This window comes from Leopardus geoffroyi, chromosome A2 (genome assembly GCF_018350155.1).
Source record: "Leopardus geoffroyi isolate Oge1 chromosome A2, O.geoffroyi_Oge1_pat1.0, whole genome shotgun sequence".
Classification (NCBI taxonomy): domain Eukaryota; kingdom Metazoa; phylum Chordata; class Mammalia; order Carnivora; family Felidae; genus Leopardus; species Leopardus geoffroyi.
In genome coordinates, this window is record NC_059331.1 from 16,426,993 (window position 1) to 16,692,740 (window position 265,748).

General features: G+C 45.3%; 4 protein-coding genes, 1 long non-coding RNA gene and 2 pseudogenes across 13 annotated transcripts; 4 read left to right on the forward strand and 3 right to left on the reverse strand.

The window, feature by feature from the left end:
- Positions 1–1,223: 1,223 nt before the first annotated feature.
- Positions 1,224–55,291, reverse strand: CCDC12 (coiled-coil domain containing 12). Its single transcript, XM_045492680.1, has 7 exons — positions 55,155–55,291; positions 21,882–21,949; positions 4,677–4,756; positions 3,014–3,075; positions 2,759–2,793; positions 1,680–1,756; positions 1,224–1,584 (listed from the first exon to the last, which is right to left on the reverse strand). The coding sequence occupies exons 1-7, from the start codon at positions 55,248–55,250 to the stop codon at positions 1,502–1,504; spliced, it is 501 nt and encodes a 166-aa protein (XP_045348636.1). The 5' UTR covers positions 55,251–55,291; the 3' UTR covers positions 1,224–1,501.
- A 2,422-nt stretch (positions 55,292–57,713) lies between these two features.
- NBEAL2 (neurobeachin like 2) lies at positions 57,714–87,470 on the forward strand. 6 transcript variants are annotated; one of them, XM_045492684.1, is made up of 55 exons: positions 57,714–57,983; positions 66,052–66,140; positions 66,223–66,351; positions 66,455–66,536; positions 66,627–66,751; positions 66,961–67,043; positions 68,669–68,754; positions 68,851–69,133; positions 69,295–69,401; positions 69,925–70,005; positions 71,411–71,494; positions 71,923–72,021; positions 72,451–73,052; positions 73,131–73,263; positions 73,355–73,474; positions 73,690–74,011; positions 74,227–74,309; positions 74,416–74,508; positions 74,720–74,894; positions 75,016–75,149; positions 75,511–75,670; positions 75,874–75,976; positions 76,142–76,295; positions 76,407–76,565; positions 76,703–76,862; positions 77,049–77,134; positions 77,310–77,822; positions 78,476–78,654; positions 78,750–78,909; positions 79,142–79,279; positions 79,371–79,736; positions 79,827–79,976; positions 80,114–80,271; positions 80,400–80,524; positions 80,614–80,749; positions 81,189–81,349; positions 81,449–81,582; positions 81,658–81,765; positions 81,871–81,966; positions 82,323–82,447; positions 82,534–82,674; positions 82,855–82,985; positions 83,085–83,194; positions 83,295–83,412; positions 83,533–83,630; positions 84,142–84,258; positions 84,897–84,986; positions 85,071–85,180; positions 85,345–85,517; positions 85,617–85,711; positions 85,916–86,032; positions 86,131–86,289; positions 86,366–86,514; positions 86,760–86,895; positions 86,980–87,470. In XM_045492684.1, exons 1-55 carry the CDS (start codon positions 57,933–57,935, stop codon positions 87,079–87,081), a joined length of 8,178 nt encoding a protein of 2,725 aa, XP_045348640.1. In that variant the 5' UTR covers positions 57,714–57,932; the 3' UTR covers positions 87,082–87,470. The 6 variants fall into 6 exon arrangements, with proteins under 6 accessions (XP_045348640.1, XP_045348637.1, XP_045348641.1 ...); XM_045492681.1 differs by having other exon boundaries at positions 81,449–81,765; XM_045492682.1 differs by lacking the exon at positions 57,714–57,983 and adding an exon at positions 65,351–65,445 and having other exon boundaries at positions 81,449–81,765.
- A 118-nt stretch (positions 87,471–87,588) lies between these two features.
- Positions 87,589–91,128, forward strand: LOC123605596 (death domain-containing membrane protein NRADD-like). Of its 2 annotated transcripts, XM_045492688.1 has the most exons (5): positions 87,589–87,924; positions 89,173–89,313; positions 89,984–90,167; positions 90,283–90,425; positions 90,524–91,128. In XM_045492688.1, the coding sequence occupies exons 2-5, from the start codon at positions 89,223–89,225 to the stop codon at positions 90,841–90,843; spliced, it is 738 nt and encodes a 245-aa protein (XP_045348644.1). In that variant the 5' UTR covers positions 87,589–87,924; positions 89,173–89,222; the 3' UTR covers positions 90,844–91,128. The 2 variants fall into 2 exon arrangements, with proteins under 2 accessions (XP_045348644.1, XP_045348645.1); XM_045492689.1 differs by lacking the exon at positions 87,589–87,924 and having other exon boundaries at positions 89,047–89,313.
- A 2,446-nt stretch (positions 91,129–93,574) lies between these two features.
- SETD2 (SET domain containing 2, histone lysine methyltransferase) lies at positions 93,575–219,986 on the reverse strand. 3 transcript variants are annotated; one of them, XM_045492690.1, is made up of 21 exons: positions 219,757–219,982; positions 190,805–190,820; positions 184,655–189,018; positions 181,363–181,494; positions 177,902–178,030; positions 175,748–175,871; positions 174,705–174,782; positions 172,662–172,759; positions 169,748–169,874; positions 161,562–161,696; positions 161,190–161,309; positions 158,920–159,582; positions 134,437–134,485; positions 131,426–131,609; positions 124,464–125,133; positions 118,290–118,424; positions 115,639–115,778; positions 113,174–113,285; positions 96,750–96,830; positions 94,749–94,850; positions 93,575–94,405 (listed from the first exon to the last, which is right to left on the reverse strand). In XM_045492690.1, exons 1-21 carry the CDS (start codon positions 219,825–219,827, stop codon positions 94,244–94,246), a joined length of 7,692 nt encoding a protein of 2,563 aa, XP_045348646.1. In that variant the 5' UTR covers positions 219,828–219,982; the 3' UTR covers positions 93,575–94,243. The 3 variants fall into 3 exon arrangements, 2 of the variants coding, with proteins under 2 accessions (XP_045348646.1, XP_045348647.1); XM_045492691.1 differs by lacking the exons at positions 93,575–94,405; positions 94,749–94,850; positions 96,750–96,830; ... (2 more) ...; positions 118,290–118,424; positions 131,426–131,609 and having other exon boundaries at positions 124,863–125,133; positions 219,757–219,986; XR_006715823.1 differs by lacking the exons at positions 93,575–94,405; positions 94,749–94,850; positions 96,750–96,830; ... (3 more) ...; positions 124,464–125,133; positions 131,426–131,609 and adding an exon at positions 155,792–155,959 and having other exon boundaries at positions 219,757–219,986.
- Positions 139,784–141,930, reverse strand: LOC123605604. The gene is made up of 2 exons (XR_006715825.1): positions 140,306–141,930; positions 139,784–140,116 (listed from the first exon to the last, which is right to left on the reverse strand). It is a non-coding gene; the product is annotated as an uncharacterized LOC123605604 (long non-coding RNA).
- Positions 150,682–151,294, forward strand: LOC123605603 (annotated as a pseudogene).
- LOC123605602 lies at positions 178,887–180,071 on the forward strand (annotated as a pseudogene).
- Positions 219,987–265,748: the final 45,762 nt, after the last annotated feature.

Genomic DNA, 265,748 nt, shown 5'->3' on the forward strand with positions numbered 1-265,748 from the left:
TGGGGCTGGCCATACTCTAGTCCTAGTGGGAAGCTAGCCGCCAGTCACCACGTGTGAGTCTCACACTGTCACGGACGAGCACCCCACTTCCTACAGCAGTCCTGGGCCGGGGACACCTTCTTATCCTTTATTCCCAGGAAGGGAAGCCCAGCTCCAGACGCTGCTATGCAGAAGGAGTGTGGCTTTAGACCTGACACCTGTGGGCATATCTAACCCCCACTGGTGTGGGAACCAGAGTGCTGGGTTGCCCACTGCTCAGCCAGCCACCTGCCACTTTAGCCCTATCATCCCTGCAAGTTTCTGCTCCCTTTCTGCACAAATTTCCTTCCTCGGGTAGTTGTGTACTTTTAGCTGAAAGCATTTACTTTTTGGTATGAGCATGCTGGTCTCTGTGTGCACACACTCACTCCACCACTATGACCTGGGTCCTCGGCACTGTCTGCCAGAGCCAGGCCAATGTGTTCCTCCGAATGAGCACAGAGGGGACGACACCCTGGAATGACACAGGGCGGGGGTGGGAGGCTCAAGGGGAAACCCTGAAGGAGACTCAACAGTGTAATCATTCTGGTCATGAAATTCTAGCTGGCCACAGGTACTTGGACTCAGGAGTTGTGGCCAGCCAGTCACTCTGGAGAGTCAGCTCCAGAGAAGGCTCACGGTCCTAATGCCAGGACCCTGGGGACCCAGGGTCCATGACCACACTCAAAACTAAAGCTATGATACCCTAGTCTATATGAGCCACCCTCCCCAATACAGGGGCCCTGTCCCGGAGAAGCCACAGTCTAGCTCTGACTGTGCTGTGGGGAGAAGGGCTGCTTGGGGTTGTGCAGGGTGAGAGAGAACCAGGGGCCTGGAATCTGGAGCGGCCCAGAATGGAGCCTTGCCAGGCACAGTGCACCCCCTCCACACCCCCAGCCTCTCTCACACTGTGAGGGGGTCCACAGAGGGCCAGGGTGGGAGCCCCTCCATGCTGTCCCACAGACTGCTGTGAGGCCCAGGCCCGCGAGGCTTCTCTCAGACTCGGTCTCTGTCACCTGTGGGTTTTGACACGACTACCTTCTGGACTCAGAAGGTCAGGCCTGGGCCTTTTGCACCCCTCCAGCCTCAACATGCCCAGCCCAACACAGCACTTACTCATACTAAGCTTCACCTCTGCTTTGCCTTGGGGCCCAAACCCACAGCGCCCCAGGACTCAGAAAATATTGACAGGTTTCTGGCGCACATACAGGTCTGCTTGTTTCTATTTCTAGAGATAAAAGAAAATTCAAAATACATACATATGTACAGACACAGCAAGCCCACAGGGTTGCTGTCAGCTCTGCCCCTGTTGGGGTGACGGGGACCACTTAGGAGACAAGGAGCTGACCTCACCCCCACGGCGGGGGTTTCAGGCTGACGGGGCGGTTTGGCTCTGGAGGTAACAGCAAGCCCAGCCCCACCCTTGCCCGAGACGGCCCACCCACGGGACAGGCCTGACAGGGGCAAGGGGACATGGCGTGCCTCAGTCAGAGTCACAGGCCTCTTGCTCGGTGGTGGCGTCCACTGCAGAGGCCAGGCTGTCCTCTTGGCCTTTCAGCCTCTCACCTGGATGAGGGACAGACAGAGGAGTGGGGAGGGGCCCTGTGCTTGGGCCACCACCCAGAGGGCAGGGATCCCGCCTCGCCAGACCCTGCACTTACGGATCAGCTCAGCAATGGCCCTCTGGGTCCGTTTTTCTAGCTTCTCTAGTTTCTTGGCTACGTCTCTCTTGAGGTCCCTGGAGCAGGCAGGTGTGAGGAGGCCGAAGTTGAAGACTGGCTTGGTGTGGCCTTGGGACCCTCCCCTCCCAAAGCCCCTCTGGCATTAGGAATCACACTCAGCTGCCCGAGGAGACCACCACGGGGAGGAGACCACCCCGGGGAGGAGGCCAGGAAGTTCCTCTCTCCCTTTCTGCACCCTCCAAAACCCAGCAGCAGTCACCCTTCCGTGTCCCGCTGAGGCAGCGACTGATGGCGCAGACCCACCAAACACGGGACCGAGTCAAGGTGTGCCAGGGTGGGTGGTATCTCAGGGTCCCTCTCAGCCTGGTCCCCTCGGTCAGCATCAGGGAGTGACCTGCCCTGGCCCACTGTGGGTCCTGCTCCTCCTCTAGCCATGTGCTCACCCTCACCACCAGGAGCTTCCAGAAGTGCACACACAGCCTATTCTCCCTGCCCAGGGATTCGGAGGACACATGTCCCGTGCTTCTGTTTCGACAAATGAGAACACCTTCAGTGGTGCTGTCCTTGTCACAGAATAGCAGGTGAGGGATGTGGCCTGCACCTCTGGCCCAAGGTCAAGTAGAACACAAGCCTCAGGCCACATGGCCCCTCTCTCCCCCACTCTGTATCAGCCTGGTCACAGGGGCATTGGGAAAGGATGAGCAGCCCCATTTCACACAAGAGGAAACTGAGGACAAAGCAGAACAGGCCAGTGGCAGCAGAACTGGGACAGCAATCTATACCTGCCCTTCCCATCCTCTCACCTCCATCCTGTGGTTCCTTGAGGGCCAAGGCCGGCCTTGCTCAAATGGAGCTCTCTGAGGTGGCCGGACCCCCACCCTTGCAACAGGGACTTCTTCAAGGGACTGCTGCTCCTCACCCTCCTGGAGCCCCTCCCCCACCCTCCAGGTGTCACCCCCATGGCCACCCTCTCATTCTCCACTTCTGTCCTGTCAGCACGTCCTTTGGACAGCAAGTGTCCACACTGTCCGTCTCCCTGCTGCAGTGGTGGCACTCACCAGTCAGGCTTTCGGGGCGCGAGGTTGGCCAGGTCCTGGGGAGGAAGAGACACGTGTCAGGACTGGAGGGCCCCCGCTCCAGGGCACGTGGGCAGACAGGGGACTGAGGCAGAAAGTGGGAGAAAGGGAGGGAGGGAGGAGGGGTGTGGGAAAAGGGGATGGAAGGGAATGTAAAAGTGGAGAGGAGGAAGAGGGAAGTAAGAGGGAGGAGAGCCGTGGCGGAGGAGAAAAGGGCCCACGGCGGGGGCCACTCACCACTTCCTCGATGACGGGCTCTGGCTTGGCGGCCTCCAGCTGCTCCTTCACCTTCTCTTCCACTAGAGGGCGCAAGACAACAACATAGGCCGTCGGAAAGGGGCCGCCACTCTCCCTGAGGCACACGAGCACACCCGGCACCCCGCACAGGAGAGGGGAAGGGTGTGGAACGGGCTCCCCCCGAGACCCTGGGCTCTCTCGCCCCCACCTCCCCCTGGGCTCCCAACCTCCAGAAGCAAAGACTCTGCAAAGGCAGCCGTGGAGGCAGGCCTGGGTTTCCCCGGATGACAGCCAACCTGGGGTGAAGGAGGGCCGGCAGGAGGCAGACGGCTAAAGTAGACAGAGCCCAGACCACCAGCAGGGAAGCATGGCCAGTATTCTCGGCCCTTCTCCTCAGCTGGGAAATGAGAGAGCTGCCTTGGTATATCCACAGGATGGTTCTGCGAAGAGCTGTGAGGACTGGCTTTCCCACAATCTCCAGGGGCTCCTGGGCTCTGAGGACATCCTCTGGGCCCTGGACTAGCTGGGGCACAGGTGGCTTTTCTTCCCATCCCACTTGGATATGTGCTTGCAAGGATACGTGCTCCCCACCTTGGGGAGCCCTGACCTCACACGCCTCCCAGCTATGCCCAGCGGCTGACGGCACCCTAACCCTAACCCTAACCCTAACCCTGGGTGGGGAGAGCAGGAGGGCCTGCCTAGGCCCAGGCGCACTAACAAGTCTGGGCTCCGGGCGCTTCCTCCAACCACCCCCACCGCCCCCCCCCCCCCACCACTCCCCGTCACTGTGGCCACATGTTGCCTCACCTGCCTCCAGCCACAGATGCTGAAGCCGCGGGACGGGACCACTCCCCGCCCCTCTCCCCGGTCCCACCTACTGCCCCCACCATGGGGGCCCAAACCAGGAAGCGAACCACCTAAGAAGCACGCGAATCTTGAGGTGAACAACTGGGGAAGTAGACGAGGGTGGGGCGGGGGTGGCTGAATGGGCAACAATTTGCTGTCTTCAAGATAAATGTACTTATTCATTTATAATTTGTATAATTAGAAACCGATAACAGAAACGAAGGATAAAAACAGGGCCAGGGGTCTATGTGGTAAGTATTCTGCATCTCCAGTGTGGAGCATCTCCAGAAGCTCCCGGCTGCTGCGCTGTTCCCCATGCCACGAGACCAGGCAGCCCCACAGCCAGGCCGCTCACACAGGGACACCTGCCGTCAGGGACACCTTCTCCATCCTCTGCACTCTGGCACTGCCACGCCTCGCAGCTGGCGGGCGCCTGCCCGCCCGATGCTCTCTGAGCACCTGAGTGGTCAGCTCTTCTCCAGGGTCTCTCACTCTGACCCCCAAGTGCCCCCAGGATCCATCCCCACCTATGCCCCGCCCCTACTGCCCCTTCCACGTCTCAGCCCAGAGAGGTCCTTTAGGGGAATGGGGCCTCTTCTCTCGCAGGTCCCCAGAAGGCCCTCCAGCCGTGCCCTGACCACCTCTCTGCTGTCACTCAGCACTGACCACTTCTGGATGGCTGTGAGACGTTGCCAGGGGTCCTGGAGGCCCAACTTCCAGGCCTGGCACTGCCAGTTACCCTCCAAGAGAGGACGACACCTGACAAGGTGGAGGCGGCTGACGGCGCCTCGGAGGTGGAAAGCTGCGGCCCACCTACCCGCAACTGGCTTGGCCTGGGGCACCCTCCTCCTCTTCAGGTCCTCGTCCTCTGGGACATAGTTCCGCAGCCTGAGTTCCCTAAGAGAGCAGATGACAAGCAGAGATGGAGCGAAGCATGTGGCAGTCTCGTTCACCTCGTACACCTGGAGGTCGGACTGTGAGGAAGCCACACGAGCTGGTGACTTCTAGACTTTCCTCCGATCTCTCTGGAGACGGCCTGGTGAAGAGGGAGAGCATGGGAACAGAAGGACCGTAGGGACGGGCCCCCCTCTCCATGCAGCCCCATCATCTGCCGGGGAGCAGCTGGGCGGGTCACTCTGCCAAGGCCCCGCCCGCACCGTAGGTTCTCGCCCAGAGCTGGGGCCAGGGATGCCCGGGAGCATTCTCTGGCTGTCTCTCCTGGATGAGCTCCATCTGACAGCCGGGAGAACTGAGGGTCAGAGAGACTGGAGCATTTTCATAAGGTCTCACAGCAGTGGCTGCAGCGTCTGACCCGGAGTCAGGGCCGGAGCTCCTGGGCTGAGTTTCTCCTACAGGACAAAGCCAGTGGTCACCCACTGTTTCTCCAAGCCTGGCTTCCTTCTTAGAGACTTTGTGGCCTGGAGCCGCTGGCACAGACCTCAGCTCCTGGTGGCAAGGGTGTGTGCGTGCAAGGAGTAGCCGGCAAGGGTGAAGGACAGGCACGACAGCGTGCAAGGCTGGGACAGCCGGAAAAACTGCATGGCCCCGCGGCCACAAGAGGGCTTTAAAATGCTACTGGGCAGACCCCAAGACCTCCGTGAAGGGAGGGGAGCTGTGAGGGACCAGGATCACACACTGGGCCCGACCAGCAACAGCGCTGTTACTTTCCTCTCACGTCAGTCCCCTTGGGCAGGGGTGGCCTCCACGCCAGGCGTGTGCTGGGGTCTCCCTGGCTCAGCAGCTCATCAATCCCGACCCCCACATAGGGAAGCTTGACCACAGGAGAAATGGCCCGAGGCTCCCTCCATGGGCTGGCAAAGTGACACTTTGCATGTGGAGGCTGCTGCTTCATAAAGGCAAGACAGACTGTGGGACAGACCATTTCCACTCTAGGGAAGCAGAATAGCCCCCTGACATGCCAGCCAGGTGAGCCTGGGAGGTGGGTCCTCCTTCACTACGTCTTCTGAGCCCCTCAACGGCTGCTGGCCCCTCAGAAGTCCTGGGATGGTTTTCCCAGCAGGAGGGCTCCCACAGTCCGTCACCTACCAAACCCTCTGTGCCAGGCAAAACCGCTGCTGAGGTCCCCTGTGCAGGCAAGCTGTTCTAGAGATGAGGCAGTAGGTGTCTGTGGCCACACACCCAGCAAGTGGCAGAGGTCTGAATCTGGGAGCTTTCTGTTGCCAACCAGTCCCTATCACCAGCTCTGGCAGCCCCCTTCTCTGCCAGGGCCCCATGCCCAGAGTCCACGGTGCTAAGAGCAGGACACCCACCCTGTCCTCTACCCTCTAGCGCCTCCTGCAGGCCTGCTGGTAAATGCCATGGAAGCCCCAGCAGAGAAAGTGGGGCATGATTCGGTACACTGACTTTCGTTCACAACAAGGTAGTGAGAAAAGCAGAAGAGAAACTGGGTGTGGGAAGAAAACTGCATGGACTAGTGAGAAAAAAAAAAAAAAACTATCGCTCTCAGAAACCAGCTTCAGGGTTTTGTGAGAAATCAGCAGGAGAGAGGGGAGTCTGCTAGGAACTGGACCCAGAGCTCGAAGCCCCAGGAACAAGTACCCGCGCCCCAGCCGCCTTGCTGCCCAGGCTTCGTAAGATGTTGGAACAGGGAAGACACAGCAGGGGGACAGGGAGAGGGCAGCACAATAGGAAAGAGCAGCACTGGCGGGGGCCGGGGGGGGGAGGAGGCTGGCCACACAGCAGCCCCATCCCCCACAGCAGTGCTACCGCCCAGCGTCCCCTGCTCTCCCTGGGAGCTGAGCACCAGTCCAGCAGTCGAGAACACCTGTGTCCCAGTCACTGTGGGACCATCCCATTCTCGGCCTCAGCTTCCACATCATTAAACAAGAAGGGTATGTCCAGCTCCGTCAAGCTACATCCAAGCCCTCTCTGATTCACTCTGTGAGAGCTCACGAAGAGATAGCCTCTAATGAATGCCCAGTTACCTGCCCTGCCCTCGGCCCCCACCCCTGAAGGGCAGGAGTCTCTGTGACAGGTCATGGGGGCACTGGGTTCTGCTCCAGGGCCTGGCTTTTCCAACACAGACACAAGGTTTAACCCCCTGCTTCTGAAAATGGCTGAAAACACCTGACAAGAGACATATTTTATTTATTTATTTATTTATTTATTTATTTATTTATTTATTTATTTATTTATATTTATTTTTTTACCACTTATTCACTTTTGAGAGAGACAGACAGAGCATGAGCAGGAGAGGGGCAGAGAGAGGGGGAGACACAGAATCCGAAGCAGGCTCCAGGCTCCGAGCTGTCAGCACAGAGCCCGATGTGGGGCTCGAACTCACAGACTGCGAGATCATGACCTGAGCTGAAGTCGGCCGCTTAACCGACTGAGCCACCCAGGCGCCCCAAGACATATTTTAAAAAATCTGTGGGGCGCCTGGGTGGCTCAGTCGGTTAAGCGTCCGACTTGGGCTCAGGTCATGATCTCGCAGTCTGTGGGTTCAAGCCCCGCATCCGGCTCTGTGCTGACAGCTCGGAGCCTGGAGCCTGTTTCGGATTCTGCGTCTCCCTCTTGCTGACCCTCCCCTGTTCATGCTCTGTCTCTCTCTGTCTCAAAAAATAAATAAAACATTAAAAAAAATTAAAAAAAAAATCTGTTAGCCTTGGACAAGCCCCAAGGCAACCAGGATCTGAGGGACTGCAATCATAGGGAGGGCAAGTGTGACAGGTGAGCCTGACACTGGGCACCTCATCTCCCCTAAAGCATCTGTCTATTTACGAGCAGAGGCTGCACAGCTGAGACCCCAAGGAGAGCTCCCTGCAATCTCATGTGGCCGAAGAGATAAAAGTTTCCATCAGTGCAGGAAGGAAGCCTCTTCCCCAGTCCTGAGAGGGTGGGTCAGGGCACCCCTAGTCTAACTGCCTGCCCAAAGCTTGAATACATCTTCCCTGGAGGAAAATAAATGATTCAGAACCCCAGATTATCTCTAAGATTTTTCATACACAACATCCAGGATTCAACCAAAGCCACGAGAAAAGAAAATAATAATAAAGATCACAGAAATACACTCACAGGAGATCCAGATATTAAAATGATTAGAAATGAAATACAGGGGCACCTGGGTGGCTCAGTTGGTTAAACATCTGACCTTGGCTCAGGTCATCATCTCACAGTTTGTGGGTTCAAGCCCCGCATAGGGCTTTCTGCTCTAAGCACAAAGCCTGCTTCAGATCCTGTCTCTCTTTCTCTCTCTCTGCCCCTCCCCTGCGCTCGTTCTCACTCTCTCACTCAAAAAAATAAACGTTTAGGGGCGCCTGGGTGGCTCAGTCGGTTAAGCGTCCGGCTTCAGCTCAGGTCATGATCTCGCGGTTTGTGAGTTAGAGCCCCGTGTCGGGCTCTGTGCTGACAGCTCGGAGCCTGGAGCCTGTTTTGGATTCTGTGTCTCCCTCTCTCTCTGCCCCTCCCCCGCTCATGCTCTGTCTCTGACTCTCTCAAAAATAAATAAACATTAGAAAAAAAACTCTAAAAATAAATAAATGTTTTTTAAAAAGAAATGAAATATAAAATAACTGAAATTTGGGGGTGCCTGGGTGGCTTAGTCTGTTAAGTGACCGACTTTAGCTCAGGTCATGATCTTGTAGTTTGTGAGTTGAGCCCCACATCAGGCTCACTACTGTCAGTGCAGAACCTGCTTCGGACCCTCTCTCCCTGTCTCTGCCGTTCCCCTGCTCGTGCTTGCTCTCTTTCTCAAAAATAAATAAACATTAAAATAAAATAAAAATAAAAATAAAATAACATAACACATTTTTTAAAGTTCAGGAAGATATACCACAAGGTGGAGAATTTCAGCAGAGTATCTGAAACTGTAAAACTTAATGAAATGGAAATTCTGCAACTGAAAATCAACCAAAGTTAAGAACTCAATAAATGGATTTAATAGCAGTTTAAAATAGCTAGAGAAAGGGTTTGTGAACCACCAATAAGTCAGAAAATACCCAGACGGAGGCACAGAGGGAAAAAAGTTGGAAAACAGAGAAAAGAACATAAGAAACCTATGGGACATAGCAAGAAGATCTAACATACATATAACGACAGCCCCAGAAGCAATATTTAAAGAGGTAACAGCGGGGGGCACCAGAGCAGCTCAGTCAGTTAAGTGCCAACTCTTGATTTCGGCTCAGGGCACAATCTCACAGTCCGTGAGTTCAAGCTCTGTGTCAGGCTCCATGCTGACAGCGCAGAGCCTGCTTGGGATTCTCTCTCTCTTTCCCTCTCTCTCTGCCCCTCCCCTGGTCGTGCCTGTACACTTTCTCTCTCTAAAAATAAATAAAACATTAAGAAAAGAGAGAGATAATAACTGAAGATTTTACATAATAAGTGGAAAACATCAAGCCATACAATATACACAGATTAAAGAAACACTATGAATCCCAAAGAAGAGCACGCCTGGGCAAATCATTATCAAACTCCTAAACACCAAAGGAAAGAGAAAATTCCTAAATTCAACAGACACCTGATCTTCAAAGGAGAAATAAAACGGACAGCTGATTTCTCGACAGAAACAATGGAAATCGACAATGGGGTGATATGGCCAGAGAAAGAAAAGTTGGCGAAACTGGTTGTCAGGGAATCTGTTCTTTACTAAAGGGAGTGCTTTTGACAGAAGGAAAATGACCTCAGATGAGAGCAATCAAACTGCAGGTAGGAATTAAACGCCTCAGAAAGAGTAAGTATGTGGGGAAATCTAAATGAATATTGACTGCACGAAAGAGTAAAAATGACTTGTGGGATTGAAAATGCAGCAGCAATAGCACGAGAGACGGGAAGAACCATCCATGGTGTGAGAATGTTCTGCAGTCCTGGCGTCGCATGGGAAACGGCACAGTGTTACTTTATGTTGGACTTCGGTAAGTTCAGGATGTATGTTGTATCCCTACGGAAACCCCTAACAGGAAAAAGAGTATATAATTAACAAGTTATATTAACAGGAAATGGAATGATTAAAAACAAAACAAAAATCCAAAAAACCAAAATTGAGACAAAAAAGGAAAGCTGAGAAACAACAGGTTCGCACACAAAACGGGCCCAGGCCGCCAACCTGGGGGCTCCCCACGGCGGCATCTGGAGATATCCGGAGCTGCCACAGCTCTGGGAGGCTGGGAGATGGGACTACACCACGCCAGCCGGGCCCCTCGGAAGCTGCCACAGTCACTAGGCAGACAGTGGCATCTGGAGCTCACTCTTCTAGAGGCCACTGGAGCCACGCACAGGTTCTGCTACCCTGGTCTTAGAATGTGGAGGCTGCGGCGGGAGGAGGTTCTGGAGCCCGAGGCTCCTAACAGGGTGACCTGGGTCCAAATCCCAGCTTTGATGCTTCCGAGACAAGGATGGGAAGGGTCATGCTCTCACTGGCTTCCACATGGAAATCAAAGACATCTTGATTTCATGAGGCTGTGTAAGGGATTCAAGCTGTGGACATCGATACTGAACAGAGTAGTGCCCTGCAGCACAGAGTCAAATCTCCCAGGAGTGCCTTGTTCTCACTCCACAATGCTGCCCCAGAAGCCCCGCCCCATACCCCAAGGGCTCCACCTGCCAGGGTGGGAATATGGCAGACCGTCCCAACATGGGACAGTTAGCCCTCCGAAGCCCAGAGAGTAACCCTCGAGTGCAGCTGGGAACAGCAACCCAGCAGACACATACGTGGCCTAGCAAGGCTTCTCAAAATACCCTCCATGAGCTAGGGTGCCTGAGCAGATAAAGTGGTCCTTGTGTGGCCCACCGGGTGGCAGAGATGTGCCTATTCCTGCACACCACACACCGAGTGGCAGGACGGGCCAGGACATACCATCAGCAGTTGAGGGCTAGCCAAAGAACAGAAAACTACTCTCTCCCTGCCTGCCTCCTCAGTGTGTCTGGTCTCCACGAGCCCGGCCTCGGTCACGAGTGAGTCCCGGAAGCGGGGCCAGCCTGGAGCCTGGCTTCTCTTCTCTTACTTATCTCTGCAGCCCTCTCTGCTCAGAACCGGGTATGGAATGGACCTGGACTGGACTGAAATCTGTGGATAGGGCTTAGAAGACAGGCTCTGAGGCAAGGCCTAAGCAATAGGCCATAGGCAGGGTGGGCTGGCCCCAGCCCCAGCCCCGGCCCCGGAGGAGCCACAAGCAGAGGCGCGGGAGACGGCCAGGCCAGAGGAGTGCCCAGAACTTTTCCCCAGCCATCTCCGGGCCTGAGGCTACAAAACACATAAGTCCTGAGCTAGGGGCTACGGAGGACACAGACTTGAGTGCCCCTTCCCCGAGCTAACCCTCTCCTGGTGGGGAGAGAGCACTTCACGCAGACCCTGGCCACATGCCCTCTGGCCTGTATCAACAACAGAATGCCACAGGACCAGAGGGACAATGAAGACGCTCTTTGTGACTTTTGTGGGATGAACGCCATGATGTGCTACTGCTAGACTAACCAGAGCAAGGTGAGGAAGAGTAGCGTGCTGTCACGTGTGTAAAAACAAGTGTGCTGTTTGGCGGGGGGGCGGGATTGGACATACCAGCATATTTTCCTATCTGTGTACCGCCTACCTCTGGAAGATGCCAAGAAGCTGACCCTAAAAAGGTGGTCTTAGGGGCACCTGGCTGGCTCGGCTGCTAGAGCACATGACTCTTGACCTCAGGCTTGTGAGTTCAAGCCCCACATGGGGGCAAGGAGCCTACTGAGGGGAGGTGGGGAGGTTGTCTTATAAGCAAGAGTTGGGAGTGAATGAAGAATTTTTTCCCCGTGTGCCTTTTAATACCTTTGAATTAGGAGCACGAATCCCTTACATACTCAAAAACTAAAATTAAATGTGTAAATATACACCCAAATAACTACAGACATCAGATCCATCACTGCATAACCACTGAAAACGTTGTCTGTGAAAGACTGCCCTTAACACGCAACCGAACAATTAACAGAAAGAAAAAAACAACCAAACGCTGAGAGTGATTATCTAAGCGATTTTTTTACTTGCTTCTCCGATTTTCTGTAGTTTCTAGAGTTGCTAATGTAGTTAATATTCTGTCTGCACAGAAACAGCCAACCAATTAGACGGAAGAAAACAAAAAAAGAGGCAGCAGGCAGAGGGGACACAGTGAGGCTGACCCCCAGGAGCAGGGACTGTGGTGGGCTCAGCACCCGGCAGCCATCAGCGCCTCTGGCCAAAGAGAAGCAGAGGCCAAGACGCGCTCTGGAGGCTTTTGGCCCTGGAGTCTACGGACAGGAGGGCAACACAGTGAGCCCAGTGCCTTCTAGGACTACACCCTTTGCAACCACGTGTCCTGGGCCACCCACAGGCCCCTCCATGGACGCAACTGGCATCTGAGTTTAGCCTGTGGTCTGTCCCATGGGGAGGACAGACACAGAGGCCACCTGGGAACCTCTACTTTCACCCTCTCTGATCCAGGGTCCCCAGTGTCCCCTAAACAAGACTAAGCCTCTTAGCACAGTCCTGGCCTCATTCCTCATTGGTCCCTACAGTCTGCTTTCCAATCAAATGTCCCCTGGGTCACACTGCCAGCCCTGTCTCCTACACACTCTGAAGCCCCTTAGGCTTCAAGAGCTAGCTCAACAAGATGGTACTGTGGGCAGCCCAAATGTCCCCACTCACCCCAAGACAGCTCACCGCTCCTCTCCTGTGCCCCCTCTTTGCCCTACATGCCCCTACCCTCTACTCAGCAGCCCTCACACCCCACTGCACATGGCCCCTTTGTGGCTGTCCTGCACACCCTGCCTTACAAGCGCCTAGGGACTGAGCTCCAGCACTAAGCTCCCAGCATGCGTTTGCCCCCGGCTCGATGGAAGAATTCAGAGAGGGCACTGATGGGTGGCCAGGGGCCCTGTGGGCCTTTTAATGCTTGGGAAGACAATATAGGAAGTAAAGGATTTGTGCCCAGGAGATTCAAAAAAGGCAGGAATGTGTTCTGGTCAAGGCAGCCAACTCCTAAGTGACTTCCATTGTCTCCGTAGCAAAGCAACAGTGATGCCCAGGTCCACATTCTGTGGAGCCTCCTTAAATTGGGGGAAATGTACCCTTTCCCATCTCCTCTCTTCCGCCTTCTCCCCAGGCATCTGAGGAGACCTATCAAGTGCCCGAGCAGGTTTGGTGACCGCTGAGACGTCCTCCTCAAGACCAGCTGCAGGGCCCCCAGGCGTGGGCTGGCTGGGAGAGCCCGGGGAGAGGACATGGAGGTGCCTTTTCACACCTTCCATGTGTGCCATTCAGGGGAAGGGAGGAAAAAGCTGGCATTCTCTGTAAAGCGGGAAACTCTACCCAGGAGTAGAGTTCTAGAATGTCCAAGTGAAAGGAAATTTCCAGATGATGTGGTCCAAACCACTCCCTGGTGAACGGGCATCAGAGAAAGCCCGCTGCTCATGGAGGTTTCCTAGCCCTGGCCCACTTCACCCTCCTTCATCCATGCTACCAGCCTTACCCTCTGGGACACGAGCCTTTCTTCTCACCTTGCACGCAGCCCCCGTCCTGCACCCCTGGAGAGAGGCCAGAATGGGGCAGTCCCACGTGGCCTGCTGAGAACACAGCCCACCTCACCCGGCTACCTTGGTCCCTCCTGGACCAGAAAGAGGGCTGTCTCGAAGCTCTCCCCCCAGCCACTGACCACAGGGAAGGCCAAGCCCAGGAGGGACCTGCGAGACCCTGGAGGCCAGCACTGGCTGAAGACAGCAGCTCTGACCGCGGACGCACACAGTGTGCACATCCGGGGTACAGAGACGCAGGGCTCTTCCAGGGACACACACACCCCAACAACCTTCCGGGTGCCTCAGGCTCTGCACACGGACGACACTCACCTCCGTGTCCCCAGTACAAACAAGGCCTCGTTTCTTGCTACCAGTGGCCAGACCCTGGAGACCCATGAAAACAAGGTGACAGGCGACCATCTCAATTGGTGTGCACAAGGGCTCCAGAGGCTGGGGGTCACTTCCCTCAAGACTGATGAAAGCGTTCAAACCTCATGACCTGATAAGCCTGCTCTGGGGAACTTATTCCGTAGAAATAGCAACAAAACAGGGATAAACAAAACACAATGTTCCACACAGAAATGTTTCTGGTAGCAGAATCTGTAGCAGCCCTGGGCAGACACTTGTGGCTCTCTTCTGGCAGAGTCCCCCAGAGGATGAGCACCCTTCCAGATGACGGCCAGGACTGGGGGTGAGGGTGGGTGGGAATGTCCGGCTCGGGACAGTGCAATCACAACACCTAGAAACTTCACTATAGGTAAAGTGCAAGATCAGCGTGGAAACTGTTGGGCTACGGTGATGTTTTTGTTTGGTGGCTGCTGAACAGTTTAATCCAGGACACTTGGATACTTGATGGTTGGCTTAATAGCAAATGAAACTTTTAAAGAGCCCAGCGGCTTCCCCACTCATGGGCAGAAGACATAGGACTCCAGCTGTCCTCCCAAAGGACGACTCTGGCCACACCATGGGGACAGACTACAGACAGGGGACAAAGCTCCCTCCCCTTCCATCCGGCCAGCTCCACCTCCACCCCGCCAACCACCCCAGGCCTCCTGTCCTATGACAGGCAGAGAGGATGTGGCACAAGAACCGACCACGTGCTGGACGGGGCCACATCACGTGGACAAAGCCTCTCAAGTGACCCCTCAGAGGGCTTCAGGGAAAGCGGTGGGAGCTCCCGCATCCGCTGGTCCTGCCCCGGCCCCAAGGCCCAGGCGACAGGCAGAGAATGGGATAATGCTTGCTTCTCAACAGGAATGCCCTCCACATGCTGCCCTCAGGGCTGCCCTTCAACCTAAGGTGGTTACTGACACATTCCTGATGTGGAAATCAGTCCAGAGAGGCTCATGGATGTGTTCGAGGCATGGGAGTGAGGGAAAAGTCAGAGCCAGAATCCAAACCCAGGTCTCTGGCCTTCAGGCAGACCCCAGTCCCCCTCACCGAGCTCCTCAGGGACCCGCGATCATGTGGAAGAGTAAAGGCTTCCTGACCCCACGCCCGGGAGTCCTGCCCAGGGCTGCAGTCCCACTTGCAAGTGAGCCCTTGGTGTTCCTTAAGGGGAAAATGCATGCTGGGCACCCCCCACCCTCCCGCTCCAGGAGTGCAGCCCACAGCGCCATTCTTGAAACCCCTCTTCCCTCTCCAAAGCCCATCCCTCCAGCCCTCCGAGCTACCAGGACCCCCACACAGCTCCTAAAATCACAGTGGGTCACAGGTGTTAGTGGCACAAAGGGCTTTAGAAATACACAACAGAAAGGCAGCCACGTCTTTGCCTTAAAAACAGGGAGGCCACGGGGCACCAGAGCCGTTAGGGATGGGACCCACATGGGAGCCCCACCAAGACAGACTGACAGCTATGTTCACCCAACTGTGTCGGCCCCAAGGCCCACCAAGAGCACCAGATGCCCAGCCTCTGATGGTTCAGAAGAGCCAGCAGCTGTTCAAGGCAATGCCCAGGGCCAAGGGTCAGGTCCCTGCCCGGCTCGAGCTGCCGGCACAGCAGGGTCATGTGGCCTGCACCCGCTCCCACCCGAGCCTCTGCAGAGCCCAGACCACGTTCTCTGGATTTCCAGGTTGGGCTTTGTACCCACCCCACCTGAAAACGCACAGCTGACGGGGACGTGAAGCACCAGAAATGGCTGAGGTACCAAAAATCAAGAGCTGAAAAATAAATTATGAGTAGTACTCTCAAAGAAATATTAAGCAGCCATTGAGAATCTTGTAGAAGTGTATTTATCAAAAGATGGTCGGGCTAATATGCACAGATACATGGTGGTCTGTATTTTCTAAGTTTTCCACAACTGAAAGAAATATATAATTTAAGTACTTTGTATCAATTTAAATTTTAAAAGAGGAGGAGGGTAAAGGCTTTGGCAGCTGAGCTGAACCCCAAAGGGCCCACAAGACGAGGCCAGACACTGGCCACACTGGCTGTCTGGGGCCAGACGGGACTGGGGAGAAGGAGCCTGCACAGCCCCTCGCCCCCCATCCTCCTGGGGCCCAACCCGTCGCACAGGCCACACGGTGGATGGCGCTCAACCCCACTAGGCTGCCAGGCTGCCAGAGAAACCCTCCTCTTCTCGCCACACAGCTGCCTGCCTGGCCCCCCTGATGCCCACCCCGCCGGCCCGGCCAAGAGGGCACGTGGTACGAAGGCTCTAGCACCTCCGTGTTTGGGAGCAGCGCTAAGGGTGAAGGTCATGGAGCAGAACCAGGCCCGGCCTGCCTCGGGAGCTGGCAGACAGAGGCATTTGGGGGGAGTCCCAGCGCTGTTCCGCTTGCTCTCAGGAGGGAGATGTTGGACAAGTCACTTCATCTGCGTGAAGCGCAGCCTCTTCACCTCACGGCGCACCACACCTACCCCCAGAACAGACAGGGGGATTTACTGAGAAGGGCTTTGGAAGCACTGATGATCATGACCTACGAGATCAGGACTTCTTTCCACGAAGAAAGGACCCAGCCAGCCTCCCACCTTTCCCTGACACAGAAGGGAAGCGCCTGGCCTGGTCTCATGGTGAACACTGCCTTCCTTCAACTAGTTCTCTCTTGGTTCATTCTCCCACATTCCAGGCCTATTCCTGAGCAACAGGGTCAGGAAAAGCAGAGCGGCCACAGGTCTTTGTGCTGGTGCCTCAGCACGAGCCATGGAGCCACGCTCCCTCCCCAGTGCCACGGATGGGACAGCCCCAGGCCCGGAGCGCAGTGAGGGAAGCCAAGAGGAGTGGGTGAGGGCCACTCTGGTGGTTACCACTACAGTGGAACAAGGAGCGCTGAATCAAGCGGATGCCACGGGTCTGTGAGCACGCCCTGGCACACAGACACTGTCCTGGGGACCCAACTCGCCGACAAAAGAAGGCCTGCCATTTGCCAGCCTACAGGGTTTGGGCGCCAGGCCAAGCCCAGGCTGGGCCTCAGCTGGGATGGGACCTCTCTCCACACGGGAGTGGGAGAACTGGTTTTCCATCCTGAAGAAGGAGGGCCAGTGGCCCAGTTTCTTCAGCAGCAGTGTGTGACACGCACTCCAGAGCGAACCACTGTCCCCGAACGGTGACTGCTCCAGCTGGGTGCAGACCTTGATCCAAAGCCAGAGGGAGGTGGGGGCTGTGGGGGCTGAGGGTTTGAGGCTTGCTTGTTCAGGCACTCAACAAGACACGCTCCCCTGCCCCCTGCCCAGTAGGGTGTGCAACACCTCCCCTCTCCTCCCACCTGGCAGGGTGGCTGTGACTATCAGCCACGAACCCTACCCCAGGCACCCCTCTATGGCACATATGTCAGCTGACTTGCCATCAGAGGAAGTGACTGAGGGCTTGAAAAGAAAAAAACAAAAGCAGCTGACAGAAATACCCCTTTCTGTGGGCCAGCTTTCCAGGGCCGCCAGATCATCTCTTATCTAGGCAGCAGGCAAGGAGCTGTGTTAGAGATGAGTCATGGAGGCCCCTCAGAGTTAGCTACAGGGCAGGCTGGCTGGAAGAGGGCGGATCCAGCCCAGAGAACAAGCAGGACCCTTTTCTGGCAATGCAAACACGTCTTTCCTTCCCACAGAACGTGGCTCAGGCTGGTCCCCCTTCAAGGGACTGACTCCCCACCCTAGTGGGGATTTGGTTGTATGGGGACAGGGCAGGGTTTATCCTGAAGAGAGTAATACAAATTTTTAAAAAGGAATTTTGATCTACAGGTTCCAGGCAATTCCAATCAAAATCCCAGCAAGCTTTTCTCATAGATACGAACAAGCTGATGCTAAAATTTATCAGAAAGGGCAAAGGAACTAGAACAGCCAAGATTCTGAGAAGATTCCTTAGGCAAATGGGCAGGAGCACGGGCAGAGAGGAAGCTGGGTGAGTCGCCAGCATGGCTGGTGAGGGGCGACGTCCTGCGGTGCCTGCCTTCAATCCTGTTGGGTTTTCCTGTTTCCTCAGCCACATACCCTACCCCCCACGCCCCTGCATGTGCAAAATGATGCCGCTCAACTTCTTTGCTGAGGACGATCTGTACCAAGGAAGGGAGGCCCCACAGAAGACCTCCTAACGATTCATTTCTTGGCCAATGTACTTACCTCTATCCTTATCCACCCACCTCCGTTTCCCCCATGACTGCCCTATTTGCAAAGTTAGCATAGCCTACATAAACATTAGTTCTGCCTTTTCCAGGTGTGTCTGGAGTCCCTCAGCTGGCTCAGGAGGGCCTACAAGTGTCTTCTTCCTGCCCACAGCCCAGTGACCGTATCTGCTGTGCTCATCAGGAAAGCAAGTGTTATTTTTCTCCCCATCTTTCAGTCAAAGAAAGCCTCGGGTGAGGCTCACTGAGGCAATGTGACTTGCCAAGGTCAGAAGGCTCCTGAGTGGCAGTCCTGAGGTCTCACTATCAGCCTAGTTCCTACAACTTTGGGGCCACTGCTGCACAAAGAACTGCCTCAACCTTTCTTATTTTGCTCAGTCCTATCAGCGTAAACAAAGGCACATGACGACCTAGTGAACGCCAACTGAAGAAACAGGCTGCGTGCCACGTGCCTGTGCAGAGCCTAAAGGCCACCATATTAAATCCTCCTCCCTGCTCCAGAGACCTGTGAAAGCCCGGGCTGGGGTCTACAAGCAATGGGTCAGAGGATGTCTGTCCATGCCTCTCCAACAAGTGGCCATCCCACTCTTCGTTTCACCCTGCTGGTTTACACCTCTGGACCTTCTCTGCCTAAATCCTACCCACTAAGATTCCAGACCTAGCTCAAGAGGAATGTTCTCCAGGAGGCCTTGTCCTGCTGCCCTGGGCTGAAGGCAGCCTGGAGTGGGCCCTGCGTTTCTCTCAGGACACTTCAGAAGGGCTGGTGCCCACAGGGCTGCCCACCTGGCACCTAGGCTCAGTGTGCGTGGACCTGGACTGAAGCAGACTATTCTTACCTCCCAGGAGCCAAGGAAGCGGAGATGCTCACCGGTTAACTGGCCTCAGAGGTCATCTCTGCCACCACCACCCCACCCCCCCCCACCCCCCCGGTCAGTGGACCTAGAAGGTAGCCCCCTTTCTCCCCATTGGCAAAGGGGGCCATGGCAGGGGGCTGTGGCCTAGGGGCTGGAGCCTGCTTTCAAGCCATAAGCATCCTGCTGGGAGTTCCTTTCTAGACTTGGGGTACAGAGGAGCAGAAAGGTCCCCTCTTTCCTGGGAGAGACACTGACAGACTCTGCTGCCTCATGGTACTTCTGGAAAGCCCACACCCAAACCCTGGACCCTGCAGTCTGGGGTTACACCCACAAGGGTCTGGCCACTTGGCACAGGGACTGACTGAGGCCTTCCAAGATAAACCCAGACAAACCCTTTACTCTATGCCTGTTAAAGTGAGGAGAGTCCGTTTTTCCTGGGGGGCCACAAATTCAGTCCTGGCGAAGGCTGGGCTTCCTGACAAGCTAGGCAGTGACTGAGCAGCAGAGGGACAGCCACTGAAGTCAAGCCCCTGCCTACTAGGCCGGACTGGTCCACCACACACCCTGCCTTAAAGGAGGCAGGGTCAGAGGAAAGTGGAAGAACAGGATAAGCTGAAGCAGAACCCAATTCAGTGTCTTCAAGTTTGATCCCTGGGCTGCTACGAGCAAAGGAACGGGGACCCTGCATTCGCTCACTGAGGGGGATGTCACAGGGGGTCTGGAGCTTCACTACAAAGGACTCTAGCAGGTGAACGGGGTCTCTTTGACCCGGAGCTCCCGCACAGGAACCTGGAACCGTGCGCCCTTCACTTTCTCTTTCACACTGCTTTCATTATGAATCTCTCAGGCACACAGGAAAATTCAGAGAATAACACAACACTTGTACTCACTTCCTCCAGAGTCAACAAAAGCAACACTTTGCATTTTTTGAGACAGGTTTGTCCCCCCCCACCCCCCACCCACTTTGTTGTTGTTGTTAAAGAAATCCTATGCTGTAGCCGGTGAAAGCCTTTCCCTAATTCTGTCTCCTCCCTGCTTCCCAGCAGCTAATCTGAGGCCAGGAGCTGGTGCACCTCCACCTGCGTGTTTACACTTCTGCAGCTCCCGCTTCATAGCCCTTGACAGCTTACCACACACTTGCTTTTCTGTGAAGTCTGTCTCCCTCTAGAGAATGCCAGCACCCTGAGGGCAGGGCCTGTTTCGTCCACTGCTGCCTCCCAGGCCAGGAAGGATGCCCTGTGCCAATCAGACAACCAGCCGAGTCAGGCCTTGTTGAACGAGTAACACCTCTATCGCTGTGGGGGCTTCTAAACTTGATATACACGTTCCTACCCTGTCTGTTCTCAGTTCTGAAGCCTGCTTTTTCCTCTATCAACACCATGTTTGAGATTCAATCACACAGTTCAACAGTCAAGTCTTCTACTCTAGGACCCACCCACCTGCTAACCAATGACCCTTCTCTTTCTCATCAAGGAGGAGGGGGGATGAAAGCAGGGACCTTCCAGCAGAGCCAAGAGAGCCCAGGACTCAACGCTCTAGTCAGTGACTGAGAACCTAAGAACAAACCAGAAGAAAACCAAAGGTTCCCCCAGCAGTTACCACAGAACAGGGGAAGCTGTGCAGGTATGCACCCCCAAACCACACAAGTGGAGTCACCTGACAAAAGAGCAACCACCTGGCCTTTGTCTCTGTCACCAGCCAGGCTCCCTGAGGTGATGGGGGGGAGGGTGGGCCCAATAAGAAAGCACAGAGCCCACTGGGGTGGCGAGGGTCCCAGCACCAACTGGCACCACCAGCCTCTCAGCACAGAGCTGTTATCATCTCTGATAATAAGGGAGGAGGCAAGGACCCCACAGGGCTGCTGTGAGGACAGTGTGAACCCACTGGGTAAACTGTGAAGCCACACTCACACGTGCATGCACACGCACACATGCACACACACACACACACACCCCTCTGTGGACCTGGAAAGCCCTACCTCATTTGAGATCAGCTCCAGATGAGGGGTCTGCTCCTCCTGAGTTCCCACTCACACTGGTAAAGACAACACAAGGCTGTGGCATCAGGAAGGCCTGCTCCCTCCTCCGGGGAGGGTCCCCCGCTCCTGCTATAAATCCGCAAAGCACAGTCTGCCCAGGTAAGTTTTCTGAGGACCTCAAGATCCACTCCCCCAAGTGAGCCAGTGCCATCAAGCCCTGTGCCTGCTTGGGACAGAGGACATCAAGGTGACCTGTCCATTCGGAAACCAAGTCTGATCCTAAGCACAGCCCCCCAGCTACCCTTATGGCCCCAGCTCGGTGCTGGGTGTGGGAGGGAGGGCACGAGACTCAACCCTGGTATGGGAAGTGCTGGGCAGACATGAAGGTTCTCCCCAGCTCATGAAGACCAAACACAGAGCTCCTGCCTGCCCCACACGCTAGCTCTGCAAGTGGCTCCCGGGTATTTCTGATGCAAAGCAGCACCCAGGTCGTGTGGAGGTGCCAGCCCTCGAGACTGGAGGCAGACCATGTGCCCGCAACCACAGGGGAGAGTGCCAGGTTCAGGGAAACTACAGTTGACTCAGCCAGAAGACAGGATTTGCAAAGAGGAATGCCCCCTGTGACCTGAGAGGGGTGGGGGAGCACAGACAGGGATGAAGAAGCGGAGGCCTCTGAGCTGAGCTCCACATGAAGACCGACAGGTCAAAGGCAGAGATGAAAGGAAAACGGAGATGAGGAGGAATCCAGGCTGAGAGAGGATGTCGTCAGGAGATGCTGAAGGGCCAGAGAGGTTACGGGGGGACTAGGTTGGACCAGGCTGGTGGCCTGGACAGAGCTTACACACCAGGCAGGGTCTGGGCCTGATTCCGCAGGTGCCGAAGAATCACGCCATGAAAGCGGTTTGACGGGAAGAGTGATAAACCATAAGGAGGGTTGGGAAGAAATTGCTGGTGGCTGAGTACGAGCCGGCAGGCCAGCAGGGGAAAGGGTACAGAGCAGGCTCAGGCTCCGACTGGGGAGAAGGGCGACATTTTCAGCTCTGAGCAGGCAGCCTGGGGCGGGGAGGAAGGCACGGGGTAAAGACCGTGAACAGAGGTGAGAAGACACAGAAACCGGCAGGTGTCACTGGAGCACACAGGGCAGAGCGCGGCCCACGGGCCTCACCTGTGCTTCTCGCCTTCCTCTTCCCCTTCTCTGAGCTGCTTGGTCTTGGGCTCCCCATCTTCCTTGTCCTGCAAAGGAAGGGAGAAAACCACTTGGTCACATGCAATGCTTGATGCCCAGGTACCTGGCGAAAAACGGGACTCCCTGGCCAGGAGCAGCCTGGTGTTGCAGCCCCCAAGTGGGGCACAACACTGGAGCCTCCCTCTCCCCCGCCAGCCTTCTACCCTCCCATGCCCCCTCCCCACCCCGCCAAACTTAACCACCGGTAAGCCCAGGCCAGACCCCCAGTGGCCCTCAGAGAACACCAGGAGGAGCTAGAAGGTTTTCATGGTGAGTAATGAAGCTGGCCGGTGTCAGAGGCCCACTTCCTGGGTCTGGAGGGAGTCCCCTGCTGAGCTGGGAAGAGTAGTGACCAGCAACGAGGGTGGGGCAAAAGCTCAGGCCTCCGGACTCCCCTTCCAGGCCGGACTCCCCTTCTCCAGAAACACCTATTTGCTTACATTAAGGAGGAACCGCAGCTCAAACTAGAACTGGGCTTGCAATATGACTCCCGCAATGTATTCAGGGGATGGAGGGAAGGGGAACTAATTTGAAGTTTCTATAGGAAAAATTCTGAATCGTTTTTGTCTTTCTCCTGCCCCCCATCTCTTTGCGAGTCTAAAGAAGTCATGTTCATGTCACACTTGACATAGTATACTTGTTCTCCAGATCCACCAGGGGCCACAACAACGGATACCACCATGCCGCGTCCACCTGTGGAAGCAAGTCTTCCTGGACCTTCCCCCTTACTCCGTTAGATCAGACTGGGGACAGACAGACATCCACGGTGTGTGCAGCGGTCTGTGCTCAAATGCATGACCATGCTCTCTGCTCTCAGTGCATGTCCTGAGAGACTCCAGGGTCTCCCTGCCTGCCAGGGCTGACCCTCCAGAGGGTGTCACTGTGTACTTCATTTCTGGCAGCAACGTGCCTTTGACCATCTCGCTGGAGCAGTGTTCCGAGAAGACATCAGTAAGGTGCCACAGGGAGCTGGCTATGACATAAGAAAGAGCTGGTGGCGGGGGTGGAGGTGGGGTAGGGGGGTGGGGGTGGGGTGGAAGCATCTGTCAGGCTTCGTCAAAGGAGCATGAGATTCTTGATCTCGGGGTTGTGAGTTCAAGCCCCATGTTGAGTGTGGAGATTACTAAAAAAAATAAGCTTAAAAAAAAAAAAAGCTAGAACTGACATAAATTACAGGTGAAGTAGCTGGTGTACTAGCTCTCCTAGAAGTCTGTTTATGCCGCTGATGATTGCCTCCCAGGAGTGGCATTTATTTTATGAGTCACTTCCTAACAGTGATCATCGTGGAGACTCAGAAAAACCAGACCCCACCATTCCTTGGCCTCCCACTTACGGGGAAAGGAGACCACCAAAACCAGCCTAGAGGCTTTTGGCTCAAAGAAAACCTTAGGTGATGTGATCAAGATAATCTTTTGCTCTTTCAACCCAGGGCAGCTTAGTCTCTTGGGGACGAGGCAGGAGGCAGCAGGGAACGAGTGACAGCAGCAACAGGAGAGCGGTCAGCATGGTTTTGTGGGGTGGGGAGGGGGTGGATGGGCAGAATTTGGGTGTTACAGAAGCAGGAAAGGCATTCCTGGAGGGGGGCACAGCTTGAGCCAAGGTGGGTGTGGTCAGATGAACACCTAGGTGGTTGCAATAGCAGTCATGGTGAAGGTGAATGCTGGTAAGGTTGTCAAGGCAGGTGGGGTCAATCACAGAGGGCTCTGACCAGTGTCCTAAGGCACTAGGAGCCCAAGGAGAGGCTGGGGGAGCTGCTGGCAGGACCTTTCCTAAGAGTCTGGCAATCGCACTGGACAAGTAAGCCCTGGGGCAGAGAGGCATTCGTTTGGTGATGGGAAAGAGGGAAGGGAGAACAGAGTACAAGTTCTTTTTTTTTTTTTTTCTTTAATGTTTATTTATACTTGAGAGAGACAGAGACAGAGTGTGAGCAGAGGAGGGGCAGAGAGAGAGGGAGACACAGAATCCAAAGCAGGCTCCATGTTCTGAGCTGTCAGCACAGAACCCGACATGGGGCTCAAAATCACAAGTTGTGAGATCATGACCTGAGCTGAAGTTGAATGCTCAACAGACTGAGCCATGCAGGTACCCCTAGAATACAAATCCTTAAATAAGAAACAAGCTTGAGTTCTCGGGGCCTCCAGGGCTGCTGGGGCCTGGGTAGGACCCTCCACAAAGGCCCAACAGACACATGCCCCCCCCCCCCCCCCCCCCGCCGACAAAATGCCAGTGGATTATTCAAGCCATAAGCCTGGACAGTCAAACAAAAGCTCCTTCCCAACTGGCAGCTAGCAGACACCCTGATGGCCATCAGTGCCTGCCTCCCCTTGGTGATGAAGGACAGAGGTGCAAGGGCAGAAAAGGCTCAGCTTTCCCCAAAGTGGGCTGGTAGGCGACCCCACAGGAAGGCTTCTTTCCACAGGGCTCAGTTAACTTGGACTACCTGGCAGAGGAGGGTGAGGACTAAGGAACAGCCTTTGGGAACCAGTCCTGTGCAAACACCATGCCCCTTCTCAGCAGCTACCACAGCCACCACTGTCCTGGAGTCCCAGAGACACTCAAGTGCCTTGGCGCAGGCCAGTTATTCATTAACAAATGAGAAAACACCCAACTACCTAGGTGACATTTAAAAAAATGCCGGGCAGTCTGGTGGGCGGGCTGTGTCATCACCTCTGCGCACAGTGTGAGGTTAAGGATGACCCCAGTCTGGGCTGCTGTGGGAAGGGCAGGTGCTCCAGAACAATAAAGATATGCGTGTGGGGCAGGAGCAGGCTGACAAATACACAGGCCACATAAACACAAGGACAAGGTGTGCTCCAGTCTTCCCACTCAACAGCGATTCAGATAAGACAGTGAGTGTCATGAGTAGCAGAACAGCTTTTGGACCATCCTGGCCTCGGTCACAGCAGGGATGTGTGACCTGGGATGGCAGCAGAAGGTGCACACCAGCCTCACGCCACCGCCCCCCTACCCCCCCACCCCCCCACCCCGCCAGCCTCAGAGACTCAAAGGTCCTCCTGGGGCTGTCTTCCAGGTCCTCCACGCAATCCACAAGGAGTCTGGTGAATGGCCATCAGGGAAAAGGGAAAAGACTTGACCAAGGCCATAGCGCCTGACAGTGGTGGCTGCAGGTCTGGATCAAGGTCCTGACCCCCACCCTGTGTTCGCCAAGTAGATGAGAGATAGTGTGTCAAGAGTGGCATTCAGTTTCTAAAAACAGCGCTGATCCAGCCACCTCTCCCGTGCCTCCCCCCACCCCCCCACCCCCGCCAGAGTTCAGACCTGGTTCAGACATGGCTTGGATCCGGCCACGCGCACTCGGACTGGCCACAGCCAGCTCGAAGTACACCCTGCGAGTGCAGGCAGGGCTCAAGGGGCACAGCATCCCAGGGAATCTGGAGACACTCGCCCACCCGGAGACCATTAAATCTGACTCACCACTTAACCCCTCCCCCCACACACTCTTCCCCAAATCTCCCTTCTTTCTCCTTCTTTCTCCTTCCCAGTCCCTGTTCTGTTCTCGGTTCCTTCCCCTCTCCCAAGCTACCTCCAGAGGTCCCCACCACAACCCAGCCCACAACCATCCCTGCCCCCCTTGTGGGCCAGCCAGCCAGCTGCCCCTCTGCCCCTCTGCTCTGGAGGATGCAGCTCCCTGCTGCACTTCTCTCCTTTTCCTCTTCCACCTCCCCAAAGACTCTCTCCACCTTACCATCCATGCCCAAGATGCTGGTCACATCTCCTGCTCCTCTGCTCAAAGCTCTCGTTGGCTCCCCAGACCCTCGGGACAACTGCCATTCTCAAGATGCAGTCTCACAAGGCCCCAACACTCGCCCTGCAGCCCATTCCAGAATACTCTGATGCTAGACTCTCTGTCTTAAATCCTGACATGCCCATTCTCATAACCCTGAAGAAAACCCACCCTCTGACCAATTCTGGAGGCCAACCCAAAGGCCACCTCCTGCAGGCAGCCTTCTGAGGTCCACAGGCAATAAGCTTGTGGCTCCTCTGGGCCTAGAGCACATCAGGGTCTGACCCCAGGCCCAGCACACAGTCCTGGGTTCCTCACTATTCATATCCAGTCCCTCAAGTCCTTCACGTCTTCCTCAAGTGTGGGGGCATTTCCTGGAGCTCCTCCTGGCCTGGAGGAGGCAACCTTCATCAAATGTTTGCCTATTTAATTACTCTCTCCACCAATTCCAGAAGAGCCAAACTCTTAGAAACACTGGTGGAGGAGGGCAGGAAAGCCATGTCTTGGACTAGGATCCTCCCCGCAGTCCACTTGCCTGTTCCTGGAAATACCCCCCATTTCTGACCCCAGCCCAGTTTCCACACCTAGGCCTTGACCCTGCTGCCCTCACTTGTCCCAGAGCCTGCAGGAGGAAGGGGCCTCGAAAGCAACACTTAAGGGGCTCTCAAAAATAGCCCTGCCCCAAACAGGGCCTGATTGAGTGGTTTTACACTGTTAGAAATCCTTTTGCCAAAACCAACATTTTTACAAATAAAATGAGGGTTGTGCAAGACTGGTATCATTTCTTCCTTAAGTCTACGATAAGACTTCGGTGAAGCCATCTTGGCCCAAAGTTTTCTTTGTGAGGTTTTAGATATGGGGTTCTACAGATTTTATTTCTTCCTGTGTCAGTCTCATTAATTTGTATCTTTCAAGGGATATCCATTTCACCTAAGTTACTGAATTTACTGGCACAAAACTTATAATACTCTTATTATCCTTTCTGGCACAAAGCTTATAATACTCTTATTATCCTTTCAATGTCTGTGGGATCCATAATGATAATCCATGGACACTGACAACCTGTGTCTCTTCTCTTTCTTTATTAGACTAGCTGGAGGGGTGCCTGACTGGCTCAGTCAGTACAGCATGCAAGTCTTGATCTCAGGGTCATGAGTTCAAGCCCCACGTTGGGCATAGAGCTTACTTAACAAAAATAATAAAATATCAGATCAGCTGGAGGTTTATCAATTCTGGGGCATTCCAGACTTGGTGTTTTAACAATGTGTTTGTTCTTCAGTGCCCTCCTGGAAGAAGCCCTCATTAGCTGAGTATCCCTGCAGGGGGTAGGGGGTGCGCATCAATCCCTATTTGCCTGAATCCTATTAGAAACTCAATCAGCCCGCAAAAATGTAGAGGGCTGGGGGGTGGGGTGGGAGAAAAGCTGCTGTCTCCTGCTGCTGCCCTCCCTCTCCCCTTGCAACTCCGGTCCCCTGTGTGTGCGCTCGGTCTGCCCCTGGTCACAAACATAAAGGAAACAAGAACGCTGTCCTCAAGGACCTCAAATCCACACAAAGGAACAGAAAGAAAAAGGTAACTCTGTGTCATGAGTGGGTGGTAAGGAAGACTTTATTAAATGTTTTGTATGCTTGGGGAACTGGCAAGGGATAGGTGTTGTCAGAGAAGGAGGTAACCCTTAAACTCAATTCTAAATGTCCAGTAGAGGGAGGGTTACCAAGCAGCTACCAAGCTGGAATGGTAAGTGCTCGGCAAAGCCATGAGGGGAGAGCCAGGGCACTGTCCAGGCCTGTGGGGCCGTCCCACGTGGCTGGCTCAGCCAGGATTGGGCGAGGTCAGGAACAGAGGGGGCTGATGAGGCAATCCTCCAGGGCTGCGGACAGGCTTTAGCCCAACTCTCAAAGGGCACTGTGGCAGCCTAGAAGGGGAGTTATGGGAGAAGATGGGGAGACCAGAAACCAGGTGAGATGGTCCACTCCCAGCCTAGACCTGTCCCGGCCTGCGGCTGTTGTGCATCTGTGCTGGTTACGATCACACAAGGGTGGGAACTGCCATCAGGGCAGCCTGCTGAAGCAGGAGCTCTTTTGCTGAGGCAAGGAGCAAGCTCCTCCCTCATCCTAAGAGGAGATGTTGCCCAGGGTTCTTCCTTCCAGAAGAGGAAGAGGGAAGCAGGAAAGTGTTAACAGACACTTCAACCTCTGATCTAGGTTCCCCCTACCATCAGCCCGTTACTGAAGCAGCTAGAGACCCGACAGGAACTCACAGGTACAGAAACCCTTTCCAGTACCCAGATGCCTCACTAGCTCTGGGTGTGCCTGCTGAGCTGTTCATGGAAACGGCCCTTCTGTTCAACAATCAAGAGAGAACAAGGCCCCAAACCCAGTCCCCTAAGAAGAAGTGAAAGTGACCCCAGCTTGAGCCTCTCCAGTTGACTTGGGCCCAGGGCGGGGAAAAATCAAGGAGAGGTAGGCACAGAAAGGGGCGGAGGGGGGACAGACAGGAAGGGACTGGCTGGGGGCAAAGCTGGCAGGTTTCACAATTTCACCCTGTTGCCCATCCTCAGAACCAGGGCAGCCGCATGTCAAGTGGAGAGACTTCCTGTGGGGTGCGGCTGCAGCAGGAGCTGTGCTCCAAGGGCACTCACAGGGTAGGGCAGTCACCCAGGGTCTGACTCACCCTGAATATGCAGTGATAAGCCCCGGGCTGAATGCCACCACACTGGGGCACAGAAACTGCACAGTCCTCTACTGCCCAGGGACTGGGGAAAGGGTGGGGAGGGAGGTTCTGAGTCTCCTGGGCAGGCAGTGATCCCCACAGGGCGGCACTCTGGTCTGGACTACCTGGCCTGCTATGTCCACTCTGTCCAGCAGGTGGACACTCCCTCGAGGGCAGGCACTTGTCTTAACTGCTGTACCCACGAGCCTCACACTACCCACAGTAGGGACAGTGGTAGAGCGCAAGGGCTCTGGGCCGAACCCTGCCTGGCAAAACCCAGCTCCGTATTCGCCCTGCTGTGTGACCCTGGACAAGTTACTTGACCTGTCTGGCCTTAGTTTCCTATTCTATGAAAACAAAGACTACCACACTGACATCATGGCACTGTCACAGGAGTGGAGGAGGAGCCAGGGAGGAAGGAGAAGAGCCTGCCGCTCGCATGGATGAGGCAGCAGACCTGAAGGGCAGGGAGGACCGGGCCAGGGCAGGAAGGGCAGGGCCACAGAGAAACCACAGGGCTAGAGGCCCAGACTGCCTGCATCTGCAGAGGTCATGATAAGCTTTCACTTTCATCAATCCTGAGAGTAGACAAGCAGCATGACAGTGTCTGCTTCATGAAGACATCAGAAGACGGGTGACAATCTGTGCCGGGGGACAGATCTTTTGATTCTGCGTTCAGTGCTTCACCAAGAATCAGACTCACAGCATCCAGGAACAGAGAGCCACTGCTCTCCCGGGGGTGCAGGCACTCCCTAAAAGCTTGTGAGCGGCGAGAACAAAGAGAGGGGGGCACAGTAACAAACTGGAGATAAGGGCCGCAGATAAGAGCCGGAACAGGGCAGTGGTGCTGAGACGGAACACGGGGGTGCCTGAGCGCTCTGGGGGACAGGGCGAGGTCAGACAGACGACTGGCTCCAGGCTGTGACTGAGCCTCATGGGGAGAAGAAGGCGCCTGTGACACAGAAGGTAGCCGTGGTGAGGGGACTAAGACAAGGGAGCGGTGGCTCTCAGGCAGACGAGGGTTAGGCTGATGCCTGCAGTCTGACGAAGGCCGGTGTGGACGCGGGCCAAGAGTCCAGAGCCTGTCCAGGCGTCCTCAGCAGAGGCAGGGTTGGCCCCACCATCGATGCCCTATTACATGGCCGCACCCCAGAGGAGTGGGGGGAACTGGCCCCATGCCAAGCCTGGTCCTATTCTTGTCGCAGGTGCAAATGGGAAACCGGCTGTGTTCAAAGGAGGCAGCAGATGCCCCGTCCAGCAGATTATTAGTTAACAAATATTGACTGGCTCCCTCGTGCTAGGTACGCCACATTAGGTCCAGAGGAGGAGAAACAGGGACCAGGGTGGGAACTCTTAGCCTGGGTCCATGGACAGGATCCCAGAGCTCAGCGATCAGACACACACACAGGCCAGGTGTGAAAAGGCTCATTCTTCTGGAGTAACAACCCATAGCTCTTCAGAGTCTCGAGGGGGTAGTGACCCAGAGGAGGAAAGGGAAGGCGTCAACAGCATGGTGCTGGTGGGGAGGCACACAGAGTTCTCTGGGTGGCATTTGAGGTATCCGGGGAGGCTCTCCAAAGGAAGTACCCCCTGTCCTGCACCTTAAGGAGTGGGGACAAGGGGAAAGGGCAGCAGAGGGAACAGGTAGCACTGTGAGGTGCAGAGGCTTGGGACGACCTCCATGGGCCCCGTGTCCCCAGCAGGAAAGAAGCCCTTGAAAGGTCCTGCTGAGGGCAGGGCAAAGACCAGACGTCCCCTTTCCTTCACACACGGCCAACCAGGGCCAGTGCCTCTGGGCCGCCAGAGGGGAGGGCCCTATGGGACGAGGAAGCCCAGGCAGCAGGGCTAGACCGGCAGGCGCAGGCAAACCACAGCTCCACAGTTTAGCGATGGTGGGAAGCGCAGCAAACTCAGGACCTCTCCAATTCCTCCCCTGTTAAAGCAGGGCCGGCGCTACTCCAGCAGTGATGTCAAGGATTAAAGAAAGTAACCTGGGTCCGCCTTCTGGTGCAGGACCTACGTGCCAGGCCTGGCATCCAGGGGTGTCCCCCGAGTCCCGCCGTCATGTCCATCGTGTCTGCACCCCCCTGGGGAACCAGCTAGCCGTTCCCTGTTTTCATCCCCTCCACCCCTTGCTCTGACTGTACCCCACACACACCAAAAAACCCCCAAGAAAGTGGATAGCCAGTTGAGTTCTGGGAAGCAAAACAGACTTAACAGGTACCCAGGGCCCAGGGCCCAGATCCAGGCTGGGAAACAAGAGACCGGTTACTGTCAGTCCAACCCGCAGAGAAACTGATCTACCTCTAACCTTTACAAACGTAGTGATGGGTGAATGGAAGGCATCATCCTTTTCTAATATCGCTTCTTTATTTTTTTGCCAAGTTTCTGTAGGTGACAAATGTGTCATTTTTAAAATTGAAGCTCAAGTTAAGAATGACCCCTCCAGGGGCGCCTGGGTGGCACAGTCGGTTAAGCGTCCGACTTCAGCCAGGTCACGATCTTGCGGTCCGTGAGTTCGAGCCCTGCGTCGGGCTCTGGGCTGATGGCTCAGAGCCTGGAGCCTGTTTCCGATTCTGTGTCTCCCTCTCTCTCTGCCCCTCCCCCGTTCATGCTCTGTCTCTCTCTCTGTCCCAAAAATAAATAAACGTTGAAAAAAAAAAAATTTAAAAAAAGAATGACCCGTCTGATCCCCTCGGGGATGAGTGACAAGGGCCCCAGGCTGGAAGGACAGGCACCACCCGCGGGAGGCTTCCCCACAGAAGCCATCGCTCTGCACATACCACCCAACTGCAGGGCAGCTGGCAGACGGCAGGTGGGCTTCGGCACGTCCCCCGCTGTGTGGGCCGCAGGTCACACCCCTGTTCAGCAGAAGGGCTTTCTTCCCCAGGCAGGCCCTCCATTGATAAGTACCCCAGACACTGGATTTTACCTGGATTTGCCAGCATGCAATTTTATCATCTGTCTTCCCCCCCTAAAGGGGGCGCTCTGAGAGGCCTCTCCATCTCTGTTCCCCAGCACCTAGCACATTACGGCAGCAGGACTAACAGCAAAAGAGTGAATGAGCAAGCCAGAGGAGGTAGGACACACATGCTAATTCCTCCCCTATACACAAGGTTCTCCTCCCACAACTTCCAGGCATCAGGGGTCAGTAGGTTTGTCTCATGGACGCAAAGACTGAGGCTGCGTAGCACCTAACTCAGGTCTGTGCACATCAGACCCCTACTCTTCCCACTGCTTCGGGGACACAGCCAGAAGCCCAGTTCCCTGCTGCCACACATGCGGTTCTTCCCACCACACACATCTGCGTGTTTACCACTCAGCTGTCAGTGCTACACTCCCCTCCGACAATCACCTGCACCTCTGCTTCTCCCCTGTAGATCGAGGGCAAAAATCTCAACCGTGCCCACTTCCTAGGAGTGTGGGAAGGATCATATCTAACCAGGTCCATCAAATGAGAAGACTTCCCAGTGGAAGGTGAGCTCTGGGAGGGCGGGACCCGACTGTTCCTCATCCCTGCTCTACTGTATTTCCTACAATAATAGCGGTCACGACAGCACGCCAGGCAACCGATGATTCAATTAACTGAAATCATCATTACTTGAGTAGTCGTCATAAAAGTCTAATAAGGTCAGGGCTGCTTGCTTGCTTTCACAGATTAGAAAAATGCGAGTCTAGAGCCCACCCGGAGTCACACAGCTCAGGTCCCAGGGTCCAAAGGGGAGGGTGGGCCTCAAGTCCAGGCTGCTCCCCAAAGAACCCAGCCCTCTGCTCTGGCCACACGGCCGCCCCCACCTCACACACACACACACACACACACACACACACACACACACACACGGGGTCTCATGGGTGTATAACAGCACGTCTGCATCAGCATCACACTGCCTCCCGTCTCTTCCTGGTGTAGTTTCAGAGAGATGTGACCCAGACGGGACCATTTCTGAGCCAGGAACTTCAATTCCAGAAAAGCACCACAAGGAGAGAAAAGAGCAATGCACGGAGAGGTGCTCACAGCTAGGTTTCTCCTAACAGGGAGGACTGGAGCTACGAGGGGAGTCCAACCTGCTGGCCGGCTAGGCCACGCGGTCACGGGAACGGCACCACGAAACAGAACACACGGGACCGTGAGAGGCACAGAGCCCACACACACAGCCGTGAGCTAAACCATGGCAACAAGACACAGGCGGTGGCCTGAGACTTCACGGGCTCACACAGCACGACTGTGGGTAATGTTTTTTCCATTTCCTTTCATTCCGTCGTCAAAGTGATTTAATAACAAAATGATCTAAAACAGCTAGAGGAACCGAGCTGTGTGTAGCTCACTGTCTGGACTGTCCTCACACCCTACACAGACTCTCCTGACCTTCACCCGGCTCAACGGGAAAGCAGGAAACCAAGGCTGGCCTTCAGGCCCAATGCAGCCTCGTCAACGTTTAGTGACCTCTGTCAAGCTTAAAAACACACAAAACCCAAAGAACCAGCATGCCACGGGAAGAGGAGGGCAGACGCACACTGGCGTCGCTCTGCAGCCCGGGACTGGGCCCAGCAGCCAAACCAGCAGCTGCGCTGGAGGACGAGCACCCTCCAACGAGGCCAGACAGCTGCCCAGCTCATGACAAAAATTTCAGTTAAGAAACCAACTGATGGTGAGCGGTGAGGTTACCTCCCCACCCTCTCACCCGGCCTCACCATTTCCCGTTTTGGGGAGGGAAAACGCGTCCTCTGCCACAAAGCAGAACTCGCAACCACCAGGACTTCCTCACCGTGGTAAAGCCCACGGCTGGAGCAAGAGCAAGCGAATCACAAGGCAAACAAGAAGGTCCGCGAAGCTGAGAAACCCCCTGCCCCAGTATGAGACGGCCTCGTGTGGCACTGGGAGGCTGGCCCAGAACCCCCGTCCCGTGCTTCACAGTGGACAGCAGAGTCACACAGCACTGCAACGGGAGCCCAGCTGGCTGTTTCGGGGGGATGGAACAGCCACCCAGAATCTCCGGTCCTGAGGCCGTACGGCTGGCACCTGACCCTCACCAGATCTGTCCGACTACAGAGCAAACGGGCTTCCCCTCTGCACATGAACCCTGGATGGTGGACAGGATTCTCAGCCTGAGCCCCCGAGGGAAGAGGGAGCCCACCTATCACGTGTTCACCATCCTTGAATCCAAGGGAAACGGCAAGCAAGGGCCTGAAAACCCCAGTAAGTGACCCTGAAAATTACTCTTCTACCTCCCCCTCCCCACCAGGCCCATGTGCCTGTTCACACCCGTGCTGGGTCCCCCCAAGCGTTCCCTGACAGCCACCAACAGGGTCCCCCCAAGCGTTCCCTGACAGCCACCAACAAGACCACATCAGGGTTCCTGCTATCCACATGACACCACTGGCTTTACTCAAAGCGTGTGATCAACCGGGATGCGCCGCTACTTTTCTGCGTGGCCGGGCGTCCAAGCGCCCCAGTCCATGCCTGAACAACCGACTTTGGAAACTGTGTGGTCTTGGATAGAATTCGCACACAGTGCAGTTCATCTGGCAGGCATGGCCACAGACTACAGGCTCTTAAGTAAAGGCAACTCTGCTTCTCCCTGAGAAAAGTCTCAGCCCGGCCAACTCCCAAATCCACGTGCCGGTCTAGTGGCCTCATTTCTTCATTCAACTATTTTCAGAGTGTCTCTGAGCCTTGTCCTCTGTGAACAGAAAGGTGAGGAAGACATGACTGCTGCCCTCAGGCGGACGGGGGCAGATGAAAGGGGAAGGAGACAGGTGAATGGATAGTCATCACACGGCGTGAGCGCTGTGACTTCCTGGGTGACTAACAGCTGACAAGATGAAACCTGAACTCACCTGCAAGAAGCGTGAGCTGTCCGTGGAGGGCAGGGGCATGAGGGGAACTGGAAGGAGCAGGTGTGCTAAGCCTGAGCCCCGTCTCTGTGGAGAGGAGGGAGACATCCAAGGTGCACTGGGGCTGCGGGAAGGAGGCGCCAGCATGGACGCTTGCCCCAGGGGCTACAGACATTAGCCCGCGGGGACTGAGAAGCCAGGAAAAGCCAGAGGACAGGCAGGGGGTAGCAACAATGTGACTACAGAGTGTGATTTATAAAGAGCACAAAGAAAGGACCAGAAAGGAAAGGGCGAGGGTCACCGGGTGAAGCCACTGAAAACCGAGTCGGATATGGGTCAAGAGAGCCACTTTCTCATCCCCAGGGTGGCAGAGGGGAGCTGCCTGGGAGTCTGTGTGGAGGGGCAGCCCGTTCCACCTGCACAGTGCACTGCCCACACAGCTATCCACGTCTCCCTCTCACACGCACATAGGGCCTCTGGCCCCACAACTTCCCTGGGATCAGGTATGGTCACCCCCTCCATGCAGCGAGGTTTGGAACAACTAAAGGACTTACTCAATGGTTCGCATTTAATAAAAGATAGGTCAGCACTAAAACTGAGGTTTTCTGATTGCATCATGCTTCCAAAACTTTCAAAATAAGGCTTGGGTGTGTGTTCTGCGTAACAGCCAGAGAAGTGTGACCATGTCCATTCTTACCAAATGAGAAAAGAAAGAAAACCACAAACTGTTAGGGCTGCAAAGGCCTCAGATAACATCAGGTACAGGATGAACCAGATCCAGTGGCCCACGGAACCTGTTATAGTTATAAATAGAACCTACCAAGTCACAATCTTCCTGGTAAGACCTGGAAGTCTGAATGCTCCCAGAGCCTGCCCACTCCCGGGTCACACTTCTGCCACATGGTCCACCGGAAGAGCCTCCAAGTCAGACCCCATCCCTCCTCTCAGAGAGGCTGACCGAGGAGAGGAAGTGAGTGGTAGGAGGCCGCCCCAAGCTGCAGTGACCAGGGTGGGCGCTGGACAGAGCAGGCAGGATGAGGAGCAGTACAGACAAAGCTCTCATACAACATAAACATCCTGAGGGCAGCAGGAGGTCCAGGTGAAACGTGCAGGACGAGAAGGTCAAGAGCTAGGCCTGGACCACAGTCTCCTGCCTTCAAGCTGACCGGGCTGTCTACACCATCAGGTTGCCTGCAGCCATGGAGGAAGGAGAACGGACCCTGAGTTCCCAGGTCACTCTACGGGCCGCCCAGTGCCTGTGCCCCCGCCTTACGTGGGAAGGCTCTACCTAAGCCTGGGCAAAACAGAGCCAGCTGCACAGTACAGAGGCTGAGAGCGCCCTACACTCACTTTCCGAGCTAGGAAGGGGGCAGGGGGCAGCAGCACAGACTTCCCTTTGGCAGCAGCTGCAACAGGACTGCAGGGCTGCGGCCGAGCCCGCGGCCGAGTCTAGTACAGAGGCAGGTAGGCAGGTAGGGGAGCCACTTTTTGCGAGAACTGCTGGGCTTCTTTTTGCCTGCATACCTCCAAGACTGGCTCTTGTTTTTTAAACAAACAAAATAGATTTCTGTTGCTTGCAACTAAGTACCCGGGCTACACGTGACCCTTTATAGCAATAACCTAACAGTAAAGTATGTGCAGGACTTTCAGGTCTCAAAATTGTCTTAGGTCCCACAGCTCATTGGATCCACGGGGAGACCTTGGGAGGTAAGCAGCATAAAGGTTCTGACGCCCACTTTGCAAATGGAGAAGCCGGGCGCAGGATGTCGGGTGTTCTGTGTACTTGGCCCCAGCACCCCCTCCCCCCAGCCAAGTCCATCACAAAGGCCAACGGCTGACGCAAGCAAGGCACTCAGCTGGCCTGGGGTCTGCCTCCCCATCCCTCCATCCCAACAGGGAGCTGAGCGTGCAAGGTACACAGCCCCAACACGAGCAGGTTGGAAAAGCAAATTCCTTGCACGTCAATTCCCAAGCAAGTCAGCACTTTACAGAGCGACAAAGTGTGCTGAGGCTTCTGGGCGACTAGAAGCTATTTTAACCTCTGATCAGCTGCTTCTCCAAGTGTCACAGTCTGGGGAGAAGTAAAGGTAAGGCAGCTGTCTTCTCTCTGGTGTGATTCAGAAGTGATAAAATCCTAATTGAAACCAAATTTAAACTATTACTCAGAACTGGCACATTTTTTTGTGGGCGGAAATACTGCTTAAAGGAGGTCTTTTAATCCTCACCTATACATATTTCCTCGAGAAGCCAAGAGTACTTTTTTAAGCCATGTGCTGGGCTGAGGGGCTGAGAAGGCAGAAGCACACGAGGAAGCAGCTGGGAGCTGACCGGCTTGCCGTGAACTTGGGCGATCACTAGCTTTGCGGGGCTGCACCTTCCTCGGCTGCGGAGAGCTGATAACGAGAGTCGACACGGTGTGAGGAGCCCTGTGCTGTGGCCCACATGGAGTAGGTCCTCAGTGAGGAGGCGCCAACCACGGTGATGACGGTGGAGCCCCAGCACAAGGCCTGTGCCCTCAAAGCGTGAGGCCCACGACATCCCACCCCCCTGCCCAGCCATGTCCACTCCCCTCACCCCACTGCCGAAAAGGGTCACAGAACAGATCCCCCCGCATGCATGCCTCTTTCCTTCCCTCAGGTCACCCAGAGCGGCCGCCAGCATCACCCAGTGGGCGACCAAGCTCTTGCCCTTGGGCTGACCAGTTCAGAAGGGCAGACCCTACGTGCACGCAGAGAATGTGAGTCCAAGCCAGAAGAGACCAGCCACAGTGTGCAGGGAACCGGGGGAGGCAGGCGGTTTCCACACAGGGTCTTCCCAAATTTGGACCACATCCACACCTGCCAGCGCTGCCCCACCCCTCCTCTTCTTCCATGCCTCCCCATAGCTGTCATCCTCCATGCCCTACGCTCGATCCCTTCTCAGATGTTCTCTCAGCGCCTCGGCCAGGTCTCACTCCAGTTGGAGAGCTACACAGCCTGGGACACAGAGCCCAAATGGGGACAGCCCCATAAGCTAACCAAGGAGATCAAGTGGGGTCAGCACATTCACAGCGGGTTCAGAAGCTCTCTCCTCGGCACAGCGCACCGTGTATGGAGTACAAGTGCTCCCAGCCCACCCTCCAGGACTCTCGTGGCTCTGGGACACCCCTCCCCAATGTATAGCGCTGTGTTGTCTTATAATTTCTTTTTTTTTTTTTAGTTTTTTTTTTTAACGTTTATTTATTTTTGAGACAGAGCATGGACGGGGGAGGGTCAGAGACAGGGAGACACAGAATCTGAAACAGGTTCCAGGCTCTGAGCTGTCAGCACAGAGCCCGACGCGGGGCTCGAACTCACGGACCGCGAGATCATGACCTGAGCCGAAGTTGGCCGCTTAACCGACTGAGCCACCCAAGCGCCCCTATAATTTATTATTATTATTATTATTATTATTATTATTATTATTATTATATTGGTGGGACACAGGTCCAGTCTCCCCACGGGGTCCCCAGTCTGCCCTTGCTGACCTCAGTCCCCAAGCCCTACACAGGGCCTGGCACATAGCAGGCACTCAACAAGAAGAGTGATGCTGGCCGAGTGCACAAGGAGGGCTCAAAGGGCTCAGTGACCTACTCCTTGTCCCAGAGGGCCCAGTGTACACTCCCACTCCTGAACAGCGCTGGGCTCCTGGACCCCCGGACCCAGAGCAGGGAAAGTTCTCTCATCTGATGGCTTCCTCACCCAGGTAGCAAACACAGGTGCATTTTCTTTAGGATTCAATTACCCACTCCCCCCTCTACCTCCCCCCCCCCGCAAGAAATCTTGGGGCGCCTGGGTGGCTCAGTCGGTTAAGCGTCCGACTTCAGCTCAGGTCATGATCTCACAGTTCATGAGTTTGAGCCCCACATCAGGCTCTGTGCTGACAGCTCAGAGCCTGGAGCCTGACTGAGATTCTGTGTATCCCTCTCTCTACCCCTTGCCTGCTTGAGCTCGCTCGCTCTCTCTCTCTCTCTCTCTCTCTCTCTCTCTCTCAAAAGTAAATAAACATTAAAAAAATTAAAAAAAAAAAAATCTGGTGGTACCAGGCCCAGAACACAGTGTGGAGGCAGGAAGGAGGGGCTGTCCTTGAAAGGACAAATGTCTTCTGCTCCAGCCACTCACACTTTCTCCAGACAGAGCAGCTCTTTAGAAGCCTGAATGAAAACAGCCCTCGAGTGTGGATTTTTACTCCCCACGGGGCATCGTTACCACAGTGACCGTTTTTCCTCTTGGAATTCCTTCAAGAGTACAAGCCATTGCTTCCCTCCTAAACAAAACTGGGGAGAAGCCAGGCCACCAAGGGTTAAGGGAAGGGCCCTGAAGGAAGCAGGGCTAGACACATCTAAGCCACATCAAGCGCTGCAGTGGGGTCTCCTGAACCTCTACAGCCGCTTAGAAATGACAAGCCCCTCCCAGCTGCTGAGCGTGTGCGTAGCAGGGGAGTGTTGAGGGAACAGTGTGGGGGGGGGGCGGCTTGTGAGTATGGAGGAGCTGTGTGTGTGTAGTCTGGGGAGATACGGGTTGTGTGTAGGTGTGGGTTGGAGCTGGGGGTATAGAGGGAGTGGGGGTGTGGGGACTGGAGGGTGGGCAGGTATACTATATATGTGTATGCATACATGCACTGGGGGTGGCTTGGGAATCTCGGGGGGCATGTGGGGAAGTGTGTGGGTTGGGGAAGTGTTCCTCACTATCCCAACATGAAACACAGGCCACATCTTCCCCCTAAACAAGAATATGAATTGCATTTCAAATCAGAATTATAATACTTAGCACTACAGATCGACCACATCCTGGCCCAAATGTCCACAGGGGCCAAATGTTTTGTTTTGTGTCTTTTTTTACTTTTTTTTTTTTTTTAACATTTTTTTACTTTTGACAGTATGAGGGGGGCGGAGGGACAAGGAGACACAGAATCTGAACCAGGCTCCAGGCTGTGCGCAAGCTGTCAACACAGAGCCCGATGCGAGGCTCAAACCCATGAAACTGTGAGATTGTGACCTGAGCCGAAGTCGGACACTCAGCCGACTGAGCCACCTAGGCGGCCAATTTAAAGCACGCAGCCCAAGTCTGAAACAAGTGACCTAGAAGCAACTGTTTGAGGCAACTCCTATTTCTTTTCAGAACACCCCTGCTCAGTTGGTCCGGGGCATGGATGGCAGCGCCAAGCAGCTCTTGAGGAACTGGCTTGGCGGGTCCCTGCCCACCCTGCAAGTCCAGCCAGTCCTCTTTTGATGCACAAAGCCCAGAAGCCCAGGGAGCTCAGAGTCATGGGACACAGAGCACTCAGTAAGGTGCCATTCCGGGGGGGGCACTGGGAGATGTTAAGTAAGTTTAGGAGTGGTCACCGCCTACAAGGAGCTACCCGTCTACTGAGGAGCTGGCAGTAACTGGGACTAACATGCCAAAAAAAGAAAAAAAGCCACTACTACTAGCTACTGCTACTATTATAATCACCACAATTATTATCGAGATGTTGCGTGAGGTTAGCAGTATCATCAAGGATGCTGCGTGCCAACCATTCACAAGAAAATAGTCTTCTTTCTAAAAAACAAATGCCAAATAACGAATAGTGCTGAGTCACTGATATCCACGCTGGGGGAAAAAAAATCCTGACTCCTACCTCACGCCATGCAAAAACAAAGAAATTCCAAACGGACTGGAAATCTAAAGGTGAGGGGTGCCTGGACAGTCGGTCAGTTAAGCATCCGACTTCGGCTCAGGTCATGATCTCACGGTTCGTGGGTTCGAGCCCCGCATTGGGCTCTGTGCTGACAGCTCGGAGCCTGGAGCCTGCTTCAGATTCTGTGTCTTCGTCTCTTTCTCTGCCCCTCCCTGGCTCACACTCTGTCTCTCTCTCTCTCAAAAATAAATAAACATAAAAAAAAATTTTTTTAACTCTAAAGGTGAAAGGTAAAACAATAAAACTTCTAGAATATAGCATAAGAGAACATCATCATGACGTAGGAGTATACAACTACTGCATTTCCTTAAGCAGGCCATAGAACATATTCAGAAAAAAATTTTTTGATGAATTGGACTACATAAAAATAAAGAACGTCTTCCGTTCACCAAAGAAATCAATTAAAAGGATGAAAAGTCAGGGTGCCTGGTGGCTCAGTCAGTTAGGCATCCGACTCTTGGTTTCGGCTCAGGTCGTGATCTCACAGTCCTGAGATTGAGCCCCATCAGGCTCTGAGCTCTGCACTAGGCACGGAGCCTGCTTGGGATTCTCTCTCTCCCACTCTCTCTGTCCCTCCTCCGCTTGTGTGCTTGCTCTCACACACTTGTACATGTGCACATGCTCTCTCTTTCTCGCTCTCTCAAAACAAATAAATAAACTTAAAAAAAAAAGCATGAAAAGTCAAGGCCTAGACGAGGAGAAAATGCAATACATCTACAGAACAAAGGACTTACTCAGAACACGAATGAAGAACTAGAAATTAACAGGAAACAGTATCAGGCAACCCAATAAAAAAGGGGAAAAGGCAAAAGGCTTGAACAGGCACTCACTTAAACATATGAAAAGATGCTCAACTGTATTTGCGAATTTAAACCGTAAAGGGATACCACTACATCCCCACCAGCATGGCTAACATGAAAAAGACTAGCCGCTGGGAGTGTCAGAGAGGAATGCTCAGACACTGCTGGTGGGAGTGTGAAATGGCATAGCCACTGGGAAAGCTGCCTGGCAGTATCTAGCCATGACGAAGCACTTCTACTCCTAGGCATATACATACCCAGCAGACATATGTACACAAGTCCACCAAGACATTCACAAGACCGGGACTAACAGCACAGTCCATTATGGCTCCAGCCTCAAAACCTAGAGGACAGATCCCATGGGGTACATTCGAATAATGGAATACTGTACAGCGGTAAGAATGAACTGACACCACACCCAATGGCTCAGACACAACAATGAATGAAAGAAGTCAGACCCCAAAAGACTATGTACTTTATGACTCCCTTTGTATAAAGTTCGAAAGAAAAGCCAACCAACGGTGTTAAAAGTCCCAAACGATTAATCTTGGGGCGCAAGCACCCGGGCAGGGAGCAGGAGGGGAATTCTGGGAGGCTGCCATGTTTCTTGAGCTGAGTGACTGATTACATAATGTGCTCGTGTGGTGCAAAAAAAAAAAAAAAAATCACTGGGCTGATTTGTCTCCTTTTCTCTATGTACAGTACACTTCAATTAAAAGAGAATTTTTTTAATGCCACTACAGAGTTGTCAAAAATAGAAGTTAAGCCCATATATAAAAAAAAACACATTCCTAAAATCGAAAGAGAGGACAGTAAGAAGTCAGTCCCCAAAGAGAGGAGTACCTCAGGTCCCCGAAGCACACCCAGAGGACGGCTACCTGGAGGGAAGCACATGCCCTTCTGCCCTCCTGGCTCTAGGAAACAGGCAACAACAACTGAGGGATTCACCACCAAGGTCACAAAAATTCTTCTGTTGCAAAAAGCTAATGGAAAAATGAAAAACCAGCTTGAATTTCAAGATTCCTTTGCTTTTCAACCCTCTGTCCCCCATTTGTAGGCCTTGCAAACACCTGGTTACATCTTGTCACGCCACATGAGTCACTCAAAGGGAAAGCTGAGGCCCCAACAACGTGTCAGTCGCGTAGCAAGAAAGAGGGACCTCATCCTACGGCCTCCTGCCCAGGGCTGCTTCATGAGGCTGCCTCGGGTGACAGGTGAGCTAAACAGCGAAGGATCCAGAACAGCATGCATCTACCTCGAGAAGCCCTGCCCTCTCTCTGAGGGACACTTAGAGGCTCACCCCTAGCCCAGGCCAGTAGTGTCTCCCCAGAATATGAGACCAGTTTGCGGGAAGGTCTCCTCCACTTTGAGGCAGCCACTGCAGGGCCCTCCCTGCTCGGCTCCCAGGGGAAGCAGGCACCAGTTCCACGCCACGGGCAGAGCACCACAGAACTCGGCCAGGAGGCGGTGGGCTCCCCAGGGAGGTGACCAAGGTCAGAGGATCAGGGTGTGGGCCCTGTCTCGGTCTCTGCTGTCACATCTGTAAAATAAAGGGGTCCTCACTAGGGGTAAAATACAAGTGTAGCAGAAAGGACACATGCGCACACACCATCTCACTTCATCTTCATCCCGGGAGGCAGGAGTTACCATGGCGACTTCTGGCCAAAGACTCACAAAGCTCTGGAACATGAAGAGATTTATCTCTCCATTGATCTCAGGGTTGGCAGAGTAAGGTGGCAAAAAGCAATTGTTCCAACAACCCCCGGTGCAGGGGGCTGACTCAGGCACAGCATTCAGCTCCCCTGGGAGCAGCCCTCAGGGCCTGCCCACCTGCAGGGGAGGGGGTGGGGAAGGCTGCCCACACCACAACAGCGGGCCAGCCCAGAGAGCAAGGCCACAGGAGCACTGCCTCAGCCTGGTGCTGCCTCTCCTGGGAGATCAGGGAGTCTCACAGGTGAAGGCTGGCGTGGCCTCAAAGCAGAGGACAGGCCTAACCCACGGTGAGGCTGTGACCAGGACCCCCCTGGCACCTTCCCCTCCCGCATGCACTTCCCGGAAACAGCCGGATCAAAATCGCTTGCCCATCACCTTGTCGGGTCCAAACCCATTCTGGTCCTCACCTGGCTTCTCTCAGCCCCCCTGCCCCCATCTAAGTTTCCTCTGCCAGTGCCTCTGACATGCCTGTTCCCCCAGCCCTTGTCTCTGCTGGCTAAACCGGCACCTAGGGGACCTCCTCTAGCCCCAGGGCCCCAGATCCTATCCACACAGGCATCTCTCTGCAGTCCCGATGCCCGCTTGACAGGCTCTCTCCACCTAGATGGCTAATAGGCCCGATGTAGCCACGCCACACTCCTGATTCCCCTTCAAAACCACTCTCCCTGTACCTCTCACCTCAGGTACAGGTGCCGCCATCCCCCCAGCCAGCACAGCCCACCTGCCAGGATGTCCTGTGACCCTCACGGCTCGCCCAATGCAGCAGCCTCCTGCCTCCACACAGTCAGGACAGGGCCCAGCCCTCAGGTCTCCAATGGCTCCCCACTGCCCCTAGAGCCCAGCCCCTGTGGCCCCAGCCTGCCAGGGCCTCTCTACTCGAGTTCCTGCCCTACCTCCCCAACCCTTCACTGGATGCCTGCCACGCAGGGGTTCTTTCTGCCCCTCAAACAAGCCAAGCTAGTTCTCTGCTCAGTTTAGAATGTTCTTCCCTAGATCCTGGCATCCCATCCTTCCCCTGCAACCACCACCATCTCCAATCTCCCCCTCAGAGGGGTCTTCCTGTCTTACACACAGCCCCTCCACACACACACCACACACACACACACACACGCCCCGCCACTCACAGGTTCCTGACGCTATCTTCTCTGTTCACATGTATACTGTCTCCCACCCCTCCTAGAGAAGCCCCTTGAGGAAGAGAAGCAGTCTTATTCACAATCTGGATCCCCAGGCCTGGCACACAGCCAGTCCTCCATAAATACCTGTTTGATGGCTGACTGCAGAGTTCCTGCCATGAGGATGTGCAACTAATGCCCCAGGGAAAGGAGGTGTTCTCCTTCCTTTTGTCATGGGAGAATGTCAAGGAAGTGATCAAAGATTTGTAAAAAAAAAAAAAAAAAAAAAAAAAAAAAATGAATCATCTGGGGATCTTTAAAACTGCATGATTTCTAGGCTCCATACCAAGATCTCAACAGGAGATTTGGGGTGGAGCCAAAGAAAAGAATGCACCTTGTCTCCCCAGGTGATCCTGACGCACAGGTAGGTTTGAAAACCTCAGACTGATCTGACACCTTCATTTCACACATGACAAGTTAAGGCCCTCTGAAGGGATGACTCCATCCAAAGTTGCAACACTGGCTCATCAACAGGTGTCTGTGTCGAGAGTCCCAAACTTCCCACCCACAAGGTTCTCCCTGTCACTGGCTCCAAGATCTCAGGGTCTGAGCAGAGCTGGGGAAGAGAAGGTTGGTCCTCAGGAAGAATGGGGAACACACACACACCATCTTGGCTGTGGCTCTGCAAATCTACTTGCGTTAATCTAACACTTTGCACTAAACGTGAATTCCACTTCAAGGAAGGAGAGCTAGGCTGAGGAAAGCCGGGGGACCACCGAGATGCCCTCTTCACTTCCCTTAGAAACACCAGCTCTACCCACTGTCACCCAGCAGTGACACCCAGACTTCCTCACTTTGACAGGGTGGGTGAGAAAGGACACACATCCAACTTATAAAAGGCTCGTGGGTAAGACCTTGAACTAGCCACTTCATGGACCTCTTTCTCTGTTCTTCTAGCTACTTGATGAGGTCAGAAGCCATGTCTCGGTTTTACAGACAAGGCCAGGGAGGCTCAGAGTTTTAAAGATCCACTCTGGGTCCCAAAGATGTGTGGAACTGAGATTTAAATCAGATCCATCTGGGGGCACCTGGGTGGCTCACTCAGTTAAATGTCCAACTCTTGGTTTCAGCTCAAGGTCATGATCTCATGGTTCATTGAGTTGCAGCCCAGCATCAGGTTCTGTGCTGACAGTGCAGAGCCTGCTTAGGATTCTCTCCCTCTCTCTCTTACCCTCTCCTGCTCCCTTGAGCTCTCTCTCTCTTTCAAAATAAACAAACTTAAAAAAAAAAATCCATCTGGCTCCAAAAACTTAAAACAAACCAAACAAAACAATCCATCTGGCTCCAAAGCCCATGCTCTCCACTATACTACCCAGCGTCCACCAGGCAGCCTGATGGCAGTTTCTGTGTGTGATGGGAAGGAGACCCCATCCTGGGGGCTGCTTCTTCCCAAGCATCTGGGGGTGAGAAGCAGAGAGGGACACAGGGTCAGGGCTTCCTGGTCTACGGAACAGGGATAAACTGTTTTAAACCCACCTCAAAGGGCTGCTTGCGGATTGAGCAAATCAAGAGATCCCCTCACAAGCTGCCACGTAAATGTTATGACAGCCGATCTGCAAGAGGCTGTCAACATGGAGGCAGTGACTCTTCTATACCGGGCATGGGGATATGGCCACATGAGGTCAGGCCAGCGGCAACTTCCTGACGGATGAGCAGGACACAGACAAGTCTGACTCCTCACCTAGAACACTAGGCTCTTCTCCACCCCTACCCCACTCCACCCTACCCCACCCCACCCCTCACTGTCCCCCCACCAACAACTGCCAGCCCTTCCCTCCAGCTCCCCCTTCCACCCTCAGCCCACACTGGCCAAGACCCTCCCCGGTGCACCCAAGTCTGACATTATCAACGTGCTCCCCTCCACCTTGGCGCTGCTCTACTCTCCAGACTACCAGTCTCTTGAGCACATAACTCATAACTGTACCTCAATGAAATGTCAGCATTTAACTCCACCGGAGTTAATGCACACACAGAGAATAATGCACACAGAAATAAGCATCTGCTGCAGACAGCGGCCATGAAGACTGACAACCTCAAAGCCCTCTGCTGCAACTCTAGGCTCCCCGAAGCTGATCTCATGGTCATCTGGGTTTCCACTTACCCTCTCCTTCATAGCTCTCAATAAATAAGGAGTTCAGTCAGAGACACGGCCTCTTACGAGTTGGGCGAGAGGGAACAGGTCCTCCAGAGATGCACTGTCCAATAAGACAACCCTAAGTCAAGTGTGGCTGTTTAAATACAAATTAACTAAAAACGAGGGGGGCCTGGGTGGCTCAGTCATCCGACTTCAGCTCAGGTCATGATCTCACAGTTCATGAGTTGGAGCCCTGCATCGGGCTTTGCGCTGACAGCTTGGAGCCTGGAGCCTGCTTCAGATTCTGTGTCTCCTTCTCTCTCTCTGCCCCTCCCCTGCTCGCACTCTGTCTCTTAGAACTGAATAAATGTTAAAAAAAAAAAATTTTTTTTAATTAACTAAAAGCGAAAAAATTTAATGAAACATCCTGTTGGTCACATTTCAGGGGCCCAAGAGCCACATGTGGCTATGGCTAGGGTACCGGCCAGCACAGCTTCTGTGCAGAACACTGCTGTGGCCACACCAAGTCCTACTGCTCCGGTCCATAGAGCCGGGTGAGAGACAGGCACCACTGGGGAAGCTGCAAGCTGACAGCCAAAGCTTGCTCCTGAGCTCATGAGCAGCCCGAGGAGCTGGCCAGCCACACCACGAGACTCCCTGTCACGGGACGGAATGAGACAGTCCAATCCAGGCTAAATGCTCAGGAAAGCTGACAGCCAAGGGCAAGTGTTTGTGCCAAGTTGATGACCTTTAGGAGCCTCCACCTGACTGCTGAGAAAGACATGAGAGAAGGACGAAACGGCCTCACACTGCCCTGCTGGATAGCGCCACAGAGTTTCCTCTACACAGCTCTGAACTGTTCGCCTACTCACCCAGCTTGGAACTTCTGCGTGAGCGCCAAGAAATGAGGCTCAAGTACAATATAGAAATATGGGTGGCTGCCCTCCCAGCTAGAAGCCTGGGCTCCTGCAGAACTTGGCCACCAAAGCACCCAACAGCACTTTCAGACCTCACCCCTACTGCAATCACAGCCAAATGCTCGCTGTCAAACCCTCTGGAGCCTCCCTGACTGTCCCCACTGTTCCCCCCAACTGTTCCCCCCTCTGAGCTGCTCCCCTGGAATACTCCTTTCCAGCTACCTCAATATTCACTTCCCAGTCCCATCCTCCACGCCTTGGCCCAAATGCCACTATGCCTTCTCATGAAGCGTCCCCAGACCCAGCCTGGCTTTCCCAGAAATGACCCCCAGCAATACAGTCTAATAGCTTATGTTTTCTTCCCACCTATCAGCCTGGGCTGGCTGACCCACAGGCAGTCCTGCACCCTTGCATGGAATCCTCTTCTTGCAGGGGTTCTTGCATGCTGGAATCCAGAAGTCACTTATGCTCCTTAACCGTGGGCACCCTAGCATCTCTGAACCTCTTGACTGGCCCCCCCACCAATCAGCGGGCTAGCAAAGAAGTACTTTATAAGACTGCCAGCTGCACAACTATAGCTGAACTCTATAGCTGAATAACATGCGGAAACCTTACAACCCTGATCTTGTCTCCGTTTGTCACAATGTCAGGACTGGCTCTCCCCCATACTGTCACCAAACCAAGTTTATAGTCTGCTGCAGGGAGGGGAGGAAGCTAACACCATGAGGGGACATCAACCCCATGCAGGAAATCTTGATGCCTCCAGCAAAACCACGTGCCTACAGGTATCAGTGAGGGACCTGCCACTGAGTTGTAGGGGACCAGCAAGGAGCCATCCCCTTGGGGCAGACAGGTACTCTCCATCAGCAGGGGCAGGCTGAGAAACTCAGTTCTCGTCTTCACCTCAGACAACTGAGCTGCAAGTGGGGAGCCACTTCCACTCTGCAGGAGGGGACCCCCTGCTCCCTGTCTGCCCACAGCAGGCCAGCCTTACTTCCTTCCCAGACTCCCCACTCAGATGGCTCACAAGAAATGACTGTGGGCTGGAAAATTAACTCAAACTGGAGACCCTTGGCTGTCTTTCTCTCAGGCATTGACCCTAAGAGAAATATCACTTAAGAACTATAGATTAGGGGCGCCTGGGTGGCTGAGCGTCCGACTTCAGCTTAGGTCATGATCTCACGGTTTGTGGGTTCAAGCCCCGCATCAGGCTCTGTGCTGACAGCTGGGAGCCTGGAGCCTGTTTCGGATTCTGTGTCTCCCTCTCTCTCTGCTCCTCACCCGCTCATGCTCTCTCTCTCTCTCTCTCTCGCTCTCGCTCTCGCTCTCTCTCTCTCTCTCCCTCTCTGTCAAAAAAATAAACAGATATTAAAAAAAAAAGAACTGTAGATTAAATCTGACGCTAAAAGCACTCTTACAAAAAATAAATAAATAAAACTTAAAAACTTGTGCATCAAAGGACACTACCAAGAGAATGAAAAGACAACCCAAAGAATGGGAAAGAAATACCTGGAAATCCCGTATTTAATAACGGTTTAATACCCAGAATATATAAAGAATTCAACTACAGCTCAATAACAGAAAAGCAACCCAACTGAAAAATAGGCAAAGGATATGAATAGATATTTCTCCTAAGAACATATACAAATGGGAAATAAGCACATGATTAAATGTTCAACGGCACTTACCATCAGGGAAATGCAAATCAAAACCACAATGATATGCCACTTCACACCTACTAGGGTAACTATCATTTTTTTTTTTTTTTATTTTAGAGAGAGACACCCATGCAAGTGGGGGAGAGGGGCAGAGGAAAGAGAGAGAATCCCAAGCAGGCTCCACACTCAGCACGGAGCCCAACGTGGGGCTCGATCTCACGACCCTGGGATTATGACTTGAGCTGAATCAAGAGTCGGACACTCAACCGGGCTACCGGGCGCCCCTACAATTTTTTTTTTAAGGGAAAATAAGTGTCGGCAGGATGTAGGGAAATTGGAATCCTCAGGCACTGCTGGTGGTAGCGGAAAATGGTACAGCCACCATGGCAAACAGTTCGGTGGTTCCTCTAAAAGTTAAACATAGAATTACTATATGACCCAGCAATTCTACTCCTTAAGTATATATCCAAAAGAACTGAAAATGGGGACTCCAATAACACTTATAAACCAGTAAGTCCACCAACACGCCAATGCCGGCATTAGTCACAAAACCCAATAGGCATTCATCAGCAGACGAATGAATAAACATCCATTGCATGTGATACATCCACACAGTGGAATATTATGCAGCCTTAAAAAGGAATGGAATTCTCTTACATGCTAGAACATGGAAGAACCTTGAAAACTCATGCTTATGCTAAGGGAAACAAGCCAAACACAAAAGGACAAAGGTTCCACTTGTATGAGGTACTTAGACTGGGCAAATTCATCAGCTTTGAGGTTGCAAGGGGCTTAGGAGAGGGGAAGGGGGAAGAGTTACTACTGTTCTATGGGTGTCACATTTCTGTTTGGTGTGATATGAAAAAGTTTTGGAATCAGTGGTGGTGGTGGTACAACACTGTGAATATACTAATATCACTGAAAAATGTTTAAATGGCAAGTTTTAGGTTATATGTAGTTTACCATTAAGAGAGAGAGAGAGAACTGTGGCAAATAAGGCTATACCCATCCTCACCAGGGGAAAGGAGGGCCAGAAATCAGGATCCAGAGGGGATTAAGACCTGTGTATAAGAGCAGCCTGGACTTAGGACCTGTGCTCTTTTTCCAGTGTTGTGGTTTTTTGTTTTTGTTTTAAGCATGTAACTCACAAAACCAAAAGGTATCAGGAAGTATACAATGAAGTTTTTCAAGCCACCCCTACCTTGCATCTGGGCAACCAGTCCAAGTCAGGGCATAGAAAGAGTCACCACATGTTCTTGTGGCCTCTCCTAACCTTAACACTCACTTGGGATACCTCCTAGCTACGTGACCTTGGCAAACTACCTCACATTTATCAGCCTCAGTGCTTCCACCTATAAATTAACCCTCTTCCTTTCTTCTCAGGGTGGTCATCCAGACCTAGATGATAAAGCAGGCAACAGGCACCGTTACCATGTTAAAGTTGAAAACACTGCTGTCTTTAGTAAAGGAAATCAAACCATTAGGAGCTACAGAGAAAAACAGGCACAGTATGTACTCTCCATCTCCCTTCTTTCCTTTTCTCCGTAGCACCTTCTCTGTCCAACACTACATGTTGCCTGACCATCTGTCTCGCCAGCTAAACACAAGCTTCTTGGGGCAAAGACTTCTATCCGTTTTGTTCACTGTTGTACCTCCAGGGTCTAAATTACTGGCGCGCAGTAGGCACTCGGTGCACGTCTGTTGAAGGAATGAATTACAAGCTCCAATAGCCCATTCTGAACCAAGCCAAACCACATTTCATCACCTGGCACTGATCCACCATTGACACCACAGCCCGCAAACTAAAGAGTCAACAAAATATTCTAACTCCCCCTTTGCAAGAAAAGGACTAGAGAGGGTAGAAAAATCAGGAGCTCCTGGATAGGAAAGATGCACCAGGAAAGGAAAAGGCTTCCCAATGGAGTCAAGAATGTAGCCTCACAGTAACTCTTCCTTAAAAAGAATGGAAGGAAACTCCAAAAGCCAGTGAACTCTCAATTCCAAGATAGAAGCCATGTGATTTCCGACTGCACATTTTTTAGAAATGAGTTCACAGCTAAGAACCTTCTGAGGCCAGAACTGTGAAGATTAAACCCAACTGAAGTAGCAATCCGTACACTAACAAATTGGATAATCTAGATGAAATGAACAAATTCCTAGAGATACACAATGTACCTAAACTGACTCATGAAAAAATTTAAAAATTTGAAAACATCTATATATCTATACATAGAAAAAAATCTGAATACATCTATATGTATCTAATAAGGAAACTGAATAAGTAATCAAAAACTTCCCAACAAAGAAAAGCCCTGAGCCAGATTGCTTTACTGGTGAATTCTACCAAACATTTAAAGAAATAACACCAATCCTTTTTCAAACTCTTCCAGAAAATTGAAGAGGAGGGAATACTTCCTAACTCATTCTAGGAGTTCAGCATTACACTAATTCCAAAGCCAAAAACACTACAAGAAAAACTACAAACTCATATCCCTCATGAACACCGATGCAAAAATCCTCAACAAAATACAGCAAACTGAATCCAGCAATGATAAAGGACCAAGGGGAATTTGCTTACTCCTGCGATGCAAAAATGGTTCAACATACAAAAACCAATTAATGCAATACAATAATAAGAATGAAGGGAAAAAACTGCATGATCATTTCAACTGATAAAGAAAAGCATTTGACAAAATTCAACTCTCCTTCATGATAAAAACACCCAACAAACTAGGAACAGAAGGAAACTTCCTCAACATGATAAAAGCCATATTTGAAAAACCCACAGTGAATGTCACACTTGACGTTAAAAGACTGAAAGATTTTCCCCTTTGATAAGGAACAAAATAAGGATGACTGCTTTCACAACTTCTAGCCAACATAACACTTAAAGTTCTAGCCAGGGCAATCAGGCAAGAAATAGAAATAAAAGCCATCCAAACTGGAATAGAAGCAAAACCGTCTCTGTTCACATACGATAGATTTGTATATGCAGAAAAGTCTAGAGTCCACGAAAAAAGAGCTGTTAAAATAGCAAACAAATTCAGCAAAGTTCCAGGATGTTGATTTTGTAAATCAACAGACAAACATCAGTTGCATTTCTACATACACTGGCAATGTACAATCTGAACAGGAAATTAAGAAAACAATCCCATTTATAATAGCACCAAAAAGAATAAAATCCTTAGGAATAAATTTAACCAAAGAGCTAAAGACTTGTACAATGAACACTAAAGGACACTGCTGAAAAAAATTAAAGACTTAAAATGGAAAGACATCCCATGCTCATGGATTGGAAGACTTAGTATCGCTAGGATGGCAACGCTTCCCAAAATCATCGACAGATTCAGTGCAATCCCTATCAAAATCTCAACGGTGTTTTTTGCATAAACTGAAAAAATCCATTCTAAAATTCATACGGAATCTCAAGGGATCCCAAAAGCCAAAACAATCCTGAAAGAGAACTAAGTCAGAGGACACACACTTCCTGATCTCAAAACTTACTACAAGCTATAGTAATCAAAACAGTGTGGTACTGGCAAAATGACAGATGTATAAACCAATAAAACAGAACAGAGAGCCCCTAAATAAGGTTATTCAACAAGGGTGCCAAGGCCACTCAACAGGGAAAGGACAGTCTTTTCAACAAATGATACTGAGAAAGCTGGATATTCACATGCAAAAGACCGTTATTAGACACTGCATAATACTATACATAAAAATTAACTTGGAATGGATCAAAGACCTAAATGTAAGAGCTACTACTATAAAACTCTTAAAAGAAAATAATGGGGGGAAAGCTTTAGGATTTTGGATTTGACAATGGTTCGTTTGGTATGAAAAGCAGGATCAACAAAAGAAAATTGGACTTTATCAAAATTAAAAACTCTGTGTATCAAAGGACACTACTGGGAAAGTGAAAAGACAAGTTTGGAAATGGGAGAAAATATTTGTGAATCCCAGATCTGATAAAGGGTTAATATGCAGAATATACTAAGAACTTGTACAATTCAACCACAAAAACCAATTAAAAAATGGGCAAAGAGGGGTGCCTGGGTGGCTCAGTCGGTTAAATGTCCGACTTCAGCTCAGGTCATGATCTCGCAGTCCGTGAGTTCAAGCCCCGCATCGGGCTCTGTGCTGACAGCTCAGAGCCTGGAGCCTGTTTCGGATTCTGTGTCTCCCTCTCTCTCTGACCCTCCCCTGTTCATGCTCTGACTCTCTCTGTCTCAAAAATAAACAAATGTTAAAAAAAAAAAATTTTTAAAAAGAAAATGGGCAAAGAACCTGAATAGACATTCTCCAAAAAAGATATACAAATGGCCACAGGCACATGAGAAGATGCCCAACATCACTCATCATTACAGAAATGCAAATCAAAACTACAATGTGATACCATTTCACGCCCACTAGGATGGCTACAATCAACAAAACAGAACATAACAAGTGTTGATGAGGATGTGGAAAAATTGAAATCCATGTGCTGCTGGAAATGTAAACTGAGTGGCTGCTATAGAAAATATGGCAGGCAGTTCCTTAAAACATAATCCAAAATTTCCAATTCTGGGTACATACCCAAAAGAACTGAAAAAACAGAAGCACAAACAGATTATTTGTACATTCATTACCCACAACGGCCAAAAGTTAGAAGCAACCCCAAATGAATGGATAAACAAAATGTGGTATGTGTACAAAGTAATACTGAGGTTTAGATACGAATGAAATTTCACACATGCTACAACACGGACAAACCTTAAAAACATTACGCTGAGTGAAATAAGCTAGTCATAAAAAGTCAAATAGTATATGATTCTACTTATGTAAGATACCTGAAGTAGTCAAATTCATAGAATGGTGGTTGTCAGCGGCTGGGGTGAGAAGGGAATGGGAAGTTATTGTTTAATGGGTACAGAGTTTATATCTGGGATGATTAAAAAGGTCTGGACATCATGGTAGAGTTACATACCGTTATGAGCATATTTCAAATAGTAAATTTTATGTTATGTGTATTCTACCACAATAAAAAATTTTTGAGAAAAAATAGCAATCAGGACATATTTTCAGCCCATTGAGAGAATTCCACTTTTTTTTTTAGGTTTATTTATTTATTTATTTAGACCATGAGCTGGGGAGGATCAGAGAGAGAGAGAGAGAATCCCAAGCAGACCCTGTGCTGTCAGCGCAGAGCCCAACATGGGGCTTGATGCCAAAAATGGTGAGATCATGATGTGAGCCGAAACCAAGAGTTGGTTGACTGAGCCACCCAGGCACCCTGAGAATCCTTCTTTAAAACCAGTGCTCCTGGGCACCCTTCCCATGGCAATGGGCCCTGAAGATGCTACGTTGTCCTTTGTATTCTGACCTCAAGTCCAGCCCCAGTAATCTGGGCCCTAAATACAACCCAACAGCACAGGTTGGCTACCCACTGAGAGGCTGAGGCTTGAGCTTCCCTAGGTCAGGCAGTTTTTGAGCACAGCGATCTGACACGGCCGACAAGTTGCCAACAAAAGCAGAAGCCAATCTGGCTAGTTTTCACTCTCTATTACTTCCCCTTGTACTTTCCCTTAGGATACCAGACCGCCCTGTAGAAAGGAAACAGGGGCCAGATTGGCCAGTCTGATTCTTTAAAGTTGGAAAGTCGAGTCCCTGTTTTCCCCCATCCCTTGAAGGTCTAGATATTTTCCATCCTTTGTACTTTGTAGAATTGAGAGAGGAGTTTTTGCTCATCCAAGGAGAGCAGAACTGACAACCTCCCCGCTCTGTGGTCTCTAGTGCTCTTTCATATAGATGAACCTGTCAGATCTCAAAATAACCCAGCAAGAATTAATATAGAGGGGTTGCTATCCTCCACTGCAGACATGAAGAAACAGGCTCAAGAAGCGGCTCCTGGGTGGCTCAGTCAGTTAAGCATCCAACTCTTTGTTTCAGTTCAGGTCACAATCTCATGGTTTTGTGAGTTAGAGCCCCACATCCAGCTCCACGCTGATAGTGTGGAGCCTGTCTGAGATTCTCTCTCTCCCTCTCTCTCTCTGCCCCTCCCCCTCTCACTCTCTCTCAAAAATAAATAAACTTTAAAAAAATTAAAAAGAAGCAGGATCAAGGAGATGAAGCCATTTGTCCCAAGTCCCACGACCCCAAGTGACAGGGACAGGGTTATGAACTTCGCACAGGTAATGAACTTCAGAGTTCTCCTTCTTCCTGATTACTAAGAAAGATCAAGAAAGTGGAAATGTAATCGGACTATTTTGGTGTCAAACAAAAGCAAAGAAGAGGCTTCCAAGTTTGGCCACTAATAGGACTAGGAGATCCATCCCCAGAGAAGTAGCCTGGGAAGTGTTCTCCCCTTTCCCTGAGGTGCACCATGACCAAGAAATTGGGGTTTTCTTTTTAGACTTTGTACTCATCGACTCCAGCTCAACGCCCAGAGCACAGTCTCGTACTGCCGTGCCCAAGGCGCGCTGGTGGGCAGGCGTCTGCCAAATTCAGTGAATTTCACCAGAGATGGAAGGCCGGCTGGGTCGTGGGGAAACGGATGATTCAGGGCGCTCATACGCGAAAAAAAAAATCACACCTAATCCAACGAGCATCTCCAACTTAGAAGTTGCCCAGGAGACCCACGCGGGAAACACCAGACAGTAGTGAAGACCGTAGCGCGCTCTCCACTGCCCGCCCCACCCCCGCGCATGCGCGACCACAGCATCAGCGCCAAGAGTCCCAGGCAGTTAGCACAGACTTGGTAGGCGGGCTACGACTCCTCGCGCATGCTCCAGACGGGCGCGCATGCGCGGCCTTAGCAGCTGCCTTTTCTTACTCTCCTGTCCTCTCGTCCCTGTTCTGGATCCCAACGCTGACTACCTCATCCACGGCCCTCACTCCGCATTCCTCACCTTGCGCCCGGTTTTTTCCCGTAGGGCTTTCAGCCGTTCCTTTCGCCGCAACGCCTCTTCCTCTAGCCGGCCCACACCAGCCGCAGTAGCGGCCATGTTACCCGCCCGCCTCTTCCCTGGTCCCGCAATGCGCAGGCCCAGGGAGTAGATGAACCTCTGGTGGCCAATCCAGGGACGGGAATGGGAGAACAGGAAGTCTCGAAAGCCAATCAATACCGAGTTGCTATAGGAGGGCCCGCCCTATCTTTCCCCGCAACTCGCTTCGCCTGTTGGGGGAGGGCACGGCAAAGAGAAAGGTTGTAAGGCTCGATTCGTCCAATGCCCATCAGTGAGAAAGTAGCAAGTGGAATCAGACCTGAGTGAAGGAGGATAGAGCGCGTCGATCGCTTGGCTTTTGGCTAAGCATGCGCAAACCCCAGCGCGCTCCGTATCGGCCACTTGTAATGTGCTGACCCTCCGTATCCACTTGTCCTGATTCTTCAAGGCCCGAATACCTTCAAAGAAGTCTTCCCTGACTCTCCACTCCCATCCTAGTTTAATAAGAGATCTGCCTCTTCCTTCCTCTGCTGCTATCAAGTGGCTCCTGATGCACTTGTTCATGCGCTTCTGTGTCTACTACTCTCAGGACTCTCAGCTCCTGCGCAGTGGCCATTTCCTCGGCCTCAAGGATGATCCCCTCCCACCTCCAAGCACCCTGAAGCAGCAAAGTACTCAGGGTCAGACTACCCAACCTGGCCCAGTGGGCCCCAGGAACCTCCTGAGCTTAGTTCCTGAGAACTAAGCTGAGAGTTGGTTTGGCCTTGACTACAAGTGGCCAAGAGGTGCACTGCTCCCCAGCAGGAGCCGCCAGGGTCTTTCCTGCATTAACCAGAATGCCCTGACACCAGGAGACCACTTTGGCTGAAGTCAAGACCCTTTTTTTTTTTTTAACGTTTATTCATTTTTGAGGGAGAATCTGAGGACAAGCAGGGGCGGGGCTGAGAGAGAGGGAGACACAGAATCCAAAGCAGGCTTCAGCCTCTGAGCTGCCAGCACAGAGCCTGATGCAGGGCTCAAACCCATGAACTGTAAGATCATGACCTGAGCCAAAGTTGGGCACTTAACCGACTGAGCCACACAGGTGCCTCTGAAGTCAAGATCTTCTGATAGGATGTCAAGGTCCCGAAAGCCACACAGAGGCCATGCCCCCACACCCCCCACCCCGCCAACACATACCACGACTTGTCTCAGCAAAGCTGTTTCCTGCTTGGGGCCTCCCTTCCCAGGCTGGTAGCAGGTGAATGCCCACTCCTCCCAGTTCCCCTCAAAGGCTCCTGTGCCACAAGACCTCTGTTCAGTCCCTCCAAAACAACCCTTGACCTCACTAGCCTTTTGGTGCCCTGTTCCCCTGCATCAGGAGGGGTGACTTGACAGAACCTCATTCACAGGTAGTGAGTGCTCAGGAAATGTCAGCTCAGAGGTAGGATGGACAGAGCAGGAAAAAAGCCAGAGTGGAAGGGCTGCCTAAGAAGCCAGGAGGACAGAAAAGGATGGGAATGGAGACAGTCTGTCTTCTCTTGGCCACTCAAGGTCTAGGGGACTCCAGACTCCTAGAGTTCCTCTAGCTGATAGTACCTTTCTGAGCCTCACAAACTTCCCAACTCCAACACAGGGCCTGACCCCTGCCCAACACCAGGGGACCCCTCACCTCCAGGGCAGGCTGGTTTGGGGAGGAGAGAGGGGTCCAGTGGTGATGGTGGCAATGGCCCAGCAAAGAGTCAGTCAGGCCTCCATCCCTGTCCACGCTGTCCCTGGCTACCCAAGTGATTCTCATTTGGCTTATCTGGGCCTCAATTTCTCCATCTGTAAAACAGAGGCATGAGACATCCTCCTGCCTTCAACCTCTTGAGATTAAAGAAAACAAAAGATGTGACGCCAAGTACTGAGCACTGGAGTGGAGGATGCCTCCACTGGAATATCTAGGAGGATCCTTTGAAGAGGGGATCCGTGAGGACTGCCTAAATCTTCCAGGGATCTGCCTGACAGGTGGAGGGCACTGCTTTTCCGGAGGTATTTTGGGAATGCCCTGCTGCTTGCGCTCTGATTTTCCCCCATCCTGCTCCACAAACAGTAGAAGCAAAAACATTGCATATTTGGTCTCCCCCATGAAAGTGCTTAGAACAGCACCAGGCACGTGGTAAACACCACAAGTGTCATCGTGGCTGTTGTTACCATTATTTGTTGACGGAATCTGGCCATCTGAACGCATCCCGCAGTACCCCCCTCCCCCCCGCCCCGCCAGACCCTGTTCCTTGCACAAAAGGTGGCAATTCCAGCTAAGCGGGCTGCTCCGGGGGTGGATCTAGACTAAGGGCGAGTCTGGAAAACCTGACCCCGGCCCTCGTCAGGGAGACTCAGATTGGCCCTTTTCAAGGCACTGTTAGGGGATGGCTGCGGCTGCGAGCTGGGCTGCGGGGCGCCCTCCGGGGCCGCCCTGACCTCAAGCTCCTCCTCCCTCCGGGCTCCCCGCCCTTTGCACGGTCCCGGGAGAGGCGGGGCGGCGGTAGCGGCAGCTAAGTGCAGGAAGCCGGGCGGCGGCCGGCCGCGAGGAGGAGGAGCGTGCAGACTTAGGTGGCTCGGCGCGGCGGGGGCCAGTACTACTTCCCCGAGTAGTACCGCGCCGCTCCGCCCCGGAGTGACGCCCTCCGCCCATGGGCCTGGCCGAGGGCAACCGGCGGGCGGCGCGGAGGAGGCGGCGGCGGCAGGTGGCGCGCAGCAGTGCCGGAGCCGGGCCGGGCCATGGCCGCCTCGGAGCGGCTGTACGAGCTGTGGCTGCTCTACTATGCTCAGGTGAGCCCGCCCCACGCCGTCCCGCTGTGCCCCCAGCTCCGCGCGCCCCGCGCCTGCTGCACCTGCGCCCCGCGTTCCTGGGGCCGTGTAGATGAGCGCGCGCCGGGCGGACTTGGGCTCCGCACACACGTGTGCGCCGCCCCCCGCCCGCCGGTGCCTCCGGCACTTATACCTGGGGGATGACCCTCGCGGGCGTGCACCTCAACAGAGCCTCTGGGTTGGGTACCGCGCAGCCTCGGTCGTGCCTGATGAGGAGAGGGACCCGGATACAGACGGCTGGACACTTCCCCCCTTTTACAGATGGTGAAACTGAGGCCCGGAAAATAAACGAGAGACTGGGAGGGTTGGGAGAGGCAGGAAGCCTTAGTTTGCATTTGGGCTTGCCCCTCCTGTGGGCGAGGCCCCATTGGGTGGTCGTGGTCAATGGGTCGGAGTGGACTCTGGGTGCCAGCAGGCGAGGTGGAAAGGTAGGGTCCTGCTTTGATCTGATTTGAGTCAACTCAGACTGCTCCCCACCAGGGCACCAGCAGTGATGAGCTCCTCCCTGACCCTGACTGAGGAGGCCCCTACCTCCTGGGGGGTCCAGCCAGAAGGAAAGATTTGCCTTGGATGCAGAAGGAGGGGGTAGGGGAGGTGAGCTAGGAGGGATGTTTGAAAGGGATGGAGGGAGGCCCTCCCCTCCTGAGTTCCCTGTCCTGTCTCAGAGACTACCTCAAGTGGCCTCTGAAGGTGAAGGGAGTGACTCTGACCCAGGTGTCCTGTCAGAGCTGAAAATCTGGTGTCCCCCAAACTCTGTGTCTCACACACATAGGCTCCCACTTTCCTTCTGCTTTCACAGCAGGGAGGGATTCCAGGGTAATGCCCCCCTCCTCTTCACCTAGTATCAGCCTCCCTCCCTACACCTGCCTGGCATCATGCTGCTGGCTCAGGTGTGCCCTGGGCACAATGGGCTATTGTGTGCCCCTGATCTCGTCACTAGGGGGAAGTTCATGACCAGATCAGCTGGCCCTCTGTGAAGAGGCTGGCTGACTGTCTCCTAGGACTGCAGGCTGGATCTGGGGGGCCCTAGGGACCTAGAATACAGGCCATAAGTGCCACAGTTTATTGAGTCCCCTTAGGTGGTGAGAGGTCCAGGCCCCTGGCAGGAGGCAGCGTGTGTGACCCAGGGCAAGCTCTTTACACCTCTGAGTCTCTATCTGTAAATTTGGCACACCCTTGATCTCAGGGTAGCTTAGACTCTGCAGAGAAGTAGCCAGTATGGCTTGTCTGAACCAGAGAAAGTTCCTGCTTCCTTGGGTTCCCTTATGCAGGCCTCTCTGTTGACATCTCCAAGGGTTGGTCTTTGGGAAGGGAAAAGATTCAGAAGGAAATCTGCCCCTGGCCCCCATGCGTCTGATTGCCCGTGTGGCTGTGGGCAGGTTCTTGGTCCTCAGTTTCTTCCCCTGTGGTCACCAGACGAAGGTGGGGCGGGGGGAGGGGGCACTTGAACCAGATAATGAGTCTGAGGGACATTAATGGTGGGTCTTCAGGTTGCCTTGGTACTGTCTCCCAGGACTGTACCTCCAGCATATCGTGGTTGCCTACCCTTCTAGTTGAGTTCTGCAAATGGTCAGCCCCCCTATTCCCTCGGCGGGGGGGGGGGGGGGGGGGGGGGAGGGGGGGGGGCGGTTAGCACTCATCTGTGCTGAGTCCCCTCTCCCTTCCAGCTCCTCACTTCATCAGGGCAGGTCTGGGGCACAGGCTGGCTGGTTGTAGCCCCAGAAGCCTGGGCAGTCAGGGGGTGGCCTAGGGCCGAGCAAACAAATCCAGGATGTGAGTATGAACCGGAAGCTTCGGCCAACCTCCCAGTGCTGCCTTCCTGCCCACATGGTCCTGCTCCTGCTCTCGGAACAGGTCCCCACCCCTCCATGCTGGGCTCCCAGGGAGTGGTGGCTGTGCTACTTTGAGCCCTGCTAGGGACCTATTGTGTGTGTGTGTGTGTGTGTGTGTGTGTGTGTGTGTGTGTATGTGTGTGCTTGGGGGAGGGGTAAGATAAGGTAAGACTGATAGAGGGTGTTGTGTTAAGAGACCCCTCAGTTGGCCAGCCACCCAGTCAGAAGGTTCTCCCATGCCCCTCCCCTCAGCAGAGAGCTGACATCAGCTGGCAAACCTGTTTTCCCAGTTGTGGGTCTAGGCCCGCCCAGGGGAGCACCCCCCCTTTCTGCCCTTCCTTTCTCCTCACAGACCCCAGGTTCAGACCCGCCCACCCCCCTCCCTCTAGGGGCCACAAGTGGGGAAGGAGCACTGCTGAGGGAGGAGTAGCCCTTGGACATCACTCAATCTGAGCCCCTCGGGGCCCTGGTAGGGGAACCAAGGCAGGGTCATACCAAGGTCATCGGACACATTTGGGGCAGAGTCCGGCAGAGTTCTGACCCAGTCTCTGTCCTGGGAAAGGTCTAGTTCTGTGGGCAGGAAGCCTTAGGTGGGTCTGCACCCTGGGACAGCACAAGCTGTTTCCTCTGCATGGAGTCTTCTCCTTCCCGTTTGGGGGAGCCTTTGTCTCCTGTCCCGCTGACTGGGCTGGACCTCAGATCAGGCAGGTCCCCATTTTCACCCTCACTGTGCTTGCTACTTGGCAGTTTCCCCCCACCTCACGTTTCGCAGAGGCTCCGCAGGTGTTAGCTGAGTGGCTGGATGCAGGAGACAGGCCCCACAGCAGTGACCTGTCATGCCCTCGGAGGCTTGGTTTGGGCCTTGTGGGCAGAGGGGATGGGAACTCCAGGAGCCAGCACAAGGCAGTGGGAAGCACGAGAGGCCAGTTGTCAGGAGTGAGGGGGTGCCTAGGCAATAGGTGGGGGCTTCCCCAGGGAGGCCTAGCAAGGGGGTGAGGACAGGAGGACTGGGAACAGCACCCAGCAGGCTGGCAGTTGGGCAGCATGTAAAAGTTATGCAAAATAACACGCACACGAGCAGCCCCTCTTTGGGCGGAGCAGTAGTGTTGCTCAACGGCCCCCCAGTGAAAGGGAGTGCTGGGGGGCATGGCATCTGGGGGCGCTCAGGGCCACCAGGGTCAGGACAGGTCAGACATTCAGGTTACAGGTGGGGAGCCCAGGCTGAACTCTCCAGTTACGCCTTTGAGGACTTGGGGTTCCAGGGAGGTCAGGTTGGAGCTGGAGGTGAGGTTGCTCTGTTCACCCCTCACTGGTCCTTAACCTGACTGCTGACCTCCACTGCTTCATGGAAACCTGGTCAGGCCTTCTGCTTCCTCTGGGACTTTAGCTGGATCATATGCCTCCCTGTGCCTCAGTTTACCCTCTTCAAATGGGGAAAAGCGAGGCAGAATAGCCTCCTTAGTGCTTATACCTCAGAGGAGCAACCAGGGTTTCCTCTTCCCTGCCTTTATTCCTAAGGCAGCTGACGGGGCAGGACTGAGGTGATGGGGAGAGTAGCACAGAGCCCAGGCGTGGGGGGAGGGGCTGGTAATCCCTGGAGTTGTCATGGCAACTGGGGAGCTGATGCGGAAGTGTGGGGTCCCCATGGAAACAAGGTCGGTTACTATGGGGACCCTGGAAGGAAATTCTCGGTTTCCATAGTGATAGGACAAGGGGAAGGTTAAGCCCTAGGGGGCATTATGGAGACCAAAAGGTCCACCCCTTTCAAGACCCCATCCTCAGGTAAGGGGGAGAGCCTGGTCCAGCCACCCGGGGAACTTGTAGCACTGTGCCTCAGTTGCCATTGCCTCTGGCAAAGTCCCCATCTTCCTGCTTCATTCTTTGACCTGAGGTCCTCCAAGTCTGACATCCGGGCCCCATGGTGTAGCCAGAAGCCACCTTCGGCTTGACGTTGCCGTCACCCTCCTGATGCTGAGCAGGAAGACCCCCAGGCCTGAAAGAGTTTATCCTGACCAGACCCCACCCCACCTTGTCCCATTTCTGCTTGCCTGTCCCTGGAAATGGGGTGCTCACTACCCCCCAGGCAATTCTGACCAGGAGCGGTCACCCACTGTGGAGCTACAATCCTCTCTCCTTACCCTGTTCCTGGCTCTAACCTGGGGGCCACCAACAGACTCCCATTCTACCCACCTGGGACAGCCACCCGTGAGACCTTGGCTCTGCTAGTGAGCCAAGGTCCGCCACTCGTTGGTCACTCACCGAGGTGTGTGGGGAGAACGTTAGTGCTGCTCTAGCGTGCCAAGGGCTTGGGAAGGCAGAGCCCCTGGATTTGGGGATGGAGCTCCCCGCTCGCCTTACCTGGTGCTGGTGGGTGTGGCTAGCGAGCCTTTTGGGGCAGCTGAAGCGGAAACAGATTAATGTTGAGTAACAGCCTACTAAATGTGAGAACCGGGGCTGGACTCCAGAACCCGTGCCCTCAGCCCCTGACTGGCAGCCCCAGCCCCTGAATCACCAGACAGGGCTGGGTCTTGAAAAAGATGCTGGCTCTGGGGAGCATTCAGGCAGAGGAAGCATGGAGGGCAAAGCTGTTACAGACCCGTGGGCGTGGGGACAGAGAGTCATGCCTTGGGGCTGGGCCATCCAGGGGGTACGGGGTGCTGTGACATGGGAGGAGGCCATGGACTTGCCTAAACCTCGTGCTGGGTGGGTGACTGGCTGATCAGACAGTGGCGGCCACTCATGCGTACCTGAGCCAGACGCTGGTTAAGGAATTTTTGCGTATTGCGCCACTGTAAACTCCAAGAGAGGTGGTGATGGGGAGAGGGGTTTGAAGCCAGGTCTGGGCCCTGAGGTGACACCCAGGGCAAGCCAGGGCCGGTGTTGGGCTTGGGGCAGGGCAAGCAGGTCAAAGGGCAGCGCGGTGTCAAGCAGCTTGGTCGTCCCTGTCCCCTGGCAGATAACCCCACCCACCCATCCACGCCAAAGCTGCCTGCCCTCAGCCCTCCTGGGTTACCTCAGAGTTCTGGGGAAGTGGTAGTTCAGTGCCCACCCAGGGACTGTTTGGGCCCAAATAGCCCTTGGGGTCTCCCCACCCCTAGTACTGAGTGTCCTCAGGGCTGGCCGGGCATAGACTGGGGCTCCTGCAGACGTGGTCGTGAGTCCCCCTCATCTGTCCCGGGTCCACTGACCTCCCCCTCCTCGCAGCTTGCTCGCCTGCAGCAGAGCCTCATTACCACTTACACATGAGCCCCAGGGCCTGAAGGAGGAGTGTGGGTGCTCGTGGGAGAGGTGGGGTTGGGCCCTGGCCCCTTCAAGTTAGGGACTGGACTGGCCCTGCCCAGCATTCCTGCTCTGAGCTGGAAAGGGAGGGAGGAGCCAGTGGAGGCAGAGTGTGGGAAGCCCAGGCACCACAGCCACCTCTTCCAGCTCTTGGAGCCCTTGGCATTCAACACTGCCACCGTGACTGTGAGCCCCGACCCCTGCAGGGACCCCTGTGCCCCCGAGCACCGCAGCCTCATATATGGGGCTCAGGTCAGAGGTGAGAGAGGCAGATACCCCTATCCTCCCTAGTCCTGTGCTTTAGAGAGACCCCTTATGCTCCTTCCAGAGCCATGAAGGCTACCTTGATTGCCTCAGCCCTGAACCCAGCCCAGCCTGGACCTGCTGGACAGGCCCAAGGGTGTGGTTCTAGGGATGGAAAGCAGGAGTGTGCTGAGTTTGAGGGGCCCACCCAGGTTCTGGGAGGGTCAGTCCAGGTGATGGCCACGAAGAGGGTGGCAGGTTTCTGCTTAAGTACCAAAAGCCCAGGTCACAGATGGCAGCGGGGCATGGGGTGGATAGAGGCCTGGACTGGAGGATGTGGTGCAGAGCAGACGGAGAGCCTGGAGAAGCAGGTGCGATTGGACTGGGGGTCTGGAATGCCAGGCTCAGTTGAGCCCTTATCCTTAGGTTGGGTGGGCGGGGTGGAGGTGGGGTGGGGTGGGGGAGGGGTGGTGGACGCGGTCAAACTTGGGTTTTCAGGGGCTCAGCAGAGCTACAGTGGGCAAAAGGGACTCACATTTTAGGTGAGAGATGTCTGTGGCTTACCTGGGGGTGGTTTGGGGGGTAGAAGAGGAGAGGATGGTGTTGGGCCAGTTTTGAAGGTAGACCGGGATCTGTGGGGTCGCTGAGGCAGGAGCCACATGGTCAGCTTGGATGGGCTGGCCAGCAACCATGAGTGGCCCCGGCCTAAAACAAAGATCTGGCTTTCAACACCCTCAGAAGAGCAGCTGAAGCGGTTCTAGTGGATGAGACATCCTCTCTGGAGCCCCTTTTTTCCCCCAACGCAATGGGAAATGTTCAGAAGAAGTGGTCAAAGAGCCTGGCCTGCTGTGGTGTCTCAGGGTTGGGCATTTTGGTGTCATTGCTGATTGGTGGAGAGAAGGGGTGTGGACAGAGGTAGGGGAGCAGGAAGGCTGCCAGTGGCAGCGGGTGGAGAGGTCACCGAAGGTAACTGACAGAGAAAAAGTCACGGTGGTGTGGGCCTGCACCTTGGTAGCCCCAGCCCCTCTCACAGTTGCCCAGGCCTCGGGTCTGTGACAAATGCACAAGTAAGGTGCCCAGCCACAGGGTGAGGGTTTGCTCTGCCTAGGTTTTTTGTGCTCCTGGCCCATTCTGCTGAGGTCTAGCCCTTTCCCTGGGGTCCATTCAGTCCCTACCCTGTGGTCTGGGGTCTGCAGGCAGCAGAAATGAGCCATCCACCCGAGGTAGTTCCAGAAGTCCTTGGGTTGAGGTCCATGGCACCGGGGACGCAGCACCTATGATGTGTCCCTTGCCCCTTCAGCCTTCTCCAGTCCAGTCCCTGCCCTACCTCTCTGCCCGTGGGAAAGAAAGCTGCCTTCTGGGCTCAGCTGGTTTGGGGGTGGAGCTGCAGATGCCGGAGGGAGGACTGGGTAGGAGGAGGAGCTCCAGGCCACCACCCACTCTGTGGCCTGGGAGGGGCATAGCGGTTAGAGCCAACTGGGGCTAGGCTAGGACCTACTCAACTGTGTCCCTGGGGTAGAGACCAGTAGGGCCAGGTGGGAAGTCCAGGACACAGGGAAGGAGGACAGGGCAAAGGTATGACTGAGTCCTCCATAATCCACATTGCTCCCTGGGCCTGAAGTGTTGGATCCAGGTGAGGAAGCTCTGAGTGCCTTGAATGAAGGGCCCCTATAGCATCAGGGATCAGAACCTGTCCCTAGATAGGCCTGCCCTGACTCCCCAAGTCCAGACCTCATGCCAGTAAAACGAGTCCCTGGTCTCCAAGCCCCTCCCAGAGCAGGGTGACCACGCCCCTCTGCACTCCAGGCCCCGCCCCCATTGCTGGGCCAGGTCCCTCGCAGCTTCTCTTGCAGGGCCCTGGGTGCCCCGGGGAGGGGCCCCCCCACATCCCTGCGGTCTGCCGGGAGGAAGCGGCCCCCCTCCCCCACCGTGACTCTGCGCTTCCTGCCCCTGCCGGGGCGGGAGGGGACATTTCCCGTTCACACCAAAGTTTCCCTGGCGGCGCCCAGACTCGGGCTTAGCCGCTGCCCCTCTTGCCCATGGAGCCAGCTTTGGGGCCTGGGGTCCAGGTAACCAGCCAGGGAGGGCGTTAGGTTCCCAGGGCGAGGTAGGGCATTCTGCTTGTACTTGCGGGGAGTGTGTGTGTGCATGGGTCTGCCTGACCCATGGTGTACATGTAGCACCAGAGCCATAGTCAGGGAAGGTCTCCTGGAGGTAGTGGCGGCTGCTGAGCTGAGAGAAGGTGGAAGGCAGAGGCCAGCCCAAGGCTTTGGATCAGGGGTGGCTGGAGGGTGGAAGGCCTTCAGCCCCAGCACCAGTGTGGGCCATGGCCACATCCCAGGACTGTGCACACTTAAGCCCCACCCTCCCCTGCCTATGTCAGGCTTGCCTGAGTCCCCAGGATTTAGGGAGGTGGGAGCAGAGACTGGGGAAAGCAGACAGGGAGCCCGTGAGAGCTGTCAGTATGTGGGGTAGTCCTCTGATGCTGACCTTCCAACTTCCCATCCTCCTCCCCTCCCCGTCCCTCACTGTCTCCACCTGCACTGCCCTGCCTCCGACCCCTGTCTACCCCACGTCTACCTCCATTCGTTGCTGTCTACACCCCCTTGTCCTTCCCATGTGCACTGAACCCTCTCTGTCTCCCACCGCTCTTCCCCCCACTCCTTGGCCTGCAGAAGGACCTGGGCTACCTGCAGCAGTGGCTGAAGGCCTTCGTGGGTGCCTTCGAGAAAAGCATCTCACTGTTCTCTCTGGAGCCGCGCAGGTGAGGCTGAATCTCCACGGAGGGCAGGGGCGGGGCAGGGAGACGGAGGGGCCTGGTGCCCTAGTGACCCCCCTCCCCGCAGGCCAGAGGAGGCAGGCGCAGAGGTGCCGCTGTTGCCGCTGGACGCGCTGCACGTGCTGGCCGAGCAGCTAGACAAGGGGGACCTGGAGCAGGCCCTGCTGCTGCTCAAGCTTTTCATCATTCTCTGCAGGTGAGTCCGTGTTGTTCTCAGCACGGGGAGGTGGGGGGAAGCTTGGAACTGTGGGCCGAGGTGGGGCTGGCCTGTGCCTGTGACCTCTGTGACCTCTCTCTAGGAACCTGGAGAACGTAGAGGCGGGCTGGGGCCAGGTGCTGGTGCCCCGGGTGCTGGCATTGCTGACCTGGTTGACGGCAGAGGTGAGGTGGGCTCTACCCTGGGTGGGGAGGTGGTGGTAGGCGGTAGCCAGGGCCCAGCTAACCCCCTCCACCCTGTCCCCATACCTACAGCTGAAAGGAGCCCATGCATCGCAGGAGGGCCGTGGGCCGCAGCTGGAGAACGTGGCCCTGCATGCCCTTCTCCTCTGCGAGGGCCTCTTTGACCCTTACCAGACCTGGCGGCGCCAGCATAGTGGGTGAGAGCCAGCCCACCGCAGAGGGGGCTCTACCCTCCAGCCACCCCTGATCCCCAGAGAAGGCTGGGGAGAGAATGGGGGGAACCGCTTTGGCCAAGGTGTGGAGGTGGGAGGGGGCACGGGTGTAGGCTGGTGAAGGAGGATGGCCAAAGAGGGGTGGGGTGCCTGGCCTCACCCGGGCCCCTGCCCATCCCCACCCCCACCCCCAGGGAAGTCATCACTTCCAAGGAGAAGAGCAAATACAAGTTCCCTCCAGCTGCTTTGCCCAGTGAATTCAGCGCCTTCTTCAGAGGTCAGGCCCCGCCCCTCCCCCCCCCCCCCCCCCCGCAAGGCCCCACCTGGCCCCGCCCCCAAACCTGAGCCCCTTCCTGCTGTCCTGCAGTTCTCCATCCCAGAGGCAGGATGGGTTGTGCTTAGTGGTGGCTGCAAACAGGGCTGGGAGCACCACGGGAAACTGAGGGGGGCCCCTGGCGCGGGGAGGGGCAAGGAGGACTTGGGGGGCAGAGAGGAGAGAAAGGGCATGTCAGAACAAAATGAGTAATTTCTTTTCTGGGATGGAGTGAAGGCCTCCCATAAGGTGGGGGAGATAAGTTTCCCTTCCCCCTTCCCCCCCACCTCTTGGGTCCCCGCAGCCACTTGGACCCCACTCTGATCTGGACCGTCTGAAAACTCCCTGGTCCAATCCCTTTGTCCCTGCAGCCTCCACCCCTCTTCTAGGTAACGTCTACACTAAGTGTCTCTACTTCCTGCTCCCTCGGTCCTGGGGTCAGTTCCTCCAGGACCTGTGCCCCCTGGGAGCCCTCTTCTCTTAGGTCCCCTCTTTTCCTCTCATTGGAATGAGAGTGGCCAGGACCTTAGATGGGACAGGGCAAGGTGTGCGTGGACAGGGGCAGGCCAGGCTTGGTAAAGTGGTGGCCTATGGGGACAGAAAGTGTCTAAGTGTCTCTGGGATGTCCCGTGGAGCTGCAGGCCTGGCATCTGGAGCAGGGGCAACAGCCCCAAGAGAGGAGATGCCCCTGGGGAACTCCCTGCCTCCATTTTCCCACAACCTGAATGCACTTCCCAGCACAGACTGGATTTTGTTCCCGTTGCCCTAAACCCCTCACTGGTGGCCTGGCACCTCGGGATCAGATCCTGCTCCTCCCACAGCCTCCCTTTCCAGCCCCACTTGCCCTCTGCACCCGGTCTGCTAGTCCTGGAATGCGACTAGTTACCACGTCTTTTCCTACTGTTTCCTTTCCCTGCCCAGGCCACCTGCACTCTCAAATGCCCTGTGTCCAGGGAGCTGTCCCACCCCATCCCACGTAAATCTAGTGAGCCCTGCCCTTGCCCCACCCCCACCCCCCCCCCCCGCCATACACACCACTCATGTGACCCAGGGCTGGTCCTTTCTGCTCTCTGGGTTTCATTCTGTGGCCTGGCATCCTGTCCAGCTTTGCTGGAGCAGGGCCAGGTGGGCCTCCCACATATGAAGCTGTGAAAGCCCCTAGAAGTCCCCAGCAGGCGCATGGGTGGGGGTGGGGGGGCATCTGTATGGTAGATACAGCAAAGTCCCCAGAGCCGGTCACAGGAAGCTCCAACCGTCACAGGGTAGAGGGACCAGATTTGTATCTGAGAAACTAAACCCTGGGTTGCCATGGGGAAGTGGGGTGGGGTGTGTGTGTTTACCCTGGGGTCCCCACATTGGGGATTAAGGATCTGGGGAACTGGCCAGCCTCTCCGGGCAGGACCACATCCCTTCAAGCTCCCCAAAGAAGGGCTGTGTTTTCCCTAGACACCCTGGCACAGAGCCATGGCATCTTAGACCCCCCAAGTACAGAGCCAGGTCTTTTCTCTCAGCCCCAGCCCCCTACCCCCACCCCAGGGCACCTGCAAGCTTGGTGACATTGTCCTGTCCTGCCCACTCACCCTATCCAGAGAGCCTGCAGGATGCAGATGGCTTGACTCCCGTGCTGCTTTTGCGTCTCGTCCACCTCTTTGGTGCTGTCCTTGCAGGAGGGAAGGTAAGCCAGGAAGAGCCTGTGGACCAGAGGGTGGCCATCTCAGGGTCTCTGCTGGTTGAGCGCCTTGACCATTGCCATCTCTGCCCACACCTGCAGGAGAACGGGCAGATGGCTGTGAGCGCCGGCTCTGTGCAGGGCCTGTTGGGTGTGGTACGGGGCTGGGACCATGGGCCAGCCCAGGACCCCCGCCTAGTGCCCCTGGCACTGGAGGCACTAGTGGGTGCAGTACATGTCCTGCATGCCAGCCGCACACCCCCTCGTGGGCCAGAGCTCCGAACCCTGCTTGAGGGCTACTTCCGCATCCTTAATGCCGACTGGCCGGCGGGCCCAAGCCCAGGCCCTGAAGAGGCCCTCGTCACCCTACGGGTCAGCATGCTCGGTGGGTATGGACTCCCAGGCTCTTGGGGAGGTGGCTCTAGCAGGGAAAGGTCTAAGTGATGATGGAAGGCAGGACTGGGAAGCATGGGAAGAAGGTTTAAGGCCGAGCGGAGGTGTTGCTGACAAGGGATTGAGCGGGGCTGACCCTAGACCCCTCCACAGATGCCATCCCCATGATGCTGGCATGTGAGGACCGGCCGGTGCTGCAGGCCACCTTCCTCAGCAACAATTGCTTTGAGCACCTTACTCGCCTCATCCAGAATAGCAAGGTGGGCTGGGCCCGGCTGGGGGGAGGGCCTGGAACCCAGAGGCTGCTGAGCCACTTCTGGGGACTGAGCTGCTGCTGAGCAAACCTGGCCTGGACTTGGCTGGGGGGGGGGGGGGGAGGGTTGTGGCTGGTGGGATGGCCTAAGGCTCAGGATGGCTCTGCATGCCATAGGAGGGGGATGTCCTGGAAGGACCGGAGCTTCCCTGGCCCCTGGTCCCTCTTTCCCCAGCCCCAAGTCCGAGGGCAGGAAGAGGGCTCAGCTGTTTTAGATACAGTACCTTCTCCTGCCCACTTATCTGCCCCACCCTCCCCGACTCTGTTCTGAGCAGGGCATGGGCAGCTCAGATTCCCCCATTCTTCTTAGTGCCTGGTGGGGCACTTGGCCTGGGGCACACAGAGCCTTCCCTTGGGGTGGAGCTCTAGCAGCCGCCCCAGGTCCTGCTGTAACCCCACCCCTCCCCCCATCTTCCTCCTCTTCTCCCTCCTCTGCCTCCTATATCTTGTGCCTTCCCCCTTCCCCACAGCTGTACCTGCAGGCCCGGGCGCCCCCTGAGGGGGACAGTGACCTGGCTACCCGGTTACTGACCGAGCCCGATGTCCAGAAGGTACCACCTTGGGGCTGACCAGCTCAGGCACTCACCTCCCTGGGTCCCCACCCGCTGTGGCTCCCTCTCTAAGCCTTTCCTGCCTATGCAGGGGGAATGAGCAGACATGTGTAAGGTCTGGTGTGGCCTAGCGACAGGGCTGCGTCCCCCATGCTATCTCGCCCACCTTCCCTATCCTTATCCTAGGGAATGGGCAGGAGTGTTCTGTGCCCTGCCTAGTATTTGTATTGGGAGCTAGAGTTTGGCTTTGCCAGGCTGGAAGGAACCTTCGAAACTCAACCACCTACCCCCATTCCCAGAAGCGGAGACTGAGGCCCAGATACTACTGGATTTGGCTGTAGTCACTCACAGAAAAGGAGGTCCCCCACATGGGGCCATTTCTTTCCATGGGTCCTTGTCCCTGCCTTAAGCAGGTTACTGGGAGTCCCTTGTCCCCTTATGATGTGCTGCCTGCCTCACCTTGCATGAGGGCTGTAGGAGGCTGCAAGCTGTCAGTTAGGGGCTCTGTGTGGAGAGCCCTCTCTCTGGTGGTTTAACACCTGGGCCCCAACTTCTAGAGTCTCCCAGCTTTGTCTTTACGAGGCAGCCCCCTGTGGCCATTACACTTGCCTATTTTCTGAGAGCCTGCATATCTATTCATCTACTAAGCAGGCAAGGCAGGTGAGACCCCCGGTTTTCACAGATGAGAAAAAAAATTGAGGCCCAGAGAGGGGAAAAAGGTCGTGTGAAGTCACTTGGGGAGTCAAGCCCCATGGAGCCCAAATACAGCCTGGCCCCTGTTGACAAATTCTCCAAGCCCTGCTGACCCCTCAGTCCTCAGGGGTGGGGCAGGGCGAGTGAGCAGCGCATGCTTCTAGCTGTCAGGTTCAGCCAGGGTGAGCCTCAGTGTCTCCACCTGGATCTAGGGGCAAGGGGCAGGGTAGGACTCAAAGGTCTCGAAGGTTCTTCCGGTTCTTACATCCTGTGATTGATGGTCCCTAAATTCCCCAACCCCCTGTCAATCATCATGGGTGATGGGGCACTTGCCTGCCTGCACATGTGTGTTTAGCTTGGGTAGGGATGGGTGGGAGCCCGTAAGCCTACCAGACACTGGGGGATAAAGAGTTATGGCGAGAGGGTCCCCTGTTGATGTGTCCCAGTGAGGCACTTCCCGGTCTTGGTTTCTTCCTGGCTTCTTTGTCAAAGTGGGCCTTGCCGAGCTCCTCAGAGGGGGCCCTGGGGTAGGGTAAGGGTCATAACAGTTCAAGCAAGGAGGAGGAGGCCTGGTACCTCTACTCCCAAAGCCTCCAGCCAGCTCAGCTATGTGCCTTGGGGCACCTGCTCCTGGCCCTACACCAGGAGCAGGGGGCTGCCAGCTGTGACCCCCTGGCCCCCGGTTCTTCTGACTGACCTTCCCCACCCCAAGGTACTGGACCAGGACACAGATGCCATCGCGGTGCACGTAGTCAGAGTACTTACCTGTATCATGAGCGGCTCCCCCTCAGCCAAGGTGAGGACACGGCGTTCTGGCTGTGGTAGGGGTGGGGGATGGCAGTTAAGCTGACCGCGTGCGCCCAGAACTAGTCTGGTTGGTGGCTGTTAGAGCAAGGGAGCTGGGGAGGTGACCGTCTTGCCCTCTGGGGTGCAGCTCAGCCCACTGGGCAGACATGGTCATCGGTCAGTGCTGGCAGCTGGATATCCTGGGTCAGGGAAGCACTAGGGAGGATACTTGTGGGATAACCACCATCTAAAGCCTTCTGAGGGGGACCCTTGCCCCCACATCCACCCACAGCCCCTTGCCCTTGCTAGCACTGCGACCCAGAGGCAGAGCCAGTGGGGGAGCCCTGGAAGATGACGCTTCCTCCAGGGTTTCCGAGGGGTGTGTTTGCCCCGGGGCCCACACACATGCTCACTTTTTCCCCACACAACCCTGCACAGGAGGTGTTTAAAGAGCGCATTGGCTACCCTCACCTGCACGAGGTTTTGCAGAGCCAAGGTCCCCCCACCCATCGGCTGCTGCAGGAGCTACTCAACATGGTGAGGGCAAGGGCATTTTGGCGTCAGGGTCCCAGAAGCAGTCAGGACTGAGGGTTTCCCTGGAAGGGGAACTCTCCACCTTGGGGACTGTGTTGGCTGTGGGCAGTACATAGTGTGACCTGTGGCCTGAGCACATGTGTCAGTTGCACTGGGGTGAAGATTCTGGTACGTGTGAGCAAGCCCCAAGATCATCCTGGGAACATGCCATTGGGGCGGGCCAACCCAGACCAAAAGCCAAGGCTCGGGAATTAATGGTGCTCGTCCTGAACTTCCCTGAACCTGAGATCCACCCCGTGAGCAAGATGGGGTAGCACGTGTTGCTTTCCCATGCCGAAGGCAAATCCACTGAGGCCGGGGAGCCCCACTGTTGGCAGGGTGGCCCGTCCCATGCCAGTTGCCCAGGAACTATGCCGTTCTCTCTCCCCATAGGCTGTGGAGGGGGACCACAGCGTATGTCCACCACCACCGATCCTGAACGAGCAGCCCGTGCTGATGCTGATGCAGTGGCTGCCGGCCCTGCCCACGGCGGAGCTGCGGCTCTTCCTCGCACAACGCCTTTGGTGGCTCTGCGACAGCTGCCCCGCCAGCCGCTCCACATGTGTGCAGGCGGGTCTGGTGGGCTACCTGCTGGAGACGCTCAGCACGGGGGTCGCCCTGGGGGTCCGCTGCCAGGAGCAGCTGTTGGCGCTGCTGCAGGCATTGGGCCGTGTGTCTCTGCGGCCCTTGGAGCTTCGTTGCCTGCTGCGCCCCCCGCCAGGGCTGGACTCGGGGCCGGGCGGAGCGGAGGCTGGGAATGCCCGACACGCCGGTGCCATCATTCGTGCATTGTCGGGCATGGCCCGGCACCGGGGCCCTGCACGAGCCCTGCACTACTTTGACCTCACGCCCAGCATGGCCGGTATTATGGTACCCCCCGTGCAGCGATGGCCAGGACCCGGCTTCACCTTCCACGCCTGGCTCTGTCTGCACCCCACGGCTGCAGCACCTGCCCCGGCCCCCTCACGGCCACTCCAGCGGAAGCAGCTGTACAGGTGGGTAACTTCCAGGGAGTGGGGCGCAGGGCCAGGGTAAGGAGAGCAGCAGGCATAACTGGCTTGGCCTCCCCCCAGCTTCTTCACCAGCAGCGGCTCAGGGTTTGAGGCCTTCTTCACGGCAGCTGGGACACTGGTGGTGGCCGTGTGCACCCGGAAGGAGTACTTGACCATGAGCTTGCCTGAAGTGTCCTTTGCCGACTCTGCCTGGGTGAGCCTCTACCCACGTGTGGTCCAGGGGGCGTGGGTGGGGGAGGCCCCCAGTGCCAGCCCACGGCTTGACGTTGTGGCTTCTGTTCTAGCACTGCGTGGCCATTGTCCATATGCCTGGGCGCCGGCCCTTCAGCCAGAACCTGGTCCATGTCTACAAAGATGGCCATCTGGTCAAGACAGCACCCCTCCGCTGCCCCTCTCTCAGTGAGGTGTGCCAAGCAGGGTTTGGGGAAGCCTTGGGTAGCGGGAGCATCTTGGATAGGGTGAAGCCTGCAGTCCCTGTGTCCCCCACCCCCACCCCACATAGACCTCAGACTTCAGCCTCTGGGGTCTGCAGCCTTGGGGGTCACTGTGAGGAACCGGATGCAGGTGGAGCCCTAGGCTCTGCTGTGACCTGACCACTCCCCCAACCCTGGCCCCGCAGCCTTTCTCCTCCTGCTGTATCGGCTCCGCTGGGCACCGCACAACGACCACCACCACGGGGCTGCCTCCGCCACCAGTCCCCGCTGCCCTGGCTCACACTCACCCCTCCCTGTCCCGCTCCCAGTCGGTCCCGGCTACCGCAGGGCTTGGCTGGGGGTCGGGGCTGGTGGCCCCCCTGCAGGAGGGCAGCATCAGCTCCACCCTTGCAGGCACACAGGACACTCGGTGGGGCAGCCCCACGTCTCTGGAGGGTGAGCTGGGAGCCGTGGTCATCTTCCACGAAGCCCTGCAGGCAGCGGCCCTGCGGGCCCTGAGCACCTTGGGTATGCATCACCTGCCACACACCGGCCCAGCACTACCCCAGACGGGGCTGGTTGGGGCTCATGAAGTGCCCTGGCCAGAAACTAGGGGTCCAGGAGGGGAGGGAGAAGGTGTCCCTAGGCATATATGTCCTCTGATCGGACAGAGAAGAGGCGGGCTCTGGATGGGGTTTGGCCAGAGGCCCAGCCAGGCCTGAAACCCCCTGCCCACCCCCCAGGGCCCAATGAGATGGCACCCTTCAAGCCCGAGGGGGAACTACACGAGCTCAGCACCAAGCTGCTCCTCCATTACTCACCTCAGGTACTGGGTGGGAGGCAACTGGCTCGCCCCTGCCGCCGTCCCCCCGTGGCTCCCACACTCTGTGTGCCACCTCCTCTCTCAACTGACCCTTGCTGCCTGCCCGCAGGCCTGTAAGAACAACATCTGCCTGGACCTATCTCCTGGCCACAGGCTGGATGGCCGCCTGACAGGCCACAGGGTGGAGACCTGGGACGTGAAGGTGTGTGTGCCCATGCGGGCAGTGTGTGCAGGGAGTGTAAACACAGGCACGTGTGTGTGTGCATGCAGGGTGGGCTGGGAGGTCTCTGGGAGACAAGCTCTAGAGAACAAAACTCCCCTGGACCCAGGTTCCCAGACTGGAAGGTCTGCTGGGGTGGAACGGGGCAGGAAGCGACAGGCAGCTGCCCTCACACGGCCAGCCCTTCCCCTAGGACGTGGTGACTTGCGTGGGAGGCATGGCTGCCCTGCTGCCCCTGCTGGAGCGAGTGGCCTCACAGCCCCAAGAGGCCGAGGCGGGTCCAGCTGAGACACATGACCTCGTGGGGCCCGAACTGACCTCTGGCCACAACACCCAGGGCCTGCTTCTCCCGCTGGGCAAGTCCTCCGGTAAGCGGCCCTGGTGCCTAGGTTGGGGTGGCGAGGAAATCTTGCCATGACAAGGAGGCCAGAGTGCTTGACCGCTGGCAGGCCCTTGACACACATCTGTCCCCTTCCTGGTGGCGGGTAGAAGAGCGCATGGAGAGGAATGCAGTGGCCGCCTTTCTGCTGATGCTGCGGAACTTCCTGCAGGGCCACACGGTGAACCAGGAGAGCCTGGTGCAGTGCCAGGGGCCTGCCATCATCGGGGCCCTGCTGCGCAAGGTGGGGCAGGCGGGGAGGGGGCTGCCCTGTCTGACCAAGTGGACTGGGTAGGGGGACTAGGAAGGGGAAGCTGAGTCTGTTGAGGAGAGCCTCCTGGGAGAGGTGGTGGCGTCTGAGTGGGGCCTTGCCAGGCGTGGCAGGATTTGGCTGATGGTCTGGTGGAAGCATCAGCACCTGCTGGGGCTGGAGACCTGCATAGCAGGCTGGGGGCCTTGTGCCTCAGGCAGCGGGGAGCCAGCAAAAGGTTCCGAGTAGGCAGGATGCTCGTGTCCATCCGCCGGTGCAGGGCAGGGTGGGTATCGGGAGGCTCAGTAGCACGCAGCCAGGGCCTGCCACCTCACCCTGGCTCCTTCCACCCCAGGTCCCCAGCTGGGCCATGGACATGAATGTGCTCATGTCTGCCCAGCTGCTGATGGAGCAGGTGGCAGCGGAGGGCAGTGGGCCCCTACTGTACTTGCTTTACCAGCATTTGCTCTTCAATTTCCACCTGTGGAGCCCCAGTGACTTTGCCGTGCGCCTGGGTAGGTGTGGGGCCTTGGATGAGGGACGCCACCGGGCAGGGTGGGGGTAGAGGTTCTGAGAAGTTCTAGCCCTGCTTCGGGTGACTTGAGGGGACCTGTCTTCCCCCGGGGCATGTGAGGGGAACATGGCCCTGTCCTGGAGGGATAGCTGAAGGGGCTCAGCTCAGCCTGGTGGCCTGAGGCCTCTGGTGATGCCCGCTCAGGCCACATCCAGTACATGTCTAGCATCGTCCGGGAGCACAGACAGAAGCTGCGGAAGAAGTATGGGGTTCAGTTCATCCTGGATGCGCTGCGCACCCATTACAGGTGAGGCTGCGGGGCTGACACAGCTGCCTCTGGCCTTGCGGACGGGGTCGACCCTCCCCCCCACCCCCCTCCAGCTCACCTGCCCACTGCCCTCCCTGTTCTCTCCCCTCCGCTGCCCTGCCTTCTCCTGGCCCTGGGTGGCTGCGCTTGCCGGGACCGGCCCAGCCCACAGCGGGAGCACCCCCTAGCGGCTGACGACGTGCGCACAGTGCAGACCTCACTCCTCGGCCTGGTGCGGGAGTTCCTGGTCCGGAGCTCCGCCACTGATCACTTGCAGGTCACGCTGAGCTTTCTGGCGGCTACAGGCGATGATGGCCAGGTAGGCTGGAGGCTGCTGAGGGTGAGACTTAGGTGCGGGGTGGAGTGTGGACCGTGTTGTGGGGAGCGGCCGGCCCAGAATGAGGCTTTGTGTCACTTGCTGTGTCCCCAGGTGGCAGGTGCTCTGGACCTGCTGCTGGCACTGCTGCAGGGCTCACCAGCACAGGAGGCTCTGGCTGTCTTCCTGTTGGAGCAGGGGAACCTTGAGGTTTTGCTGGCATTGCTGGTGCAGCCAAGGTCACTGCCCCTGCTGCCCGACCGAGTCTGCAAGGTACACCCAGCCCACCCCCGTAGCATCCATTTGACATGGCCCCTGCTTGAGGGCCAGGGAGGTGTGACTTCCCCTCCTCCAGTAACTCCTTCCCCAGTGATAACAAACCCCCTGTGATGCTTAACCCCCCGCCCCAGATCCTGCGCAGATTGCAGCAGAACGAGCGCTTACCTGAACGGAGTCGCCAGCGGCTCCGGCTGCGAGAATACGGTCTCCAGGGTCTCATCGCCTGCCTGCCGGAGGGGGCTGCTTCGCCCCAGCTCTGCCAGGGCCTCTACAAGCTATTCCTGGGGGCAGGTATATATCTCAGTTGGGGTCAAGAGGCAGGCCAGGCGGAAGGGGGTGATGGATTCAGGAAACAGGGCAGGTGGACATAGGAAAGGTGTTGGTACAGGGGTCAAGGCTGAGCCAGCAGGGCTGGGGTCAATCCCTCAGAGCCTTCCTGGGGTCAGTCCCTCAGAGTCTCTCTGGCCATCTTCCCAGATTGCCTGAACCTCTCAGATCTGTTGGCTGTGGTGCAGCTGTCCCTCCAGGCTGACCTCGGCGTCCGCCTGGACGTTTGTCGCCAGGTGAGTATGGGAAGTGAAAGCTTGCGGAAGAGGGGGCTTCTACCCTGGGGGCTTTGGTTTACCTTCCTGTGAGGAGCGCTCTCTGGAGGCCTCCCCCCTGCGAAGGCCTTAGGATGGGAGTCTGGGGGGCAGACTGCTGGATGAGTCTCTCACTTGTTGTGCCCTGGCCCGGCAGCTTTTCCACCTCATCCACGGACAGCCAGACGTAGTGCAGCTGCTGGCCCGGCAGGCTGGCTGGCAGGACGTGCTGACCCGGCTGTACGTCCTGGAGGCTGCCACAGCTGGCAGTCCCCTGCCCTTTCCCCCAGAGACACCCACATCCCCAGAGCCAGCCTTATGCAAGCCACCCACCGAATCACCTGAGTCTTCGGATGTCTTCCTGCCCTCGGAAACCCCCAGCCCCGACCCTGACAGCTTTTACCACGCTCTCTCTCCATTTTGTACACCCTTTGACCTGGGCCTGGAACGGGCCAGCGTGGGTTCGTGCAACAATGCGGGCAGTGGCAGTGGCAGTGGGACTCTTACTCCGGCCAGCCAGCCTGGCACACCTTCCCCACTGGATGGGCCCCGGCCCTTCCCTGTGGCCCATGGCCGCCATAGCTCTAGTCTCTCCAACGTGCTGGAGGACGGCAGCCTCCCGGAGCCCGCCATCAGTGGGGATGATACCTCAAATACCAGCAACCCACAGGTGAGGCGGGTCCACTCTCTGCCACTGCGGCACTCTAAGGGACACCTCTGGGACATAGGGCAGGCAGTATAGACTTTCCAGAGGTGGGGTCTTGTCTGACATCAGGGCTATAGGTGCTGGTCAGCCCTGGTGCTGCGGCCTCATTGCTGTCATCTGCAGTTGTGTTCCCGGGGTAGGGGGTCCTAGAACGGGACAGACGATGCTGAGCCAGAGTGGAGGCGCCAGCCAGGCTTTGGAAAGTCCTCAAGAGAGCCTGTAGGGCAGATACTTTACAGGGCCTGTGGGCATTATAGTTCTAAGGAATCTGCCTTGTGTTTCCAGGTTTGGGCATGGGTCTCTGCTTATTCTATGGCATTCCTCCAGAGAATTCCAGTATGGTTCTTGGGCCTGAGATTGCTCTGGGGCAATTTGTGAGCCAGCTCATCTGTTCTTAGGAGTCCTTGAAACCCCAGGATTCTGTCTAGAATATTCAGGTAGTGGCTAAGGCCCTGCGCCATTCTTCCAGGCCCCAGGGTGTCTGCTGGCTGAATGCTCTGCCTCCAGCTGTCCCTACTAGTGGTTGGCAAGGCAAGGTGTGCTCAGCAGGGATAGTGTAGGAGCCAGTGCCTCCCTCCCACCCCCGCCCACACCCCCACACCCTTTTGTGCCCACAGCAAACCCCTGAGGAGGAGTTGTGCAACCTGCTCACCAACGTGCTGTTCTCGGTGGCGTGGCGGGGCGTGGAAGGCAGCGATGAGGCCGCTTGGCGGGAGCGTGGCCAGGTCTTCTCGGTGCTCACCCAGCTGGGCGCCTCAGCCACGCTGGTGCGCCCGCCAGACTGCATTAAGCGCAGGTGAGGAGACAGCTTGGCAGGGCGAGGGGCCTCTGGGACGCCTGAGGGGAAGGAAGACAGCCAGGCGGACACCTGAGTCCCTTGCCCACCCCCAGCCTCCTGGAGATGATGCTGGAGTCAGCCCTGACCGACATCAAAGAGGCCCCTGCTGGGGTCCTGGCCAGCCTCACCCAGCAGGCGCTTTGGCTGCTGCGCCTGCTGCAGGACTTCCTGTGCGCCGAAGGTCACGGTAATCAGGAGCTGTGGAGTGAGAAGGTGCGACAGCTCAGGGGCCTGTGAGGGCCACATGAGTCCGCGTGTTCACAGGAGCCTGCAGGCATCCGGCGTGGGAGGTGGGCGAGTGCACATGTGCACTCACGGGTGCGTCAGAATGGTGTCTGTGTGTGCAAACCCTACCTGGCCCCCAGACTTAAACCCTACCTTGCTCCCTCCCGGTGGGCTTCTGGCCTCCTCTGGTGGCGGCTGCCTGGAATGTGTTGGGCTGTAGCTCTTTGAAGGCGTGTGCAACCTGCTGGATCGCATGGGAGCCTGGCCACACCTGGCCAATGGCACAGCAGATCTGCGAGAGATGGCACAGATTGGCCTGCGCCTGGTGCTTGGCTACATCCTGCTGGAGGACCCGCAGGTGAGCACGGGGTGGGTTGGGGTCTGGCAGCGGCAGGCGTAGGGAACCCGGGGTGTGCCTGGACGCCACCCACACCTGCTGCCGCCCACAGCTGCACGCCCAGGCCTATGTGAAGCTGCACTCGCTCCTGCAGACAGCGGTGCCCATGCGGCGCGAGGAGGCCTGCTACGTGCTCTCCAAGCTGGAGTCGGCGCTGGCGCGGGCGCTCAACACCCCCACCTCAGAAACGCCCACCGAGGAAAGGGAGCCCTCAGCTGCAGCTGCAGCTGCCGCAGCCACGGAACGCTGCTCGTGGCTGGTGCCACTGGTGCGCACGCTGCTGGACCGTGCCTACGGGCCGCTGGGGCTCCAGTGGGGGCTGCCTTCCCTGCCGCCCACCAACGGCAGCCCCACCTTCTTCGAGGACTTTCAGGCCTTTTGTGCCACACCTGAATGGCGCCACTTCATCGACAAGCAGGTATTTGGAGGTGGGGGCCAGGGAAGAGAAACGGGGGGGGCTGGGAACCCACATAGAGCACTGGTGTCCTCTCCCTGCCCAATCCTTCAGGTGCAGCCCACCATGTCGCAGTTCGAAATGGACACCTACGCGAAGAGCCACGACCTCATGTCGGGCTTCTGGAATGCCTGCTACGACACGCTCATGAGTAGTGGACAGCGGCGCCAGAGGGAGCGGGCACATAGTCGTCGGGCTTTCCAGGTGTGCAGCCCGGGGCGGGGGTGGGGAGCCGCTCCACTCCCGTGTCCAGAGGATAGCTGGTGGGATAGCGTTAAGAAACCCGACGGGACAGGAAGCCGCCGGCGGGACTGACCCATTCCTCCACCCCCACTCCCCAGGAGCTGGTGCTGGAACCAGCACAGAGACGGGCACGCCTGGAAGGGCTGCGTTACGCGGCGGCACTGAAGCAGCAGGCAGCGCAGCACTCCACGGCTCTGCTCCACTGGGGGGCGCTGTGGCGTCAGCTCTCCAGCCCCTGTGGGGCCTGGGCCCTTAGGTGGGCGGGGCGGGGCTCTGGGAGGGACCTGGACAGCGAGACTGCGTTTGGGGTGAGGCCTGGGAGGCATAGGGACTTCTACAGACTTCTGTGCCCACCCATGACCACCATTCGGGACGTATCTGCAGGGACCCACCGCTTCCCCGCTGGAAGTTGTCCAGTGCCGAGACATACTCGCGCATGCGTCTGAAGCTAGTGCCCAACCATCACTTCAACCCTCATTTGGAAGCTAGCGCCCTGCGGGACAACCTGGGTGAGAGAGGGTGTCCTGAGCTGGATCTGCCCAACCTCAAAAGCCCTGCCCCGCCCAGCTCTTGCTGAGCACCCTTGGGCCTGTTGCAGGTGAGGCCCCCCTGACACCTACCGAGGAGGCCTCGCTACCTCTAGCGGTCACCAAGGAGGCCAAAGTCAGCACGCTGCCAGAGGAGCTTCCGGAAGACCAGCTCGGCGAAGATGAGCTGGCCGCGCTGGAGACCGCGTGAGTGGGGCTTGGAGAGAGCTGACCAGGAGTGGGGGCAGGGGTCTGTGCCAGGGCTAAACACCCCGAACGGGCTGTCCAAAATCAGGTGGGGGGTTGGGGAGAGCTGTCTAGCAGAATCGAGAGTGACTCTTTCGTAACTAGACACCCCCAGGCAGGACTGAGACACACAAACCAGACCAGCATGGGGGCCCCCAGAACAGGGGGAGCCAGGGGTGGGAGTTGGTGTCATGGCCAGACATTTAGGGGCTCTGGTTTGGGGTGGGGACTGGGGTCAGTGGGCACTGGACCCCGGACAGTTCCTCCCTCTCCTCTGGGAAGCATGAGAGTATGTTCCTCATGACATGACAGCACTTGGAGAGTCTGGTCCTTGGGCTTATTCAGAAGGGGTGGGGGGTGGTCCTAGAGCCTTGAGCCTGAACCAGGTGCTGGCCCCCAGGATGCAGGCAGCAGAATTGGACGAGCAGCATGAGAAGCTGGTGCTGTCAGCGGAGTGCCAACTGGTCACAGTGGTGGCTGTAATCCCAGGGCTGCTGGAGATCACCACGCAGCACGTGTACTTCTATGATGGCAGCACAGAGCGTGTGGAAACTGAGGAGGGTGTGTCCTATTGGAGCTGGTTAGAAGGGCGTCAGGGGATGGCTTGCCTCTGGCGGGGCAAGGGTGAGTGACTCCTGCCCCTGATGTCTGTCTGCACAGGCATCGGCCACGACTTCCGGCGCCCGCTCGCCCAGCTGCGTGAAGTCCACCTGCGGCGTTTCAACCTGCGCCGCTCAGCCCTTGAGCTCTTCTTCATCGATCAGGCCAACTACTTCCTCAACTTCCCGTGCAAGGTGGGCGGGACCACAGCCTCATCTCCTTGGCAGGCCCCCAGGCCCCAACCCTGCCTCATCCCACCCCACACCCAGGTACGGAACCAGGTGTACTCGTGGCTCCTGCGCCTGCGCCCCCCAGCCCAAGGCTACCTAAGCAGCCGCTCCCCCCAGGAGATGCTGCGTGCCTCTGGCCTCACCCAGGTGAGAGGCCTCAAGTGTGGGGGGCGGGCAAGGTCAGAGCCCTGCGGTTGGGAGGAGTGCCGGACAGCCCAGCTGGCTCACCTCTTGCCTGCCCCTGCCCTCCAGAAATGGGTACAGCGTGAGATATCCAACTTCGAATACTTGATGCAACTCAACACCATTGCAGGGCGGACCTACAATGACCTGTCTCAGTACCCTGTGGTGAGGGTCCACTCCTTACCTCCGCCCCTACCCCTCTGGTCTGCCAGCTCTGGTTTGCCCCAGTGTAGGTGCTGTGGGGGTGGGGCGGGGGGGGGGTGCTGCCTGACAGCTGGCTTCTGTTCCCTGCCCCTCCTCCCAACATACCCACACCCACTCTCCACCCTCCCCCGCTGGCCTCTCTTCTCCCTGAAGGGAATCCTGTTTATGGACTGTCTGTCCTGCTTCCCTGGGGTCCCTCTAAGTGGTGTGCCCCTACCTGGGGGCTCTGCCCATCTTCCTGAGGGTGAGGGTGGGGCAGGCTGGGCAGATAGGCCATCAGGACCCTCATGCAGCTCCTTCCCTGGGTGGGCGGCCAGTTCCCCTGGGTCCTGCAGGACTACGTGTCCCCAACTTTGGACCTCAGCAACCCGGCCGTCTTCCGGGACCTGTCCAAGCCCATCGGTGTGGTGAACCCCAAGCATGCCCAGCTCGTGAGGGAGAAGTGAGCGTGTGGGCAAGACCGGGCTTGGGGGCTGGGATGGGCCAGGGGAGGGCTTCTGCTGACTCTCCCGCTACCCTCGGCTGCAGGTACGAGAGCTTCGAGGACCCTGCGGGCACCATCGACAAGTTCCACTATGGCACCCACTATTCCAATGCAGCGGGCGTGATGCACTACCTCATCCGCGTGGAACCTTTCACCTCCCTGCACGTCCAGCTGCAGAGTGGCCGGTGCGGCCCGGGGGGTGGCTGGCAGGTGGTAGGGGTGAGGGTGGCTTGCTGCAGATGAGGGGAAGAGGCAGGTCCTCCAGGTATCCTGGGCCCTTCGGCTCCATTCCTTTCCCCAGCTTCACGCTCGCCCTCCCTGTCCCCACCCTCCCCACCTCACTTTGGCCTGTGCCCCTCCCCCAGCTTTGACTGCTCTGACCGGCAGTTCCACTCAGTGGCGGCAGCCTGGCAGGCCCGCCTGGAGAGCCCCGCCGACGTGAAGGAGCTCATCCCAGAGTTCTTCTACTTCCCCGACTTCCTGGAGAACCAGAACGGTAAGAGCTGGTGCGGGGCCGGGAGGCCTGGGCACGGAGCACGCAGGCTGGGGGTGGCCAGGGAGCAGGTGACCGTGAGACAGCTGACCTCCCTGCCAGGCTTCGACCTGGGCTGCCTCCAGCTGACCAACGAGAAGGTGGGCGATGTGGTGCTGCCGCCATGGGCCAGCTCTCCTGAGGACTTCATCCAGCAGCACCGCCAGGCTCTGGTGAGGAGAGGAACACAGGCGGACAGCCAGGGTTGAGGGTCAGGGGTGGGGGTGGGGGGTCAGCCGTCCCTGGACTGACTGGCCCCGTCCCCGCCCTCAGGAGTCGGAGTATGTGTCTGCCCACCTGCACGAGTGGATTGACCTCATCTTTGGCTACAAGCAGCGGGGACCGGCTGCGGAGGAGGCCCTCAATGTCTTCTATTACTGCACCTATGAGGGTGGGCAGTGCGCTGGACTCAAGTGGGGGCTGAGGAGAGGAGGGCTGAGGGCAGAAGGCAGAGGAGGGCTGAGGGCAGAGGGCAGAGAGGGAGCCCTGACTGTTCTGCCTACCTGCCCAGGGGCTGTGGACCTGGACCACGTGGCGGATGAGCGGGAACGGAAGGCTCTGGAGGGCATTATCAGTAATTTTGGGCAGACTCCCTGTCAGCTGCTAAAGGTAAGGCCAGCTTGGAGATTAATGGTCAGATATGGGGTGCCTGGGTGGCTCAGTCAGTTAAGCGTCCGACTTCGGCTCTCATGGTTCATGAGTTCGAGTCCCATGTCTGGCTCTGCACTGGCAGTGCGGAAACAGCCTGGAATTCTCTCTCTCTCTGCCCCTCTCTCACTTGAACACGCGCACACAATGTTTCATTCTGTCTCTCAAACTAAATAAATAAACTTAAAAAAAAAAAAAAAGAGGGGCGCCTGGGTGGCTCAGTCGGTTAAGCATCTGAATTCAGCTCAGGTCGTGATCTCATGGTTCGTGAGTTCAAGTCTCACGTCAGGCTCTGTGCTTAAGGCCTGGAGCCTGGAGCCTGTTCAGGCTGTTCTGTGTCTCCCTCTCTCTCTGCCCCTCCCCTGCTCATGCTCTGTCTCTCTCAAAAATAAATAAACATTAAAAAAAAAAAAAAAAAAGATAATGGCCAAGGATGCTCATGCCATGGTACTGACCGGCCACTTGTCCACAGGAGCCACATCCAGCTCGGCTATCAGCCGAGGAAGCAGCCCAACGCCTTGCACGTCTGGACACTAACTCACCTAGCATATTCCAGCACCTGGACCAGCTCAAGGCCTTCTTTGCGGAGGTGAGGGGAGGCAGGGCTTCATCTTCCTACTCTGTGAAATGGGTTTAACTCCACTGTCCTTACGAACTTCTTGGGGCAGATGGAAAACCTAAATCAAGACCACTGGTGTTAGACACCTTTGGAAAAGAGGTAACAGGAAAGGAATGTGGGAGTGGGAGTGGGGCACCTTCTTTGCCAAGGCCTGGACAAGGTGTTGACTCGCCTAACTGTCTCTGAAAACCTTAGGGAGACCAGAAGTAAGGGTCTTGGCCTTGGATGTTTCTTTCCTCACCTTCATGCTTACATCAGAATGCCTCCCGGCCCGACGTTTTTAGTTTATCCTCTCCTGCTGCCAGCAGGCTTGGGAATATGAAGTAACAGTAACAGGATTGGAGGACCAAGGTTGAGACCAAGCTTGAGATTCTGAAGGACCATCCTTGTCCGTCCCTGCATCTCACTTACTTTCTGAGATGCCCTCCTGAAAGCCCACTGATCTCTCTTGACTGTTTCTCAGAGGGACCTCTGCCTCTATGATGCCTAGTCTGTGGCCACTGGGGGTTGAGAGGAGAGGAAAGAATGGCAGCCCAGGCTGTAGGTACGGGAGTGGGGCACCCAGCTGACCACGTAAGCATAGCTAGCCTGGTACTCTTACTCTGTAGGTCATCAGTGATGGCGTGCCCCTGGTACTGGCCCTGGTTCCCCACCGGCAGTCCCACTCCTTCATCATCCAGGGCTCCTCAGACCTGTTGGTAAGTGCACCAGGCAGAGCCCATCTTAGCTGCACCCCTCACTGACTCCGCCCCACACCCACCTCTGCCCCCTCTTGCCCACAGGTGACCGTGAGTGCCAGTGGGCTGCTGGGCACCCACAACTGGTTGCCCTACGACCGTAACATAAACAACTACTTCAGCTTCAGCAAAGACCCCACCATAGGCAACCCCAAGTAGGACACAGGGATGTGGGCAGGGGTGGGCTCTAAATACCCTGTCCCCTGACTCGTCTTCCCACCCAGCCAGAGCGTGGGCCGGTGGCGGGGTCTGGCCTAGGTCTCTGAGGGCCTGGGTCTTCTTGGCCTGGCCTCACCTGTCATCCCCCTCACTGGGTCAGGATGCAGCGACTGCTGAGTGGCCCGTGGGTGCCAGGCAGTGGTGTGAGTGGGCAAGCCCTGGCAGTGACCCCTGACGGAAAGCTGCTGTTCAGTGGTGGCCACTGGGATGGCAGTCTGCGAGTGACATCACTATCCCGGGGCAAGCTGTTGAAGCAACTCAACCACCACCTTGGTATGGGCAGCCTTGGAGGTGGAGTGGTGCGGGTGGGGGTAGCTGGCCAGGGGGGGTGTGACTACTCTGTTCCATTTGTACCCTCCCCTCCCCACGCAGATGTAGTGACCTGCCTTGCATTGGACACCTGCGGCATCTACCTCATCTCAGGCTCCCGGGACACCACATGCATGGTGTGGCGGCTCCTGCAGGAGGTATGCTGGGTGGGCAGCCCCGTGGGGCCCCCGTAAGTCCAGACTTGCCCTTCTCTCTGCTACCGTGAGCAAGGCTGGGGCTCCAAGACCCTCCAGCTCTCTGGCTTTGGACGAGGCCATCACTTTCCTGAGCCTTAGCCTTCTCACTCAGGGGCCAGGGTAGTGAGATGTCCCCAGTTCTGAGCCAGCCCTGGCTCCCTACAGGGCGGTCTCTCGGTGGGACTGGCATCAAAGCCCGTGCAGGTCCTCTACGGGCATGAGGCTGCAGTGACCTGTGTGGCCATCAGCACTGAACTCGACATGGCTGTATCTGGATCTGAGGTGTGTGTGCGCCTGTGCCCAGGGGAGGCCAAGTTTGCTAGGCAATGCCCCTGGAGATTAGAGACCCCTGCCCAGCACCCTAAGCTGCCTTCCTGCAGGATGGAACTGTGATCATCCACACTGTACGCCGTGGCCAATTTGTGGCAGCACTACAGCCCCCAGGGGCCACGTTACCCGGACCTGTGTCCCACCTGGTGCTGGGGTCAGAGGGCCAGATTGTGGTACAGAGCTCAGCGTGGGAACGTGTCGGGGCTCAGGTATGGAAAAGGGGTGCTCAGACAAGAAAGCGGTAGTTGGTGTTCTGTCCTTGCTGACACCTCTTGCTTCTTCCAGGTCACCTACTCCTTGCACCTGTACTCAGTGAATGGGAAGTTGCGGGTTTCGCTGCCCCTGGTAGAGCAGCCCACAGCCCTGGCAGTGACAGAGGACTTTGTTCTGCTGGGCACAGCACAGTGTGCCCTGCACATCCTCCACCTGAACAAGTGAGTGCCACTGTTTATGAGTTCACGGGTCCTCACGGTGGTAGTCACTGTAAGAAGACACTAAGAGGTGCTATCCCCCAGCCCACCCCCACCCTTCTCTGGTGTGCACCCACAGCCCCTTACCTGTCTGTGGGCACATTCTTCATGGCTGTCTCCTGTCTCACAGTGGGCAGAGAAGGTACCTGGGAGAATGAAGAGACACAAAGCTAACTTGCACTTGAGAGCATATCCCTCCCTCCCTGCAGACTGCTCCCAGCTGCACCTCCTCTACCCATGAAGGTGCCCATCCGAAGTGTGGCTGTGACCAAGGAGCGCAGCCATGTGCTCGTGGGCCTGGAGGATGGCAAGCTTATCGTGGTGGGCGCGGGGCAGCCCTCTGAGGTGAGGATAAGGGCAGGGCGGGCCTCAATCGGGGCGGGGGGCCAACAGTCCTGGCCCACTTCTCCCCGATCCTACTTCCCCCAGGCGCGCAGCAGCCAGTTCGCGCGGAAGCTGTGGCGGTCCTCCAGGCGCATCTCCCAGGTGTCCTCAGGGGAGACAGAGTACAACCCTGGAGACGCGCGCTGACAGCCGTCACGCAGGCTCCTCCCCCGGCGGGCCCCGCCCTTGGAGGCCCCGCCCAGGAGTCGGCGGGAACCCGGAGGAGGAGGAGACCAAGAGGCCGCGGCCGGGGGTCGGCCCGGCTCCGGGGGTGGGCGGGACCCCACCCCCGCCCAGCTCAGGGATTGGTGGGCGATTCACTCCAGGAAGTCCCGCCCCTCGCCGGCAGAGGGGCCGTCCGGAGTCTGGCACTGGCCTCAGCGGCAACACAGCAGTTTTTTGCACAGTGTGGGGCGGGAGCCCAGGCTCCCCAGCCCCGCGTCCCGGCAGAGCACGGGGACCGGACTGTGGCCTTAATCTCTAAAGGCGGCCCCTCGCTCTCCCGGTCTCGGCAATAAACCTGGCCTGGTTTTGTAGCTGCTTCGCCTCCGAGTATGCATGCGCGCGGCGTCTCCGCCTGCTTAGGCCACCGTCCGGGCCTCGTGTCCCCCTGACCCGTAAGCCCACCAGGGCGACTCGTTCCCTCCGCGTGGCCTCCGTTTCTCCAGCCGCGCCGTTCCGGTCCCTGTGGGCCTCAGCCACCGTTTCTCCCCTGCGGATGGCTCCCAGCTTTCAGCGCGCTCCCGCAACACCTCCGCACGTGTGCGCGTCCCTGCGCGGGGCGGGGCTAAGGGCGGCCACGCCCCCGCGCGCCCCCGCGCTCGGGCCTAGGCGGCTCCTCCGCGGGACCGCCCGCCTCGCGCCGGAGGTGGCCTCCCCAGGGTCTCCACGCAGCCGTCCTGGCTAGCCCATAGTAGCCTGGCAGCGCGGAGCTCCGAGCCCCGCCAGCCCGAGTGGATCCCGGGAGCCTCCGAGGGACGGCCCCTCCAGGTCAGGAGAGGGGTGGGGACAGAGCCCCGGTCTCCCTGGACCGGTAGAACCGATCCCCCACCTCGAGGCCCGTGATCCTGCGGATGTCGCCCGTCGTGCCGGCGTCCGTGTGGGCATGTGCGGGCGTATTTTGTGGTCTGGAGATGCGCGCGCGCGCACGTGCGTGTGTGTGTGTGTGTGTGTGTGTGTGTGTGTGTGGAGGTGGGGATTGGGGAGAAGAAGCTCCAGCCCCGCAGCAACGCGGGGTGGGGGTGGGGGGTCGGGCAGACACGGGCCTGGCTGTGGCTAGGCGCTCTAGTCACGGGCCCACCTGCCAACCAGGATCCAGGAAGGGCCCCTTATATGGTAAGCGACCCAGTTGTACAAGCCCCACATGTGGCAAGGGCCACCGCCGTCTCTATCCCAGACCCACTTGCACACTGGGTGGGGAAGAGAGTTTGGAGACAAGGCCGGATGTGGTGGTGGATGTCGGGGAGTTACAGGGCCTTCCCCCAGGTTTCTTGTCCATGCCTTCCCGGCAACATCCCTCCTCAGCCCAGAGGAGGCTTCTCTTACCCAGACCTTAGGAAGCGGGTCCCAGCAGGATCCGCCCCGTGGTCTACATGGGTCCTGGGACTGAGTAGTCCTGGCCTTGAGGTTTCTAGCCTCAAAGGCCTCTCAATTCCCAGATGAGCAAGGACAAGGGGGCCTCTGAGCCTATATACTCTGCCCTTGCTGAACCCGCCAAGGAACCTTCCTGTCCAGTTTCTGAGCAGGAAGTGAGGGCTAGATACCGATCCTGGAGAAGTGGGGCCACAGTCGCTCCAGGGAACCCTGTTTTAGAGACTTAGGGTGTGGGGTTCCCAGGCTCATGCTGAGAAGTCTGGGGGAGATTCGCACTAAGCAGGCCTCTGGTCTGGCTCTGGCTGAGGTGGGGATGGGAGTCGCTCGTCCTCCAGTGCCATCCCTGGACTCAGACCAGGGGGGTTGCTAAGGTCTTTGAGATAGGGAAGTTTCCAGCCTGCTCTCCTCCATCCTGAGCTGCCGGCTCCTCTAGCTTTGGCCAGTGGGGGCTTAGCTCTGTCAACCCCACCCCCATCTGACACCGGCGGAAACTGGTCCAGGTTGGTGAGTGGGGAAGTGGAGGGGGGCGGTGGTAACCAGCCCTGGGGTGAATCAGGATGCAGTGAGCCAAGAGAGGGGGACAGAGTCTACCAGGGGACTCCTGACATCAGGCCTGAGGAATTTCTCCCGTCTTGCTACACACAGCCCCTTTTGGACTCGGAGAAGTGTCCCAGCTCCTTTGCCTGAGTGTTGGAATGACACTCCAACATCTTCTCCAAGAGATGCAGTCCATGGGAGCACTGCTAGCCAGCAGAGCCATGCTTCACAACTCCAGCCACAGGGAAGGTAAGCTCCACGTGGGTAGGTAACTGTCAATCGAAGTTTGGGGGCACTGGGTAGGTGGGTAGGTCACACACAAGTCCAGTTACAAATTCTGGAGTCCCTGTACCTTGTGCCTTGCCTGCACCGGATTGTGGAAATAACTGGTCTCCAGGCAGAAGTGAGCAGCAGCATTTACTTGCCTTCCAGCTCAGCTTTATTTTGTACAAATCTACAAGGTCTCGTGTGCAGAAAAGCCCCCGTCGGGACCACCATGAATCCATTTGCTCTCCCGGACTTGGTGGGAGAGACAGGACACACAGTCTAATGCCCCAGTAGACAGAGGAAGTAGAACAGGAGCCAGGAAAGGGAGAGACTGGAAGAGATCAAGGAAGTCTTCCCCAAGTAGGCGGTACCTGCCAGTGTGTCAGATGGAGAGGGTACAACCACAAGAGCAGACGTCTGGAAACCTGGGAGAAGGGTACACCTGGGAAGGGCTAGGTGTCCAAGAGTGGCGAGCAGAGGGGAGGCTGCGAGAGATGGCCAACCAGCTCCTGATGCCATGCTATGACTTTTTGATTCTACGTAGTAGGGACTGTTGTTTCAAACCTTTTGGGCAGCAAAGTCTAAGTGAGGCTACCCAGGGATCCTAGCCTTGATTCCTTGCCCTTGATCCTGTTTGTCCTTTCCTCTACAGATAAGACCTGGAGGGTACAGGGCAGGGACAGGGAAGAGGTATGGGGAGGGGGAGCCCTGGCCCCCAATACCTCCTCCCCATTCCCTCCTGAGCCTCCAGGGGCCTCAGGCAGCATTATCCCTGTCTACTGTGCCCTCCTGGCCACTGTGGTCCTCGGTCTGCTCGCCTACGTGGCCTTCAAGTGGTAAGTAGTCTGGGCACTGCCCTGTGGCACACCCTCCCCAGCTGGACTCCCAGCTAGCTCCCTCTGTCTCAGTGAAGGCTGGAACAGGTTGGCGGGTCCCCCCTGCTCCCCACAGCTGGCGCTCCCATAAGCAAAGACAGCAGTTGGCCAAAGCTCGGACTGCAGAGCTGGGGACCTTCGACAGGGACCAGAGGCACGGAGACAGCATTGTTTTCCTGGACAATCCTAGCGGTCAGGAGCCCTGCGCCCCCAGTCAGGGTGAGCCCCCTTTCCCAATCTACAGACTTTCACACCTGGCTGTGCCGTAGCACCCGGCCCACCTGACCCTGTTGTGCCCCTCACGTCTCCCACCCTAGGGCCACATCCTGAGCTTGGCTGCCGCCTCTACCTTCACCTCCCTCAGCAGCAGCAGGAGGAAGTGGAGCGGCTCCTGGAAGTCTCAGGCGAACCTGACAAGGGCTGGCAGGGTCTGGCAGGCCGCCTGGGCTACCAGACTGATGCTGTGGAGGTCATGGCCCAGGACCAGGTGCCAGCCTACACCCTGCTGAGGGACTGGGCTGTCAAAGAAGGCAGCGGTGCCACTCTCGGCGTGCTAGAGGACGCCCTGGCTGCCATGGGCCGCGAAGACGTGGTCCGGGTTCTGCGCCCCCCAGCTGAGGGCTGCTCTATGGTGTGAGCGGTGCCGGCACAGCCCAGCCGCTCAGGGAATCTGCTTTGGTGCTTTTCCTTTCTTGGGCTTCCTGGCACTGGTGGCCTCAGCCTGCCTTGCTCTGGGGGAACAGAGAAGATCCGGCCACCACTCAGCTCCCCTTGTCCGGCCTTCCTCCAGGACGGGGACCAGGATGTGGGGGGGTCAGCAGTGAGAGGTGGTCCTGCCCTCCTCCCTGCCCCACCTCCCCTCACTTAGCCTCAACTGGTTTTTCTATTTTTGTATCTCGTATTAAAGGCAACTTTGGACTACTATGCCGCCTCTGACTCCTTGGGCATGAGAGACGGTTGGGTTGCTAGGAGGCAGAGGCCCAGAAAGAGAAGAGGGTCCGCGGGAGGTGGGAGGAGCACGTGAGGTGGCAGGCAGCGTGCTCCTGTAGAAGATGTGAGCACTCTGGAGGCACAGGCTGGAGTTCACATCTGCACCTTGCCATTCGCTGGCTGTGTGTGTCAGGGAGCGATTTTTACCTTTCTGAACTTTAATTTCTTAGCTGGAGAACAATACATAGAATGGCACATTTGGTAGTCCCCCCCCCCCCCCACCGCCCCTAGACTCTCAAACTGGCACTGAGGGGCCTGGGGTTTGAGACCATTTTTGTGACTTCTGCTGTGACCGGCATCAAGAGGAGACTGGAGGCAGACTGGCCCTGGGAAGCCAGCTACCGAGGGCCTCAGGTCACTGCTAGTTGAGAAAAAGGAAGAAAGGTCTCCTTGTAAGACCCATGCTCCAGGCTCCGGAGGGAGTTCCAAACATGCTTCCACGGCTGCTTCCGTGATTTCCACACAAGCCAAGGGCAAGCAGGTCATCCCGCCCACCTGAGGGGCAGTTGAGAGCAGGGCAGCTGCAGCCAAACCGCCTGCACCCCATGCATCCCCTCCCACCCTGAAAGGAGGAGTGGGCAGGCTGGTACTGGCCTTTAGGAGGGTTTCCTACGACGGATGGGCCCTGCTCAGGAAGGAGTAGGGGCCACCATCCTGACATCCATGAGGCTCAGGGCACGTAACCAACACAGCCACCCGAATTCAGGAGTCGTGGGATTCCGTGGTGGCCTAGGGAGGCCTTGGGGAGATCCTGTCCTCTGGCTGACAGAGGTGACTGGGGCTGGCTGCTTAAAATAAGGAAGGGAGGTTTATAGCCACCTCCAGCCTAAAACGACCCCTGGGCAATAACCCAGGAGGGAAAGCAGGAAAGGCCCAGCATCTAGTCCGCTAAAGTGAGACCAGTGCACTCGACCTCGCAGCTACTTGGGCAGGAAGTCGCCCACCCACAGGGCTCTCAAGGATTGGACTGGCGATGAATGTGGAAGCTGTGCCGAGGGGCACCGAACAGCTTCTGCATTAGCTGGTGCCCCTTCTCACAACCGAGGGGATTGGAGTCTGAAGTGTCAAGAGGTGTGTGGAAGGGGAAAGATTTTGGTAACACTAAATAGGGAGCTAAGATAACAGAATTCCTCTTCAAAGGTGTCCTGTCTGAAACTCTACAGCTCCCTGGTCACCACCCTTTAATGGGAGGCCACCTAAATTTCCTTAGAAAATCTGAAACCTGGAGCCTCGGGTCAAACCATGAATTTGACTTGGTTGCATGCGAGCAGCAGCAGAAGACAGAGCCGCTCCCCTGCACCACGAGCCCACCCAAGAGAGAAACGCTCCCTTTTAATGTGCATGTTAACTGAAACATTCTGAATAACTCTCAGATGTTAAGAGGGTTGAATCAGAGTCCATCCATTCGATATAATATGTGCTTTAAACAGTTTTGAAGGCTGCAGTAGCATGGGAAAATACTTTGTCTATATTGTTAAATAGTGGGTCTAATGATTAGGACTTTAAATGGGGGTTTTTCGCCTTCACTAACAATGAGGATCTGAGGAACCGAATTTTCCTCATCCAAACAGCACCAACTCCCGTCCTCAGGGTCGTAAGGATCGAATGGGCACGACCTGAGCACGAAAAATGCCCAGCATAACCCGCGTAACCCGCAGCAGGCGAGTGCACACCAATCCACACCGATCCACTTGGCCCAACCGAGACTTAGCAGGCAACAGCCCCTTCCCCAAGGGCGTTGCTGCAGGAAGCAAAAGAGCCCTGGTGAGGAAGAGATGGGACCAGTCTCTTTGTAAAGATAGCCCCAGATGGCCTGAAGCCTTCGGCTCTCCTCACAACGCTGACAACTGGTGCATCAAAGGGTGGCGGGAGGGGGTTTGCCACTGAGCCCTGCATCCTCCAGGAGCTGCCCGCTCTCACAACCCGTGCACTGTACCCCGTAGTGTCCAAACCCAGTGTCAGGATGCATGGTGGGGGAGGTCAGGGAACCCAAACATCAAAAGAGCGTCCCAGTGAGCTTGGAGAACTCAAGTTCTGGAGGGAAAAGGGCCAATGCCCCTCCTCAGCCAGGAAGTATAAAGGGGAATTCTCATGCCCTTCTCCAGACTGACTTATTTAAAACTGAAGTAAAGAAGCCCAGAGGCCCACCTCCTTGCTCTGGAATACATGTTAAAGCTGATTCTACCCTGTATACAGGCACAAGATCCCAGGGCCAAAAGTGTCAGTCACAGTGAGACCTGTTGGGGACAAAGCTGGTGATGAACTCCAAGTTCAAGGATTAACTTTGGACTTCACACACCTATGGCAACCGTCGCTCCTTTCTCCAGTGACACCACCATATAGAAACATGCTTGACTAGCTTTTAGGGAACACACGTGTCAAGTTCTTTAATTGATTTTATTTTTTACATAAAAAGTTCAGTAAAAATTGGATAAAGTAAAGTGATTTTAAGCAGTAAATCAATCTTATCAACATAGCACAAGGCTGGCCAAAACCACAAGGCAGCCTGCTTTGGAATATTTACATGATAACAAATTAAACCTTGCAGGAGAACTTAAACTGTCCTTACAAAGTCTTCCTGTGATCTAGCACGTAGAGGCTAAAAGCAAAACGAAAAACAAACAAAACCAGGAAAAAACAAATTATTTTCAATATATTCACATATACATTAAAATATAATACAGATCGTCAGGGTGAGGGGTCGTGGGTGGGGACGCGCATGGGTCTGTGCGCTGACAGCACCGCCAAGGAGGAGACCCAGGTTTGGGAGTGGGGCTAGGCCTGGCCAGGATCTTAGCAGGGTCCTTCCCTAAGCCCTTGCCTCTGATGGGCCTCCAGCCACACCCCAACGGCTAGTGATCAGGGATCACTTGTTGTAGATGGAGCTCGTTTTCCTGGTTTTCAGTTGAAAACCTGTGGGTCTGAATTCCCCAGGGCGACACGTCACCGGTAGCATAGCCCTGACAGAGGGGTGGGGCGGCGGGCCCGCAGGATTTCTCCGAGTCTGTCCTACCTGCTCGCCTGTCCTCCCACCCTGGCCCCACCAGTCACTCTAATTCAGTGTCCTCTTTGGGTTTGTAAACAGCCCCAAACTTCTGCATGTACTTCTTAATATACTCCTTGGTTTTGTGTTTCACATTCTCATTGCACTCCAGGTCCTCAGGGTTCTTACAGTACTTCAGCTCCTTATTCATAACGCCGTGAGTCAGCTGTCCAGGACACAGGAAGAGAGACCACAGTGGAAATGATTTTAGCGGGGGAGGACCAGCCTGGTGCCTCAGGGCCCTTCTCACCAAGACTGAGGTTGAATCAAGAGACAGGCTGGGGCAGGCTGGTGCTGGGGTCAGCAGAAAGGGGAAGCTCAGCTCTGTAAGTCTGTTAGAAAACACCAACCCTATCCTCAAGTAGGGTGCCCTCTCTTCCCAGACCTTCCCTCTCTCTTCCTGGGTCCCCAGCCCAGGCTTCTGGCAAAGAAAACCCACTTTCTGTGGTGAAAGGTACACGGTTTTCCCAGAACACTGCCAGACCACAAGCAGAGGGGAGAGGGGATACCTTGCGAGCTAGGTGTTTGAAGTCTTCAGTTGTGGTGATTCTTCCCACTTTGCAGTCAGGTTTCCGGTAAGGGTTCAGGCACTGGACGATGAACTGGGACATCTGCAGGCAGGAGAAAATGCACACACTGCTCAAAAGTCCAGAGAGGGCAAGGGCCTGTGCTGGGGAAATAATCAGACAGCCAATCCTTCCCTTCTCACCACTCAGGCTGGCTGGTTTAGACAGAAGGATGCTACTCTGCCGGGGAGGGGTGGGGGGAGGTGGCAAAAGAGAAGATGACCCTGGGTTGGGCCCGGGAAGGAAAGTGCTTCCTGGGGTAGAGGGAGCAAGCCTGACTTTGAGCAGGAGGGGGAGAGCCAGGGCAGGACTCCTCTGCTGCATCTCATGGTAGCCCCAGGTTTCAGCTAATAAATCTCAGGTGCTTGGCACAGAGTGGAACTGAGTTCTCTGAGCCCTGGAGGCATAGCAGAGAGAGTGTGCAAGTGCTACCAGCAGGAGGCTCAGCAACCCCAGAAACACAGGCATTTTGTTATAGAAGGTCACTTAGATTCTGTGTGAACTTCTTTTAATTTTTTTTTTTTTTAACTAGGCTCCACGCCCAATGTGGGGCTTGAACTCAGGACCCTGAGATTAAGGGTCACAAGCTCTGAGTCAGTCAGGCGCCCCAGCGTCACACTTCATCTGATTCCTACAACACAACGTGAAGCACATGGAAGTGCGTGTGGTGTGACAGCTGCTGGGAGAGGACCCAGGGTAGGACCCTCTTCAACACACAACTCCAGTGTCCTCCCGAGCTGTAGCGTCTGTCCTACCCAGTGGCTCTCAAAAGAGACCCTGGCACAGGACCTCCAAAAGTATCTGTGGTGCTAAGATCCCAGGGTACAGAGGAAGCAAAGAGGTCAATGACAGCCATTTGGTCAGGAGGCACCCTGGACAGGGTCTACCCATCCCTGAAACTCAGGGAAGCTTCAGATGTTCAAAGAATAAGGCTATATCACGAGGCAGGCACTAAACAAAGCTGCTGGTGGGCTGGGCCAAAACACCAATAATTTCACTCAGGGACAGCGAGAAACTAAGTTTTATCCCTGGAAAGGGCTTTTATTCAACGTTTTTCTACGGCATTCTGGCCTCCATACTCTCTCGCTTCAATCCACTTCCCCAAGTATAGCCAGGGAATTCCTTCTTCCCAGCTTCAAGTCGGCAGTGGGGCCCTGTGACTCCCAGACACACAGACCCTGTATGAAGAAGCACGAGACTGTTCAGTCTCATCTTCCAACACCCCTCACATACCCTGTGCAAAACCCCCAGACTACTTACAATCCCTTGGGAGGGACGAGGCTTTCTTTTACTCCTGTACATTCTACAGCCTGAAGTTCTATCCCTCCTGATCCACCCGGTCCATTCCTACCTGCTACACAAGAGCCCTTCATGACACCCTGAACAGGGACCTCTAGCCCTGTGCTGGCACACTCCTCACACAGCCGCCATTACTTATTTACAGGTCTGTTTCCTCCAACAGTCAGTGAATCAAAACTGGAGTTTAGAACCTAGATGCCCGAGGCAGACCAGGCTCGTGGGCTGACAGCGGGAAACACACACTTCCAGTAGCATGAAGAGGAGCTGCTTTCTCCCAATCCTGTGAGGATAAGGCAGCCACCAAATGCGAAGTCGTAGAAACAGGACTGGACTTTGAGCCAGAGGGCCTGAATTCAGGTTTTCTGTCTAGAACTTGCCTTGTCTGAACCTTAAGAGGTCCACCACCTGCGTAAGAAGAATGACAATTCCTGTCTTGCCTACCTCAAGAGCTGTTACAGGGATGAAATGACAATGGATATGAAAGTGCTTAATACCTACCTGTAAAGGACCATTCCAACGTGCCCTCGTCACGTGACAACTATACAGTCACAGAAGCAAGGGAACACCCAAAGGCATTAGGACAAGAAAGGAAAGGGCTTAAGCTTAGGCCTACAGAGCTTAGTGCCCACACCCACTAAACCTTACCTCTTTTCTGAATACTTCTTTGCTTTTCTTAGCCAGCTCACTGGAGGTGTCTGCTTCTGCTGTCTTAGGCTTTTTTGACGTCTAGAAATGCAAAAGAAAACACAACAGTGGTGGCATGAGACGTCATGTCAGTGATGCCCTGCTGTTCCAGAGCCCTCCTTTCTTTCCCCAGCTGGAACACCTGACCCCATTCAGGAGCCTAAGTGGGCATGGCTTGGAGTCAGCTCGGCTGCTGTCACCCCAGTCTCACCGCATGTTTCAATCCTGGCATCTGGCTCTGGTCTCCTTCCTGTAAACCAAGTTCTTTGCCCAAAGTCAAAGTTACATCCTTGATGTAGCTATACATTTCCAGTTGTTTCAGAGTCCCCTTCCCTGAGGAGAAATGTGCTGTGTGACAACGGACCACTAGGGTCCCTGTTCTGTGCTTCAGTACCCACACTGTCAAGTGAGGCTGGGACTCGGTGAGCCCCACCTCTCCTGGCTCTGACATTCTGTGATTCCAGGACAAAAGAAAATGCTCTGAAGACCTTTCACCACACAACTGGAAGGTCAGACCACACCACTGCCCTCATCCAGGCCTTTCCACTCTCCATGGATACTCGTCACCTCTCCTCCAAAGGCAGAACAAGCCAGACTGCAGGAAAACAGTCTCAGCATGCAGGGGAGGCTCCCTGGAGGTTGGGATCTCCAGCTCGGGAATGGAAAGCCCAAAGACATATTGTAGTACTGGGGGGGAAGGAGACCAGGGTCATCCAAGTCAGTGAACAGATGAGAGGATGCTAAGACACAGAAGATACTCCATCCGAAGCTGGTAAGATGACGACAAACCTAAAAATACTCCCTCTTCCAGCTGTGCTGGAGTCAAGGCTGCCAAGTTCCCCCTAACTGGGCACCGCCAGGAGGTAAGGGGCCAGCAGCTGTGGCATTTGGAGCACCTGCCATGCAAGGCCATCTCCCCATACCTTTGCCCACCACCAAGCATCAAGCCCCTCGCTATTAAATGTGCTTTTCCACGGAAAAGATCTAGGAGCATTCCCCTTTGAAAGATTTCAGATGGACATAGCCACAGTTGCTATGACGGGTACTTCATGTTTTTGCCAGCTGCTTAGAGCAGAGAATTTTTCTACTCCCAAACCACCCCCCAGTTTGGATTCCTCCGCTTCCATAAACAGTATGAAGGCGCTGGTGATGAAGGAGCTGTTCAGCTCACTTTGCTCTGGACCGGCTCCAGAGAAAGGTGAAACTCCCTTGGCTTTGGGCTGCTACAAATCTGCTTTCTCTGATTTGTTATAAAAGCTTTACATATTTTCCATTTTTCCACTTTCTGAGGCTGTGGGAGCAGGAGGGAGAAGGCAGGGCAGAAAGAATATTACAGATTCAACCTGTTTTCAGGAAACAAGACCAAACAGCACACTGTAACTCTATTTTCAAATGTTTTGCTTTGGGATTTTGTGGTTATTTTTTCCAGTAGTAGGGACTGTGGCTGTGCTTCACAATAAGACCTCAGGTAGCAAGGGATCAAGAATTGCCTGACTGTGCCAAGGAAACTTCCAACACACCCTCAGCTGTTCTCTTGTAGCTCTCGGAAATGAGTGGCAATACCAACGGCTACAGAGAGCCCCTGGAGATGACAACCATCTCAAGGCTCCTGATCCTAGAGAAGAGGCCAGGCTCTCAGTGAGGGTACTGTGCAAACAGAAATGTTCTGCTTCCCTCTGAATGCGGTATGTGTTCAAAAGCTAAATAAATCTAGCATATATTTAACAGCTTTCTAATTGAATCTCTGACTTGGTGAGGTTGGTAGGGCTTTAAAAACAGTTACAGAGCACAGTCCACTGAGCTCTGTCTAGGAGATTTCGTGGTCCTTTTGAGTGCTGAGCAACTGGGACTGAGAAAGGAAATGTTCAAATGAAGGGTACCTAACTTTACATCACAGAAATCATACACCAAAATGAAGTACTCTAGGGAGTACTGAAATTCATGTATGCCTCTTGGTCTGTGGTCTGCAAATGGCATGTGAAATGATTTCAGAAACTGGTTAATGCTTACTTCAGCCCAATGCCAAGCAATACCTGGAGCCAGAGTCAGAGCCAAGGACAGCACCTGATGGACACTGACATGAAAAACCTCCTTTACTCCAAACAAGTCCCATTTAAAATATTAGCATCTCTACAATACATAAACTTTTAAAACAAGTGTTAGTAACCTTCTCAAATGCCTATTGCCAAATAAAAATCCTTTAGCACCAGAAAAGACCATTAGCTTGTACCAACGGTCCCAAACATATAACAAGCTATTTCATGGGGTAGAGAACATCTACCTAATGCAAGTGGTCTTGCTGAGATCCCAGGAACCCATCAGAGAGGGGAAGGCACTCTGATGGGTGCAAAAGCAATGTTTTCCCAGGGCCTCAGCAATAATCAGCCTTTTCCATCTGCTGCCTCATATGGGGAATCAGCCAATGGAGAACTGTGGTGGGAATCTACATGAAGAGTGGCCAGATGAGAACACACAATGAGATGCAGTCAGAGGGCTCGGTAGACAGCCAGAGCTTCCTGCCTTGAGCAGCTCACCCTGCTGTCGGCCTTCATCTGGGACATGTCTGGATTCCAGGGAATCTGGCTGGAATATGATCAGACATGAATATGACAAGGAAGGCCCAAGTACCTTCACATTACCTAAGGTGAGGCTTCAAGTCCTTTTGGCTTAGAAGGGAATGACTTCAAGTTTTTTGGATGGCTCTGATAATCACATACTGGCTGTGTAACACGACAAATGCAAACTCCAATCTTTATTATACTGACAGAGATGACCATGTCACAAAGCCCACACGCCTTGGAACTTAGGAGTGTGGGGTTGGCTGAAATGAGTCCTGCCAGAGAGAGAGCAGGATATACCCACCTAATGCTTCTCTCTTCCTGAATTTAATTTAAATACTACCCCTTGGAACATGAAATGTAAGACATTAGTCAAGGAGGAACTTTATCTTTCAGGGCAGCATGAATCCAGAAGAAGTTGAGCTTATCAGAAACACTGCACATGATTCAACCCAAATCCTGCAGTGTGTGACCCTGTATATGTCAACTGAAAATAATAAAAGCTCAGTATATTCTGTTTTGGAGCCGCCACCACCTTTGGTAGCAAAAAGAGCAAAATTATTTATTTCAATGTTTGGCTCTAGATAAGGCGCCACACTTCATTCTGTCAAGAAAAAAAAAAAAAAGTACTCGTTAGGGAAGGGAGGATTGGACAGGAACAAAAAGATCTTTAAGGCAGTTTCTAGAAACAGTGTTTCAAAAGTCTGACTAGATTACACATAGGCTGCATCTATTTCCCTCAGAAAAGTGGAACTGAGAAAGCTGGAACGAAGGTCCTAAAGACATCTCTGCGAACCAGAAGGCCCCCTACTCTTTCCATCTGGCCCTGAGTGCAGCGCAGCCCTGGAGGCTTCTCTCTGGTCCCCCAGCTAGCAACCAGGCTGTACTTATTGGGCAACTTAACTATCTGCTCTGCAGAGATCTGGGCTCTGGTTTCTGACAGTCCTCTCTCAAATGTGATTTCTCTCTATTGCTAGGAAGTGATTTCATGTGGCATCCTTTTGCAAACTGCCCCAAAGCCAAAGATAGGACCATCAACTGAGGAAAGACTCATGGCCCCTGATCCCATCCTCTTCCAATTCCATCAATCCAACAAACACTCTACAGCCACTCTTTTAACATAACATAGTTACACTCAGGACATCTACTACACTGTGTCTGAGTGTTAACTAAAAGCCAGAAGCCAGTAGTAAAAACTGCTGTCTCTCAGTCATGCAAACAGTCAGCAATGATTCATGTCTCAGGCCTCAAAGGGAAAGCTAGACTTCACACTCACCAAATGAGGGATGATGGAAGAGAGCACAAGATGACCAAGAGGAAGGAACAACACTGGAGGAAAACAGAGAAGGAGGGCTCTCACAGACGCTTACTCTCAGCATCAAAAGCTTTCAAAACCACCCATCCAGCACCACATAGCACTCTTCAAATAATTCTCTGCCCATTACACACCTCCCCCGTGTAGATATCATAAGGTTTCAAAAAAACACTAATTTACTGATGTCTCAAACCTAGATACAACTGCCTACCGGCCACCATTCCTACCCTGAATCTTGTAAGGAGCTCAAATCCACAATGAACTTATTTCCAAACCTCTTCCTGATCTTTCCTTCATCTCCTAGACTGAATTAACGGGGTCTTATGCCACCAAGCAATAAATGAGGATGGTGGGCCATCCTTGCCTCTTCCATACCCACTTGTTTGCAAAGCCTTGACCACAATGCCTCTCAAATGTCTTTGCGTGAATCCCCAACATCTCCACTTTTAGTCCCTCACTTTGCCTAAACTATTCTTAATACTCTCCAATCTGATCTCCCTGCTACCAATCTCAACTTTTCAAATGAGCCTGTTTCGCTCAAGGGAAACATGAGACTATCTGATTCCCCTGCTTTAAAAGCATTCACTGGCTCCCAAGTACCTATCATACTTATAATAATCACATCAGTAGCACACAAAGATCTTAAGAGAACTTAAATAGGACTTTTCCATATTTTTGTCTTGTTCACTACCCCATATGCACCAAACTCACCATACCCAAATATATTGTTCCCTATATATACGGTCTTGTCCTCACCTTATGTGTTTGCAAAAACTGCTTTCTCTACCTAGAATGCTCCATCCTGCCCACACTGGCTATAAGGTAAAGTCATGTTTTGTGACATTTCACCGATGCATCTTCTCAAACCATTAATCACTGTGCTCCCATAGCATTTTGTACATACTTTTTATTTTTTATTGTTTTATTTTAAGCAGGCTCCATGCCCAGCATGGGGATAGAACTCACGACCCTGAGACCAAGAGTCGCATGTTCTACTGACTGAGCCAGCCAGGCGCTCCTGTACATACTTCTAATATAGCAATTATCCCACTGTGTTCTTGGTTTATGTATGTGGCTACTTCTTTAGAATGAACTTCCTGAAGACTAGTATTCAGTTTTATTTCTTTTTCTATCCCTAATACCTCACACAAAACATGTAAATTAATGAAAATTCACAATAGTACAATCTGTAACTCCAAGGGAATTAAAATCTATACAAAAGCCCTAAAGATGAAAAAAAAATAGTTGGCCAGAGAAATAAAAACACTCTAAAGGCTTCCTTCCTCTGTGTTTTGAGATACTAGCCAGATGAATGCAGTTGTAAACTGGTTAGGAAGGTTGGATCCAAGTAAGTCCCTAGCTATCCAAGTCAGAGTACATCTTAATGTCAGAAACTATGGTCTGGAAAGGGGTACAAAGACTGACACCTCAAGCCTTTGGTCTTTCAGGACAAGTTTGGGTGGAAGATCAAAACTCATTTGTTCTGTCATCTGTTATATCCAGATCAAAGGGTTAATAACAGAATAGATGACTTTTGTTTACATTTTCTCATAGAAATACTAGAAAAGGTAAAGCTGACAAATCAGAGATAAAAGGCTAAGAAGCTAAGATACAGGGTGAATATCCAACGAGATTTTGCTGGAAGCACATAACAGTTATGGGGTTTTTCTTTGGGTACTTGTTTCTATAAAAACTCTCCTACTGAACCTTCACATACTGCTGAGGTGGAAATGTACAATGATATAGCTACTTTAGAAAACAATTTGACAATTTCTTAAAAGTTCAACATAAATCAGACATATGACCCAGCAATTCCACTGTTAAGTGCCTACCCAAGAGAGCCGAAAATGCACATGCAATGAGATACACAGATATCCACACAGCATTGTTCCTAACGGCCAAAGGTCAGGAACAACCCAAACATCCATCAAGTGGTGAGTGGCTAAACAAAATGTGGTCCATCTATACAAGGGAATAGTGTTCAGCCATAAAAATGAAATTCTGATATATGCTATAACAAGGATGAACTTTAAAAACCTTACACTATGTAAGAAGCCAGTCACAAAGACCATGCATTATATAATTCCACTTATATGAAATGTCCAGAAAAGGCAAATCTATCAAGAAAGAAACAGATACAGGGCACCTGGGTGGCTCAGTCGGTTGAGCGTCTGACTTCGGCTCGCTCAGGTCATGATCTCATGGTTTGTGAGTTCGAGCCCCACATCAGGCTTGCTGCTGTCAGCCTGTCGGTGCAGACCCTACTTTGGATCCTCTGTCCCCCTCTCTCTGCCCCTCTCCTGCTTACACTCTCCCCCCAAAATAAAATAAGTATAAAAAAAGAAAGAAAGAAAGAAAGAAAGAAAGAAAGAAAGAAAGAAAGAAAGAAACAAACAAACAAACAAACCAACCAGATCTGTTGTTGAGCTGGGGGTAGGTATGGGGATTAACTGTAAAGGGATATAAAAAAATCTTATGGGGGGGATAAAAAACGTTCTAAAAGCGTATTATAGTAATGGCTGCATAATTGGTAAATTGATTAATTTTTGACATCTATTTATTCTTGAGAGAAAGACTGAGTGTGAGCAGGGGAGGGGCAGAGAGAGACAGAGACAGAATCTGAAGCAGGATCCAGGCTCTGAGCCAAAGTCGGATGCTTAGAGCCACCCAGGCACCCCACAACTTGGTGAATTTATTAAAAGTCACTGAATTGTAAATGTAAACAACTAAATTTTATGGTAGGTATGTTTTACCTCAATAAAGTTGTTTGTTTAAGCCCTTCCACAGTCTTGTGCTTCTTGGCCATGACAAGTTAACTGTTAATGAACTATCCCTCTTACTGTAAACAACCAAAACACTAGGCAAAATACATGAAAAAACAGTTGCCATGCATTGGACATTAGGCAGCACTGGATTACCATACCAGAAACAAGGGACAAAAGAAGGTATGCCCTGAGTATCCTGGCCTTCCTTGTGTACCAGACCCCAGAGCAGGGAGGAAAACCTAAGCATAGCATAGCATGCTGGTCTCATGAGCTGAGGAGATAAGACTGCAGCTCGAAGTGTCTGAGATGAGCTATAAACTAACAACTGCCAGAGCTCACAGAAGACTGGAAAACATCTGAGCTTCTACCAGTCGGAGTGAAGAGACCTTGGTGTGAACCTAAGGCATTCAGTGAAGATCCAAGAAAGACCACATCTTGGATAGTGGCAGTCATCCCAAGAGAAAAGACTACTCTGGACCCAACCTACCAAAAATTAACAACAAACTTCTGAAGAATCAAACTGATCTTTAACCGCCTGCCAAGAACAAAGCCTATCAGTCTTTCGTAGACAATAAAACTCTGAAACTCAATGATGTAACAAGCACAATGTCCAGTGCTCAAACGAAAATTACTCGATGCACGTGAAGCAGGAACATTTTAATCTGATAATCACAGGAAAAGTCAGTCACTAGAAACATGCCCAGAAATAAAAGTGAAGCTGAACATTACGAACATTCAAGGATCTAAAGGAAAACAAAGAGCAAAGAAACTGATACTATTAAAAATAACGAAACTGAAATTTTAGAGCTGAAAAATATAATTGAAATAAAAAAATCTATTTCCATATTTGATGAAAAATATCAATCCACAGATCCAAATGGCTAAAAAAACCAGAGAGGTTAAACAAAGAAGACAACACCAAGGTACATCACAATCAAATTCTTAAAAACCAATTTTAATGAGGGGCGCCTGGGTGGCTCAGTGGTTAAGAGTCCGACTTCAGCTCAGGTCACGATCTCGCGATCTGTGAGTTCAGGCCCCGCGTCGGGCTCTGGGCTGATGGCTCGGAGCCTGGAGCCTGCTTCCGATTCTGTGTCTCCCTCTCTCTCTGCCCCTCCCCCATTCATGCTCTGTCTCTCTCTGTCCCCAAAATAAACATTAAAAAAAAAAATTAAAAAAACAAAAAACAAAAAAAAAACAAACCAATTTTAATGAGAAGATTAAGATTTTTCTCCATGCAGACAGAAAGGAGGAAAGAAATATCATATTTGGGGGAACAAAGAGAAGTACATCCTTCTTATTAGAAACAACTGTAAATAGGGGCACCTGGGTGGCTCAGTTGGTTGGGTGTCCGACTTCAGCTCAGGTCATGACCTCGCAGTTTGTGAGTTCGAGCCCTGCATCAGGCTCTGTGCTGTCATCTCAGAGCCTGGAGCCTGCATCAGATTCTGTGTCTCCCTCTCTCTCTCTCTCTGACCCTCCCCCCCCACCTCACACTGTCTCTGTCTTTTGAGAATAAACATTAAAAAAAATAAAAGAAAAACTGTAAATAAGGAAAAAATGGAATAACATCTTTTAAGTGTTGAAAGGGAAAATAAAATATCAACTTAGAATTCTATATCCAGTGAAAATATCCTTCAAAAATAAAGGTAAGAAGGAGTCTGGCAGCTTCTCACAAAATTGAACATACTCTTATGATCCAACAATCATGATTCTGGATATTTACCCAAATGAGGAGAAAATTTATGCCCACAAAAAACTTGCACAAACTTGGAAGCAACCAAGATGTCTTTCAGTAGCTAATGTATACATGAACTGTGGTTAATCCAGACAATGAAATATTTAGTGCTACAAAGAAGTGAGCTAGCAAGCCACGAAAAGATCTGAAGGAACCTTAAATATATAATGCTAACTAAATGAAGCCAATCTGAAAAGGCAACACACTACATGAGCCCAGCTATATGACATTCTGTAAAAAGCCAAACTACACACACAGTAAAAAGATCACTGGTTGTCAGGGATAGTGATAAGGGACGTGGACAAGGAGGGTAGGATGAACAGGGGGAGGACAGAGGATTTTTAGGGCAGTAAAACTATCCTGTATGATACTATAATGGTGGATACATACCACTATGCATTTCTCAAACCCACAGAGTGTACAACACCAAGAATCCTAATGCAAACTATAGACTTTGGGTGGTAATGATAGGTCATTGTAGGTTCACTGACTGTAATAAATGGACTGCTCTGGCAGGCTATTGATAGTGGGTGAAGCTGTGCATGTGTGGCGACAGGGTTATAGAGAAACTCTGTGCACTTCCCACCCAATTTTGACGTGAACCTAAAACTGCTCTAAAAAATAAAGTCTGTTAAAAAGAAAAAAAAAAAAAGGAAAGACAAGAACACTTTTCAGACAAACAAAAACTGAGAGAATTCATGACCATTAGACCTGAAATACTAGAAATATTAAAGGAAACTCTTCAGTCTAAAGGAAAATGATTCCAGAAAGAGCTCAAATCTCCATGAGAGAAATTTGCCAGAACTGGTAACCATGAGGGTAAATATAAGACTTTGCTCCCAAGTTTAAAAAATTTAACATGTAATGAACTGTTGAAAGCAAAAACCTAACAATATATTCTGGGGTTCATAGCATATGACAGGATAAAAAGAATGTATGGTAACAGTACAATGGACAGGAGGGGGCAAAATATAAGTAGGTTCTTACAATTATAGATACAATGGTATTTGGCGTGAGACTATAAGGAGATAAATATTCATATTGTAAACCACAGACCAGCAGTTCTTAAACTTTTAGGTCTCAGGATTCCTTTTTTGCTCTTCAAATGTTTTTTAAATGTTTATTTTGAGAGAGAGTGAGTACATGTGCACACGAACAAGGTAGGGGCAGAGAGAGAGAGAGAGAGAGAGAGAGAATGAGAATATGAATATCCCAAGCAGGCTCCACACTATCAGCATAGAGCCTGATGCAGGGCTTGATCCCACGAACCGGGAGATCACGACCTGAGTCAAAATCAAGAATTGGACACTTAACTGACTGAGTCACCCAGGCGCCCCTGCTCTTCAAACAGCTTTTGCTCATATGGATTCTATCTATCCAAATTTACCATTATTAGAAATTAAATGTAAACAAAAAATATTAATTTTAAAACAGCATCAACAAACCTATCATATGTGAATATAATTTTTTTTTGTGAAAAGGTAACTTTCTTTTCCAAAACTAAAAAAATTATTAAGAGTGGCACAGTTTTATATATTAGAAATCTCTTTAATGTCAGGCTTACAGAAGACAGCTGGATTCTCATTTCCTTCACATTTAATCATGTCATGTACCCTTTGAAAAATTCCATGGTATACTTATGAATGAATGAGAGTGACAAAGGAGTATGATGTTTTAGTATTACTATGAAAACAGTTTTGACCTCATGGCTCCCTTGAAAGGGTCTTCAAGTCCCTAGGGGTCCCCGCACTACACTCTGATAACCACTCCTTACAGAAACTACTAAAAAGTTAAATAAGGAAGAACGGATAATAAGCCAATAGAAAAAGATAAAATGAAGTATTTTGGGGGAAAATGTAAATTTATCCAAAAAGAAAGAAAAACACACACAGAAGACAGATGAAAAAAATAGGAAAAAAATGAGGGGGGGGTAGATCTTAAACCCAACGTTACTGACACATTTACTAAATATTAACAGATTAAACACACCAATTAAAAGGCAGAGACTGTCAGAGTCATGGGTAATGAAAAGGTAATGGGTAATAAAACCATCCATAAGAGTCTGAATTGCTTTGCATCAGTGTTACAAATTCCTCTATTTGCAGCCTCATTCTGAATTTTAGGGCCTATGACATAAGCCTTAAGACATAAACACTGTAGAAATCAATGAGCTACTCATCTACTCCCCTGATAGATTCATAAATATTTTATTAAGTACCTCTATGTCATAAACTGAATAAACATCCTTCTTTTGTTCTTGATAGGTAAAGAACCTAAAGCCAAAATCTGGTACAATACCTTTCTAAATATTTAACTTGCAAAAAATTCGCATATAGTTTATTTTTTCTCTTTGAGTAGATTCTGAAAAATCTCTGAAGAACAGCTCTCATACATGGCCAAAAGTGCCCTCCACTAAGTAACGTAAGCGTTCCTAAAGTCAGGCGGTTTGCCCCATCACTGCCAACACAGAGATTTCCTATATGTAGATGGCAGCTTCTGCTGCAGGCGCTGGTCAGCCTTCTCCCAGCTTCCACGGGTCCACAGCACTTGAGTGGATTTCACAAGTACTCTCTTCTACCTTCTATGATAACTGACCAAAACAATGCCAAAATCTTGCTCATTATTCATACTCAAAGATCATCAAAATCATTTAAAAAAATTTTTATGTTTATATTTTTGAGAGAAAGAGAGAGGGAGAGAGAGAGAGCATGCAGGTGAGGGGCAGAGAGAGAGGAGAACAGAGGATTTGAAGTGGGCTATGTGCCAATAGCAGAGAACCCTACGCAGGGCTCAAAGTCACAAAGTGAGATCATGACCTAAGCTGAAGTCGGACACTTAACCAACTGAGCCACCCAGGCATCCCCAAGATCAATTTTCTTAAGAGCTGAGGGTGACTCAGCTCCTGGCTATATAGAAACTAATCTGACAGATTCTATATGTGAATCACTGGCTGAAAATCCAGGACAGTTAACACAGGAGTCTCAGTGATCTCCCCATGATCAGGTAAGCTATTTGGGTGCTAGGGACTCAGGTCACACCACTATCATCCCTTACCCTTACCCAAAGCATGGTGCTTTATGAGGACTCCTCCAACAATCATTGAGCTGTTCTTAAAAGAATTTCCAGATTTGACTCTGACTTGTTTACACATAGAGAGGAGAATCAGAGATTATAATAAATCTGACACCATGATCTGAGCCACAGAATCTAGCTATACCTAAAGCCAATACCACTCTTGACTTTCAAGTTATACAAACCAATGTCTTTTTTTTTTTTAATGTTTGTTTATTTTTGAGGGAGAGAGACAGAGCATGAGTGGGGGAGGGGCAGAGAGAGAGGGAGACAGAGAATCCAAAGCAGGCTCCAGGCTCTGCACTATCAGCACATAGCCCGATGTGGGTCTCGAACCACGAGACCATGACCTGGGCCGAAGTCAGACACTTAACTGACTGAGTCACCCAGGCACCCCCAATATGTCTCTTTTTATGTTTATGCTGGTTTCAGCTACATTTTTGTTATTTACAGTTGAAAGCAAACATCTGCAAATACAAAGGTGTAATATTAAATGTGCTGCAAACAATAAAGTGTTTTATGTGCGAGAATAAGGGAGAAAAAGTTTAGACAAAAGCAAATAGCCACAGAAAAAGTTTTCCTTTCTTCTGAATTACATGGCTAGAATGTTTCAAGCTGGTTACCAAAGGTGTCATTTACATAAAATCAAACATTAGGTATAAAACCTCAAATTGATTTTTATCTTCTGCTCAGATAGAAATGGTACAACTATTTCATGAACAGGTCAAATGTACTCAAGAAACTGAAGATATAAGCATTGTTTTGGTTTGACTATGATTCTATTTAGGAGAAAAGACACCTCTAATCTTCAACTATTTGTCCACAGCAAGAACTACACTTGGCAGCCTAATTACACTGTGCACCCAGATTATTATGATTTGAATTCCAAGAGAGTTATTTATGTATTTGTACTTTGGTAAAGAAGAATAATGGAAACATTTCTCTCCTATTTTCTCTGAAAATTGACATCTTTAAATTTCCATTAGAAGTCTCACTATGTAACATCTCTGAGGCAATTAAGAGCTAGGAGGAATGTTTCCTCTTTATAATTTCCCACTTTATAATTTCTCATCTTTACATAAGCACCAACCCCCATCCCAACATATAGGAGCATAGCTATACAGGAGAGTTATTTCTGAATTAAATACTGGATTTAGATTTGCTTTTGCAGACCCCTGAATGGACTCGTTGTCTGTTGTTCAACATTCCTGAAATAATTTAATGATATAATTGAAACAAATGTCAGGAGGCTAGCCTTTAAGAAATGCTAGAGAAAGGCTACACTATGTGGGCTGATTGGAGAAAATTCTGGTACTCTTACAAATACACATTACAGTGGAAGTCCTTCAGTCAAACACCTCTCTGCTACAAATGCAAATATGCTGATTTCTTAGCTTTCCTAGTCTGTCCCTCTAAACCAAATGAAGCACACCTTGGAGAATGTAATACACACTCACATATTAAAAAATAACAGTATAGGGGCGCCTGGGTGGCGCAGTCGGTTAAGCGTCCGACTTCAGCCAGGTCACGATCTCGCGGTCCGTGAGTTCGAGCCCCGCGTCGGACTCTGGGCTAATGGCTCAGAGCCTGGAGCCTGTTTCCGATTCTGTGTCTCCCTCTCTCTCTGCCCCTCCCCCGTTCATGCTCTGTCTCTCTCTGTCCCAAAAATAAATAAACGTTGGGAAAAAAAAAATAATAACAGTATATAGTTAAAGTATCTTATTCTTTCAGAAGCCTATTACCAGGTTTCAAAATATATTAAAAACACATAGAGTTCTTTCTGATCTCTTATTAGTGGCGTTAAAGTCAAGCAATCTCTTTTAATAGTGCTAATGAGTAGTGTGGTAGAGTTATTTGAAAACAGCAACTATTTTTCCCTCTCTTATTACTGACATTTTAGAAGAGCACCAAGGAACACTCTTCCATTAGACAGTGGGAATCCCACCACCTTAGTCATTCCCAAGTAGAATTTCACCTTGGGAATCATCTCTATTATCTCGCTACACAATGAAAACAAAAATCATAATTTTTAGTTGGTTTAAACTCCTAAGTAGAGACCCTGTGAGAAAACATTTCTCTGCTGCCATAGAAAGTTCCTTAATCACAGTCAAGTTATATCTACCATACTCCAACCGATTTCCTGGCTGAGGTCTGGCCCTTCAAATTTCATACAGGCTTTCACGATGTAAGCATGCAGTAAGAGCTTCATATTTACAATTCACGAAAGGGATATATGATACGCATCCCTATACACCCCACCTGTGGACTGAGTATTCTCTCCCAACTTTCAAATCTGATCAAACTAAAAGTCTGTTATTTTGCCTTCTATTAATAGCAACAAAAAAGTATTAATTCTAATCCTAACTTTGAACTCACACTCCAGTATGTTCAGACAGATTATAAAGTAGAACAGTTTTCCACTAAAACCTAATTATACATCCACATATTTTTCCACGGTTGTCGTGAATATCATGTTAATTTAGGGCCTTGAAGCTTTTCTGGGATTCAGTGTACATATTTACTATAACTAATCCAGGGCAGGAGTTGAGAACCCACAGCCTTGCCTAGAACATGTTACTCACTTTCTCTCCATGTTATCAGATACAATCTGATAAACAGACTCCCCGAGTGGTATGTATACAGTGAGCTTTTGCAATCATACTTCTCCTACAGTCAATCAAACAGTATTCTACACTAGACCAGAACACTGAATCATAATTAATGGCTAAGGTGCAAAAAGTAAGGTCTCTTGACATGCTTTATAAACTTGGTCTCAGAGCTCAGCTGTATTCCTACACCAGGGATCTCTTCTCAAACTTTGTTTATTTTTCAAAGGATGTAACTAACAGAGCTACAGACGTCTGCAAAGAGGGAGGTGTTGTGGTTTTTTGTTTGTGGTGTGTTAGCTTCTGGATACTTTAAATGGCAGTTGCCTAACAATCCTGGGCATATTCCTAAATGATTCAAGAAAATGTGACAATACCACAGTTTCAGTGATGTGGTTAAGTGACTCCAGTGATTCATTCGAAATTTAGCAGGCTCCACGTGGACTTAACTGAAATGCTTGGTTTTTTGAAGAATGGCAAATATATGCTGAAGGAAGGAAAATGCTTCCCCCAAGTGAATAAAATGACAGAAAGTACATTGTTTCCACTTTGATTCTTTCACTCCAACCTCCTTCCTTTTTGCCCTCTTCCCTCTCTCCTACCTCTCCACTGACTTAACTAGTTAAGTGCCTCTTCTCATTAAAAAAATTTTTTGAATACTATTCAGATCTTAGGACGCAGAAATATGGTCTTTGATTTCACTGAAGACACCTTACTCCAGGAGATAGTGGGTCTTATTATAAGCGGACAGGGATAAAAATGGTTATAATTCAGTCACTGTGTATTTCATTTACTTGACCTCTAATCCTAATTACTGTTTTGTCAGAGGGAGAGATCAGGGATAAGCTCTTTTTTGCCTTGTTTCTAAAATAATATTTCCATAGTAAAATATTTGTCCCAAATCTTAAAAAAAAAAAAAAAAAAAAAAAAAAAAAAAGTGTGTGTGTGTGTTGGGGGGAGGTGGTGGAGGATACTCCTTTGGTGAGGTTGTAAACAGTTAACTTTTTCCCAGAACTATGAATCCCAAAATGGCAGGACATTGAAACACACCATCTATGTAAAATTTCAGTCAATGAGCTAAAACATTTAAAATGAGACACAGTGCATCAAAAAAGGATGCAGCAGATCTACAAGGAAAGAGCTAAGACAGACATATTTTTTAAGGTTTTATTTTTAAGTAATCTCTACACTTAACACGGGGCTCGAACTCACAACCCCAAGATCGAGAGTTGCATGCTCCAACTGACCCAGCCAGGTACCCCAAATTGCTAAGAAATACTAAAGGAAGTTACAATAGAATATAAATACTATGATTCTATTTGTGTGTTTAAAATGAAAAGTAAGGAGCACCTGGGCTTAACCAGTCAGCTAAGCGCCTGACTCCTTTTTTAAAAAAATATTTTAATGTTTATTTTACTATTGAGAGACAGAGCGAGACAGAGCATGAGCATGGGAGGGGCAGACAGAGGAAGAGACACAGAATTTGAAGCAGGCTCCAGGCTCTGAGCTGTCAGCACAGAGCCCGACGCAGGGCTTAAACCCACCAACTGCGAGATCACGACCTGAGCCGAAGTCAGATGCCCAACCAACTGAGCCACCCAGGCGCCCCAAGCGTCTGACTCTTTAAATTTCCGCTTAGGTCATGTTTTCTCACGGCATGTGGGAATGAGCCCGATGGATGTCTGCGCTGACACGCGGAGCCTGCTTGGGATCCTCTCTCTCGCTCTCTCTGCCCCTCCCCTGCTCATGCACTCACTCTCTCTCAAAATAAATAAACTTTTAAAAACAAACAAGCAAACAAACAAATAAAATGAAAAGAAAGAAAAACACTTGTGTGTGTACATTTCCCAGAAGGGTCTGGAAGAACACACACCAAAGTAAAGTTTCACAACCTTGGCATTATTAACATTTTGGGCCAGTTCTTTGTTGTGGGGGACTGTCCTGTGCATTGTAAGATGTTTGGTGACTTCCCTTGTCTGTAGCATTCCTTCAGTTTTAACAACCAAAAATGTCTCTAAATATTATCAAATGTCCTCGAGGGAGCAAAATTACTCCAGGTTTGAGAACTCCTGTACTAGTTAACAGTATTTATCTCCAGAAAGGGATGATAGGAAAGCAGCTGGAAAGAAATTAAGGGCTTGTATTTTTTGCTTTACATACCATACTGCTGTACTGTTTGGATGTCCTAGGCCTCTCAAGCATTTACTACATGTGTTAATTCTCCAGAACAATAAGGAAAATAGAATCACAAGACCACATGGCTATTGGCCCAGCAAGATGACAGGATACAGACTCCCAGATGATCCGGAAACATGTGTAAGCCATACTCACCTTCATGGGGTTTTCATCATACGTTGGGGTCCCCAGGTCCATCTCAGCTTCATGCTCAAGGCTGGCATCATCTCCTGGGCTTTCCCAAGTAGGAGGATCCCACTGAGTCTGCCTAGAAGAAGGTAAGAACAGCCATGCTATCGTGGCCAGAAAACAGAGAACTCTGGCACAGGCATCTCTGCTCATATACACGTAAAATACAACATTTGTAATGAGACATAGAGGAAGTTTGCTTCATAAGATAGAAACATTCTTTTGCTATCTTCCCAGCAGCAGTGATTCTATCCCACAGACATACATTGTTTAGCCCACTGTATTTCTCTAGCCAGTGAGGTGGCGATGTTTGCCTTGTCGAAGAGAGTAGTAAAACCAAAACATCCTGTTTCTCACTTGGCTCTTAATGTTCTGAAAATAGGATTCAGCAAAACCTAAAAAGTACATGGAGTCAGTGCTTGCCTATACCTCCCCTCTGCAGGTGAAGAGATCAACAGCAACTGTACCCAGCATGTACTTGGAGCAAATAAAATAAATCACAACACACTCCTCACAATCCTTGGTCACATGAGAAAATGGTTCCTTGCTTTGGGAGCCTTCTTGTCTGTGGTTGTGCCCCTTTGCTTCAATGACTCATAGCATGGAAAAGACTTCAAGTCAAAAACTTATGCCCTTGGTCCCAAATATTCTCAACTGACTGCAAGAAGAAGGGTTCTACCATGTTAACTCATTCATTGCATGCTATAGTTGTTTTGCAAATAAGAAAGCATTGTAGTTTTTTTTGTTGTTTTTTTTACAGCTAGATCTGTGAGGTAACAACTGGAAGTAAGGAAATTCAATTCAGGAGTCTGAAGTCAGCTGTCACAGGGAATGCTGTAAGGAGAATCCCTTAAAATGTCAAAAGCCTCAGAGAACTAGCAACGTATCTGGTGGGTCAATCCTGCCTTTGCAGTCTTGTGCTTTCCTACCACACCAAACTTTTGTCAGCAACGTTAGAGGCACTTGAAAAACCATAAAAGAAAATATTTGTATGAAATTTTTTAAACTTGTAAGACATTACAAACAAAAACATTTGCAATAACCTTGATAAAGGGATCTAATAATAATGACAGAAAATGGGTACATGCCCCAAACAAGCAAATCACAAAAGATGTAAACGGCCAACAATAAAGATGGTTCAACAATAAAAGAACTGGAAATGAAAATAAGATGTCTCACCAATTACACTTACAAGATTAAAAGAAATTACATGAAGAAAAAGGCACTATTGTACACTTTTTGTGGGAGTCTTCAATGGTACAGTTTTTTTCATGGTAAGCTGACAATAATTATCAATTTAAAATGTCTATCTTTTTGACCGACAATTCTACCTCTAGAAATCTACCCAAAGAAGGTAAGATTAGTATCTACAAGGATGTCCAGGGTTAGAGTTATATATAAAATCGTGAAAATCCATCAATTAGGGTGGGTTAAATAAAATTTTATATAGCCATACGAAAGAACAGGAGTTGGCAAACTTTTTTTCTATAAATGATCACAGAGTAAATATTTTTGACTTTGTGGGTCACATGGTCTCTGCCACAACTATTCTACTCTGCCACTATATTGTGAAAGCAGCCATAAACAACTCCTAAATAAATGGGAGTGGCTGTGTTCCCCCCAAAACTTCATTTGCAAATACCAATGGCCTATGGGCATAGTTTGCTGATCCCTCAAAGTATAAGCATGCACTAAAAACAGTGTAGTTCTATATTAATTGATAACGTTTTATACAGATTGGTAGAAAGATTATAAAAGACATATCCCAACAACTCACATAAGATCATATACCAATGAGTGTACACACACACACACACACACACACACACACACACAGAAATTACATATATTCACATAAAGCTATCTTTTGTCTAAAAGATACTATGTATTTTTTAAACTTCTAAGAAAAAGATAAATTGAGCTTTCTATAAACAGCAAGGGTCACCAAACTATGGCTCACGGACCAAAACTGACCTATTGCCTATTTTTGTAAATGAAGTTTTATTGGGCAGACATGACCATTCATTATGTATGGTCTATGGCTGTTTGCACAACAATGGCAGAACTAAGTAATTGTGTTTGGCTGGCAAAGCCTAAAACATCATTTGACCTTTTACAGAAAAGGTTTGCCCAGGACCCTCAATACCCACAATGTTAGATCAAGTCATTATCTTTTTATTTTTTATTTTTTTTTTTTACAAACTCTTTAATTTTCCACAAAAGAGTCTTGTAGATTAAAAATATATCAAAATTTATCTATCTAAAAAGGCATAACATAACACTTAAGACGTGATTCTGGAAATCTAGCAACCCTCAAGCACAGTGAACACCAGCCAATGACATCAAGCCAATAATCATAAATCTCCCCTTATGATGGCAGCTTCTTTGACCAACTGAAACTGATTTGGGGATGCCCACACAGCCTTTCTTACCTTGTGATCACGTGGTAGTAATAAATCTTCCCTTCTGGATCTCGGGCTGTCTTCCAGTTGGGAGGTAAGACAATGGTTTTTGGTTTGGGAGGAGAGGGGGGTGGCAGATCCAGAAGATTATTTGTCACTACCATTTCAGGCTAAAAAGAAACACACACCCAGACTCTTCATCAGTGACATCTCAAAAAGGACAAAGTAGCCTACTTAAGCAATATGTAAAAACATACCTCTATCTCTTTTAAAAAAAAGATAAAGGTTCAATCTGGGAAATGATCAGAGACAGAGTATATAAACAGCTTTAGGGATCTATCAGAAAATTGACAGTTGGCTCCAAGTTCACCATCCAACATACCACATTTAAAAATATTCAGCAGCTCACTATCCAGAGCAGTATCTTTCAACCTTAAAAAAAAGAATAAAATAGAAAATGCTAGGAGCGCCTGGGTGGCTCAGTCAGTTAAGTGTCCAACTTCAGCTCAGGTCATGATCTTGCGGTTTGTGAATTCGAGCCCCATGTCGGGCTCTGTGCTAACAGCTCAGAGCCTGGAGTCTGCTTTGGATTCTGTGTCTCCCCCTCTCTCTTTGCCCCTCCCTGCTCAAGGTCTGTATCTTTCAAAAATAAACAGGGGCGCCTGGGTGGCTCAGTCAGTTAAGCATCCGACTTCAGCTCAGGTCATGATCTCGCGGTATGTGAGTTCGAGCCCCACATCGGGCTCTGTGCTGACAGCTCAGAGACTGGAGCCTACTTCAGATTCTGTGTCTCCTTCTCTCTCTGTCCCCCCCTGCTCATGCTCTGTCTCTCTGCCTCAAAAATAAATAAAAACATTAAAAAAAATTAAAAACAAAAATAAACAAACATGTAAAAAATTAAAAACAAAACAAAACAAAACAATGCTAAATGGCATATACCAACTTCTGGATCCTGATTAGCTGAATTAGCTTTAGATGTATCTTTTTTAAAGAAAAAAGCTGAAAAGCAGTATGACAGAATGTTACCACTTAACCCTTATCTATTTTTCTGTACGTTTTAAACTGCATATTTATAAAAATTTAACGTCACATTTTGAAAAACATGAAAACCTCACAATCCCTGTCTAGGGACTGAACTGTATCCCCCAAATTCCTACGTTGGAGCTCTAACTCCCAACGTGACTATATTTGGAGATAGGGCCTTTAAAGAGGCAATGAAGATTAAATGAGGTCAAAAGGGTAGTTTTCTCATAAGAGGAAAAGACACATTAGGGAACGTAAATATATAGGGAGACGGCAGCCATGTGCAAGGCAAGGAGAAGCCTTAGAACCAAACAAACCTCACCAACACCTTGATGGTACAGACTTCCAGACTCTAGAGCAGTGAGGAAATCAATTTCCGTTAAACCTCTTGGTTTGTGGTATCTTGTTATAATAGATCTAGCAGACTAACAATAAATTACTATAAGAATATATGCCCTTAATTCTCATTCTGTGTAAGCCAATTAATATAGAATACTTTTCCCAGCTTTACCTCTGCTTGAGCAGTCAAAGAGGAACCGGAGATCCCAGGCTCGGATAAAATGGGACCACTTTTAAGCAAACACAGGTCTTTGAGCATCACTGTTTTATGCATACCACTAATCCTACTTCATGTAGCTGCTTTTTTTGGTGTCCTACTTCAGTTCTACCTGTAGTCCTCCTTCCAGCCTATAAAGTGACCTCTTTGTCCTAAGCTTCTGTGTCACCTAAGAATACTTCGAATCATTCAGAACTTATTACTAATCCTTCCCACACTTGGGAATGATTCTTTCCCTCCTCAAACTATCTGCACCTTATGTGACACTAATCTCTACTTTTAGCATTATTCATTGTGATCCTCAACTCTCTTATTGGAATGTCAGCTTCTAAGGATAGGAATGGAGTCTTAGGCTTGTATTCAAAATTCCTAGGGCCCAACTCCTAGCAAGCCCTCAAATACCTGCTGTAAGAGCACACTGTCTCATCTCCCAACTGTTCCACATGTAGTCTTTATACTCCATCCCCACTAACTGTACTACCTGTCTAAAGCCGCCATCACTCACCGGACTGCTGCAGGAACCTTCTCTGGAGCTGTCGCAACTCCAAAGTGCTAATGTGATCAAGTTATTCTGTTCAGCTTTTCGACGGCTTCCAATGCCAGCCATTTCCCACTTCATCAAGATTTCACCACATCCTTCTCCATATGTTACAGAATACCAAACGTTTCTTTTACTACATATTGTAGAGCATGTACAGTGAAGTAGTTCACTTCTGTACTCCTAGTCCACGGGTCTGATATAGTATCATATTCCAGTACTCCATAAAATACAAATAGCTACTCTATAAAATTTTTACTTTAGAAATTCATAGCAAAGTATAAAAATACAAAGTCAGTTTAAATTATAAATAAAAAGGATATCGGGAGCAAAATATGTATCAATCAACATAGGGGTAAAATCTAGAGAACTTTTTTTTTTAATGATTGAGTAATGCTTCCTCAGAGACGCAAGACCTTGAGTGAAATTGGGGACCAAAGTTAAAGAAAAAAAAAAAACAAAACCAAGTGAAAGAAACAAAAATAAAAACCTAAACCAAAAGTAGACCTTCTAAAGATAAGGTACACAGCTAAGGAGTATTTTATCACCTGAAGGGTTTCTTACCGGCTGTAAGGGCTGAGGCTGCCCTGGTGTGACTATCGCAGTCACGGCTGCAGCTGGCTGTACGACCACGCCTTGCGGATGAGCTGTGAAAATCTGCTGTCCTTGGATGTACTGAAGACTTGGTTGGGCATAACTCTAAAGATAAAATGAAGAAATTCATAATTTATACTCTTCTGGCTCTAATAAAGTAGTAACTGTCTTCTCAGTTGGCATTCTCTTATTGGAATCCATGAATTTTAACTTTTAGTAAAGAGTATTTCGATACAAATGTGTAAAACAATCCTTTATTTCAAACACAGAAGTTTTCTTTTTTTAGTAATTCCCTAGTCATTTACTTACTTTGGTTTTACCATTAAAATACAAAAAACAAAAAAACAGAAAAGGCTGGGGGGAGGTGGGGAGGCTCCTAAGAGCTGTCCAACTCTTTAGCCTCCAGGGAGACCACAGTAATAACAACTGAAGTGCCGCACCTAGTATATATCCAAGACAGCTCCACAGGGCTCTTTTCAGAAAGCCTTTTTACTACCAACTCCTAAAAACTAACAGGTTGTTCTGACTGGAAAAGGTCAAAGAGAGTGAGCGATTCATAGCAGAGGAAGTAAGACTGTGATCTAATTACAACTCCCTCTGAGAGGAAGGAGGGTCTCTCTGTCTGAGAAAGACAGCAGCATTCATTCTAGACAAAATTCTTACCACACACTGATTTATACAGTGCCTCATGACGCTTAGAAAGCCCTTTCACGTATATAATCTCATTTAGTCCTGACTACCATCAGAGGTGAGGATCTCCCCCACCTGGAGTCAGTCACATAAGAAATTAAGGACCACGGCTAGGACTTAAACCTACTCTGGAATTAGTTCTCAGCACTAGAAACACTCTTAAAGAAGAGGTGACAACAAGCCCTGAAACACAACCCTGTTGTCTCAAGAGGTGATGACTACCAAGGAGGTGAACAGAGATAGATGCAGCCTGTACTTGAGGACAGATTTTGATCCTAGGGACTGAGATTCCACCACATAAAATAATTTCAGAAGTATTAACTGGTAAGTGCTCAAAATATAAAATACAATCATTCCAAATGATACCAGTAAAGACCCAAAGAGTCCGATTAGGCCAATGGAGCTACCAAGGAGATTTCTGCATAAGTACCGAGAGGGCACAGAGAAAAAGAGGAAGAATACAACCCAGCTGACCCTTGAACATGTGGATTTGAACTACACAGGGCCACTTATAACAGATTTTCTACAGTATAGTACTGTAAATGTATTTTCCTTATGATTTTCTTAATGTTCTTTTTCTCTAGCTGACTTTATTTTAAGAATACAGAATATAAAACATGTAGCATACAAAATATCGGTTCATCAACTGCTTATGTTATTGGTAAGGTAACAGTAGTGAAGTTTTGGGGGAGTTAAAAGTCATATGCAGATTTTTGACTGAGGAGAGAGGTTTGGCACTCTTAACCCCTACATAGTACAAAGGTCAAGAGTACTTGATTCATTATTCTGGAACAGCTTAATCTACACAGAACAAAAACCCACACTCAATGGTCAAAGCAGAATTATTATCAGAATAGTATCACATAATAGAAATGCTTTCATCTCTAGGTATTTGGATATAAGATGGGAAATCTGTGCAACATCAAAGATTTTGTAGAAACAAATTTTACTTCCCCACCTAATTCCAGTTTCAAAGACTGAAATGTGGTTGAACCCAAAAGGCTTTTTAACACTGATGCATCTACACCCAGACAATACTGAATAAGAGGTCAGTACAAAAAGAGATATTAGCAAAAAAGATGGTAAAATAGTGTTTAAGAAATTTAAAAATGGGGCCCCTAGGTGCCTCAGTCAGTTGAGAGTCCAACTTTGGCTTAGGTCATGATCTCATGGTTCGTGACGTCAGGCTCTGTGCTGACAGCTGGAAGCCTGCAGCCTGCTTCGGATACCGTGTCTCCCTATCTCTCTGCCCCTCCTCCGTTCATTCTCTGTCTCTCTCTTTCAAAAATAAACATTTAAAAAATTAAAAAAAAAAAGAAATTTAAAAGTATAATCTCAGAGGTGAAGTATAAATAATTCTTATAACGTCCAATTTCAACTTTGCTAAAAATAAGCTATAAAACAAAACATATCTAACTGGGGTCTAGTCTATGATCTAGTGTATGATCTGGAAAGTGAATCTGTAATGGCCCTGATGCCCGAAGGAAGCATCCTGAAGAGTGGATACAACAGGCAAGTTATTGTGCATGTAAGGAGTTAATATAAATGTGCTGGTATATCTGATTGAGTAAAAACAGTTTCTGGGAGGCTGAAGAAGACTGTAAACTGATAAACATGTTATCTCCATAGAGATCAGGAGATTAAGCACCCAAATCTATAACAGAAAAATGCTAATATTTTGGAGGCTAAAAATTCTTTTGACTCTCAGTTAAACTTTGTGCATGGAGAATTTGACAAGATCACAGCTAATAGGTAAGGCTCATCTAAAGGATTTGATGACTGGAGTTTTAAAGCTATAGTCTCCTTGAAATGAAGACTCTGGCTCCAAATGCTGGCTGTGAGGTAACTTCTGACCTGAAATGGCATTATCCAGCTTGAGCACTCCCTCTATTTACCAGATGAGGTAATTTACCACATGAGAAATTTCCAGACAAATTTCACCTGTTTCTAACATGCAAAGATATATTTAAAGGATAATAATTTATCATCAGGAAGGAATGTGACACATACTGGAAATAACTTCCAAAGGAAATGCCAAAAATATCTGAACAACATCAGCCTTTCTGGACTAAAACAAAAAAAAAAAGTCACCCAAGATAGCAGTAATCATTTAGAGGTACAGTGTTTAAAACTCAGACTGTCAAAAAGGAAGAAAACGGGGCACCTGGGTGACTCAGTCAGTTGAGCGTCTGACTCTTGATTTTGGCTCAGGTCATGATCTCACTGTTCGTGGGATCAGGCCCCATGCTGGCTCTGTGCTGTCAAACACAGAGCCTGCTTGGGATTCTCCCTCTTCCTCTCTCTCTCTGCCCCTGGCCTCCACCTCTCAAAATAAATAAGCTTAAAAAAAAAAAGAAAAAAGAAAAAAAAGAAAGAAGAAAGAAAGAACGAAAGCAAGAAAGAAAGAAAGAAAGAAAAAATGAACATTCTTCAGGGTTCTATTAAATTATCTATCCAAACCAGCTGATAATCACATGGCAATGCCAAAACTAACAATAGTAATAAAAAGGGGAAACTGGCTTGCAATTCCACTGAAGTTAGTATGGAAGATGTACATACTTGTGAGATGTATCTAAATAGCATATGCCTATCAAGTCTCTCTTTTGCTGGGGGGAAATCTGTAGGAGATTGGCTCTCCCCTTCAAGAGACCTGAAATTACATGAAAGCTAATTTCTCAAACATAAATACAGTCTAGAAATAGCTTTAAAATGGGACTTCTAATGGGAATTAGAAGACAAATCTAAGGAGGTCCAAAATGTTATAGAAAACATAATTATTCTGCCCCTACTTCTAGAGGGGAAAAAAAAATCACTATTACTTTTTATCTGAGTCACTTCACTTTATAATGTGAAAATTATAGTCTTAGGACTCAATTTTTTGAGATGTGATTTAGTATAACTTTGTAAGAATAGGTCACTTAGTAATGTCACAAAACCACTACAAATCAGGTGGCCTCAGCTGAAGTTGAGTTTTTACATTTGATAAGCAATTGTGGCAAAAAATGAAAGTCACCTTCTGATAACATATCTGCTCCAAATGTGAAAGATACTGCATATGTGTACACATACACACACACACAAATTTATATCACACCACATCACATACTACTTCACTGTCAAAGTTATCATATCTTGCAAATTCTTAGTAGCCCATGATGGTATGGTCAATACTACACTTGAACACCACAGACCTCAAGGTCTCCTTCTACTGGAGGTTAGACCAGATATCAAATAGATGACTTTGACTAGGAGCATTTCACACTCCACAAATGTCAATACTCTGTCGACATCATTAAGGTAACTATAATTAAACCTTCAAGGTAAATGGTGCTTTAATTCTGTCATTATTAATATCCATTATCTCATGCAAACCTCAACCATGCTGAGGCATTCTGCTCATCTCATAGATAAGAAAACTAAAACTGAAGTGGCACCTGGGTGGCTCAGTCAATCGAGCATCTGACTTCAGCTCAGGTCATGATCTCATGGTTCGTGAGTTTGAGCCCCACACTGGTCTCTCTGCTGTCAGTGCAGGGCCCACCTCGGATCCTCTGTCCCCCTCTCTCTCTGCCCCTCCCTCGCTCACGCTCTCTCTCAAAAATGAACATTAAAAAAAAAAAAACTTTAACTGAAGAATATAAGCTAAGCACCTGTCCCCAAGACACACATTAAATGATGGACAGGGACTCAAAACACATAAACAATAACAAAATGCTCTACATTTCTCATAACCTAAAGCCCAACATCATCTCTGATAACTAATCTCACAGAGAAGTAAAGGACAATTTGGACTATCTGAGTCCATTCATCTGCCACCTAATACACACAAAATAGATTAGGGAGCCAACAAATGACTCCTTGGTAGGAACAAAATGGAAAACTGTAAGCAAGCAAAATTGTGATGCTTGAGTCTTAAGGCTATGACTAAAACTTACAGAAAATCTTTTGCTCCATGGGATAGAAAAAATAGATTACTTTTTATAAGAATGGCCAAATGACCAGTGAAATCTCTCCTGGAGAGTCTTCAATAAATATCTTCCACTGCTATTGCTTAGGCTCTGAAACCTAGGTTAAGAACATACTTCAGGAATAGAAATGGGAGAGAAGTAGACCATGTTTCTTATATCTGATACACATTCTCAGGGAAAAAACTCAAAATAAATGGTTTAGTCCAAGAAAGAATGTGGCAAGACAGCAGAAGTTAGAACCTAAGAAATTTGTTTAAGATACTTAAAACACACACACACACACACACACACACACACACACACACACACACACACACATAGATACAAAGTAATTTGGAAAAATGGTTAAGAATGATGTTAAGTAGAAACCCATGGGAAAAAGTTTCAAGTCTTCAAAATTACAAATACATAAAATATAGACATAAGCATGTGGCTCAAGAGATCATACAAAATGAATGTAGTTAGTACACTTAAGATTTTAGGAATTCAAGCTGGATACTTTGCCATGGCCTTACAAACTAAATTTTGATGCAGCTTCATCACAAAAATACTAACAGAAGTAACTGATCAGTACTAGGTAATGTGTTCAGGAAGTATCCCTGACAGTCTCTCTCATCCACAATAATTCACCTTTAAGGAGCGATATGGAGTGATGTAACGGACATCAGAATGTGGTGAGGATGATGCTTTATATATATTTTTGTTTAAGCTTAAAATGTATTGCTGGGTTCTATAGAAAAGAAGCTTGATTAAAAAACATAAAAATACACCTTGAAATACAAATTCAGTATACTCAGCTTTTAAATTTAACATTATATTTACTACCATAGTAAATATCCTTAGGTTCACTCTGGCAAACTTCATGACAATAAATTGTAGGGGATATAAAATAATACACAAGCTGGGTCTAAGAAAAGGGCAAGCCATCTCCTGACTCAATTACCTTGACCAGAGGGTTTTCCGTTTGTGAGCATATAAAAGAATAAACTGTATATTATTCACTGTCTATAAGCAAAAAGGAGAGGAGTAACCCATAAGTCTCTCCCTGACTACTTGACTTTGCGGGAAGTCAGCTGGAATGTGGTAAGCAGCCCTATTAAGAGGTCCATGTGATGGTAAGAAACCGAGGCCAGTTAACAACCACGTGAGTGAGCTTGAAAGTCAATCTTCCTTCCTCTTCCTAACCTTCGATGACTACAACCTTGGTTAACAGCCAGGCTGTATGTAATTTAATGAAAGACTCTGAGCCTGAACCACCCAGCCAGTCAAGCTGCTTCTGAATTCCTGCCCTACAAAAACTAAGAAATAATAATTACTAGTTGTCTCAAGCTGCTAAGTTTCGGAGTAACTTGTCACACAACAATAAGTAACTAATATATACACAATTCATCAATATATAAGTGAGCAATGGCAGGTTTCCCCTTCACAACAGATTTAATATCCTATAAACAGACTGTAAGACAAGAGAGGTTCCAAAATTAGTTACCTGCACAATTGGTGGAGTTGTCTGTGAATAGGGTGATGTCACACCATAGACAGCTGGACAAGTCTGTCCTTGATAATATATGGTTGCTTGAGACTGTGCAGGAGAATACTGCTGGGGGACACTGACAGACTGTTGGTTTGAATCCCAAACACCATAATTCTGTCCCTGAACTGGGCCTGGGGCTGGCACTGGCAAGACGGCGACGCTGGAGTCTTGGTGTACCACACCATCACTTTGGGCCACATACTGTGAACTGGAAACTTCCACAGGGGTTGCCACATGTGGCACCACTGGTACAGGTGGAGGGGCAGCAAGGGGTTCTGTAGAATGTCCCACCAAGGGCTGAGAATGATCATAAGGAGCAGGAGAACACACGGGGTCCATGCTAGGTGTGGGGAGGAGCACCTTTCCAGCATTAGGGTTGCTGGGATCCACATAGGCCTGCATGGGATAACCTGGTGGGTAGCCAGCAAAGGGGTGATGAGGGGCATTGTAGCCCAGAGAGTCATAGGGCAGTGGAGATGTCATTCCCAGGTTCTGCATCTGCTGCTGTTGTTTCTGAGCCTCCCGCTGAGCCACCTCTTGCTCAAACAACTTCCGGCGCTCCTCTGTAGAAAGTTTATTGCGGTCTTTAATTCGTACTTTCTTCTTAGAAGTTGGTGTATCATATCTAGAAAGAAAATAGTAAGAGCATCACAAACTTTTTTCCCTAAATCAAGGGCATAATCAAAGCACTAATAAATGTTATGTCCCTCAATACTCAACCATTAACCACACCAACTCCAATTTGGCATTGGTTAAAAATCAGTCAAAATTACTTAAGGAGTCTTGCAGATAGTAGAGAATCCCAAAGAATCATTTAGATGAAAAGAATAACTTTACTTTTATTCTCAGGTTCTAGAACATCAAATTAAAGATACATATAATATTCTAAACAGATTCTTCTTTACAGTTGGAGACACTTCTGGATCTACAAATTCGGACATTAAAACAAAGTACACTAGTAAGAGCTACAGAATTTGATGTACGTCTGACCACATACATTTATGATAAATATCAACAAAGGATAGTTGAATGAAAGATGATAATGCACACATAAAAATATGGGGAGCTCTATTCACATACTCTTCTCTGTGCAGGATCAAGGATAATGTCTTACTGCTGAGCTTAATGCCCTGTGCTGGTTCTGACAAGGCCCACTGAAAACCATCAGCTCTAACATTCAAAAGAAAAAAAACTGAGGGTTTAAAAGATTCTGCTGCCAAGGTTTATGGAGTGAATCAAACTTATGAGAAAGTGCTCTTGGCAAAAATTAAAAACTGACAACTAACTTCAAGAGGTTTCACTGCACAGAAACATCTAAGAACATCTTCATGGACAAGGGCATAACATTTATCCAAACAACAAAAAAACAAATGGTCTAAAACCTCCATACTGACAATTTCCTTTAAAATGTTAATGGTATGGTAGTATCCTTAGTTGCTGGGCAGAAACAAATGCAAATTAGTCTACAGAACAAAGCACCTTAAGCCCAGGCCTCAGTGAATTCCCACAGATCAAATTCTAAGGAACATGATGAGTTCATTAGAAAATAAAATCATTATTTTATATAATTACAAAATTATACACGTATATATATAAACAAAGGAGAGGACAAGACCCACAAAAACTACTACTACTGGAATGATCCAATACAAACTGAAGAGACATTTAGTATGTTTAATGAATATCAAAGAGGCAATCAAAAATATCACTAAGGAATAGGAACATAAAAAACTATCAGGTAGATTTGAAAAAGAACTCCATGAAACATCTAGAAATGAAACAGAGTGGAAATTAAAACTCAATTATCATATGAAATTGAGCATGCACATACCTGACAATCTGACAAGTTTGGTCATTTACCCAAGAGACACTATTGCACATGTACATCAAAATTAGATAATAGCACTATACATAACTAAAGAAGCTTTACAACAAAATGTTACACAAAGCAGTGAAAATGAATAAACTGACACATGCAATTATGGGTAAATCTTAGCAATACACTATCAGGTGAAAACAAAGTACCCCCAAATTAAATGCAGAATGGCAGACTTTTCATAAAGTTAAAAACCAACATATTATTTAAAAACATGTATTAGACAACACAAAACTGTATTTTAAAAAAGGAAAGCCAGGGTATAATGAACACAGGATGCAAGATGATATCATCTCAAGCAGTAAAGGCAAGGGACAGTATAGGAAGAAATGGCTTAGCCAGATTTATACAGTGGTTAAGATCACAGCACAAAAGCATTATAATATATGGAGAAGAAGTCTATGCACAGAAATGTGTCATGAACCAAGAAATAATCCAACATTCAATCCAATGTCCCTAAGATCCATGCCATGGTATGGTTAAGTAAGAGATCAGATCTGAAGAGAATTAGTAATGTGGAAGATGATCTTCAAATTCAAAAAGTTAAATGAATTTCAACCAGTTAAAATAAAAAGAAACCCTAAACAGAGGGTAGTGATACTGCAGAACACCAAACACAAAGAGGACTCGTAAAAGCAGACCAAGAGAAAAGCCAGATTACTTAAAGAACAACAATTAGACCAATGAAGTTTCATTAACAACAAGGGAAGTTAGAAGACTGAAGAATAACAGTTTCAAAGTGTTGAGAAAACTTGTTAACTAAGCAAAACTTCCTTTTAAAAATGAGAGTCAATGTTCACATAAAGACTCATACATATACAAGTCTTCTAATACTCTATTTTTTTTTTTTAACGTTTATTTATTATTGAGAGACAGACACAGAGCGTGAGCAGGGGAGGAGCAGAGAGTGGCGGGAGACACAGAATCTGAAGCAGGCTTCAGGCTCTGAGCGGACAGCACAGAGCCTGATGCGGGGCTTGAACTCACGAACCGTGAGATCAACGACCTGAGCCGAAGTCAGACGCTTAACGGACTAGGCCACCCAGGCACCCCCTAGTCTGGTAATATTCTTAACAGCCATCTGGAAACAATCCAAATGCCTATCAACTAATGAATTTGTAAACAAGCTATGTTGTACCTATCCAATAGACTACCCACTCATCAATAAAAGGAACTACTGAGACATAACAACATGAATGGATTTCAAATGCAATCTGCTAAGTGAAAGACAGAATCAAATACTATCTAGACTATGATACTATATATATCACATTCTGGAAAAGACAAAAGCAGAGCAATGGCTGCCAGCAACTAGGGGTAGGTAAAGGGGACTGACTCCAAAGAGCTCAAGAAAATTTTCTGAGATGACAGAAGTGTCTATACCATGACTGTAGTGGTGGTTACTTAACTGCATGCGTTTGACAAAACACTTTGAATTATACACTTAAAACTGAATATTTCTGTAAGTAATTTTTATCTACTAATTAAATAAAACTGATTTTTAAAACTGAGGGTGAGCAATGAAAACCAAAAAGATTTTTCAGACAAAACTGAAACACAGTATGAACAAAAACTCATCAAGGAAATCTTTTGTTGTTGTTGTTGTTGTTGTTGAGTGAGAAAGAGCCAGAAAGAGTGAGAAAGAGCACAAGCTGGGGAAGAGCAGAGGGAGAGGAGAGACGGAATCTCAAGCAGGCTCAGTGCCCAGTGCAGAGCCCAACACGAGGCTCAATCTCAACTCAAATCAAGAGTCGGACGCTTAACCAACTGAGCCACCCAGGGTCCCCTAAAGGAAATCTTTTAAAGGAAGGTCTAAGGAAAAAGAAAGGAGAACAAAAAAACCCTAATTAATGTGAACAAACTAAATAAATCAATTTGTGTACATATAAAAAAATTAACAATAACTGACAGGGAAGGAGGAGGAACAAGAAATTATAATATTGGACAATATGGCATATAAATTGGGAAGGCTGAATGATCAGAGTTAAAGTATCCTAAAGTATTTATGTTGTTTAGGATATGGATTAAATTTAGATTTTATTAAAGTGAAACTAGTTAAATACCACAAAGAATTAAAATATCAATCAGCTATAAACTATGTATGAGACACAGAAAAGTTAAAAGTAAAAAGGAAATAAAAAATTTCAGTTTAATCCTATCAATAGGAAGATAGCATACTTCTATTAATATCAAACAAAACAGACTATACAGCCAGTCTCAATAAAATTCTAAGAACTGGTAAAATACAAACCAATGAATGGCAATTAAATTTGAAACTTAACAAAAGAAGGGGGTGCCTGGTGGCTCAGTCAGTTAAGCATCTGACTTTGGCTCAGATTATGATCTCATGGTTCACAGGTTCAAGCTCTGCATCGAGCTCTGCGTTGACAGCTCAGAGCCCGGAGACTGCTTCAGGTTCTGTGTCTCCCTCTCTCTCTTCCCCTTCCCCACTTGTTTTCTCGCTCTCTCTCTCTCTCTCTCAAAATAAACAAAAACTAAAAAAAAAAAAAAAAAAAATGTAAACAGACTGTAAAGCCTGATAGTATTTAGAACTAAATTATGACAAAGCTATACTATCACAAGAGTAGTTCAATGGTACTTATGAAGAAATTAAAATCCTCAAACACTTTCATTTGAAGACAAAAAATGCTGAAAATTAGGGACCTAAGAATCCCAATTACTCCAATTAGTGTGTGTGTGTGTGTGTGTGTGTGTGTGTGTGTGTGTGTGTATGTATGTATATATATATATATATCCAAAAGAGTGGAATAAAACATGAATAGCAATCAATTACCAAAATAAAAAATGCTGTTATTCTGTGATTTGTATTGGATGTGTTGCCAGTAAAATAACAAGAACAAAGCAAAAGATTAGAAAGGAAAAAAACCAAATTCATAGGATATGGACTGTTGGCCAAGACCCAAAAAAAGGGCAAAAACCCCTACACTTTGAAATATCATTGAGAGTTTTGTATGGTTGCCAGCATGAGATCAATATACAAAAGTCAACTGCAGTATCTAAACACAAGCAACAAACTGAAAATGTAACAAAAAAGTTAAGGTTTTCAGAAATGAATATACCAAGATACATTAAATCTTTCTAGAGAAAATGTAAACAGGAGATTAATGAAGAACTTAATCTTTATTTAAAGTATTAAAGACCTAATTAAACAGAAAATATCTGAACACTCAATTTGAATATAGGAATAGGACTCCTTAAAACTGTAAAGATGTCAAGTCTTCTCAGAATCATCTTTTGGGTGAGATGGGTGGAGGGAATCTGACAAGGAGATCTGAAGGAGAACAAGTCTGAGAAAAGACATGACATCCCAGAAGATCAAGGAGGGACCTGTCCTACTTGCTATCAAGACTTAATATGAGCTACAGACACATTATAAGCCCCAAACCAGATCCTCCCACATATGAGAACTTGTTGGAGAGAGCGTGCCGCAGATCAAGGAGAAAGGATGGGCTTTCAAGTAAATGGTACAGAGACTGGGTATTCACTTAGAAAAAAAAAGAAACCATAAACCTACCTCACAACATACACAAAAATTAATTCCCAATAAATTAAGGACAAGAAAGAAAGAAAAGAGTATCATTGCCTCAAGAGTAGGGAAGAAATTTTTTTTTTAGTTAAAAAAATTTTTAAATTTATTCATTTTGAGAAGAGAGAGAGAGAGAGACAGGCAGGCAGACAGAGTGTGAGTGCAAGCAGGGGAGGGGCAGAGAGAGAGAATCCCAAGCAGGCTCTGTGCTGTCAGTGCGGAGCCCAACGTGGGGCTTGCTCCCACAAACCATGAGATCATGACCTGAGCCGAATCCAGAGTCAGATGCTTAACTGACTGAGCCACCCAGGTGTGCCAGAAAGAATTTTTTGACAACCATCTGTTGTTTTGTTTTGTTTTATTTGTTTATTCATTTATTTATTTTTGAGACCTAGAGAAATAGAGCATGAGCGGGGCAGGGGCAGAGAGAGACGGAGACAGAATCTGAAGCAGGCTCTAGGTTCTGAGCTGTCAGCATAGAGCCCGACGTGGGGCTTGAACCCACCAACCGTGAGATCATGACCTGAGCTGAATCCAGAGTCAGATGCTTAACTGACTGAGCCACCCAGGTGCCCCAAAAAGAATTTCTTAAAACACAGTAAAAGCACTGACCATGAAGGAAACATACAATATGTGTGATATATTCAATTATACCATAATTAATAAATTCTGTATATCAAAAGACACAAAAGAGTCAAAATGCAAGCCACAAACTGGGAAAAAAATATTTGCAAAAATTATCACCCAAGCAGAATTATATTTCGAGTATAAAGAATCTTAAAAAAAAAAAAAAAAAAATCCTAAAACTCAAAAAGGTAAATGAACAGCACATATGAAAAGACACTTCACAGAAGAAACAGGAATGGCCAATAAACGTATGACAAGATGTTTAATCTGTTTAGTAATTAGGGTAATGCAAATTAAAATCATGATGGATTTACTATTATAAACCCTGACAACCCAAAATTAAAATTTTGGCAATTACACTATATGAATGCTATATCTCATTTTTTCAAACAAATAAATTTAATTTAAAAAGAACTTCTCCGGAATAAATGTTTTCTAGTCCCCAGTGACCGATCATGCAGCTTGTTTTTCTACAAGCGTGAGGAAGATAGCCTCTGACACAGAGATCAACCAGCATTTTGACTGGTAAGGCACAAGATTCACTAAAAAAAAGTTCTGACTTTAGAAGATTTATCATTACCTCTGAAGAGTTATCTGCCACCCACCTCCATTCCCTTGAAAGAACAAGTCTCTGGCTCGTCAAATAACATTTAAATGTTATCAAGTAGAAACCATTCAAGTACTGAAAATCCACTAGTCTTCACTGTCAAAAGAGACTCTGTCTCAATATTTATCAGTAAAGTTTTATACTCATTTATCAAGAGAATATACTTATTCCAAAACCCCTTGGTGCCCCAAATCAGAAGTACTGACTTGGGAACTTTCTGACTGGCTCAGAAAAGAGAGTAACTCACACAGGCCACTTACCTGTCATCTGGCCTTTTTGTTCCCCGCTCATAGGCAGAAGAAGGTGGTGAGAGAGAGCCCCTTCGTTTCCTTTTCTCTTTATTTTGAGTTTGCTTGTCTGGGTCTCTCTCTCTTGACCTGTTAGGAGTCTTTGGGGCAGCTGTTTGATCTCTGAAGCCAACAGCATCCCTTCCTCGTTCAGTTACTAAGGGAAAAGGGTTTTTAAAAATTTACTTGGCAGACTCTTCTCCATCATGATAGCACGTCAACTGTAGAACACAATTTCTATCCAACAAATGGATCTATGGATTCCTCCCTCATATGCCCATCCTGAATTTGGATGAGAAACAAGGTGTGTGTGTGTACACTCTACTTCCTGAAAGTCTCTGCCATGAATTCTCTCTTCTACCTTTCCCAAACTCTCAGTCCAAGCCTTCAGCCTTTCTAACAAGTTCTGTGGAACACATGCATGCGAGATGTTCCGTTACCTTTAACAAGGCAGTCTGCTTGCAGTTCAAAATGTAAAAGCCTTCTACTGTCCCTGTAACTCTGTATATTTACAATTTGTAGAAGAGCAGCCTGGCATGCTAAGCATAAAAACTTCAAAGGGAAATAAATGTCTTTTTAGTTTAACAAAAAAAAAAAAAAAAAAAAAGAAAAACGGATTAGAGAATTTTTTATGAACTACCATTTCAAAATGAAAATATTTCAAACACAAATGATAATAGCTGATAACTCATGAAGTTATCAAAGCCGGAGAGTTACATCTTCAAAAAAAGAATGCCATCTTCCTACTGAAAGATGATACTGTTAAAACTGTTCCACTCAGCCTCTTTACCTAGAATGGTCTTCCCCAGTATCATTGTCACTGTTCCCAAAAGCTGTGCTAAGTGCTACTTTTCACTGACCGCACCTCCTAGTTTCTCATCTCCCTAAGAAGTCTAAATCCCACCAATGAATATTTCAATATAAATTAACTGGTATTATATGCCACTGCTTTGTGTATGTTAGCATTGCTACTTGATTCATCAGATTGCTCTTGTCCTGTGGAAAGAATTTCTTATAAAATATCTCTCAGAGCACAAAGCAGGTTCTCAATAAACATTAACTGTTTTTTTCTTCTCACCTCAGAAAAACATGCTATCACTTGTTTTCTTCCCTGGCATCACGGTTAGGTTTACATATGCCATTCTTGCAGTTCTCCTTTTAGTGGGCCAAAAACTCCATTTGTTTGCAAAACAGTTACTAATCAATGGCCACATATGAGTATTTGTCAGTGAGAAGCTCATAGAGCTCATCTACACCGCACACTGGTAGAAAACACTGCACAATTAAAACAATTGTTCCAGCTCACAAGGTATTAGCACCACATCCTTCTGCCTAGTTTCACCTGCATCTGCCCACGACTACTCTATTTCCTTCTTACAACAGGTTCCATGTACTGATGTTAACTTCCTTAAAATGTGACTATTTCTCCACTATATCCTGGTAAAATAAGAAAAGGAATCATACTAACAGTTCATATTCTGACTCTGCATCTTGGAATATGTGAGGCGGATGTCATTCCATTTATTCAGGCTGATGTTTTCATATTATAAAACGAAAGTAAAGCTAGGCTACATATTTCCCAAAATATTTTACAGTTCTTAGGAATTTTACAAGTTCTAAGCTTTTTAATTTCTTGCCATTGAGGGTTAACATAGAAGCTAGGCTTGAATTGTAAGTATTTCTTATAAAAGACTGAGACTGGTTGGGGCTGGGGCACATATGTGAAGGAGAAACTGAAGTTGGCACACAAAAGGCTGCTTCCTGAAAAGATTAGTCTTCCATTATAGATGCCTCTCAAAGGGCACCGCTCTCAGAGGGCACCCCAGAGTAGATATTTGCAAAATACTGGGGGAAAAACCCCATAGAAATTTAAGCTTTGCCCATCCTGCTATTGATTTCAGCTCATGAGCCCAGAGAAGCTAGCCTCTGATGATCAAGCTTACAGTGGTGCCACTGGTTTTGCCAACCAGCACTACTCAACCCTGCTTTCTTTCTTATGGGAGGAATTCTTTCCAGCCCTAACTAGGATGTTTGGCTATGAAGACACTAAACCAATAGAGTTAAAAATATTCAAGACAAAAACAAAACCCCAACAACGGTACAAAGTACACCTCACAGGGCATTAACCTATATGATTATTTAACCATTAAGTTTTAAGACTATAAAAAGCTCTTCATGCCAAAAATAAAGAAAAAGAAAAAAACAAACAAAAAAAGAAACAAAAAGAAAAAGACCAAAAATATGATCACACTGGCTCCTTCACTCTATATTGGGTCAATACTGGAGGGCTCAAGAGATCAACAACAGCCACCATAAGATCCATTGCTTTCATCTTTAAAGAAGTACACTGGAAACACAACTAAGTAGTAAAACCCAGAAACCAGACTACCATGGCCTCCCTGTTACCTTTTCTGGAATGATTCTTTTTCTTTTTTTTCGAGATTTTATTTTTAATTAATCTCAAAACCCAACATGGGGCTCGTACCCACAACCCCAAGATCAAGAGTCATGTGTTCCACCGACTGAATCAGCCAGGTGTCCCTGTAATGACTCTTAACCTTTTGAGGGATCACTGAGTCCCTGAGAACCTGATGAAAGTTTTGAATTTTCCCTAGAAAAATGAATGTAAATAAAGGATTCTGCATATAAACATCTACAGGTAAAGACATACAGACATTTAGGAGTACAGGTTTAACAATGCCTGTTCTAGAGGGACAAATAAATGGAAGAAAAGCTACTAAGAGCAGTGACTTCAAGGAAAGCAACACCAAAGGTAGTGTAAAGGGACATCTCTTTTGGCAAAAATTCACTAAGAAAGAATAAAAAGGCAAGTTCACAAACTTTTACACCAAATACTTCATTCACCTAATTACATACTGTTGGGTTTCAAAAACAAAATAGCTAAAATTCTTATCATTTACCTCTGCATATTTCCAAAAGAGTATTTGTAAAGCCATATACACAGAGTACCTCTGAATACCTACTTGTGTTCTCCTTTTCAGTTTGACTTTTCTTTGGAATTCGATAAACCTCCTGCAATTACAAAAAAAAAAAAAAAAAAAAAAAAACCAAAAGAAGAGTTATTAGTATGGAGTGGAAGTGGTGATTGCTTTGAAGCTGATTGACTTCACATGGCAAGAAAGAACTAGGAAGGAACAGACTGGTATTTAATTATTCTCCAAAATCTGACTTACATCTAGCTTTAAGAATAGATCCTGGTCCCTCAGAAATAAGAACTTATATGAACTCATGTACATACACACACACACACACACACATTTATTATGTATATGTATGTTTTGTTTTTTAAACACCTACCAGGCTTGTCTGATCTCATCAGCCAAGTGGCAGACTAAGTAACTTGGACATTACATTTCTGGCAGGAATATACTTCCTGATAATCTTCATTTCTGCAAAGCTTTTGCATATAAAATGAACTCATCTAAAGTTCCTTTATCGAGAGTATTCATAAGAACAATTCTAACCTCTCACTTGCCATCCCTACTTAAGGGAAAAAAGGTTAGTAATTACTCAGCTATATAAAAACACCTCTGAGAAAACTTATGTCTAAAGACAATGCCCATTATTCATATTTTTATATAAATGCAAAACCAACTTGGCTAATGGCCAAATGTAATATCTACTTACGTATTGTTATTTTTAAAAAAGGAAAGGTAAATATTAGATCACTGTCATTCTTGAAACAGCATCAATGCTGTACCAAAATTGTTCTCTACAAATGTAAACTGTTTTTCAGCCCTGAATACCTTTTCTTGCTATATGAATCTAAGGCCTAGAACATGTCCTGTTCCCTGACAATCCCTCACTTTCTAGTCCATCAAGTACTTCTTGGTAAGGCACAACATTCCCTTATTCAGTCACTTTGGTTAAGTGGGCAATGGCAAATCTACACATCCTCAATGGTTTATCACATGATACCTCCACTTTATAGTAACCTCATAATATTGACCATACCTATACGAGCTGGTAATTCCATTTTTTTAAGCAACTGTACTCCAAAAAAATCAAAGAACTCCTCTTTCCACGTAATTGTCAGTTCTAGCAATTATTTGTGGAAAACGAGAAATAACCCACATGCTATACAACTGAAGAAGGGTCAAGATTTAATATTCAGCTGTGATTAAAAATGACAAATATGAACCACACAGATAAAGAGCAATCTATACGAATGTAGATTTTTTAGAAATAATTATTCAACACCCCATGTGTGCTGACAAATTATTTCATAAAGATGTCCTAATTAGATGTGCACTTATCCTGTGTGCCAGGTATCACACTAGGCATTTCAAACACATTACTTTATTTGAGCTTCAAAACAACTCTATGAATTAAGTACTATCATCTCCATTTTTAAGGTTATGATGCTTTCAGATAGTCTGACTCCAGAGCAATTTAATCTCCTGTACTACACAGGAAATGGTAACGGTGGCATTATTTGGGAAGGAGTACCACTTTAGGGACTCACACATAAATGCAGGTGGCATTCTCTACTCCCCCAGTCCCTCTTTCCTGTGTAGGACTTCCACTGGAACTCTGGCTGCACAATTAGACTGCTCCAGGAAACTTTTATAGAAATACCGTCCCAGACAAATTAAATCTAAAATTCCAGGCACTGGTCCCAAGTATCTGTATTTTTAAAAATTAATTTGTTTTGAGGGCAGGGGGAGGGAGGGAGAGCACGCACGTGCACACGAGTGGGGGAGGGATAGGGAGAGAATCCCAAGCAGGCTCTGCGCTTGACAGTGCAGAGCCTGACATGGGGTTCAATCCCACGAACCATGAGATCATGACTTGAGCCGAAATCAAGAGTCTGACGCCCAACCAACCGAGCAACCAACCCAGGGGTGCCTACGCTTTTTTTTTTTTTTTTTAAAGCTCTCTAGATGATTCTGATGCCTACAGAACGTTGAGAACCACTGAACTACTACCTTCTCTTAGCAGCCTTCACACACTCTCCTCACAAGGGAGAATTTGAGAGAAAGAACTGTATATGCCTGTCCTCAGCTCAAAGCCACCTGGAGGTGGCTCCTCTGAGGGATGCTTGGAGCTGTCGAGCTGTCAGTGTCCAGCTATAATGGTGCATCAGGAATAAAGACAGAAAGGACAAAGCTGACACTCTTAGCTCTGTCGACTCCTCTGTCCATCTCTCAGAGGGGTTATCAAACTTGGGAAAAAGTAAGAATGCCACTCATCACCACCTACCCACACTATAAGGAAAAACACATGTTCTATTCATTTTTAAAGGCTTCAAAATGACTGTTGCATTAGGTCCTCTGTAAATTTAGGTACTCCAAAAAGATAACATGGTCATTCACAAAGGGTGCTTAGAACAGACACAGAGATACATAAGTCTGTGTCAACTAAGGATTACAAAATTTTTACCTATATAGTTTCTTTTGCCTAAGGTCTTGGGCATTACAAGTATTCATTACAAACGTTTATCATAATTTATTACACAGACTTCAAGTTGGGACCTATTCTATGGTGGCAGTTAAGGTACCAAAGAAAATGTTTCTCAAAAATATATTCCTAACTTCATTCAAAAGTTTAGAGCAACTACTAAAGTAGAAAATGCATTCCAATGTTCACAAAATGGAAGATTATTACTGACTCGTGACCAAAAGCTATTGACTTTTACTGTGTGCCTCAAACTATGGGGAGTAAATTCCATTAATATGCACCCCAGCACTTGGGAGCTACTAACTGGATCCTCCTCTTCATATAGTTAAAGCTGAATATAAAATTAAACTGGAAACTCAGATTGTCTATTTTGAGGCCCTGAATTTTTCCAAAGCCCCACAATAATGTAAACTGAGAAGGAAGCAGTCATGTGAAGATTACTATACTATTTCTTAAAATCATTCTGTCTTAAGAATAAATAGCAATAATGGTAGCTTATGTGATATGGAACTCGAGAATAATGTCCTATCTGCAGGCCACAGAATCCACTGAAGAAAATGTTTGAGTTGGCTTCATTCACACTAACCCTCCATGTAAACTTACTTTGGTCTGCTAAAAATTCTACTCAAAAGACTAGCATGTTATGAAAGAACACTAAACCATGAGTCAGGAGACCTGGGTTCAGGGACTAACCCTGCCTTCAGAGGGGCCGAAAAGAATCTAGTTCCCCACTCCACCTAATATTCTTTACCTATCATCCCGCTTTACTCCTTTGGTGTCTACGTTGCTGCTCCTAACACATACACATACACACTCAAAGCTGTAATTCTTAAGGGCCAACACTAGCTTACTCTTTGCTCTATCTCTAGTACCAAGAAAATGTCTGACACAAAGGCAACACTCAATTGTTTGTTGATTGGACCAATAAGTGAAATTCTACTAATAATGTGCAGAAATCAACCACACAGTGCTAAAGAAATTCAAAGTATTGCATAGCTCTTTTTTTTTTTTTAATCACTAAATCTATACCATCATTCTCTTTCATCCCTGGTAAGAATGCTACTTACAGGCCTATATAACCATAGACTAGACATTGCATATTTCCAGGGTCAGACTAATAAGTACGCCTCTACAACATTTTGAACTCTTTTCAGTGCTTAGAACAGCTTACCCTTAGTCTATCAATCATTCCTCTTCCATCAAAGGCTCTAAATCAATCTCCAGAAATTGTTCGATAAACACTGAATCACTAATAAATTCATGCACAAGCAATGCATCCAACATCCCTTATAAAAGCCTGTAAATGTGTGTGGAGTTGTTTTTAATTTATAAACAAAGACAGCACAAGTTCTTTGATGGCTATTTGTGGAATTCTGGTTTGCTCATTTATACAGCAAGTATTTATGTGTTAAAAGCACATATTAACGGTCTCCTATGTTTAAAGGACACTGGAGATACACAGTAGCAGCCACCAAGGAATTCACAGGCTAACAATCATGGCTGACAATTCTTACTGTGTGCCACGTCCTTTAATTGCATTCTCATATACTTTTACACTGCTATTAGAAGTATCTTTATTATATCTACAGTACATACTCAGGTTAAATAACTATACTAGGGTCATACATGCCACAGTGAGCTCTATACTGAACCCAGGATCTAAGCCTAGATTTGTCTCTGTCCAAAGCATACACTTTTAACCACCACCACTACTACCTCATAGGCACTCGAGGAAAATAGAAAGGAAACATATACTATCTTACACTAAAACTGGCCTTAGGAGAGAGGACTGGAAAAAGTATCCTGAAGGAAATAAACATCCGAATTGTCTTAAAGGATGACGAGGAGTTGTACATAGAAAGAAAGAGGCAGAAAACAAAAACATGGAGACAGACACATGTGTTTATTCCAGTTCCATCCTGAAGTCCTATACAATGACAGTGGAAGACCAAAAAATATATATATATATATAAACCCATCTGTGTTATCTTTTCTTTCTAAGAAAGGAGTACTGAATGTACATGCATTCTTACATATCTTATTCTATTCCATGTACTGTATTCTCTTTCATGTGCTTTTGTCTGATGCTTCATAAAGAAAAAAATAATACTCTATCAATGAAATAAGATGCTATTAAAAAAAGACAGCAAGATAAGAACAAGTAAGAACTGTGATGGAAAAAAGAGCTGAATGTCACCCAGAAAGCAGACCAAAAAGTCAAGAAAGAAAGTGGAAAACCAAAAAACAAAATTAGAGAATAAGCGCTAGATAACCTACATCTAACACAGACATGCCAGAAAGCATGAGAGAGAAAACTGAGGAAGTAGGAAAACAAAACAAAACAAAACAAAACAAAAAACCCTAACACACACACACACACATACACACACATACACACACAGTTTTTAGAACTTAAAGACATGAGTCACCAGATGGAAGAAATGAGAGCACCTACCACAACAAAGGAATCGAAATGGCATCAGACTTCAATAGACAGCAACACTGTAAGCTAGAAAATGATACAATGTCTTGAACATTTTAAAGAAAAATTTATTTTCAAATGATAATTATGATTTGCCTAACAAGCAAGAACAAAATAGAGGCATTTTTCAGATCAACAAGGTCTCAAAATTTTTCTACCAGAAGAGAATGTTGAAAACCAAGACTATATGGGGCGCCTGGGTGGCTCAGTCGGTTAAGCGTCCGACTTCGACCCAGGTCACGATCTCGCGGTCCGTGAGTTCAAGCCCCGCGTCGGGCTCTGGGCTGATGGCTCAGAGCCTGGAGCCTGCTTCCGATTCTGTGTCTCCCTCTCTCTCTGCCCCTCCCCCGTTCATGCTCTGTCTCTCTCTGCCTCAAAAATAAATAAACGTTAAAAAAAAAAAAAGAAAACCAAGACTATGGAGGGTCTAAGATTCAAGATTCTCAATTCTGTGTCAAACATTTATTAATTAGCTACAGTGTAAATAGTACCACACAAGATACTTTAAAACAAAAGAAAGCAAAAACAACTAACAGTTCCTGAGAGAGTGATGGGAAAACGCTGAAAAGTAATGTAAATGAATTACTTAGCACTTAGAATATGATACAGGCACATATTAACATATATTTGCACATAAATTCAACAAGTGGGCATTTAATATAGGTCAAGTATCCAAGCTCTACTTTTGTGCAAATAACCAGAAGTAGTGGCTGCTTAAAATAACACCTGCAAAAGATGTAAAGATGTCATTCAAGGGGTGCCTGGGGGGCTCAGTCGGTTGAGCGTCCTGACTTTGGCTCAGGTCATGATCTCACGGTTTTTGTGTTCGAGCCCAACGCGGGGCTCGAACTCACAAGCCGTGAGATCATGACCTGAGCCGAAGTCGGACGCTCAACCGACTGAGCCCCCCAGGCGCCCCGAAAATGATGGTGCTTTTAATAAAAATGTACCTCTGAGAATGATAAACCAGCGTGTAAGAGAAGATTATGAACTTGTATCTAAAAGGCAAGTGGAGGAGTCAAAAGCAAGCTGAAAATGTATATCTGAAATTTAGGAAACAGGCTAAGGAAAGAGATCCACAATTTGGGAACATCTTAGGAGATCATAACTTATATTGTGGTACTTAGGAGACTGCCAAGAGAGAAAGTACATAGAGAAAAATAGGCTGACCAGAAGAAAATAAAACTTAAAGGTGGAAGGTCTTTATACTTATTCATACAGTATGTTTTCTAGTATGTTTTCTATTTTTTGATAAACATTTGCCAGCCATTCCACTTCCGGGTATATATCCAAAGGGAATGAAAACAGGATCTCAGAGAGCTGCAGTCCCATGTTCACTACAGCATCATTCACACTAGCCATGATATGGAAACAACCTAAGTGTCCATCAATAGATGGAGAAGATACAGTGTACATGTACATGATGCATTATTCAGTCATGAGAAAAAAGGACATCTTGCCATTTATGACAACATGGATGATCCCTGAGGATATTATGCTAAGTAAAAAAGTGAGGACGTAGAGAAATTAGAGAAATTAAAAACCTTACACACTGCAGGTAAAGGTAAAGGTAAAAACCTTATTACATTGCATTGTAAACGGTACAGCTATTGGGGAAAAGAGTCTGGCAGTTCCTCAGAAGTTAAATATAAAGTTACTATGACTCACAAGTTCTACTCATAGGTATATACCCAAGAGACATGAAAACCAGTTTCACACAAAAATGTGTACATAAATATTCACAGTAACTGTATTCCTAACAGTCAAAAAGTAGAAACAACACAAATGTCCATACAAATGAGTAACAAAATTGGGTATATCCACACAAGGGAATAATACTATTCAGCTATAAAATGGAATTAAGTACTGACACATGTTACAACATGGATGAATCCTGGAAACATTATGCTAAGTAAAGACCAGACAGAAAAAGCTATACTGTAGGATTCCATTTATCCTTATTCAGATTATGCAAATTCACCAACACACTAAAATTTATTTGCAATCTCCAAATCAGTAAGCTAGAGAAAACTTCTCCAATTCTTCCCCCAAAAAGATGAGTCAACCACTGATATTTTTTGGTATACTTTTTCCAAATAATGGACTGATTAAGACGATGCCACAATTTTGCCCAAGTCTCTCAGAATCCTTTCATTACTCTTTCTAAAAATGCTTCCAGTACACTACTACTCTTGTATACTATTTCTTCAGTATCATTTTCACTGACTTTATGAAATCAATGCATTTTTATTTTGTAATAGATCTGTACTGTATTTGTACTACATTGCCCAATTTTTAGAACAGTGAGACTTTGGCTAAGAAACACAACAACCCTAGACAAAGACAGATGCTAATGTTAACAGAGAAGGGATGTTTGGATGACAATCTTTTAGTGTTCAGTTCATCAATTAATGTTTTGTGTCACAATGTTTGTTTTCTAAGCAATTTTAAAACCGTGAAAATTAAGATACTAAGAACACCATATACTTGTATATCTGTGTGTGTGTGTGTGTATCCATATGCGTGGATCCACATTCATATATATATATATATATATATATATACCCACATATGTGTGTATGTGTGTGTGTGTATATATATACATATATACATATATACATACATATATATATACACACACACATACACACGCATGTGGATTTATATATTTAATTACACAAGAGGTAAGTTTTTTTAAGTATTTATTTTGGGGAGAGCACAAGTGGGGCAGGGGCAGAGAGAGGGGGACAGAGCACCCAAAGTGGGCTCTGTGCTGACAGCAGAGAGTCCGATGTGGGGCTTGAACTCACGAATCATGAGATCATGACCTGAGACAAAGAGTGTCCCGAAAGATAAGCTTTTCCAGGTAACTGAATGTATTTGAAAAGGATTTCAAAATATCCCACCATATTCTCAGGATTTTTGGGCATCTATGAAGTTTTAGCGTCAAAAGCAAACATGCCAAATATTTATCTGATTACTAGACACTGAAAATTTAGAAAAAGAGGTAAGAACTTAGAGAAACATACAACAACTTTGGGTAAAATAGGACCATGTCATGGAACCTGATTCACATTCTATACACTGGCTTAAAGATTAAAAATCCAGTTTCTCAATTAACAACAAAATCAAAAAATGAACTCACAACATAGAACACCTCCATGTCTACAGCCCTACACTACCTCAAGGCCCAATCAAAGAAAATAAACCTACTGGACAAATACTGCTATGTACCATAGCTCCTTTCCTGTCAGCATAAATTCTGTGAAATACCTTCAGTGGTAATGGCTCTATAACCAGGATTTAGTTTCCTTTAACAGAAGGAAGAATTATTTAACTCCTATCATCATGTCCCCGTAGAGCATAAGAGTCTGTGGTTTTTACCTCACAAACTGTATTATAAATGGTAGGAGTAGAGGGGTCTCCATCAGGTCACAGAGGTCTTAAAATCTGACTACAAAGAAAATTCAGAAGAGAACATAAACGTCTGGAGACTTCATAAAATCACACACTTATGAGGGGCAGAGGAAGGGAGAGTAAAGGAAAGAGGGAGTATAATAATTTTATTTATTCCTTTAACTCCCTAAAGAGACACTCTTCTAACTTCAGACAAATGGGCTCCTGTGAAATGGAAGGTAGTAAGAATCAATCTCAGTTTTTAGCCATTCAGAAAAATAGACAAAACATTGACTGAGTCAAAGTTCTTAAAACAGGAAACAAAAATGTAAAGATATTCAATACTTCATGCGTAAGTGACATGCAAATTAACACTTCAATAATTTTCCGTCTGTGCCAGTCTGACCAAGATAAAGTTACACAGTACCTGTGCTGACCAGAGTGTAGTGAGATAGATGCCTTTGTGTACATACACTGCTGGTGAGAGTTAAACTGGTACAGAAACTATAAAGATCAATCTGGCAAGACCTATGAATATGACAGAAAACACAGACCAGGACTCAGAGATATTGCTTTTAGTAATTTATCAAACATGTATATTCCCACATATGTAAATGTGTTCAAAATGATTTATATAAAAGTTATGTGCTGAGCTTTAAAAAAAAAAAAAAAAAAAAAAAAAGAATCTACTGAAAACGGCCAAAATAGGGAACTGATTAATAGGATTAAAAGGATAATGATTATAAGGGGCACCTTAGTGGCTTAGTCAGTTGAGCATCTGACTCGATTTCACCTCAGGGCATGATCCCAGGGTCATAGGATCAAGCCCTGCATTGGGCTCTGCATGGAGTGTGGAGCCTGGTTGGGATTCTCTCTCTCCCCCTCTGCCCCCCTTCCCCTCTCACATATGCTCTCTAAAAAAAAATAAATAAAAAATTTTAAAACGGAAACTGATGCTTGCATACCTTTACAATAAAATACCATGCAGTATGAAAGCTAAGTTCTATAAATTGGCATGAAACTAGCTTCATAATATATTAAATAAAAACAAGGAGCTAAAGAGTGCTGCCAGTTTTATAAAAAAAGAAATACACACAGTATGCACACATTATCTCTGGAAGGATATACAATAAGCTGGTTGTGCTGGTTGCCTTCAGGGAACAGGACATGGGTCAGGGATAGGAGCAAAACACCACACCGTATGCCTTTTGAACTTTGTATCATGTACAGGAAAGGCCTATGTAAAAATTAAAATAAAAAGAGGAGAAAAAGATAACATGCCTCAGAAGAATCCCCCGACAAAGTACCAAAAAACTTTTTTGGCATTACTGCTGTATTCATGGTAAAGACCACCACCTGAGGGCTATGACATCTCAGGCTGAGGCCTCAGGAACCCAAGGCAACTTCTAAATGCTGCTCTTCAGCAAATGCCATACCTTAAAAAGCCCTCCCAGTTCACTGTTGTTCACTTTAAACTTGTCCCCCGGCCCCTCCTTCTTCTCCAGCCTTAACCAGCTTGACTCTAATTCAAAGAATCTACCTTAGCAATGCTCAGTTTTATTCAACACACACCTAAAACGTGCTGGGCTTATGCTAAAAAATACTGAAGCACAAGGTGAACAGGTGACACAAGTGCCTGCTTTTGAGGCCTCTCTAGGCCAGTAGTAAATGTGTGTAGAAAAATAAGGGTTTTCGTGTTAAGTAATCACTGATGAATAACCAAGATTATGATGATTAAGTGTGTCTCATTTTCAGAGTTCTGTTTTCTAAGTAAATTAATTCCAAATCTAAGATTTTTTCTTACACTTTTCAAATGTAACCATCTCTTCTAATTAAAATTTTTCAAACTTTAAAATCACCGCAGCCCTCCAAGTGATTGCACTGAAGTTACAGGTTGTACTGGTGAACCCAACGCTGCAGTGACGAGTAGATGGTCATTATTTAATATAGTACTGGAAGTGCTAGCCACAGCAATCAGACAAGAGGAAGGAATAAAAGGCATCCAAATTGGTTAGGATGAAGTAAAACTTTCACTATCTGTGGATGATATGGTATTACATATAGAAAACCCCAAAGACGCCACCAAAAAACTACTAGACTGATAAATGAATTCAGTAAGGATGCAGGATACAAAATCAACATACAGAAATCCGTGGCATTTTTATACTAATAATGAAGCAACAGAAAGAGAAATTAAGAAAGCAGTCCCATTTACAATTGCACCAAAGATAATAAAATACCTAGGAATAAATTCGACCCAGGAGGTGAAAGACCTGTACTCTGAAAACTATAAAACACCAATGAAAGAAACTGAAGATGACAAAAATAAATGGAAAAATATTCCATGCTCCTGGATTGGAAAAACAAATATTGTTAAGATGTCCATACTACCCCAAAGCAATCTACAGATTTAATGCAATCCCTATCAAAATACCAACAACATTTTTCACAGAAAACAATCCTAAAATTTGTATGGAACCACAGAAGACCCAGGACAGCTAAAACAAACTTGAAAAAGAACAACACTGGAGATATCACAATTCCAGATTTCCAGTTATACTACAAGGCTGTAGTAATCGAAACAGTATGGTATTGGCACAAAAATAAGAACATAGATCAATGGAATAGGATAAAAATCACAGAAACAAATCCACATTTATATGGTCAATGTATCTATGAGAAAGGAGGAAAGAATAGGAAATGGGAAAAAGCCTCTTCAACAAATGTTACTGAGAGAACTGGATGGCTCCATGCAAAATACTGAAACTGGACCACTGGCTTACTCTATACATGAAGATAAATTCAAAATGGGTTAAGAACCTAAATGTGAGACCTAAAACCATAAAAATCCTCGGAGAGCACAGGCAGTAATTTCTCGGACACTGGCTGTAGCAACATTTTTCTAAATAGGTCTCCTGAGGCAAGGGAAACAAAAGCAAAAATAAACTACTGGGACGTCATCAAAATAAAAAGCTTCTGCCCAGTAAAGGAAACAACCCACAAAACTAAAAGGCAGCCTACTGTATGGAAGAAGATATTTGCAAATGACATATCTCACAAAGGGTTAATGTCCAAAATATATGAAGAATTTATACATTATACAACTCAACACCCAAAAAACAAATAATACAGTAAGAAATGGGCATGAGACATGAACAGACATTTCTCCAAACATCCAGATGGCCAAGAGAGATATGCTTAACAACACGCATCATCAGGGAAATGCAAATCAAAACCACAATGAGCTATCACTTCACACCTGTCAGAATGGCTAAAATCAAAAACATAAACAACAGTGTTGGCGAGGATATGGAGAAATAGGAATCTTCCTGTACTGTTGGTAAGACTGCAAACTGGTGCAGCCACTGTGAAAAACAGTATGGAGGTTCCTCAAAAGTTAAAAATGGAATTACCTTACGATCCAACAATGACACTATTGGGTATTTACCCAAAGAATACAAAAACACCAATTTGAAGATATACACCCACCCCTATGTTTATTGCAGCATAATTTCCAATAGCCAAATTACGGAAGCATCCCAGTATCCACTGATAGATGAATGGATAAAGATATTATATACATTTACAATAGAATATTATTCAGCCAAAAAATGAAATCTTGCCATTTGCAACAATACGGATGGAGCTAGAGTATCATGCTAAGTGAAATAAGCCAGTCAGAGAAAGATAAACACCATATGATTTCACTCATATGTGGAACTTAAGAAACAAATGAGCAAAGGAGGAAAAAAAAAGGAGAAAGACAAACCAAGAAAAAGACTCTTAATTATAGAGAACTGCAGGATACAAGAAGTGGGTTGGAGGGTGGGTGAAATAGGTGATGGGGATTAGTGCACTTAACATGATGAGCACCAGCTAATGTGTACAATTGTCAAATCATTCCATTTTAAACACTGTATGTCAACTATACTGGAGTTAAAAACTTAATTAAAAAAAAAAAAAAAAAAAGATTAGGTGATCAAGCCAGTACTCCAGTTAAGAGTAGGAAACCTCCGGGGTGCCTGAGTGGCTCAGTTGGTTAAGCATCTGACTTCAGCTCAGGCCATGATCTCACAGATGGTGAGTTCGAGCCCCATGTCAGGCTCTGTGCTGACAGCTCAGAACCTGGACCCTGCTTCAGATTCTGTGTCTCCCTCTCTCTCTGCCCCTCCCCTGCTTGCTCTCTGTCTCTCTGTCTCTCTCTTAAAAATAAACATAAAAAAATTAAAAAAAAAAAAAAAAAAAAAGAGTAGGAAACCTCCTGGGGCACCTGGGTGGCTCAGTTGGTTGAGCGGCCGACTTCGGCTCAGGCCATGATCTCACAGCTTGAAGTCTCATGAGTTCGAGCCCCGCGTCAGGCTCTGTGCTGACAGCTCAGAGCCTGGAGCCTGCTTCGGATTCTGTGTCTCCCTCTCTCTCTGGCCTCCCCTGCTCATGTTCTGTCTCTCTCTCTCAAAAAAAATAATATAAACATTAAAAAAAAAAAATAGGAAACCTCCTGATGTCCAGATCATCCAGAAAATACTTTTTGGACCACAGTTCATTCTTTTCCCAACTCACACATATACACATCTCTGTTTGACAAGCTGCTCATATTCATGGACCCCTGCCCCAGAAAAACCCCAGTTTTGCATATGATTTCAGGGGTTCTGAAAATGCTCTGAAGTTCAATCACAGATCACAGTTTGCTAATCTCTGCAGCACGAAGTAAAAAAAAAAAAAAAAAAAAACCAAAAACAAAACCCCTTGAATAAACCACTAAAATGGTAGTTTCTAAGATTTCAGAATGAATTTGGACTTATTAGTTTCTAAATCAGAAGCAGATTAAGAGAAATCTGAAGTATTCACCAAAGGTACATAATTATATAAATTGCCTCGCAAAGATATAGAAGTCACTATTAGATCAGCAAAAGGGAATGGAAAGAATATGGGATTTAAATCAGAAGACCCAAGTCAATTTTCAGCTCTGTCACTTAGAAGCTAAGTCACAACCTCATGGGCTTATTTGTTTTCTGTTTTACAGGGAATAAAAACACCACCATGTATATACTTCACAGGGTTGTAAAGATTATATGACACTCATTCAAATATTTTCTGACCACCTATCAAATAAAATACACACACCACAGTTTCAAGAAGCAGTGTGATACCATGGGGAAAGAGGAAACTTCTTCATACCTTCATTCAAATATTTATGAAGTGCCAAACGACATATCCTGGGGAGACTTGAATGACCAAGACATAAGCATTCTTTGCCCTCACACTCCGTGCAAGTACAAAAGAAATATTATGTGCTGTGATTGGAAAGGAGGTTATGAGAACATACAGGAAGGGCAGAATACTCTTAGAGGAATGGGAATGGCTTTCCTGGGGAAAGGATGAAACTTACACAAGAGACATCCAAACAGAAGGAAGTGTTTTCAGGAATGAATGAATGTGTGTTCACGTGTGTATGAACATTAGTAGCACAGACCCGCTGGGGGGGCCAGAATGGCTTGATGTGAGACTGCATAAATAAATAAGGACCAGACTATATCATGGTAGGCAAACCTCATGAAGAAAAATGGATTTTATTATAACAGTGTAATAAGGAACCATATAAAAGTTTTAAATAGGACACTGACATGATCAGATCTTCATTTCCAAACAGCACTCTGGCTACTGATCATAGGGGGCACATAGTAGTCATTCACTACTATTAAGAGGTAACTTATTATTATAACCACTATTTAAATGATACCATAATAAAAGTAACCTTTACTACAAAAATCAAGATATAATCCTTGCCCTTGAAGATCTCATGGTCCAGTGAGGGGACGAAGCAACTAATTTTAGTAATCTGTTAAGATTACAACTACTGTATAGAGAAATACAGAAAATTACAAAGTATCACAAAGAATGAGCTGCAACTGTAAGTCTAAGTAAAGGAAGATAAAAAAAAAATGGAGAGAAAGAAGAAAAGATATTGCACGCAAAAGAACAGCATGTACAAGGCCACGAAGGGTGAGTACGTATGAACAGCCTGATGTGATTCATGCACTGAATGTGTAAGAAACACTGTTGGGCAAGAAAGTTAGATAAACGTAGAAGTACCTCTCATGCCATACACTAAAGGCTCTCTTCTTGAATTAATGGGAGTCTCTGTGATGCTACTAGAGGTTCCTGTTGATACATCTATTTTTTTTAGTGTGTGTGTGTCTGTTTTTTTGAGAGAGAGAGAGAGAGAGAGAGAGAGAGAGAGAGACAGAGACAGAGAATATGAGCAGGGGAGGGGCAGAGAGAAAGGGAGACAGAGAATCCCAACCAGGCTCTGCACTTTCAGTATGGAGCCCAACGTGGGGCTCTAACTCACGAACCGTGAGAGCATGACCTGAGCTAAAAATCAAGAGTCGGATGCTTAACCAACTGAGCCACCCAGGCGACCCAGATCACATCTATGTTTTTAAAAAGATAACACGAGGGGCGCCTGGGTGGCGCAGTCGGTTAAGCGTCCGACTTCAGCCAGGTCACGATCTCGCGGTCCGTGAGTTCGAGCCCCGCGTCAGGCTCTGGGCTGATGGCTCAGAGCCTGGAGCCTGTTTCCGATTCTGTGTCTCCCTCTCTCTCTGCCCCTCCCCCGTTCATGCTCTGTCTCTCTCTGTCCCAAAAATAAATAAACGTTGAAAAAAAAAATTAAAAAAAAAAAAAGAAAAAGAAAAAAGAAAAAAGAAAAAGATAACACGAGGGGCGCCTGGGTGGCGCAGTCGGTTAAGCGTCCGACTTCAGCCAGGTCACGATCTCGCGGTCCAGGAGTTCGAGCCCCGCGTCGGGCTCTGGGCTGATGGCTCAGAGCCTGGAGCCTGTTTCCGATTCTGTGTCTCCCTCTCTGTCTGCCCCTCCCCCGTTCATGCTCTGTCTCTCTCTGTCCCAAAAATAAATAAACGTTGAAAAAAAAAATTAAAAAAAAAAAAAAAAGATAACACGATAGCATTTAAAGGAAAATATGAAGGGAGGGAGGAATGGGAGCAAGAAGGACAAACAGGAGGCTGTTCCAACAGTCTAAGCAAGAAATGACAGGAGCCTGAATTAAAAATGGCAATGAGAAGACAATGTGACCTATTTAACACGTAGGACAAAAGAAATCTCAGGTGCTGCAAGAAATATCACCTTTTGAGGGACAGGCAGAATAGTGAAAATCACAGGGAAATCCAAATGATTCAGACAAGGGTGTGGTCTCAGATTAACAGAAGGAAGGCAAGAGAAACGACAGGTTGAGTAGTACATTATGTGTTCACACATTTACTCATACACAGAAATACACATATGCGTATGTACGTATAGATACGGTCTGGTGACAGCCCCTACAAGCAATGCCCCAGTAGCAATGATTTCATCTAGAGCCCAGATCTTGGTTTCTTAGTAAGAGTTTCTGTTTGTTTGTTTCAGAGAGAAAGAGAGCAAGCAAGCATGCAGGGGAGGGGCACAGAGAGAGAGAGAGAGAGAGAGAGAGAGAGAGAGAGAGAGAGAATATCCCAAGCAGGCTCTGCACTGTCAGGACCAGGGGCTTGATCTCACAAACCATGAGATCATGACCTGAGCTGAAATCAAGAGTCAGACAGGTAACCAACTGAGCCAGCCAGGTGCCCCCAGATCTTGGTTTCTCAATCTCACTTCACATCATAGAAAGCAGAGTTTATTGGACAAATGGCCGATTCCAGGGCTGGGTAAGGGAAAGTGCAAGATAAGCCTGGAATAGCATGTTGTTCCAGGTTAAAAAACTGACGGCAACCTGTCAAAATCACACAGAAGGGAACCTAAAGGGTCTCTCACACTGGCCAAACAAGGGACAATTTAAGCAAATAAATAACAAAATTAATGGATAATTCACTGAATAAAACAAGAACCCAGGAGGCTCTGCAGCATAATTTAGGCACTGTAGGAGTTGTGGTTGTCACACTGTATCAAGATGGGTTTTCCTGAAGCTGCTGGTTCTTTTAGAACTCTTCAAATTAAGGCTGCTCCAATTGGCTCTGCAGTTGGTAGATTTAAGGCAAATCTTGTCTTCAAGGAGACTGAAAAGAAGCTTAAAGAGGAAGGGGAACAGTTTGTGAAGAAATTGGTAGTATTTCTGCCTTCAAGGTAAAGGATGGCCCTGGGGGTAAAGAAGCCACCAGGGTGATGGATGTGACGAACAGCAGTTCAGTGCTTCCTAACTCAGATAAGAAGGCTGACTGCAGAGTCCCAATGGCTGACCTGGACTTGCTGGCTTTAATGACTGGTAAAATTAATCCTCAGTTGGCCTTCTTTCAAGGCAAATTGAAAATCACTGGCAATCACTGGCTATGAAGTTACAAAGTCTTTAGTTTCAGCCGAGCAAAACTAAACTGTGAGGAATCCCCTCTGCCTACCTTTGAAAACTAAAGATGAGATATACAGATTTATATCCATATATTTCATTGTCAGAACTTAGAAATTACACACTGGCAAACAGTGTGAGATTTGTTTTTAATGGCTTTTTTAAATTTTTTAAAATGTTTTTTAATGCTCCACATCCAACATGGGGCTTGAACACACAACTCTGAGTTTAAGAGTCACATGCTCAGGGCGCCCGGGTGGCTGAGTCGGTTAAGCGTCCAACCCTTGATTTCGGCTCAGGTCATGATCTCACAGTTCATGAGTTCAAGCCCCGCATCGGGCTCTGTGCTGACAGTGTGGAGCCTGCATGGGACTGACTCTCTCTCTCTCTCTTTCTCTGTCCCTCCCCAATTCATGCATTCTCTCTCTCGAAATAAATAAGCCTTAAAAAAAAAAAAAAAAGAGTCACATGCTCTACTAAGGGAACCAGCCAGGTGCCCTTAGATTGGTTTTTAATGGCTGTGACCCAGGCGCCTGGTGGCTCAGTTGGTTAAGTGCCGGCCTCCTGATTTCAGCTCAGGTCGTAATCCCAGTGTTGTGGAACTGAGTCCTGCATCAGGCTCTGCACTGAGCTCTGTGCTGAGTGTGGAGCCTGCTTAACGTTCTCTTTCCCCCTCTGCCCTTCTCCTCTCACACAGGTGTGTACACACATGCTCAATCATTCAATCAATCAATACATGCCTGTGACCAATTCTGTTTTTCCTAAACTCTGAGGGAACAGAGCCTGAGGTATACTACTGCTTTGCTGAACTGCATACAAGTGTACATTACAAAGCTAATATGGTTTGGCATAAAATTGAGTTTCAGAATAAAATTAGGAAGAACAAAATCTAAAAGTTATATAAATAAAAGCTCTCATTTTTTATAAAGTATATTTAAGGATCATTCTGCTGAAGATTCAATTTAAGGTTTCCTTGGGAGAAGCAGGGAGGAAACAGAATACCAGTACCTCGCCAGTAATTAGTGTTGTGCACTTAATGTTCTTCATTTATTTTCTATTAATAGTTTTAAAAGTTCTGTACTGGGATGTTTAAAAGATGTTTAAAACTTTTCCCAAATCAAAATAAATCTGATCAGAGCTTGGCAGGCGGGGGGGGGAACTATAGCTGAATGCACAACTATTTTTAAAATAAAAACCTTTTTTTTTACTGGGTTTCCTTCTTGAAAAATAAGTATTTTTGTTAAAAAATAATTGAACAGAGGCATATGGGTGGGTCAATTGGTTGAGTGTCCAACTCCTGATTTTGGCTTAGGTCATGATCTCACAGTTTCATAAGATCAAGCCCTACACTGGGCTCTGTGCTGACAGCATGAAGCATTCTCTCCCTCCCTCTCTCTGCCCTCCCCTGCTCTCTCTCAAACATTAAAAAAAAACTGAAAATAGTAATAACTGAGCAAATACACGTTTTCTCTGAGATGCAGTTTTCAAATCAGAATCTCCTATTTAACTAAATGTGTAAAGCTCTGCCCTTTGTTATAATTTTCCTTCTTTATAGAAGAAGAAAGAAACATTTATCGTTCTTCCTAGTTTTTCTAATGCCAATGTTATTTCTTATAACTGTAAGATACAGGGTAAAATAATGCTTTGGAAGAATGTTTAATAGAGAATTAAAATAAAAAAATAATTAAAAAATGAGAATGCATGAGCCTAAACTGATAAAAATCAATGAATACAGAACTACATGGGAGAGCAGGAAAAGCTCTTGCTTACAAGAGGGCTACAACGAAAACAGAGGGGAGCAAAAGGAATGAGAGATTAGAAAATCACCACTTGGCAACCATCACAGCTGTTAAGTGATTTGGGTAAATTCACTGGATGTTGAAACTAATGAATAAATCTGATAAAAAGCAGATTATTTACACACTTCCAAAGGTGCTCCTATAGGATAATTTTTAATGATAAGGATCAAACAGTAACTTTATGTTGGAAAACCTGGCAGACACCACTTTAACCAAGGGACTGGAGTTGACAGTGCCAATAGTGGAACAAATCAACATCATGTGAAGGATACTCCTTACTATTCCAGACAAAAATGTATAACCTGAACCCAAAAGAAAACTTTAGACAAGCCCAAAATGAGGAATATTCTAAAAAATTTCAAAATATTTTAAAAATTTGAAATGTATAAAAAGCAAAGACAGACTTAGGAGCTATTCCAGATTAAAGGATACTAGAGAGATACAACCCAACATAACACTTTAGCTCCAATTCTGGATCAGATTTTTTTTTCTTGCTATGGACATTATGGGTACAATTGGCAAAGTCTGAAGAAGATCTGTTGGTCAGATAACAGTATTTTGTCACTAATCTGCTGATTTTAACAAATATACTGCAGTCATATGGAATAATATCCTTGTTTTTATAAAATATGCACTAAAATATCTAGGGGCAATGGATGTCACATCTGTAACTTATTTTAAGTTAAAAAAATTTAAGAGAAAATGATAAAGCATATTTAGTAAAATGTTAACACTGGGGAATCTGGGTGGAGGAATAAGAGGAATTTTTAGCTTTTTTTCTACATTTGTCACTAGAATGTGTATCACATACAGAATACATACACAGAATAGTATCCTTGCAGTTTTCCTATAAGTCTGAAATCACATCAAAAGTAAAAGGAATATTAAGAAAAATTTATACATTTTATTATGGTTACATGTAAGACTAGATTGCACCAACTTATCTATACTCAAAACCTCCCTTAAGTTTCCAACTAACCTGATCATGGTCCTGAGGGAAAAACAACATTGCGTAAAGATCTCTTCTCTCCCACTTCTCAGACAGCCTTACATCCAAATTATTCAAAGTAACTTTTCCCAAACAGAGTCAAGACTTTTTTTTTTTTTTTCCAAACTAACTTCATGAGCTATAGAACCATAATCATCATGTCTTTAGGGAAACAGAATTAAGAGTTCATCCATAAGAATAAAGTATCAAAATGACTTCACTCAAAATCAGAATGTTTCAAGCAGCCAGACTCTGAACTTTACCACAGTGCAAAAGCAGCCATAGACAGTATGTAAATGAATGAGCATGGCTGTGTTCCCAAAAATCTTTACAAAAACAAGCAGTGGGACAGACATAGCCAAGCCATGATTTAGATTAAAGGACTTATCCAGTAATAACAAAAAGGACTACTAATAAGCTTTAGACCATTTTTGCCTTTTACTAAATCTGATACTTGTAAAACAAATTTTGGGGCGGCTAAGCGACCCAGTTGGTTGAGAGGCCAACTCGATTTTGGATCAGGTCATGATCTCACGATTTGTGGGTTCAAGCCCCACACGGTGCTCCCCACTAGCAGTGCGGAGCCTGCTGTCTGGGATTCTCTCTCTCTTCCCCTCTGCTCTGCCCTGCACGTACTCTCTCTCTCTCTTTCAAAATAAGTAAATAAACTTAAAAAAAAAAAAAAAAAAAAACTTTCAATGTAGCAGTATCTAAGATTGCTTCTTTGGGGGCAATTCTAAATTTTAAAGGAGGGGCGTCTGGGTGGCTCAGTTAGTTAAGCATCCAACTTGGGCTCAGGTCATGATCTCATGGTTCACGGGTTGGAGCCCGTGTCAGACTCTGTGCTTACAGCTCAGAGCCTGGAGCCTGCTTCAGTTTCTGTGTCTCCCTCTCTTTCTGCCCCTTCCTGCTTGTGCTTTGTCTCTCTCTCTCAAAAATAAATAAATGTTAAAAAAAAAATGTATTTTAAAGGAAAGGATAATATTGATCCTTATGGATACAGAATAATCTCTACGAAAGATTTTGAAATTTATTACAGAAACCCAGGGTACATAATTTCATTTTGAAATGTTGCATAGCAGATTCCACATAGGATATCAGTTACAGACTGAAATTCCAAGTAGTGACTTAAACGTTTTCAGCTGAGTAACCCTATGTTTTATTTAAACTTTCTGTAAAGAGTTTAATGCTTAACTTTCTAGGCAAATAATATGTTTGTTGAATTAAAGATAGTCTTGACATAAACATGAAGAAGAGTATTATTAAGAATAGTCCAACTTATCACATGTACAGAATGGTGCCCCTAAATCATCTAAACCAGGTGTAACTGTAACCACCCAGATTTCATTATAAGGAGAGATGCATATCCTGCAGTCTAAGTGTTTACAAGAGAGGCTCTGGAATCACTAGCCATCATAATCTACTGGGTGTTTAACTGAAAAAAACTGCCAAATTCACAGGAACCTTACCTCTTCTTCTCATGATCCAAATGAATGAGGATTTTCCAGTCAAGTTATAATCAATCACCACTTATAACCAACTGTTTTGCCCTGTGAAGTCTAGGGTATATTTTCAGCATGAGGGGTGATGTACAGTAATTCCTTTTGCAAATAGAAATATATGCACATGTCCCTGCTGAAAATGTAGCCCGATAAATTTGCACGTGAAAATACATGCTCATGTGTAGTAGCAATGTGTTAGGTGATGTTTCTTGTTTAGGTCTACTTTAGGAGTCAAAATGTGCAAGCCCTGTGGAGCCATGGCAGCAGTCCTGTGTATAGAGGTATAGAAAAAGTAGCTCACTTAATCCTTTCTCGCCAGGAGTCGGGATTTTCCCGGAACGACATCCATTGTCGGCAATGGACGCACCAAAATAACGCCGGCGCCAGTGAGTTAACCACCTCTGTCCTCTTTTCACCTATTATATTTTTCATGCATCATCCAACTTCCCAACCATCTTCCTGTTTCTTCACAGAATGCACGCTAGGTTCTCGTTTTTCTTCAGCACGAAGTTGAAAATGGAGTTGAGAAAAGGAGACACATGGTCAGCTGGTGATGTTAACAAGCTCCTTGCTGCCCTGAGAAGCTAGATGGAAATGGTTCAAGTTACAAGGGGGATCATCATCAGATCTGGGAGGACAAAGAGTAATTCATGAAGCTTCATTCCCTTCCCTCCCACCCTCTTTCATTTACTGATGATCCCTATGGTCTGCCTTCACAGCAAAAATCAAGATTAAGGATCTGAAGCAACCTCTTTCAGTTCTTCACTCCATCCAATGTGTAGAAAGGCCAAGTGGAACACATGTCCAACAATGTTACAGTGGCCCCAGAAGGTCAGGGAAGCTTGGAGTGGCTAACATAACCACAATCTTAGAGTAATGCTTTTTTTAGTACGATCTTGGAATTAACATCAGCAACTAACCCAGTGCTTGGCAATAGGTGCTTAATTAATAAAGGTTGGTTGAATAAGACATTGTCTTTTCTGCCAACGGTCTACTTGAATACATAGGTGGAAGTCAGACAGAAGTAGTTAACTCTTTCAATGCCGGGACAGTATGGGTATAGTGTAATCACATCAAGTCCATGTGTTTATCTAAAACATGTCCAAATTATGGGTTTCTGATTTCAATGTTCTGATTAAATACTGGCTAAAGTTCTTTCTTTCTCTTTCTCTCTTTCTTTCTTTCTTTTTTTCTTGACAACCATAATCAGAGTTTTGGAATTAGAATCATGGTAAACGTTAAACAGAATGATAGATGAATTAAGAGCCCCAGCACCAATGTGTAACAAAACATCACAGTTCAGTCAAGTGACAACATTTCTCAGTCATGCAATTCTAGGTGAGTAATGATTCCAGAGCAAACTAAAGTTTGAAGAAGGAAAATCTCATTCAATGGCTTCCTTGATGCTAAGAATCAGGATACATCCAAAGTATGAAAGTTAAGAAGGATATATTTTAAGTATGAATAAAATTTTGAGCCTCAAGTAAAAAGGATCATCAAGCTACATAGTGCTATGCAACTGCTTTGATCTTTCAGACAGGAGGAACGAGGACAAGCAGGGGAAGAAATAATTTGGTAGAACTCAAAAACATCTAGAGTGTGACTTTAAATGACCAGTTACAGCTAATTGAGTTAAGGATATCCCAGAGAGTAATTCATACCACTACCATTACAATAAAAAACTACCATAGAGAGAAACGAAAGTATTACTTTTTCCAGGTTTTAAGAAGAGACAGGTTTTTAAAGAAATGATGCTTAAATCTCATTTTTTTAAACTTATGTCAACCAGAGATTTATCAGGCAAAAGTGAACTACTGGGTCTGCCACCCCATTCTCACTCTGTAAAACTATGTCTGTAAGGCCTTTTCTATGCCCATTCCAGTACAGGTCTCCATTTCCACCTTCCTTATGAAGCCAGTCATGCCACAGGCTGTACTAACCTCCAAACTCAAGAGGGACTTCTTCCACACTCCTGTGCCCTCACAAAGCAGGCCTTAAATGAAGGTCCACCCACGTGACCATCCCAGCATTTCTTTCTTTTAACTGCAATTCTGGTTCCTGCAGTTCACGTGTTGTATCATAAGCAGGTTTACTATGAATTCTTCCTTTTAGGTTTATAAAAAGGAAGGATTTCACAAGGTTTATTAATAAGGTTGAGTTAACGATAAACTCTAAGTGGTGCAAGAGTAGCAAACAGGTCAACGAGAACTGAAACCACACCATACTTAAAGAAGAGTCTCAACACAGCAAATTACAAATGCCGGAAGTAAGAATAGTGCACAACCAATCAACTACTCCTTTTGTTCAGTGTGAGGTCAGTTCCATATGGGTCAAATCGCAGGATCTAATGGGTGAGTTTTGTAATCATAATTGGGGACAGGTAGGATTCAGTTGTCCATCTTACTGCAAATAAACCTGTACTGCTGGTTTATCTGGTTGCTTCACTTCTGACAGAAGAAAGGAACAGAAAAATAGAAGCTAGGAAGTAACCTGTTCCCACAGGGTCCTCAAGACCTGAATCCCAGATACAGATCACTTACAATCAAAATGTATCACATCTCTCCTAGGCTCATCCTGTTACTCACTTCTGTGTTTATCCAAGACCCAGACTGAGTTTTCTGCAAAGCAAACCCTGTACAACTTGCTATGTTCTTTAATGACAGATTACGTACGTATTAGGCGTAAGGGTTCCACACCTCTCTATTTTCCTCTAGATAACATCTTTTGACCAAAGAAGTAGGCATTTAAAGGCAGGCCTATTTCAGAAACAATAATGGAACTGAACACCAACTAGCTCCATATAAAGTTGTTTTACTGGAATAGATATTTGTGTTCAATCATTTTTGATAAGAAGTTGCTGAATTACCTTGGTTTTCCAGTTATAGTTAATTTTTAAAAATTAATTTCTAGTTAATCCAATATATTAATTTCCAATTACTTTAAACACTGACTTTTTTTCTTACATACACTCTTACAAAGAATTTTCAAATGTAGAATCATGTTTGTAACTCAACGTATTTCTGGTTTTGGTTTTAATGTAAGGTGCGCTTAAATAACTGAAGTCACTGGGGCACCTGGGTGGCTCAGTTGGTTAAGCGTCCAACTTCGGCTCAGGTCATGATCTCACTGTTGGTGAGTTTGAGCTCCACATTGGGCTCTATGTGATCAGCCGGGAGCCTGGAGCCTGCTTCGGATTCTGTGTCTCCCTCTCTCTCTGTCCTTCCCCCACTTGCAACTGTCTCTGTCTCTCAAAAAATGAGTAAATGTTTAAAAAACTACAAAAAAAAAAAAAAAAAACTGAAGTCACTGCTGCAATATGCTTTTCTAAATGAAGAAAAGGGGATATCTGTATATTAGTTTGGCTGGTATATCTCCTGCCAAGGTTTAAAACATTTGAGACATTTGTAATTAGTTATCAGTAAGAGAGATGGTACTCCATTTTTCAAATATATGTATAGCTAGAAAAGTAGGTAATTCAACTTAAGATTTGTGTAACTCTAGACCTGAGTAATTCAGGTTAAAATAAACAGAAATGTTTCCTTACCTTTAGGTCTTTCCAACTATCCAGGAGCTTGGTGGCCAAATCACTTATGTCTACTGTTTTATCTGGCTGTTCCTGACTCCTCTCACTCTCCACATCAGATACACCCTCCTCTTCATCTTGGGATGGTGTTTCCTCAGCAATAGTTTCTTCCAGTTTCGTGCCATTGCCCTCTTTAGGCTCTATTTCAGCATCAGCCTCTGGTTCAGATATGGGTAGCTTACTGGCTTCCATGGTGATTTCACTCTCAACTTTAGACTCAGGCAGCTGTTGTGTGAGTAGCTGTTGTGACTGTAACTCTTCCTCTTCTTCTACAGGGACGTGTTCTAACTGGTCAAGGTCCTCTTTGCCATCCTTGCCTTCCAGCTCACTGGTAGCATCAGATATTGCACTGTCCATGCTATTTTCACTTATAATTTTAAGTCTGCGAAACATGAGCTTCTTGGGGGTATCTGTGTCAGCTTCTGTGCTTAGCTTGGTGGAAGGATCAGGAGTGTTGAGTGGTGTGTGAGCACGTGACGTATTCTCACTTGAATACCCATCTCCTTCACTCAACGGAGGAATGGCAGTTTTGGTCTGAGACCAGCGTTGAATAATTGGAAGTACTTTGCTTTCCTCCAACATATTTTTAGTAGGAATGGGTAAGTGTTCCAAAGTCTTTATAATCTGATTAAACACAATAAAAAAAAAATCTCATCACTTTACACAGTTGACTTTTCAAACCTCTGGATGGGACTCAGATCATTTTTGCAAGAGCAGCGGGGTTTCTTTACTGTCTTATTCAGACCAAAGTCTCTATAACTACAGAAGGATTTAAATGCCATAATATTATTTTCCTCCAGAAAGGAAAGAAAACTGTTTTAAGACTGACCAGCAAAAATAAAAATGTGGGCAGGTAACTGCTCACAATATTAAACAGGACCAATTAATATCCTCCACCAGGCTTCTCAAACCTGAGATTTAAAAAAAAAAAAAAAAAAAAAATGCACGCACACACACACACACACACACATATATATACACACACATACACATATATACATATACACATACATATATACATATGTGTGTGTGTGTGTGTATGTATATGTATGTGTATATACACACACACACGTATATATACATACGCTAGTGGACCTCATCCTGGGTATCTTTTTCTAAAAAGTTTCCCAAATGACTGTGATATAGGCTTGGGAACTATGCAACAACATATATTTAAATGATGTCTCACATACACACACAAAACAATGCAGATATTACTTACCTCGTTTAGCTTTTGATAAATAGCTATCTAACAAAATGAGACTCTCTCTTCAGAGATAATCATCCCCTCCATCCGGAAATCCAAGAATTTCTTCTAGAGTACTCCCTAATGTAGTCCTACAGAAACCCCAAAGATAGGGAGTTCCCCTCCACTTGCTCGATAGGATGCTGCCCAATTCATAAATCATTTAATAAAGTCAACTAGATCTTGAAGGAAGAAAGGAAGGAAGGAAAGAAAGGAGGAAGGGAGGGAGGAAGAGAGAAAGAAACCAACCAACCAACCCACCCACCTACCCCCAAGTCCTCCTCAACTTCTACTTATTGCCAAATCTCCTGGGAGAAGAATGGAGGCAAGATAACCACTTATTTGCTTATTCCTGATGTTTTTAAAAGTGCATTATTTGGTATTATCTATCTATCTATCTATCTATCTCTCTATCTCTCTATCTCTCTCTCTATCTCTATATGTAACATGCAACACTTTGGTATTCTATTAAAAAGAACTACATTTAGACTAGGTTAAAAAATATTGCTTATTTCATGGGGAGGTATAAACATCACAACTCCACTAACAATGCTGCAATGAACATTTATTTAGATCTTTAAAACACTTATTGACTCCTCAAAATGTTCTTACTCTGGTCATCCAGAATTCAGCTCTTCACTAATTTTTTAGAACACCAGAATTTAAGTTTCATATGGTTTCCTATCTGTTTAAAACTATGGCTTTAGCAACGAACTGGATCTTTCACTCAACTATGATATTATATTTTGCTCTTGCAGTTCCCAGCTACACAATATCAACTATAGGGATTCTATAGCCATAGGACAAACTCACTACTAGCAAGTTTTAAGTAAAGGTTATAGTTACAAGAATGATACTAAGATAATAAAATTATTTAATACCAGTAGTAAATATAGTGCTAGATTCATTACCACTGATATCATCGCTCAACTTAAGTAATCTATATAGTGGTTTTAAAAAACAAGCAAGTTGAATGTGAACTGACCTCTTCTTGAAGCTTCTGGTTACTTTCCCGGCCATCACCTAGCTCTGCCATCCAGATCCACAACAAAGACAGCCCGTGACGTTCCAGAAAGGACTTCAGGCAAGACTGTGAATGCGTGTTCTTCCATGGGGGAAGGGAAGCAAGATGCAGGGTATTGGGATGGGGTTGGGGTGGGTTGGGGTAGGAAATACCAAACACAGCATTAAAAAGGGTCCACAAAGAAGAATAAAATTTTTGTTTATATTCACAAAACACCCAGAAACTCTGTTTTGATTGATGCAAAATAAAAGTGTACAAAAAATAAACGGTTTAAAGTTAGATGCCCCACCACAAACTCAGAAATAAAAAACAAATTAGTATCAAAGAGCTCACCTGTATGAGCTCAAGACAGGTAAGTTTCTGCTCCAAAGTTTCAATTCTAACCATTAGCCGGGATAAGCTGAGCACCTGGTTTTTATCAGAGAGACCCTCACCATTCTCCATCAGAGCTTCTAGCTCTCCATCCACCTGCCACAGCAAAGAAAAATATCTGGTTATAAAAACAACAAAAACAACAAACCCCACTAATCTAAGAATCAAACAGCCTAAAAAAGATGCTCAACTTTGTCAGTAATAGGGAAAATGCAATTAGACCCAGAGTGAGAAAACATGTTAAATTTACTAGATTAACCCAGGAAAAAAAAATTAAGAAGTCTGATAATATCAAGTCTAGGCAAAGATGTGGATCAAAAGGCACTTTATGCACTGTTGATGAAAGTATAAATTAGTATGATCAATTTGAAAAGCATTTCATTCTCTCATCAAATATTTACCAACTACTTATTATATGTCAAATATAATCCTGGGTGCTAAAGACACTGCAATGAAGCAAAACAAAAGTCTGCCCTTTTTGGGAGACAAACAACAAATTGTTAGGTGAAAAGTATGCCGGAAAAAAATAAAGCACTGGCTTCAAAAATAAATATTTGTATCCCCTATGCCTAGCACTGCACACCTAAGAATAAACCCTAGAGAAACCTCTCCACATGTGTACTCAAAGAGTCCAAACAATGTTCACTGCACAGCCCTTATAATAGCAAAAAACTACCAACAATGCAAACATCTGTGGCCAGGTTGTATAAACCAGCATGTTCATACAACAGATCATTCTACCACAGTGAAAGGAATAAAGTGCAGCCAAATGCAACAACATTCATCAATCCTATAAACATAATGTTGTATGAAAAAAGTTCCAGATTACATGCTGTATGAATCTGTTTTTGTAAGCCTCAGAAACAAAAATTTTATAGACGCATGTCTGCAAAATTAATTTTAAAAAGGCAATGGAGGTAAGACACAATTCCAAACACTGGTGTTCTCCAGGGGCTAAGCAGGGAGCAAGAAGCGGAGACGTTCTTTTATAATTATACCTTATAACTTACATCTATTCTCTGCGTGTTTCAAATATTACATTTAAATAATGGGGGAACAACAACAAATCAACCTACCAACAGTTGTTTTCCAGCTGTGTTATAAAAGGTATAAAGATGGCTTACAGAACTTACTCTGGGGGAGATAAAATTAATTCATGTGAAAACAAACAATGAAGCATTAAATGTAAATGTTAAAAACCTAGAGGCCTAAGAAGGAAGGCATCGGTTTAGAATGAGTCACCAGAAGGGGACTCGCAGAAGCAGGGTTAGCAGGAGGTAAGATAAAGGGGAGAGTGAAGTAGAGGGAAAATCATGAACACAGGGAAATGGAAAATTAGGATAGTGCCTAGCTCCACCTGGCTGGAGTAGACAATGCGTGTGGTGAGGAAGTGAGAAAAGCCTCATTTAAAGGAAGGCTTGTTAGATCGGAAGATCTCAGAGGTGATATAAAAAAATCTGGATTTGATGTGACTGAGCAAGAGAGCTCTATTACTGAATCCAAAAAAGGGGGAATAATCTGATTGAAATGGAATTTGAGAATAATTAGTGGAGCAATAACAGAACAAAATTTACACAAGATAGCGACCGATGCAGAAGAGATACAAAGATGGCATTAAACTGACATGGCCTAAGATGAAAGAAGTCCAGAATGTGCTGATAGACGAAAGCAAATCTGAAAGAAAAGAATCTTGAGGAAATTTTCTGTTACTTAACTTTTAATCATCTCAATTTTAGGCAATGCACTGAACATTTCCTTTTTATATGATACCACAAACTTCACATAACATAATGGTGAAGAACAAAAATAAGAAAACATGAGATGCTATCTGCGAGATGAAGAAATGTAAATTCATTTTATCCCTTCCAAATGTACATTTAAAGCTCCTTTCTCATTTCCAGTATCATTTATGTTTTGAACAGATTAAGTATTTACACAGAAAAATCAATTTATAGTTAAATATTAATCCAAGACCATTTCCTTGAGGATGTTTTTCTCCTGTATATCCTAAATATAGAACTTCCTACGTCCCAAACTCTAGAGGATTAGAGCAGGAAAGACAAAGGGCTTTAAAATTACACTTTCCGGGGCACTCGGTGGCTCAGTCGGTTAAGCGTCCAACTCTTGGTTTCGGCTCAGGTCATGAACTCAGTTTGTGAGTTCAAGCCCTGCACCGGGCTCCGCGCTGATGGTGCAGAGCCTACTTGGGATTCTCTCTCCATCTCTCCCTGCCCCTCCCCTGTTCACTCTCCTTGTCTCTCTCAAAAATAAATAAACTTAAAAAAGAAAAAAAATTAAATAAAATTCCACATCCCCCCCCTCCCAATGCAACAACCAGAACCTCACTTTGGACAGAGTTTCAGATGCAAATACTACTGGACTAAGCGATGGGGTTTTCTTTTCATATTTAGGCATGAAAGGATTCTATAACTCTGAACATTTAAGAGACAAAATGGAGCATTTTGCTTCATTGTTTGTTTTCACATAAATTAATTTTATTTTTCATTTAATAAACATTTATCGAATAGATACTATACCATAGAAAGCTCCACTGGGATATAAAAACAGTAGCAGTCTTATCTTAAGGAAATAAACAGTAAAAATGTAGAAACTAAAGTAAAAATAACAAAATTTTGCAAACAACACAGAAGGTGAAGAACCTTTGAACATTCCCACTACAATTTTAAGATTAATAGTCGTATTATATACCTAAAAGTTATCATGCCAATCCCAGTAACATGCTACAGCTTCCATAACTTGGGGTACTCAAGTGGACAATCAATTGTGGAATTAATAACTTTTGGGGCATCTGGGAGGAAGGGAGCCAGGGGACCAACTGACCGCTCTCATTAGTTTACATTTACTACAAATATTTATTTTTAATTTATGGGTCACAACCTACCTGAAAGGATTTGAAGTAACTATAAGCTAACATAAAAGTATAAAAATGATTAAGGAATATGTTAATAAATTACTGATAATTGAACATTTATACATATATGCATAATTCTATAGCACTTAAAAATTCATTCTATTGAGTACTTAATCCAAGAAATGATTTACTCTTTCTTATTTAAATACTTTAGTCCTTTTGGCCATGAACTATCTTTAATGGGTCTAAGAATTTTTAATAGTTTCTGATGAAATACAACACACGTAAAGTATATAAATGACCTGTAAACAAACAGATTTAATAAACAGGTGAGCAATATCCATGCAACCAGCTTGCAGGTTAAAAGCGGGGCGGGGGAACAACACTGTCAGCATTCCTGAAGTGCTCCATGGGCCCTTCCCTTGTTCTAATACCTCCTCTTCTCTGCTCTCAAGATAACATCTCCTAACTTTTTAGGAAATCATCCGCTGATTTTTAAAACAGATTTACCATCTGTGTATAAATCCCTAAATAATTTTGTCTATTTTTCATCTTTATGGAAATCATACTGGACAAAGCTTTTGTGTCATGCTCATTCTACATTCATCCTTAAATTTTAGGAGCCCTCCATGCTGTTGCATGCAGTCATAGTTCCTGCACTTTCATGACCAGTTTTTCATTGTAGGATTACATTATGAATTTGTTTATATTAGTGTTAACAGATACTTGAGTTGTTTCTACTTTTTCTAATGTTTATTTATTTTTGAGAGAGACAGAGACAGAATGCGAGTGGGTTAGGGGCAGAGAGACAGGGAGACACAGAAGCAGAAGCAGGCTCCAGGCTCTGAGGTGTCAGCACAGAGCCCGACGCGGGGCTCAAACTCACAAGGTGTGAGATCATGACCTGAGCCAAAATCGGACGCTCAACCCACTGAGCCACCCAGGTGCCCCTCTACTTTTTCTAATAGAAGCAGATGCTGCTGTGACTCCTGATGCACATACATTCACTTTTAGTAAACAATTCCAAAGTACTTTCAAAAGTGGTTGCACCCATTTACACCCCCACCAGCAGTGCAGGAGATCTCCTGTTCCTAGGAGTCATCAGACTTTTTACCAATCTGATGAGTATATAAATGACATCTGATAGTTTTAATTGATATTCCCCTGATAATTAATGAGGTTGACATCTCTCTCTGTTTATTAGCTATTTGGATTAGTGAAGTGTCTGGATGTTGTCTATTTTTCTTTTGTGTTGGCTTTTTCCTTACTGATTAGTAGTAGCTCTCTATATACTCTGGTTATTAGTGCTTGTGTGTTATGTGTTGAAGGCAAATATTTCCTCTCTTAGGTGTCTTCTTGCCCTCTTTATTGTGTACACTGGTTATCAATTTGTTTTGCAAACTTAAACAAAAGAGACTAAGGGAAGGTTCAGACTATTTACTGTTTGTACTTTACAAACTACAAATATCATCAGGTAATAGGGAATTATTATACCTCCATCTGCTAAGTATTTAATTACCTGATTTGTGACATCCCCCCCAAAAAACTATCACCTTCAACTGGAAAAGCTTATAGTTTTGTTAAGGAGATATGCTGTATAGAGATGCAATCATAAGATCAATTAAAAAAAAAATGTTTACCAATCAAGGGATAATATGGGGATGCAGACTATAATGCTATTTATTAACATATTCTTGTTAATAGTTACAATAACAAAACTATATTTTAAACTGTGCTATCTTATCCCTTCCATGGCCTCCTCTACCCAAAAGAATTCCCAAGACTTTCAACTGTAGCTGACTGTAATTCAGAATCTAGGCATGCAGAAGGGATTTTCAGTAGGAGACAATCCAAGTAAAATTAACTTGAGTTCAACTCTTCATTATAGCCAGGGCAAAGAACCCCTCTACGGAACTCAGACTCATTCCTCTATCTGGGCAAAATCTTATCCAAATCATTCTTGTTCCAGAGTAACTTCAAATTCATAGCTGGAGCAACCCACAATGACTAGATTCATGCTACACCAAATTCCATCTAGAATACCAAGGCCTATACTGATATGGGACACAACATTACCAAAATAAAAATAAGCAAAGAAAAGGAATGTCTACACTTTGGTGCCTTGGGATTGTTCTTGAATCTTATCAGATAGAAAGCCATCTGATATTGGTATGATGGAGGTATAACACTGCCTAAGAAACCATCATATTACAAGGACACTCCCCACCAACAATAAAATTTTTTAAAAAAAGTTTATTCTGTAAGTTTTGAGAACAGGAAATAGCCAAAGGGAAGTTTTTATGGAGATTTCAACATAGGTCAACATGTTTAATGACTATTTTGTGGCTGCTCTGACAAACTATCAATTATAAGTTAAAAATAAAAGCAACCTTAACAAAGTTGAGAGAAAAGTTTCCTGCAATACTCAAGTCAAGAAGCCTAACAGGCCTTTAAGGTGGATACACCTTAAAGAAACATGTGCAGAAGAGACATATATAGATACAAATTACGACATTAAGAGAAAAGCTTAAAAACACTAGTGTCCAGGGGAGCCTGTGTGGCTTAGTCGGTTGAGCATCTGACTTCAGCTCAGGTCACGATCTCATGGTTCATGGGTTCAAGGCCCACATCGGGCTCTGTGCTGACAGCTCAAAGCCCAGAGCCTGCTTTGGATTCTGTGTCTCCCTCTCTCTCTCTGTGCCCCTCCCTTGCTCACACCCTGTCTCTCTCTCTCAAAAATACACATTAAAAAATAAACAAAACACTAGTGTCCATTAGGAGGGCTCTGTATAAACTGTTACATGATGAAAAACTTTACAGCAGTTAAAAATATGTTTATATATATAGGGGCACTTGGGTGGCTCAGTCAGTAAGCCTCTGACTTTGGCTCAGGTGATGATCTCAAGATCATGTATTGTGTGTGCTGACAGCTCAGAGCCTGGAACCTGCATCGGATTCTGTGTCTCCCTCTTTCTCTGCCCCTCCCCCGCTCGTGCTCTGTCTCTCTCTCAAAAATAAACAAACATTAAAAAAAAATTTTTTAATATGTTTATATATAAGTCAATGTGGATCAAATATGAAAATAAGAGTAAAAAAAAGCAAATTGCAGAAATGTACATATTATACCATTTCTAAAATCCTATACAAAACAACTTAATAAGTTTTAAAATGCAGAAATGTTGGCTGTTATGACCGACCACAATGGTCACCAAGTTGGGAGAAGGTAGAATTATTCTCTACAATTTGCAGTGCAACACAATGGTCAAGAGCAGAGACCAGAGCTAGACTAGTTCATTTCCACCACCTACTGGGTGATGCCTCAGTGTTTTCATCTGTAAAATCCTTGCACCTAATTTCAAGGCTTGCTACGAGAATTAAATGAGTCATATGTCAAAAGCTGAGCTGAGTGTCTGGCACACTGCTACAGAGTATATGCTCTCTGAAAACAGAGCGGAAGTACACACAATGCTCAAAAGAACATGTGTTCATCTTGGGTGGTCTACCACCATGGCCATTTGTTGAAGCTTTCCTTTTTGGCACTTTTTAAATGGCCTTTTTTTTCAACTGCCCTTTCCAATGCTTTTTGGTTCTTACAGAATTTAATTTGGGCTTAATGACATCACCTTTTAGCCATTATACTTTTATCCCCTCACCCTATACATCTTCTATCTACTCATCTAAACACTAATTTATATGTAACTTAAGCATTTATAATTCTTAATGTATTAGTTCCTGAAAAGCTCAGGCATGAGCTAACTGCTAAAGAATCACAGGGGAATTTGCTAACCCCCTCAGTTCCCCCCCCCCCCCCCAAGATTCACAAGTCTGAGGATGGACCCAGAAATGCGCTTTTTCACAATGGACCCTGCCAGGTAATTCGGAGGCTGAGAAACGCTATTCTGGTGAAGGAATCCTCAGAAAAAAGGTTTTTTTTTTTTTTTTTTTTTTAATGTGAAGCTCTTGTCCCAGTTAAGAGTCCCTTGATTAACAAGATAGCTCCTTCCTCCGTAGTAACTGAGGTGAGCTGGGGTAGAAAAAAGGTTATCAATCACCATTTTTATTTATTTATTTATTTATTTATTTTATTTTTTTTTTTTTTAATTTTTTTTTTTCAACGTTTATTTATTTTTGGGACAGAGAGAGACAGAGCATGAACGGGAGAGGGGCAGAGAGAGAGGGGGACACAGAATCGGAAACAGGCTCCAGGCTCTGAGCCATCAGCCCAGAGCCTGACGCGGGGCTGGAACTCACGGACCGCGAGATCGTGACCTGGCTGAAGTCGGACGCTTAACCGACTGCGCCACCCAGGCGCCCCTCAATCACCATTTTATTTTATTTTATTTTTTTTTTTTTTTTAATTTTTTTTTTTCAACGTTTATTTATTTTTGGGACACAGAGAGATAGAGCATGAACGGGGGAGGGGCAGAGAGAGAGGGAGACACAGAATCGGAAACAGACTCCAGGCTCTGAGCCATCAGCCCAGAGCCCGACACGGGGCTCGAACTCACGGACCGCGAGATCGTGACCTGGCTGAAGTCGGACGCTTAACCGACTGCGCCACCCAGGCGCCCCTCAATCACCATTTTAAAAAAAGACATTTTCACTATTTCATTTTCACTCCTGGGTTGCCTATTACCTCTCAAAACTCACCTTACACCCCTCCAAAGAGGGTTTTCAGAGATTGTAAGAACACTTGCAAACTTTAAGAGTTCCAAACAAAAAACAAACCAACATTAAAAGACTAGGAATGTAGATCAGACTTAAGTAAATTAATAAACATCTTATTTGTACATAGGATTAGGAGTTTTACAAGCTCCAAAAAAAACTATCAGTCCATTGTTTTCAATATGACTTCAGTAGTTCTTAGCAACACCTAATTCTAATCTCTATGAACCTGAAATAAAAACAGCAACCAGGGCCACCTGGGTGGTTCAGTGGGTTAAGCATCCAACTCTTGATTTCGGCTCAGGTCATGGTCTCACAGTTCATAGGGCTGAAGCCCTTTGTCAAGCTCTGCGCTGACAGCACAGAACCTGCTTGGGATTCTCTCCCTCTCTCTCTGCCCCTCTCATGCTTGTACTTGCTCGCACTCTCTCTCTCTCAAAAATAAACATTAAAAAAAAAAAAAAGCAACCATATTTCTTTCTCTAATGGTCTCCTCTGATTCTGAACTTCTCTGTTGTTTGGCTTTTCAAATTTTAATCAGAAAAGCTACCTCCCTCCTTTAAAGGTATATGGTAAAAGTTGAAAAAAAAGGGATGAAAGAAACACTTACTGAATCCTTCTTACGAGATCGTTCCTTCTTCATTTTTCCTCCTGCTGCTCTGATACTGACTCTATTCTCTCCTCCCAGGTAACCTCGGCAATTAGCTGACCCACAGAAACATTTTTGAGCTTCTTTTCTGTTCAAGGAACATAGGAAAGATGTCAGTTACGTGAAAGTACACCACATAAAAATGTCAACAACCTAACAATCACATACAAGAAAGAAGTCAATTCAGCCTAAAAACAATTATTTTAAAAGACTCCAACAAACCTAATACCATTTAATGGAAATGCCTGAAAACTGCTCTTAAAAAAATATTCTTTTTCTAATCCTCCTTTATTAGCTAGACAAAATTAGCCAAGAAGTTAATGAGTAATTTCTCCATTTTATGAGTACCTACTCATGTATAAAAATTAAGGATTTTTATACTTATATGTGCATAAAGAGATATATAAAGGTAGACATGTGTAAAATGTATAAAAATAAGAGATCGTATATATACTGAGCTAAGAACAAAACTGCTTAAATAGTTCAACATCTCTCATATGTAAATATTTAACTGGCACCAAGAACAACAAATATATTCTTACAAATAGATGTACACAGATACGAAATTCAATATGTACAGGATACTTAAAAGGAAACACATGATTATTAAAAGTTATCACCACTTAAGGATGAGACTCTAATAAGAAATTTAGTAATAAGTAAATATACTGTGGAGTTCAGGAAAAGTGGTAGAAACAACACAGGCCTAACTCTACAGGCCTGGGTACAAACCACCACGGCCATTTATTTATTCTGCGATCACAACTACCTGAGAAAAGCAAGAAGAACTATACCAAAAGGAAACTGATAGGTTTAATTTATGATGGTAGCAATCAAAGGCATAAAAATAAATTATTCAATAAATAGAGCAGGGAATCACAAACAGCACCTGACTTCCAGTTTTCCTTCCTTCAAATAGGACAGTGCAAAAGTAAGAGGGAGAAAGCATGGAGCTGTACACAGAACCTGGTCTGCACTCATCCCCGGAACGCTAGGTCACTGCCTAGATGCATTAGTTCACGAGGTTACGCAACATGGTGATACCGTTACTACTTCATTCATTAGCACAAAAGAACCTCCAAAAGAAGAATTTCCTCTCATCAACTATTTGGTTTAACCTGAAGTAGAATTCACTTGGGGAAAGCAGGATAAGTGTTTGATTTTTCCCCCCTTTTCTAACTTTTAAGCTACTTTATTTTTTATTTATTTATTTATTTTTTTTAATTTTTTTTTTCAACGTTTATTTATTTTTGGGACAGAGAGAGACAGAGCATGAACGGGGGAGGGGCAGAGAGAGAGGGAGACACAGAATCCGAAACAGGCTCCAGGCTCTGAGCCATCAGCCCAGAGCCCGACGCGGGGCTCAAACTCACGGACCACGAGATCGTGACCTGGCTGAAGTCGGACGCTTAACCGACTGCGCCACCCAGGCGCCCCTAAGCTACTTTATAAAAATCATGAATTGGTTCCCTTCTATTATGACTAATGCAGTTTTATTTTTTATTATTTATTTATTTTTTTTTTTTCAACGTTTATTTATTTTTGGGACAGAGAGAAACAGAGCATGAATAGGGGAGGGGCAGAGAGAGAGGGAGACACAGAATCGGAAACAGGCTCCAGGCTCTGAGCCATCAGCCGAGAGCCTGACGCGGGGCTTGAACTCACGGACCGCGAGATCGTGACCTGGCTGAAGACGGACGCTTAACCGACTGCGCCACCCAGGCGCCCCCAGTTTTATTTTTAAAGTATCATTAAATCTCATGGTTTTTACATCATACGTTTCAAACCACTGCAGTTATTATCCTTTCAATGCTTAAGTGTTAATGAAAACTCTCCCACTGTTGTTGTTTTTTGTTAATGTTTACTTATTTTTGAGAGAGAAACAGCACGAGCAGGGAAGGGGAAGAGAGAGAAGGGGACAGAGAATTCAAAGCAGGCTCAACGCAGACAGCAGGGAGCCCCTTGTGGGGCTCGAACTCAAAAACCACAAGATCGCGACCTGAGCCAAAGTCAACCGACTGAGCCACCCAGGCACCCTTCTCCCACTGTTTTGAGAGCCTATTAAAGCTAGCTCCTGGGACCCTTTGACAAGAATCTCCTAATCTTTCATAACTGGTTTTCTGGTGTGACAAAATAAACCAAAATCCCCTTGTCTAATTCCTGTCTTAACTTGAAATCAGACACTTCTCCAAGTGAAGAAGTGAAACCACAATATAGTTTCTGTGAAACCACAATATAGATGCTAGGGGTATTCACTGTTATTGTATCAATTATTATTTTGGTTCAAAAGAACGTAAATTATTTTTCATAGTACAATGTGGTACAGATGAGAAAAGATTAGTCATGAGTTGATAACTGACAAATACACACTTATACACACACTGTAGACATTTCCAAAATTTAAAGGGTTTTCTAATTACTTAAGAAACATAAATATATAAATAAGACAGCATGAAATTCAGAAGAAAATTATGTAGTTCCTGTACAAATCCTTTAATGGCTGGAAATGTCACAGTAGGAAAAAACACAGAAAACTGAAAAAGTAAAGAACTGGTGGTATATATAACTTTTTTTTTTTTTTTACCTTTATTCATTTTTGAGACAGAGCGTGAGTGGGGGAGGGGCAGAGAGAGAGGGAGACACAGAATCCGAAGTAGACTCTAGGCTCTGAGCTGTCAGCACAGAGCCCGGTGCGGGCTCAAACTCACAAACTGCGAGATCATGACCTGAGCCGAAGTCAGATGCTTAACCAACTGAGCCACCCAGGCATCCCCATATAACTTCTTAGTAATTCATATCAAAGTTTTATATCTCTGTATCTGAACAGTCCATTTCCCCACCAGAAGCAGAGAAACAGAATAAAAACAATACTCACCCATATCTTTGGAACTGATAGTCAAATGTTAACTCCGAGCCTGAAGGAACTAGTTTGGTGGTAAAAAACCCGACCCTCAGCTGTCCGTTCACAGTCCACTGAGAAGTTGTTTTTAAAAGAAAAGAAATTTGTAACCGATTAATCTGTGTGTTTTTCTTTAAAGATCATTTGCCTTAATAATGCATGAGCCTCTTTTGACAATTAAGAAGACTTTACCAAATAGCAAATAGGAAACTTTTTTCTTGAAGTAAACTACCGTATTTAAGTGTTAATCTTATTTAATAAACTACCAGGTTGAGTATCACCTATAATTTGTCTCCAATAAAAGTAACTGCTACTTATACCTGTCTTAATACACATTTCCACACAGTAAATATTCACTTGTACTAAAAATAAGCAGATAGAGAATGCTTGGTGTCATTGACTGTTACTGGCAAATTCATATTATTATGTTAAAAGTAACTATATTCCAAGATAAGGTGAGGCATGGAACCAGGGAAAGAATGATGCCAAATGTTTAATTTCATAAAGCAATGGTCCTATGACTGAGTATAGGGAAAGGGAAGGAAAGCATGAGAACAACTGCATAAAACTCAAGAATTAAAATGGGAGTAAATACACAGGGGTTAGAACTTGTGGTTCCAGAACATGTAAGACGTAACTCGACTGCAGAGCTCCTGTTCAGATCTTTTGAGCACATTACTGATGAAAATCCCCAGACCTAAAGAGATGAAGGGACACAGTACAAGTGGAAATCTCACAGCTAGACACATGGCCACCAGATGCAGACAAAACTAGAACAGAACTTACATAAAGTGATCATGGAGTGTGTTCTCCTATTCGTTATATGGCTTGGCTCCCAGAAGAGCCGTATCTAAGATCTATTAGTATACAGGTCAAAAGGACAAAAAAAAAATATCCAGGAGTTGAAAGCACTATTTATTTATTTATTTATTTATTTATTTATTTATTTATTTTTTAACGTTTACTTATTTTTTGAGACAGAGAGAGACAAGAGCATGAACGGGGGAGGGTCAGAGAGAGAGGGAGACACAGAATCTGAAACAGGCTCCAGGCTCTGAGCTGTCAGCACAGAGCCCGATGCGGGGCTCGAACTCACAGACCGCGAGATCATGACCTGAGCCGAAGTCGGCCGCTTAACCGACTGAGTCACCCAGGCGCCCCGAAAGCACTATTATGAGAGGGAACCATTGATACTACTTTTCTAGGGTGTGGGTCCATAGCTTTCTTAGCCTAAGAAAGAACCAATGTTCTACCGTTTGTGTGTGTGTGTATTTTTTTTTTAAATCTAAGATCAAAACACAAATTAGAGAGAGTACTAAAATTATCTCAAAATGTTTTACCAAATTCAATAAATGAATTTATCAAGCATCAACTATGTGCCAGGCACAGGGACAAAGAGAGGAGCATGACCCGGAGTCTGGCCTTGTTGAGGAGAAGCAGTGTCACACCATGTACATGATTTATGATCTCTCTTATCTGTGGCCATTCAGCCCCCCCTTACATTATTAAAGCAGCCAAATTTGGCACCTGGATTAAGAGCTGATAAAAATCGGAATAGTACACACTGGACTTCATCAGAATTCAATTTTGGTTTTGTATTTTGGCACCTTTGAAATAATAGTTAAAACTTATGGGCAAAGAGAGGTGACAATTAAATGCAATGGGAGTTCCTGGATTGGATCCTAGTCCAGAAAAATGACAGATGGCAAAATATGAATAAAGACTTTAGATTAGTTAATAGTTAACAGTATTTCCTGGATTGGATAACTGTATAATGGCTATTTACAATGTGAACCTTTGAGGAAGCTAGGTGAAGGATGATATATGGAACTCTGTACTGTTTCTGCACTATTATTTTATAAATCTGAACTTAGTTCAAAATAAGATTTTTAACAATAGGAAAAAACAATTAAAATGACTTAAAAATAAAATCCATGGGAAGCCTTGATATGGATTCTAAAATTAATACAACATCAATCTTGAACAAAGATACAAACTTCTAAATCCACCTCAACTTACTTTTTGAGTCTCACAGTTTGGTTCACAGCTGTGATTCATGAAACGAGAGCAGTTTCCTTTCTGAGTGGCATCTATTATCTAGGGAAAAGGATCATTTAAGAGATAAAAATGAGACCTAAAATATACATATATTTTGCAAAGGAAAGGCATTAGGCAAATGTAAGATCTGCATGCCCAACCCCGCCTCCTCTTTCACATACAGACACATCCAAGTGACAAATATCTAACTACTTCCTCTGGGACATCTGCTAACTATAAACATCTTACAGGCAAAACGATCTCCATATCTATCAATGTCTCTTCCATTTACTTTTAGCTACTTCTAACATCCTCTTATATTCCAATCTCACTTCATGTGTATAAAACTCCATTTTAAAGTGCATGTTACACCACAGTGCAGGATCTCTCCAACTTGAATGTGTATCTGAATTCCCTGGAAAGCATGTTAAAACTCCTGCTGGACCCACCACCAGAGTTATTAGATTCAGCAAGTCTGGGGTAGGATCTAGAAATAGGTTTTCCAGGACTGAATGTAGAGACAGATATAAGAATCTAGCTAAAATTTATCACACCAGACATTAAAGAGATTTGTAAAAATGTAAAACAGTTGCACTCCTCACTAAAACAAAAATATTTTGAAAATTATTGTCATAAAAACATGTTATTTATGTCAACATATAATTGACTTGTTACTTTAAAGTGGTTTAACAAACATTTTTCAATTTTTCAGCTTTAATTTTTATGTAAGTATTGACAAATATAACCCACATTAAAAAAACTCTTCTAGGGGTATCAGTAATTTTTAAGAGTTGCAATATGAAGCTCATAGGTTTACATTTACATGTATATGTAAACATCTCCCTCTCCCTTTTTATAAACAAAAACATCTCCCTCTCTCCTTTTTGTAAAGAAAAGCTATATATACTATTCTGTCCCTCTTTTTTGTCACTTAATTTATTTTCAAGATCAGTCTGTATCAATGACCCTTACAAACTCAACAATTTCCAGATCTGTTTCAAAGCAAATCCATTTGTGCCGCTCACCTCATCATTCTTCAGGGCCATGAAATAGTAGTGGATGTTTTTGTTTCGTGCATACTCCTTTACCCGGGCTTTAAACTCTTTATGATCAAGTACCTCTCCACAATATTCCAGGACAAAGGTGTTCCTGGCAAAACAAAAGGGAAACAATAGCACTTCCTGCCTAGGAGCTGTATGGAAAACACATACATCTATGCAAAAAAATCGATTTAAGGAAATATTGAAAAGAATAAATACGGTCTTATACAAGATATAATTAAAATATATGTAAAGTACCTAACATCTAACTGAGGTTTTCTCCTTCCTAATACTTTTTTAAAAATGTTGATTCCAAGATGCTTTTATGTTTATACATACTATCAAAATGTGTATCCTTGCTCTAACTAGATATTAAAACAAACACTCAAATTTGGTTTACAATGCCATGAAAACAGTGATTCACAGCTGAGAAACAGCTCTGAAGAAATCAGGAGGCACTGAAATATTAGAGGCTTTATGTTCTAAGAAAAAAGAAGATAATTTAAATACAGCAGCCCCTCTACTGCCTTTATTCAAAGACCTCTAATGATGTCAAAGGTCAAGCAGATCTTTTCTCCTGAGGCACGTGGATGGCTCAGGTGGTTAAGCATCCAACTCTTGATTTCAGCCCAAGTCACGATCTCACAGGTTTGTGAGTTCAAGCCCAACATCAGGTTCCACACTGGCAGTGCAGAGCCTGCTTGGGATTCTGTTCTCTCCCCTTCTCTCTGCTCGTTCTCGCTCTTAAATAAACTTAAAAAAAATTATACACCCATCTTTTCTCTGACTGCATTCTCTGTGAGTTTTTTCTAGCATTTATCAGTAATTATGATTAATCTCTCTCCTTGGCTTCTTTCAAGTTACCTTCCACCCCTGACCAGTCTTTCCTCAGTTATTTAGTATCTTCAGTAGAGAAGAAACAGGTACAATACACAGAGAGAATGTCATGATATTTAACACTAACTAGCAGATTTGTTCCAAAGACCTCCTCATCCTATGTATATCGGACAATGTCCCTGTTCAATGGGAATGAATACTCTATTCGTGAACATCTACACAGTTTCGAACTAAAAATTTATGAAACCAGCACTACCATTAGCATATGGAAATTAAAGGAGTAGGAAAATATGGGAAACCTGAAAATATCCAGTCTAGGGTATTTTACCAAAGCAGGGTTCTTCGTGAGGAGCTTAAGAAAGCTTTAAGAAACAGTTTTATTTTCTTCCTTTACTCCTTTTACATATTTAAAAGACTTTTTCAATCATAAACACACGTAATCTGTATATATTTAAAGAAAAAGGTACTCATCTTTCATGATACTTAAATATGCTTTCCATAAAAAACTTACTGTTTAAAGGAAACACTAAATATGGTAGAAAATAAAGTGAACCTTTTATTGCATTATGTACAAAAAAGTTACAGGAATTAGGTAGAAAGCAACATTTACTCATTCAATAAATGTTTATTAATTGTTTTTAATCCCTACCTCAATCATCTCAGATACTCTCTTCCCCTCTTACTCCAAGGTTTATCTATTTAATTATTATTATTTTTTAATTTTAGAGAGAGAGAAAAAGAGAGCACAAGGAGGGGAGAGGAAGAGAAGGAGAGAGAGACTCCCAACCAGGCTCCACACTCGGTATAGAGCCCAATACAGGGCTCAATCCCACGACGCTGGGATCATGACCTGAGCCAAAATCAAGGGTCAGACAATCGACTGAGCCACCCAGGCACCCCCTCTCCAACTCAGTTTTATATAAACTAACTAATCAATTCTGTCCCAAATCCTTACAGTTTCATAGTAATTCTGGGGGTCTACAGCAAACACTGGTAACTGCTTGGAATTAAAGGAAAAGTAACTGTCATACAAAGAAGGACCTATCTGGTCCAAATGTCACAAATGACAAAATGCTCTTCATATACAGAGACAGAGGAGTTTTTTTTTTTTGTTTTCTTTTTTTAATTTCCTAAAAGAAATGGAAAAAAAATTTTTTTTAAACTAGTTACCAGGTGGTCATTCTACACAAGAAACATTATTAAACTTCAGTATAATAGACACGTTATTTTCCTTCCTACAAAGTAGCTAACCAACTTCAACAACACAAAAAGGAAATGAAAGATGATTACAACATAACTTACGAAGGAAGGTCTTTCGCAGCTCTCAAGCCCCAGCCTTTCTTTTCTGTGAGTATGACTTCCACATCTGCATGCTGTTTTCTCTGAAACCGTCTATTGGAACAATAATCCCCATTCGGACACCGAGAAGAACTGAAATGAGAAACAGAGAAAATCAATTCTTCAAAGCAGAATCTCTAATGACAAATAGGATGTGGATTAACAAACAAACAAAAAAAAAACGAGATACCACAGAGCCTGCCCATGTGCAGAAATAGGAAACAAGGCCCACCTGAGGAAAGGAGAATAAAACAGCTGAGGATGACTGACAAGAAAGGTGGATTGCTGGAATATGGAAAGGCAGGTTGTTGATATACGATGAAGAGCTCTGCATACCAGGCTAAATTTGAACCTAATCCTGACAACTACTAGAAGTTTAAGTGTGAGAAACATGAGAAGAAAGATATCCTATACTTCCTATCTCTTTAGCAAGGCTGGCAGGAAAGTCAGAAGAACGCAGAGACCAGAGCTACACTGTCAACTTAGGAGAATAGGGCTAAGTCTCACGTCTCCTCTTCTTACATGCATAATGTCATCTCTACTTTCAATTTAGATAAAGGAATTGCCAAAAATGCTTTCTCTTTAATTTTCTGAGGTATAGGTTTTGTTCTCATAATACTTGAACATGAGCAAAACCAAAATCTGGGCCTTGAAAGAAAACAGTTCAGCAACCCCTGGCGCCCCGGATGGGGAAGGAGGCGGGCGGCCGCCCTTCCTGGCCGCGCAGCCTTAGGAACTGCGGGCAGGAACTTGGCCGTACTGTCCTGCCTCAGAGAACAAACTCATCTGTTGCAGGCCTAGCCTGGGTTGCTGCCTTTGAAAGCAAGGGAAGGTCGGTGCAGTATCAGCCACCACCCAGCATGGGATTTCCAGAGAGGTCTTATTTCAGAACTTTGTAAGGAACAAGAACCACGTGGACTTCTGTGAGGGAGACTGAGCTGGTCTGAGTTTGAGGGAGAGGATAATGGGGACCCAGCCTGTAGCTGACACTAAGCAGGCCAAGTGGCAGGTCTTGTACGAGCGATAGCCATTTCCCGATAACCACGTGGACCGGCGTTTCCTGGAAGAGCTCCGGAAAAACATCTACGCCCGGAAATACCAGTACCGGGCTGTGGTCTTCGAGCGAACGTGGTGATACAGCAGTGTGCAGTGCCTGTGTGTTTGTGGTCATCTAGTGGTATATGGATGAGGGCCTTCTGGCCCCCCAATGGCTCTCTGGGACTGGCCTGGCTTCTTCACTGATTGGCTATGTTTTGTTTGATCTCACTGACAGAGGTGAAGGACGGAAGAAGAGGGGGCGGACCCAGTGGGCTGACTTGAAGAGTGCCCTGATTTTCATTACTTTCACCTACGGTTCTTCCCCAGTGCTGAAGACCCTGACGGAGTCTGTCAGCACTGACACCATCTATGCCATGTCAGTCTTCATGCTTTTAGGCCGCCTCATTTTCTTTGACTATGGTGCCAATGCTGCCATTGTATCCAGCACACTGTCCTTGAACATGGCCATCTTTGCTTCTGTCTGCCTTGCCTCATGCCTGCCCTGTTCCCTGCATGCCTTCATCATGCTGACTTTTGCCATCCAGATTTTTGCCCTGTGGCCCATGTTGCAGAAGAAACTGAAGGCATGTACTCCCCGTAGCTACATGGGTGTCACACTGCTTTTTGCATTTTCAGCCTTGGGAGGCCTGCTGTCCATTAGTGCTGTGGGAGCCATCCTCTTTGCCCTTCTGCTGGTTTCCATCTCTTGTCTCTGCCCTTTCTAGCTCATTCGCCTGCAGCTTTTTAAAGAAAACTTTCATGGGCCTTGGGATGAGGCTGAAATCAAAGAAGACTTGTCCAGGTTTCTCAGCTAAGTTAGGAACTTCCATTCGGTCTTAAGGGAAGCTGATAGACTAGCCATCCGACTCATACAACATTCGAAGGCAGAATCCCATTCTGGAAGCAACATACTATTGCGGGTAGGGGAACAGAGATCAAAAGAAAAAGCTAACCAAGAGCATGAGTGGTGAAGGTGCTCTTTCTTTCTGTTATTTTGTGGATGAAAAAGCTTTCTGGGACCCTCTTGAATTATTGCCTCATTACTGCTGTAACAAATGAAGTGATATGGTTTCTATTAAAAAAAAAAAACAACACATCCAAAAAAGAAAAAGAAAAAAAAAAGAAAGAAAACCATTCATCAACACTGAAAACAAGGTATCTACACTATAAATCACCTTAATATTCTTTCCATGTTAAAAAATAAGGATACTGGGGCACCTGGATGGCTCAGTTGGTTAAGCGCCCAACTCCTGGGTTGGACTCAGATCATGATCTCACGGTTCGTGGGATTGAGCCCTGTGTCAGGCTCTACACACTGACAGCTCAGAGCCTGTTTGGGATTCTCTCTTTCCCTCTCTCTGCCCCTCCCCCGACTCACATGCTCTCTCGCTCTCTCTCTCTCAAAACAAATAAACATTAAAAAAAATATTAAGGAAACAAATTTTTCATAAAATTGGTAAAAAATTTTAATCACACAATTTTCAATGTAAAGATGTTTACTGTTTATAAGAAAAATGCAAAAGCAGGGGCACCTGGGTGGCTCAGTCAGTTAAGTGTCCAACTTTGGCTCAGGTCATGATCTCTCAGTTCACAAGTTCAAGCCCCACATCAGGTTCTGTGCTGACAGCTCAGAGCCTGGAACCTGCTCCGGATTCTGTGTCTCCCTCTCTCTCTGCCCCTCTCCTGTTCACTCTCTCTCTCTCAAAAATAAACATTCAAAAAATTTAAAAAAAAAAAGAAAGAAAAATACAGAAGCAAATATCTATCTTTGAAAATTAATAATTATGAGTTAACTATAAATAGACTGTATAAAGCAGCCAAGGGAAAGATTTAGCTAAGTCTGCACGTGTAGCACTGAACAGGTCTCCAAAATTTATTTAATTAAGAGTGTATGAGAGTGTGTGAGAACATGTGTGTTTGGGCCAAGGTGAGGGAATAAAACTCAAAAAAGTACATATAGAAAGATTTCATTTCTATACCTAAAATGAGGAAATATTTTGGTATAGGCATAAAAATTATCTGAAAAGACTACAAACAGAGGGACTGAGGTTTGGAAGTGGAAGACATTTTACTTTATACCCTTTTGAAATGCTAGGGTTTTATCTTATTTGATAGTAAAAGCTAAAAAAGACCAACATTTGCCTCTCAGGACAAACATAAGAAACAAAAGGTTAAGGGCTACTTTACAGAGCACTTAAAATGTATACTATAATGAATAATGCAAGGGAAATTTGTCTCCTTATAAATGCTATTATACATTGGAGATTTTATTGCTTATAAATAATACTAGGTAAAAGAAGAAAGGTTAAATTTTATTCATTACTAATTCTTAATATTTTGGGACATTTAACAGAATGAGCAAAATCAGAGCATTTCAATTTACTTACCATTCAATCATGAGGAGTCGATTAAGACAATCTTCCCCACATGCTATTTCACCTTGCGCTCTTTCATCTTTAGAAAGAGGTGCACACTCACACTGCATTCGCTTAATATCCCGATGTGATTTATTCTTCTTTCTATTAGATAAAAATTTTATAAGAATTGGTTTAAGAAATCTCCTGGTAATGATACAATGTACACAATCAAATATGTGCTAAATCTCATTAGTTTCATATTTAATGATTCTGGTTGAGTTAAACATTCAAAAGGAAGAAAACATCTAATCACTAGCAATTGTGAAACTGAAAACACTAAGAATTATGTTACACAAACAAGAGGCAACCTGAGCCCTGGCAAGTGGGAAGATAAGAGTTCAAGTCTATCATTTTGGACTGAGCCCTCATTTCTCAGTCCAAGTCAACTAAACCTCAAATTCTGAGCAATTTCAAGGGTCAACTGTCCTACTGGGCTCAGGAAAAATAAAACACAGGAAAACTCATGAGGATCAGAAAGTAACACAGCTGATGAAAGTGAAGTTTAAGAATGAGTCCTCCTGGAGGTACCTGGGTGGCTCAGTCAGTTAAGCGTCCAACTCTTTTTTTTTTTTTTTTTTTTTTTTTAACATTTTATTTATTTTTGAGAGAGAGAGAGAGAGAGAGCATGAACAGGGGAGGGTCAGAGAAAGAGGGAGACACAGAACCTGAAACAGGCTCCAGGCTCTGAGCTGTCAGCACAGAGCCAGACGTGAGGCTCGAACCCACGGACCGCGAGATCATGACCTGAGCCAAAGTCGGACACTTAACCGACTGAGCCACCCAGGCGCCCCTTAAGCGTCCAACTCTTGATTTTGACTCAGGTTATGATCTCACAGTCATGAGATTGAGCCCCGATCAACACAGAGCCTGCTTGGGATTCTCTCTCTCTCCCTCTCTCTCTCCCCTCCCCCACTCTCTCACTCTCTCAAAGTAAACAAACAAAACATATAAGAATTAGTCCTCCTGGATGGACAAATAATGGTTGAGACACAGCAAAGAAAGAAAGGCAGAGGAAGAAAAGGAGTTGCTAAACAAAATAAATTTAAAAATAGGTAATTTTTAATTAAGAGTTTAACTCAATCTTTCAGAGAGAATCTTTCAGTAACACCGTATTTCTAAAAATCTTGTTTAAAAGAAAACTGAATGATTAAGAAAAGAATGAAGTATAATTTATAGAACTGTATTACAGAATAATCAGGTATTACAGAATAATCAGAGGACTAAACTTTCCCAACAGACTAACTGATTTGGGAGTAAAAGGGGAAACTGTTCAAAATGGGTTAGGTTCATAAATACCTATGCCAGAGTTTGCAAAGAAAAAGTGAAAATGTGATTATTTCCTGGCCTTTGTGTTGAACTTTCTTTTGTTAAAAAGAAATCAGAAATGAAGAAGATCTCCTTAAGATTAGGGCAGTCTGACTTACTCTCCAACTATCAGACAGTGAAGAGCACCGCTGTTCTATGTGGCTGTCTTAATCTCCTAACTAATCTGCTTTCATCTTCAACATATGTTCAATGTTTATAAAGTACCTGAAGAGTGTCTTGATGGTTTCAACTACCTATGAGTAAAACAAGAATGACTCAGCTGGTTCAAGATATAATTCATTAATGACTATATGAATATTCTCAGCCTGAAGAAATCAGGACTGAAGACAAACAAAATATCTGTTTACAAGTACTTTAAGAATTGTAATTTTGAAGAATCAGCAGTAGCTTTATTTTGTATTGCTCCATAAGGTCAGATAAGGACTCATGGCCACAGATTCAGGTAACCCTATTTTCATTAGACCTAAGAAAAATTTTTTCACCATCTTCATTACTATTTTTCAATAATTAGTTTTCTTGGTGGCTCCGAAAGGCCCAGCATATTACAATAGGCTCTTTAAAAATGTTCCCACTCTAAAAAGGCTCTCCAACGTTTCCACCAACTAGATCTTTTTTTTTTAATGTTTATTTTTATTTTTGAGAGAGACAGAGCACAAGCGGGGGAAGGCAGAGACACAGGGAGACACAGAATCTGAAGCTGGCTCCAGGTTCTGAGCTGTCAGCACTGACCCCAATGTGGGGCTCAAACTCACAAACTGTGAGATCATGACCTGAGCTGAAGTTGGACACTTAACCGCTGAACCACCCAGGTGCCCCCTCCACCAAACCAGATCTATAATGCATATATGCAGGTGGTAGATTTATCTGGATCTCAGTGCTGAGTAAATCCCAGAGGGTTGGGTTGATTAGTTTTACTTCTATTCTTTTACAAAGACCCTGGAAGCTGCATCAATGTACTCACACAATTCCTAAAAACTACTACTTAAAAGATTCAATATTTTAAATTTAAACCTAATTTACTAGCTAGAAGAGGCTCTCTATATCATAAAAAGGTTTTTGTTAAAATATGAAAAACTTCTCATGAGACCTAATTTTACCTTAACCAGTGAAAAAATTTCATTAAACAAAAAACTTTTTAACGCTTAAAGGGATGATGGTTAAGCAGATTTTCAAATAGAGGAGAAATTTCCAAAAGGAAAATGGATGTAAGACAGATTTTTTTCAAAAAGGCATATTTCACATATATTCATACTAGAAAAATGAAGAAACTGTCAAGGAAGGGTGAAAGAAAGCAGACTGAGCAGCTCTGCTTTGAAGGAGTCTGTCTTCCATTACTCCTATTCTCATTATCCCCTTGTTTCAGGTTAGGGGTCTGTAGGAAACCACTATACCACTTATTTCTAAAATACTGGTTATGCTATTGCCAAATGTAATCAATTAGCAACAGACTAAAAAATAATGAACAGAAAATGATGTTCTAATGTGGTTCCCGCTTTATAAAGCATCCTTCAAAGATACTTCATTATGAACATTTTTCAAAAGGAAAAAAATCCAGCACAACTACTTTTTTCTTAAGAGCAGACTGTTTTGCTGGGACTTCATTTTGTGTTTCATCAGTTTCACATGTAAAAGGAACTTAAAAATAGGGCTGGCCTAAATCATACTTTCAGAACCAAAAAGATAATGAGACCAAAAAAAAAAATTTTTTTTTTTTTTAGACATCCCCTTCCTGTGGGGGGTGGAGGAAGGGATACTAAGGGAAGGATTCTGCCATCAAATTTAAATAGGTGAATAGGCTTTTTAGATTTTTTAACTTATATCCTATTATGCAACTGTATTTCATACAATTGACCTCAATATGTTCTGAACTGTTGAAAGCTAACTTTTTCAACAAAAAGACATTAAAATTTGTTGGACAAGCATTAATTAAGCTTACCTTTCTGTTAAATAAACATTTTCTTCAATCAGATCAAAGTAACAGGGCATCTTCCCTTGCTTGGCACATTCTTTCCATCGCTGTGGGTCCCTGAAATCCTCCATGACACAGGAAGGCCCAACCAGTGCTGAGCCTGGGGGCACTGCCGTTTCTCCCTGCTCTACTGCCACTCGAACTTTCTTTCTGTCCTGAAGTTCACCATCGCTTTCAGAATCACTCTCCAATTCCGGTCTCCTTTTTTTAGGAGGTCCTCTATCTTTCATATCATTTTTTTCTAAGTTTTTTGAAAGATCTTTCTTTTCATTCACAGCTAAAGAATCCTTAATGGAATTGCTGCTTATTTCAGGTGCCTGCACGGACCCCTTGTCCTTCTGAAGGGATAGAAAAAATTTACTGGACTGGCTTGAAAAGTGAGACCCTGCACATTGATCCCAACTGTCCTCCTCTTCACGGTCATCTGTTAAGGAATCTGGTACCTGCCCTTGAATTCGATCATACACAACCCCTGTTCCAGGAGGTCTACCTGCTGATCTTGGATCCCAGTAGCCGTTACCTTGCCAGTAATTACGTGTCCCACCATAATGTTCTGCACTTTGCTGATACTTGTGTCCACCACAGGCTCCATAGCTGCTGTCAGGTTGCTGATATGTGGTAGTAGGCTTTTCTTGTTGAGAGAATTCCCACCCTAGGTTCCTGAGCTCTTCTGATGAGCGGAAGCCATCCACTCGGGAGATCTCACAAGAGGAAGAAAAACTCAACTCTGTTTTTCCCAGTCTACTATCTGGCCTGTTAGGGAAAATGGTTTGTTGCCGAGACTTATTCGGGATGTCTTCAAAATCGTCAGAAGAATAAACTGGCAGCTCTTCTTGCTGCCTAGAGGCTATTTTGGCTTTTGCTGTTTCCTCAGAATTTGGATGACCTAGAAAGTCAGATTTCACATCTGTATGACTTGTACTATCAACCCCGTCACTCTGAGGATGAACAATTTCAGACAGGTGGTTATCTATCTGTTTTCTGCTGGGGTGTGTAAAAGAAATTTCCGGATTCTTCTCTGTTCCTTTATGATGGAAGAACTTCTCAGTCTGAGAACAGGGTTTACTTGCTACACTGTCAAATTTTTCCTCATATGAATGTCTCCTCGACTCCAATCTCTCATCTTCCCAGTGGTCAGAATAGTGTCTGTAACTTTGACTACTCCGAGAAGAACACGGACTGGTTTCTTCCGTGGGCAAAGTAGAATTCTTTGGGACTACCACAACAGACTGAAGACGGTTTCTTGGAAAACTGCTATCATCAGAATCTGTATCTTCAGAGTCACTTTCATCACTTGAGCTTTCAGAAGAACCAGAATAATCTTCATGGACAGTGGATATGATCTCTGAGGTGTGACCACTACTGTCACATTTTAAGGTATATGTTATGCCATCACTGTCCTCCATGGTTAAATTCAAGTCACAAGAAGAAAATACAACTTCTGAATCATCAGAAGTATGAGCATGTCCTCTCCCTCCTTCTTCATCTAAAGAGATTTCTGACCTTCCTCTTCTCTCAAGCACTATGGAATTCCCTTCTTCTTGAGCCTCTTGCACACATTTCCCAGAGAGCCCATTATTATGCTTGTTTTCCCAAGAGGCAAATCCCCTTCCTGAATCAGGAAGGCCGCTACCTACTTCTATGATGGTTTCTTTCTCTGCATGCTTTACAAACTCTGTGCTTTTACTCTTCAGCACAGCATCCAAAACTGGAGATGCGTTCTCTCCGCATTGTAAGAGAGTTAAACTGTCCACTTTTACTCCTGGTGGCAGACTCTGAAGAGATGAAGCAATGCCTGAACTCTCTATCGGTTGATATATGTCATCAAAATGATTAACAGAAGCTGAACTGGTGCTACCAACGCTCTGCTTATATTCTTCACGTGCAAATTTTGAGTGCTGATCTGTCAGATTTCTATTATCGCATATAACTGTTTTTGATTTCAAATGCACATTCATAAAGCTATTTGAAGAAATCTTCATAACCGAAGGCTCAATCTTTTCAGCTTCAGAATGACGCAAAGAAGGGTTGTTGTCATTTGAAGTACAGTATAGATCTGAATCTTTGGTTTTACAACAAGAAACTGTCATATCAACTGGTTCTTTAATTACAGTTTTGGAATAATCTATAGTCGTAACTGGCAAAGACATGAGTTTATCTTGGTGTGGCGACACTGTAGGTTCTGTTTCTCTAAATGGGCTTCCTGACTTACTACGCAGCATGCATGTATTGTCTGAGTCTTTCTCTTTACATCTATTAATATTCTGAAATCCATTTGATGAAAGCATGCATGCTTTGACCAAAGGGGATACCTCTGATCCAGTCACACTATCATCAGAAGACATCAAAACAGTGTCAGTTTTAGAAGTGCAAAATGTTGCCAAATCAGATTCTGCCCCAGGAGATCCATTTATATTTAATTCTATGGGACAATAACTTCTTAACTGATCATTCTTCACTTTAGATAAAGAGTCTAATTCCTTAATACTATCATGGCTATCGTGTCCTATAAATTCAGATTTAAAAATAAGGGATTCATCTAGCTTTTTAAAAGTAGGTGAATCATTTAATCGATTTGATGGTGATGGAGACCCAGTCTTTTCTCTTTCAGGAATTTTACTAATCATTCTTAATTCACTACCTTTTGAACAAGGAGCCTGTAAATTAAAAGAATGAGATGATCTGATTTCCTCATTTAATTCTGTACAACAGAAAGAATTCTTAAATTTATCGGACTTGGATACAGACTTTGAAAGGGCAGATTTGTAACGGGAAGCACTGTTATCATGCTTGGAATAGGATGAGCCCCGTCGGAATCCCAGTTCATTAGGGGGAGAACAGCATCTTTTCATTGCTTCATTTTCTGAAGTCCTTTTGGATTCTCTTTCTACTTTTGAAGAATACTTTCCTCTTTTCTCCATCTCTAAGTAAGAGGACTCAGTTTTGCAGTCCCGATCAGATTTAGAATAGGATGATGATGTCCTTAGGTCTCTGTAAGAGAAGGAATGGGATGAGGTGCGCCTTGAGTAGGTCTTCTTATACTCCTCTTCTGAGTCAGAACTCTCCCGAGCTCTGTTATCTGCATATGGCCGAGAATAGCGAGCCCTCTCTCGGTAAGGGGAACTCCGATGGTAGCGACGATCAGAGTCATAATAATGGGATCGTTCCGACCGGGAATAGGATAAACTAGTTCTAGAGCCTCTGTCAGATCTTGAACGAGATCTGCTCCGCCTTCGCTCTCTCTCTGATCTACATCGAGAAGATATATACCGAGTATCTCTTTCAAGTTTTGAGTAGCTGAAATATTTATCATCTCTCTCTGTTTTAGATCGTGAAGATTTCCCTAAATCCTCACTTTTTAAAGGTGCTAAGCTCTTTTTTGAATCTCTTTCCTTTTCAATGCTTGCTGAAAATTTTAAATCGTGTGATCTTTGACTTGAGGAAGTCCGTACAGAATCTTCATCAGATTCTGAAGCAAGAAAGGTGCCTTCGGATTGTGAGGATTTCTTCTTAGAACCTGTTTTTTTAGAGCCCAGATTACTCTTAGAACTATCTGGAATTTCTTCTTCCTTCCCAATATGGGAATCTTCTTTTCGTGAGGGAGTATCTGCTTGCTCATTCAAATTCTGAGTTATGTGTTCTTCTGAACTATTAGATACAGCGTCCTGCTTAGTGTCCACGTCTGAAGATTCTGGTACAGTCGTAACTGGTGGTTCCTTCAGTGTTCTAACTGCTACATCTACCGGTGCTGTCATCAGAACTGGGATTGGTGTGTGTGGCAAGGCCACTGGCTCTGTTACTGGTGCTGGTGAGGGTGTCGTGGCCTGGGGAGGTGGAGGTGGTGGAGGTGGAGAAGAGGGTGGTGAATCTACAGTTGTTGATTCTGCTATGACTGCTGGTAATGGAACTACTGGAGGAGGTGGAGACACCACTGCTGTGGCTGTAGTCAGCAGTGGCCTGGACGTCACATGAAGCAGGTGTTTCTTAAAATGAATTTTGCCCAATTCTACCCTTGATTTTGGTGGAGAAGATTCTTCTGTAGTAGATAAGGTATCTCCAACATCCATTTTAATTTTAGGAGTCAAGTCTACTTGAAGAGGTACAGCTGGGGAGTTTGGAGTATCATTTTGCTTTTCATTGCCAAGTGCAGTCAGAAACCTATTCTGCAAAGTTTTCTTTGTAAGGCTGAAGCTGAAAGACACCTTTTGTCGTCCCTGTTCCTCCAAATTAACTTTTGTCTTGGTGCCTTTAGGTAAAAATCGACTAGAAGCAACACCTTTGAACATTGGTCCTTTGAAGAAACCTGTTTTCTGCACATTTTCAATCTTTGCCTATAAGTGAACAAAACAAGCAGTTACTACAACAATAAAGTTACTTTCAAATGGCTAGCATTACAGTTTAAAATGTCAGGAAAATGAAAAATCCTCTTTAAGGACAGTATGAATTTCACTAAGCTAGATAAAACTTCATTATAGAAAATTTGAAACATACACAAAAGTATAGAGAATAGTATAATAAATCCTTAAGTACCCACCCCAAGTTTCAACAATTACCCATACTTTCCTATTTTTGTCTCTTACATAAAGAATTTATCTGTTTTGGGGCACCTGGGTGGCTCAGTTGGTTAAGGGGCCGACTTCAGCTCAGATCATGATCTCGCAGTCCATGAGTTTGAGCCCCGCGTCGGGCTCTGTGCTGACAGCTCAGAGCCTGGAGCCTGTTTCAGATTCTGTCTCCCTCTCTCTCTGACCCTCCCCCGTTCATGCTCTGTCTCTCTCTGTCTCAAAAATAAATAATTGTTTATATATATATATATATATAAAAGAATGTATCTGTTTTTATAACTTTTTTTTCCAGGCAGACTTTTTAACGAGAATTAAAAAAAAAAAAAAAAATCCAACATGTACTTCAATATAGAACACAAAATGACATGTAGATAGAGAGCAATAATTAACATCTCAGTGTGGAAAATAGTTTGTTCCTGTGTTCTGAGAAGAAACATCAGAAACCATTATAGTGGTGTTCTGGCATCACACAGAATCACTTAGGTGCTTCATAAAATACAGATCTGCAACACAACTAGATCTAAGGCAACAAAGTATGTTTTGTTTGGGTTTGTTTTTGGAAAACAAGCACATGAGACAATTCTGATGGACTTTACAGATCTGAAAAACCACTGGTCTAGAGCAGTCTCCTATCTCGTTTTATAGATGAGGTAAGCAAATGAGGCCCAGATCTTTCTGCTTTACTATAAATTACTCTGCCCTGGCACACTACCACTGTCTCTGCCCGGGCCTCACACACTCAGGCCATGCTGATTTATAGTCCAACCCTACTCTAGGAGCAACAACTACAAAGTATATATCTTAGAAAATTTTTCCTTCCATCATTTGCCAAACCACCAAAGGAAGTGGTAGGCTTTAGAAGTTAAAGGCAAAACCTAGGTGGTAGAGAGAACATCAGAAAAATCTGTAAGAAACAAACTCAAGTCTAAATTAAAGATGGTACACTGGTCATCCGCAATATTTTTTTAATGGATGTTCTTTAATCAACTCTGGTTAAGAGAATAGTTTTCTCCTTCAATATGGTAAAATCTGCCACCAGTTTTCAACATTATACACTAATCAAGTGAGAAAAAAAAATGTTCTCTCATGCATTATCATAAAGCAGTTGTCTTCAAATATTTTTTAAGAAACAGAATGCACTTGTCAAATGAAATCTTACATAGTAGCTCAATATATAAAAACAGGTAAATGCTGTCTCCAGAGCTCCCAGCTTCCTCTACCTTGCCTAAAGCTTTTGAAGCTCCATTTTAAAAACCATTTCCTTGAGATATACAACATTCCTCCTTGGAATGGAGTTACTACAGATTCAAAAATTCAGCAAAAACTATTTCTTCATTTCACATTCAAAATGATAGCTAGAGGCACCTGGCTCTCAGTCAGTCAGTGGAGCATGCAACAACACTTGGTCTTGGGGTTGTTGAGTTCGAGCCTCAAGCTGGGGGTAGATAGTACTTAAATATAAAATCTTAAAAACCAAACAAAACAAAAAACATAGCTAAATTTTGAATTTTGAATCCAATAATCATTGAACAACTAGTTAAATTATACTTACCTCATTTTCTTCTTCTCTATTGCCATCCAGCCAAGAGAGCATGCAAAAGAATAAAAAGAAATCATAAATACTAAAAACAATTGAAATCAAAATTTTTTATTATTAAAACCTAGGATACTGACAACCTATAGGTTTTTGACATGAGCTGTTCATTCCTTCAAAGTTTCAATTACATTTAGTACAGCAAATATTTATTGAAGATAATACCAGGCACTGTGAAATAAAAGGTGAACACAGTCCCTGCCCTTAAAAAGCTTAATGTCCTGTAAAACAAAATACAATTTTGTTACAAAGTAATTCCAACATAATGGAATAAATACAAAGAAATACGCGCAGTGTAACAGCAAAGGGAGAAAATGCAGTTTAATAACTCAGTTTAGTAGAAGAATAGGAAGGCAAAAAAATCCTTCCTAAAAGAGTAGTAGTTTCTGAAGATACATTTGTAGGGAGATCCCAGGCAGAGGAAGATTCCCCACAAAGGCAAAGAGATTAAAACGCAGAACAACATGTGCAAGAAAACTATAAACAGTTCAGCATTACCGGAGTATAAAGTGTAAGGCAGAAAGTAGCCAATATAGGGGACAGTAGCCAAGTCCACAGACAGGTTTCTCATGAGGAGAAACACAGTTCATTTTATGGATTAGGGGTTCTCGATCCTTTGTGGTGTCCATTCAGCAGTCCCTTTGCTGAACACAAGGTATACGCTCTGCTCCACATCACAGCATGTGGCTCTCCAAGCTCACAGTTATGTTCTAAAAAAGGTAACCACACTGTGTCCTGAGACTGAGGAATCAAAAGCCAAAAGTCTGGTGTACACCAGTGCGCCAAGGCATCCTGGGGAAAAGGAAGCTACAAAAGGGCTTTGGATGATGACAGCCAGATTAGGATTTTAAGCAGACCACTCTGCAGGCTACATGGCAAGTCTGGAGTATAATCATCTGTTTGAAATGTCCCTTAAAAGAAATGTACAAAAACCTGGTCTCCAAATGTAGGCTTCACTCCATCATAATTCAGTCCATTCACCAGTGTCTACATAGCCATACAAAAACCAAGTAATGAAGAGGGGGAAAGGATGGCAATACAAGGATGAGATTGGAAGCGAGGTCAAGGTTAAACACTTTTTTCCTATTCCAAAACCACTAAACACTTCACAGATGCAATCTGAGAACAACTATATTTCATTAATTCTGTGAGGTACATTTTCCCCACATATAACACCTCTGCATCATACTATCAATAACATAGTTTGATTGGCAGAATGTTTTCCTTTCTTAGTGGTTCATAAAATAGTTGTGTCTTACAATCCATGACCTACTAGATTTGATTTAAATTAGTATCATGTGGAATTTTTTCAAGAACATAAAAGGTACCTGGACATGTCAGAGCATTTGGAAGGTCATTCCTATTTATACTCCCCTTTTCAGTGGATATTCAGAGAACTGCTTGACAGAGATGGCAAGACATTTCCCAGAACTTGATAATAAGATGTTTGTAATAAAAAGAATATAAGCATGTACGAAAAATACGGGGGAAAATATAAATTTCCTTTTAATTTTCTCATGGCAAAAGCATTTCAATAGAGAAAATTCAAATTACAAAACAAGCAAAAGGAAGAGTCCACAATCCAACATCCAGAGACTGCTGTTAACACCTTAGTCTACCGAGCCCTCTAATGCTTCTTTTGTGTACATGGTTGTCGGTGGGGGCGGGGAGGGGGGGTGGTACTTAAACACAGATCTTTCTTTTTAAGTATAGCAATCATACCATACAAGCCATTCTGTATCTTGCTTCTCTCCCTCATCACAAATAGAGCAGGTGAGCAAACAAGGTGTTTAGATCACAAAAAGTATGGAATCACTACAACAGATTGAAGGGAATGATCTTGAAAGAAGGGGACACAGGGGCACCTGGGTGGCTCAGTCGGTTAAGTGTCCCACTCTTGGTTTTGGTTCGGGTCATGACCTCATGGTTTCATGGGTTCAAGCCCCATAACAGGCTCTGTGCTAGTAGCACTGAGCCTGCTTGGGATTGATTCATTCATTCATTCATTCATTCATTCTCTCTCTCTCCCCTCCCCCCCCACTGCCCCTCCCCCCCACTGCCCCTCCCCCACTCACTCTGTTTCTCCCAAAATGAATTTAAAAAAAAAAAAAAAAAAGAGGGGCACCTGGGTGGCTCAGTCGGTTGAGCTTCCGACTTCAGCTCAGGTCATTATCTCATGGTTTATTGGTTCAGGCCCCGCGTCGGGCTCTGTGCTGACAGCTCAGAGCCTGGAGCTTGCTTCGGATTCTGTATCTCACTCTCTCTCTGCTCCTCCCCAACTCACACTCTCTCTCTCTCAAAAATAAATAAAGATTAAAAAAAAATTTTTTAAGAAAGACAGAAAGAAATACAGATAAGTGAAGACATAGTTAAGTTTCAAAATAAAGTAAGCATTTCTCTCTCACATCCTCAGCTGAAAGTTGAGAGAAGAAACAGGGCAAAATAGTTAAACAAAATTCAAGTGTAAGAAACAGAAATGGAAGTGGACTATATTACTAATTTATATAAGGGCTTACCAGCACACTTATTCTACTTGGCTGGCAGCATTAAACTATCTAGAAACAACCAGAAGAAACAACTGGTGAGTTACTCCGGGAAGCTGGATGGGACAAGAGAGGTAGAAAGCAAGCAAGATGAGAGAACTGAGGGCATTCCCAAGAATACTGAAATGACTGACCTAGTAATCCATAGATAACAGAGAAGAGAGAAATCTGGAAGAAGCTGATAAACTGAAGGAACAGGGTAAGGGCAAGATACTTGAAGCTTCAAAGAGTAAATGTGCTGGAAACCAGAAAGTGAGGTAAAAGGGTGAGGTGAAAGAACTGGAAATTCTGGTCAGAGTAACAGAGTTAGGGTACATTTCCAATAATGACAATAGCTCACTGTGGTCATGGAAGCAGACTGCCACTGCAATAAGAGGACAAGACCTTTTTGAAGAAGTGAAATTGTGAGGCCACAATTAATAGCAAGAATCAGTCACAAACGTTTAATAACAAGGAAACTTGTTTTGGTAAATAACATAACATCATGTCAAGGGAAAGCTGATGGAACAAAGGTATACAGAGTCCCCAGGATCTCTGACATGAAAAATAATGAGGCATGCGCAAACAGGCATTTAACTCTTTAGCATAAGATTGTGCTGGAATGGCCTTATTTCTTCTTTTGAAAAGCTACTACAGAAGAAAAATCAGGAATATTGAAGCAAGCTGTCAAAAATGTACAGGACAAATATTTGCAGCTTGCTGAAGAACTGTTTCAAGAATGTTGATTAATCTGGGTCAACATGGTGACAAATCTCAATGAGGTCACAGGGCACATGTGGAAAAGGAATTAAGAGATTTCATCACAGCAGTTCGAAGATCCAAAGAAATGACATGATTATTAAAATCAACCCACTAACTACCCAATCTCTCTGGCTAGGACACAAAAACTGAAGCCTCCAAAGGGAAGCCTGGTATGAGAGAGACTTGGCCATATCAAGAATATTCATAAATATAAACAAGTTGGATAGCAAGGGAGTCTATTCTGGATACCAGGTCATACAAGAAATAGTTACAGTTAAACAAGTATTTTTAGTTACACTGGGGAAAAGACCACTTACAAGACCACAGTGATTTATTTATAAAATATCAGAAAACTTAAAGATAAAATAGTCCTATTTTGCACAATTCCAAAAGTTGGACCTGTGACCAACAGAAGGACAGAATGACAGATCTTAGCTCATTTTAAGTTTGAACATTTTAAATTCATTTTATTTGAAAAATACACACACCCACAAGAGAAATTCATAATACAAAAAGATATACAACTAAACTTAGATATCTCTCTCCGGTGGCAACTACTGTTAAGTTTTGTATATCCTTCCAGAAATTGTGTGCATATGTGAGCATATGTATCTCTTTTTAAGGAGAAAACACACAAAAGGAAACATACCTTTCTATACCTTGTTTTTGTTCATTTAAAGCCTTAGGTATTATATATCAACATACAACAGACATAGCTTCATTTTTAGTTCTACCATCATAATAGCTTTTTCATGTTTGTAAGTCATTGGTGTTTCCTTTTAGCTGGGAAGTGCTTTTTCAGGTCTTTGGCCAATCAGTTGAGTTGTTGGTCTTTCTTACTGATTTATAAAAATCAGATGTGATACGTCTGCAACTAGAATGTGTCACTGTACAGAGCACTTAAGTTTCCTCCTCATCAGAAACGTTTACGAAGAATCTGGATAAGAACTTACCTCAAATGAGATAGAATTCCTGCCCTAGATGTAAAGCTAAAAGTGTGATCCTAGAAGGTCTCATTCCAGGCCTTCAGTTCACTGAATTTCCTGAACTACAAATCAGAAGCAGCACTTATTACTTTATGTGGATTTTAATAACACTTTAAAGATCCACTCCTATCTCATCTTTAAAGACTTCTTACTAAAAACTCATATAATCCTGGGACGCCTGAGTGGCTCAGCCTTTGAGCACTGACTTGATTTTGGCTCAGGTCATGATCCCAGGGTTGTGGGATCAAGCCCCGCCCCACATCCACGTTCAGAGTGGAACCTACTTAAGATTCTTTCCCTCTCTTTCCCTTTCCCTCTCCCCTACTAGTGCTAGCTGGTTCTTTCTCTCTCTCTCTCTGCAAAAATAAAAAACAAAAAATAAAAATCAGATACCCCTCAAATGCTCAGTGTTTCTCACATTTGAGGGATACATGGGCCTTTTTTAAGAAGACGAAAAATTGTCAGATATCTAAGGCTAGATCTCAACTTAAGAACACTGACCTAAGAAAATTAATATATTAAAATATTAAATAATACTCTTTTAATATTAAAATTCATATATTATAATTTATTTTACTTGAAAGTTACCACTGGAAAGTGGCAGTTTTCAGGAAAAATAAATTTCAAAATTTAAAACTGGTCAAAATAATGTTGTAACGTTTGTAGTTAGCAAACAGAATTGTATCCATGTTAATTTCTCAAAATTGATAATTGTACAGTGATTATATTAAGGGAATGCCTTTGTTTTTGGCAAGTACACACTGAAGGATATGGGGGTAAAAGGCATCATGACTATAACCATCAAACATTTCAGAAAAAAAAAAAGCAATGTATGTGTGTAGAAAGAATGATAAATGATAAAATGTTCACAATGGAGTGAAGGGTATATAGGAAATCTCTGTATTGTTTTTGGCCATTCTATAAGTTTGACATTATTTCAAAACTAAAAGTTATTTTTTCAACTTAAGATAATCAAATATGAAAAACTTTTAAATGCCCTCACAAAATCTACACCCCAAAAGAATTTTTTATGAAAAACACTGTATGGACTCTTCAAGATCCTAGAGCCTCAACTAGAGAAACACTACCTCAAATGTTCCAAATTCATATTCTGGAAAGCAGCGATGAGGATAAGCTACATCAAAACTAGACCCTATACTAGACTGAAATTGCAGACTCAGGGTAGTGTGAAGAACTAAAAACTTAAGAGAAGTGTTGATAACAAAAGGAAGGAAGCCACCAATGACAAACTGAAGACCATTTCCCAACACTGCTTGTAACACAACCCCACCCAGAGGTATACTCAAGTAGTACTCTGAGCTCTCTGGAAGAAAGGTAGCTTGCCATATACACCCAGGTCCAAGGAAGGGTCACAGCGCTTCTCAAGTACTAAAGTCACTATCTCCACCATTAGGGAAGACCTGGAATTTCATAGCTTCAGCCACTCTCCTCCCCCCTCCATTTGTTTCCATTTCAGGTTGCTAAATCTGTGACCCGCTCCCTAACAAGTACAAACAAAAACATCTGTCATGGAAAAAGAAGTCTGAATGCACTGAAGTCGGGCAGGTTTTGACATTTACACAGTTTAGGCACTTGCAGTGTCATACATTTAAGACTTTAAATGCCTCAGATATTCAATGATATGGAAAAGTAATACACCGGAGAGAAAGTCTTCATAAGTAAAATTTTTATTACAAAAGATCATATCTACCTAGCTCACAGCCACAGCCTCACCTATGGTCACACACATTTGCAAACATCTTCTCAACAAACCGAGTAATCCTTCTGTAGGCCAAGGTTTTCGTACCATGAGCTAGCGAGGCTTAAGGCAAATGTGGAGACTACATCACAACATGTCTTTCAACAGCACACAACCACACTGATGGATTGCCCAACGACTTATTTTAGAAAGGCAACACTTAACTACAAGTATCAGTACTCTTATCAATCACAAGACTATTTGTTCAACAATTATTTAAGGATCTATCCTTCTGAAGGCAGTGTTAACTCTGTTAGGGCAAGATATCAAGTTCATACACAGTTCCTACCCAGAATTTCATCCTTTACTTGAAGTAATATGTCACAGAGGTATACCAAATAACTATAATACAAGGTAATAATAATTTCCATAAATGAGAAGGCTAATGGGGGGGCTTTCTCTTTAATTTTCCTTTTTCAGCTCAACCTCATCTCGATTTCCTGATTGTCCTTCATGAAAGCGTACCTTCTTCAGCATTTATTACTTTGCTTATTAGGATGGCAATGTAACACAGCAAAAAAGATCAAACTTTGATAATTCCTAGGTCGGAATCCTATCCCTACCATTCACTAACTCTATGACTTGTGCCACTCAATTCCCTTCCTTACTCTCCTAGGTACCTGTTTCACACATCCCCCTACCCCAAATCTCCATCACTACCATGACCCTGACCACTCTCAATTGAAGATCCCATCACTTAACTCTATGCCCCATCCTCTTGCCTTCTCAAAGATGTATTTCTTATTTCCTTTCCTCTATCATCTGTATCTTTTTCTTCACTCTCATTAGTCAAATAGCTTTAAAGATACCTTAAAAAAAAAAAAAAAAGGCAGGAGGGTGAATTGTCATTAGGGACCAACATCCTAAAAGACAAGGGTCAAATTTTTTTTTTTTTTTCCCAGGGAACCAATTCTCCTGTTTTCCTCCTACCCTCACTGGCTACTCCCTCCCTAAAATCTATTTGTTGGCTCTTCCTATTCTACCAGATGTCTTCAAGTTGGAGTACCCAAAATTTTGGCTGGCCTTCCTTCTTCTCTTCTCCATCTACTCTTTTCCCTCCTACCTCATCCCATGTAGATTCATGGCTTTCAGTATCATCTGTAGATTGGTGACCCGCCCCCCATCTCCAAACCCAACCACTCTCTGCACTTATTTACCCAAGTGCTCACTGAACATCTCTACTTGGATCTCTCAAAAGTATCTCAAATGTAACATGGTCAAAATGGAGCTAATGACAATTATTCTACACATGTACCAATCATAATGATTAATACATACACACACATTATAAATTTACACACACAACAACCAGATGATCTTTCAAAAGCTTAAATCAGATCCTAGCATATACCTGCTTACGCTCCTTCTGACCTTACCTCTTTTCACAATCCTTCCTCATTCCCTAGGTTCTAGCCACATAAGCCCTCTTTCTGCACCTCAAACATTCCAAACTAATTTCTGGTCTTTTCACCTGAAGGTGCCTTCTTAGAATACTATTCCTCCTAGATTTTCGACAGACTGCTTCTTCTCAATAAGATGACAGCTCAAATGTTATCCCCAAGATTCCCCATCACTCTCTCGTATTTTATTCCTAACATTTATCAAGGTGAGATTTTTTTCTTTGTAGAGTCTGTTTCCTTCCACTAGAATACATGCTCCTTTGGGACAGGAGCTTGGTTTTATCTTGCTGACAGCTGCTAAGTGCCAAAAACACTACTCGGAACATAGGAAGCACTCAATAAATATCTGACAACATCATTCCCACTTTCCTATCCAGCTAAGCTTTCTTTACACTACTCCTCAGAAGGAATTTCAATAGGTAAGATGGTCTCCTCCAAATTCATAGAGATCAGTCTTGACTTCAAGAAATTTTCCATACTGCTCTTCATTCTACCATCTTCCTCCCTCTCTCCCAGCCTCCACACCCTTATATCACCCCTCAAACCCATCTTTTTTTAAATTTTTTTTAACGTTTATTTATTTTTGAGACAGAGAGAGACAGAGCATGAACGGGGTAGGGTCAGAGAGAGGGAGACACAGAATCTGAAACAGGCTCCAGGCCCTGAGCAGTCAGCACAGAGCCTGACGCGGGGCTCGAACTCACGGACCGTGAGATCATGACCTGAGCCGAAGTTGGCCGCTTAACCGACTGAGCCACCCAGGCACCCCCCGCCCCAAACCCATCTTATTCATCCTCTCAGCCACTTTGGTCTCACCTTCATTCACTTGCCAATTATCAAGTATGTACTCAGTACTGTATGCCCTTTTCCTATCCCTTTCCTTACCACTCCAGACACTACCACTAAACTCAACCCCTACACCATGTACTTTGCAGAGTGACAATCACATACAACCTTGACTTCCATTTACTGTTTCTGCCTTCCCAACTAGGGTTTAAGTTACAAAGAGACAAAGGCTACTCTTGTCCTTAGTGTGTAATCCCCCCCTCGGTTTACCATCCCTAGCATAAATTCTCATTACTTTTTGAATCAAAGAAATTCCTTAACAAGAGTACCATGTTTTAACTTTCTCATCTCAAGCAATTCTCAAAGGAAAAGAGGGAAACACCTAAAAAGTGACCCTAGAAAAAAATAAGCCATACAGGCCATAAATTAATTCATTCCATTTGCCCTACTCTCTCATCCGAAAAACAGGACCCAAGAGGACAAGTGAATTAAAACATTGATGAGAGGGGTGCCTGGGTGGCTCAGTCAGTTAAGTGTCCGACTTTGGCTCAGGTCATGATCCTGTGGTTTGTGAGTTCGAGCCCCACATCGGGCTCTGTGCTGACAGCTTGGAGCCTGGAGCCTGCTTTGGATTCTGTGTCTCCCTCTCTCTCTGCCCCTCCCCCATTTGTGCTCTGTCTCTCAAAAAGGAATAAATGTAAAAAAAAAAAAAAAAAAAAAAAAATTAAAACACTGATGAGAAATGTGTGACTTATGTAAATAATAAAACCATGAATACCACACTGCTTTTCATGAAAGGCGTAGAAACTTTAGGCAAAGCCCTTTGGGATGAATATGCTAGCCTCAATTAGTGCCAATGGACCTGATAAACAGAAGCACTATTTCTCACTCATTTTAAGTCTTCATCTTCAACTATCATAGTATCTGAAGCATACAGAGAGCTCCAGATAGAGGCTCATGTATACAGATTAAATCTAGAAAAAAAATTAATGAAATGTTATTCAAGTTACAGGCAAGAAGATTCTCACAGGAAATAATTTGATCAAAACAGAGAGATAGATATAGATCAAAACTGCATCTCTCTCCCCCAATATCATACCCATCAACTATTCTTATATCCCAAAAGCTTAAACTTTAATACAGAATGCCTACAGGGGCACCTGGGTGGCTCAGTCGGTTAAGCATCTGACTCTTGATTTCAGATCAAGTCATGATCTCGTGGTTTGTGGGTTCGAGCCCTGCATCGGGCTCTTCTCTGTCAGTATAGAGCCTGCTTGGGATTCTTTCTTTCTTTCTCTCTCTCTGCCTCTCCCTGCTCATGCTCACTCTCTAATTCAATAAACTGTAAAAAAATAGAGAACCTACATATTATGGTGATTAAAGCTAATAACTTATTTTCTTTAAACAAGCAATCACTTTGTAAACAAACACAGCTGATCTTTAGAGTTCCATAGTCACTGAGGGAAGGTAAGAATATCATCCCAAATGTTAACAATTGTATATTTACCTGAAATGTTTCTAAATTTGTCTTCCAAATTAGTTTGCAGGAGCACCTGCATTAAGTGAATTATGTTTTCTTCAAGCAATCTTTTTCCAAAACCCATAAACTGGGGTGTATGGTGATTTTGAACATTTTAAGGCCTGTTACATACAAATGAGTTTCACAGGGCACATGGATGGCTCAGCCAGTTAAGTGGCTGACTCTTAATTTCGGCTCAGGTCGTGATCTCACATTTCATGGGACTGAACCCCACGCAGAGCTCTACACTCACTGTGCAGAGCTTGCTTGGGATTCTCCCTGTCCCCCAACCCTCCACCCCCCTTCCTGCCCCTCATTGCACCTGCATTCCCTCTCCCTCTCTCTCAAAATAAATAAATATACATTTTTTAAATAAATAAAAACAAATGGATTTCACTACCTTTATTCACCATTTGGGGTTAAATCTCAAATTACCTGTTTTATTTTCCTCACTGAGCAAATGTGGGAGGGGATACCCAGTACCAAACAATCTTTAAAACACAGAAATGCATAAATGCTGAAATTCAATTTTAGTACCAGGCAATGAACCACAACAGAAAGAGTGGAGGATAAGTTCTTAGTGAGCTGGTCACATTACACTATTGTCTTACAGCCCCATTAGACCACCATCACCACTACAAGCAGTTAACAGAATGTTTCCTATTTTGGGGGTAGTAGGTTTAATGCTTTACATACATCTAGCGTATCTTGCCCTCAAAACTATGAAGGGTGTACTACTTGTATTCTCATTTTGCAAATGACGAAACCTAACATCATAGCTAGCAAAGTGACAGAGACAAGTATCCAGGCTTTTTTGACTGCAGAGCCCTTGCTCTTTAACAAATATTTATTAGCTATTACCCAGAACTGGGAGCAAAGGGCAAAAAGTTTCAGAGAAATATATTTTGACTCAGTGCACTAGTAATTTATCTACCTAGCAACAGAAGGGGCTGTATCGTAAAACAGAGTAACAGTCCTGATGGTCATGTGTCTATTACAACTCCTAAATTGGATGCAAGAAATCATTCAATTGGATGCACATCTCAACTTCAGACTAGATTCTTCTATGAAGAGCTACTATACTGAAAGGTGTGTCATATCAAGAGTCTGAGGGAGATGGCTAACTATAGACAGACCTGTAGGATATAAACTAGTTAATGTTTAAAAAGCTGTACCTATCCTGTATTTTAGCAGGTGACTACTTAATGCCAGTCTTCCAGTCCTACTCTTGCTTAACCACATTAAACAGAAACAGGAAAATAGATGGTGGTCAGTCCCTTCATGTGGTTATAGATGCTGATGCAAATTAGCTCTTTAAAATCCACTTTCAAAATTAAAACAATGAAAGTAAAACATGTGATGTGATTAAATCTACACATGAGACAAAAGAGGTTTCTCTTTTTATACACAAATAATTCAGGATCTTTCTCTTTCATAAATCTGCTTTATTTTGTGTTAATATTAAAAATGCTTCTAAAAATAATTTCATTTTTTCATGTTTCACATGTTTGTTATAAATCTAAAAAAAAAAAAAAATCTACATGGGCTGCATTTAATTTTGGTAACACAATGAATACAGCAACTCAGAAAGTTCCTAGAATAAATTACCACCAGACCAAAACCAAAACACACCAAAAAGGTATAAAGGTCAATTTTCTTCAGGAACACCACCTTAAACATAATAGCCACCATTTATTTTCTGACTGTTGTGAAGTTTAAGTATTTTCCCCAAAATAGCAAATTAGTGCTTGAGGTTTAAAAGAGAAAGGTTTCAAGTCAGCTAACACAAGTAGAAGTATGGCAAAGATACCCATGCCTAAAAACAAAAACAAACCCTGAAATACTTATTCTTACAAGGCAAAGCTGATGATAATGTAAGATCATTGTGAATTAAATGCACTAAAAAAAAAAAAAAAAAAAAAAAAAAAAAAAAAAAAAGCACCACCCCTCACACTTTCATGCATGGAAAATGAAGGTTAAAATAAAATGCAAAGGTTATCCATGTGATAGCAAAAGACTGGAAATAGCCTAAATGTTCATCAAAAGAGTGTTTGAGTAACTTTGCCACATCCATTCAATGAAGCAGTACACAACATTAAAAGCAATGATGAAGAGCTCTGTATACTCTTCTGGTATGATCTCCAGAATACATTGTTAAGTGAACAGCAAGACACAAAACAGCATGTTTTGTGTGCTTCTATGTTCAAAATGGAAGACTCAACCAAAATTAAACATAATTATTACATGTTAAAGGACATGGTAAAAAAAATAAGAATGAAAGCTATGCCTCTTTGAACATTCTTTTATTGCAGTAACTTTGGAATCATGTAAAATGATGCATTTTTTTAATGAGAAAATAAATAATTTCTAGAAATTCAAACTATTAAAACTATACCAAACTGGTGACTGGCACAAACATGAAGAAACGTTGAACTATTTTGACTAAAAATACCTTCCTGGAATATATCCTGAAGGTAAAAAAAAAATCATAAAGAAATCTTACACTGTTAGTAGTCTGTTATAATAATACTGGTATTACCACTGAAACTGTCACATAAAAATGGATAAAGCAAATAAGCCATTCCATTAATGTCATTAGGAACTAAGATTTTCAGCATAAAAGTGGCATGTTTTAAAATAAAAACTTTAGGACACCTGGATGGCTCAATCAATTAAGGGGTAGACTCTTGGGTCTCCGCTCAGGTCATGATCTCATGGTTCAGGAGTTTGAGCCACGTGTTGAGCTCTGCACTGACAGCGCAGAGCCTACTTGGGATTGTGTCTCTCCCTCTCTCTGCCCGTACCAGCTCTCTCTCTAAATAAAAAAAACTTAAGTAAATAAAGCTGAAAGAGTACTACTCTATTTACTTCAAAGAGAGAATCCAGGAGAACATCAATTTAAAATCCTCCAGACGTAGGGTCACCTGGCCAGCTCAGTAGGTGGACATGCAACCCTTGATCTCAGGGTTGTGAGTTCGAGCTCCATGTTGGGTGTGGAGATTACTTAAAAATAGAATCTTAAAAAAAATAAAATCCTCCATATAGTGCCTGGCACATAGTTAATACGCAAAACATTGTTAGCAATTTGGATACATATTTGTAAGATTCTTTAACAACAGCATTTACTCATAATGCATAAAAATATAAATCACTATGATGTACACCTGAAATTAATAAGATACGGATGTCAATTACAGTTCAGTTAAAAAAAAAATAGTTTCGGGGCACCTGGATGGCTCAGTTGGTTAAGCGTCCGGCTCTTGATTTCAGCTCAGGTCATGATCTCATAGTTCGTGGGTTCGGGCACTGTACTGGGTTCTGTGTGGACAGTGCAGAGCCTGCTTGGGATTCTCATTCTCTCTGCCCCGCCTCCCCTACCCCACTTGCTATCTCTCTCAAAATAAAAATAAACTTAAATAGTCTTGGGGCACCTAGGTAGCTCAGTCAGTTAAGCAGCCTACTTCAGCTAGGGTCACGATCTCTCGGTTCACGAGTTCGAGACCCGCATCGGGCTCTGTGCTAACAGCTCGGAGCCTGGAGCCTGCTTGGGATTGTGTGTGTGTGTGCGCATGTGTGTGTGCGTGCGCATGTGTGTGTGACTTGTCTGTCTCTCCCCCACTCACACTCTTTGTCTCTCAAAAATAAACATTAAGAAAAAAAATTTTTTTTAATAGTCTTGGGGTACTTGGGTGGCTCAGTCAGTTAAGCTTCCAGTTCTTGATTTCAGCTCAGGTCATGATCTCTCTCGGTTCATAGGATTGAGCCCCAGGTCAGGCTCCACACAGATAGCATGGGTTCTGCTCCAGATTCTCTCTCTCCCTCTCTCTCTGCCCCTACCACCCCACTTGTTTGCATGCTCTTGCTCTCAAAATAAACTTAAAAAAAAAAAAAAATAGTCTCCACTTTTAGAAAATAAGCATAAATAGCAAAGACCTTCCTCATTTTTATATCCCCAGGTCTTGTCACTAAAAAGATGCATAGTAAATAATTTTAAACAAATGAATAGAGACACAGAAGTAGGAGGTGAAAGGTAGAGAGAGATTGAGGAGAATGGTAAAAATACAGAGTAGCTACAGAAGTTGAAAAGTTACACTTAACTGTAGTCTTTAGGCCAGTGCCAACTGGCTAAGTTTGTTACATATCTACAAGTACAGAAATTGAGACCAGAGTTTGGAAACTTTTATAGCAATTTGACCTTGACCAGTGATCAGTTGGCTTATACTTTTTTAAGCTTTTTATTTTGAAATAATTACAGATTGACAGGAAGTTACAAAAATAGTACAAAGAGTCTCTGTACACTTCACCCAGCCCCCTCCAATGGTGACATCTTACATAGCTGGGGTCCAATATCAAAACCAGGAAATTTACATTGGTACATTACTGTTCACCAGATTAGACCTTATTCAGTTTTCACCATTCTTTTTAACCTGCATTCATATTCATTTTTGTGTGCAAGTAGCTCTATGCAAAACTATTCATGTAACCACCACCGCAATGAAGATACAAAACTGTTCAACCAGTGGCGTTGGATTCTTAATTTTTCACTTCATTTTTCTAGGACTTCATTTTTATTGTATGTTTTTAAGGTATACCAATCCATGATAAACTACAGGCAGTTTGAGAAACACTAGATGATGTGCAAATTGGCTTTATCCTACTTAGAACCCCTTATTTCCTAATAATTGATAACTGGACTTACTCTCCTGTTAGGTAATAGAAAATCCAAAACTGAAGCATATACAAAAAGTCCCCATTTTTCATATGTTAGGGTTTTACTGCTATCTAACAAAGTTCAGATATTCTTCATTCCTACAGACCAAGGTAAACAAAAGCCAGGATCTTACTTTAAAAAAAGAATGTGTGAGGAACAGATATCAGGACCTTTAAAAAAAAAAAAAAAAAAAAAAAGACCTCTACACACACTTCACGATGCTTGTCCAAAATTTCCTTTTGGGGCATCTGGGTGGCTCAGTCAGTTGATATTGGCTCAGGTCATGATCTCACAGTTCGTGGGTTCAAGCCCCGCATAAGGCTCCACACTATCAGTTTGGGGATTCTCTCTCCCTCTCTCTCTGCCCTTCCCCCTAGCAAACTCTGCACATGCTTTCAAAATAAATAAACTTAAAAAAAAACATCGGAGCACCCAGGTGGCTCAGTCAGTTAAGCATCCAACTTCGGCACAAGTCATAATCTCACAGTTCGTGAGTTCGAGCCCCACATGGGGCTCTCTGCTTGTCAGCGCAGAGCCCCCTTCAGAACTTCTGTCACCCTCTCTGCTGCACTCTCTCTCTCAAAAATAAATATTTAAAAAAATATATCAAAAATCTTCTTTTTGGATTTCTTTTTTACCTTCCCAGATTCCTGAAAACATACTAGAATCATTTCTTACCTGGAGCTTTGAGAAATGTTTCAATATGTTTAGACCATCTGTCCTCTATTAAGATACTTTTAGCTCCCGGCCCACACTTTCTACACTCTTGTGACAGTAAACTACATTGCTCCTCTGACACAAATAGCATGTGCTAGAGGAAGACTGAAAAGCTGGAAAGGTAGGAGGGAACTTGTTTCTTCCTACTGGGCACAGTTCCCACATGTATTGATCCACAAATACACTTCTCCCGGGCGCTGATTGCAGTTTCTACCTTTCTTCCATAATCCCAGACCAGCCTGACTGCAACTCCTCAGACACCAGCATGTCCAATACCCCCTTCCTCAGAGATCTCAGCTCCAAGGGGCCCTACTCCAAGCTTCTGGGTTCTGAGAACCACACCCTTTTCCCCTTTTTCCTCTCAGCGCTCAGATGGGTAGTTACTTCCTGCCTTTCTATCATACTACCTTCAGAGTCCCCTTTTCATTTTCTCAGTTCTCCAAAAACCCTTTTAACCAATTCCTTACATTAAATTCTATATTCTGACTGATATAGAGAAAAACAACGTGAAAGTTTAAAGCTTCTTCTTAAAAGTTTATAATAATTTAGAATTTTTTTAAATTTTTTTTTTTTAACGTTTATTTTTGAGAGAGAGCGAGCATGAACAGGGGAGGGGCAGAACGAGAGGGAGACACAGAATCTGAAACAGGCTCCAGGCTCTGAGCGGTCAGCACAGAGCCCGACGCGGGGCTCGAACTCACGGACCGTGAGATCATGACCTAAGCCGAAGTGGGACGCTTAACCGACCGAGCCACCCAGGCGTCCCTAATTTAGAATTATTCTAATATCACTGTGATATTCATCACTAATGCCAAGTTGGGGTACAAAGAGCTTCTTTCCAAGACACTCTAAAAAAGCATAAAACTAGGATGGGCCATGCTTTCCTGAAAATTTAACCTATCTTAAAACTTTACATAAGCAGTCTTGGAAATGATTTTTTTCATCAGTGTTCTAGAGCAAGTATAGGCAAATTTTCTCTTAAGAGCCAGAAAGTAAATATTTCAGGCTTTACAGGCCATGCAGTCTCTGTCACAACTATTCAACTCTTGTGTGAAAGCAGCCATATACAATAACTGAATGAGTGTGGCTGTGCTCCAATAACTCTATTTACTGACATAAAAACTCCAATGTCATATCATTTTACATGTCACAAGATACTATTCTTTCAGTTTTTTTAACCACTTAAAAGATATAATTATTATTAATTCATAGTCTGTACTAACATAGGCAAGGCTGGACTTGGCCCACTGGCTAGTTTGCCAACCCCTATTCTAGACCACACCTCTTACAAAATCAAAGTATGATATTTGTTGATGAGCTCAAAAGCAATTTAGTTTAAACCTAGGCTTAAACTAGAACTAATTTGAAACTCCATGGAGAGAAAACAATGTTACTAACCCTCTTCAAACTTTCTTTTGATGAAAACAAAAGATTAGAAAATTTACTAACCAAGAAATTTCATCAAAGTATGATCTAGGCTCAATTTAAGCATTCACCAACCTTTTATATCTTCTTTCTATGTACATAATACCATAAAAATAAGCACTGGGTTTTTTTGGTGGGGCGGGGGGGGGGGGGTTGGTTTTTGTGTGTGTGTCTGTGTTCCAACAAAACTTCATTTATAAGTAGTAAAATGTGAATTTCATATAATTTTCATATGTCACGAGGTACTCTTTTGATTTTATCCCCCACCATTAAAAAATGTAAAAACCACTCTTAGCTCATAGGTACAAAATAGGTGGTCCACCAGACTTGGCTTGTGAGCCATAGTTTACACCAACCCTTGTTTTATTTTTTATTATTATTATTATTTTTTTACTTTTCAGCTCCATGACTTAAGCACTGGTTTTTAAATTAACCTTGAATGATACAAATTTCTGGATCAGAGAATCATTAAGTTAGGGTCTTGGTGTTCAAATTAGAACAAGTTAAGAGTAATAATGGTTTCATTTCCCAAACAATTCAAATAGAAAAAATATCTATAGACATCTAAGCAAGCTACATACAAGTTTATTTCACAGTAGCCATGATAACACAGTCTCTCCCATTAAGCCATAACTACTTTGATTCCCTAGTGTCCGAAACAAGGAATGATGTCTCTTTGGCATCTTATGGTCTCACAAATATGTTCATTATCACTACTTGTGAGATGTGTCCATTTGTCCCAAAACCTTGAGTTAAAGTCCTAAGAGAACTCTTGAACTAGAACTACCTCATCACTTGGACAGAGCATGAACTGGTAAGGCAAATGCACAAACAGCAGTGCAGTATTATGCAGGACACGAAGACAAAAATAACTACTAGCCCTCTTCTCTTCCCCTCTCCTAGGGGCGGGATTCACTGTGGGGTGGCGTGGCCCGTCTGGGCTACTTGCACACTGCCAAGCTTGTGGTGCTGGGGATCTGGTGTATTAGCTGGGGTGTGTACCTTCTCTTCCTACTAGCTCTCTTAACAAAGGCAAGTTATCTACCTATGTACTTCTGGTTTTCCTTAATATACGGAATGACATAAAGGCTGCAGTTTCTCATGGGATTAAAAATTCCTAGAAGCTCATTTCCAATGAAGATTTCAGACTACTTAAGGCACTTGGCCAAAGGAGCAGATCTGGATCATCCACATATCCAGTGTACCTTTTGCTGAGATGACTGATGTTCAACCCTCTAATCCTCTAGCATATGTATTTGCAAAATTGGAGAAAAGAAATAACTTGAGGGAATCCCCTGCACCCTCCAAGTTAAATTATTTTAAGCACCTCAAGACTAATCCAGAAGACCCCTAGGAAAATAAGTTAACTCAGAATACTGATATCCAATTGATTATCAATGGCAAAGCTAATATAAATGGTATTCCCTAGTATCATTAAAAAGTTAGTCTTTGACAAATTGTTAAACGAAGAGACCTTGCTCAAGTTGTGGTACTGCCAACAAAACTAGTGAGCATACCTTGAATTTCTTTAGGCCTTCTTTTCCTCTTTTATAAAATGAGAGACACAATTTTCCATGCCCTTTACAATCACAGCCATGGTAAGCCATGGTAAACCACGGTAATGAGTGAGTCAAGGGGAAAAAACAGGGGAAGCCAGAGGAATGAGAAGTCATTAGGTAAGGTAATAAGGCCTCCCTACATAAGACACCTCTTGTGCCGCTCAGCCGCTTACAACGGGGCAAATGCAGAGGAATCTTTAACAGGAAATGGACATAGGGACAATCTTCCCTATGTACCCTACCCTTCAGTGTCACCCTAGAGCATCCTCCATTCACCCTTTTTGCCTAACTCCCATTCTTTCAGACTAAGTATACATCCTCTGAGCAGCCCTCCCCAACTATCTACCCCTCTATTCTACCAGTCTGGGTTAGATGTCCCTGCTATAGCTCACTGTACTTACTTCTGTAGCCTTATCACAAGGTTGGCATTCAACAAATGTTAGCTGAATAGTCAAGAGTTCAATTCAGCTAGTTTTTCTTAGCATCAGGTTTAAAAGGTTTGATTATAATGAAAAAAAAAAAAAACCAACTCTGAATAACTTTATAATTTTCTTCCAGTTTAAGGCTTAGCATATAAAATTTTCAGTTTTCTCAGTATAAAAAGTATCAGCTATCCTACAGAAAAAAAGCCTCAATTTTAAAGATTTTTTTTGTATGTTTATTTTTGAAAGAGAGAGGGTCAGCATGGGAGGGGCAGAGAGAGGGGGACAGAAGATCTGAAGCAGGCTCTGCGCTGACAGCAGCAAGCCAGATGCAGGGCTCAAACTCATGAACTGTGTGATTGGGACCTGAGCCAAAGTTGGACGTTCAACTGACTTAGCCACCCAGGCGCGCCCCCCTTTATTTAGACTCAATTTTTTTTTTTTTTAATGTTTATTGTTTTTGAGAGAGAAAGAGCACGGGCAGGGGAGGGGCAGAGAGAGGAAGAGACAGAATCTGAAGCAGGCTCCAGGCTCAGAGCTGTCAGCACAGAGCCCGATACAGGACTCAAACCCGTGAACTGCAAGATCATGACCTGAGCCAGTGAGATGTTTAACGGACTGAGCCACCCGGGTGGCCCAAAAGCCTCAATTTTAGAGGATCAAATTTTCTACCATTTTTCAGTGTCACATCCTTAATGTATACCCAAAAACACTCTTTATCGCCACATCTGTAGTTTCATCATTTTCTTTTGGCCCCAACAGTCATAAAGAGATAAATGAGACTGTTGATCTGAAGGATTTGAATAGAAAGACAACTAAGCAAGGGTAAAGCAAGGGTAAAGGGCATAGTTTAAATAGAGCATCCATCCTGGAGAAAAGACAAATATAAAACTAACAACTAAAAAAGCTGGGGGAAAAATACTGGTCTAGCACAAAACACAATAGGTTATCCAACCTTAGGAAGCAACTCATGTTCTCTCTCAAGCCACCAGCATGAGATCTACAATTTTCATCAGTCTGTCTCCACAAGGACCAATGAAAGAAGCATAAAAAGTTCTCTGATCACCAATGACATTCATTAGCTCAACTCACCCTCAATTCCCTGACCTTCCGTGTCCTAATGCAATAGTTATTTAAGAATGTCTTACGAAAGATGCCAGTAATTATTAATGATGCTATTCCCTCTATCAGAAAATTAGAATGACCGTTACGAAGAATCAGGTCAACTGAAACTTTTACTAAGCACATACTACTCTGTACCCAATGGTTATTGAGATTCTTTTTAGAAGAATAAGTCTCGGGGCGCTGGGTAGCTCAGTCCGTTAAGCGTCCGACTTCAGCTCAGATCATGATCTCATGGTTCACGAGTTCATGCCTGGCGTCGGGCTCTGTGCTGACAGCTCAGAGGCTGGAGCCTGCTTCAGATTCTGTCTCCCTCTCTGTGCTCCTCCCCCACTCATGCTGTCTGTCTCTGTCTCTCTCCCCCTCAAAAATAAACATTTAAAATATTTTTTTAGAAAAAAAGAGTCTCCATAACATATTCCTCACGTTCCTTGGATTTTTGAGTACATGAGACAAAACCCCTTAGGTCCTAGCAATAGATAGACCCAAACAAGCCTAAAAGGAGCAAGAAAATGCATGAATGCTGATAGACAGCTCTAATGAAATGTTTAGCCTTTCCTGATGCTTCATATTAGCAATCACCTGAAGTATCTTAAAAGCTGGAGAATTATAAAAATGCACATGCATGCAAACTTATCTTTTAAAATATTTATGTGGGAAAGTAGTAATGATGGGAACAAAAATACTTAAGCAATGGGTACATTTCACAAAAGCACCCAGCTTACAAATTTTGTAGCTATCATATGCATAGCTGAAAAAATGTTCTCTATCACAGCCAGGTTCTAACTCCTGCCCCAATTCATATCTTCTAGCACTATTGTTATCTTCTCTAATAAGTAAGTAGTCAAATAAAGATGGGCATCAAGTATTTCTTGGTAGTCTGTCTCTGTAATGAATGCAAGCATTATTATAATCGGGGAAACATTAGTTATTTAACTACCACTGTTTCAATGTGTTAATATTCAGCTATTAACATTACTGTGTTACACAAACTGCTGTTAAATCTTCCAGAAAAGCTATATTATACTTTTCGTGATTGGGACAATTGGCTTCCTGAATTATACAATAAACTATTTATTAAAGGACGTGGTAAACTTAAGCTTAAAGAGCATACCTATTAAGGTTATCTTGGGGAAAATTTTAGGAGTATATTTTCACCTACTACTAACAAAAAGTTTTACTGTATGTCAACAAAATTCATCTCTTTAGGTAATTTTTAGCACAAAAGTAGCATCATAAAACATGTAGCTTATGTTTTATAGTTGATACAGATACTCTGGTCTAGAATTGATAAAATAATGGAAGAGTTGTATTTTTAACTAAGTAATTTTAGGAAGTCTGTGTGTGCTCCAGATCAGAATAAGTGGATTTCCACAGAAAGAGTTTGCTGCCATCTATGTAATTTATGAAAAATATTAGCTTTACTTTACATTCACACAAAATTCATAAAAATTTTAAACCTGGCAGCATCTGCCTACTAAAGTAGAAAGTATGTAATTAATAACCATTCACTAAGAGGCCAAATATCAGACAAAAGACTCAAAGTAGAATTAATCCATGGGTCTCCACAAAGAGCTAATCATGAAGCAAATATCGGTGATTACTGTACAACCAATTCTCCCCAAAGAGAATCTAAGTGCATTTGGCAGGAAGTGGCAGCAGAAAGAACTACAGTCAGAAACCACCACTTGCTCCAGGCTCTTGCAAGCCCACAAGCAGTGCTCCCAAAAAGCAGACCTCCCAGCATGATCACACTCCTATCAACACCCACACCAACCCAACGATATAATCACCTGTGAGATGTTAGCATCTGACAGAAAAAGCACTCTAAAAAGCATCTTTAAGAATTTAGACCAACTTCCATCTAAATGACCAATGTGTTTGCTTAGCTGGAAAAGGCACTGAAGTAACCACTAGCTAGAGTTAAAAAAAAAAAAAAAAAAAGATTGTCAAATTAAAATACATTATACGTGAATTCCAAACCTAAGGAACTCAAATATAACATTTTACTAGCACACAGTGACCAAAAATTACACAAGGTAAACTCCCTCTCATTTGAATCCATGAAAGTAGACTTCCAAATATAAATCCCATTATGAAAAACAACAAACCTATTGAATTTTCAGTTGGCCAGCTTCAAACCAACTATTTTCAAAAAACTGTACTTAAATGCCTCGAGTTTTCTTTTTTTTTTTTTTTTTAATTTTTTTTTTCAACGTTTATTTATTTTTGGGAGAGAGACAGAGCATGAACAGGGGAGGGGCAGAGAGAGAGGGAGACACAGAATCAGAAACAGGCTCCAGGCTCTGAGCCATCAGCCCAGAGCCCGACGCGGGGCTCGAACTCACGGATCGCGAGATCGTGACCTGGCTGAAGTCGGACCCTTAACCGACTGCGCCACCCAGGCGCCCCTCGAGTTTTCTTTTTAAAATAACCAATCAACTCATCTAAGCAGGGCAGAAATAAAAACTACTTAATCCACCAGCACCAGACAGGACAAATAGAAATAAGTATACACAATAGATTTTTTAAAAGCAAGGAAGTAGAGGAGTCAAAGTCTACACAAAATGGTGAAATACTATTATAAATTACCAGATATACTCACCCTGTGGGGAAACATATTTGCAAGGAGACCCCTCCACACAGCACAACATGTCCCAAGGCCTTTTTAAACTGTTTAACATGACAACCAGACACCTTAAGAAAATAAAGCAACTCAATATTGCCTGCTAAAAAAGGTAAGTATATCTTACCTGTAAATGCAAATATGCAGAGAATACAGTATGTAGAAAAAAGACAGAATGATATATGTAGTAGGACTCCACTTAAATAACAACAAAAAAACAAAAGGAAAAGGTCTGGAAAGGTATACCCTACATCGTTAGTACTGGTTACCCTCTTGGACGTGGAATTTGGAGAGATGGAGCAGGGACGAAATGCTAAGGGTGGGTTTTTACTTTTTCTTCTATAAACATCTGCACTGTCTTACCCTTTTGCAATAAGCATCCATTGTTTTGGTAGTTAAAAATAAATAAATAAATAAACTATTTAAAACATACTACCAGACACTGTTATTGTTCTTGAAATATCACAATTGTGGTAAGTACAAAGACAATAATAGAGTACCTCCAAAGCTTGAATTTAAAGCTCTCGGGGCGCCTGGGTGGCGCAGTCGGTTAAGCGTCCGACTTCAGCCAGGTCACGATCTCGCGGTCCATGAGTTCGAGCCCCGCGTCGGGCTCTGGGCTGATGGCTCAGAGCCTGGAGCCTGTTTCCGATTCTGTGTCTCCCTCTCTCTCTGCCCCTCCCCCGTTCATGCTCTGTCTCTCTCTGTCCCAAAAATAAATAAACGTTGAAAAAAAAATTTTTTTTTTTTTTTAAATAAAGCTCTCTCCTCAGAGATTAAAGACTGAGAGGCATCACAATTAAAAGAAATTTGTAATCCTACACTGAAAAGAGAGGACACTATTGAGACAACTGACAAAATTTAAATACAAACATTTTATCAGTTAACAGTATAGGCACAAATATTAAATTGCCTGAATTTGATTACTGTACATTGGTTATCTGAGAGAAAGCTTCTTCTAAGGTAATGAAGATATTTAGGGGTGAAAGGTCTTGATGTTTCCAACTTGATTCAGACAAAAATAAACACATGTATATTTATATTTTTATATAGAAAGACACATCAATAGGACAAACTTTCAATTACCGGTTAATGTGGATGAACAGCATATGGAAATTCATTATACTATTCTTACAACTTCTCTGTAAGTTTGAAATTTTTTCAGAATAAAATGCCTCCCCCACTCCAGAGTAGATTTCTCTCAAATAGAAAGGAAGGATTCTAAGCGTGATGTTTGGTGCCTCCAGATGTAATGGTTCAGTTTCTAATATGAATGGTATCACAGGGCCTTATAATAATAGCTCTTAGTGCATTACAAAATAAAGTACCCTACAGTACTGTGGAAGAATTAACAGAAATGAACGTCAACTTTTGATTCTGTAACCCCGGCTAGTCATCCGTTGTCATCCAGCATATGACTATTCTAGCTTCTCTTCAAAAACTGACAACACTCACAGAAAAACACAGATTATCAAGTCAAGAAAAATTATACGTATCTGTTAAAGACTAAATTATAATACATTTCTATTTTTAAAAGGGAATCAATTAGGACAATAAAAAAAAAATGGCAAAAAAGATTTGGGTATATCAAACTCCCACTGAGGAAACTACAAAAGTATGACTGGCTGATAATGTTATATGAAGGAGGTCTTGGCAGTTTGAACATTTCTTAGTAAAACACAACTGTATCAACAGTTGCTTAATACCTTTCTAAAGACATAATGTGTCAGAATAATGGTCCGCCTGAAATCTAACAAAGAGCAAAGAGAAACACGAATACTGGAGAGGTATATACTCTGTTCTAAGCACTAGGATAGTTCATCAGGCTTTCTAACCAGGAAATCTTCCCAGAAAGATTTCTCTTAGATAGCTTCCTGAGGTATCTGTATTCCCACTCTAGGGTGAATTACAAGGATTTTATGAGCATTTGAATAATCTCACTGCTTTGTATTTTATTAGAACATGTAGAAATATTTTTTCCCAGTTAATAAACTTTGGCTAAATTCACCATGCTTTTCCTATCGTGGTGCCTTGTACTCTTCTTCCTAGATGCATTCAATGCTAATCATAAAAGATCTAACACTGTCCTTATCTTTAAGTCCTCATAAAACCTTTCACAGAAAATACTACTATGATCCCCACTTTGTAAATAATGACTCCAAAGCAGAGAGTAATTATGAAACTTGCTCAGGTTCATAAAGCTATTAAGAGGTGAAATTCTAAAACCAGGAACCATTGGCTCCAGAGCCCAAAGTTTAACTTTTTTTTTTGTTCTTTGGACCATTTTAGCAGTCTGATGAAGCCTGTAGATTTCTTCTCAGTTTAATATTTTTAAATGCATAAAATAAAATATATATTATAAATGAAACCAATTACATGGAGGACAAAAACCCCCAATGTGTGATACAGTAATATATATATACTTCTTAACAATGTAGTAGTGGTAGATCTCTACTATAACTTGGATGTAATGATAAACATCAACAGTATTTTGAGACATCTACAATAACCACAGCATATTATTAAAATATCTGTGACCTGTCTAGTAGTAAAATCACAAGTACTGCTAATAGTACTGTAGTTTGCTGTTTACATCGGTAATTTAAAAAAGTGCTAACTCCTAGTTAGAGGTAGTAAAGAGGTAATTTCCCTCCCTACGTTTATGGATGCCTTCCATGTAAGGCACACTATACAACAAAAGCTTCTTAATACTGCAGTTTAAAGGGATCACTCCCAGGTTCTTGTCTCCTTCTACACTGGCCCCCTTGGTGATCTCTTCCAATGCTGTGGTTCTGAATACTAAGTTAATGACCACAAAATACATCTCTAGTCCAGGCAATTTCCCTTAACTCCAGGGTCTGACCTGGATATCAACTCAACCCAAATGTCTAACAGGCATCCCAAAGTTACCATGTCTAAAACTGAATTCCTAATCTATTTCCCAAACTTGCTCTGGTCACGAAGTCATATCTACCTTGGTTGATCGCAAATCCCATCTTTCTAACTGCTCAGACCAAAAACCTGGGAATCATCCTTGGCTCCTCTCTCATCTGCCACATCTGATCTATTAACAAAGCATATTGGTTTGATCTTCTTCAATGTGTATCCTGAATCCAGTCATTTCTCGCCATGTCCTATTACCACTTTACAAGTCACCAGCATCTTTCTCCCAGATTGCTAGCTTCAAGTCTCCTTGCTTTGCTGTTCCCCCCTGCCTGAAGCTGAAAACAGACTCTGTCATTCCTCTATTGAAAACTCTGGGCAAAGTCCTCATAATGGCTCTACGAAGCACTGTGAGATCTATGCCCCACCCTGACCCAGGTTATATCACTCTTTTTGTTCACTCCATTCTAGCCACACCAGGCAGAACTCACTAGGTCTGCCTCAGCACCTTGGAACTATTTCCTCTGCTTGGAATGCTTTCACCCCAGATATTAACACAGCTAATCCTTGTCCCTTTAAATCTTTGCCTAAATATCATTCTCAAGAAGGTTCACCCAGTCTACCTCATTTTAAACTATAACATCTTCCCCAGAAATTCTGGATCCTCCTTACCCTGCTCCATTTTTCAAAGCACTTACCTTTGAACACTCTATATTATTCATTAGCACCCCTCACTAGGAGGGGTGCCCATACGGCCAAAATTTTGTGTGTTTTGTATACCACCCGCCCCTAGCGTGCCTGTGTCTGGTACAAAATACGCATATGTTCGAAGAACAGCACTTCTATCATTGTTAAGTACTTGCCTGTCTCTCTCATTAGAGAAGTTCCTTGAAGACTTTAACTGGATCTAATTTGCAGCGTCCTCAACACCTGGCCCCGATAGCAAACACCTAGCGCACAGATACTCAGGTGATTACAGCCATTTTCACCTGAAATACAATCCTATATGCCACAGGAAAAAAGCCAGGTCTCACAGCTGTGCCTGATTAAAGAGTGAGTACAAGACAAACACAGAACATCAGGCTCCAACCGTTTCTTCAATCAAACTAAATTCACATTTTGTGCCTCAATTTCTTCCCGTGTCAAAGAACCATTTCAAACTACCTAAAGTCTAAAAGGGACACTTGGTCATGTCACCCCCTCAAGCCCACCTCATCTTTTCAAGCTTGACTTACAATCCTACCTCTTTTAAGTTTTCCCTGATAACCCCAGAGAGAGAGAAGCACTTACAGAGGCCACGCTCTGTGCCAAGGGCTTTTCACACATAATTTTCATTCAATCCTCCCAAAAGCCCTATGAGGTCGCTACCCTCACGATCCTGATTTCAAAGATGGGAAAACCTTGGGGGTAGAGCTCGGGGGCAGAGCATTTGACTGCAAAGATGGGAAAACCCAAGCTTAGAGACATGGAGTCACTTGTCCAAGGTTCAACGAGTGTACAAGCCCAGGTATGTCTGATTCTGAAATCCGAGTTCTTTACCCCTACACTGTACTGCTCTTGTCTATCCAGGAGTATCATGACTGACTGGCAGCGTATACATACTACCTCAACAGGGTTTCCTGTCACTTCACGCTCTAGGCTTCAGTTTCTGCACCTGAAAGACAAGTGACATTATCCAGGATGCCGACGAAGATCCCCTCTAGTTCTTACGTTATAACAGAAAACATTTTATAATTCTTTATATACTCCATGCGGGTTAATACACACACACACACACACACACCCTTTGGAACTCAGTCACTTAGAAATCCAAAGCAGTAACAACAGAAAAGAAGTGAAAATAAAAACTCTCAAGACCTTGTGTAAAACAATAAACATTCTTGATTCTTCCCCACTTAGGTCCATCAAAGATGCACTTCTGAGTCCATTTTGCCACACAATACGAAAAATGTTTTCCCAAAAAAGTGGAAGGATGTCATCCTTAAAGCCTCTGAACTTCACCACACAACCAAGTAAAAACTGTAAGCAGGCATTTAGTCGGATCAAGGGATAGCATGTTATTTTGTACCAGACAACTGTTCAATAAGTGTTTATTGGATCATGATACAGAGTTGTTTGAGGTTTTCTGAGTCTCACACCAAAAGCCTATAAAACATGAGCTTTGTCACTGGACTGAGGATTGTGCAGTAAATCAAAACAAACCTAATCAAGGTAATGTTAACCTAAAAGCAAGGAACCCATGAAAGGATAAAGCCATGTAGGGACAACTTACTGTTGTAAGTTAAGAGTTGGGTTTGTTTAGAAAGGTAGCGTAAGTACTTCTCTTTCGGTGCAGAAACCATCAACACCCCAACAGAATCCTTCTGTGTTGCAACTAAATCTAAAAGTAAGATCCAGACATGACTGGACCAAGTTGCAAAGCTTCGGGCAAAGAGTTAAAAAAAAAAAAAAAAAAAGCCATAGCAGAGCTAAGGTAAAATGTGTCAAAAGAGCAAATCTCTTGGAATCATTCTGCTCACAAAAGTGACAGTTTCAACCGAAACCCCTACCAACCGTTAAGTTTGCAAAGAGTCGTGCATTCATATCTCTAGGTAGACTCCGACCAACACCAGCAAATGGAGTTTAAGAATAGCTTTTTAAAACAATAGTCTTGTGAGGGCGGAGGGAAAGAAGTGAATCTAGGCTCTGGAGTGGAAGCTCTCGGAGGTATTGGATACAGTAGCAGCTACAGCCCTCCACAGAAATGTGTTAAAAAAAAAAAAAAAAAATTGCCCAAGTCTGAAAAACTACGGCCGGACAAAACTATTTCAGTTTTCCGGAACGCTGTCTCTTTAGAGAATCCTCACACGATCCTCAGTTTTTAAGTCTTTATGAGCGGTAGAAAGTCATCCATTTAGGGTAAAAGGTTCCTGTTACCAAGGAAGTAGTGTCCCAAAGTGTGCAAATCCCACAATCTGGAAGAGAACGTATGCCCCTCCGAAGGCTTTCATTTTCAGGCGGAAAAACAAACCCGGTGTCACCTCAACATCGGGGCCACACAAACCTCGCCACCATTACAAAACCCAAGTGCCAAAGGTGCAGAAGCTGAAGCCGGAAGCACTGCGAGGCCGGGATCGAGTTCCAGGAGGGGGGAAAAAAAAAAAAAAAACCCGAGAGTGCAGCGCGGACCCTCCACGGACCCCGGCCGAGCGACGCACGCTAGGCCCTTCCGGTCCGAGCTGCCGTCTCCGGGAGGCCGGGCGACAGGCCGAGCGACGGGCCGGGCGACGGGCCGGGCTTCCACCCGAGCCCGGGGATTCGCGGCCTACCCTCGCCGGTGCCCTCTCGCTGACTCCGACACCGGCAGCTCCTCCGCTTCGGTCCCTGCGCCTGCGGCGCGGCCTGAGGGGTTCGCGGGAAGCCGGAGGAGACCGCCGAGCCACGGGCCGGCCGGGTCGGTGAGGACGCGGCGGCGGCGGAGGCCGTGGCCGCCCCTCCCCCACCGGCCCGGCCCAACCGCCGCTGCGACGCGACCCGCCGCGCCAACGCCGGGCCCAACCGCCGACCCGCGGAGGCCCGGGCGAGGCGGCGGCGCGGGCCTGCTCCCCACGCCGCCCGCGCGAGTACACCGCGGGCCCGTTACTCCTCGCGCCGGCCCGCGCCGCCGCCCGTCAGGACGCGCCGCCCTCGGTTCGGGCCGAGGCGGCGGGAGACCGCGGAGCTGATACTTACTCAGGGGTCGGGTGCTCGGGGTCGTAGAAATCCCCCATCTTCGGAGGCGGCTGCGGCGGCAGCTGCTTCATCGGGAGCGGCTGGAGGCGGCGACGCGAGCCCCCTCCCCGCGGCAGGGCGACGCGCGGGAGGGGAGGGGAGGGGAGGGGAGGAGGCCGCTGGTCCGACCGCGGCGGCGGCAGGGGCGGCCCGCGTCGCTTGCTCGCTCGTTCCCTCCCTCCGGCGCCCGCCCGCCCGCCGCTCTCTCCCCCACACACTCACACGGGGAGCGACGCGCACCCCGCCAGCCCCTCTGCCGCACAGGCCCGGCCCCTTAAAGGGACACGCACGGGCCGCGCGTCCGCCGCCAGTCGGCGCTCCCGCAGCTGCCGGGCGACCCCCAGGCGGGGGCGGGTCGGCCGGCCCGAGTCTGCCCGCGGCTTCCCGGAACAATAAGCTCCGGGCCCGAGCGCCGTGGACCCGCCCGGGACCCCAAGTGAAGGCGCCGCGGCGACCTCTCCGTCAGGCCAGCCGAGGCGGCGGGGGACTGAGGCGTGACCCGGCCCGGCCCCAGGCTGTTGGCAGGCGACGTCGGGGGAACGGCCCGAGCCCGCCGGGACTCTAACCTTCCTGCCCCGCCGCCCGTAGCACCGACGTCCGCGGCCGCGCCGACGACGGCCCCTCCCCCGGGTCCCGGGACTCTGAGGTACCGCGGTCGCCGCTCCTCCCGAGCCTGTCTCCCTTCTCTCCTTTATTTCTCCTGCTCGCGCTCTCTCCCCCTTGCCTCTTCATCTCGCCCCTCGGCAGGAACGGAAACGGAGCCAGGCCGGGGATTCGCCCGGAGCCCAAGCTCCCCGGACGCCCCCTCCTCCTTCCCGCCTCCCTCTGGGTCATCTGCCCCCCACCCCCACCCCAACTCGGCCAGGCCACCGCGCCAGCCTTCCGCCGGCTTCTTAAGGCCTCGGAACAAACATCCTTTTTAAAGGCTGCTAATCACTTTCCTGCAAAGATGACAAGGTGAGCTTAAAGGGGACGACTTGAAAGGGCCAGGGTTTTTAGTTCTTATTTTTGGAAGGAGAAACAAGAATGTGCAAAGCCTTTAGCTAAACGCTCGGGGCATTGAAGAGTTCGTGGCAACTGATCATTTTGAAATTGGGAGTTCACAGGATCACCATAACTTTGAGTAAGATTTTACCAGCAGACGGCTGCACGGAAGTCTGTGTTGTGGACTGGAATGTTCGCGTGCCACCGCCCCCCCCCCCCCCCACCGTTGAAAACCCTAACCTCTCAGGGATTAGGAGGTGGGGCCTTTGAGGTGATTAGGTCATGAGGGTGGAGCCCTCCTGAATGGAATTAGTGCCCTTATAAAAGAGACCCCATTGAGCTCTCTTGCTGTGCTGTGTGCCACGTGAGGGAGGACTCAAGGAGAAAAGGGAGGACTATCACCCAGAAGAGTTCCTCCAGCAGACTTCAGCCATGCCGGCACCTGCACTCCGATTTCCAGCGTGCAGAACCGTCAGCACTAAATTTCGGTTGTTTGTAGCCACCCAGTCCATGGTATTCTGCTATAGCAGCCTAAAACAAGACGGTATGTGTCCTAATTACTGAAGTGTGACCTAAGTGAATTGACATCCTTTATTAGCTCTTTTTTATATCCTGTGTGCGCGCACATGTCCGTGCCTGCGTGTATAAATTCATATGCAGGCAGTGTCTATTAGCGTTTTCTCATCGTTTCTCACTTGGGGGTCATTTTGGCTTTTTTTTTTTTTTTTTTTTTCTGTTGCCTTTAGGCATAGGATCCAGGTGCAGGGCCCATCTGATTCCCTAGATTCAAGTCTCCCATGACCACTTCTCTAGAGACCATGAATGTTACATAATTTCTGTGTTTGTTTTTTTTTTCCTCATTGTGAAATGAGAATATTGATGTGGACAGGTCCTTTCACTGTTTTTAAGGATTAAATGAGAGGATATTTGTAAAGCTCTAAACCTTCAGTAAATGTCAGCACTTAATCAGACATTTCAGGGCAGTGGTTAAGTGTACCAGCCCTGCCACTTTCTAGTATGTGACACTGGGCATGGTTACTTTTCATGCACGATTGTTGGAGGATTGAATACTATTAAATGCCTTCATCTGTTGTTGTACCAGCGTTTTTTGTGCACGTATTTTAAATCCAAAGAGGATGCATCTTCAGAACTTATTCTTGGGCCTGGCCTCTTGATCAAAGCTGTGGAATAATTTGGTCTTTAGCATTATTATTATATATTGACTGCCTCCTGTTTTGTTACATGAAGCCTTCTGCAAATGTGTTTGAAGGAAAAATGTCAAACGTCTTAAGGTGAAACCTAAGAAGTATTTATCCCTGGTGAGCTGAAAACCATAAAAACCTTCATAATTGCTCCTGCCATTACTGCTTCCTGTTGACCCATCCCAGGGGACCCCAGGATAGCCTTTAGTGACCTTGAAACAAAGTTGACTCAGGCATCTCTTGCTTTGGGGTAGACAAAAGGCCAAAAGTTGGACATTGTCCACTGTTCGGCTCCAGGTACCTGGTAAAGAGTTGGGAGGAAAAATGTGGTTGAGGGGATGGCAGAGGCACCAGTTCCTCCCTCTTCAAAACTAGTATTTGTAAACAAAATGTTTAAGGTAACATACTGGCAAGACAGAACTGACACACACAGAAATAATACAGTCAAGACAGTGAGGTATCTAAAGTGCCACTGGACGGTACTTTTTTTTTTTTTTTTTTTTTTTTTTTTTACCTCCAATGTGCCCAGGCCAAAGCTCTCCTGCCTCACATAGGAACCTGGCCAAAGCTCTAGAGAGAGGAAAATGGTCATTCCCATCCTTGAACCCACAGCTGAAGCTGAATGGGGAAACCACTCCTAACCACTTACTCTTGCCTCTTCCCATCCCGCTCTTCTCGCACCGAATCTTTTCCCCAGGTGAGGATTCTCAGGAGACTGGTTGTGCTCAAGAGATGCCAATTTGGAACAGACCAGCAAGCCCCAGGCCTTCAGTCCTAGGACTCCTCGAAGTTCCTTGCTTTGCCAAAAGGGGGCAGAGTTGACAGTGGCAAGAAGGCCAGCATTGGGAGTGGGAGCAGGGCAGTGTGGGCAGTTGTGTCTCTACCCATGTGCTCCCACAAAAACTCTCACCCTGGCAGAGTCAGGCCTATTGTGGCAGCCATAGCCTGTGGTTAGTAGTCATCTGCTGATACGTGAAAGGTTGAATATGGTATCAGAGAGGCAGTTTGGGAGTATACGTGAATAACATATGCAAAGCTGGGTTATATCAAGATCAAATGTTTGAAAATTCAGGCTTGCCAGTACAAGACTCATGTAGATCACAACAGTTTGTGAGATACTTACTCAGTTTCCTTGATTATTTAAATATTATCTTGAATCTATTCCCAGCTGACATGATCCTTATCTATTTATTCTTTCCACCCCCCCACCATGTGCTCTTAAATAGAGGAATGGTGTGTATTACAGATTCCAAAAAAGTCTTTTTCTTTATTTGGTCTCTGGGAACCCAAAATTAGCTGTTGCTATGATTGTATATTAACCAAAAAAATCATAAATGCATACAGGTCCATCCTAGCATTAGAGTAGAAACACGACTTGGGCATTTAGAAGCTGTTACATACTGTTTTTTTATGGTGATTTACTGCTTAGTTTTAATAGATCAACAAATTATTCTGTTACAACTGAAATTGATTCCTTTCCATTAATTAAAAATGTAATGAGATACTGGTTGGATCACTTGGATCAAGTGGTTTAAATGTGTATTTACTTCCCTGTAGGATAGAAATATATAAAGCCAACATCTTAGCATTTAGGGAGGATAAAATGTGATAATGTCTGAGAAAGTACTTGGTGAATGTAAACTAACAGCCATGCGCCAAAAAATTAGCTACCTTATAAATTTATGTAGATACCCGAAGCTCGGCATAATTGAAAGTTATTTTAGATTTAATCAGTATACAAAAGATAGGTAGCATCCTTTAGAATAATGGTTATTTTAACTGTTCTACACAAATCTATCACACCCTTTGGCTCTGGAATTCCTTAGAGAAAAGAGTATAATTGCAATTGATCTTCAATCATGTTTAATCTGCAGATCTCCACACAAGAGGAATCTGTGAAACAATACGCAACCCATACTGAGTCCTATCACATACATTATTTATGTCAAGTGAGCACCTTCCTCTAGAGTAGTAGTATACTCTGTAGTTGTCTTTTCTCTTCCATATCTCTTTGTTAACTGACTTCCATTACCTAAGTCTATCTTCCCAACTCCTGTCATTGTAGGCAGAAGCATCATTGTCTTTCATATTTTATAGTGTTTGGCCTGTATGTTCCAGGTGTGTAATAAATACTTTGCTACTTTTTTTAAAACCTTACCTTTTTTTTTTTTTTTTTTTTTCACTCTTTTTCTTTTAGAAACTCCTCAAGCGTTCACATTGGATTTTTCTGTCAAGACTACATTGTTGACCAGCTAATAACATCCAGGTAAGCACTGTCTTTTGTGAAGACTCCCTTCATAAGCCCCTGAGAGCCAACCATTTCATTGGGCTTGAAAGTGCTGACTTGAAAGAACCATACACTTAACCATCAAGTACACAGGAATATTATTAGTTATGTGTTAATATGTGTTAATTTCGTCTTCCCTACAAGAGTAGCAAACACTCAGGGAACTGATGTAGTGTTTGTTCTATTGTGTTTTGATGTTGGCATCTTGGATCTCGGGAGCTACTTATTGCATCTTTCTTCCCAGCCTTGTCTCTCCCAGCAAAGGACTAAACTCATTTTAACAGATTAATAAACCAAAGATCCTAGAGATTAAGGTACTTACCTAGAGTCACATGACTTTTAAGGAACGATAGAGCCAGGATTTGACTGTGGCTCTCTGATTCAAGATATTTTCAGACAAAATATCTGGAGTTTACCACCAACAGAAGACACTCCCTGATGCAAGAAGCAAAGAAATTGGTAAGTAAGTGGTTAAAATTAAAAATGCAATAAAGGAATAATACTAACAATGTGTGTGGTTAATGAAGTAAGGCAAGATGGAACTAATATCCTGGACAACAAAGTCATACTTTGAAGTGGGAAGGGTGGGATGATGATTAGACTTAAAGTTTTCCAAAGTCCTTGTATTGTTTGGGAAGACAATGAAAATATTGATTGAGCTTTATTCTTTTAAGTATTCAAGTTAAAATATCTCAGGTAACTAAGAGTTTTAATTTCTAAATTAATAGAGGGAGAAAATAGAATAAAAATCCAACAAAAGCATCATGATGATAGAAAAAAGAAACAAATAGTGAAACAAATAGAAATCACAAATAATATGGTAAAAAATAAATGCAAATATTTCAGTAACTATAGTAAATATAAGCCGAATAAAGTCTCCAATTTAAAAAAAGAATGCAGGGGCACCTGGGTGGCTTAGTCGGTTAGACTTCGGCTCAGGTCATGTTCTCACAGTTTGTGGTTCAAGCCCTGCGTTGGGCTCTGTGCTGCCAGCTCAGAGCCTGGAGCTTGCTTCCGATTCTGTGTCTCCCTCTCTCTGGCCCTCCCCCACTCACGCTCTGTCTCACTCTCTCTCTCAAAAATAAACATTAAAAAAAATTTTTTTTAATAATAAAAAATAAAAAAAGAATGCAAACAGACAAGAAAACAAAATCCAACAATATGCTATTTTTGAAACATTCTCAAAACGAAGAACATAGAAAAATGTAGGAGGATGGAAAAAGATGTCAGGCTAATATATCAATAGAAAGCTTACCAGTAACATCAGACAAACTAAGAATAAATGAAGGTTGCTAAATAATGGTAAGTTCAGGACCCTAGGACTTCAGAATTCTAAACGTATATGTTCATAATTACAGGTCCTTAAAATACTGAAAGCAAACTTTGACAGAACTATGAGAAAAATGTATAAATTTCCCACTATAGTGGAGATTTTAATACACCTCAAAATAATGAATGGATAGATCTTACAAGAATCAGAAGATATGAGCAACATAATTAAGAGATTAAGGGGCACCTGGGTGGCTGTGTCAAACGTCTGACTCTGGATTTCAGCTCAGGTCATGATCTCACGGTTTGTGAGTTTGAGCCCCACGTGTGGCTCTGCACTGACAGTGCGGAGCCTGCTTAGGATTCTCTCTCTCTACCTCCCTCTCTGCCCCTCCCCTGCTCATGCTCTCTCTCTCAAGATAAATAAAGTTTAAAAAAAAAAAAAGAGACTGAATTAATAGACATATTAAATGTTGCACTTAATAGAGCATTGATATCCTTTTAATGCACACATGTGAGATTTATGAAGATTGACCACATGTATGTCCATGTGGTAATTCTCAACAAATTTTAGATGACTGATGTTGCATAAGCCACATTCTCTAACAAACATGCAATTAAGTCAGAAATCACTAAGGGGAGAAAAATACATTTGAATATTGAAACACATGCTTGTAAATAACTTGTTGGTCAGAAAAAAAAAAAACTATGATGGGAATTACAAAATAATTGGAACTAAAGAACAATGAAATGTAAATCCTGGATTTTCCTCACTAGGAAAAATTTTTTTCTTTTTGTTTTGTATCTAGATGAGAAGATGCATTTAGCAGAGCCTAATGTGTTCATCACTTCACAATATATGTAAATCAGACCATCACACTGTATGCCTCAAACTTACATGGTGATTTATAGCAATTATTTCTCAATAAAACTGGAAAAAATAGTGAAATACCAAAATCATAGATATAGCTAAAGCAGTAATTAAAGGGAAATTAGGAATTTAAATACTTATGGAGGAAAAGACAAAATTGACAATTACATGTCAAACCTAAAGTAGAAGTAAAGAAAAAATAAAGATGAGAGTACAAAATTAATGAAAGAAAAGGCATACAATGGAGAAGATGCACAAAGCCAACAATTCGTTCTTTCTGAACGAACAATTCGACCAAACTCTGACAAACTGGGGAAGAGGGACAAAACTGTGGAAACTACTGCAATGATAAAATTGACCCAAAAAATGAACAATCTGATATCAATAAATTTGAAAACTTAGATCAACTCGGGTAACTTTCTAAGATAATAGAAATTAGCAAAACTGACTTAGTGAGAAATGAAAAACCTATCTGTTCCTAAAACTATGAAAAAATTAATCAGTAGTCTGGGGTGCCTTGGTGGCTCATCGGTTAAGTGGCTGGCTCTTGATTTCAGCTCCGGTCATGATTTCACAGTCATGGGATCCACCTGCATCGGGCTCTACACTCAGCATGGAGCCTGCTTGGAATTCTCTCTCTCCCTCTTTCCCTGCCCCTCCCTCGCTCGTTCTCTCAAAATAGATAAATAAACTTTTTAAAAAATTTTTAATAAGATTAATCAGTAGTCAATTTTCCCTCAAAAAGAAAGGAAGGGGTAGAAGGACAGACAGATTCAGACAAAGCTAGGACAAAAAAGGAAAAGGTTACAAGCTATTCTCATTCTTCAACAAAGATGGAATAATCCTGAACAAAATATTAAAGCAAATCCAGCGATTCATCAAAAAGATAAAAACCATAATCAAGTTGAATTTATTTCAGGAATGAAAGGGTTCAATATTGCAAACTTTTTAAAGCAATTCACCATACTGACAAATTATGATGGTGTGATAGGCAGAATAATAGCTCCCCAAAGATGTCCACTTCCTCATCCCTAGAACCTGTGAGTATTTTTCTTTTTGCAGCAAAAGGGACTTGGATGTGATTGAGTTCCACACCTTGGGATGGGGAGGTTATCTTGGATTATCTGGGCTCAGTCTAATAATAAATCCTAAAAATGGAAGAGGAAGGCAAAAGAGAGATGAAAAAGGGCAAGGACTTAACCTGCCTGTTGCTGGCTTTGAAAATGGAGGAAAAGGGCCATGAGCCAAGGAATGTGGCAGCCTCTAATGAAAACAACCCTCACTCATTTTACAGCCAGCAAGAAAATAGGGACTGTGGTCCTACAACCTCTAGGAACTGAATTCTGCCAATAACCCAAATGAGCAGGAAATAGATTTTCTCCCAGAGCCTCCAGAATGGAATGCAACCTGCCAATACTGTTTTTAGTTCAGTTAGACCCATACTGGATTTCTGGTGTGCGGAAATTTATGTTGTCTTATGCTTCTAAGTTTGTAGCAATTTGTTACATCAGCAATTGAAAGCTAATACAAGATGGTACAACCAAATACTTTTAGATGCAGGCAAAAGTGTTAACTTTCAGTAACCATTCTTAATTTTAAAAAAGAAAAGAAAGAGGAAAAAAAAAAAACTTTTAACAAACCAGGAATAGAATGAAACTTCCTTAACCTGATAAAGATCTAGAGCAAACATGATACATCATTGTGAAATAATTTTTTATTTCTTTTGAAATTAAAAAGCAAAATGTTTGCTATCACATTTTTTTTCTTTTCTTTTTTTTTTTTTTTTTTTTGCTATCACCATTTCTTTTCAAATTGTACTTGAGTCCTAGCCAGCAAAATAAAACAATGCAAGAAATAAAACATGTAAGAAGTGAAAAGGACAGTTGTTATTTACAGGTGGTATGATTGTCTATTTAGAGAACCCCAAATCATTTACAGAATAATACTTAGAACTAAAGACATTTCTTCAAGTTTTTCAGATTAAAAAAAAAAAGTCAACTGCATTTCCATAATCCAGCAGTTAGAAAGCACAAGCAAATAAAACATACCATTTACAAAAACAACACCAACATCAAAATATGAGAGCTAGGTTATCTTACTGGTTATCCATCTGGAGAGCAAGTAAAAATGGATCCTTATTTCATATTTAACCCAAAAGTCAATTCCAGATGGATTAAAGACTTCAATATGAAAGGCAAAACATGGAAAGATTTAGAATAAAATATAGAATAATACATTATCTTTAGTACATGCCCATGTGATAGAAAAAATGTTCTTAAAATTCAAAGTGCAAACCAAAGGGGTCAAAACTCAGCTCCTTTGAAACTTTGTCGTCAAAAGACAAAAAGTAAAAGGAAAAATCATAAACTGGACAGAAAGACCTGCAACACACATAACAACAACAACAAAAGTATCTACACCCCAGTATAGTGGTACTAACCACATACAACTGGCAAGTACTTAAAATGTAACTAGGCCAAGTTAAGATGTGTGTAAGTATGAAAAAGACACCAGATTGCAAAGAGTTAGTACAAAAAAAAAAAAAAATATATATATATATATATATATATATATATATACACACACACACATATATATACACATGTATATATGTATGCATGTATTACATGTTGAAATAATAATATCTTGGTAAGTATATTGTATTATTAAGTAAAAAATATAAAAAATAATTTGGCCTGTTTCTTATCACTATTTTAAATGAGGCTTCTAGAACATTGGAAATTACATTTTGACTTGCATTTTATTTCTGTTGGACAGCACTGATCTAGAATATATAACAAACTCGTGCAAATCAAGGGAAAAAAACAATTTTTTTAAATTGGCAAATATCACCAAAGAGGACAAATTAATAGCTAAGAAACATTGAAAAGATGTTTTAGGAAAATCAGATACGATGCAGTGTTAGTGGGAGTGTTAATTAGTATAACAGCTTTGGAAAACAATTTGACTTTACCTAGTAAAGATGAGTATGGGCATACCCTACAACCCAACAACTACACTCTTAGATATGCAAACTAGAGAGACTTGCACATGTACCACAAAGGCCATGTTTGGAAATGTTCTTAGCAGTATTGGCAAATGTCCCATCAACTGTAGTGTATTTATGTAAGGAGTGATTAAACAGCATTTGAAAACAGGGGCTCCTGGGTGGCTAAGTTGGTTAAGTGTCCAAGTTCAGCTCAGGTCATGATTTCACAGTTCATGAGTTCAAGCCCCACATTGAGCTTTCCACTCTCAGCCCAGAGCCTGCTTCAAATCCTCTGTATCCCTCTCTCTCTGCCCCTGCCCCCCAAAGAATAAAAAATAAGATGAAATTTCCAGCTACACCTATCAAAATGGTTAAATCTCAGGAACAGGGGTGCCTGGGTGGCTCTGTCAGTTAAGCGTCCCACTTTGGCTCAGGCCATGATCTCATGGTTTATGGGTTCAAGTCCCACATTGGGCTGTGTGCTGACAGCTTGGAGCCTGCTTGGATTCTGTGTCTCTCTCTCTCTGTACCCCTCCCCTGCTCATGGTCTGTATCTCAAAAAATAATAATAAAAATAAATGTTAAAAAATAAATCTTATAATAAGCAGGAAAAAAGACATAAAAGGATATATAATTTTTTTTCTATTTCTATGAAGTTTTACAAGTGAAAATTAACAGATTATGCAGGGATTTAAACAAGAAAATTCAGGGGTGCCTTGGTAGCTCAGTCAGTTAAGCATCTGAAGCTTGATTCTGGCTCAGGTCATGATCTCATGGTTTGTAAGATGGAGCCCCACATCAGACTCTGCACTGACAGTGTGGAACCTCCTTGAGATTCTCTTTCTCTCTCTGCCCCTCCCCCCAAGAGTAAATAAATAAACATTTTTTAAAAAAACATGTCAAAACTCAAAGGGAAAAAAACTGAAGGGAGAAGTAAAAAAATTCAGGTTCTTTTTTTTTCTATAGGGGGGAAAAGGAATCATTTGGAAGCATCCAGGAGGCTTTAGAGAATAACTAAAGCTCTATTTCTTAAACTAGGTTGTAAGTACATAGTTGTTTTACTGTTATTTTGTCTACCCTCTGCTTGATTAATAATTGTATCTACTTACTATTTTTTTTTAATTTTTTTTTAAGTTTATTTTTGGGAGAGAGACAGAGAGAGTGAGAGGGGGAGGGGCAGAGAGAGATTGGGAGATTGGGAGAGAAAGAATCTATAGCAGGCTCTGCACTGTCAGTGTGGAGCCCGACGTGGGGCTCGAACTCATAAACCATGAGATCGTGACCTGAGCCGAGACAAGGAGTCGGACGCTTAACTGACTGAGCCACCCAGGCGCCCCATCTACTTACTATTTAATAAAAATTTGTGTGTATCCTTTGACTCGGCAAATTCTATTTCTGAAATTCTAGTATATAGAAACAAAAATACTTGTACAAAGAATAAATGTACAAAGACATTAATTGTATTGTTACTTATATTGGGGGAAATAAAGAGAATGCTCCTAAACAATGGAATGGAAGAATACATTTTGTAATATTCATACCAAAGAATGTTAACGCTGTCATTTAAAAGAATGAATTTTTGGAATGCAAGCTGGTGCAGCCACTCTGAAAAACAGTATGGAGGTTCCTCAAAAAACTAAAAATAGAACTACCCTACGACCCAGCAATTGCACTACTAGGCATTTATCCACGGGATACAGGTGTGCTGTTTTGAAGGGACACATGCACCCTCATGTTTATAGCAGCACTATCCACAATAGCCAAAGCATGAAAAGAGCCCAAATGTCCCTCAATGGATGAGTGGATAAAGAAGATGTGGTATATATACACAATGGAGTATTACTCGGCAATCAAAAAGAATGAAATCTTGCCATTTGCAACTATGTGGATGGAACTGGAGGGTATTATGCTAAGTGAAATTAGTCAGAGAAAGGCAAAAATCATATGACTTCACTCATATGAGGACTTTAAGAGACAAAACAGATGAACATAAGGGAAGAGAAACAAAAATAACAGGGAGGGGGACAAAACAGAAGAGACTCATAAATATGGAGAACAAACAGAGGGTTACTGGAGGGGTTGTGGGAGGGGGGATGGACTAAATGGGTGAGGGGCATTAAGGAATCTACTGAAATCATTGCTTCACTATATACCAACTAATTTGGATGTAAATTTTAAAAAATAAAAAATAAAGTTAAATCAAAAAATAATAAAGAATGAATTTTCTTAGGGGCGCCTGGGTGGTTCAGTCGGTTGAGCATCCAACTTCGGCTCAGGTCATGATTTTGTGGTTTGTGAGTTTGAGCCCCGTGTCGGGCTCTGTGCTGACAGCTCAGAGCCTGGAGCCTGCTTCGGATTCTGTGTCTCCCTCTCTGCCCCTCCCCTGCTCATACTCTGTCTCTCAAAAATAAATAAACATTGAAAAAAAATTTTTTAATAAAATAAAGGAATGAATTTTTGCTATACTAGATGTTCTAGAGGAGTTTCCATGAAGGTTTTGGGATTTGTTGAATGGGAAAAGCTTAAGATGCTTAAACTTCTATATACATGCATTTAAAAAAAATTTTTTTTCGTACAGAGAAAGATACAAGTGGATATATGCCATCTAGTTATCTTTTTTTGGACATTATTTTAAAGTTTATTTATTGAGAGAGAGTATGCACACACATAAATGGTGGAGGGGCAGAGAGAGAGAATCCCAAGGAGGCTCCATGCTGACAGCACAGAGCCTGTCATGGGGCTCGATCCCATAAACTGTGAGATCATAACCTGAACTGAGATCAAGAGTGGGACACTTGGGGCGCCTGGGTGGCGCAGTCGGTTAAGCGTCCGACTTCAGTCAGGTCACGATCTCGCGGTCCGTGAGTTCGAGCCCCGCGTCGGGCTCTGGGCTGATGGCTCAGAGCCTGGAGCCTGTTTCCGAATCTGTGTCTCCCTCTCTCTGCCCCTCCCCCGTTCATGCTCTGTCTCTCTCTGTCCCAAAAAAATAAATAAACGTTGAAAAAAAAAATTAAAAAAAAAAAAAAGAGTGGGACACTTAACTGGCTGAGCCACCCAAGTGCCTCTAGTTATCTTGATTTGAGAGTTAGGAGAAATGAAGGAAGGAGGAAATGATAGGAAAAAAAGAAAATTATCACCATATCCCAGTAAATATATTGTGATCCTGTGTATATATAAAACTACAGATGTTTGTATATATTTAGAGATCCATTAAGAAATTGGGAGAAAAAAATAGAGTTGAATATATATTTACTGACACAGGGATATCAACTGAAAAAAGTTAAGTTCCAGAGTAGTATGTGTTCGGAGTCATACTAGTCATTTCAATTAAGCCAAAAGCCATATATATGCATATTCATGTAAGAGCTTTTATAAATATATCTGGACAATGAGAGATGCGGAGTATTATATTGTCTGTTAGTATTGCTGATGGTTTGGATGCAGGAAGTGAGAGAAAAACAAAGATAAATCCTAAATTTTTTACCTCAGCAACTGATGACTGATGGAGACTTTTGGAGACTGGGGGAGAAATAGGTCAGGGGATGTGGGATTAATAATTCTGCTTTGAACATATTAAGGCAGAGAATGTTGCTAAACATTCAAATGGAGATACAAAGTGACCAGTTCAACAATACCAGTCAGGAATTTAGAGGAATGCTATAGATATAAACACATAGATTTTGAAGTCATCAGTGTACAAGTCTGCATGAGATCTACTAGGGAGAAAGTATAGCTAGAGAAAAGGCAGGTAAAAGGACAGGGCCCAGGACTGAGCATTTGGGAACATTAGTATTTACAGGTCATAAAGAATGATAAGCCACCAAAGGGACAAAGGTGAAGAAAACAGGAGAGTGTGGTCTTGTGGAAGCCATGAGAAGAAAGCTTTTAAATGAATGAACAGAGAAATTCAGAAGCGATATGCTTCCCACTCTTAACTAGTTTTCATATTTATCTTTGTATGTTATCAGTTGCTACATAATAAAAAAGTGATTTAAAATAAAAAATAGTCATGGGGCACCTGGATGGCTCAGTTGGTTAAGTGGCTGACTTCGGCTCAGGTCATGATCTCACGGTTTGTGAGTTCAAGTCCCGCGTCAGGCTCTGTGCTGACAGCTCAGAGCCTGGAGCCTGCTTCAGATTCCACGTCTCCCTGTCTCTCTGCCCCTTCCCTGCTCACACTCTGTCTCTCTTGCTCTCTCAAAAATAAACATAAAAAATTTTTTTTAATAAAATAAAAAATAGTCATTTATTGTGCTTACAAATTTTCAGCCTGGTCAGGACTCAGGCAAGGAAGGTTAGTCTCTGCTCCACATGGGATCACCTGGGACAGCTCTACTGAAAGCTAGCAGTTTTGTTTCCAAGGTGGCTCACACATGCTGCAGTCAAGTTGGTACAGGCTGTTGGGTGGCAGCTCAGCCAAGGCCCTTAGTTCTTCCTGTTAGACCTCTTCATGTGGCCTGGGCTTTTTCATAGTATAGTGGCTATTTCTAACAGTGGGCCTCCTAAGAAAGAGCTGAGTAAAAACTACATTTTATGACCGAGCCTTAAGTCACATAGCATTTACTTCCATTATACTCTATTAATTGAAGCAATCACAAGACCCACCCAAGTTCAAGGGGAAAGAACATAACTCCACCTCTTAATGGGGGAGTGGTGAGGTTTTGGAAGAGCACTTTGGATGGGAAATATCATTACCATTTGGTGAAAATATCTACACAAACCTAGTCTGGCTTAACAGCTAAAAAGCAAAGCCTAGCAATGTCTGCACAGATGGGTACCAAATTTATTGACAGAGTATATTAGAAAGAAACTGCTTGGGGTGCCTGGGTGGCTCAGTCACTTAAGCGTCCAACTTCGGCTCAGGTCATATCTCACCGTTTGTAAGTTCAAGCCCCACATCCGGCTCTGTGCTGTCAGCTCAGAGCCTTGAGCCTGCTTCAAATTCTGTGTCTCCCTCTCTCTCTGCCCCTCCTCCACTCACACTCTGTCTCTCTGTCTCAAAAATGAATAAACATTAAAAAAAAATTGCAACCAAGTGTATAAGAATCACATTTAATGCAGTACCTCAAAAAGAGTTCTATGCGATATATATTTCATAATTGAAGGGGAAAGCCTGGTTATAAGATGAGGCATAGATTGGGCAGATACTTTTTTCATGTTAAGTGACAAAGACCACAACATTATTCATATTAACAATATCACTTAAATTTAGTATGTCCATATAAAAAGATCTCTTTTGAAAAATCATGTTTAATATTACCAGTTCTTTGCTATTTCATTTAATTTAAAGTTAAAAATTTTTAATGAAATAAAGAAAAAAGTAGACACTGGATGATATTCTTAGAAAAATGAAAATCCCCAAACTTGGATCAAGAAGAATCAGAAAGCTTTTGGGGGCCCCTGGCTGGCTCAGCTGGTGGGACATGCGACTCTTGGTCTCAGGGTTGTGAGTTTGAGCCCCACATTGGGTGTAGACATTACTTGAAAATAAAATGTTAGGGGCACCTGGGTGACTCATTTGGTTAGGCATCCTACTCTAGCTCAGGTCATGATCTCACAATTCGTGGGTTTGAGCCCTATGTCGGACACTGTGCTGACAGCTCAGAACCTGGAGCCTGTTTTGGATTCTGTGTCTCCCTCTCTCTGCCCCTCCCATGCTGGCTCTCTGTCTCTCTTTCTCAAAAATATTTTTAAAATGTTTTAATTTTTAAAAAATCTTAAAATCAGAAAGCTTGAATAACCACAGAGGAAATAAAGGGTAGTCAAATATCTAAAAGAGATGCCAGATTGCTTCATTAAAGAAGAAAATTTTAGGGGTACCTGGGTGGCTCAGTTGGTTGAGTGCCAGACTTGATTTCAGCTCACATCATGATCCCGGGATCATGGGATCAAGCCCTACATCATGCTCCATGCTGAATGTGGAGCCTGCTTAAGATTCTCCACCCACTCCCCTCTCTCTCCCCTTCTGTCCCTCCCCCCTCCTGGTGTTCTCTCTCTCTCTCTCTCTCTCTCTCTCTCTCAAATAGAAAAAGAAAAATGTATATGATTATCTCAGTAAATGTAAAAAATATCAATGAAGTTTAACACTCATTACTGCCAAATACGCTTAGTGAACTAGAAGCAGAAGAAAATTTAATATGAAAATGTTTATTGGAAAATTATAGCAAACATCATAATGTGGAACATTGGGAATTCCTGGGAGCTTTCCCATTAAAAGTAGAAACGTAAGTATATTGATAGCACTGTACTAGAGGACCCAATAGATTAATTAATGCCTATAAATAAAGAGGGAAAGGAAAATATTACACATTTTCTGCAGACGATGTGATGTAGGATATAGAATATTTAAGAAAATCAGCTGGTTAACTAGTAGCTCTGATAAAAGTTTAATATCAATGTGGCTGGATATGAGATTAGCCTATTTTTTTTAAGTTTTAGGAGTCCCATGATCATTCTCAGGTCAGGTGTTTTACTAGAATGATTCTCAAGACTTACTTGTAGGCTATTCTCACAGCTAAGGCTTTATTACAGCAAAATACCAAGTAAGAGCAGCAGAACAAAAATATGCCTTGGGTGAAGTCCAGAGAAATCAGACATAGGTTTCCAAGTCTTTCCCCTCCTAGGACTTCACAGGATACACTCTTTCTAGCAGCAAACTGGAAGGATATGTGAAATGTCTGCTCAAGGAAGCTCACTCTGGTCCAGGGGTCTGAAGCTCTTATCACAGGTTGGTCACATAGGCAACTGTTTTGGCTACATGACCATCCATGATAACTGATACTCGGGACCCCAGCAGTGAAATGAGGTACATCATCAATCTTGGTGTTTGTGCGAAGCAATCCTGATAAAGTGGTACAGCATCATCCATTATTCTAGGCATACAGAACATTATCAGGAACATAAAGAGCATTCTGAAGGCCATATTGTTAGTGGTTGGCCAGTGGTTAACAGGGTTCTAGGCTCCCCAAGAGACATGCAAAGACTGAGCAACCAGACCTACTATATTAACTCTTTTCTTTGCAAAAATGAACAATGTTAACCAGTTTTTTTTTAGTGTTTTGTTTATTTTTGAGAGAGACAATACAAGCAGGGGAGGGGCAGAGAGAGAGGGAGACACAGAATCCAAAGCAGGTTCCAGGCTCTGAGCTGTCAGCACAGAGCCCCATGCGTGGCTCGAACTCGTGAACTGCAAGATCATGCCGTGAGCCAAAGTCGGATGCTTAACCTACTGAACCACCCAGACAGTCTTAACCAATTTTAAAATGTAAGAAGAAAAGAATCCCATTCATAATGGCAACAAAAGTATAATAAACTTAATAAGAAATAAGCACACCCTATATTAAGAAAACTGAAAAAAGTAAAGTTTTAAGAAATGGGGAAATAAATGTTATACCTAGATAGAAAGATAATATTGATTTTTGGTTCTGGATAAAAAGGGAATAAATACACATCTTACTCCTCTACAAAGATCAGCTAAAAAACAAAACAAAACAAAACCACAAAAACCCTGGACATTATACATAAAATAAACCAAAATGACTCTGAAGTCTTACTGGCTTGGGACTTTGGGATCACAGGATGATATAGTGATGATACACCTGGGTTTTCTCTTCTGGTCTCCTATACCCTAGACTGGGTGCTAGAGAAGCTGGAAACTAAGAAAGGCCAACAGGAATACACACACAAAAAGCCCCCCACAAGCTGCTTCTCTAGCTCATGACCCAAGAAAGGGGCCACCTACCAAGAGAGAAATAGACAATACTTCCCTACCCTACCAAACAACATGGAACAAAACCATGGTCTCTCTCTACTCCTGTCAGCAATACCTCGGGAATGGGGAGCCTAGAGTGCCACTCCCAACTGTAATGTGGCACCACCCCTCACTTCCAGAGGGGTTGTATTAGAGAAGACTGAATGGGAAGTTGGTATTTTTTTTTTTTATCCCTGCTGGTGGTATTGAGGCCCCTCTATAGTGTCAGTGGAGGCCACATGGGGATTCTGGATGTGTTCCCACCAACCATAAAAAGGTGCTCCTCCCTTTACCCTTCAGTATCAGAGAAGGCTGAGTGTGAAGATGGAACTTTCACCAACACCCAGCAATAATGAGGCCTCCCCTCCCAACAAGTCACCCCTCCCCTCTCACCCAAGGTGATGTCAGGCATAGTGGGAGGTAAGATACCTGACTTCCATACAAAGGAAACAAGGCACTGAGGTACCACTTCCCTCTTGAGGGATCAAGAAAGTCAAATGGGAAGTCTAGAATTTCACCCCCACCTGGCAGTAAGGAGGTGGTACCCCATTCCTCTCTGGCATGGTGTCACAGACAACCTGCTAAAATAGATTTATGTGAGATCCAGAGTCTCAGGGGCGCCTCAGTGGCTCAGTTGGTTAAGCATCCAACTTCAGCTCAGGTTATGATCTCACATTTCATGAGTTCAAGCCCCACGTTGGGCTCTGTGCTGATAGCTCAGAGCCTGGAGCCTCCTTCAGATTCTGTGTCTCCCTTTCTCTCTGCCCCTCCCCTGCTCACACTGTTTCTCTCTCTCTCTTTCTCTCTCTCTCTCTCGAAAAAGGAATAAACATTTAAAAAAAAAAAAGTTTTTTAAAGACCCAGAGTCTCATGTCTCTAAATGTCCAGGGTACAATTAAAAAAAAAAAGATCACTCACTATACCAAGAACCAGGAAAATTTCAACTTGAATGACAAAATACAACTTTAAAAATGCTGACACCAAAATGAATCAGATGTCAGAATTATCTGACAAGGATTTTAAAGCAACCATCATAAAACAGCTTCATCAAGCATTTGTGATGAAACAAATAAGCTTGAAACAAATAAAAGCAAAAAGTCTCAGCAAAGAAATAGAGTATAAAGTAGAACCAAATGGAAACGTTCAATTCAGTGGGTAAGCTCAAAAACAGAATGAAGACAGAGGAAAGAACCAGTGAACTTGAAGGTAAGATAATTAAATCTACCCAATCTGAACTACAAAAAGAAAATAGAAAAAAATAATGAAATGGTCATCAGGAACCAGTGGAAGTATAACAAAAGATATACATTTGTGTAATCAGAGTCCCAGAAGAAGAGAAAGAAGGAGGGGCTGAAAAAGTATTCAAAGACATGATGGCTACGTGAAAAGATGCTCAATGTCGCTCCTCATCAGGGAAATACAAATCAAAACCACACTCAGATATCACCTCACACCAGTCAGAGTGGCCAAAATGAACAAATCAGGAGACTATAGATGCTGGAGAGGTTGTGGAGAAACGGGAACCCTCTTGCACTGTTGGTGGGAATGCAAACTGGTACAGCCGCTCTGAAAAACAGTGTGGAGTTTCCTCAAAAAATTAAAAATAGACCTACCCTATGACCCAGCAGTAGCACTGCTAGGAATTTACCCAAGGGATACAGGAGTACTGATTAATAGGGGCACTTGTACCCCAATGTTTATAGCAGCACTCTCAACAATAGCCAAATTATGGAAAGAGCCTAAATGTCTATCAACTGACGAATGGATAAAGAAATTGTGGTTTATATACACAATGGAGTACTACATGGCAATGAGAAAGAATGAAATATGGCCCTTTGTAGCAACGTGGATGGAACTGGAGAGTGTTATGCTAAGTGAAATAAGTCATACAGAGAAAGACAGATACCATATGTTTTCACTTTTATGTAGATCCTGAGAAACTTAACAGAAGACCATGGGGGAGGGGAAGAAAAAAAAAAAAGAGAGAGAGATTAGAGTGGGAGAGAGCCAAAGCATAAGAGACTCTTAAAAACTGAGAACAAACTGAGGGTTGATGGGGGGTGGGAGGGAGGGGAGGGTGGGTGATGGGTATTGAAGAGGGCATCTTTTGGGATGAGCACTGGGTGTTGTATGGAAACCAATTTGACAATAAATTTCATGTATTAAAAAAAAAGACATGATGGCTGAAATTTTCCAAATTTGTCAAAATACATAAACCTATAGATTCAAGAAGCTGGACAAATCATAAACAGGACATACCGAAAGAAATCACCCCAAGATACATCATATTTAAACTTCTTAAAACTAGAGACAAAGGAAAAAATTTTGAAAGCAATGACAGAGAAATAACACCTATAGGAGAAGGTTTTTTTGAATGACATCAGATTTCTCATGAGAAACTATGAATGTCAAAAGAAGCACATTTTCCAAGTACTCAAGGAAAAGAACTGTGAACCCCAAATTCTACATCTGGTGAAATTATCCTTCAAGAATGAAGGGAAATAGGGGCACCTGGGTAGCCCAGTCAGTTAAGTGGCTGACTCTTGATTGGCTCAAGTCATGCATGATCTCACAGTTTATGACATTGAGTCCTATGTTGGGCTCTGCACTGACATAGCAGAGCCTGCTTGGATTCTCTCTCCCTCACTCTCTGCCCCCTCCCCTGTTCATGCACCCCCCTCCCCCACAAATAAATATTAGGGAAAAAAAGAATGAAGGAAAACTACAGAAAACTTAGAAGAACCAAGAATTTGTCACCACTAAACATACTCTAAAAATTGCTAAGGAATGTTCTTAAAATATAAGGAAGATGATAAAAGATGAAAACTTAGAATATCAGGAGGAATTAAACCACAATAGAAACAGTGAAAATATTGGTAAATACCTTCCTTCTTCTCTCAAGTTTTAAAAATGATGTTTGATAGTTGAAGCAATATATATAACATTGCCTGATATGGTTCTCAGTGTATGTAGAAGAAATATTTAAGACAATTATAAATAGGGGAGGGTAAAAGGACTTAAAGGGAGGTAAGGTTTTTAAACTTCATTTGAACTGGTAAAATATTAAAACCTGCATACTGTGATAAGTAATGTGTGTATAATGTAATATCTAGAGCAACTACCAAAAACTCTATACGCTCAAAAACACTATAGATAAATCAAAATTGAATTTTTTTTTCCAAAATGGAATTCTTTTAAAAAATCAATCAACTCACAAGAAGGCAAGAAAAAGAAAAAAAGAGAAATGGAAAATAGAAGGAATGAACAAAACAAAAAAGAAAATGACAGATTTAAGCTCTAACATATCATTGATCAAATTAAATATAAATTATCTAAATACAGTAATTAACAGAGATTAGGAGAGTAAATTTTTAGGGGCACCTGAGTGGTTCAGTTGGTTTTGGCTCAGGTCATGATCTCACAGTTTGTGAGTTTGAGCCCCACATCGGGCTCTGTGCTAACAGTGTGGAACCTGCTTGAGATTCCATCTCTCCCTCTCTCTTTGACCCTCCACTGCTTGCACTGTCTCTGTCTCTCTCAAAATAAATAAACAGGGGCTCCTGGGTGACTCAGTTGGTTAAGCATCTAACTTCAGCTCACATCATGATCTCACAATTCATGAGTTCAAGCCCCATGTTGGGCTCTGTGCTGACAGCTCACAGCCTGGAGCCTGCTTTGGATTCCGTGTCTCCCCCTCTCTCTGCTCCTCCCCTGCTCGTGCTCTGCCTCTCTCTCTCTCTTTCTCAAAAATAAATAAACATTAAAAAAAAATTTTAAGGGAGAGTAAATTTTTTTTTTAATTTTTTTTTTCAACGTTTATTTTTATTTTTGGGACAGAGAGAGACAGAGCATGAACGGGGGAGGGGCAGAGAGAGAGGGAGACACAGAATCAGAAACAGGCTCCAGGCTCTGAGCCATCAGCCCAGAACCCGACGCGGGGCTCGAACTCACGGACCGCGAGATCGTGACCTGGCTGAAGTCGGACGCTTAACCGACTGCGCCACCCAGGCGCCCCAAATTTTTTTTTTAAATCAGGAGTCAGACACTCAACTGAGCCACCCAGGCATCCCAAGGAGAGTAAATTTTTTAAAAATCATGACTATTATAAGAAAAGGCAAAGGCGTGGTACCTGGCTGGCTCAGTTAGAAGAGCATGTGACTCTCAATCTCTGGGTTATGAGTTTGAGCCACTGGTGGGGTGCAGAAATTAACTTAAAAAAAAAAGAGGGGAACCTGGGTGACTCGGTTGAGAGTCCAACTTCAGCTCAGGTCATGATCTCACGGTTCATGAGTTCAAGCCCCATGTTGGACTCTGTGCTAACAGCTCAGAGCCTGGAGCCTGCTTCAGATTCTGTGTCTCCCTCTCCCTCTCTCTCTCTCTCTCTCTCTCTCTCTCTGCCCCTCCCCTGCTCATGCACTGTCCCTCTCTCTCTAAATATAAACAAACATAAAAAAGAAAGAAAGAAAAGACAAAAGAATTTGAATAAGCAAAATAATTTTGACTTCATAATTTTTTTTTAACTTTTGTGCTAGAAATGATACCATCAAGAAAGTAAAAACGTAATCCACTGGATGGGAGAAAATATTTGCAAGTCATATACCTGATAAAAGACTTATATCCAAAATATATAAAGAACTCCTAAAAGTTAATAAAAGATCAATAACCCAATTTTTAAAAAAAGTTTTTTTTAATGTTTATTTTTGAGGCAATGCAAGAGACAGAGTGCAAGCAGCGGAGAGGCAGAGGGGAGACACAGAATCTGAAGCAGGCTCCAGGCTCTGAGCTGTCAGCCCAGAGCCCGACGTGGGGCTCAAACCCACGAACCGTGAGATCATGACCTGAGCCGAAGTCAGACACTCAACCGACTGAGCCACTCAGGCAGCCCAATAACCCAATTTTTTTAAATGGGCAAAAAAGTTGTATAGTGACAGATGGTAGCTACATTTGTGGATTTGTAGTGAGCATAGCATGATGTATAGATTTGTCAAATCACTATGTTGCATATTAAGTGAAACTAATGTAACATTGTGTGTCACCTAAACTTCAAAAAAAATCACTAAGAGAATAAGAAAATTTATATGCAAAATTTAAAAGGACAGGAAAAACTAGGGTTTTAACGTTGTAACTATAATGTATCAAATATTAATTTTAGAAACTAAACTTCAGAATAATCTCTTCCATGCAATAATTAATTAATTAATCAATTAAAAAATAAAATGACCAAAGGATCTGAGTAGACAGTTTTCCAAAGAAAATATACAAATTGCTAATAAGCTTATGAAGAAAATGTTTAACACCGTTATCATTAGGTAAATGCAAATCAAAACCATAATGAAATACTGATTTATATCTACTAGGATGGCTAGAATTAAGGCACTTATTTCAACAATAAGTGTTGAGAGGATGTGGAGAAATTAGAACTCTCACACATTGCCAGTGAGAATATAAAATTGTGAAGCCACTTTGGAAAATAGTCTGGGTAGTTCCTCAAAAGAGAGAAAGAGCACGACAGGGGAGAGGAGCAGAGGGAGAGAGAGAGAATCCCAAGCAGGCTCCAGGGTCAGTGCAGAGCCCAACACGGGACTCAGTCCCACAACCCTGGGATCATGACCTGAGCTGAAATCAAGAGTCAGATGCTCAACCGATTCAGCCACCTAGGCCCCCCAATTCCTCAAAATATTAAATACACAGTTAGTATATAACCCAGCAATTCCACTTCTGAGTATTAAAAAATTCATCTGCATAAAACTTGCAAGTGAATTTCATAGAAGCATTACTTACAATAACAAAAAGTGGAAACAACCCAAATATGTACATTAACTGATGAATGGATAAACAAAACATGGTATATCCACACAATAGGAATATTAGTTGGCAGTAAAAAAAGGAATGAAGTCTGATAATATGCTACAGCATAGATGAGTCTTAAAAACATTGTTTTAAGTGAGGGAAGCCAGCCACAAAAGACCACATATTGTATGATCTTATTCATCTGAAATGTGCAAATAGGCAAATCCATAGAGACAGAACAAAGAACAGTGGTTGCCTATGGCTGACGGAGGTGAGGTGGAGAAAAGAGGAGTGACTAATAATACATACGAGGTTTTTGGGGAGGTGACAGGTGTTCTCAGATTGCAGTGCTCTGTGGATATACTAGAGTCCATTGAATTACATTCTTTAAATGGGTGACTTTTATTGTGTGTGGAATATATCTTAATAAAGCATTTAATAGGAGAAACCACAGGAAAAAAAGTCAGTTGTTTTTTTATATGCTAGCAATAAACAACTGGAAATTAAATTTGAAAAGCAGTATCATTAATAATATAAAAATATGAACTACTTAGGGATAAATTTGCAAAGGATAGGAAAGATCTATATACTGAAAACTATAAAATACTGCTCAGAAAAATTAAAGAAAACCTGCTTAAAATAAAACCTAAATTAAAATAATGCTGACAAAAATTAAGTGGAAAGATATACCTTCTTTATGGTTAAAAGACTCAATAGTGTTAGGGGCACCTGGGTGGCGCAGTCAGTTAAGCAGCTGGTTCTTGGTTTTAGCTCAGGTAATGATCTTACGGTTCAGGAGTTTGAGCCCGTGTCAAGCCCCGAGTCAAGCCCTACTCTGACAGTGCAGAACCTGCTTGGGATTTTCTCTCTCCCTCTCTCTCTGCCCCTCCCTGCTCGCTCTCTCTCTCTCTCTCTCTCTCTCTCTCAAAATAAATAAATGAAGTTAAAAAAATGACTCAATAGTGTTCGAAAGTCAATTGTCCCCAAATTTATCCATAGATTCAGTGCAATACCAATCAAAATCCCGGCAAGCTTTTTTGAAAACATTGACTTACTGATTCTAAAATTCGCATAGAAATTCATAGAACTAGAGGGGTCAAAACAACTCAGAAAAAGAAAAAAAGTTGGAAGGCTAATACCATGTAATCACAATAGTTATTACAAAGCTATAGTAATCAAAATAATTTGTTTTTGACATAAAGTTAGGAACACATATATCAAAGGAATAGAATAGAGTCCCAAAACAAACCCACACGTGTAGGGACAACTATTTGTAACAAAGACATAAAGGCAACTTAGTGGAGAAAGGATATACTTTTCAACAAGCGGTACTTGAACAACTGGACTAATATATGCAAAAAAACAAACAAAACAAATTTGGATCCATATCTCACAGCATGTACAGCAATTAACTCTAAATGAATCATAGACCTAAATGCGAAACCTCAAATTATAACACTTATAAAAGAAAACGGAAGGGGCTCCTGGCTGGCTCGGTTAAGTCGGTTAAGTGTCCGGCTTCAGCTCAGGTCACGATCTCACAGTTTGTGAGTTCCAGCCCTCCCCCCACCCCCCCACCCCACCCCCACCCCCCGTTGGGCTCTGTGCTGACAGCTCAGAGCCTGGAGCCTGCTTTGGATTCTGTGTCTCCCTCTCTTTCTGCCTCTCTGCTGTGCATGCTGTGGCTCCCTCTGTCTCTCAAAATAATAATAATAATAATAATAATAATAATAATAATAATAATAAATTTTTTAAAAATTTTGAAAAAAGAAAGTGGACTTTGTGAAAATTTAAAACTCCTGCTCTTCAGGGGTACCTGGGTGGCTTAGTCGGTTAAACATCAGACTTTGGCTCAGGTCATGATCTCATGGTCCGTGAGTTCTAGCCCCATGTTGAGCTGTCTGTTGTCAGTGCAGAGCCTGCTTTGGATCCTCTGTTCCCCTCTCTCTCTGCCCCTCCCCCATTTGCATTTTCTGTTTTTCTCTCTCTCAGAAATAAATGAACAGTAAAAAAAATTTTTTTAACTCCTGCTCTTCAAATGACATTGTTAAGAAAATGAAAAGACAAAGCATAAGCTAGGAGAAAATCCTTGCAAGGCATATATCTGATAAAGGACTTGCACATGTATAGAACTCTGAGAAATCAACAATAAGAAAATGACACAATTTTAATGACTAGAAGATTTGAACAGTCACTTCATCAAAGAAGATATCCAGATGGCAAGTAAGAACATGAAAAGATGTTCAACATCATGCAAATTAATTATGCAAATTAAAAATGGAACAAGAGACCACTACACAACAATTATTAGAATAGCTGAAGTTAAAGAAACTGACCATACTGAATATTGACAAGAATGTATTGTGCTTTCTTCTTGGTAGTGGGAGGTATGAGATGCAATAATTTGTCTTTTATTTTGGAGGTGATGTCCCAGACTACTAAACTCCTAAAAATTTTACTGAATGTGATGGACACCTGAGTCTTCAAAGGATTTATCTCCCAGCCATTGTAGCACGAGTCTTACCAAGGACTTTACAATACTATCCATTTATTGCTTATTTGGTTCAATTAGCATGATGTCATCAATATGGTTGACCAATGTGATAATCCGGTGGATGTCGAGATTGTTTAGATCTCTCCATTTTATAATTTGACAGAAGTCAGGAGAATTAAGGCAGCTTTGAGCGTCTGACTTAAGCTCAGGTCATGATCTCACAGTACATGAGTTCGAGCCCCGCATTGGGCTCTGTGCTGACAGCTCAGAGCCTGGAGCCTGTTTCAGATTCTGTGTCTCCCTCCCTCTCTGCCCAACCCCCCACCCCTGCTCATGCTCTGTCTCTCTCTCTCTCTCAAAAATAAGCATTAAAACAAACTTAATAAATAATAGTTTTTCACATAAAATAAATAACTTAAAAAAAACTGTAAATGTATACTGTTGTCCATTCCAAATGAATGTGAATTGTTTTTGAGATTAGAGATTAATATTTATAAACTGTCTTTTAACACTATTATAATATGCATAGCTTTTGTCTGTTTAGTTCACATTATTTAACCCTAGCATATGACTGAACATAATTCAGCCAAGCCCCCCACATGGTAGAAACAATTTTCTGTCATTTTATCCCTCTGACACTCTAATTTCTGCCTCCCTAGACAGAAGTCACAACTATTTGTATCTCAGAAAGAAAAATGATATGTACACTCTAAGGAAGTACAATAATGTCCTATGCATTTTTTTAATTGAGAAATTGGTTTGTATGATAATTGGTGCTCAGATTGTACTGAAAAAGGCTAATTTCTATTGAGTTACACAAATGCTACTTTTTTTTTCTTTTACTGTTTTATCTAACCCAAGCTATTTCACCCCTACCATGAGAAACCCAAGCAAGTTGAAATTAATCCCAAGCTTGGAGCAATAAATTAGTAGATTTCTGCTTCTCTCTGTGAACATCTTTTATTTTTATTTTTTGGTTCGCCAGTTATAGTACCTGCCAATAGGACTTTTCCAGAAATGTGTTCTTTCAACTGCAGTTTATCAAATGCTTTCTGAATGCCAACTCCTGTGGGTAGAAATAGGGGATATGGAGATAAATGAGATCATCTCTGTCTCTGGGAAGCTCTCAAACTAACTGGGAAACACTTCTAAACAGTTAACATTTCCAGGCAGTGAACAGTAACCCCATTGGTGAGTTTGTTAGTCACTTTGGACCATACTTGAAGCCAAGAGGGTTATTCTGTCCTTTCCCACAGAGAACCAAAGTAGTAGTCAGCTCTGTGTGCTAAGTTATGATCATCCGAATGTCTTAACATGGACTTTGTTTTTTTTTTTTAATGTTTATTTATTTTTGAGAGAGAGTGTGAGTGGGGGAGGGGTAGAGAGAGAAGGGGTCAGAGGGTCCAAAGCAGGCTCTGCTCTGACAGCAGTAAGCCGATACAGGGCTCGAACCCATGAACCGTGAGATCACGACCTGAGCTGAAGTCGGACACTCACCAACTGGGCCACCCAGGCACCCCTTAACATGGACTTTCAACAATGGAGCAGCAGAGTGCCAAGGCAGGGGCTGAGATGAAATACTGCCTAAAATCATTCTTAAACATATGCTTCTGTGAGAATGTCTGGCTCACTTGACATGTCAGGCCTCCTAGCGTTTGTGCAATGATATAATATCACAGCCATCGGGAAAGAGCCTCCCTCTCCCTTGGAATGCATTTTTCACAGCTTTTGCATCTAGTTCCTTACAAATCCATGAAGAAGGAGGAATCCAATGGCAATTTAGAGTTGAGCTCCTTGTTGCAATGAGGGCTACTTTTTCTCCTCAAAGGACACTTAACAACCCTTTGTCAGTGAGTCATCACAGGCTGAATCCTGGCAAAGTATAATTTTCCAAAAATTGAAAACATGACTTATACAAATATGAGGGAGCAAGTAAGATGTCAAAGCTGGTTCAAAGAGCAGGTTGAGCAACTGGGTATTCACAGACATTTATAAAGGAATATTGGGAGAAAAAAAAGTAATGTTAGAATTTATATGTTAGGGGTGCCTGGGTAGCTCAGTCGGTTAAGTGTCTGACTTCGGCTCAGGTCATGATCTCGCCATCCATGAATTCGGGCCCCACGTCAGGCTCTGTGCTGACGGCTCAGAGCCTGGAGCCTGTTTCGGATTCTGTGTCTCCCTCTCTGTCTGCCCCTCCCCCCCTCACGCTCTGTCTGTCTCTGAAAAATGAATAAACCTTAAAAAAAAAAAGAATTAAAATGTTAAGTTAGATGGGGAGCCTGAGTGGCTCAGTCAGTTAAGCATCCAACTCTTGATTTTGGCTAATCTCACGATATTATGAGATCAAGCCCCATCAGGCTCTGAGCTGACAGCTTGGAGCCTGCTTCAGATTCTCTGTCTTCCTCTCTCTGTGTCTTTCCCCCTGCCCATGCAAAAGTGCATGCGCATGTACTCTCAAAACAAATAAATAAATATTTTAAAAATAAATAAAGTGGGGGCGCCTGGGTGGCGCAGTCGGTTAAGCGTCCGATTTCAGCCAGGTCACGATCTCGCGGTCCGTGAGTTCGAGCCCCGTGTCAGGCTCTGGGCTGATGGCTCAAAGCCTGGAGCCTGTTTCCGATTCTGTGTCTCCCTCTCTCTCTGCCCCTCCCCCGTTCATGCTCTGTCTCTCTCTGTCCCAAAAAATAAATAAACGTTGAAAAAAAAATTAAAAATAAAATAAAATAAAATAAAAATAAATAAATAAAATGTTAGATAAAATATAAAATTGGTTCGTGTTGAGAGGGCAATCAAACCATAACCTTTGGGGTTATCTTTTCCAGTGGATAATATTTAGCATATAACTTTAGAGTAATTAATAAATGACAAAGCACATTACTTTAAGATAGATAATTAAATAACTCTTAGATGAGACCATCATCCCCCTTAATTCTCAGTATGACATTGAAAGTACATACCAACTACCTTTTTGCCTTTTTTTCCAAGTAGTTTTTCTTTTTTTGTTCCAAGTAATTTTTTAAATTTTTTTAATGTTTATTTATTATTGAGAGACAGAGAGACACAGAACATGAGCAGGGGAGGGGTAGAGAGAGGGGAGACACAGAATCTGAAGTTGGCTCCAGGCTCTGAGCTGTCAGCACAGAGCCTGACACAGGGCTCGAACTCACAAACTGTGAGATCATGACCTGAGCCGAAGTCGGTCGCCTAAACAACTGAGCCACCTAGGCACCCCATGTTCCAAGTAATTTTTAACAACATCTTTGTATTTCTTCAGCCAGGGATCTGAGCCCTCTCCCAGCCGCCCATCTGTCCCAGCATGCCTTTATAAGCTCATCTTCCCTCTATACCTTTCCCATATTCTCCTATGTTAGAATTTCTCCCCAACCTCCTTATCAACCAAAGATTCCGTGGTTCATTGCCAGAGGTCAAGGTACCACTCACCCTTCAAGGGCAATGCAGTTGGCATCTCCCCTCAGAGTCAGTGCTGTTAATGAATTGAATCCCCCTTGATACTATTCCAAATTACTCAGTACCGATCTTTCTTGGCTGGTATGAAAAAAAAAAGGTTTCTTGGGATTTCACTATTTATTTGCCTGGAACCTCTCTAGAGACAGCCTGATGAAAAACTAAGTCTTCAACTGTTAAGGCATTTGATCCTGTTAAATTGGATTTGACAGCTTGGGCGCACCTGCACAAAAGCTTTAAAATGAAATGTGCATTTTATTGCATGAGCCTAATTTAGAATTGACCCAAAGGGATGTTTTGTACAATTGGTGGGAAATTTGTGGTATCATGTTGAAACTTAACATGACTAAATTCAGCTTTGACAATTCTGATGAAAAAAAAGCATAAAACCTTGGAAACCAGAAGGATATAGACTGTTATATATTTATATATTTGTGTGTGTGTGTGTGTGTGTGTGTGTGTACACACACAAAAAGAAGGATATAGACTGTTAACTCTGGCAGTCGATAATGGGACAATCAAATGTCCACATGCAAAAGAATGAATTTGGACTACTACCTCACAAAATAAATTCAAAAGAATGAAAACTGGAAAACTCTTAGAAGAAAACATAGGGGTAAATCTTCACGTCTATGGATGTGGCAGTGACTTTTTAGATATGATACCAAAAGCATGAGTAACAAAAGAAAAATAGATGAATTGGACTTCATCAAAATCAAAAACTTTTGTGCTTTATAGGACACCATCAAGAAAATGAGCCCACATATAGGAGAAAATATTTGCAAATTATGTATCTGATAAGGGACATGTATCTAGACTATATAAAGAACTCTTACAATGCAATAATGAAAAGAGAAATAACCCATTAAAAATGGGCAAAGGATGAAATAGACATTTCTCCAAAGAAGATATACAAATGGCCAATAAGCACATGAAAAGATACTCAACGTCATTAGTCATTAGGAAAATGCACATCAAAACCACAATGAGATAGCACTTCATATCTACTGGGATGGCTATAATAAACAAGACAAATAATTACAAGTATTGTTTAACACGTGGAGAAATTGGAACCCTTAAATGCTGCTGGAGAAAGACAAAATGGTACAGCCGCTTTGAAAAACAGTCTGGCAACTACTCAAAAGTTTAAACACAGAGCTACAATATGACCCAGCAATTCTACTCCTAGGTATATATTCAAAAGAAGTGAAAATATACATCTACACAAAACCTTGTACTTGGTTCATAACAGCACCATCCATAATAGCCCCAAAGTGGAAACAATCCAAATATCCATCAACTGATGAATGGATAAAATAATTGTGATATATCCATACAATGGACTATAATTCAGCGATAAAAAGGAATGAAATACTGATACATGCTGCAACATACATTAACCTTGAAAACATTATGCTAAGTGAAAGAAGCCAGTCATACGTGGTGTGAAGTGTTCAGAACAGACAAACCTATAGACAGAAAGTAGATTGGTGGTTGTCTATGACTGGAAAGTGGCATGAGGAAATGAGGAGTGATTGCTAATAGTACAAGGTTTTTTAAGGGGTGAAAAAATGTTCTAATATTAGACTGTGGGGATAATTGCACAACACTGAATACACTAAAAACAGAGTTGATAGTTGTGACAGAGACTGTACAGTTCACAAAGCCTAACATACTTACTATCTAGCCCTTTACCAAAAAGTTTGCCAATCTCTCCCTCACAGTGAGTTTTAGATTGGGAAGTGTGAGTCCTCCAACTTTGTTCTTTTTGTTCATTGTTTTGGCTATCCTGGGTTCTTTGCATTTCCATATTAATTTGAGGATTGGCTTGTCAATTTTGGCAAAAAAAAAAACTGCTGGATTTTGATAGTGATTATGTTAAATTTGCAGATCAAATTAAGGAGATCATTTTTAAAAATTTATCTGAAATTATCTGATTTAACCATGAGAGCCTCTTCCAACTTTCCTCCAGGTCCTTTTGATAAAAATTGTATTATTCTTTGAGGACTTCCTTGCTTTCTGGCAAGGAATACCAAGCTCATCTCATAACTTTTCTTATAACAGCCAAGGAATTGTGGCTCTTTTGGTGGAGGATGGTATTTAGAAGCCAACGTCTTGGTACTTGGTGTTAAATCTGGTACCTTGCTGTTGAAGGCATTACTGCTCCAAAGCCCTCTCAGTGCCCAGAGCTAGGGATATAGGGAATATTTGCATGTGAATACACACACGCACACAAACACATTTATTAAGGTAGGACTTCCTACCACCTCTGAGACTAGCAGGGACAACCTGTCTTCTTTTCTCGTGTTCCAGTTGGGAACCCAAGAAGTCAAGGAACACTCCCCAAAGCACCCTATTAGTGATGGACACAGACCTGGCTGAACACAGACCTCTCTACCCTCCTATGGATTTGCTTCTTTCCTGGGATTCTGCAGCAAGCACAGGCCTGACTCCCAATAGGAGGATGTCTTAGATTGGTTTCCTTTGGTTTTTTTTTTTTTTTTTTTTTCAACGTTTATTTATTTTTGGGACAGAGAGAGACAGAGCATGAACGGGGGAGGGGCAGAGAGAGAGGGAGACATAGAATCGGAAACAGGCTCCAGGCTCTGAGCCATCAGCCCAGAGCCCGACGCGGGGCTCGAACTCACGGACTGCGAGATCGTGACCTGGCTGAAGTCGGACGCTTAACCGACTGCGCCACCCAGGCGCCCCAAGATTGGTTTCCTTTGAAACAGACTCTGCGCTGCAGAGAATTTGTTCAGCAAACTGGTACAGCAAGGTTGTTAGAGGATGTGCTCAGTAGACATAACAGTAAGGGGGTGAGGGAGGCAGAACTGGGCAAAGGGAGCAGCTGACCCTCAGTGAGATTGCAAATGGGGCCTCAGATAATCCTACAAGCAGATCTGGAGCTGGGGTAGCCCCACAGAGTTGGCTCAAATTCTGTAATGAAGAGCAAGCTTTTAAATCTCCATATGCACCAACCACTAGCTATGAGCCTGGAAGGGGGCATATTCCGCACAGGCAGTTCCCTGTGGCTGAGGACAGTTTCTGGTGAGGAGTGCAGCTATGAACTGTCAGCAACTATTATTTCCAGCAGTGGAGGGGTGGGCACATCAGCTCCGAAGAGGGAATGGAATAGAGCCCCCCAGAATCCCCTAGAGGGAAGGAAGTCTAGGCTGTAGGCAGTGGCATCAGACAAGCATCCAGCCCTGCACAGCAGGTAGAGCTCAAAGAGCAGAATTGGAACAGGCAAGAGCAGCTGGCATTTTGGCTGTGGAGACAGACTGGGCATGAAGAGGCCACATGGTGTGAGGAAGCTCTAAGCTAGAACTTCTACCTCCAGTCTGTGTGTTCAGGGGCTGGATGGTCTAACTAAAAAAAAAAAAAAAAAAAAAAAAATCACAGCCTCTCTGAGTAGCTTCCTTCTAGTCCATCAACTTCAAGTAGCAACTGTGATTTAGTTTTCAGTGTTGCCTTCCTCCTTTAGTAATTGAACATAAGACAATTGATAAATTGATCTCCGTAAAAAAGCATAAGAATCATCAGAAAAAATCCGATTCTTACAATGGAGTCTTAGTCTGAGACTGGTTATGACCCTTGCATACTCCTCACCTGCCATGTAACGACAGCCTAATATCATCCTGATGCTGCCCTGTGGTCGGCTCAGCCCACAGGGAAAGCCTGGAAGAAAGTACTTTTCTGCTCAAGTCAGGAGACTTGGACATCTGGGACTGTGGGATTTTTGCCTGGTCTACCCCTCCTGCTGTTAGCCCCAGCTGCAAAGACCAGTCACCACTACACTTTCAGCATGATTACTGAGTGCTGCACGGGCTTTATAACTGGCTGTTCCAGAGAACCTGGGACCAGCTGCCTCCTCTGGTATTTCTCACGCAACCCCCAAACTGTGGCTCCTTAATGTACATTGTCCTCTGACGTTCAACCTGGAGAAAAGTGAGGAAATAGTCGCACCTCTGACTTATTTACTTCCTATTCCTCTCTTCCAAAACATTGGAAGAAAGTAAAAATCACACATTACCCCGGAAATAAATACTGATGATATTTGCATAATGATATTTATTTGTATGTATATTTGAAATGGAACACACTATACATATATTTTTTTTTCATTTAATAGTATATTTGTTTATCTGATTTTTTAAAAAATACTTATTTTTGAAAGAGAGAGAGAGAACACAAACGGGAGGGGCAGAGAAAGAGGGAAATCAGAGGATCTGGAGCTGGCTCCTTGCTGACAGCAGAAAACCTGACACGGGGCTCAAACCCAGAAACAGCGAGATTATGACCTGAGCCAAAGTCAGATGCTTAACTGATTGAGCCACTCAGGTGCCCCTGTTTATCTTATTTATTATTATTATTATTATTATTATTATTATTATTATTATTTTAATTTACATCCAAGTTAGTATATAGTGCAACAGTGATTTCAGGAGTAGATTCCTTAATGCCCCTTACCCATTTAGCCCATCCCCCCACCCACAACCCCTCCAGCAACCCTCTGTTTGTTCCCCGCATTTAAAAATCTCTTATAGGGGCGCCTGGGTGGCTCAGTCGGTTAAACGTCCGACTTCAGCTCAGGTCACGATCTCGCACTCCGTGAGTTCGAGCCCCGCGTTGGGCTCTGGGCTGATGGCTCAGAGCCTGGAGCCTGCTTCCGATTCTGTGTCTCCCTCTCTCTCTGCCCCTCCCCCATTCATGCTCTGTCTCTCTCTGTCTCAAAAATAAATAAAGGTTAAAAAAATTTAAAAAAACAAAAAAACAAGAGTCTCTTATGTTTTGTCCCCCTCCCTGTTTTTATATTATTTTTGTGTCCCTTCCCTTGTGTTCATCTCTTCTGTGTCTTAAAGTCCTCAAATGAGTGAAGTCATATGATATTTGTCTTTCTCTGACTAATTTCACTTAGATTAATAGTTCCATCCACATAGTTGCAAATGGCAAGATTTCATTCTTTTGGATTGCCGAGTAGTATTTCCCTGATGGTGAGTGAGGTTGAGCATTTTTTCATGTATCAGTTGGCTATCTGGATGTCTTCTTTGGAGAAGTGTCTATTCATGTCTTTTCACCATTCATTCACTGGATTATTTGTTTTTTGGGTATTGAGTTTGATAAGTTATTTATAGATTTTGGATACTAACCCTTTAGCTGATATGTTGTTTGCAAATAACTTCTCCCATTCCGTCGGTTGCCTTTTAGTTTTGCTGATTGTTTCCCTCACCGTGCAGAAGCTTTTTACTTTGATGAGGTCCCAATAGTTCATTTTTGCTTTGTTTTCCCTTGCCTCTGGAGACGTGTTGAGTAAGAAGTTGCTGCGGCGAAGATCAAAAAGGTTTTTGCCTGCTTTCTCCTCGAGGATTTTGATGGCTTCCTGTCTTACATTTAGGTCTTTCATCCATTTTGAGTTAATTTTTGTGTATGGTGCAAGAAAGTGGTCCAGGTTCATTTTTCTGCATGTCGCTGTCCAGTTTTCCCAGCACCACTTGCTGACAAGACTGTCTTTATTCCATTGGATATTCTTTCCTGCTTTGTCAAAGATTACTTGGCCATATGTTTGTGGGTCCATTTCTGGGTTCTGTATTCTGTTCCATTGATTTGAGTGTCTGTTTTTGTGCCATGTTTGTCTTATTTTTAACAGCTGTATACTCTTCCAAGTATACTCGTACAACTCATTTAATCAATTCTCCTTTCATTTTGGGTGCTAATGATTGTTCACTCTTAAACAATGGTATTTATCTTTGTAGATAAATCTCTGTTCATCACCATGATGTTTTCCTTAGTAAATTCCCAAAATTAGAATTTCTGGGTCCAGGGATAAATGAAAGTGATGCATGCTCATCGTCAAAAATCTAGATAACTCAGCAGTTTCTATTGCTAACAGGTATATATCCTTCTAGACCTTTTTCTCTGGACATTCCTACACATTTGTGCACACACAGAGACACACACTTATAGAAGGTAAAATGGTTTCATACTATGCATTTTGTTCCACAGCTTGCTCTTTTATAAAAACTACAATAGATCATGAACATCTATTCTCCTAGTCGATAATTATAATTTTACCTCATTTTATGTAAGTCGCAAAATGTTCCAGAATAAAGGTATAGTATACTTCGTGAACTTTCCCCCTATGGACAGACAATTGTCTACAGTTTTCCTCTTATCCAAATCATGTGGCAGTATATATTCTTGTTGATATAAATTTGCACAGTTATATGAGTAATTTTGTAGAGTAAATTTCTAGATGTGGACTGCTGGACCAAAGGGTGTTAGGAACGCACTGCAGTTCAGTCTCAGCCTTTGTATTATACCAAAATCTGATATTTGAGGGGCGCCTGGGAGGCTCAGTCAGTTTGGTGTCCGACTTTGGCTCAGGTCATGACCTCATGGTCCATGGGTTTGAGCCCCACGTTGGGCTCTGTGCTGATAGCTCAGAGCCTGGAGCCTGCTTTGGATTCTGTGTCTCCTTCTCTCTGCCCCTCCCCTGCTCATGCTCTGTGTTTCTCTAGAATAAATATTTAAACAAATGTGGTATTTGAGTTTGGGTTTAACCAAATACCCAAATACCTACCTCATAATTACTTCTGACTTCCCTGAATTTGTCACCAGTGATCACATGGTAGGCCCAGACATCAGGAAGTCCATCTAGCCAGCTAGGCTCCTTCTTCACTTGATGACTGTGGTAGGTAAAATAGTGCTTCTCTCTCCAAAGATGTCCATGTCCTAAGTCCTAATATCTGGAACCTGTGAATATGTTAGGTTACATGGCAAAGGTGAATTAAGGTTGCAGTTAGAACCAAGTTTTCTAATTAGCTGGTTTTAAAATAAAGAAATTATCCAGGGTACTTGGGTGCCTCAGTCAGTTAAGTGTCTGACTTTGGCTCAGGTCATGATCTCATGGTTTGTGAGTTTAAGCCCCACATCAGGCTCATTGCTGTCAGCATGGAGCCTGCTTTGGATCCTCTGTCCCCCTCTCTCTCTGCCCCTCCTCCACTCATGCTCTCTCTCTCTCTCTCTCTCTCAAAAATAAACATTAAAAATAAAATAAATTATCCTGGATCATCCAGACGGGGACAATGTTATAACAACCATCCTTAAAAGAGGGAGAAGAAAAGGAGAGTCAAAGGGAGACATGACACTGGAAGAATTTTCAGAGATATGGCTTTGAAGTTGGAAGGAATTATGCCCTATAAATTTAAGATTCTACAGTGTTTAGTTCCATTTGTTCAAAAACGAAAACTTTTCATGTAAAACCAACTAGTAAATGTAGAGTTGTTGTAACCTTTACAATGCAGGTTAACATAACCTTAGGCAGTGATGTGGAATACAAAGCATCGCTGCCAATGGCTCATCTGCACTGCCCACCGCAGCTCTGGCTTCTCTGCTATTCTTAAACTCATTTTTGCTGGTAAAATAAAGGACAGTTTTATTTTTAAGGTTAGCAGGACCATGAGCCAAGGAATGTAGGCAGCCCGCAGAATCTGAAAAAGGCAAGGAAATGGATTCTTCCGTAGTGCCACCTTGATTTTAGCCCCATGTCAAACCTCAAACTGTAAAACAATAAATGTGTACTGTTTGTATTAAATAAAATTGTATTGTTTCACACTACTACATTTGTGATAATTTATAACAGCAGCAATAGAACACCAATATAGTCATCAGGGGATTTCTGGGCCTAACAACAGTGAGTCTGGTGAAGTATTTAGGGGATGGAAGATCAGTAAAGTAAATGCTTGATGGGACACACATGGCAAAAACCAGGAGTGTTTTGGGAATCACAAGCATACAAAGTTTCGTTCACATGCTTCAGATGTTCAAGACAGTCCCCTCAGGGGCGCCTGGGTGGCTCAGTCGTTTGGGAGTCTGACTTCAGTTCAGGTCATGATCTCAACATTTATGGGTTCGAGCCCCGTGTCGGGCTCTGTGCTGACAGTTCAGAGCCTGGAGCCTGCTTCTGATTCCATGTCTCCCTCTCTCTGCTCATGCTCTCTCTCTCTCAATAATAAATAAATGTTAAAAAAAATGTTTTAATACTTATAATAAAAAAAAGACAGTCCCTTCGGCACAGCAGGATGTAACAGAATTGCTGGTTGAAGGCAGAGAGTGGGCTGGTTTCACCATTTTTCTTCAGGCAAAGATATTACCTGACCTGTCAAAGATTTGGGAACTGCCTTGTCGTGCTTACACAAGTTGCTCAAATAAGGTGAAACGGCAGCTGTTAGGTGTTCAGTTCAACAACAAGAAGACTTGTCACTATTTTTTAATAATAATAATACCAGCGTAGGACTTACTAGCAACCAATGGTGGCTTACAACCAAAGTAGTTTGCAGGAACCTGATAAAGAGAACTAAAACCAACTTAATTTCCTGTCTCTGCATTAAAAAATACCAGGCATACTTTCCTGTCCTTGTATTAAATAATATGGAGAACAAGCAAAAATAGCTTAGCTATTTGCTCCAAGAAATACTTGCTCCCAGAACACTATGGACTAACAAGAAGAGCTTACTTATTGAAACTAGCATTTTACTCAAGACCTGCTTAAAGATTGTTGCCTTACCAGGTGTTGTATGTAAGTGTTGAATCACTAAATTCTACACCTGAAACTGATTTACACTGTATGTTAATTAACTTGAATTTAAATTAAAAAAAAGAAAAAAGGCTGTTGCCTCACTGTGCCTACCAATCCAAAATGGTTGGTATAAACTCTGCCTAGTCTTAATCAGTTTCCTGCTCCTTCAAGTCACCTAGTTTAGGCCCTAACACTCTGTAACTATCCTCCCCTGACTTTCACCTTCTGAGAAATTGTTATGACTTAGTGAAGTTGGCATTCTTAATGCAGTAAGTCTATCAAATTTAGCTTTACTTGATAAATAGCTTTCCAGGCAGTCTTTTGGAAGGTCTCTACTTAACAGAAGTAATCTTGAGAGTGCCAGTGTATGCCTCCTGCGAAACCAGCTGTAGAGATCCTTCACTGGTCCCACTCCGGGGAAGATGCTAAAATTGGTGTGTATGCAATGGAAGCTGAGTATCTTGTTACCTTAAAAACAAGTTACACTGCTCCATAGCCACAGTTCTAGATCCAAGGCCAAAGGATGGTATGATGGGACACTATTAGAAATAAAAATACGTAGGGACGCCTGGGTGGGTCAGTCGGTTGAGCGTCCGACTTTGGCTCAGGTCATGATCTCACAGCTCGTGAGTTCGAGCCCCATGTCGGGCTCTGTGCTGACAGCTCGGAGCCTGCAGCCTGCTTCAGGTTCTGTGCCTCCCTCTCTCTCTGCCCCAACCCACTCGCATTCTGTCTCTTTCTCTCTCAAAAATAAATTTAAAAAATAAAAAAAATTTAAAAGATAAAAGTAAAAATACATAGGGGTGCTTGGGTGGCCCAATCTGTTGAGTGTCCGACTCTTGACTTCAGCTCAGGTCATGATCTCACAGTTCTTGAGTTCGAGCCCTGTGTTGGGGTCTGCGCTGACAGTACAGATCCTGCTTGGGATTCTCTCTATCCCTCTCTCTCTTCCCCTCCCCCACTGTCTCTCTCTCTCTCTCTCTCTCTAAACAAATGAAAAAATAAAATAAAAATGCAAAAGTGGCAATGATACACCTAATATTCACTAAGCATCCTCTTCAAGTAGAGCAAAAACTCTGTAGTTTGTGTGTTTACCTCAAAGAAATGGTATCCTCACCCTAGTCTCAAGTCCAGGAATCAAAGAGGTGAGAAATCTTTACCCAATTACTATTAGGGAAGAAGGAAACTTTAGTAATTTGAGGACATCAATGTCAGCTGAACCCTTTACTGCAGAACCTGTGGACATAAATCTGGCTCCTCCACTCACCTTTGCTGAAAGCTGTGTATAACAAAATTCATCTGAGTAAAGCTGAGCATCTCACTGGCTTCCTTCATTGATTCATGAATTAGCAGCAGTCCATTCAGCAAGTAGAAAAGCATTCAAAAGGAGCTGTGCAAAATGGGAGGCTTTTGTAGAGGGGCTGGGAAGGAAGTTTACTAACAAAGAGTGGATTATCTCAGACAACGTTTCTTTTCTTTCTTTCTTTTAAGTTTATTTGTTTATTTTGAGAGAGACTGTGTAAGCTGGGGACAGGCAGAGAGAGAGAGAGAGGGAGAGAGAGAGAACCCCAAGCAGGCTCAGTGCTGTCAGCTCAGAGCCCAATGCAGGGCTCCATCTCATGACCCATGACATTGTGAGCCAAAATCAAGTCGGACACAACTGACTGAGCCACTCAGGTGCCTCTCAGACAAGGTTTCTTTGGTGGGGAGGGTGTCTCTCATGCAGATGACTTCACTGGTGCTGACCAGGTAATCCCAGATCAACTGGTTAAAGGTCATCTTCCTGGAAGTCACTGAAACTGCAATTCCGTCTTGGTTTGCTGTGGGGGCAAGTGACTCTGTTTTTGGTCTGTTGTTCCTTTTTGAACAATGTGAATGTCTTTTTAGTATCTCCGAAGTACACATAGCAGTTGAGCAGCCAAAGCTGCTTGGAAATTCCAATGTCCATAAGTATTAAAATGTTGAATTTTTGAAATTTGGTTACTAAAATAAAATAATTATGATTATTATATAGTATAATTAAAATAATTATATAATAATTTTAAAATAAAATAATAATTAAAATCTGCATTTGAAAAAAATGTGTTTATAGAAGAACTCTGGTATACACAATAAAAGTGTTAAGGTATTGCCAAATTTGTATCCAAAATGTAGGTACTAATGTATATAGTATGTACCAATATGTATATTTTAAGGCTCTGGAAATACACTGCCTAAGAGTCCTCCAGAAAACATAAGCCGACTGATTTTCTCCTAACACTGAAGAATAATGCCCATTTATCTGTTAAAGGAGAATTTTTCAAAGAAGTTGTAATCATGATTATCCTACAGATATAAAATGAACATGTGTCAAAGATTTTTTTAACTCCTTAATTAATGAGGGCACCACTAACATGTTATAGCTAGTTCAAAGGAGAATATAACCCTTCCTCCTATCCAACCATCTTTCCATCCATCCATCCATCCATCCATCCATCCATCCACCCATTCATTAATCTACTCCAGTCGTTCTTAAACCAGGGCAGTTCTGTCCCCAGAGAACATTTGGAAATGTCTAAAGACATTTTGGGCTGTATAACTGGGGGATGTTTCTGGCATCTTGTGGATAATGGACGGAGATGCTGATAAACATCCTACAACACACAGGATCTCCCCCAACAAATAATTGACCTAAAATGTCAGTAGAGCCAAGATCGAGAATCCCTCATATGTCCCCATCCAACAACCTACCCACCCATACACCCACACCCATCTATTTTTTTAAGTATTATTTATTTATTTATTTATTTATTTATTTATTTATTTTTTTGAGAGAGAGGGACAGCACAAATGGGGAGGGGTCAAAGAGAGAGGGAGAGCACGAATCCCAAGCAGGCTCTGTACTGTCAGCACAGAGCTCAACACAGGGTTCAAACTCATGGAAACTGTGAGATCATGACCTGAGTCAAAACCAAGAGTCACATGCTTAACTGACTGAACCACCCAGGTGCCCCCCACACCCATCTATTTCAATGTTTATGGAACACCTGTCACAATGTCTCTCAGTCTTGATTGCAAATCAGAGTCACCTGTGCACATATACAACCTACACGTGCCCAGGTATTCCCTTTGAGTATTTGAATTTTTATAATCAGAAATTATGGAAGTTTGTGAATTGAAAGTTAATCAGCAGAGAAGCTTCTATGCTTGTTTCTAAGACAGTATATGACATTAAATAATTGCTAAGATTAACAAAAAATTTATCATCATATTAATCAGGGAATATACCAAAGGTGAAAAACATAAATGTCCAGTATTCCTTCTACCAGGGTAGTCTCAACTGAATGTACACATTAGAAACACTTGGGGGCTTTTAAAAAATACTGACACCCAGATCCCAGAGGCTCTGATTTAATTGGTCTAGGATGTGCCTTAGGCATCAGGATTTTATAAAAGCACCCTAGATAATTATAATGTGCAGCCAGGGATAAGAACAGCTGTGACATGGGGGACCTGGGTGGCTCAGTTGGTCAAGTGTCCTGACTCTTGATTTCAGATCAGGTCAAGGTCTCACGGTTCATGGTATCGAGCCCTACGTCAGGATCTGTGCTGACAGAGTGGAGCCTGCTTGAGTATCTCTGACTCCCTCTTTCTCTGCCCCTTCCTCACTTTCTAAACAAACAAACAAACATCTAAAAAAAAAGAACAGCTGCATCCGAACTCAAAGAAATGCACTTCTCTTTTTCTTTATTGGCTAATTTTTTTTGGCATGTTTGTAACAGGTTTTTTCTTTTTCAATTTAGAGTCTAATCTTAAAATAATGTTTGAGTTAATCTGCATCCTCTTTGTCCTTGGATTCTTGGCTTGCTTTATTTTGTGTGTGTGGGATTGACCTAGAATCACAGGCCCCCAGAATTGTAGGATTGCCGACCATCAAGGGAAGGGCTCTTAAGTCATTTTCTGCTTCTGGAGCTTTTCAAGAAAGTGGCATTGGCAGAAGACCACGAGGTCTGTTCCAGGAGCTAATTATACATCTTTACTAATATTAGAATACTCAAACAGATGGTAACAAAATTTAGGTGAAAAGATTTAAAGGAATGGAAACACCTAAATACCATTAGATGTTCCTCTCACTAACATCCAGGCTTGTGCTGCAGAAGACCTGGTTTCGTGTCAGGTTTGAGAAAAGTCACGTCTCAGGTCCAAAATCTTTCTTAGCTTTGGACACCATTGCTGCTGCCACCACCATGTTTTTCTGTAGCTCTGGGTCTTTTTAATGTTCTTCCTAGATGTCAAAACTCCCATTCTTTTCTAAGGCCCCCACCCCAACAGAAGGGATTCTTACCTTATGCAGCTTTCTGCCATTCTGGGGGAACAGGAATAATAACAGATATTTATGGAAGGCTTTAGGCATTGTGAAGTCTTCATAGACTTTATCTCCCATGATCCTTTTAGCGTCCCTGTAGTGGAGAGGGCAGTGATAGCTGCTGCCTCCTTTTTACAGATGTAGAGACTGAGACTCAGAGAAGTGTGCCCAAGGTCCCAGACGCTGAGTGGCAGCATCTGGACTTGCAGTTCTCAGATCCAGTGTTACTTTCTCGTACACCTGGCCACATGTGTGGCCCCACACGTTCTCTCGTTCAACTTGCCCACTTTCTGCAGAAGGCCAGGGCACCGGCCCATAGTAAATCATCCCCAAATTTAAGAATAGTACTTGTCTACTCCACACACACACACACACACACACGCGCACACACAACCCCAGCTTCGTAATGCCTTTTATAGCTTTTCTGGCTAGAACAGATTGTCCTTCAAGCAACTTGTAACAGGAAAATCCCACCTGTGTTCAGAAATCCATCTCTCACAAGCCACTTAAGTCATCAAATCACACTGTCGTGTCTGGCCTCGAGGGAAGCCCCTTCCCTATGTGTAAGACCCCCTTTTTCCTTCTAGCCTTTGCGGATACGTTTCTGCAAACAGGGTGCCTCTCCCTTTATTGTTGGAAAGCTGAGCTGGCAGAAGTGTCTGTCATCTGCTCATAGACAGATTGTTTTTATTAAAATATTATTTATAAATTAGATATTTTTGTTAATAATAGCAATTCATATTTAATAAATTAAAATTTCAAAAGGGAAAAACATCACTTCTAGTTTCATCCGGAAACAACCATTGACCTTTCAACATTTTAGTCTTTTTTTTATTCAAATATAAATGTATCTATGTATCGGATATGTGAATTAGCTTTTTCACACCTGCTTTTACAGAATCACAGAATTTAAATTTAGAAGGAACTCAGAGGCCTCAAAGTCCTGTCTTCCTGGTTTGAGGATTCCTTTCACATGGACCTTCACTGGGGCTGCTCAGACACGGCTTGCATCCTCCAGGGACTGGGGGCCCAGTTTGCACCAAGACCATCCATTCTGGGTTTAGAAACTTCATCTTGCTTTTTCCTCCTGAGGGGACAGAAAATCTACTACCCCCACCCCTGTCCCACAGCCCGCTTTGGACTTCACTTCTCAGATTGAATATCTTTAATTTCTGTGACTATCCCTTACTTGACAGTGTTTTCAGAGCCCTTCATGATGCTGGTCACCCTCCACTGGGCAGTCTGTCCAGCTAAAACCCTGCCTCCAGCCCCCAATGTGAAGTTCCAAGTGCAGCCTGGCTGACGTGGTATACAGTGGGACTACTACTTCCCTAACCCAAGACGCCTGACCTCCAGTAACACCACCCATGATGACACCAGGTATATTTTTAGCAACTACTTCTCTCTACCGTCAGCTTTTGGATTAGTCTTCAAAGGCCATCAGAATCAGGGTTAATTAAAGAAAGATAATGCCAGTCTCAATGCTGCCTTTTCAAATTCAAAATCCATTTTGGGGAGTGGAAACGGAGCCCAACGTTTGGGGGGGGTGTATGTTTGTATGTTCACCATTTATCAGACATAATGCTGGGCACATTCATATCCTTCTTTTGTACTTGGTTGAGGCCCAGCTGTGCGCTAGACATACATGGTGCCAGGATTATTAATCATTGTTTTACACATGAAAAAAGGCTGGGAAATTGGACACCTTGACCCAGGTTCCATGCCGGTAAGATATGGAGTCCCAGTTTAACTTGTATGTCTTGGCCCAAAGCCTGTGCTCTACCCCTATAATGTATTGCCTCAGATACGTGCAGCCTGCTATTAAGAGTCAAGTCCAGGGGTGCCTGGGTGGCTCAGTAGGTTGAGTGTCCGACTTCAGCTCAGGTCATGATCTTGAAGTTCATGAGTTTGAGCCCTGCATCAGGCTCTGTGCTGATGGCTCAGAACCTGGAGCCTGCTTTGGATTCTGTGTCTCCCTCTCTCTCTTCCCCTCCCCGACTCACGATCTGTCTCTCTCTTTCTCTCTCAAAAATAAACATTAAAAAAAAAAAAAAATCAAGTCCAGAGTGAGACTCCCCAGGCCCAGCTGATGGGGGCCATGGGTGGGGGGCGGTGAGTGGATTAGTACCTCCATACGATGCCAGGGACACAACAGAGGTGTCTGAGTCCTCCAGGTTAAAGATTGTGGAGGACATGGAAGGACTACCCGGAGTTCTTTATCCTATCTTGAATCTCTGCACTTCTGAAGGAAACTTGGGTGCTATAATGGTCCAATCTTATCCTTTTCATTATACTTTTATAACATAGATCATTAAAAATTCTATCATTAATTACTTTAATGATTTTGTCATATTATTTCACTAAAAATCCCACGATACACAGCAACCATCTTTTTTCCCCCTTTGGTTCCATTCATCTGTGTGTGAATTTGTACTTTTACTGGGGAGTCCCAGGAAATAGTGGAGAACCTGTCTCAGAGTTGTCCCACCAAGGGAGAGGAAGTAAGGGTGCTCATCTACCAACTCACTGGTTGAGTTGCTCCTAAATGTGTTAACTCTCTGGCATTTGGGCCCACTTTGCAGCAAATAAGTACCTACGGTTGAGAAAGACTTTATGTAGAAAGCTACAGTGATTGGGGCGCCTGGGTGGCGCAGTCGGTTAAGCGTCCGACTTCAGCCAGGTCACGATCTCGCGGTCCGTGAGTTCGAGCCCCGCATCAGGCTCTGGGCTGATGGCTCAGAGCCTGGAGCCTGTTTCCAATTCTGTGTCTCCTTCTCTCTGCCCCTCCCCCGTTCATGCTCTGTCTCTCTCTGTCCCAAAAAAAATAAATAAACGTTGAAAAAAAAAATTAAAAAAAAAAAAAAAGAAAGCTACAGATGCTTTCAGTGGGAACCTACTAGCAGGAATGGCAAGTGCATGGGGTTATGATCAAGGCATGGCAGTATCTGCTACAGAACGTGACATTTAAGCAAAGACTTGAAGTGAGACAGTGAGCCATGTGGACATCTGGGAGAATATTTCAGGCAGAGGAAAACAGCCAGTAAGTACAAAGGTCCTGAGGCAGGAGCTCCCGGGCATGTCTGAAGAACAGTAAGGAGGCCCACATGGCTGGAGCATAGTGAGCAAGGGGGAGAAGAGAGAAGAGAGTGAAGTCATAGGAGACAAAATCATGTAGGGCCTTTGAGTTGCTTTGAGGAATTGGGTTTCACTCTGGGAGAAACAGGAACCATGTGGCGTCTGAAAAGATGTGTCACGTGGTCTAACTTCTATTTCAAAAGGATCAACCAGGCAGCTGTTCTGGAAATGGACTACATTAGAGCAGGGGAGGAAGCAAGGACATAGGAAGTTGCTGCAATATCCAGGCAAGAGATGACAATGGCTTAGGTCAGAACAGGGGCAGTAGAAGTAGGAAGTGGTCAAATTTTTAATGTAGTAGGAAGGTAAAGTCCATTGGATCTCTTGACGGATTTGATATGGGGTGTTGAGGGGAAGAGAAGTATAAAACTACTAAGGATTTAGCCTGAGCAATTGGGCTGAGATTAGGGATACTTTGGGTGGGGCATATCTGGGAGACAATTAGGCATTTAGTTTTAAGCATGGTGATTTGTAGATGTCTTAACAGACATTCAAATGGAGATGCCACGTTAACAGGTTTGGAGCTCAGGAGAGCAGTCTAGTCTAGATATATAAGATGGATAATTGGCTATGAACGCTGGATGAGCTCACTAAGAGAGTGATCTCCTGGCACTTCTCATGCTCTCTACCATGTCTCTTATCCACACATTCAATCTTCTCTCTCTTCATCCCACTATGTTACATTCCAGGCAATTTCTTCAGATCAAACATCCAGGTCAGCAATTCTCTCTTTTGCTGTTTCTAGTCTGTCATTTAAACTTTTAGAACTACAGTTTTTCATTCCCACAGGT

What these genes read in the sequence shown, in the direction of transcription:
- LOC123605596 (XM_045492688.1), top strand. Translation starts at nt 89,223, where the DNA reads ATGACACTCCAACATCTTCTCCAAGAGATGCAGTCCATGGGAGCACTG. An exon ending in CAACTCCAGCCACAGGGAAG is followed by an intron (nt 89,314 to 89,983) that starts GTAAGCTCCACG and finishes TTTCCTCTACAG; the next exon opens with ATAAGACCTGGAGGGTACAG. An exon ending in GCCCTGCGCCCCCAGTCAGG is followed by an intron (nt 90,426 to 90,523) that starts GTGAGCCCCCTT and finishes CTCCCACCCTAG; the next exon opens with GGCCACATCCTGAGCTTGGC.
- NBEAL2 (XM_045492681.1), top strand. Translation starts at nt 57,933, where the DNA reads ATGGCCGCCTCGGAGCGGCTGTACGAGCTGTGGCTGCTCTACTATGCT. An exon ending in TGTGGGGCCTGGGCCCTTAG is followed by an intron (nt 80,272 to 80,399) that starts GTGGGCGGGGCG and finishes ACGTATCTGCAG; the next exon opens with GGACCCACCGCTTCCCCGCT. An exon ending in AGCAGCACCGCCAGGCTCTG is followed by an intron (nt 83,195 to 83,294) that starts GTGAGGAGAGGA and finishes CCCCGCCCTCAG; the next exon opens with GAGTCGGAGTATGTGTCTGC.
- CCDC12 (XM_045492680.1), bottom strand. Translation starts at nt 55,250, where the DNA reads ATGGCCGCTACTGCGGCTGGTGTGGGCCGGCTAGAGGAAGAGGCGTTG. An exon ending in CCAGGCCAAGCCAGTTGCGG is followed by an intron (nt 3,076 to 4,676) that starts GTAGGTGGGCCG and finishes TGCGCCCTCTAG; the next exon opens with TGGAAGAGAAGGTGAAGGAG. An exon ending in GCGCCCCGAAAGCCTGACTG is followed by an intron (nt 1,757 to 2,758) that starts GTGAGTGCCACC and finishes TGCCTGCTCCAG; the next exon opens with GGACCTCAAGAGAGACGTAG.
- SETD2 (XM_045492690.1), bottom strand. Translation starts at nt 219,827, where the DNA reads ATGAAGCAGCTGCCGCCGCAGCCGCCTCCGAAGATGGGGGATTTCTAC. An exon ending in TGGCCCTGAAGAATGATGAG is followed by an intron (nt 174,783 to 175,747) that starts GTGAGCGGCACA and finishes CCTTTTCCCTAG; the next exon opens with ATAATAGATGCCACTCAGAA. An exon ending in ATAGTTGGAAAGACCTAAAG is followed by an intron (nt 134,486 to 158,919) that starts GTAAGGAAACAT and finishes TTGTAATTGCAG; the next exon opens with GAGGTTTATCGAATTCCAAA.